The sequence below is a fragment of the Anomaloglossus baeobatrachus genome, chromosome 1, assembly GCF_048569485.1.
Source record: "Anomaloglossus baeobatrachus isolate aAnoBae1 chromosome 1, aAnoBae1.hap1, whole genome shotgun sequence".
NCBI lineage: Eukaryota > Metazoa > Chordata > Amphibia > Anura > Aromobatidae > Anomaloglossus > Anomaloglossus baeobatrachus.
In genome coordinates, this window is record NC_134353.1 from 114,986,500 (window position 1) to 115,274,857 (window position 288,358).

General features: G+C 46.1%; 2 protein-coding genes and 1 long non-coding RNA gene across 5 annotated transcripts; 2 read left to right on the forward strand and 1 right to left on the reverse strand.

Annotated features, from left to right (window-relative positions):
* The first annotated feature begins 592 nt into the window (after positions 1-592).
* N4BP2 (NEDD4 binding protein 2) lies at positions 593-115,810 on the forward strand. Of its 2 annotated transcripts, XM_075346979.1 has the most exons (18): positions 593-677; positions 10,256-10,309; positions 24,257-24,529; positions 24,619-25,546; positions 31,510-31,634; positions 48,250-48,338; positions 62,625-62,701; positions 63,864-64,013; positions 65,050-66,998; positions 81,589-81,674; positions 87,182-87,224; positions 92,615-92,790; positions 92,951-93,063; positions 98,710-98,833; positions 101,408-101,590; positions 101,680-101,848; positions 103,580-103,703; positions 112,752-115,810. In XM_075346979.1, the coding sequence occupies exons 3-18, from the start codon at positions 24,322-24,324 to the stop codon at positions 112,795-112,797; spliced, it is 4,590 nt and encodes a 1,529-aa protein (XP_075203094.1). In that variant the 5' UTR covers positions 593-677; positions 10,256-10,309; positions 24,257-24,321; the 3' UTR covers positions 112,798-115,810. The 2 variants fall into 2 exon arrangements, with proteins under 2 accessions (XP_075203094.1, XP_075203095.1); XM_075346980.1 differs by lacking the exon at positions 10,256-10,309 and having other exon boundaries at positions 614-677.
* LOC142306939 (uncharacterized) lies at positions 66,411-92,754 on the reverse strand. Its single transcript, XR_012753978.1, has 4 exons — positions 92,624-92,754; positions 84,334-84,370; positions 80,806-81,126; positions 66,411-66,719 (listed from the first exon to the last, which is right to left on the reverse strand). It is a non-coding gene; the product is annotated as an uncharacterized LOC142306939 (long non-coding RNA).
* A 35,771-nt stretch (positions 115,811-151,581) lies between the features above and the next one.
* RHOH (ras homolog family member H) lies at positions 151,582-219,105 on the forward strand. Of its 2 annotated transcripts, none has more exons than XM_075333862.1 (2): positions 151,582-151,759; positions 217,545-219,105. In XM_075333862.1, exon 2 carries the CDS (start codon positions 217,707-217,709, stop codon positions 218,277-218,279), a length of 573 nt encoding a protein of 190 aa, XP_075189977.1. In that variant the 5' UTR covers positions 151,582-151,759; positions 217,545-217,706; the 3' UTR covers positions 218,280-219,105. The 2 variants fall into 2 exon arrangements, with proteins under 2 accessions (XP_075189977.1, XP_075189983.1); XM_075333868.1 differs by lacking the exon at positions 151,582-151,759 and adding an exon at positions 210,396-210,449.
* Positions 219,106-288,358: the final 69,253 nt, after the last annotated feature.

Consider the following 288,358-nt stretch of genomic DNA (forward strand, 5'->3'; position numbering starts at 1 on the left):
TCCCACACTCCCGATCTGATCCGGTTGCAGGAGGCGGTTGCATTGCGGTCAGGAGGCCGGTCTGGACATTTAGGTTCTCAGACCGTGAACGGCTGACGTGTCAACATGGCCTAACATGAGTTTATGATCCGGTTGCAGGAGGCGGTTGCATTGGGGTCAGGAGACCCCGGCCGGTCTGGACATCTAGGTTCTCAGATGGTGAATGTGTGAAGCCGGCCTCATCCAGACCTCAGGGTTTCCATTCTGCAGATTAGTGTTCGTCCTCATTCACACGCTGTGTTTATCACAGACATGTTCCCATTATCACCTTTGGTCATATTCGAATGCGATTATGTCTGAAAACTTGGAATTTTGCCCAAAGATTTCTCCCGTTGCTATTGGTAATTTTTGCTCCCATATAGACCATGACTGGTCCCTTCATTTTCTGTGTCCAGCAGCAGCTTCTCCACAACCTCCAGGTCGCAGCCGCTGGGGGTGCAGTAGTCCTCCAGGCCACACGGGGGCGCTCGGCACTGATTGCTGGGGCTGAGGGCGGCCGCTTTGTTGTACAGCGCAGCATGCTGGCGTCACCTTGTTGTTAGTGTCACGTGATGTGCTCGGTGTGTTGCTGTCCGGTCCCTGTGTGTCGGGAGGTGGAGGCTGCGGAGTGTGAGGAGGCGCAGTGTCCGGTAAACGAGGTAAATAATAGCCGGGAACGGGATTATAAGGGGAAGGTTTGGAGCGGAGCTGGGCTGTGAAGGATTATGGGAGTTGTAGTTCGCAGAACTAGTTGCTCTGTGCAGTGTCAGTGTTTACAGTGACTCCCGGAGCCGGTCCCGCTGCGGAGCCGTGCTGCCCTCCTGCTGTACGCGATCACATGCAGCTCCTATGGGAATGGTAGAAATGGATAATCAGAGGTTACTTGGATGTTCCTATGTCCTATTTTATTTAGTTTACACTGGCATGGGTGAGTCATACAGATAGGGAATGTAAGCCCCAATGGGGAAGGTGATGATCAGGGCTGTGGAGTTAATAGCACTATATAAGTGAGTAACATAAATAATATATACTATGTATCAGTCTGGTGTCTGATCACAAGTTTGGGCAGCGCTCGTCTGGTTGATACTCAGCTCACACCTCCGTCTCCAAGACTTTTCTCGTGCCGCGCCAGTTTTCTGGAATGCACTACCCCAGAGAATGCAACTAATATGCAGCCCCCAAGTTTTTAAGCGTACATTAAAAACACATCTCTTCAGACAAGCTTATCATAATAACTTACTAACGTAACTCTCCCCCGTCCCACCTACTAAATGCTACTCGTAACCTTCTCTCTCCTATTTCTGTCCTCACATCCTACATACAACCAATAGCACGTAAGGGCACCCAAAAGGATACTGTCTAAAGACCAGATCAGTCCTCTTTATATGTAACCAATAAACTAGGATAACGATGGCCGGCCAGATCTACAAGTGTGCTTCACCTTTTGTGTCCCCCTTCTTCCCCATAGATTGTAAGCTTTCGAGCAGGGCCCTCATTCCTACTGTAGCTGTTGAATTATGTACTATTTTGTCCTGTTTTTGTCTATACAACCCACACCCTGATTGTAAAGTGCTGCGGAATATGTTGGCGCTATAAAAAAACAACTATATTATTATTTTTATTAAGATACTTGTCCTTGTGAGCCATTTCCCCGGACTTGAGGACCGATCTCTGCTATTGTACAATGCGATACTTCAGTGCTGCCGGGTATTGGTCTGGTCACAGGAGAACTGACATCTTCCTAGGTCACAGCAATATGGGATCCATCATAGGCTTAATGTACATGGAGCTTTTGTAGTGGGAGCTGAGCAGAAACTCAGGTGTTGTCCACTGCAAGCACTCCATCTGATCCATGTCTCACCCAGGTAATATAATAAAGCCTATACTCCCCTCCCGGGGATCACATGGGGTTGTGATGTCACACGAGCTTCGCGTCCAATCAGCACTGGCTTTCTTCACCCCCATCTTCATACAAACCGAGCAATCAACAGGAAGTGAGTGCAGCCGGTGCGCACAACAGAAACAATATCAATGTAATATACGTGTCTGTGGCACCGATGATCCCAGCCAAGTGCTCTATCATCACTCCCATAGACGTGCACCTCCTTCTCCTCCTGGATGCAGTCCTGCGGCCAAGGGAGAACTGGGGACATTGGGCTTAGGACACATGGCTAGTTAAATGGTCCAAGTGGAATGCAATAAAAAATTGCATTCCACTCAGACCAATGTTACTCTATGGGGTCGCTCCTATGAGCAATTTTTTTTTTTCCCTCTCAGCCCTAATCGGACCGAGAAAACAATGGCAGCATGCTGTGGGTGGAATCTGATCCGTTTTCACTCACACCCATACAAGTCTATGGGTGCAAGAGGAACATTGCACTGCACTCTGATGACACAGGAGTACAGTGCAATAATGGCATCAGCTGATAATGGAGGAGATGAGAAGATTAGTCCCTCCCTCTCCTCCGCAGCTGTGATCCAATCACAGGATCGGATCACAGTATAATGACACTCGGAGCACGCTCGCAGCAGAGTGGAAGCTGGGGGTCATTAGCATAATGCATCTCATGCTCTATACCCATGTGTCCTTAGCTTTAATGTAATATACATGTCTGTATGTCTATGGCACTGATGATCCCAGCCAAATGCTCCACTATCATCACTCCTATAGACACACGCCTCCTTCTACTCCTGGTTGCAATCCTGCGGCCCAGGGAGAACCGGGGACATAAGTCCCCTGATCTGATGTTGGATGGGAGTCACAGCAATGAGACCCAAACTGATATAAGGTTATTTTCACGCTGTGGGTGCATATTGCTATTCCCTGCTTAACCGTCCCTGTATACACTAGCATAGATAAAGGGATCTTTAGAAAAAGTATTTCTAAAGATCTTATACCATATGCTAATGAGGGAGGGGACTAGTCCCCTAGGCGATGGTTCCCCTGGCTAGTCGGCACCATTAGCATGTTAGCACACCCACAGGGGCGTACTAACATGCTAATGAATATTCAGCGTCACAGGATGATCTCACTCACCTCTCCACCGCCTGTAGACAAAGCACACAAGTAATCTGCAGCCTAAAAAACGGTAAAAAAAAAAACCCCAGGGGTTTCGAACCCAGGATTTTTACTGCCAAGAGAGCATGTTTTGGATATGAATGAACAAAGCTTAGGGCTGCAATCACACTTCTGAGTGATGTTCATGGGTTTTTTCCTCTAACTGCACTCGGACCATTCACACACCTTTTAAAATCACCAATCTCTGCGATCCATGAGCCTTTCGAGCAGGTCCTACTCTGGTTCCAATTTGCGGATTCGACTCATTCAAGTCTAGGGGGATCTGTGAAACATGGGTGCAAATCATAATACTTCCGGTTTGCATCTGTTTCTCATGTATCTGTTGCTTGGTGATAAACTGGAGTAAAAGGACTTTCCAAAGGTTTTTTTTAATCAGCTTAGGCTGTTTTTACGCTTCCATCTTTTTCCATTAGTCACAATTCGTTTTGTGACTGATGTGGCGGATGCCTTTGAGATTGTAGTACAACTGATGGGACGGATCCGTTAAAAAGACGGATCCGTTGTAGCAGTTTGTACCTGGCAAAGAGAATCCAGCTGTGGCCGCAGGTAAACTGAATGATGTCACCGCTGACAGCACGACTCACTTCAGTTACTCTGTGGAGCTCACAGCGAGTGGCGGTGTTCTACAGCCGCTCCTGTCAGCTTCCAATGTAGCAGAGGTGAAAGCGTCGTGGGAACTCGTGTAGATTACGTCGGACCTGGAGGGGTATGTCGGGATTAATAAAGTGGTGAAAGAGGGTGTTTTTTTTTGTCTATTTCAAATAAAGGATTTTTCGTGTTTTATTTTCTTTCACTACAGTTTATTGATGGGGTGGAGGGGGTGTTTCATAGATGCCTGCCATCACTAACCTAGGATTTAGTGGCAGCTATGGGCTGCTGCCATTAACTCCTTATTACCTCAATTGCCACTGCACCAGGGCAATTCGGGATGAGCCGGGTAGAGTCCCGGGACTGTCGCATCTAATGGATGCGGCATTTCCGGGCGGCTGCTGGCAGATATTTTTAGGCTGGGGGGCTCCCCATAACGTGGGGCTCCCCATCCTGAGAATACCAGCCCTCAGCCAAGTGTCTTTACCTTGGCTGGTATCAAAATTTGGGGGGACCGCACGCAGTTTTTTAAAAATGTATTTATTTTACTGCACGATATAGACCCGCCCACCGGAGGCTGTGATTGGTTGCAGTGAGACAGCTGTCACTCAGCGTGGGGGCTCGTCTGACTGCAACCAATCATAGGTGCTGGTGGGCGGGGGAAGCAGTGAATACGAGATGGAATAATGAGCGTCCGGCATTTTCAAAAGCAGGAGAAGTCGCCGGAGCAGTGTGACAGCTGTGCAGTGCCGCGCCGGTTATCGGTGAGTATAAAGGAGGGAGGGAGAGACCAACAGACAGAGAGAGAGAGATTTTCTAACCAGAAAGGAATTTACACATCTGAGCATGCTCGGTTGCTAAAAGACAGAACTGTCACCGGAATACGTCATTTGACGGATTCCGCCTCCCATAGGCTTCCATTATGACACACAACGGACGCCGACGCATCCGTCACTATCAGTTTTTATCGCTGCACAGAAAAAAATTTACATTCTGCGTTGTTTCCGCTCGATGGTCAGTCACTTCATGACTGATCCGTCGCATGGCGGATGCAACGCAGGGCCATGAGTCCCAATCCGTCGTTAATAGAAGTCTATGGGGAAAAACTGTACCGTATTTACTCAAGACAACAGATTGTGACATACAAAAAAACGGAAGTGTGAAAGCAGCCTTAGACGTAGTGCAAACTCAAGTGTGGGGGTGAGAAAACACACACACACACACACACACACACACACACACACACACACACACACACTAGGGATCACTCCTAAAATAACTCTTGAAGGGTAAGGCTGTGTGCACACAGTGCGTTTTTATCTTGTTGTTTTCTTTGTTTTGTTTTTTTGTGTTTGATTGCAGACTTGAACACAAAACTGCAAGCAAATCTTATGGGCCCGTGTTGCTATTTTATGTGCTTCTTTTCTGCAGATATATAAGCATGTTTTGGCAGGAAAATGCAGCAGAAAAACCGCACTTGTTTTTACATGCTTTGTGTGCAGAAAAAAATCTGCTACATGTGCACATAGCCTTAAGGCCCCGTCACACTAAGCAACATCGCTGCTAACGAACAACTTTTGTGACGTAAGAGCGATGTTGCTAGTGATGTCGCTGTGTGTGACATCCAGCAACAACCTGGCCCCTGCTGTGAGGTCGTTGGTTGTTGCTGAATGTCCTGGGCCATTTTTTAGTTGTTGCTCTCCCGCTGTGAAGCACAGATCGCTGTGTGTGACAGCGAGACAGCAACAACTAAATGTGCAGGCAGCAGGAGCCGGCTTCTGCGGAGGCTGGTAACCAATGAAAACATCGGGTAACCAAGAAGCCCTGTCCTTGGTTACCCGATATTTACCTTCGTTACCAGCCTCCTCCGCTCTCACTGTCCGTGCCGCCTCCTGCTCTGTGCACATGTAGCTGCAGCACACATCGGGTAATTAACCCGATGTGTGCTGTAACTAGGAGAGCAGGGAGCCAGCGCTAAGCAGTGTGCGCTGCTCCCTGCTCTCTGCACGTGTAGCTGCGTGCGCTGGTGGTAACCAAGGTAAATATCGGGTTGGTTACCCGATATTTACCTTAGTTACCAAGCGCAGCATCTTCCACCCAGCGCTGGGGAGTGGTCACTGGTTGCTGGTGAGCTCACCAGCAACTTGTGTAGCGACGCTCCAGCGATCCCTGCCAGGTCAGGTTGCTGGTGGGATCGCTGGAGCGTCACAGTGTGACATCTCACCAGCAACCTCCTAGCAACTTACCAGCGATCCCTATCGTTGTTGGGATCGCTGGTAAGTTGTTTAGTGTGACTGGACCTTTAGTCACTTAGAGAATATTCCACCATACAAAGATATAATTCCCCAGAGTCTGTAAAGGTACCGTCACACATAACGAGATCGCTAGCGAGATCGCTGCCGAGTCACGGTTTCTGTGACACAGTAGCGATCCCGTTAGCGATCTTGTTATGTGTGACACCTACCAGCGATCTGGCCCCTGCTGTGATATCTCTAGTCCTTGCAGAATGGTCCAGGCCATTTTCTTCAAAGGTGATGTCCTGCTGGGCAGGACACATCGCTGTGTTTGACGCTGTGTGACAGGGTCACAGTGACTGCTGAACTCGCTATACAGGTCGCTACTGCGACCTGTATTGTTCCTGCATAGTTTGTAAGATCTCACCAGTGACCTCCCAGCGACTTACCAGCGATCCCTATCAGGTCGCATCATTTTCGGGATCGCTAGTAAGTTGTTGTGTGTGACTGGGTCTTAACACAGGAAACAGGGAAAAGAACAAATCAGGGGGCTCTACATTGTACGCTTTTAAGGCTATGTGCGCTCTGCACCGCACCGAAAAGGTGCGCTTCAGAGTGCAGCTGAAAAGCTGCGTTCTGAAGCGCATGGTGCCGGCGAGAACGTGCGCTCTGCCTGCAGCTCCTGCCATAGACCGAGCAGGGGCTGCCGGCAAAGCGCACGGAAGAAGTGACATGTCACTTCTTAGAACGCAGCGATTCGGGCAGTAGCCGAAGCGCTGCGTTCTAATATGCCACGTGCGCACGGCCCCTGCACAATCTCCATAGATTATGCAGGGGACGCAGGACGCATGCAGTTACGCTGCGCTACAAAGCGCAGCGTAACTGCATGAATTATGCACACATGCGCACATAGCCTAAAGGTGGTGTCACACACAGCGACGACGACAACGACGTCGCTGCTACGTCACCATTTTCTGTGACGCAGCGACGTCCCATCGCTGTCACTGTGTGTGACATCCAGCAATGAGCTGGCCCCTGCTGTGAGGTCGTTGCTCGTTGCTGAATTTCCTGCTTCATTTTTTTCGTCGTCGCTCTCCCGCTGTGAAGCACACATCGCTGTGTGTGACAGCGAGAGAGCGACGAAATGTAGGGAGCAGGAGCCGGCGTCTGGCAGCTGCGGAAAGCTGTAACCACTGTAAACATCGGGTAACCAAGGGAAGACCTTTCCCTGGTTACCCGATATTTACCTTCGTTACCAGCGTCCGCCGCTCTCGCTGCTAGTGCCGGCTCCTGCTCTCTGCACATGTAGCTGCAGTACGCATCGGGTAATTAACCCTATGTGTACTGTAGCTAGGAGAGCAAGGAGCCAGCGCTAAGCAGTGTGCGCGGCTCCCTGCTCTCTGCACTGTGCCATGTAGCTGCAGTACACATCGGGTTAATTAACCCGATGTGTACTGTAGCTAGGAGAGCAGGGAGCCAGCGCTAAGCAGTGTGCGCGGCTCCCTGCTCTCTGCACATGTAGCGACGTTATGATCGCTGCTGCGTTGCTGTGTTTGACAGCTAAGCAGCGATCATAACAGCGACTTACAAGGTCGCTGTTACGTCACAGAAAATGGTGACGTAACAGCGATGTCATTGTCGCTGTCGCTATGTGTGAACCCAGCTTTAGACACAGCACCAACATCCCCCAAATATGTGTTGTTGTTTTTTTCCTTTCTACCTGTAGGGGGCAGACACCTTGTTGGGTACAGGAGATCACACCCCATCTCTTTAAACACTTAGTACATTGAACCCAAAGTGTGGAGAACTCCGGCCACATCCCCCCTATTAGATAGGACAGGGAATGCTAATTATATTAATGTCTGTAGAGGCCTAATTATATTATGGACTATAATAAAAGAACAACTACTAAAAATGTATTAATCTGCTACTGGGCAGAATCCATGTGTCCTAGACTAAATCTAGTGTATATTCCAAATCTGAAGTCTGAATTGTTGTAACTCTTCAGGAACTTTTGTTACGCATACGTTTAAATGAATTTAAGCACTTGAAAAGCCTTGAATTATTTTGTACACAGCGAGTGTTACATGAACAATTACCTGATCTACATCAAAGTTTTCATAGTAAACAGTATCTGCAAATGAAAGGTAATAAGTAGGGATGATCGAATACCTCAAATATTGGGCTTTGTGAATACAGTGGAACTTCGCTTAATGAGTAACCCACTAAATGAGAATTTCGCTTAACAAGCAAAGCTTTCTGTAAATTTGTAACCCGCTTTACGAGAAAGCTTTGCTGTGCGAGCAAAATCCTCACCGCACACACTTCCGGTTCTGTACATCCACCGCGCTCTGACCCGCACTTACAGTCCACACACAAACACACACACACACATGTACGCACAAACACACACACGCACACACATACAGTATTATGCTCACCTTACCTTCCGTTCCACCGCCAGCCTCATCGATCTTGTAGTTCCCGGGTACATTGCGACGTGCTTGCGGTGAACTACAAGTGCCATGAGGCCGGCGGTGGAACGGAAAGTAAGGTGAGCATATAATGTGTACCTTCCGTTTCATCACCGGTCTCCTGGGTCCTGTAGTGCGCCGCTCCGCTCCACTCCAGGCATCTGCATCCATAGCGACGAAGCAGGAACTTTCTGGTTCCTGTCACCGCTAGTCAAAGGCAGCGCGCTGGCCAATCAGAGGCAAGAGGCTCTGCCTTTGACGTCAGCGCTCTGGCAGGAAGTTCCTCCCTTGTCGTTATAGTTACCTGATACGCGGCCCGCACCGGAGAACAGCAAGTCCCAGGAGACCGGCGATGGAACGGAAGGTAAGGTGAGCATATAATATGTGCTTTTGCTTGCGTGTTTGTGCGTGTTTGTGCGAGTTTGTGCATGTGTGGAATGACACAAAAGGGGACCAGGATGGGACATTTAACAAGTTGTGGAAGGAATTGTCTGCATTGCAATGATTTCCTATGGGAAATCTTGCTTTGCTGAACGAGTAACTTGGTTAACAAGCACAGTCCCAGAACGGATTGTTCTCGTTAAGCAAGGTTCCACTGTACATGCTGAATAGGTCGCCGCTGTTCGACTATCCACGAATATTCGATGCGCAATGTAAGTCTATGGGAAACCCAAATAACTATTTGGAACTATTCGGGCTTCCCATAGACTTACATTGCGCATCGAATATTCGCATAGCGGCGACCTATTCGTCGGATATTCGCATAGCTGAATATTTGAGGTATTCGATCATCCCTAGTAATAACATTTCTAAAAGACTCATATTCCAGTTTGAAATACTATGTTCCAAGAATGACAAAAGTATATTAGGATTGATACCTTTATAGGCTAACCAGAAAAAATTGAATTTTTTCTGGTTAGCCTATAAAGGCATTACTCCTAATATACTTTTGTCATTCTTGGGATATAGCCAGAAAAATCAATTGAAATACTAACACGGTACCACAATATTTCCCTGTATTGCACATATTCCAGTTTAAAAGTCTTAGGGGTACTTCTCACATAGCGAGATCGCTGCTGAGTCACGGTTTTTGTGACGCACCAGTGACCTCATTAGCGATCTTGCTGTGTGTGACACTGAGCAGCGGTGTGCGCTGGTAACCAAGGTAAATATTGGGTAACCAAGCGCTTGGTTACCCGATATTTACCTTAGTTACCAAGCGCAGCATCGCTTCCACGCGTTGCTGGGGGCTGGTCGCTGGTGAGATCTGCCTGATTGACAGCTCACCAGCGACCATGTAGCGACGCTCCAGCGATCCCTGCCAGGTCAGATCGCTGGAGTGTCGCTAAAGTGTGACGGTACCCTTACTTCAGCAAGGCCCAGTACTGTTAGCGCTTCAGGCATCTGCTTGTGTAAAACTCCATTCTGTGCAAAATAATTCAAAGCTTTAATTCATCTTCTGTAGACATTAACATAACTAGTATTCCCTGTCCTATCTAGTGGGGGAGTGTGGCCTTTGTTCCTCTCCCAGCAGGGGGCCTTCCTGGCACACAATGGTACAGACAGTCTGGAGTTCTCCACACTTTGAATTGAATGTGCTAAGTGTATAAAGAGGTGGGGTGTGATCTTTTCTATTCAACAAGGTGTCTGGCCCCTACAACAGGTAGAAAGGGAAAAAAAAAAACACATTTTCGGGGGATGTTGGTGCTGTAGAGGCATTCAGATTGGCCATACTTGGGCTTGTCTTGCCACTCTGCTGTATGTAGAGAGCCGTTCTAAGGACCAGTGTCTTATTTTCCCTGACGTCTTATCACCGGATAGAGCTCCCTGATTTGTTCTTCTCGCTATTTCCTGTGTTACAGGCTATTCATTACTTATTGCCTTCTACCTCTCCGCTCCGGACAGAATTTCACAAAGTAAGTACACAATAGAATGTAAATGTATTAATTGTTAAATATTTTGCCCATATTTCATGCTCATTACCCACCTATCAAGAACACATCATATAATATACACATGTTTATATGAGATATGTTAATATCCCTGTAACTTACATATATTTCATGTTCATTCCCTACCTAAGTAGCACAGCGAATATAACATACATCTGTTTATATAGATGTCTTCATTCCCCTGTAGTCTACATTTATTCCATGTTCATTCCCCACCTAAGAAGCACAGGGAATCTAATCTACACCCGTTTATATGGAATATGTGTTTATTTCCTTATTATCTATATATACTTAACAAGCACACAGAATGTAATATTCACCTGTTTATTTGGGATATATGTTAATTTCTGTGTAATACACCTATATTCCATGTTCATTCCCCACCTATCTAACACAGGGAATATAGTATACCTTTATATTTATATAGCACTAACATATTCCGCAGCGCTTTACATACATCAGGAACACTGTCCCCATTGGGGCTCACAATCTAAATTCCCTATCTGTATGTCTTTGGAGTGTTAGAGGAAACCCACGCAAACACTGGGAGAACATACAAACTCCTTGCAGATAGTGTTCTTGGTGGGATTTGAACCCAGGACCCCAGTGCTGCAAGACTGCAGTGCTAACCACTGAGCCACCACAAGACTGCAGTGCTAACCACTGAGCCACCACAAGACTCCAGTGCTAACCACTGAGCCACCGTGCTGTCCTGTAATCTACATATATTCTATGTTCATTCCCCACCTATCTAACATATATATATATATATACACCTGTTTTATATGGGATATGTTTATTCCCTTTTAATCTACATATAATCCATGTTTTCATTCGCCACTTAAGAAGCATAACAAATAAATTCACCTCTTTATATGGGATATGTGTTAATTTCCCTATTATCTACATATATTAAATGTTTATTCCTCACCTATTAAACACCGTGAATATAATATTCACCTCTTTATATGGGATATGTGTTTATTCCCTTTAATCTACATATATTCCATGTTTATTCCTCACCTATTAAACACAGTGAATATAATATTTACCTAGTTATATGGGATATATGTTAATTTTCCTATCATCTCCATATAATTCTTGTTCATTCCTCACATAAGCAGATGGAATATACCGTAATATACACCAATTTATATGGGATTTATGTTCATTTCCCTGTAATCTACAATATGTCATGGTGAACACTTGGTCATCTCGATGTTGTGACTTTCTAAATAATAGGAATAGAAAATTGCAAAGTTTATTATTTCTGTAGTTTCTACAAAGCCTGAGCAAGTTTGTGATGACTGAGTACAGGGGTGTAATGTGAGCGGTCAGGGTGAATGCTGCAGATAGTCAGGACAGAAGACCTTGGCTGCTGTCTGGGAACTGATAAGAGTTACTGCAAAAGTGTTGCTTTGGAAAGGGACAATTTTCTGGAGAGCGGCTGAAAGGTAACAATACAGGAATCTGTATTATTATTATTATTATTATTATTTATTTATAGAGCACCATTGATTCCATGGTGCTGTACATGAGAAGGGGGTTACATACAAAATACATGTACAAGTTACAGTAGACAGACTAGTACAGAGGGAAGAGGGCCCTGCCCTTGCGGGCTTACATTCTATAGGATTATGGGGAGGAGACAGTAGGTGGGGTGTAGGTGGGGCGGCAGCTCCGCACGGTGGTGGGGCGGCAGCTCCGCACGGTGGTGGGGCGGCAGCTCCGCACGGTGGTGGGGCGGCAGCTCCGCACGGTGGTGGGGCGGCAGCTCCGCACGGTGGTGGGGCGGCAGCTCCGCACGGTGGTGGGGCGGCAGCTCCGCACGGTGGTGGGGCAGTGAGGTCATTCAAGGTTATAGGCATTTCTGAACAGATGAGTCTTTAGGTTCCGTTTGAAGTTTGCAAGTGTAGTAGATAATCTGACGTGTTGAGGCAGTGAGTTCCAGAAGACTGGGGATGTTCGGGAGAAGTCTTGGAGACGGTTGCATGAGGAGCGAATGAGAGAGGAGGATAGAAGGAGATCTTGGGAGGACCGGAGATTACGTTTTGGAGTGTAGCGAGAGATTAGTTCAGAGATATATGGAGGAGACAATTTGTGGATGGCTTTGTAAGTCAGTATTAGTAGTTTGAATTGGATACGATGGAAGATTGGGAGCCAGTGAAGGGACATGCAGAGAGGAGAAGCGGGGTGGTAGTGAGGCGAGAGGTGGATCAGTCGGGCAGCAGCATTAAGGATGGACTGGAGAGGGGGGGCGAGCGTGTTAGCAGGGAGACCACATAGGAGGATGTTGCAGTAGTCGAGGCGGGAGATTATGAGAGCATGCACTAGCATTTTTGTGGATTGAGAATTGATGAAGGGACGGATTCTGGAAATATTTTTGTATTAGGCTATGTGCACACGGTGCGTTTTTCTCGGCGTTTTTGCGCGTTTTTCGGGTGCGTTTTTGGCCTCAAAACTGCATGACTTTGCTTCCCCAGCAAAGTCTATGAGTTTTCATTTTTGCTGTCCCCACACAGCGTTTTTTTTCAGCTGCGTTTTTTTGGTGACCACAAAAACGCAGCATGTCAATTATTCCCGCGTTTTTCACTGCGCTTTTCATCCATTGAGTGCAATGGGATGTTGAAAGACGCAATGAGAAACGCAAATAGCTGCGTTTTGGTGCGTTTCTAAGACCAAAAACGCAGCTATAAACGCAGGAGGTGGGTAGTAAAGTGACGTGTACAGGAAGAGGATTCCTTCTGTCAGTATACACAGAAGCGTGAATCCTCCCGGTACCGTCACCGTCGCTTCCACCTCCCGTCCTGGGCATGTATGCTGCCGTGCGGCGCCATGTCTGGGCGGGAGATGGAAGCGGCTGCGAAAACAAAAGTTAACAGTAGGAAAAAAAAAAAAAGTTATACTCACCTGTCTGCAGCCTCCCGGTGCCATGCCCGCTCCCAGATCCTCTCACGGTATCGCCACCCCCACTCCGGCTGTGTGCAGACGGCCGGGAAAGCTCCGACGGATGCAGGACCTGGCGATGGATCACCTGATGCAGTCACCTGACGCATCAGCTGATCGTAAGTATTGCGGTGACGCGGGCGCCCGGCCGGTATCAGCGGATGCGTCAGGAGACTTCATCCCTGATTACCGGCAGCTGCTGCAGCGATCAGACAGGATCAGACTCCCGCCCCATCGCTCCAGGAGCTGCCGGTAATCGGTAATCAGCACATAAGTGAGTATTATTATTTTTTATTTTTTTTTTTGCACCGATGCATCAGCTGATTGTATAAACGGCTTTTATACAATCAGCTGATGTGTGATGGGATTCAGGCACTTGATCCTGACACATCATCTGATCGCTTTGCCTTCCAGCAAACCGATCAGATGATATTGAATCCGGATTGGACGGCGCGGGACCCTAACCCAGGATTACTGCGGAGGGGGGTTTATTTCAATAAAGATGGAGTCACTAATTGTGTTGTGTTTTATTTCTAATAAAAATATTTTTCTGTGTTGTGTTTTTTTTTTTTATCTTTACTAGAAATTCATGGTGGCCATGTCTAATATTGGCGTGACACCATGAATTTCGGGCTTAGGGCCAGCTGATAATATACAGCTAGCCCTAACCCCATTATTACCCGGCGAGCCACCCGTCACCAGGGCAGCCGGAAGAGTTGGATACAGCGCCAGAAGATGGCGCTTCTATGAAAGCGCCATTTTTCTGGGGTGGCTGCGGGACTGCAATTCACAGCGGGGGTGCCCAAAAAGCATGGGCACCCTGCACTGTGGATTCCAATCCCCAGCTGCCTAGTTGTACCCGGCTGGACTCAAAAATTGGGCGAAGCCCACATCATTTTTTTTTTTAAATTATTTCATGAAATTCATGAATTAATTTTAGAAAAAAGGGCTTCCCTATATTTTTGGTTCCCAGCCAGGTACAAATAGGCAGCTGGGGGTTGGGGGCAGCCCGTACCTGCCTGCTGTACCCGGCTAGCATACAAAAATATGGCGAAGCCCACGTCATTTTTTTTTTTGGGGGGGGCAAAGAAATCCTGCATACAGTCCTGGAAGGAGGATGCTGAGCCTTGTAGTTCGACAGCTGCTGTCTGCTCTCCTGCATACACTATTGGATGGAGGATGCTGAGCCTTGTAGTTCGACAGCTGCTGTCTGCTCTCCTGCATACACTATTGGATCGAGGATGCTGAGCCTTGTAGTTCTGCAGCTGTCTGCTCTTCTGCATACACTAGTGGAGAATGAAGAACACATTGAAGAAGGAAATGACATCAGACCTTTTTTTTTTGTTCACTGATAAAAAACGCATAAGGACGCAGTGAGCAAAAACGCAGCAAAAAAACGCACCAAATCGCGGCAAAACGCGTGCGTTTTTTGCCGCGTTTTTTCGACGCAGGTGCGTTTTTGTGCGTTTTTAGCGGCCAAAAACGCACAAAAACGCAGCGTCAAAAAGACGCAGTGTGTGCACATAGCCTTAGATTCTATTTTTCCTTACATTTTCCACTTTTGGATTCCTGGTAGCACGGCCTTGTGTTCTGAATTCTCATCGAGTGTTGGAGATATGCTATATGCCATGAGGGTCTATAGTGCGAAGCTCTATATCTGCTCACTTACATGATGATCAGATCAGTGTTACTGCATCAGTAAGGCTAGGTTCACACACTGCGTTTTTTTGACGCTGCGTTTTTGTGCGTTTTTTGCGGCAAAAAACGCACAAAAACGCACCCGCGTCAAAAAACGCAGCAAAAAAAACGCACACAGTTTTGCCGCGATTTGGTGCGTGTTTTGCTGCGTTTTTGCTCACTACGTCTTTATGCGTTTTTTATCAGTGAACCAAAAAAAAAGGTCTGATGTAATTTCCTTCTTCAATATGTTCTTCATTCTCCACTAGTGTATGCAGGAGAGCAGACAGCTGCAGAACTACAAGGCTCAGCATCCTCCATCCAATAGTGTATGCAGGAGAGTAGACAGCAGCTGTCGAACTACAAGGCTCAGCATCCTCCTTCCAGGACTGTATGCAGGATTTCTTTGCCCCCCCCCCAAACAAAAAAAATGACATGGGCTTCGCCATATTTTTGTATGCTAGCCGGGTACAGCAGGCAGGTACGGGCTGCCCCCAACCCCCAGCTGCCTACTTGTTCCCGACTGGGAACCAAAAATATAGAGAAGCCCCTTTTTTTTTAAATTACAGTCAGGGCCAGAAATATTTGGACAGTGACACAAGTTTTGTTATTTTAGCTGTTTACAAAAACATGTTCAGAAATACAATTATATATATAATATGGGCTGAAAGTGCACACTCCCAGCTGCAATATGAGAGTTTTCACATCCAAATCGGAGAAAGGGTTTAGGAATCATAGCTCTGTAATGCATAGCCTCCTCTTTTTCAAGGGACCAAAAGTAATTGGACAAGGGACTCTAAGGGCTGCAATTAAGTCTGAAGGCGTCTCCCTCGTTAACCTGTAATCAATGAAGTAGTTAAAAGGTCTGGGGTTGATTACAGGTGTGTGGTTTTGTATTTGGAAGCTGTTGCTGTGACCAGACAACATGCGGTCTAAGGAACTCTCAATTGAGGTGAAGCAGAACATCCTGAGGCTGAAAAAAAAGAAAAAATCCATCAGAGAGATAGCAGACATGCTTGGAGTAGCAAAATCAACAGTCGGGTACATTCTGAGAAAAAAGGAATTGACTGGTGAGCTTGGGAACTCAAAAAGGCCTGGGCGTCCACGGATGACAACAGTGGTGGATGATCGCTGCATACTTTCTTTGGTGAAGAAGAACCCGTTCACAACATCAACTGAAGTCCAGAACACTCTCAGTGAAGTAGGTGTATCTGTCTCTAAGTCAACAGTAAAGAGAAGACTCCATGAAAGTAAATACAAAGGGTTCACATCTAGATGCAAACCATTCATCAATTCCAAAAATAGACAGGCCAGAGTTAAATTTGCTGAAAAACACCTCATGAAGCCAGCTCAGTTCTGGAAAAGTATTCTATGGACAGATGAGACCAAGATCAACCTGTACCAGAATGATGGGAAGAAAAAAGTTTGGAGAAGAAAGGGAACGGCACATGATCCAAGGCACACCACATCCTCTGTAAAACATGGTGGAGGCAACGTGATGGCATGGGCATGCATGGCTTTCAATGGCACTGGGTCACTTGTGTTTATTGATGACATAACAGCAGACAAGAGTAGCCGGATGAATTCTGAAGTGTAATGGGATATACTTTCAGCCCTGATTCAGCCAAATGCCGCAAAGTTGATCGGACGGCGCTTCATAGTACAGATGGACAATGACCCCAAGCATACAGCCAAAGCTACCCAGGAGTTCATGAGTGCAAAAAAGTGGAACATTCTGCAATGGCCAAGTCAATCACCAGATCTTAACCCAATTGAGCATGCATTTCACTTGCTCAAATCCAGACTTAAGACAGAAAGACCCACAAACAAGCAAGACCTGAAGGCTGCGGCTGTAAAGGCCTGGCAAAGCATTAAGAAGGAGGAAACCCAGCGTTTGTTGATGTCCATGGGTTCCAGAGTTAAGGCAGTGATTGCCTCCAAAGGATTCGCAACAAAATATTGAAAATAAAAATATTTTGTTTGGGTTTGGTTTATTTGTCCAATTACTTTTGACCTCCTAAAATGTGGAGTGTTTGTAAAGAAATGTGTACAATTCCTACAATTTCTATCAGATATTTTTGTTCAAACCTTCAAATTAAACGTTACAATCTGCACTTGAATTCTGTTGTAGAGATTTCATTTCAAATCCAATGTGGTGGCATGCAGAGCCCAACTCGCGAAAATTGTGTCACTGTCCAAATATTTCTGGACCTAACTATTTCATGAATTTCATGAAATACCGTATTTTTCGGACCATAAGACGCACTTTTTTCCTCCAAATTTGGGAGGAAAGTGTGGGGTGCGTCTTATGGTCTGAAGCTGCGGGGTAGGGAGCTGTGGGGAGTCAGCGCTATGCAGTGGGATCACAGGAGGCAGGGAGGGTCGCTGCTGCAGGATGCCGGCTGCTGGAGAAACCACGTGTACCCGCTGCTTAAAGTCAGTGAATATTCATTAGCTGCTCCCCGCTCACCTCTCTCTGCAGTCAGCGGGGAGAGGAGCAGCTAATGAAAACTTGTTTAATGTAAACAGCGGTCACACGTCGGAGCTCTAGACGCCAGCTTCCTGCAGAGGCTGGGGAGACTGTGTGTCTGCTGTGTAGGAGGCAGGAGCAGGGGGCCGCTGCAGTCATGTCTGGCCCGGGGGAAGTGCAGATCACTGCAGTGTCTGGGCCAGAGCACGCATACCTTCACAGCACAGCCGCAGTCTCTGTGCTGAGGGCTCACATTACTTTCACTTTGCTCCTGCCTTTACACTAGAAACAGTCTCCCGTAGCTGACAAGGACCTACAATGATGTAATGAAGAGGGGTGGGCCAGAGCAGCACAGAACAGCACAGTGCCTGCCTCTTCATTACATCACTGCAGGTCCTTCAGATATGTGAGACTTTGTTTGTAATGCCAGGACCAAACTGAAGCAAGGTGAGCAGCACAACAGTAAAAGTAAGGCAATAAATAAATAAAATAATATATAAAGGCATTACTGTACACCTGGATGGGGTTGGATTATATATATATATATATATATATATATATATATATATATATATATATATATATATATATATATATATATATATATATATATATATATATATATATAATGTATATGTATGTATATCTTTACAGACACATACACGCGCACACACACACACTATATAACTATATACACACACACACACACTATAACTATATATACACACAATCCAGATTGGAGGATCACACACATAATGATGGGGAACATACATATTCCACGATGGGGGCCATATATACAAGGTACCCAGAAAGGAGGATATGAGGACAGAATTTGGGGATATTATTACCGCAGTAACACTGTCAGCAGTAAAATAAAAGTGTGTCATGACCACATTCTTTTACTTTAATTTTATTTTTTTCTATTTTTTCCTCCTCTTAAACAAGGGTGCGTCTTATAGTCCGGTGCGTCTTATAGTCCGAAAAATACAGTAATTAAAAAAAAATAAAAATGACGTGAGCTTCGCCTAATTTTTGTGTCCAGCCGGGTACAACTAGGCAGTTGGGGATTGGAATCCACAGTGCAGGGTGCCCGTGCTTTCTGGGCACCCCCGCTGCGAATTGCAGTCCGCAGCCACCCCAGAAAATGGCGCTTTCATAGAAACGCCATCTTCTGGCGCTGTATCCAACTCTTCCAGCTGCCCTGATGCCGGGTGGCTCACTGGGTAATAATGGGGTTAGGGCTAGCTGTATATTATCAGCTGGCCCTAAGCCCAAAATTCATGGTGTCACGCCAATATTAGGCATGGCCACCATGAATTTCTAGTAAAGATAAAAATATTTTTCTGTGTGTTTTTTTTTTTTTATTAGAAATAAAACACAACACAATTAGTGACTCCATCTTTATTGAAATAAAGAACCCCCCTCCGCAGTAATCCTGGGTCAGGGGTCCCGTGCCGTCCAATCTGGATCCAATATCATCTGATCGGTTTGCTAGAAGGCAAAGCGATCAGATGATGTGTCAGGTTCAAGGGCCTGAATCACATCACACATCAGCTGATTGTATAAAAGCCGTTTATACAATCAGCAGATGCATCGGTGCAAAAAAAAAAAATACTTATGTGCTGATTACCGGCAGCTCCTGGAGCGGAGTCTGATCCCGTCCGATCGCTGCAGGAGCTGCCGGTAATCAGGGATGAAGTCTCCTGACGCATCCGCTGATAGGTTAAACCGGCCGGCCGCTGGCGTCATCCCGAGACTTACGATCAGCTGATGCGTCAGGTGACTGCATAAGGTGATCCATCGCCAGGTCCTGCATCCTGCAGGCATACGTACCCAGGGAGACTGCACACACCCGGAGCGACGGTACCGGGAGGAGGAGCTGGGAGCGGACATGGCACCGGGACCCTGCAGACAGGTGAGTATGACATTTTTTTTCTACTGTTCACTTTTGTTTTCGCAGCTGCTTCCACCTCCTGCCCGTACATGACGCCGCACGGGAGCTGACATGCACAGGACTGGAGGTGGACGCAGCGGTGACAGTACCGGGAGGATTCACGCTTCTGTGTTTACTGACAGAAGGAATCCTCTCCCTGTACATGTCACTTTACTACCCACCGCCTGCGTTTATAGCTGCGTTTTTGGTCTTAGAAACGCACCAAAACGCACCTATTTGCGTTTATCATTGCATCTTTCAACATCCCATTGCACTCAATGGATGAAAAGCGCAGTGAAAAACGCGGGAATAATTGACATGCTGCGTTTTTGTGGCACCACAAAAACGCAGCTGAAAAAAACGCTGTGTGCAGACAGCAAAAATGAAAACTCATAGACTTTGCTGGGGAAGCAAAGTCATGCAGTTTTCTGTGCAAAAACGCACCCGAAAAACGCGCAAAAATGCCGCGAAAAACGCACTGTGTGAACTTACCCTAATGGCTTCCACTGATCCATCTTATTCTTGTTCTTGGGCTGAGCTTATATATATTTCTAATGGACTGTGTTGCCAAAAGGTCTGCTTTTATATTAGCAGCCAATACATGGGAGAAACCTATTTGCTTCACCAATATTTGCCAGAAAACTGCAGCAGTTCACCCTAAACTGCATTTGATTTTGCCGTGATTCTAAACCCTGCAGCACACTTTCATCCTCATGTAAACCGGTTAGGCCATGTGCACACGTTGCGCACTGTCCCTGCAGAAATTTCTGCAGCGATTTGAACAGCACACGTGCACTTCAAATCGCTGCAGAAACAGTCCGTAATGAAAAAAAAAAAAAGCCGATTTCATGGGCTTTGACTGCAGCCCCTCCCATAGACAGAGAGGGACCTGCAGGCAGAGCGCACGAAAGAAGTGACATGTCACTTCTTAGGCTATGTGCGCACGTTGCGTACTGTCACTTCAGAAATTTCTGCAGTGATTTGAACAGCACACGTGCGCTTCAAATCGCTGCAGAAACAGTCCGTAATGAAAGAAAAAAAAAAGCCGATTTCATGCGCTCTGAGTGCAGCCCTTCCCATAGACTGGGCGGGGGATGCAGGCAAAGCGCAGGAAAGAAGTGACATGTCACTTCTTAGAATGCGCGCTTCGGGCAGCAGCCGAAGCGCTGCGCTCTAAGACGCCATGTGCGCACGGCTTCTGCATAATCTTCATAGATTATGCTGGGGACGCAGAACGCATGCAGTTACGCTGCGGTGCAGATCGCAGCGTAACTGCATGTAAATACGCAACGCGCGCACATAGCTTTAAGAACGCGCGCTTCGGGCAGCAGCCGAAGCGCTGCGCTCTAATACGCCACGTGCGCACGGCTCCTGCATAATCTTCATAGATTACACACAATAAAAGATATTTTCACCTCTCCTCCGTTCCCTCGGTGCCTCCAGCTGTTTCTTGCAGTCCGCAGGCACACAGACCCCCTCCGTGGTAGTGTCCAGTGCACGGAGCAGCCGCTGCAGGATGTCTTCATGGCTTTACTGCAGTTGAATGTGTTACGGCGCCACAAAGCATTCAACTGCTGTAAAGCGCTGACCCCATTGGCAGCCCTGTGTATTGCACACGATCATGGAGGAGTGCTTCTTGTGGACAGTAGGCACATAGACCGGAGGAGAGGTGAGAAAATATTTTTTATTGTGTGTAAACAACTGCAGTAAAGCCATGACGGCACCGTGCACCGCCGTATAAGACGACCCCTGACTTTTGAGAAGGTTTTCAGGGCTTAAAAAGTCGTCTTATACGCTGGAAAATACGGTGTCTGTAATGAGGCAGAGGGAGTCACTTTGATCTCCCCATCTTGCCTGTGATCCAGCGGTGTCTGTCTTTGGAGACGTGCACAACAGTTTTGTGCACCTCTGAAAATATGGACACTGCTGAACAGAGGCCAAACAGAGTCCAGAGTAACTCTGCTGCCTCATTAGTGAATGGATTCATCAGGGGTTTAATCTCACTCATATTTTGGAACGTAATATAACTACTCAGCATAGAGCACAGGATAAATGTAGAGTGATCCAAAATGTTCTGTACCAAACTGGCTACTCCGAAAAGAAATCCAGCAAACTCTGCATTCCCAAATGTCCCCCCTTGTTTTGAGCCCCACAGTGTGCTTAGACCACAGTTATCATCCACATGTTTTGGCAATAACTGTAGCGAGGAGAGCCCACTTAATTTATGGGGTCCATGTCTCCAGAAGCACAAGCTGGGCACCACAATGTCATGGACACTACAAAGTATGGGCACTATAATGGCAGATTTTCAATTTTCATTCTGCAACATTCACTGTGTTTGATACCCGTAGATGAATTCCCAAAGGGGTGTAATTTCTAAAATGGGGTCACATATGGGGGTTTCTTCTGTTCTGGCACTTAAGGACTCTGCATATGGAGTCCGCAATCTATTTTAGGAAAATCTGTGCTCCAAAATTCAAATGGCGCTCCTTCCCTCCTGAGTTATGCTGTGTGGTCAAACATTACTGTACAGTCACGTGTGGGGTATTGCCATGTTCAGTAGAAATTGGGTGAAAAATGATGGGGCCATGTTTACCTATTTCCGCTTGTGAAAATTGGAAACCTGGTACTAAAACAATAATTTAGTAAAAATGATTTTTTTTTATTCATTATTGCCCAATAACAACACTTTGTGACACACTTGTAGTGTCATAATACTCACTGTACCCCTAGATTCATTTATTGAGTGGTACATTTTAAAAAATGGAGTTCCTTATTAGGGTTTTGCTTTTTTGACGTATCAGAGGCTCTGCCAATATGACATGGCACCCCACACTAATCCAGCAAGACCTGAACTTCAATATGGCACTCCTTTCCTTCTAAGTTTTTTACTGTACCTCCAAAAGTAGTTTCTGACCACATATGGGGTATAATTGTACTCAGGAGAAATTCCACCATAAGTTTTGCCGTATAATTTTTCCAGCTAATCTTGTGAAAATGAAATCTTTTGAGGCCAAAGCATCACTTGGGAAAAATGTTTTAAAAATGTAAATTTCAATTTTACAACTCAATGTTTCTAAATTTATAAATTTCTGTGAAGCACCTGAGGTTCATTTTGCTCACCAAACATTCTGTGAGGGGTCTGGTTTCCAAAATGGGGTCACTTGTGAGGGGTTTTCTCTTTTTAGGCTTAAGAGGGGCTCTACCAATGCGACATGGCTTCCTCTATCTAATCCATCCAATTGTCCACTCCAAAAGGCAAATGGTGCTCCTTCCCTTACGAGCCTTGCCGTGAGCGCGAACAGTAGTTTTCCACTACATGTGGGGTATCGGTGTACTCAGGACAAATTGTACAACAAATTGTATGGTGCCTTTTTAAAACTCTCTGGTTTAAGAGCATAGAATTCAGTGTTTGAAAACTGTGAAATTTTGTAAACTTTTGCCAAATTTTCATAATTGCAAATTATATCGACAAACGTTTACCACTAGCGTGAAGTAGAATGTGTCATGAAAAAAGTCAGAATCGCTGGGAAATGTTGAAGCATTCTAGAGTTATTACATTACAAATTAAAGGGAACCAATCATCAGGATTTTTGTATATAAGCTAAAGCCAGTGCTATACTGGCGCTATCAGGCTGATAATCTACATACCTGTAGTGGATATTTAGGCTTTCAAATCCAAGAAAGTAAACTTTAAAAAAATCGTCAGCTTCCTGAGTGACAATTGAAACTGAGTAGATAATATCTGGGTGGGTATTCATATGGATTCCCGCCCCCCTGCCTGTTTTCATCTGCTTGAGTATGACCACATTTTTCAATTCTGACCAGTGTTAAAAGGAACCAATCGCCAGGATTTTCATATATAACCTAAAGGCAGTCTTATACTGGCACTATCGGGCTGATTATCTACATATCTGTAGGGGTCAGCTCGGATGTTTAGGCTTTCAAATCCAAGAAATTAAACTTTAAAAAAGAGTCAGCTTCTTGCAACTGAGCAGATCATATATGGGTAGGTATTCATATGGATTCCCGCCTGTTGTTCCTCCCTCTCTCTGTTCTCTGTGGTAACTATTATACAAACGATTCACTTTTTTGAAGGACCTGTGTGAGGTCATACCCATGTGACCAGATGGGGCGGGGCCTCAGCCAACAAATCTGGATACCAGGTCACATGGGTATGATCTCACACAGGTCCTTCAAAAATGTAAATAGTTTGTATAACGCTTACCATAGAGAACAGAGAGAGGGAGTTACAACATGCAGGAGGGCGGGAATCCATATGAATACCTACCCATATATGATCTGCTCAGTTGCAAGAAGCTGACTATTTTTTAAAGTTTACTTTCTTGGATTTGAAAGCTTAAACATCCGAGCTGACCCCTACAGGGATGTAGATAATCGGCCTGATAGTGCCAGTATAGGACTGCCTTTAGGTTATATATGAAAATCCTGGTGATTGGTTCCTTTTAACACTGGTCAGAATTGAAAAATGTGGTCATACTCAAGCAGATGAAAACAGGCTTGATGGTGAAAGGCTTAAGTCAAGTTTCATTGAGTTTTTTTTAACAGATCTTGGGACAATATACCAACCACTGATTATTTGGGTCTTTTTAGAATGTTTTATATTACTCTTAATCTTTTAGGGCTCTTTCAGACCTCCGTGCACCATGGTCCATGTGCAGACCAGAATGCATAGACCGGTCACGGCTCTGCCGACTAGAGAGTGATCGCTTCACATATTTCTATGAAGCTCCCGCGTTCATCAAAGGAGACCCGTGGCTGGTTCGAGCATTCTGGTCTGTGGACGGATGTCTGAAAGAGCCCTTAATCTGTAGACTGTTTTTCAGTACAGTTCTGCTTGCTAACAATGATCTTACTTTTCCAGGTTTTTATAGATTTTAAGAATGGAAACTAAATGAAATAGAAGACTGATGTACACACAAGTTTGAAATGCCTAGAAAAAGAAAGGGGTCATCGGCAAGTCCTCAGAGAAGAGTTTCTCTCACCGGCTCTTCATTAGTCCCATCGTTCTCGTCTGGTCTACGTCTTCCTTCAGTAATGAGCAATAACAAGGAGGACGTTTTTACCAATATGTGTGAGATGTTCCCCAACCTTGACCCGTCACTTGTTGAGATGGTGCTCAGTGAATATAAAGAAGGTAGGTAATATTATGCATAAAGCGAGTCTAGAAACATGATTTATAAAAGATATTGAGGTTTTATTTCTACATGTTTCTGTTTCACCTAGTTGAGACGGTGATGGACTACCTCTTGGAGCTTTCAACCGCTGCTAAAGAAAATACACAGGAGTCAACAGGTTTCGCCAAGGTTGCATCATTCCTGGATGATGTTGAGATGGAATCACATAGTCTAGAGGATTTTCAAGATGTGCCCGACCAAATAGAAGAACAGCCAGACGCCTCATATGAGGATGAGATGTGCAATGACTTAGATTCGTTGTTAGATGAGGCACTTGATAAGTACGGCCTAAACAGCACGGAACAATCTGAGGGTATAGTGAAACCAGAGCTGGATCTCACTGTGTACAGTCACAATTCTTCATGCCCCACAGATCATACAGCATTAGTTGATAAGTTCAAAGCAGATCAGCACAGTGAAGATCACATATGTGCCTCGGATTCAGAAGTATCTGTTGAATATGATTCGGGCGCAGTTTTAGATGTCACAGAAACGGATGGGTTGGTAAATGTAGACTATTCTAATCATGGAGCCACCTGTTCTCAAGAAAACGTGTCAAGTGTTGAGAAACCTCTTGAAGTATGTGAGCCGTCTACTGGGCCAATGTCAACAGCAACACATGTGAAACTGCAAAGTGCATCTCCAAAGACTCAAATCCAGTGGAATCCTATGGCGTCCTCCTTTTATCCAGTATCCAATGTAACTCCTGCGTTCATTGCACCGGTACCTATTAATCCGTCACAGTGGTCAAGTGTAGCTGGTGGAAGGCCACCTGTTGCAGGAGTTTGCTATAACCCTTCACCTCTTGTCTGGAATATTAACCATTTTCCCCAAACCCACTGGAACGCTGAGAATATGAAACCGATTATTACGGTTCAGAGTGGTCTTCAAGTCTCAAAAAAAATAACACCTTATGTAGGAAAAGTTCTTGTTCTTTTGAGGGGCGCGCCAGGCTCTGGGAAATCTACACTAGCAAGGTAATATATTTTATCATTAAAGTTGTATTTGTTCAGTCATTAGTGCCCTTTTCCCTAACCCTTTAGGACTTTTTGAACTTTGGAGCTGTACAGCTTGGAAGCGCTGCTCTGAAGGTGGCCAGAGAGCTTCAGTGTCCCGTCTCCCATGCTACAGAGGCAAAGCTTCTTCTGCTTGTGCATCAAGGAGAACACAGTTCAGACAAGTGGCTTGAACATGCCACCAGTCTGAACGCTCAATCTGTAGTAGCTCACCAAGCCCCAGGAAGCTGGGGAGAGGTGTGGTCTTGAAGAATGAAGATGAGCACTCCCCGAAGAAAGTGTTTTTATAGAACAAAAGTAGGATATAATGACAGCACATTCAGAGAGCTGCAACTTTTTGTTCATGAATGTAGCCACATGTAGGGTTTTTTTTTTTTTTTTTGGGTAGGTTACATATTTTTTTACTCTTTAGCGTTGTAACAAGACCCATGACTTCCTTTATTTCTTTTTCCTGTTGACCAAGCCCTATGAAGGTATGTTTTGCAGCGGGACAAATTGTAGTCCCGGATTAAACCATTCCGCTTACCATAAAATGTACTTTACAACTAGGACAACCCCTTCTGATTCCACACGTTTTCCCCAGGTAAAATACAAAAGCTTATACTCTCCTCCCGTACCGGTACTGTTCCAGACGTGCCAGGGCTCGTGGTCACTGGGCTCACATGATTTTGTGACATCACGAGATCCCCGTGTCTAATCGGCGCCGACTTCTCTCCTCGCCTTCGGACAAACGAGTTATTCAGCAGGAAGTGAGCGCTGCTGCTGCCAGTCACTTCCTGTAGATTGCGCCTGTGTCCGAAGGCGAGGAGAGAAGCCGGTGCTGATTAGACATGGGGATCTCGAGACATCACAATATCATGTGAGCCCTGTCACGGCTGAAATTGCTTCTGCTGCGGAGGGAAGTATAGGCTTTTTTATTATACCTGGTGGAAAGCATGGAATCGGAAAGAGCTGTTCTAGTAGTGGACAACACCTTTAAGTGACTTGAACCTGGATCATTTGATTGTCTGGTCTCTTTACTAAAAGACCACAGTATTTTGTAAAAATGCTAATCTATGAAGCCTAGCCTATTCCTAGGGCTTAACAAGAGTAACAAGATGGCAATGACTGGGGTCTTTACCAGGCCCTGGGCTATAATAACAACCCATCTGCCCCCCGTGATCGTGTGTTAGGCTATGTTCATATTTCCGTTGTTTATGATCAGTCACAATCCGCTGCTCTGATAAACAACACAATTCCTTTAGCGGATTCTGTTGTTCCCATAGACTTGTATGAGCGGCGGATTGCGACTGATGCCCTTGCGTTGCATCCGCCGCCCGACTGATCAGTCATGGAACGACTGACCGTCGGGTGGCAGGAACACAGCATGTAACGGTTTTTGAGCAGCGGAATTCTTTAGTTTTCACTGCACATGCTCAGATCTTGTGTTTTAATCATTCAAATCAATGTCTCTCGGCGGCCGAATGATCAGCTGATTGGCCGGCTTCTGTGAGTGATCAGCTGATCTCCCGGCGGCCGGCTATTGTGTACGATCGCTTTCATAAAAGCTGGCTGCCGGGAGATCAGCTCATCGCTCTCAAAAGCTGGCCTCCGGGCAATCAGCTGATCGTTCACAGTAGCTGGCCACCGGCTTTTGAGAGCGATGAGCTGATCTCCCGGCGGCTGGCTTTTGAGAGCGATCAGCTGATCACTCTCTCTTGTTTTTATATTGACAGCATTTCACCAACGGAATCCACTTTCTCATGACAATTCTTGTCACCTGTTGTACAACACATTAGTCACAAGCGTCAAGCAACGCAGGTGACTGATGCAAAAAAACGGAAATGTGAACATAGCCTAATCTGCTGCTGTTAAAGATTGATCACGTCATTTAGAGGGTTAAAGGGAACCTTTCAGGTTCACTATGCACCCAGAACCATGACCAGTTCTGGGTACATATTGTTAATCGCTGCCTAACTGCCTGTATCTAGTTACATAGATAAAGAGATCTGTAGAAAAAGTATTTCTAAAGATCCTTTACAATATGCTAATGAGCGTAGGGACTAGTCACAAAGGCGTTAGTTCCTGAGCTCATTCCGCCCTGTTAGCATGTTAGCACATCTACAGGAGCGTGCTAACATGCTATTCAATGCCTATTGCCCAGCGTTATCAGCGTCCGTTCTTACCACTTCAGAACGCCGGTGTTAGGGATTCAGTGTGCATGATCAGAATACCCGGCACTTCCAGTAAAGCCCGCTAGACTTCTTTGAAGCCGGGACGCATACACCCGGCTTCATAGTGCGCATGACCGGAAGTGCCGGGGCTTCTGATCATGTGCAATGACCCTAAGGCCAGCATTCTGAAGCGGTGACAACGGACGCAGGTACGAGCGTCACTTCTAATGACGCTGGGCAACTAGTCCCTGCACTCATTAGCATATCTTAAAGGATGTTTAGAAATTCTTTTTCTAAAGATCTCTTTATCTATGCTACTAAATACAGGGCCAGTTAGGCATGGATTAGCAATATGCACCCAAAACTGCTCGTGGTTCTGGGTGCATATTGCATCTGACAGGCTCCCTTTAAACATCATTGACCGGAGCTAGCTCTGGTCGCTGCTGTTAGAAGTGGATGCCTGCTGTATATCTGCCATGTGACGTATATGTATGCACATACATCTGGAAGAGATTCATTATATATTTTTCACTTTTTATAAAGAATTATGCTTTAATTAATAATGTTTCACACTGAACAGTGTTTCCTATGTCTTAGTCCCTGCTCAGTGTCCATAGGAGGTAAGTGCCCCCTTCTGTCTATACATAGCTGTCAGAGAGCAGGCATAGCTATTGAAATGATAACTTATCTGTTACTTTTAGTGCCTTTAAATTGGTTGTCCCATGAGAGCTAGTTAGGACCTATACATAACAGTGATCAGCGGGTTGCTGGCTCGGCAGCCCTATAGGAAATGAACGGAGCTATGGAGCCCATCCTATGGAGCCCTATAGGAAATGATGGATCATGCGATATGCTGCTCCATGCTAACGGTGATAAACGTGCTTCATACTGTCAATCGGTGCTGATCTCATCAGTGAGACCCCCCCACCCCACTGATCTCTCCATCTCCCCCTTCCCCCTCTTAAATATTTTTTCTATACTGATGGATTACTGTAATTTTTCTCATTTTGATGATCTGTTTGTTTTTTTGTTTTTTTTTTTTTCTTTTCTTTGTCGCTCCATTGGGAGACCCAGACAATTGGGTGTATAGCTATTGCCTCTGGAGGCCACACAAAGTATTACACTTAAAAGTGTAAGGCCCCTCCCCTTCTGGCTATACACCCCCAGTGGGATCACTGGCTCACCAGTTTTGTGCTTTGTGCGAAGGAGGCAACGCCTCATGCACTTCCTACGTAAGATGGTAGCAATGGAGGCAGTTCCTTTCGCGCAGTTTTACTGCGTCCACTACAATGGGACATTCTCCGCCAATGGGACGAGGAGTCGACGTCCCTCAACAGAGTCGTCGTTCTTTCTCAGGCGGCCAAGGAATCTCTACGGTGGTGGCTTCTTCTCACCTCTTGGTCAAAAAGAAGGTCCTTCCTATCCCCGTCCTGGGCGATAGTTACGACAGACGCGAGTCTATCAGGGTGGGGAGCAGTTTTTTCTCCACTACAGCGCTCAGGGTACGTGGACTCAGCAAGAGTCCACTCTTCAGATCAATGTTCTTGAACACAGAGCAGTGTATCTTGCCCTACAATCCTTCCAACAGCGGCTGGAAAGCAAGCATATCCGACTTCAGTCGGACAGCTCCACAGCGGTGGCATACATCAACCACCAAGGAAGAACGCGCAACCGGCAAGCCTTCCAGGAAGTCCGGCAGGTTCTGATGTGGGTGGAAGACACGGCATCCACCATATCCACAATTCACATCCCAAGTGTGGAAACTAGGAAGCTGACTTCCTAAGTCGCTGAGGTGTGGCCGAAAGAGTATGGTCTCCTCACCCGGACGGGTTTCAGGAGATCTGGCGCCGCTGACAGAGGCCGGACGTCGATCTAATGGCGTCACGGCACAACAACAATGTGCCAGCTTCATGGCACGGTTTCACAATCATCGAGCTCTGGCGGCAAACGCCTTAGTTCAGCATTGGTCGCAGTTCCAACTACCTTAGGTGCCACCTCTGGCATTGTTGCCCAGAGTACTGCGCTAGATCAAGACCGACTGCGGCCGCGCCATCCTCGTCGCTACAAATTGGCCGAGGATGTTGTGGTACTCGGTTCTGTGGTGCCTCACGGTAGGCTAACCGGGGGCACTACCAGACCTATCAGACTGGCTGTCTCAAGGGCCATTCTTCCATTTGAATTCTACGGCCCTCAACCGGATGGTGTGGCATTGAGTCCTGGAACCTAGTGTCGTCAGGATTACCTCAGGACGTGGTTGCCACCATGAGACAGGCTAGCATACCAACGTCCGCCAAGATTGACCACAGGACGTGGAAGATGTTCTTATCTCGGTGCTCGGCGCAGGGTGTTTCTCCCTCGCCGGTTGCATCGTCTATGTTTCCTTCCTTCCTGCAATCTAGGTAGGAAAATGGGTTGTCGCTCAGTTCCCTTTAGGGACAAGTCTCAGCGCTATCTGTATTTTTTCAGAAACGACGACTTCCTCAGGTACGCACGTTCCTACGGGGAGTTTGTCTTCTCAGCACTCCGTACAAGCGGCCGTTAGAGCCCTGAGATCTGAACAAGGTTCTAATTGCTCTCCAGATGCCGCCTTTCGAGCCTTTGAAGGATGTCTCCCTTCCCGTTTTTCACGGGAAGTGGCCTTCTAGTAACGGTCTCGTCTCTTAGGAGAGTTTCCGAGCTAGCAACGCTCTCATACAAACTCCCTTCCTGGTCCTTCACCAGGACAGGGTAGTTCTGCGTCCGGTTCCGGAATTTCTCCCTGAGGTGGTATCCCATTTTCATATCAATCAGGATATCACCTCACCTTCTTTGTGTCCTCGTCCAGTCCATCAATTTCAGAAAGATTTGCATCTGTTGGTTCTGGTGAGAGCACTCAGGTTCTACTTCCCGCATGGCGCTCCTGCGCCACCCGGATGCACTCTTTGTCCTTGTCGCTGGTCGGCGTAAACAGTCGCAAGCTTCCAGATCCACCCTTGCTCGGGGGCTCGAGGAACCAATTCTTGAAACCTACAGTTCTACTGGGCTTCTGGTTCTCTCAAGGCCGAAGGCCCATTCTACCAGAGCCGTGGGTGCATCCTGGGCATTACGGCACCAGGCTACGGCTCAGCAGGTGTGTCAGGCACCCACCTGGTCGAGTCTACTTACTTTTACCAAGCATTATCAGATGCATACCTACGCTTCGGCAGACGCCAGCCTAGGTAGATAAGTCATTCAGGCGGCGGTTGGCCACCTGTAGGAGAGGGCCGTTTGACGGCCCTATCATGAGGTATTCTTTTACCCACCCAGGGATTGCTTTTGGACATCCCAATTGTCTGGGTCTCCCAATGGAGCGACAAAGAAGAAGGGAATTTTGTTTACTTACCGTAAATTCCTTTTCTTCTAGCTCCAATTGGGAGACCCAGCACCCGCCCTGTTTTCTCGGGGTTTTTCTGTTTTTTCGGGTACACATGTTGTTCATGTGGTATGGTTCAGTTCTCCGATGTTTCCTCGGATTGAATTGGTCTTTAAACCAGTTATTGGCTTTCCTCCTTCTTGCTTTGGCACTAAAACTGGTGAGCCAGTGATCCCACTGGGGGTGTATAGCCAGAAGGGGAGGGGCCTTACACTTTTAAGTGTAATACTTTGTGTGGCCTCCAGAGGCAATAGCTATACACCCAATTGTCTGGGTCTCCCAATTGGAGCTAGAAGAAAAGGAATTTACGGTAAGTAAACAAAATTCCCTTCTTTAATGAAAACAAAGACAATTTTACAAAAAAAAATATTATCTTCCAGTTTAATTTTAGGGCAGAATCCAACTGGAGTTATTCTAAGTACTGATGATTACTTTGCCCAAAGTGGTGAATACCGGTATGATATAAGCTGTCTGGGTGAAGCGCACGAGTGGAATCATAAGCGAGGTGAGAACAATCTGCATTTTGTTACACATGATACTGAAGGTTTAATAATATGAAAAGTATCACTCCTAATGAAGTTCCCCCCCCCCCCCCTCCCAAATAGTGATTTAATGTGTCCAAAACGCATGAGGCTCAAACCATTCCTAATTGTATTCTCTGGTGCAAAGTTTAGATATGTTACCATATTTATATACATATGGTATGTGTGATGGTTTGCATACAGTCGCCCCCTCTGGAGGTACACCTTGTCCTGATGCCAGGTATGGAATATTGCATTGTGATTGGGGAGTATGGTGTACACTCCCATTATAGTAATCTAGTCTGCAACCATACTTACAGCTGTCTGAAGCCAATTTACTTATAAAGGCTGGAAGGGAAAGCACAGGCTTTTGACTTTGTGGCAGGTAGGACTTTTTTGGTAATGTCACTAATTTTCACAATTGTAGAAGTATGGTAATTGTTTAAAGCGTACTTCCAGTAAAAAAAAAAAAAAAGTCTCTATGCATCGTATCTTCCTAAAACCACTTACTATAAAGCTCAGATGTTTTTTCTAATTTTTGTTTTTCTAATTATCAATTATCATTTTATGCTTTTTTAGATATACATTACAGCCCAGTAATAGCCTTTCTGTCTACAAGTCCGCCAGCTTACATTACACTCTTCAGTCACCACTGCTTCCACTTTGTCAGTCATTACTCTGCTGTTACACTGCTTGAATCAGTGCAGAGGCTGCTGTAATAACAGGACTTTGCAAGCAATTCTATCTCACTCTTCTCTTTCAAAAGTATATACTTTTTTGGCATTCTACTGTCACAAGTGTGTCATGCATGACAGACAGTCCTGTAGTATCCGGCTGTAGAAGGTCGCAGCGTTTGGCTACACAAACTGTTCTATGACTTTCCCTTTTTCCCTGCTTAGGGTTTGTCCCTTTCTCTTTAGGACCCTGCGAATTTCCTGTCCTTTTCAGCAGTTAATCTTCAGCATTTCCCTTTGTGTCTTTAAATACCATCATTCCCCCTTCAGGCCACTTTACACACGGAGATAAATCTGTGGCAGATCTGTGGCTGCAGTGAAATTGTAGACAATCAGTGCCAGGTTTGTGGCTGTGTACAAATGGAACAATATGTCCATGATTTCACTGCAACCACAGATCTCCAAAGATTTATCTCTGCGTGTAAAGTGGCCTTTACTCTGTGCTGGTGATCAATCTAATACCGTTAACAATTCTTCAATGCAAGCAGTCAGCTTGCATTCATCTGTAGAAACTTTGTTGTTGTTGCAGTTCCTCTCCCTGACTCATCTGGAGATAATTTATTTATTTACTTTTCCCCTGTGTGTATTTCCCTGTGTTTTTCAGAACTTAGTATGGTTCACGAAGCGCTCATCCCATCTGTTCCATACCTAGGGACTATTTCAGGGTCAGCCAGTGTCAGGTATCCTGCTCGGCGCATAGGTTCTGCACCTATGTAGGATGGTGAGGGAAGCCAGTGCCAGCGGTAGGTTTGGTCAGGGGGAAAGAGCATATTTAAAGACACAAAGGGAAGTGCTGAAGAATGACAGCTAAAAAGGTTAGGAAATCTGCAGGGTCCTAAAGAGAAAGGGATAAACCCTAAGCAGGGTAAAAGGGAAAGTCAGAAAGCAGCTTGTGTAGCCAAACACTGCAACCTTCTACAGCTAGAAAGTACAGCACTATCTGTCTCATATTTGACATATATACGTGACATCTGCCCTCTCTCCTGACCCTTCCATACAATGATTACTCCGTTTCACTGAGCTGTACAGTTAGGTCCAGAAATATTTGGACAGTGACACAAGTTTTGTTATTTTAGCTGTTTACAAAAACATGTTCAGAAATACAATTATATATATAATATGGGCTGAAAGTGCACACTCCCAGCTGCAATATGAGAGTTTTCACATCCAAATCGGAGAAAGGGTTTAGGAATCATCTCTCTGTAATGCATAGCCTCCTCTTTTTCAAGGGACCAAAAGTAATTGGACAAGGGACTCTAAGGCCTGCAATTAACTCTGAAGGCGTCTCCCTCGTTAACCTGTAATCAATGGAGTAGTTAAAAGGTCTGGGGTTGATTACAGGTGTGTGGTTTTGCATTTGGAAGCTGTTGCTGTGACCAGACAACATGCGGTCTAAGGAACTCTCAATTGAGGTGAAGCAGAACATCCTGAGGATGAAAAAAAAGAAAAAAATCCATCAGAGAGATAGCAGACATGCTTGGAGTAGCAAAATCAACAGTCGGGTACATTCTGAGAAAAAAGGAATTGACTGGTGAGCTTGGGAGCTCAAAAAGGCCTGAGCGTCCACGGATGACAACAGTGGTGGATGATCGCCTCATACTTTCTTTGGTGAAGAAGAACCCGTTCACAACATCAACTGAAGTCCAGAACACTCTCAGTGAAGTAGGTGTATCTGTCTCTAAGTCAACAGTAAAGAGAAGACTCCATGAAAGTAAATACAAAGGGTTCACATCTAGATGCAAACCATTCATCAATTCCAAAAATAGACAGGCCAGAGTTAAATTTGCTGAAAAACACATCATGAAGCCAGCTCAGTTCTGGAAAAGTATTCTATGGACAGATGAGACAAAGATCAACCTGTACCAGAATGATGGGAAGAAAAAAGTTTGGAGAAGAAAGGGAACGGCACGTGATCCAAGGCACACCACATCCTCTGTAAAACATGGTGGAGGCAACGTGATGGCATGGGCATGCATGGCTTTCAATGGCACTGGGTCACTTGTGTTTATTGATGACATAACAGCAGACAAGAGTAGCCGGATGAATTCTGAAGTGTACCGGGATATACTTTCAGCCCAGATTCAGCCAAATGCCGTAAAGTTGATCGGACGGCGCTTCATAGTACAGATGGACAATGACCCCAAGCATACAGCCAAAGCTACCCAGGAGTTCATGAGTGCAAAAAAGTGGAACATTCTGCAATGGCCAAGTCAATCACCAGATCTTAACCCAATTGAGCATGCATTTCACTTGCTGAAATCCAGACTTAAGACGGAAAGACCCACAAACAAGCAAGACCTGAAGGCTGCGGCTGTAAAGGCCTGGCAAAGCATTAAGAAGGAGGAAACCCAGCGTTTGGTGATGTCCATGGGTTCCAGACTTAAGGCAGTGATTGCCTCCAAAGGATTCGCAACAAAATATTGAAAATAAAAATATTTTGTTTGGGTTTGGTTTATTTGTCCAATTACTTTTGACCTCCTAAAATGTGGAGTGTTTGTAAAGAAATGTGTACAATTCCTACAATTTCTATCAGATATTTCTTTGTCACTCCATTGGGAGACCCAGACAATTGGGTGTATAGCTTCTGCCTCCGGAGGCCACACAAAGTATTACACTTTAAAAAGTGTAACCCCTCCCCTCTGCCTATACACCCTCCCGTGCATCACGGGCTCATCAGTTTTATGCTTTGTGTTGAAGGAGGCACACATGCACACAATGCTCCACATTTTAGTCAGCAGCAGCTGCTGATTATATCGGATGGAAGAAAAGAGGGCCCATAAGGGCCCCCGGCATGCTCCCTTCTCACCCCACTCTGGTCGGCGGTGCTGTTAAGGTTGAGGTACCCATTGCGGGTACACAGGCAGGAGCCACATGCCGTTTTCCTTCCCCATACCTTATGGGCTCTGGGGAAGTGGGATCCTAGCCGGTCATCCAGCCACTGGGACCGGGCTCCCTCCGCAGCCCCTGGGGGAATCTGCCGGACAGGAGACGGAGTATCGTCAGGGACATGGCCCTGCATCTACAGGTACTCTGTGTCCCCGTTGGGACGGTGCATGAAGCACCTTGGCCTCAGACGCAGCTGCGACTGCGGTGTGGATATTTTGTCTGGGACTACCGCGCCGACCGTGCCTGTTTGTCGGCCGCGGCTCTTACTTTAGTCCGCGGCTTTTGCGGCCTAGTGTGTTAAACTCCCGCCCCTGAGCCTGCCAGTCAGGGAGAAAGGCGGGACGGTCGGTATGATGCCGACAGTGAGGGCTGGAGCACACTTCGCTGTCCTCCGCCCCCCTCACTGATCACTATGGGCCACCAGGTTCCCGCACTTTTGCGGTTCCGCTCACGGCTCTCTCCTCCCCTCGGAACGCCGGCAGCCATTGTTATAATTCTGCCGGTGGAGGATCTCAGAATCTGCACAACACTGCTCTGGGAGAGGGGGATCCTAACCGGTCGCCATGCTCTGGGACCGGGCTCCATCCGCAGCCCCTGGGGGATTCTGACGGACAGGAGACTGGACATCATCAGGGACAGAGCCCTGCATCATAAGGTACTCTGTGTCCCCTGAGGGACGGTGCATGCAGCATCTGTGTTACAAATGCCGCAGCGGTTGCTGAGTGGTTTGTGAGACTGGGACTACCGCGCCGACCGCGCCATGTTTGCCGGCCGCGTTTTTAAATTTAGTCCCCGGCTCTTGCGGCCTAGTACCATATACTCCCGTTCTCGGGCCTGCCAGTCAGGGGTAACGACGGGACGGCCGACTGGACGTCGGCAGGGAGGGCTGGAGCATACGTTGGTATCCTCCTTCCCCCTCACTGAGCACTGTGGGGCACCAGTTTTCAGGTGCTGACCCCCCTTGGTGCCGCAGTATGTATATATATATATATATATATATATATATGTTTATTTATATGGTATATGATCTCACTGTTCGGCAGCATTATTTGCTTTTGGCTGTATACCCTCACTGATTACTCTGCGGACGACATGCTGTTGTCTGCTCTTAAAGAGTAAGGGTGCCAAGGTACTGGCTTATTTTACAACCTGTACCTCTTGTGCGGCTATATTACAGGCAGGTTCCACATACCCTCATTGTGTACAATGCTTGGCCCCGAGGGCACTCACTCAGCCGGAGCCTCCGGCACTGGTGGGACCCTCGGCCAGGTGGTACCGCCGGTTTCCACTGCAGGGACAGAGTTTGCATGTTGGAATCAGCAAATCTCTGAGTAGCTTTCACATTCCAGGACTCAGTCTATGGACAGAGGGTCTGCTAAGATACTGGAAGCCTTGCAGTCCAGACCGATAACACAGGGCCAGGGAGCTGTGAGTTCATCGCTCCCGGGTCCCCCTGGGTCGGTACAACAAGGGGCTCCTGGGGTAACACCCAGATCCCACGGTGAGAACTCCGTCACGGACCGCGGCCTCTGATAGGCTAAGCGGGCCCGCTGGGAACCTTCCCCGACTTCATCAGGAGTGCGTGTTTCGATCACTCTAACTCCAGAGGGGCCGTCCAAAAGCACAGAACTTTACGGACAAACGCTTACTAAGCGCCTTATTGACACGCGTTACCCTTTTCCCCCCTGACGTTGTTAAGGGTTGGGCTCAGTGTCACAGGGTGGATTCTCCAGTCTCTTGGCTGGCGGCTAGATCCGTAGTATTAGTGGCAGATGCCATCTCTCACGAATGCCACTGACAGGCAAATAAAGCTTATGATGAAATCCATCTATGAAGCCATAGTCGCATCTTTTGCTCCAGCCTTCGCAGCCGTGAGGGCACTCCAAGCTATCTCAACTTTTCTGGCTGAGATTATTGCGGTTGCACATACCTCTGCCCCGCAGGTTGTGTCCTTCACTTCTCAGGCGTAGGTTTTTTCGTTCTACGCCATGAACGCCGTTCCTGGACTCTGCGAGCCGTACAGCGGTAGCATCCACCAATTTGGTGGCAGTCTGCAGGGCCATGTAGCTACGTGAATGGAAGGCAGGCTCTGCCTCCAAGAAGTTCTTAACCGGTTTGCCATTTTCTAGCGACCGTTTGTTTGGCGAGCAATTGGATGAAGTTACTAGACAGTCCAAGGGAAAGGTCTCGTCCTTGCCCCAGTCCAAAGGTTTCGGTCATTTCGGTCCTCAGCAAAGTTCCGTTCCTCCACGTCCAACAGGTCAGAGGAGGGCTAGAGGAACTCTTCTGCATGGCGGTCTAAGTCACAAGGCGGCTTCCTCATGACTTCGGCCTCACCAAGACCGCGTCCTCGGTCGGTGGCAGGCTCTCCCGCTTTTGCGACGCCTGGTGGCCACATGTCCAAGACCGATGGGTGAGAGACATTCTGTCTCACGGTTACAGGATAGAGCTCTGCTCTCGTCCTCCGACTCGTTTCTTCAAAACATCTCCGCCCCCCGAGCGAGCCGATGCACTTTTTCAGGCGGTGAACACTCTGAAGCCTCGATGTCACAAGGAGACTTCCTAGCATCAATTGACATCAAGGATGCTTATCTCCATGTGCCGATCGCACCCGAGCTTCAACGCTTTCTGCGTTTCGCCATCAGGGACGAACACTTCAGTTCGTGGCACTACCATTCGGCCTGGCGACAGCCCCACGGGTCTTCACCAAGGTCATGGCAGCAGTGGTGGCGGTCCTACAAGGGCCACTCGGTGATCACTTACCTAGACGATCTTCTAGTCAAGACACCCTCCTGGGTGGCATGTCAACACAACCTGACCATTGCTCTGGAGACTCTCCAGGGGTTCGGGTGGATCATCAAATTTCCAAGGTTACAACTGACACCGACCCAATCACTGACTTGCCTCGGGATGGAGTTTCATACTCTCTCAGCGATAGTGAAGCTTCCGCTGCATAGTCAGCGTTCACTACAGACAGGGGTGGAATCTCTCCTTCGGGCCCAGTCACCCCTTGAGGCGCCTCATCCCTTGCGCAGTTTCGTCTGCGTCCGATTCTATCGGACACCGCAAATGGAACAGGAGGTCGACGTCCCTAGACAAGAACGTCTCTCTTTCCCTTGCGGCAAAACCTCTCTTCAGTGGTGTCTTCTTTCCACTTCCTGGGCGGAGGAAAAATCCTTCCGGCCCCCAGCTGAGGCTGTGGTCACGACGGACGCGAGTCTGTCAGGGTGGGGAGCGGTCTTCCTCCACCACTCGGCTCAGGGAACCTGGACTCCGATAGAGTCCTCCCTTCAGATCAATGTTCTGGAGATAAGGGCAGTGGATCTAGCCCTAAAGGTGTTCCAGCGGTGGCTGGAGGGCAGGCAGATCCGAATTCAGTCGGACAACGCCACGGCGGTTGCGTACATCAACCACCAGGGCGGTACACGCGCAGTCGTCAAGCCTTCCGAGCAGTTCGGCGGATTCGGCTGTGGGCTGAAGCCACAGCCTCCACCATCTCCGCAGTTCACATCCCGGGCGTAGAAAACGGGGAAGCAGATTTTCTCAGTCGCCAGGGCATGGACGCAGGGGAATGGTCTCTTCACCCGGACGTGTTTCTAGAGATCTGTTGCCGCTGGGGAACGCCGGACGTCGATCTAATGGCGTCTCGGCACAACCACAAAGTCCCGGCATTCATGGCTCGGTCCAAGGATCACAGAGCTCTGGCGGCAGACGCGCTAGTTCACGACTGGTCGCAGTTTCGACTGCCTTATGTTTTTCCTCCTCTGGCACTACTGCCCAGAGTGTTACGCAAGATCAGGTCAGACTGTCGCCGCGCCATCCTCGTCGCTCCAGACTGGCCGAGGTGATCGTGGTACCCGGATCTGTGGCGCCTCACGGTGGGTCGACCGTGGACACTCCCAGACCGACCAGACTTGCTGCCTCAAGGTCCATATTTCCTTCTGAATTCTGCGGCTCTAAACCTGACTGTGTGGCCATTGAGTCCTGGCTCCTAGCGTCATCAGGGATATCTCCAGATGTCATTGCCACCATGAGACAGGCCAGGAAACCAACGTCCGCCAAGATCTATCACAGGACTTGGAGGATTTTCTTATCCTGGTGCTCTGATCAGGGTTTTACTCCCTGCCGTTTGCCTTGCCCACTTTTCTTTCTTTCCTTCAATCCGGAATGGACAAGGGCTTGTCTCTCGGCTCTCTCAAGGGACAAGTATCGGCGCTTTCCGGTCCCACCTTACAAGCGTCCGTTAACACCCTCGGATCTTAACAGGGTGCTGACGACTCTTCAGAAGCCACTTTTCGAGCCGATGCGGGATCTCTCTATCTCGCCTTTCGCAGAGGGTGGCCTTCCTAGTGGCAGTCACATCACTCAGAAGAGTGTCTCAGCTAGCAGCGCTGTCATGCAAAGCCCCCTTCCTGGTGTTTCACCAGGATAGGGTGGTTTTACGTCCGGTCCCGGACTTTCTCCCTAAGGTATCCCCGTTTCATCTCAATCAGGATATCGTTTTACCCTCTTTGGGTCCGCATCCAGTTCACCAAGGTGAAAAGGATTTGCATTCATTAGATCTGGTGAGAGCACTCTGGCTCTACATTTCTCGCACGGCGCCCCTGCGCCGGTCTGATGCGCTCTTGTCCTTATCGCGGGCCAGAGTAAGGGATTTCAGGTTTTCAAGTCAACCTTGGCTCGGTGGATCAAGGAACCGATTCTTGAAGCCTACCGTTCTTTTAGGCTTCCGATTCCTGCAGGGCTGAAGGCCCATTCTACCAGACCCGTCGGTGTCCTGGGCATTGCGACACCAGGCTACGGCTCGGCAGCTGTGTCAGGCGGCTACCTGGTCGAGTCTGCACACTTTCATGAAACACTATCAGGTGCATGCCGATGATTCGGCAGATGCCAGCCTAGGTAGGCGGCTCCTTCAGGCGGCAGTTGCCCACCTGTAAGAGGGGGCCGTTTATCGGCTCTTTTTATCGAGGTATTCTTTTACCCACCCAGGGATTGCTTTTGGACATCCCAATTGTCTGGGTCTCCCAATGGAGCGACAAAGAAGAAGGGAATTTTGTTTACTTACCGTAAATTCCTTTTCTTCTAGCTCCTATTGGGAGACCCAGCACCCGCCCCTGTTCCCTTCGGGCTGTTGTTCTTTTGTGTACACATGTTGTTCATGTTGAATTGTTCTTTTGGTTCATGGTTTCAGTTCTCCGAACATCCTTCGGATCGAATTTACCTTAGACCAATTTATAAGTTTCCTCCTTCCTGCTTGGGCACCAAAACTGATGAGCCCGTGATGCACGGGAGGGTGTATAGGCAGAGGGGAGGGGTTACACTTTTTAAAGTGTAATACTTTGTGTGGCCTCCGGAGGCAGAAGCTATACACCCAATTGTCTGGGTCTCCCAATAGGAGCTAGAAGAAAAGGAATTTACGGTAAGTAAACAAAATTCCCTTCTTTTGTTCAAACCTTCAAATTAAACGTTACAATCTGCACTTGAATTCTGTTGTAGAGGTTTCATTTCAAATCCAATGTGGTGGCATGCAGAGCCCAACTCGCGAAAATTGTGTCACTGTCCAAATATTTCTGGACCTAACTGTATGTGTTCTCAGTAGGAAGAATAGCAAATTCAGATACCATGTATGAAATCCATTATACCTGCCATCAGTGGAAATTGAGGCGGCCCACTTACACACTAGATAGTTGGCCGGTCTAGCTGAGATCGACATAATTACCCAATGTACAATTGTGGCCAAACATTTTGACAAATTTTGGTTTTCACAAAATTTGCCACTTCACTGTTTTTAGATCTTTTCATCACTGAGCCACTTAGTAATAACCTTTGCTTAGTGCCATGGCCTTTGTTTTTAAGAATATACATTGTTCAGCACCAAATTTCTCCTTGAAAAATTGGGAGAAGTTGTTCTCCAAGGATGTTTACATACCATACTTTATTCATTGCAGTGTTATTAGGAAAAATTGTGAGTGAGTCCCCTCCCATGAATGAAACGCAACCCCACACAAAAGTGGACTTTGCAGACACAGGAGTTATGGTTTCGCTCTCCTCATATTTTTTTTTTTTTTTTTTGTCTTTGGATGATCATTCTTCCAGGTGTCACAAACAGTCGGAAGTGGGCTTCATCAGAGGAAATTTCTTTATCCCAGTTCTTTACAGTCTAATCCATGTACTTCCTGCATAGTTATTTTCTCTGATGAAACCCCCTTTAGACTGTTGGGGACATCTGGAAAAATGATTGTCCGGAGAAGAAAAGATGAGCACTATCGTTAGTCCTGTCAACAATAAAGCCTCCTGAGACCATTGATGTGTGGGGGCTTTTCATTCATGGAGGTGGCTCACCCTCAATTCTGCCTAAGAACACGGGTCGTGAATAAAGAAAAGTATCTAAACTTCCTCCAAGATCAAGTTCTCCCAATGTTCCCAGAGAAAATTTGGTAATGAGGTAATGAACAATGCTTTTTCCAGCATGATGGAGACCATGGCACTGAGCATAAGAAAGCAAAAGTGATAACTAAGTGGCTCATTGAACAAAGCAATTACATTTTGGGTTCATAGCCAGGAAACTCCCAGATCACTGCTCCATGGAGAACTTGTGGTCAATTCTCAAAAATCGGATGGACAAACAAAAAACATAAAAATTGAGATAAACTCCAAGCGCTGATTACACAAGAATATGTCGTCATCAGTCAGGATTTGGCCCAGAAGCTGATGTCCAGCTGCCAGGGCGAAGGGCAGAGGATTTGACAAATAAAGGTCAACCCTGTAAATTTTGAGCCCTCTACATAAACTTGATGTATTTGTCAATAAGGCCACGTGCACACGTTGAGTATTTGGTGAGGGTTTTTTTTACCTCAGTCTTTGTAGCCAAAACCAGGAGTGGCTGATAAATGCAGAACTGGTGCCCGTGTATCTATTATTACTTTTCTTCTGATTGTTCCACTCCTGGTTTTGGAAAGAAATACTGAGGAAAAAACCTCACCAAATACTCACCGTGTGCACGTCGCCTAAAAGTGTAAAATGTTGTGAAATCCTGATTAATTGTGCATCAGTAACCATATGAATATCTGACTAACAGATCAAAAACACTGAAGCCGCAAACTTTACTGTCGGTCTCACAAACTATTGGCCACAACTGTACATCTTAGGGCTGTTTCACGGTATTTTGCCGGAAGCCGCATCCGGCACACATGAAGTACAGATACATTCATTTACAGTGGAAGTGCGACACCATGCCGACACATGCGGTTGTCTATGAAGCACACAACCGCATGGCGTCGCGCTTCCACTGTAAATGAATGTAACTGAACTTCATGTGTGCCAGATGTGGCTTCTGGCAAAATACCGGAGATGTGAAACAGCCCTTATGTGTACAGGTGACTTAAATGAAGCTGCCAAACAGTAGAGGACACAGTGTTTAGTCTTAGATGAGACACTTGAGTTTTTCCACTGACATTTTCTACTGGATTACTGGAGGTACGCTTTAACAAATTGGAATTAGGCACTTGAGATTTTCACTGTTAACTTTTCTTGTAGCCTGATCAGAATATGATAATTTGTAAAGATAGATTGCCAAATACATGTCATGATCACTTCCATATTTCATCGCCAATCTACAAGTGATTCATAAGATTTTTATTATTAGCACCTACAATGATTCACAGATTTTTTTTTTTCTGTAATACACAAACCATATATCACCTAGATTCTACATAAATAGTGCTAATTTGTTTTTTTTGGTGTTTTCCTTGTGTTTTTACCTACTTGTGACCAACGAGAAATTTAAAGGGAACTTGTCAGGTAAACCACGAGCAGTTCTGGGTGTATATTGCTAATCCCTGCCTAACCATCCCTGTATACACTAGCATAGATAAAGGGATCTTTAGAAAAAGTATTTCTAAAGATATTTTATCTTATGCTAATGAGCGCGTGGACTAGACCAAGAGCATTATATTACCCGACTAGTCTGCCCTGTTAGCATGTTAGTATGCCCACAGGAGTGTACTATCATGCTATTCAGTTCCGCATCACCAGTGGTGATGTGTGTACCTGTGTTCGCTGTGACAGCGCTTCTGAATACCGGGCACTTACGATCCCCGCGTCATTAGTATAAGATAAAATATCTTTAGAAATACTTTTTGTAAAGATCTCTATCTATGCTAGTGTATACAGGGACGGTTAAGGCCCCTTTACACACTGAGACTTTCAGCGATCCCACCAGTGATCCCAACCTGGCCGGGATCGCTACAAAGTTTCTGGTGAGCTGTCAAACAGGCAAACCTGGCCAATGACGCAACAGCGATCCGGACCTGTAGAACGACCTTACTAGTCAAACACTGGAAACGAGTGATGTGTCACAATATCTGTCAATCACTATTCTCTGTCAGTCGGTCTCTCCCTCTCGGTCTCTATTCTCTGTCGGTCCGTCACTATCTCTGTCCCTCTCTCACAGTCTGTCGGTCATTTTCCCCTCCTCTCTCATACTCACCGATCCCCGGCGCGGCGCTGCACGGCATTCACACTGCTGCGGCGGCTTTTACTATTTTGAAAAAGCCGGCCGCTCATTAAACAATTTCGTATTCCCTACTTTCCCCGCCCACAGGCGCCTATGATTGGTTGCAGTGAGACATGCCCCCACGCTGAGTGACAGGTGTCTCACTGCACCCAATCACAGCAGCCGGTGGGCGTGTCTATACTGTGCAGTGAAATAAATAATTAATTAATTTAAAAAACCGGAGTGCGGTCCCCCCCAATTTTAATACCAGCCAGATAAAGCCATACGGCTGAAGGCTGGTATTCTCAGGATGGGGAGCTCCACGTTATGGGGAGCCCCCCAGCCTAACAATATCAGTCAGCAGCCGCCCAGAATTGCCGCATACATTATATGCGACAGTTCTGGGACTGTGCCCGGCACTTCCTGATTTGCCCTGGTGCGTTGGCAAATCGGGGTAATAAGGAGTTATTGGCAGCCCATAGCTGACAATAAGTCCTAGATTAATCATGTCAGGCGTCTCCCCGAGATACCTTCCATGATTAATCTGTAAATTACAGTAAATAAACACACACACGAAAAAATCATTTATTAGAAATAAAAAACACAAACAAATTCCCTCATCACCAATTTAATCAGCCCCAAAAAGCCCTCCTTGTCCGGCGTAATCCACGGACCTCCAGCGTCGCTTCCAGCTGTGCTGCATGGAGGTTACAGGAGCAGCAGAAGACACCGCCGCTCCTGTCACCTCCACGCAGCTAATGAAGACAGCCGCGCGATCAGCTGAGCTGTCACTGAGGTTACCCGCTGTCACTGGATCCAGCGGTGGATGCAGCGGTGGCCGCTGGATCCAGTGACAGCGGGTAACCTCAGTGACAGCTCAGCCGATCGCGCGGCTGTCTTCATTAGCTGCGTGGAGGTGACAGGAGCGGCGGTGTCTTCTGCAGCTCCTGTCACCTGCATGCAGCACAGCTGGAAGCGACGCTGGAGGTCCGTGGATTACGCCGGACAAGGAGGGCTTTTTGGGGCTGATTAAATTGGTGATGAGGGAATGTGTTTGTGTTTTTTATTTCTAATAAATGATTTTTTCGTGTGTGTGTGTTTATTTACTGTAATTTACAGATTAATCATGGAAGGTATCTCGGGGAGACGCCTGACATGATTAATCTAGGACTTATTGTCAGCTATGGGCTGCCAATAACTCCTTATTACCCCGATTTGCCAACGCACTAGGGCAAATCGGGAAGAGCCGGGTAGAGTCCCAGAACTGTCGCATATAATGTATGCGGCAATTCTGGGCGGCTGCTGACTGATAGGCTGGGGGGCTCCCCATAACGTGGGGCTCCCCATCCTGAGAATACCAGCCTTCAGCCGTATGGCTTTATCTGGCTGGTATTAAAATTGGGGGGGACGGCACGCCGTTTTTTTAATTATTTAATTATTTATTTCACTGCACAGTATAGACACGCCCACCGGCTGCTGGGATTGGGTGCAGTGAGACACCTGTCACTCAGCGTGGGGGCGTGTCTCACTGCAACCAATCATAGGCGCCTGTGGGCGGGGAAAGTAGGGAATACGAAATTGTTTAATGAGCGGCTGGCTTTTTCAAAATAGTAAAAGCCGCCGCAGCAGTGTGAATGCTGTGCAGCGCCGCGCCGGAGATCGGGGAACGGTAAGTATGAGAGAGGAGGGGAAAATGACCGACAGACTGTGAGAGAGGGACAGAGATAGTGACGGACCGACAGAGAGAGGGAGAGACCGACTGACAGAGAATAGTGATTGACAGATATTGTGACACATCACTCGTTTCCAGTGTTTTAAGTCCCCTTTACACACTGAGACTTTGCTGCACAGCGGGAAACAAAGGACCAAAGAATGGTCCTGAACGATTTGTAGCGATCAGCAACTTCACAGCAGGGGCCAGGTCGCTGATGTGTTTCACACACTGCAATGTCGCTGGGAACGTCGCTATTACGTCACAAAACCGGTGACGTTACAGCGATGTCGTTTGCGATGTTGCAGTGTGTAAAGCCACCTTTTGGCAGGGATTAGCAATATACACCCAGAACTGCTCGTGGTTCTGGATGCATATTGTACATGACAGATTCACTTTAAAATGTCTGGGTGGCCTGCATATCAAACTATAATGACCACCTTACACGTAATTACAAAGTAAGCAGTTGCATGTGATCGTGCAGCTGCAGGAGCGGGAAGCCGACTGTCAGACGCAGCCGGACTCCCCATAGAGAAGGCAGATACGATTTATTACCATCTCTACCTTCCTGATTGTTATATTTGCAGTGCTTAACAAGTGATGTGTATATAGCATAGGAAGCTCTAACTGCACTTCCTTCATAGACCCAGCGACCATGTGATTCCTGGGTGGGGGCAGGAGCTGTTGGTTCCTAGCAGACCCGCATCAGTTCTGAAGTGCAAGAACGAGACTAAATTGAACCTGTAACTGGAGACCGTATATCAGCCCCAGTTACAGTGGGAAGTCAGATTGAGAAAAAAAAATTGTATTTAAATGTTGAACTGCCTCTAAAGTTCTTTTATTACCTTTTATAGAGGGTAGAAAAATCTATTGCTGATCCAATTAATTTTTACTTGCCCTACACATGTTGAAAAACCAAAACAACATTTCTGTTATATAAAAATAATTGTTACAGAAACAGGAATAAAAAATAATGTTGTATTTTTGTGGTAATTTAAAAAAAAAAAAAAATTGAAAAGGAGACCCATATCTTTTTAATTAGTTCCCATGTAAAAATTATGTGAATATTTTTTAAACTAGAAAAAAAATGTAGCTCTCTAAATACCGCAGTTATGAAAATGTCCCTGCCAGGAATGGGGGAAATTGCCCAATGTTCAGTTTTTTTTTTTTTTTGCTCCCCATTTTCCTAATGGCTTCATGTATAATTATTGTTCCAAAATTAATAATAAAAATTGCCTGTTTAAAAGACAAAATAAGCCTTGAAAACGGGAGTTGAGCAAGGACCTAACTATTTGTACTCGCTATTCTCCTAGCGAGTTCTGTCTATTTGGAATAAATACGCGAGTATTAGACAGCAATAATTAGGAGTATAGCGAGTACAAATAGCTAGGAACTTGCTCAACTCCAGTGAAAACCTAACAATACATGATGCTTCCTTGGTGTGACCTTGAATTTGAGCGCACAGTTTCGCCTACTGATTTAGCAAATGTGCAGACCTTCCTTTAGGGTGATTGATGGCGCTCGCTCAAGCACATTGTGCGCACATCCTTCTCTCTTCTCTGACATCGCTCACTACATCCAGAAGTATGCTGTAGAAGCCTCTGTGATAGGAGCGGTGGCTGTGTGCATGCACCCTTGCATCCCAGAGCTTAGGCTAGTATCACACATCCGGCATTTCGCCGGATTGTCGGATCCGGCACACTCCAGTACAGTGTTAATCCTGTACAATGGCATCGCGGCATGATCCGGTCACATGAGGTTTCCGCGATGCCATTGTACTGTATTATACTGTACTGGTGTGTGCCGGATCCGTCAATTCGGCGAAATGCCGGACGTATGAAACTAGCCTTACGCTGCAGACAGTGCTTGCTGTAGGAATATGATGCCATGTCGTAGGCTGAATTGGTCACTCAGGCGCTTGACCACGCCAAGGGTAAAGCCATCACCTTTATTAGCACATGGAATAATGTTGATTTTATGCACTAAAGGATCGCAAAAAATGAACTTAAGGTAGGATTTTGATAGAAGGCAAAAAACAGTATGTGCCTTGTTTAAACGTCATTTACTTTGTGAACAATAAAAATGAGCACTAAATAAAAAGGCCCATTACTATACAGCCATATGTCCGATTTAATAATAATAATAAAAAAACAAAAACAAACTGAATACCCAAGAGAGCAGTGAGAATATAATAAAAGTGAAAACAAGCCACTAATGACCCGGTGACAGCTCTCTTTAATGTGTGCCCCATTTTCATAGTTTAATTTCTATGGCAGCCAGTTATACGAGTTTTGCAGGTTATATGCTTATTCATTTTTGGATGTTTTGAATATTTGGAAGACTTTTTTTTTTTTTCCTCTTGATGATATTTGTTCACTTTTTGAGGCTAATAGTGCTTGATTTCTTCCTAGACCGTTCACTCTTAAGACATGTATATAAAGGTATTAATAATTACATGCAGTCCCACAAGACTCCTCTTCTGTATGTTCTGGTACTCAGAGCTGCAGTTCCAATGTTACAAAAAGGAACAATACTTCAGTACCCAGATTGTTCTTCAATCGTATACAGTCTGCAAGTAGAAATGTAATAGGAAAAGCAAAAAATCTCACCCAAGTAGTGAAAAATGCTTTATTGTGTAAACACACAATTAAAAACATAATGGAGGAAAAATCCCCTCTCCAACGCCTTTCGCGTTTCGGTGGAAAAAAACACCTTACTCATAGGCACGTATTAAGTAGAAATGTACTTTATTCTATTTTTTTATTTTCTTTCAGCTAAAGAAGCCTTTAAGAAGAATGTTACGCCCATTATAATAGACAATACCAATTTACAAGGATGGGAAATGAAGCCATATGTTACTATGGTGAGAATTACTTAATTACATTGTTTTCTGTGTTTAGGAAATATGTCTGACATGTATGGGTATAAAATACAGTGTACTGTGGATTCTGTGTAGTTTCTGTAGTGATCTGCCTATCTAAGCAGAGTAAGGCAATGTACCTTTTCTCATATGAAAATAGCCTCTTCGTAGATGGACAAAAAACTCTAGTGCCTCCTTATGGAAGTAGCAATCCGAAAAGTCAATATCTACCATTTAATGAGCTTTTCCTTATGACTAAGAGGCTATATCAGAAATCCATTTGAAGACCTGTTTTTGGGTGTTTGCCCCCTCACCTGTGCAAAACAGATGATAATGTTTAGCAGGGTGAGGATGAGAGGCCTTTGTGGTCTAAAGGTCCAGTCACACATAACGAGATCGTGAACGAGATCGCTACTATGTCACACTTCCTGGATCGTTTATGAGTCGTTGTTGAAGTCGCATGTTGGGTGTCACATGTAATGACTTTAGGAACGAGCATGCGTCCCGTATAACGATCTTTCAAATCGTTGGGACCCTGTCACACAGCAACTATGTTAACGATTCCGATCCCATTAGGGGCGTAGTGAAATGCAGTGAGCCACGTGGGCGTGCATTTGTGTCGCCTTTTCCATACCCCCCCTCCGCTTTCATTGGTGGCCAATACTGCGTTCTGATTGGGCGGCCGGGCGGGCGTCGCCTTTTCCACACCCTCCGCTCTGATTGGTGGCCAATACTGCGTTCTGTTTGGGCTGGCAGGGGGCGTATCTAGCGGTTAAATTTTGTATCGCGTCACCCTTTGTCACTTCTTTTTGAGCTTTGCTTTGAGATAGCACCTGCGACTCCACGCACTCCCACTACACGCTATTGTTCTCAGCGCCAACCAATCGGTGCAGAAGGGGCGTCGAAACGGGGACGCAACTACACGCCTTCGTGCATCTCATCTAGGTCGTCAACGAAATCGTTAGTAGGGTGTCAAACATACAGATTCATTCAGCCCAGCAGGACTCCAACGAGCCAAAAATGGCCCACGCTGTTCGGCATCGATCAGCGATTTCGCAGCAGGGGGTGAATCGTTGGTACGTGTCAAACGTGACGAGATCGCTATTAAAGTCGTTCTTGCGTCACAGAAACTGTGACGTAGTAACGATCTCGTTCACGATCTCGTTATGTGTGAAGTGGCCTTAAGAGATAAGGTTTCACCTTGTCTTTCCTGCCAGAGGTTTCTCACCTAGCCAAACTAGACTTTCTGCTTTGCACTGATGAGGGGCAAACGCCCCAAAACATGAAATGTCTGATTTGATTTTTTATCTTAAAGAGGTTGTCAACTACTTAAACATTGATGACTTCTCCTTAGGCTATGTCATCAATGTCTGATTGGCCGGGGGCCAGCACCTGGGACCCTTGCCTATCAGATGTTCTTGGTGCCAGTAGCAGCAGGTAGCTGAAAATGGTCAGTTCCGGAGCTGCTCCATCTTCTTATAGTGGCTGCGCTGGGTACTGCACATCTGCCTCCTAATAAATATCAGGCGGATGTGCTGTACCCGGCAACTATCAGAAGACGAAGCTACTCCGAAACTGAGCATTTTTGGCTGCCACCACCGCCGACACAGAACAGCAGATCGGCGGAGGTGCGGAGTGTCGGACCCTGGCTGACCATACATTGATATTCTGTCCTAAGGATAGGTCATCAATGTTTAAGTAGTGGGCAACCTCTTTAAGTTATGTGGAAAGGCCCATAAAAGAGTTGATGTTGACTTTTAGGATTGTTACCCCAATATAGCTCATGTCTTCTTCCACTCGAAGAAGCTTTTTGCATATTTAATTTCCCAGATGAGCATTGCATGGCCTATTAGTCTCCCTGCATCAACCTGGCATTGTCCACAAGACGAAACCTTACCCCATAGACTCCCTTTTAATGGTATCAGTATTTCCTAATATGTGGCTCCCCTTTCATAAGGGTAAGGCTATGTGAGCACGTGTGTGCGTTCTGCACCGCAGTGTTTAGATTTAGTGTTTGGATTACTGTATATCTAAGTGACGTGCTTGTACGTCTGTGGAAGAATATGGATCATGTTCGTAAATTATGTCTGAATCACTCACATGACGTGTGTGTGTGTATTTATCCCTGCTATTAATTTGTGCAGCCACAATGCGGCCATGTGGCGTGATCTGCAGATGATGGCGGCAGAAAGCACTGGACATGCACAGAAGAGTCATTTATCTACATAACTGTGTAGCCGTTAACAATAAAAGTGCTCTCAGCCGATGCCATCTGCAAACCTTCTCAGTCTGCTTTCGACAAGGCGGCATCATGACCTCAACAGCAACGTATGATTGCAGCCTAAAGCTATTTTCACATCAGGCAATCACAGGTTCACATCCCCTAACGGGACATAAAAAAGGTTTTGAAAAATTAGGAAACTTTCAAACAGCTAGAAATACACATTTGGTATAAGTGCATTGAAAAAGTATTCCTCACAGCCCCCACTAGGTCATGTTCTCAGGATTTCCTTGATAATTGGTCCATCAACTGTTCAATGCGAAATCCTAATAACATGACCTGTTGGGGGGCCTAGAAGAATGAAGTTTGGGAGCCACTGGTTCGTGAATGGCCATATCACAGTCCAGACCTAACTCCCATTGAGAATCCGTGACAAAACTTGAAAATTGCTGTTCACAGACGTCTCAATCCAATCTCACTGAGTTAGAGCTCCAGTGCAAAGAAGAATGGGCTAAAATGTCAGCCTTTCGATGTGCGAAGCTGGTAGAGACATCCCCCAAAAGACTTGCAGCAGTAATTGCAGCAAAAGGTGACCCTACAAAGTATTGTTTCAGGGAGACTGAATACAAATGCACATCATCATTTTCAGATTTATTTTTAAAAATATTTAGAAAACCCTGTATTATTTCCATTACAATTCACAAATACTTACTACTTGGTGTTGGTTATATCACCTAAAATCCCAATAAAATACGTTTGTTGGTGTAAGGTGGGAAAAAAAAAAATGCGGAAAATTTACCAGGGTATGAATACTTCGTCAAGGCACTGTAAGATAAGAGTATGATTTATCAAAATAGTAATTTCGCCCATACAGTAAATTCTGTAATGCAACCCCCCCCTTCCCAAATAAAAAACAATGAAACCTCAGAATTACCTTTTTCTAGTCATCACACATCTGCAGAAAAATGCAGCAAACGGTGATCTAAACTTGCAGAGTTTTTACAGTTTCGCTACAGTTATAATTTTTTTCTTAGTACATTATTTAGTAAAATAAATGGTATAATTCAAAATGTCAACTTGTCCCTCAAAAAAGCATACCGTCATATGGCTATGAAGGCACAATAATAATACAAAATTATGGCTCTCAGCAGATTGGGAGGAAAAAAACCAAATTTGTCTGCGATTTCATCCAAGGAATTGAGCATTTTGATCATTCGTCAAGTTGTTGCGGGCATGTTTTAAGAAAGGTCCATAAATGGAAAGCGAGTGTTCTGCTTACTGGCCAGTGTGAATGGGTCCTTAATAGTGATGAGTGTGCGTGCTTGCCGCTGTGACTTACTCCATTGATCGGGGTTCTCGAATGGAGTCACGACTATAATGGAAGTCAATGGGAAACTCGAGCATTTTTAAACTCCAATGCTCTCTTGAGTAACAAGCAACGGTGTGTACACTTGCTCATTACTAGTCCTTAACTTTTCACAATGTTTTATTGTTTATGTATTGTTTTTTTTTTTTTTTTTTTTTTTTTTGCTGCTTTGATTTTTATTGGAAGATTTTGGGTTAGGACTAATTGGCGACTCTAGTTGTGTCACAGCTATTCTCATTCGCACGACTATTTTTGACCTGTGGAAATCAGCCAAATTACCAATTGCTAATATGCAACTTAAAATGAAGCCTATGGGTGCAAAATCACATTCAGGCGGCAAACTCAGTGCATTCTGCAGTACACTGCCGGTGACTTATTTGGGCAGCAAAAGCTTGACTCTTAAGTGGGCTTTACACGCTACGATATATCAAATGATATGTCGTCAGGGTCACGTCATAAGTGATGCACATCCGGCCTCGTTTGACATATCGTAGCATGTGACAGCTACGTGCAGGGCCGTATTTACCACTAGGCACCTGTGGTCCGGTGCCTAGGGCGGCGCGATGCGGGGGGGCGGCGCCTTCTAGCAGCAAAAAAAAATTATTTTTTTTTACCTATCCCACTAAATCCGCAGTCTTTTCGCGGGGGGGGGGGAGGGAGTCGGGGTAAAGGGGGGTGTTGTGTTGGGCGCACGGGCGCCCCTCTATTGATTTGTATGTATCCGCGTCTTTAAAGCGGATACAAATACACTGCAGGCAACGGGCACAGGGAGCTGATTGAACCCGGAACTGCCGACAGCTGCATTTCCGGGGTCACAACACGCGCGCTCCAATCAGCTTCTTGCCAAGAGCTGGGGCATCCAAACCTGTGCAGAGCTCACAGCAGGCACCAGTGTGACGTCTGGAGGATAATCACCGGGTCCGGAGCAGGTAATAAGCTGTCTATATGTGAAGGGGGGGCTTTACTGCTAACTGTATGTGATGGGGGGACGGGAGCACTGCATACTGAGAAATGCCTGTGCTAACTGTATGTGATGGAGGGAGGGGTGCACTGCATCATGCAGTGCACCCCTCCCCCCATCACATACAGTTAGCACAGGCATTTCTGAGTATGCAGTGCGCCCCTCCCCCCATCACATACAATTAGCAGTAAGTACAGGCATTTCTGAGTATGCATGCAGTCTGCATGCATACTCAGAAATGCCTGTGCTTACTGCTAATTGTATGTGATGGGGGGAGGGGCGCACTGCATACTCAGAAATGCCTGTGCTTACTGCTAATTGTATGTGATGGGGGGAGGGGCGCACTGCATACTCAGAAATGCCTGTGCTTACTGCTAATTGTATGTGATGGGGGGAGGGGCGCACTGCATACTCAGAAATGCCTGTGCTAACTGTATGTGATGGGGGGAGGGGGGCACTGCATGCATACTCAGAAATGCCTGTGCTTACTGCTAATTGTATGTGATGGGGGAGGGGCGCACTGCATACTCAGAAATGCCTGTGCTAACTGTATGTGATGGGGGGAGGGGTGCACTGCATGCATACTCACAATTAGCAGTAAGCACAGGCATTTCTATGTGATGGGGGGAGGGGCGCACTGCATACTCAGAAATGCCTGTGCTAACTGTGATTGGCTGAGGCTGGGGGAGAGGGAGGCTGGGGGGAGAGAGAGGCTGAGGCTGGGGGGAGAGAGGCTGAGGCTGGGGGAAGAGGCTGGGGGGAGAGAGGCTGATGCTGGGGGAGGCTGGGGGGAGAGAGGCTGATGCTGGGGGAGAGGCTGCTGCTGGGGGAATGAGAGAGAGGGGCCAATGCTAGAGACAGAGGACAAGGGTTGAGGGATAGTGCAATGACAATATCGATGGGGGGGAGTGTAAGGACTCAGAATAAGAGGGGGGCAGCATTGGGAGCTCATTATGGAGAAGTGGCAGCATGTGTGGGCTCAGTATGGAGTGGAACAATGTAGGGGAGTCAATATCAAGAGTGGGGTAGTGTGTGTGTGTGTGTGTGTGTGTGTGTGTGTGTCTCAGCATAAGCGCTAGTGTGGTGGTCTTAGTATGATGAGTGGGGCAGCATGGAGGTGTCATTATGGAAAAAAGGAAGGCAGCATTAGGAGCTCATGGAGAGAGGCAGCATGCATGGGACATTGTGAGGAGGGGGAAGCATGCATGGGACATTGTGAGGAGGGGGCAGCATGCATGGGACATTGTGAGGAGGGGGCAGCATGCATGGGACATTGTGAGGAGTGGGAAGCATGCATGGGACACTGTGAGGAGGGGGCAGCATGCATGGGACACTGTGAGGAGGGGGAAGCATGCATGGGACATTGTGAGGAGGGGGCAGCATGCATGGGACACTGTGAGGAGGGGGCAGCATGCATGGGACACTGAGGAGGGGGCAGCATGCATGGGACACTGAGGAGGGGGCAGCATGCATGGGACACTGTGAGGAGGGGGCAGCATGCATGGGACACTGTGAGGAGGGGGCAGCATGCATGGGACACTGTGAGGAGGGGGCAGCATGCATGGGACACTGTGAGGAGGGGGCAGCATGCATGGGACACTGTGAGGAGGGGGTAGCATGCATGGGACACTGTGAGGAGGGGGCAGCATGCATGGGACACTGTGAGGAGGGGGCAGCATGCATGGGACACTGTGTGGAGGGGGCAGCATGCATGGGACACTGTGAGGAGGGGGCAGCATGCATGGGACACTGTGAGGAGGGGGCAGCATGCATGGGACACTGTGAGGAGGGGGCAGCATGCATGGGACACTGTGAGGAGGGGGCAGCATGCATGGGACACTGTGTGGAGGGGGCAGCATGCATGGGACACTGTGAGGAGGGAGCAGCATGCATGGGACACTGTGAGGAGGGGCCAGCATGCATGGGACATTGTGAGGAGGGAGCAGCATGCATGGGACATTGTGAGGAGGGGCCAGCATGCATGGGACATTGTGAGGAGGGAGCAGCATGCATGGGACATTGTGAGGAGGGAGCAGCATGCATGGGACATTGTGAGGAGGGAGCAGCATGCATGGGACATTGTGAGGAGGGAGCAGCATGCATGGGACATTGTGAGGAGGGGGCAGCATGCATGGGACATTGTGAGGAGGGGGCAGCATGCATGGGACATTGTGAGGAGGGAGCAGCATGCATGGGACATTGTGAGGAGGGAGCAGCATGCATGGGACATTGTGAGGAGGGAGCAGCATGCATGGGACATTGTGAGGAGGGGGCAGCATGCATGGGACACTGTGAGGAGGGGGCAGCATGCATGGGACACTGTGAGGAGGGGGCAGCATGCATGGGACACTGTGAGGAGGGGGCAGCATGCATGGGACACTGTGAGGAGGGGGCAGCATGCATGGGACACTGTGAGGAGGGGGCAGCATGCATGGGACACTGTGAGGAGGGGGCAGCATGCATGGGACACTGTGAGGAGGGGGCAGCATGCATGGGACACTGTGTGGAGGGGGCAGCATGCATGGGACACTGTGAGGAGGGGGCAGCATGCATGGGACACTGTGAGGAGGGGGCAGCATGCATTGGACACTGTGAGGAGGGGGCAGCATGCATGGGACACTGTGAGGAGGGGGCAGCATGCATGGGACACTGTGTGGAGGGGGCAGCATGCATGGGACACTGTGAGGAGGGGGCAGCATGCATGGGACACTGTGAGGAGGGAGCAGCATGCATGGGACACTGTGAGGAGGGGCCAGCATGCATGGGACACTGTGAGGAGGGAGCAGCATGCATGGGACACTGTGAGGAGGGGCCAGCATGCATGGGACACTGTGAGGAGGGAGCAGCATGCATGGGACATTGTGAGGAGGGGCCAGCATGCATGGGACATTGTGAGGAGGGAGCAGCATGCATGGGACATTGTGAGGAGGGAGCAGCATGCATGGGACATTGTGAGGAGGGAGCAGCATGCATGGGACATTGTGAGGAGGGAGCAGCATGCATGAGACATTCTGAGGAGGGAGCAGCATGCATGGGACATTGTGAGGAGGGGGCAGCATGCATGGGACATTGTGAGGAGGGGGCAGCATGCATGGGACATTGTGAGGAGGGAGCAGCATGCATGGGACATTGTGAGGAGGGGCCAGCATGCATGGGACATTGTGAGGAGGGAGCAGCATGCATGGGACATTGTGAGGAGGGGGCAGCATGCATGGGACATTGTGAGGAGGGAGCAGCATGCATGGGACATTGTGAGGAGGGAGCAGCATGCATGGGACATTGTGAGGAGGGAGCAGCATGCATGGGACATTGTGAGGAGGGAGCAGCATGCATGGGACATTGTGAGGAGGGGGCAGCATGCATGGGACATTGTGAGAAGGGGGCAGCATGCATGGGACATTGTGAGGAGGGGGCAGCATGATGTGAGGTCAATGTGCAGATCATATTTCATAATTGAGGAAGGTGTGGTGGGTATAATTTATAAGGGAGGGCAGTGTGTAGTATATTAGGGGCAGTGTGACAGTCACAGTATATAAGTGGGGACGGTGTGGTGGGAATATTTTATACTCATGCTATGTTTTCATGTGCCTGTGGTGATTCCCATTGGGGGGGGGGGGTTAGTGCCCTTCGTTTCTCATTGATACTTTTTAAAGTGTTTTACAGAGTAGATCTGCCTTAAACAGATGTCGTGTGCAAAAACTCAGTTTTACGTTGTCACTAAGGGACGCGACCACTTAAAGTGCCTAGGGCAGCACGAAGGCAAAATACAGCCCTGGCTACGTGCGAGTGTGAACGAGCAAAAATACCTTATCGTTGCTCGTTGACACGTCGCTCATTTTCTAAAAATCGAACGTCCGGTTGTTCATTGTTCCCGAGGCAGCACACATCGCTTCGTGTGACACCCGGGAACGATGAACACAGCTTACTTGCGTCCCGCCGGCAATGCGGAAGGAAGGAGCTGGGCGGGATGTTGACGTCTCGCTCATCTCCGCCCCTCCGCTTCTATTGGGCGGCCGCTGTGTGACGTCGCTGTGACTCCGAACGTCCCTCCCCCTTCAGGAAGTGGATGTTCGCCGGCCACAGTGAGATTGTTTGGAAGGTAAGTGCATGTGACAGGGGGTTACGACTTTGTGCGACACGGGCAACAAATTGCCTGTGCCGCACAAACGATGGGGGCGGGTGCGATCGCACGACATATTGATACGTGTAAAGCAGGCTTTAGGCTATGTGCCCACGGAACAATGTACCCGAGGACTTTTCCGCAGGTTTGTCCACTGGAGTCCACAGCTATACATTGCTGTAGTATATCTGCGGAGTTGTTGCGGTAAACCTGCAGGACAAGTGCAGAAATACCTGCCCTGTATCTCCATAGTGGAGGAGTGGGAATTCCGCAGATATTTCTGCATGAATAATTTACATGCAGTTACGTGCGGCTGCGGGAAATCTGCACCATTGATACAGCACTCCCCAAATCCCATAGGATAACATGGGGAGTGTCTGTACTTGCTAGAACCTGCGGATTTATCTTGAAAATCGAGATAAATCTGCAGGTTTTGCGCTGCAAAATCCACGGGTACGTTGTCCTGTGGGCACATAGCCTTACTGGAGAGATGGCTTCCCACTAGTTTCATGATGATCATTTTTATTTATATAGCACCAGTATATTTCGCAGCACTTTACAATTCAGAGGAGACCTGTACAGACAATATGAGACATTACAGAGTAGCACAATTCAACAGAAGCCAAGAGGAGTGAGGGAAAGACTCGCAAGCTGCAGTCTATGAGGAAATAGGGAGACACAAAAGGTAAAAGTGCTCGGATTGTCTGGTCCGGCCATCAATATAATAGGGGTTCACAAATCACAACATGAACTGGTCAGCAGCTAGTATGAACAAGTGCAGGTACAGAGGGCTGTTAAGTGTATGGAGGGTGTTGTTATTATTATTATTTATTATTATAGCGCCATTTATTCCATGGCGCTTTACAAGTGAGAGAGGGTATACGTATTACAATCATTAACAGTAAACACAGACTGGTATAGGAGGAGAGAGGACCCTGCCCGCGAGGGCTCACAGTCTACAGGGAATGGGTGCTGGTACAATAGGTGAGGACAGAGCTGGTTGCGCAGTGATGTACTTGACTGAGGGCTATTGTAGGTTGTAGGTTGTAGGCTTGTTGGAAGAGGTGGGTCTTCAGGTTCCTCTTGAAGCTTTCCACGGTAGGGGAGAGTCTGATGTGCTGAGGTAGAGCGTTCCAGAGTATGGGGGATGCACGGGAGAAATCTTGTACGCGATTGTGGGAAGAGGAGATAAGAGAAGAGTAGAGAAGGAGATCTTGTGAGGATCTGAGGTTGCGTAAACAGTTGGTGTAAACAGATGCTAAGAGGCACCAGTTTTAGAAGAATATTGGTAGTTAAAAGGAACCTGTCAGCTGCAATATGCACCCAGAACCACGAGCAGTTCTGGGTGCATATTACTAATCCCTGCCTAACTGTCCCTGTATCTAGTAGCATAGATAAAGAGATCTTAGAAAAAATATTTCTAAAGATTCTTTATAATATACTAATGAGGTCAGAGACTAGTCGTAAGGGTGTTACTTCTCCCGACTAGTCTGCCCCTTAGCATGTTAGCAGAGCCACAGGGGCGTGCTAACATGCTACTCAATGCAGCATTACCAGTGGTGACGTGTGCCTGCGTCCGTTGTCTCTGCTGTTCAGAAGTCCCGGCACTTTTGGTCATGCCCATTATGAAGCCGGCTGTACACAATCCCAGCTTCAGCGAGGTCTAGTGAGCATGACCGGTAGTGCTAGGTCTTCTGAACAGTGGAGACAGCGCAGGTACGCACGTCACCGCTGGTGATGCTGCAATAAGTAGCATGTTAGCACGTCCCTCTGGGCATACTACCAGGTTAAGAGGGTGGACTAGTCGGGGGATTTAACACCCTTGCGACTAGTCCCTGGCCTCATTAGCATATGATAAAGATCTTCAGAAAAAGTATTTTTAAAGATCTTTTATCTATGCTGCTAGATGCTGGGACGGTTAGGCAGGGAATAGCAATATGTACCCAGAACTGCAACTTGTTCTGGGTGCATATTGCACCTCACAGGTTCCCTTTAATCAAATTGTCCTGGGTAGTGCATTCCAGAGAAATGGCGCGGCGTGAGAGAAGTTTTGGAGACGGGAGTTTCGGATTCTAGAGGATGTCAGTCTTGGGTCATTAGTCGAACAGAGGACGCAGATAGGGTGATAGAGGGAGGAGATGTAGGGTGATACTTCGTGGTCCATGATTGGTCACCATACATCATGCCATCCCTTGGCAGTGGGATCCTGTAAATAATCTAGTCCAGGCTCACTGTCTAGTCATAGTTATAAAGCAAGGCCCAACATGAAAGATTGCACCTAACGACAATGATACATGTAGCCAGGTTTTTCCTTGTGAAATGGGTGTGCACCTTGGAAATTCACAAGTGCAAATACTATGGCTTGTGTACAAATCGTATTGTGTGACGTCGCCTGTCTCACGCCATTTTTTCTTTTTTTGTCCTTTCACATAATACTGCAGTGCTGGGACTAACACGAGCATTACTATATGCCGTGACATTCTCGCATTCATTCTGCTGCTATGTTTAACATTGACTCCTCTCAGGTTTGTTTGTGAGCATGTTAAAGCTGAAGTGACAGCCGTGAAGCAAAACTTGTTTGCTGAAAGTGTCCCAGTTGACCTTGAACTTCAGATTTCCAGTTTCGCTTGAGACGTAGGCCTCTCATTTCCTGGCAGGTTTTCTCGTTCCCTCGCTCTGCTCTCCATAGCTTTGAATTTCTGATGAAAGTGACAAACAAAATGGTAACAATGATTTGAACTTCTGACTTTCAGGCTCCATATCCCACCATCCAGTAAAGCTTTGTGCGGGAGACTACCTTCATTTTATAGACAATCATCTTGGCTATCTCATACATAAATTTGACCTGCAACTATTTAGCAAATGATTACTTATGCAGATTCTTGTCATGTCACTGCATTGTTACTGTTTTGCTCCTAAAAATCTGAATATAAATTTGTATTATTTTGTTAGTATTTTGTAAATCCACCTTTGGCTTTCTATCCTGCCTGAATCCTTCTGGGCGTGCTCTCGATCAGATTCAAGCATGTCTCGGACAAAATCTGATCCCAGGTCTCTTCTACACCTTCCCAATGTTGGTGCATACTGGTCCACTCTCTTGACTCTTGGGTATGTATGTAGCTTTATTCTTCATCTCTACCAACCAGTATTTGATTGGGTTGAGCTTTGGTGGCTGTAGGGACCAACCCAGCACCTCTACTTCATTGTCATTAAATCATTTCTTCGCCAATCTTGACATATGCTTTCTATTTGTTCTCCTGCTGGAACACAGTCATGCTTTCAAACCCATTGTACTCGAGTGTACGAAGTAGCTCATCTTGTAGGATACTTACATATAGCTCATCATTGACACTGGTCAAGTATCCAATTGTCATGCGGTGTTCTGCTATAATCTCATCAGGTGTCTTGGTGTTCACACAGCAGAGTCTGACACGACACCTGTTGCTGTTGAGTTACTATGTCAGAGTCTGGCGTCTACCCGTTTGTGCTCACTAGTGATCTGTCTAGCAAGAGTTAATTTTTGTTTGCTTGTGAATTGCTGCTGGGGTCACAGGCTGCTGAAGACCTATCACAGCTGCTTCTGCCCTTTAAAAGATGGGGGCTGATGGTGTCCATCATGCCGATTATAGCTCTAGCTTTGTTCCAGCGATACCGATCTTTGTGCATGGTGATCCAGTTATTGTTGAGCTGTTGTATGCTATTTGGTGTGCTTCGGAAATATCCTTGTTTGTTTATTTCCTCCCTGTACTTTATTTCTCCCTGAGCACGTATTGTCTTTTCCCCTTTGTGTGCTTGCAGTGAGTTTGAGTCTTGGCTTTCCCCTGTCTATCGGTATTTGTTGCATTCATTACTCCTGCCCCAACCCTCCCCGGGGGTAGGGGAGAGAGGGTGTTAGACCAGGGCAATTTAGGAGTTATGTCTACGCTGGTGGTCCAGACCTCACCACCATCAGGCGTACCTCCTAGAATAAGCGACCGTTTAGGTCCCTAGTTTGAGGGCCAGTCTAGGCGCTCCTACTCCTAGTTACCATAGCATACCCTGTGATAACAATGCACTTGGCTGCTAAACAACCCCATATCACTGAACTTGACAGTTACTTAAATTTCTTGATCAATTCGCCCTTTTTCCCCCTGTTTCTTACAGATCCATTTCATAGTGTTTTAAGGTTGAAGGTAGACTTAAGTCCATTGAGTTCAACCTATGACTTAACCTAACATATTGATCCAAAGGCAGGCAAAAAGCCCCGTGGGGCAGATGTTAAACTCCTCATTGGGGGACAAAACTCCTACCTGACTCCACATATGGCATACCCCTTGTCCTTGTTGCCTTCCTAGGTGTAAAAAATCATTAGAGAGAGTATTCTATACTGTCCCCTCATATATTTGTACATTATATTAAGTCACCCCTACATTTTTGCTTTCCAAACTGAATAACCCCAAGTTTAATAACCTATCTTTGTATTGAATTCCACCCATTCCTTTAATAACCTTGGAGGCTCTTCTCTGAACCTGCTCTAGTTCAGCTATCCATCAGAGCCTAGTCTATTGACTTTCGTCTCATCTCTCCAAATCCTCCATTTCCAATCATCTACTGTCCACTTTTCCTATTACTTTGCAAACTTGACCCAACACTTCTTATGATGATATTGAAATCAAGTCTCTTTCACCTTTTTCGGGCCATTATTCCGGACTTGTGTAAAGTGCGTCACACACTGCTTGCATGGACGTCTTTGATTCCACGATTATGAATCATAAGAGACACCAGAACTAATAGACCTTCCGATGAGTTTATTTGTGGGCTCCGTTATTTTGCCTGGAGGTTCGCTTTTTTACTTTTGAATGGATGGACGGACTTAATTTCGTATTCTTTCAACTGTCATGGCCTCACATGAGAAAGTTTGGTCATTTTTTTGGCCGAGAGACTATCGGTGAGCTGGAGGATGGTGTTTATATTTTCTTGGGAAATATTCTTCATGGCTGCTCTTCGATTCTAACCTTCTAACCCAACCTTTCACTTTGGAGTCAACCTAATTACAACCTGTTCTCACATTCCCTAATAGCTCAGTGTGTTAATTTTAGTATACACATAAGAATCTGCATAATTAATCATATGCTAAATAGTTGCAAGTCAAATTTATGTATGAGATAGCCAAGATGACTGTCTATAAAATGAAGGTAGCCCCACGCTCAAAGCTGTAGTGGATGGTGAGATGTGGATGTGTTCACAGATTGGTGAACCTCTGACCATCTTTGCTTCTTAGAGACTCTGCCTCTCTAACATGCTCTTTTTTTACAGGCATGAATTTTAGTTGAAAATTAACCCTCCATCTGTTTTTCATTAGAACCATTTACTTTTCTAGCCCTTTAACTGTCTAAACTTTTTTGAGATGTGTGATCGATTTCTCAATAATATGCAGAATTTTTTCAACTGAAATGGAAAAATGTTTTATCACCTCCTGATCTGTGTTCTGTAGTGAATTAAATGTGGCTATACATCAAAAACCCCTTTTTTTTAAATGGGGTTGTATATTCTGTCCTATAATTTATATAAACATTACTTGATTTTATGTAAAGAGAAGAAATAGAACACCGGTGATAACATTGATCTGTTTTTATTACTAGGCTGTGAACTACAAATACAAAGTAACATTTCGGGAACCTGACACTTGGTGGAAATGTAAGCCAAAAGAACTTGAAAGGTAATGTACCAATAGTGTGTGTGTTTATTGTAGCTGGGTCTTGGGTTTTCTTACCATACACCACCATACAACCGATGTTACATCAGATAGCACTCGCTTCAATATTATACTATGAGGCAGTGTTGAACAGCGATTTTTGCCGATTTTGCATGATCGAAAAATCCTTGCATGATGTTTTTGTCAGCGTGTATCAGGTCACGGGCACCCATACAAGTCTGCACTAATGTCTTCGAGTATCCAATATACGTTGAGGCAGACAATGGAGAAGATGGAGAAATTAATCTCTCGGTCTCCTCCACAGCTATGATCTGATTCTCGCATGCTAGAGAATCGGATCACCGTAAATTGACCCTCGGATCACAATCTGAGTTTCAACCGAGTGTCCTAGCCGTAATCGGTCTGATTCTCACATCGGATTCTATACGCTAATGTGACCCCAGCCTTATACTATTCCTGGTTCCTACGCAACTTCCCAGCTGCCATAATCCTGGCAAACAGGAGCGGTATTGCAGTGTAAAATGCGGAGTGTGCACAGGGTAGTTTGATATTCTTGTTTTGTCTCTGTTTCAATATAAAGTTGCTTTGATTGCTAGATTATATCTACATACAGCAACCTGGGAAATGCTGCAAGATCCGGACTTTCTCCAGTTGTCATGAACATAGTTTTGTTTTTTGTTTTTTTGTTTTTTTTTAGTATTTTTTGGCACTAGGTTTGTGGGTCTTGCAGCCGTATAGCGGTGCACCTATGCAACATATGAGATCCCATAAATTAATCTAGTGTCCATACACATGAGATGGGTGTGAGCAAAACAGGCTCGTTAACTCCGCAGTATAGGTCTTTAAATTCCCCCAAACACATAATCAGTCAGCCAACTTTTATTTTTTTTTTTTTAATGGGTAGAGCTTGGTCAAGGGAGAGTTTGGAGGCATCATACACATCAAATAGTCGTTCGTTCCCTCTAAAATCGTCTTTTAGCAAAGGCGTATGGGGCCATTACTGTACAGATGGAGTAGTAGATGAGGACGACACAACAGTGATAATGGTGCATTGCTGCATATCGGTTCAGTAAAATTTCACTTTAGGAATGGTGTAATCTAAAATTGCTTACATTAACACTGTGTATACCTGCTAACGTAAATGTGATAATTTTTTTATCTTCAGGCGAAACCATCATGGGGTAAAAAAAGAGAAGATTATAAAAATGTTGGAAAATTTTGAGCGTGTGACTGTGAATTCTATGTTAAACCTCTCGCATCCAAAGGCATCAAAAAATATTGATAATTCTCACAGAAAAAAAGATGAAAGAAATGGGTGAGTGTATAATGATTATGGTATTACTGAATGCAAAACATTTATGCTCTGACGCTGGCTTTCACAGGGGACTCATAATGACAACCACGGGGGTCTTCCGTAGACCACCAGCTGTCATTACAATCCATCCTCAGCCTGCGATCAGGGGTGTGCCCATGAGCACGTGGAATGATGCGCCCCTGCAAAAGAAAATAAAGTGTAAAAGCAGTAAAAGACACCTAACCCCCCCCCCTCCACCCAAAAAATCCCCCATAATTTTGGTATTGCTGTAACCATACTGACCCTGTGCAAGTGACAGGTCTTCTTTTAGGCCTAAAGTTGCTAGATCCTTAAAGGTTATATCTGGGATTTAAAAAAAAATAAATTAAAATGTGACCAAGCACTAACAGGCAGTTGGTTGCGAACTACCTACTTGTTGTGCCCAATGCCAATCTTTGCCATCACTGAGCAGTCCCAGACCGCTGCTGTCGAATATGCAAGGGCTTCGTCAACAGAGCGGCAGCTTCTTTTTTGGCTCTGCTCTGTTGACGGGGCAGTAGAGCTGACATTACACTGGATAACATCTGGCTTCCCACTGCCTAACTAGGGGAACCGGCTGTCAATTAGTGTGACGTCCGCTATCCAGCTCTGTCTATAGAGCAGAGCGGATGAGAAGCCGCCTCTCTGACGCAATGTCAGCGGAAGCAGCTGATCCGGCGGCAGGAGTGATCTGTGACCATTCTATGCCGGCAAAAAATGACATCGGGCACAACAGGCAGCTTGTTAGTGTTCTTTTCTTCTTTTTGAATTCCCGGATATACTCTTTGGGGAATTATACTTTGCACAGATATAGAGAGTCTTCCACAGAGATAGAGGCTCTTAATAGCTGCTTTTCTTCCTGTATAATAGATGAGTATCCTGGAAATTGGACCCCCTCTCTTAATGCCTGCATCCGCTGATCTACTTTAATAATGTTTTACTTGACCAGTTTTTTACTGATGTTTATAATTGCATTTCTTCTCGTAACAAAACTAAAATAATCTTTTTGTACTTACAGAGAACCCAGTGTCTTGCCACAGTGTCTAAAAGAAAAAAAAACATCTGTTTCTAAATCAACTGCATCAGGAAACATGGCTGGTATGGATAGTGCAGCTCAAGCCACGCAGAAGACCATTGAAGTGTCTCAAGATGACAAAGAAGTTGTTCCTGATGTTGTAAAATCAAAGACAAAAAATCTGACAGCTGTAGAAAGTGACAACTCTACAGAATTAGTTGAGATTGTCCAAAGCAATAGTGATAGTAAAGTGGTAGTGAATAACGACTGTTCTGTAGATAATCAGGGCCCGGATGTAGAGAGTGGGACATCCCTGATAGATGACAGGTCAGAATTGCTCAGCTTTGTAGGAGACTGGCCGGTAGAGCAAACCATGAGTCAGAGGGCCCCGCGGAGTAAAAAACCTAGAGCCAGACAGGAAAAACATATTCCTTCCGTTCCAGAAAATGAGAGAGCTACATATTCCGATGAAGAACAAATAGAGAAGGTTATTGAACATGAACAAATAGATGATAGATCTAGTGAATCAAATCAGATAGAAGAAACTCCTGCTCTGAGAATGGAGCCCAATATTGACTCCTCCACTGAATATCACAATCAAGAGCATTTGTTGGGATTAGAAAATGAGCTGTGTCTCTCATCAACCCCACATAATATGGAGGATTGCACTGAAGAAGGCAAATGTGTGGGCAAGAGTAGTAATAAGATCTCCGATAATCAAGAACAAGAGGCTGAATGTATTCATGGTAAGGATATGCAAAGCGCGGATGAAGATGTTCAACTAAAGAAACCCAGGCGCCACTCTAGACATTGCATGTTAGCACTAAACTTCACAAACAAGTGTGCCATCCCCCAACATGAGGAGTCCGAGTGCCTCCAGGAGCCCATTGTTGACCTATGTAAATTTACACAAACAGAGCCTCAAGATTTTGCAGTAGCATGGAGAATAGAGAGACAAAATGTAGACACCTCAGATTCTGCAAAGGTTATTGAAGGAATAAGTAGTCGGTTCACATCCAAATCATTAGACGGGAGCTCAGACACTCAGGAGAGTATACCATACAGAGTCGCACATCATAAAAGTACCTTTGTGGAGGAGGAGGATATCATTAGTTTAGGAGATCAGGACGGATTAGATATTCTTTGCAAACTTTTTCGAACAGTTTCTTTTGATATGCTGAAAGATTTATTTGAGAGATGCAATAAAGATATATTCTGGACAACAAACCTCCTCCTCGATTCTGGAGAGAAAATCTATAAGGATGAGGAATGTGAACTTGAGGAAAGTGATGACTTAGAGTTCTGTTCTCATTCAGATAAGGATAACAATTCTGTAATAACTGAGGAAAATTCTCTTCTCGTCCCTGAAGAGGATTTGGAAAATGTGGAGTCTGATTTTACTGACTACAGTAAAGAATATTCTGCCTTCATAAACGCTTTGCCCCTTGTTGTCGTAGAAGAAATGAAGAATGGCAATGTTTTATCTTCGAATGAAATTAATCTTGGCCAACAGTGTAGAATTTCTTCAGAACTTCAAGATGTTTTTCTGAACCATGAAACCATAACTGACACCATCGCCTCTGAGCTACTGCGGTCTTCAGATTTAGGGGAAGACCATCCTAATACACTGGATTCCTCTCTTGATGTATTGCAAAGCAGCTACATGTTGAAACCTATAAGAAAAAGCAGCACAGAGGACATTTATTTAGACCACGCAAATTTGTCCAAAAATTTTAATCATCATTCTGAAATATTAGCAGTTGAGAATAATGAAGAGCAAGAGTTTATAGAAGTCGCAGCAGCTGCCGAAGAGGAGCAGAAAACGCAAACTAAAAGCAACTCTAGCTCCCAATCTAAGGAATCCTTACAGTTTGACTATTTGGAGTTGGCTTTGCCTCCAGAATTTGCCTTTCAGCTCACGGAGTTGTTTGGCCCAGTTGGAATTGATCCAGGTAATTATTACGGACCAGTGAAAATATATTCATCCTAACAAAATACATGCTGTACTATGTTAATCTAAAACTATTAATGCGGTTTGAATGGGGTCTCCTCAGCCCAGCAATCCGCGTTAAACGGGGCAATAAACAAAGCATGGGAACAGTTGTTGGAGCCCACCAATTTCTATGAGTGGGTAAATATCTTATGGGTAGGGTGGGTCTCCGACTCTCCCCTGATAGCTGATGCTAGCCAAAAGCATGACTGACCATTATGAACGAATTATAAGGACCAATTATTTTACTTCCCAAGAGTAAGATCTTTGCCAGACTTGTATAGCAGTGGTTTATTTTCTTCCCATTGAGGGGTTGAGAGGAATAGCTTGTTTGGTCGATATGGTCTAAAATGCTCGAGTGCTTGGTACTCGAAATGACCAGGTCGGATACTTGAGTGGGCTCGACTCTATTACTGAGTATAATTGAAGGCAATGGGGAACGACATAAGCAGGTACAGATGGCATTTTAAGATTTTTTTTTTTTTTTTAAATATCTTTTAATGGCATTGTCCACAATGTGATTCCAAGTTATGTGATATATTGCATAAATTAGAGCATTGTACTGTAACTAGCCAATTAACCCCTTCAGCCCCCGGGCACTTTCCGTTTTTGCGTTTTTTGTTTTTTGCTCCTTTTCTTCCGAGAGCCGTAACGTTTTTATTATTCCGTCAATCTTGCCATATGAGGGCTTGTTTTTTGCGGGACGAGTTGTACTTTTAAATGAAACCATAGGTTTTACCATATGGTGTACTGGAAAACAGCAAAAAAAATTCCAAGTGTGGAAAAACTGCAAAAAAAAGTGTGATCGCACAATAGTTTTTGGGATATTTTATTCATTGTGTTCACTTTATGGTAAAACTGATGTGTGTATGTGATGCCTCGGTGCGAGTTTGTAGACACCAAACATGTATAGGTTTACTTGTATCTAAGGGGTTAAAAAAAATTCACAAGCTTGTCCAATAAAAGTGGCGTACGTTTTGCGCCATTTTCCGAAACACGTAGCGTTCTCATTTCTTCGGCGCTCCATTGGGAGACCCAGACGATTGGGTGTATAGCTACTGCCTCCGGAGGCCACACAAAGCATTACACTAAAAAGTGTAAGGCCCCTCCCCTTCTGGCTATACACCCCCAGTGGGATCACTGGCTCACCAGTTTTCTGCTTTGTGCGAAGGAGGTCAGACATCCACGCATAGCTCCACTGTTTAGTCAGCAGTAGCTGCTGACTATATCGGATGGAAGAAAAGAGGGCCCATATAGGGCCCCCAGCATGCTCCCTTCTCACCCCACTTGCGGTTTGTAAGGTTGAGGTACCTATTGCTGGTACGGAGGCTGGAGCCCACATGCTGTTTTCCTTCCCCATCCCCCTGAGGGGCTCTGAGGAAGTGGGATCTTTCCGGCCACCAAGCCCTGAGGCCGGGCTCCATCCACAGACCCATAGAACCTGCTGGATGACGAGCGAGGTACCGTTCAGGGACAAGGCCCTGCAACATTAAGGTACTCTGTGTCCCCGTATGGCAGGCACGCACACACCAGGCTTGCTGGGTGTGCTAGTGCGCCGGGGACTGAAGCGCTGCGCGCTGGGGTTATAGTCCCTACAGATTACTGGGGGATTTTGCTGTGTTGGGGGACTGCCGCGCCGACCGCCCCTGGAGCGGCGGCGCAGCTGAGACTTGTAGTGCGCCGGGGACGCGCCGACCGCGTTTTTACGGCGGCGGCGTTTCTAACTCTAGTCCCCGGCTTTTGCGGCCTAGCTCCGCTTCGTTCCCGCCCCCACCCTGTCAATCAGGGTAAGGGAGAGACGCTGTACAATCGTCAGCGCCGAGGGCTGGAGCCTTATTTACATGCTCCAGCCCTCTCACTAGGTACAGTGGGACGCAGGCTTCCCGCTCTTTGTCTGTATACGCCCAGGGCCCGCCCCCCCCTCCACAGGACGCCGGCAGCCATTCCTGCATGCAGTCTGGCTGGAGGAAGGACACAGGCTCTGGGAGACTCAGACTAGGGATTTCTGGCGACAGACCATGGACACTGCTGTGTCTATGCTCCCCGGTCCCCCTCAGTTGGAACTAATCCGTACTTCAAGGGGGTCCCAGGCATCACAGGCTGAAGACTCTGACTCGGATGACGGTCCCAGTCACCCTAAGCGAGCTCGCTGGGAAAGACCCTCCACGTCATCACGCGGGTCAGGGTCTCAGCGAGAATTGTCTCTGTATGGTGAGACAGAGGTGGGTGATCAGGAGTCTAGTCCTGACACCGCACTCAATCTGGATACGCCAGATGGTGACGCCATGGTAAATGACCTTATAGCGGCCATCAATAGGCTGTTGGATATTTCTCCCCCAGCCCCTTCAGCAGAGGAGGCAGTTGCCCAGCAGGAGAAATTCCATTTCCTGTATCCCAAGCGCAAATTGAGTACTTTTCTGGACCACTCTGACTTCAGAGAATCAATCCAGAAACACCATGCTTATCCGGACAAGCGTTTTTCCAAACGTCTTAAGGATACACGTTATCCCTTTCCCCCTGACGTGGTCAAACGCTGGACCCAGTGTCCAAAAGTGGACCCTCCAATATCCAGACTTGCAGCTAGATCCATAGTTGCAGTGGAGGATGGGGCTTCACTTAAAGATGCCAATGACAGACAAATGGACCTTTGGTTGAAATCTGTCTATGAAGCTATCGGCACGTCGTTTGCTCCAGCATTCGCGGCCGTGTGGGCACTCCAAGCTATTTCGGCTGGTCTGGCACAGGTGGACTCTCTCATACGTCCGGCAGTGCCGCAAGTGGCGTCCTTAACTACGCAAATGACTGCGTTTGCGACCTACGCTATCAATGCGGTACTGGACTCTACGAGCCGTACCTCAATGGCATCCGCCAACTCTGTAGTTTTGCGCAGGGCCTTGTGGTTAAAAGAATGGAAAGCAGATTCTGCTTCTAAAAAATGTTTAACCAGCTTGCCATTATCTGGAGACAGACTGTTTGGTGAGCAATTGGCGGAAATCATTAAACAGTCCAAAGGGAAGGACTCTTCCTTACCCCAGCCCAGATCAAACAAACCTCAACAGAGGAAGTGGCAGTCGAAGTTTCGGTCCTTTCGAGGCTCGGGCAAGCCCCAATTCTCCTCGTCCAAAGGGACTCAGAAAGAGCAAAGGAGCTCTGATTCCTGGCGGGCTCACTCACGCCCCAAGAAAGCAGCCGGAGGTACCGCTTCCAAGGCGGCGGCCTCATGACTTTCGGCCTCCTCCCTCCGCATCCTCGGTCGGTGGCAGGCTCTTCCGCTTTTGCGACATTTGGCTGCCACAGGTCAAAGACCGGTGGGTAACAGACATTTTGTCTCACGGGTACAGGATAGAGTTCAGTTCTCGTCCTCCGCCTCGGTTCTTCAGAACTTCCCCACATCCCGACCGAGCAGATGCCCTTCTGCAGGCGGTGAATTCTCTAAGAGCAGACGGAGTGGTGGTCCCTGTTCCTCTTCGGGAACAAGGACAAGGTTTTTACTCCAATCTCTTTGTGGTGCCAAAAAAGGACGGCTCATTCCGTCCTGTTCTGGACCTAAAACTGCTCAACAAGCATGTGAACGCCAGGCGGTTCCGGATGGAATCCCTCCGCTCAGTCATTGCCTCAATGTCTCAAGGAGATTTCCTAGCATCAATAGACATCAAAGATGCTTATCTCCACGTGCCGATTGCTACAGAGCACCAACGCTTTCTGCGCTTCGTGATAGGAGACGACCATCTTCAGTTCGTAGCTCTGCCATTTGGTCTGGCGACAGCCCCACGGGTGTTCACCAAGGTCATGGCGGCAGTGGTAGCAGTCTTGCACTCTCAGGGACACTCTGTGATCCCTTACTTGGACGATCTACTTGTCAAGGCACCCTCTCAAGAGGCATGCCAACTCAGCCTGAATGTTGCGCTGGAGACTCTCCAGACGTTCGGGTGGATCATCAACTTCTCAAAGTCAAATCTGTCACCGACACAATCACTAACGTATCTTGGCATGGAGTTTCATACTCTCTCAGCGATAGTGAAGCTTCCGCTGGACAAGCAGCGGTCACTACAGACTGGGGTGCAGACTCTCCTTCAAGGTCAGTCGCACTCCTTGAGACGCCTCATGCACTTCCTCGGGAAGATGGTGGCGGCAATGGAGGCGGTTCCGTTTGCGCAGTTCCATCTGCGCCCACTTCAATGGGACATTCTCCGCCAATGGGACGGGAAGTCAACATCCCTAGACAGGAAAGTCTCCCTTTCCCAGACGGCCAAAGACTCTCTGCAGTGGTGGCTTCTTCCCAACTCATTATCACAGGGAAGATCCTTCCTACCACCGTCCTGGGCGGTGGTCACGACAGACGCGAGCCTGTCAGGGTGGGGAGCAGTTTTTCTCCACCACAGGGCTCAGGGTACGTGGACTCAGCAGGAGTCCACCCTTCAGATCAATGTTCTGGAGATCAGGGCAGTGTATCTTGCCCTACTAGCCTTCCAGCAGTGGCTGGAAGGGAGGCAGATCCGAATTCAGTCGGACAACTCCACAGCGGTGGCATACATCAACCACCAAGGGGGGACACGCAGTCGGCAAGCCTTCCAGGAAGTCCGGCGGATTCTGATGTGGGTGGAAGCCACGGCCTCCACCATATCCGCAGTTCACATCCCCGGCGTAGAAAACTGGGAAGCAGACTTCCTCAGTCGCCAGGGCATGGACGCAGGGGAATGGTCCCTTCACCCGGACGTGTTTCAGGAAATCTGTCGCCGCTGGGGAAAGCCGGACGTCGACCTAATGGCGTCCCAGCACAACAACAAGGTCCCAACCTTCATGGCACGGTCTCCCGATCACAGAGCTCTGGCGGCAGACGCCTTAGTGCAAGATTGGTCGCAGTTCCGGCTCCCTTATGTGTTTCCACCTCTGGCACTCTTGCCCAGAGTGCTACGCAAGATCAGATCCGACTGCAGCCGCGTCATACTCGTCGCCCCAGACTGGCCAAGGAGGGCGTGGTATCCGGATCTGTGGCATCTCACGGTCGGCCAACCGTGGGCACTACCAGACCGACCAGACTTACTGTCCCAAGGGCCGTTTTTCCATCGGAATTCTGCGGCCCTGAACCTGACTGTGTGGCCATTGAGTCCTGGATCCTAGCGTCTTCAGGATTATCCCAAGGGGTCGTTGCCACCATGAGACAGGCTAGGAAGCCCACGTCCGCTAAGATCTACCACAGAACGTGGAAGATATTCTTATCCTGGTGCTCTGCTCAGGGAGTGTCTCCCTGGCCATTTGCTTTGCCTACCTTTCTTTCTTTCCTGCAATCTGGGTTAGAAAAAGGTTTGTCGCTCGGTTCCCTTAAAGGGCAAGTCTCGGCGCTATCCGTCTTTTTTCAGAAGCGTCTAGCACGACTTCCTAAGGTGCGCACGTTCCTGCAGGGGGTTTGTCATATCGTACCCCCGTACAAGCGGCCGTTAGATCCATGGGATCTGAACAGGGTACTAGTTGCCCTCCAGAAGCCGCCCTTCGAGCCTCTGAGGGAGGTTTCACTTTCTAGACTCTCACAGAAAGTGGCTTTTCTGGTAGCGATCGCATCTCTTCGGAGAGTGTCTGAGCTAGCAGCGCTGTCATCCAAGGCTCCCTTCCTGGTTTTCCACCAGGACAAGGTAGTGCTGCGCCCCATTCAGGAGTTTCTCCCGAAGGTGGTATCCTCTTTTCATCTTAATCAGGATATCTCTTTGCCTTCTTTTTGTCCTCATGCAGTTCATCGGTATGAGAAGGATTTACATTTGTTAGATCTGGTGAGAGCACTCAGAATCTACATTTCCCGCACGGCGCCCCTGCGCCGTTCGGATGCACTCTTTGTCCTTGTCGCTGGTAAGCGCAAAGGGTCGCAGGCTTCTAAGGCCACCCTGGCTCGATGGATCAAGGAACCAATTCTTGAAGCCTACCGTTCTGCTGGGCTTCCGGTTCCATCAGGGCTGAAGGCCCATTCTACCAGAGCCGTGGGTGCGTCCTGGGCATTACGACACCAGGCTACGGCTCAACAGGTGTGCCAGGCAGCCACCTGGTCGAGTCTGCACACTTTCACCAAGCATTATCAGGTGCATACCTATGCTTCGGCGGACGCCAGCCTAGGTAGAAAAGTCCTGCAGGCGGCAGTTGCCTCCCTATAGGGGAGGGCTGTCTTGCAGCTCTAACATGAGGTATTCTTTACCCACCCAGGGACAGCTTTTGGACGTCCCAATCGTCTGGGTCTCCCAATGGAGCGCCGAAGAAGAAGGGAATTTTGTTACTTACCGTAAATTCCTTTTCTTCTAGCTCCTATTGGGAGACCCAGCACCCGCCCTGTTGTCCTTCGGGATTTTTGGTTGTTTTTCGGGTACACATGTTGTTCATGTTGAACGGTTTTCAGTTCTCCGACGTTACTTCGGAGTGAATTTGTTTAAACCAGTTCTTGGCTTTCCTCCTTCTTGCTTTTGCACTAAAACTGGTGAGCCAGTGATCCCACTGGGGGTGTATAGCCAGAAGGGGAGGGGCCTTACACTTTTTAGTGTAATGCTTTGTGTGGCCTCCGGAGGCAGTAGCTATACACCCAATCGTCTGGGTCTCCCAATAGGAGCTAGAAGAAAAGGAATTTACGGTAAGTAACAAAATTCCCTTCTTTTCGGGATCTATAGCTCAGTGACGGCTTATTTTTTGCATCTCGAGCTAACATTTTTAATGGTACCATTTTTACGCAGATGCCACGTTTTGATCGCCTGTTATTGCATTTTGCGTAAAACATGCGGCGACCAAAAAACGTAATTTTGGCGTTTGGAATTTTTTTGCCACTACACCGTTTACCAATCAGATTAATTGATTTTATATTTTGATAGATCGGGCATTTCTGAACACGGCGATACCAAATGTGTATATTTATTTATTTTTTAACCCTGTAATTTTCAATAGGGTGAAAGGGGGGTGATTTGAACTTTTAGGTTTGTTTTTTTTATTTTTTTTTTTATTTTTTTAAAACTTTTTTTTTTACTTGTCCCCCTAGGGGGCTATAGCGATCAGCAATCCGATAGCTGATCGCTATCTGCTGATCACGGCTATACAGCTGTAAACAGCAGAAATAGTCACTTTCTTTTTCCCTCTGCTCCCGGCCGAGGAAAAACGAAAGTGAAACTTCGTAGCTGCAGGCGTCATCACATGACCCTGTGCTACGATGGCAACCACCGATAGTCACGTGATCACGCACGTGACTTCCGGTGGGGGCGGCGGTAAGTAAAAAACATGGCCGCGCGCATTTAGATCTTGCTGGCAGACTTTGGCAGCAAGATTTAAGGGGTTAATGGCCGCGGGTGGAAGTGATTCCACCCGCGGCTAGCAGGCACACATGTCAGCTGTTGAAAACAGCTGATATGTGTGCCGACCGCCGCCGCCTGCCCGCGGCAGGGGGCGGGGCTTAACGGGACACGATCCATGACGGATAGATCCGTCCAAGGTCGTGAAGGGGTTAAAGGAGATTTATGTCACAGGTTTCCCATTCCTTTATGTAGCCATCAGTTTATTTCTTTGTCGCTCCTAATTGGGAGACCCAGACAATTGGGTGTATAGCTACTGCCTCCGGAGGCCACACAAAGTATTACACTTAAAAGTGTAAAGCCCCTCCCCTTCTGCCTATACACCCCCCGTGGGATCACGGGCTCCTCAGTTTTCATGCTTTGTGCGAAGGAGGTCAGACATCCACGCATAGCTCCACTGTTTAGTCAGCAGCAGCTGCTGACTATGTCGGATGGAAGAAAAGAGGGCCCATACTAGGGCCCCCAGCATGCTCCCTTCTCACCCCACTTTTGTCGGCGGTGTTTGTTAAGGTTGAGGTACCCATTGCGGGTACGGAGGCTGGAGCCCACATGCTGCTTCCTTCCCCATCCCCCTTAGGGCTCTGGGTGAAGTGGGATTTTACCGGTCTCCAGGCACTGAGACCGTGCTCCATCCACAGCCCCTGGGGAATCTGCTGGACATGGAGCTGAGTATCGTCAGGGACAGGGCCCTGCTACGTCAAGGTACTCTGTGTCCCCGTACAGACCGCGCGCAGACACACTGCAGCATTGCTGGGTGTGTTAGTGCGCCGGGGACAACAGCGCTGCGCGCTTGTGCCATTTCTAACTACAGCTTTGCTGAGTGAGTCAATGTATTGGGAACTGCCGCGCCGGCCGCTGCTGTCAGTTTTACACTGCGGCGCGGCTGGGACTTGTGGTGCGCCGGGGACTTCCGCGCTGGCCGTGCATATATGACGGCCGCGCTTATTACTCGAGTCCCCGGCTTTTGCGGCCTAGTTTCGTTTCGTTCCCGCCCCCAGGCCTGCCAGTCAGGGGAAGGGCGGGACGCTGTACAGAACGTCAGCGCCGAGGGCTGGAGTCTACTTTGCATACTCCAGCCCTCACACTGGGCACAGTGGGACGCCAGTTTCCCGCACTTTATCTGAGGCACGCCCACGGTCCGCCCCTCTTCACAGAACGCCGGCAGCCATTCCTGTGTGCAGTCTGAGCTGGAGAGGGGAGACAAGTTCTGGGAGACCCAGACACGGGATTCTGGCGACCACACACCCGCTTTTGAGCGGGCGGTAAGCGGCACCTCTGGTGCTGACCCCACTAGTACCGAAGTGTACATTTGTATTTTTATGCTTGCATGCTATACATTGCACTGTACGGTCGCTGGTGATTCTTGGCTATATACCCTCCTAGATTGCTCAGAGGAGACAACAGCATGTCGTCCGCAAAAAGCAAGGGTGCCAAGGCACAGGCTTTCTATGCTGCTTGTACCGCATGTGAGGCTACTCTACCGGCAGGTTCCACTGACCCCCATTGTGTGCAGTGCTCGGCCCCTGTGGCACTTGCTCGGCCGGGGCCTCTGCTAGAGGTGACCCAGGGAGAACCACCTGTGAATACTGTCCAGGTGACGGGGACGGAGTTTGCAGTTTTTGCTGATAGATTGTCTGTGACTATGACTAGAATTCTAGAAACTTTGCAGTCTAGACCAGTAACTCAGACCACGGGCACTGTTGAATCATTGCTCCCTGGTCCCCCTCAGTTGGAACAGCTCCGGGCTCCGGGGGTGTCCCATGCATCCCAGGGTGACGGCTCTGACACGGACGACAGTCCCAGACAGCCTAAGCGAGCTCGCTGGGAGCGGCCCTCGACTTCATCACACTGGTCAGGGTCCCAGCAGGAGGACTCTCTGTATGATGAGGCGGAAGTAGCTGATCAGGATTCTGATCCTGAGACCGCTCTCAATCTGGATACACCTGATGGTGACGCCATAGTGAATGATCTTATAGCGTCCATCAATAGAATGTTGGATATTTCTCCCCCAGCTCCTCCAGTGGAGGAGTCAGCTTCACAGCAGGAGAAATTCCATTTCAGGTTTCCCAAGCGTAAATTAAGTACTTTTCTGGACCACTCTGACTTTAGAGAGGCAGTCCAGAAACACCATGCTTATCCAGATAAGCGTTTCTCCAAACGGCTTAAGGATACACGTTATCCCTTTCCCCCTGACGTGGTCAAGGGCTGGACCCAGTGTCCCAAGGTGGATCCTCCAATCTCCAGGCTTGCGGCTAGATCCATAGTTGCAGTGGAAGATGGGGCTTCACTTAAAGATGCCACTGACAGACAGATGGAGCTCTGGTTGAAATCCATCTATGAAGCTATCGGCGCGTCGTTTGCTCCAGCATTCGCAGCTGTATGGGCGCTCCAAGCTATTTCAGCTGGTCTGGCGCAGGTTGACACTGTCACACGTACATCTATTCCGCAAGTAGCGTCCTTAACCTCTCAAATGTCGGCATTTGCGTCTTACGCTATTAATGCTGTCCTGGACTCTACGAGCCGTACGGCAGTGGCGTCCGCCAACTCCGTGGTTTTACGCAGAGCCTTGTGGTTAAGGGAATGGAAGGCAGATTCTGCTTCCAAAAAGTGCTTAACCAGTTTGCCTTTTTCTGGTGACCGACTGTTTGGTGAGCGTTTGGATGAAATCATTAAACAGTCCAAGGGTAAGGATTCATCCTTACCTCAGCCCAGACAAAACAAACCCCAACAGAGGAGGGGACAGTCGGGGTTTCGGTCCTTTCGAGGCTCTGGCAGGTCCCAATTCTCGTCCAAAAGGACTCAAAAGGATCAGAGGAGCTCAGATTCTTGGCGGGCTCAGTCACGCCCAAAAAAGACAGCCGGAAGACCCGCTACCAAGGCGGCTTCCTCATGACTTTCGGCCTCCTCTCTCCGCATCCTCGGTCGGTGGCAGGCTCTCCCGCTTTGGCGACATTTGGCTGCCACAGGTCCAAGACCGTTGGGTGAGAGACATTCTGTCCCACGGGTACAGGATAGAGTTCAGTTCTCGTCCTCCAACTCGATTCTTCAGAACGTCTCCGCCTCCCGACCGAGCCGATGCTCTTCTGCAGGCGGTGTGCACTCTAAAGGCAGAAGGAGTGGTGATCCCTGTTCCTCTTCAGCAGCAAGGTCACGGTTTTTACTCCAATTTGTTTGTGGTACCAAAAAGGGACGGGTCTTTCCGTCCCGTTCTGGACCTAAAACTTCTCAACAAGCACGTGAAAACCAGACGGTTCCGGATGGAATCCCTCCGATCCGTCATCGCCGCAATGTCTCAAGGAGATTTCCTAGCATCAATAGACATCAAGGATGCTTATCTCCACGTGCCGATTGCTCCAGAGCATCAGCGTTTTCTACGCTTCGTTATAGGAGACGAACATCTTCAGTTCGTAGCTCTGCCTTTCGGTCTGGCGACAGCCCCACGGGTCTTCACCAAGGTCATGGCAGCAGTAGTAGCAGTCCTGCACTCTCAGGGACACTCAGTGATCCCTTACTTAGACGATCTGCTTGTCAAGGCGTCCTCTCAAGAGGCATGCCAACACAGCCTGAACGTTGCGCTGGAGACTCTCCAAAGTTTCGGGTGGATCATCAACTTTTCAAAGTCAAATCTGACCCCGACCCAATCGCTAACATATCTTGGCATGGAGTTTCATACTCTCTCAGCGATAGTGAAGCTTCCGCTGGACAAACAGCGTTCACTACAGACAGGGGTGCAATCTCTCCTTCAAGGCCAGTCACACCCCTTGAGACGCCTCATGCACTTCCTAGGGAAGATGGTAGCAGCAATGGAGGCAGTCCCTTTCGCGCAGTTTCATCTGCGTCCACTACAATGGGACATTCTCCGCCAATGGGACGGGAAGTCGACGTCCCTCGACAGGAACGTCTCCCTTTCTCAGGCGGCCAAGGAATCTCTTCGGTGGTGGCTTCTTCCCACCTCATTGTCAAAAGGAAAGTCCTTCCTACCCCCATCCTGGGCGGTGGTCACGACAGACAGACGCGAGTCTATCAGGGTGGGGAGCAGTTTTTCTCCACCACAGGGCTCAAGGTATGTGGACTCAGCAAGAGTCCACCCTTCAGATCAATGTTCTGGAAATCAGAGCAGTGTATCTTGCCCTACAAGCCTTCCAGCAGTGGCTGGAAGGCAAGCAGATCCGAATTCAGTCGGACAACTCCACAGCGGTGGCATACATCAACCACCAAGGAGGAACACGCAGTCGGCAAGCCTTCCAGGAAGTCCGGCGGATTCTGACGTGGGTGGAAGACACGGCATCCACCATATCCGCAGTTCACATCCCAGGCGTGGACAACTGGGAAGCAGACTTCCTCAGTCGCCAGGGTATGGGCGCAGGGGAATGGTCTCTTCACCCGGACGTGTTTCAGGAGATCTGTCGCCGCTGGGGGATGCCGGACGTCGACCTAATGGCGTCCCGGCACAACAACAAGGTCCCGGCTTTCATGGCACGGTCTCACGATCACCGAGCTCTGGCGGCGGACGCCTTAGTTCAAGATTGGTCGCAGTTCCGGCTACCTTATGTATTCCCACCTCTGGCACTGTTGCCCAGAGTGCTGCGCAAGATCAGGTCCGACTGCCGCCGCGCCATCCTCGTCGCTCCAGACTGGCCGAGGAGGTCGTGGTACCCGGATCTGAGGCACCTCACGGTAGGCCAACCGTGGGCACTACCAGACCGACCAGACTTGCTGTCTCAAGGGCCGTTTTTCCATCGGAATTCTGCGGCCCTAAACCTGACTGTGTGGCCATTGAGTCCTGGATCCTAGCGTCTTCAGGATTATCTCAAGAGGTCATTGCCACCATGAGACAGGCTAGAAAACCAACCTCCGCCAAGATCTACCACAGGACGTGGAAGATATTCTTATCTTGGTGCTCTACTCAGGGAGTTTCTCCCTGGCCATTTGCATTGCCTACTTTTCTTTCCTTCCTGCAATCCGGTTTGGAAAAAGGTTTGTCGCTCGGCTCCCTTAAAGGACAAGTCTCAGCGCTATCTGTATTTTTTCAGAAGCGCCTAGCACGACTTCCTCAGGTACGCACGTTCCTGCAAGGGGTTTGTCATATCGTCCCTCCTTACAAGCGGCCGTTAGAGCCCTGGGATCTGAACAGGGTTCTAATTGCTCTCCAGAAGCCGCCTTTCGAGCCTATGAGGGATGTTTCCCTTTCTCGCCTTTCACAGAAAGTGGCCTTTCTAGTAGCGGTCACGTCTCTTCGGAGAGTGTCCGAGCTAGCAGCGCTGTCATGCAAATCTCCCTTCCTGGTGTTTCACCAGGACAAGGTGGTTCTGCGCCCGATTCCGGAGTTTCTCCCTAAGGTGGTATCCCCCTTTCATCTCAATCAGGATATCTCCTTACCTTCTTTGTGTCCTCATCCAGTTCATCAATGTGAAAAGGATTTGCATTTGTTGGATCTGGTGAGAGCACTCAGAATCTACATTTCCCGCACGGCGCCCCTGCGCCGCTCGGATGCACTCTTTGTCCTTGTCGCTGGTCAGCGTAAAGGGTCGCAAGCTTCCAAATCCACCCTGGCTCGGTGGATCAAGGAACCAATTCTTGAAGCCTACCGTTCTGCTGGGCTTCCGGTTCCCTCAGGGCTGAAGGCCCATTCTACCAGAGCCGTGGGTGCGTCCTGGGCATTACGGCACCAGGCTACGGCTCAGCAGGTGTGCCAGGCGGCTACCTGGTCGAGTCTGCACACTTTTACCAAGCATTATCAGGTGCATACCTACGCTTCGGCGGACGCCAGCCTAGGTAGACAAGTCCTTCAGGCGGCGGTTGCCCACCTGTAGGAAAGGGCTGTTTTACGGCCCTATCACGAGGTGTTATTTTACCCACCCAGGGACTGCTTTTGGACGTCCCAATTGTCTGGGTCTCCCAATTAGGATCGACAAAGAAGAAGGGAATTTTGTTTACTTACCGTAAATTCCTTTTCTTCTAGCTCCAATTGGGAGACCCAGCACCCGCCCTGTTTTCTTAGGGATTTTTGTTTTTTCGGGTACACATGTTGTTCATGTTGAATGGTTTCAGTTCTCCGATGTTTCTTCGGATTGAATTTGTTTTTAAACCAGTTATTGGCTTTCCTCCTTCTTGCTTTTGCACTAAAACTGAGGAGCCCGTGATCCCACAGGGGGTGTATAGGCAGAAGGGGAGGGGCTTTACACTTTTAAGTGTAATACTTTGTGTGGCCTCCGGAGGCAGTAGCTATACACCCAATTGTCTGGGTCTCCCAATTGGAGCTAGAAGAAAAGGAATTTACGGTAAGTAAACAAAATTCCCTTCTTTACTTTGAAGATCAAAATTATGGATGCATTTTCTGATCTTCACCATTATTGATGTGCATGTAATTTACATTAGAGGACCAACCCCCAGTATTTTGCGATGTGAACTAAAGGCAGTGCCATACAGGCAGTAAGATGCTGAATCCGGGCATACCTTTTTTTGAAAGATTGAATGTTTGGTTGCAGAAATATCTTTAATGAAAGTTGCAGAAATGCACTACACTTTGATGTGTGCAACGCGGGCGGGCCTTTGTGGGTCGGGTCCTCTGCGTTTATTCCTCCTTCGGTGTCCTCCTGGCTTGCCCACTTTTCTGTAATTGAATATCACACCACCATTGCTGTTGTTGGCGGCATGGACGCATTGCCACAATAATTCTGGTGCAAATCACGATCTCCGGCGCCATTTTATTGAAGACAGATTTATCTGACAGGATTCGTTACAAAAGTTTCTTGCTTTCTTGAGCACTATTGATTACTGAAAAAATAATGATAATTAATAAAAAAAATAGACAGTTACACTTTAAGGGATGAGTGCCCACAATCAGGAAAAGCAGCATTTTGGATGCAGCGTGTCTTGGCTGTGTCCAAAACACTGTATTCTACAGTAGAAGCACAATGGATGGATTTATAGAAATCTCCCTCCCTCTGGGCTTCTTTTCTCCGCAGTGTAAACTAATCTGTGGTGCAGCTTTCCGAGCCATGGCGTATCAATTTATGTGTTGGATACACGAGTGTTCTCCACAGGAAGAACCGCGAGAGTCTGCAGCGCCCAGAAACTATTATTGTGGGCACGAACGTTGCGTTCTCCTGCGGACAACACTCAAGTCTCTGCAGGAGAAACACGCTGCGTCCAGGACACAGCATGTCCGGATCATGGGCATGTACCCTAACCATTTTCATGTTTTTAATCTTTGTTGTTTTTGTTTTCTTTGCCTAGGGTCATTAACTATTGAAGATTGTGTAGTGCCAATAGACCTGAAATTGGCTGAATCCATCCATAAGAAGTGGAAAGAATCAATATTGGTTAGTAATTTGGTCCACCAGGATCATGTGGGTTTCATAAACAGGCAAGCTTCAGATGCCACCCATATATTGATTCATCTAATTAAAGAAGGCCATTGATTCTGACTTCTGACAAAGTACCTTCAATAGATGCGAAAAAGGCCTTTCATAGAATCTGTTGGGGCTTTTTTTTTTTTATTCAAAACTCTTTAGTAAAATTTTGAATTGAATGACTCAATATTCTCCTTAAGGAGAATAGTGTTCCCCTGTGGTCCCCCCACATAGTTTCTCATGAGCCAGACCAGACACCCCATACTTTGCACTGACGAGGGGCAAGCACCCTGAAACACTGTATCTGCAAATTGGGATTCTGGTCTGGCATAAAATCCTAAGTCATATGCAAAGGATTGTTAAAAATCCACTTCTGACTTTTAGGATCGCTACTTCGAATAGGTGGCGCTGCGCTAGAGTTTGTCTCCTTTCCTGGAGAGACAATTTCAATATTCAAAGGAATCTTAGCTGTATATAATAATCCATCTGCTAGAGTGGTTTTCAACAATCACACATTGGATACTTTTAAAATGTCGAATGGCACTAGACGAGGCTGCCCATTATCCCCTATTTATTTTGCTCTAATTATGGAGTCATTGAAATTTTAGAGGTAATCCTCTCCCATTTAAATCTGAGAAACTTAAAAAGGTATCAATTTATTTCAGATTTATTCCTAGGCGAGGGGAACAGCGGTCTGCAATAGCACCTCTCACAGGCACTATTGCCAACATAAGGTATTTGAGAGAAACATTGTTTCTCAATATAATATCGATCTAGAAAATAAAAAATATGAATGAACCACCCCTTTAACGACTGGGAAAAAGTTTGAGGAGTGGGAGAGCGCTCTAAAAATCAGGTACAAATCAAACACTTCACCCCACATGAAACTTATTATAAGTTACTTACTAGGCGTTGTTTCACATCTCAAAGATTAAAGGGAACCTGTCATCAGAAATTTAGCTTGAAACCTAAACGTTTCCCCTCTGCAGCTCCTGGGCTGCATTCTAGCAATGTTCCTGTTGTTTATGTGCCCACTTTCTGACAAAAATAAAGACTTTATAAAGGGGTACCTTTTTGTATTGAAATCTTGATAATGGTACACGAGGGCGGGCTCTCTGGTGGCTGTTAGTCTGCCTCCTGTCGCTTTAGACCGTCCCCCATCGCTCCATTTCATATCTCAGGACGCCGCCCACTGCGCCCGAGGTGCCGTGCACGCGAGGACCGCTGGTCACGTGTGCGCAGGCACGAGGTTATGGGCGGCGCTGAGATTGCATCTTAAGTGCCCGCCCATCATCTCGTGGCCACGCTCTCCCCTCTGCCACCAGCGTTCTGCGCAAGCGCTGGCCAAATGACCCAACGTCACCTCTTTCACATCTTACCCTGCAGCAGGAAATAGATGGGAGGAGCGGAGCAGGACACCATCGGTTACGAGAGGTGACGTCGGGTTATCTGGCCAGCGCTTGCGCAGAACGCTGGAGGCAGAGGGGAAAGGGCGGGCACGAGATGATGGGCGGGCACTTGCGATGCAATCACAGCGCCACCCATAATCTCGTGCCTGCGACACACGTGACCAGCGGTCCTCGCGTGCACGGGACCTCGGGCGCAGTGGGCAGCGTCCTGAAGTATGGAATGGAGCGATAGGGGACGGCCTAAAGCGACAGGAGGCAGAATAACTGACACCAGAGAGCCCGCCCCCATGTACCATTATCAAGATCTCAATACAAAAAGGTACCACGTTATAAAGTCTTTATTTTGGTCAGAAAGTGGGCACATAAACAACAGGAACATTGCTAGAATGCAGCCCAGGAGCTGCAGAGGGGGAAACGTTTAGGTTTCAAGCTAAATTTCTGATGACAGGTTGCCTTTAAATAAGATCTCCTCACCCCAAGCTCCCCTTTCTTGGAGAGAATGTTGACACAAAGGTCATTTAAGACAGTTAGGGGTGCTTCACACACAGCGAGATCGCTGCTGAGTCACGGTTTTGGTGACGCAGCAGTGACCTCATTAGCGATCTCGCTGTGTGTGACACTGAGCAGCGATCTGGCCCCTGCTGTGAGATCGCTGCTCGTTACACACAGCCCTGGTTCGTTTTTTTATTGTTGCTCTCCCGCTGTGACGCACAGATCACTGTGTGTGACAGCGAGAGAGCGACGAAATGAAGCGAGCAGAAAGCAGGAGCCGGCGTCTGGCAGCTGCGGTAAGCTGTAACCAGGGTAAACATCGGGTAACCAAGGTGGTTACCCGATATTTACCTTCGTTACCAGCCTCCGCCGCTCTCACGCTGCCAGTGCCGGCTCCTGCTCCCTGCACATGTAGCTGCAGTACACATCGGGTTAATTAACCCGATGTGTACTGTAGCTAGGAGAGCAGGAAGCCAGCGCTAAGCAGTGTGCACGGCTATCTGCACATGTAGCGACGTTATGATCGCTGCTGCGTTGCTGTGTTTGACAGCTAAGCAGCGATCATAACAGCGACATACAAGGTCGCTGTTGCGTCACAGAAAATGGTGACGTAACAGCGACGTCGTTGTCGCTATGTGTGAACCCAGCTTTATTCTGGGATTGCAGTAGTATCAGCATACTTTGGAAAATCCTATTAATGAAGTCATAGGTAACCAAATCTCACTCACCCCTTCTCCAGCAATTATTCCCTTGGGCATTGATAACCTGTTAAAATGAGCACCAATATATTATCTCCAATGTTCTAATTACTACTAATCATTTAACACTGTAGCTACATTTTGGAGACATGAAGACACTCCTTCTGTCGACGATATCATTGCACAGGTAGCAACACATAACGTAGATGAGCATAACCAAACTCTTAAAAATTAACTATTTTTAAATATGAGAAAGCTTTGTCTCTGTGGAACAAGAAATTTGCAACTCCTTTGTCTTAACGCCTTATCTGTCTGTCTCCTCTCAAGCAGCTGATAACTCAATTTAGTAGATGTTAATCAGACTCCTTTTTGAATTCAATTCAAACTAAGTTTACTTTGTATACATTGGTCAATTCCAGACCACATACTGTGTATTCATAGACTGGTTTGTGTTTGTGTGTGTGTCATTTTGGCTTTGTCCTATTTATCCCTTGCCCACCAATACCAACAGCATTTTGAATTTAGTTAAGATTTCTACCCTTAAGGGTACCGTCACACTTTAGCGACGCAGCAGCGATCCCATCAGCGATCTGACCTGGTCAGGATCGCTGCTGCGTCGCTACATGGTCGCTGGTGAGCTGTCAAACAGGCAGATCTCACCAGCGACCAGTGACCAGCCCCCAGCCAGCAGCGACACGGAAGCGACGCTGCGCTTGCACGGAGACGGCGTCTGGAAGCTGCGGACACTGATAACTAAGGTAAACATCGGGTATGGTTACCCAATGTTTACCTTAGTTACCAGCGCACACCGCTTAGCTTAGCGTGTGCAGGGAGCAGGAGCCGGCACTGGCAGCGTGAGAGCTGCGGAGGCTGGTAACGAAGGTAAATATCGGGTAACCACCTTGGTTACCCGATGTTTACCTTGGTTACAGCTTACCGCAGGCTGTCAGACGCCGGCTCCTGCTCCCTGCACATTCAGGATTGTTGCTCTCTCGCTGTCACGCACAGTGATGTGTGCTTATCAGTGGGAAAGCAACAATAAAAAAATGAACCAGGGCTGTGTGTAACGAGCAGCGATCTCACAGCAGGGGCCAGATCGCTGCTCAGTGTCACACACAGCGAGATCGCTAATGAGGTCACTGCTGCGTCACAAAAACCGTGACTCAGCAGCGATCTCGCTGTGTGTGAAGTACCCCTAAGGCCACGTCTCACTAAGCGACATGTCTAGCAACATCGCTGCTGAGTCACGGTTTTTGTGACTCAACAGCGATCTTGCTAGCGATGTTGCTGTGTGTGACATCCAGCAACATCCTGGCCCCTGCTGTGAGGTCGCTGGTTGTTGCTGAATGTCCTGGACCATTTTTTGGTTGTTGCTCTCCCACTGTGTGGCACACATCGCTGTGTGTGACAGCGAGAGAGCAACGATCTGAATGTGCAGGGAGCAGGGAGCCGGCTTCTGACAGCCTGCGGTAAGCTGTAACCAAGGTAAATATCGGGTAACCAAGCGAAGCGCTTTGCTTGGTTACCCAATATTTACCTTGGTTACTAGCGTCTGCCGCTCTCAGGCTGTCCGTACCGGCTCCCTGCACTCGTAGGCAGAGTACACATCGGGTAAATAAGCAAAGCGCTTGGTTACCTGATATTTACCTTTGTTACCAGGCACAGCATTGCTTCCACTCGTGGCTGGGGGCTGGTCACTGGTCGCTGGTGAGATCTGCCTGTTTGACAGCTCACCAGCGACCATGTAGTGATGCTCCAGCGATCCCTGCCAGGTCAGATCGCTGGAGCGTCCTTAGCGGGACGGTACCTTTAGGCTATACAGGGCTTTTTTGGTACGTTTTTTTTTTCTGCGTTTTTTAGCTGCAGATTTGCCTTGGTTTTATGCAAATCCATGCTAATAAAAAGCTGTTTTTTACAGTCCCAGCAAAGTCTGAGTTTTCTGAAATCTTATGCACACACACACACACACAAACACATCAGGTTTTTTTTCTTGACTGTTTTGTCAAATACCTGCGTTTTTGAAGGTCAGGTTTTTAAAGAATGAGCATGTCAATTCTTTGCTGCAGATTTGTTGCGTTTTTTTCATTGATACAACCCATTTTGTAGAAAAAAAAAGCAGCAAAAATGCATGAAAAACGCACCAAATACGCAGATGACTTAAAGGAGATTTCCTGCCACGAGATTAGGTTTCGGTCAGAAAAAAATCGATAGTTATCGGATACTGATGACACATCCTTTGCAAAGTGCATCAATATCAACAGACGGGTGTGCGCCCAACACCCGACTGTTATTTGGCTTTCTCTGGAAAGGGATCTAAAGTGTGTATGGAGCCAAGGCTCCACAGCGCTGCACACGCTCTAGTGGCTGCTCTCATGTACTGCAGCTCGTTTACAGATCTGTGTTATCCCAGCTCCATACACCACTGTTACCTCTCAGCTACCCAGGATCAGCAAACAGCTGAGTGGGAAACTGGGGATGTGGACTCCACTGATGCAATGAAATTTTCTGCATGAGAAAACTGGAAAAAACAAACCAGTTTTAGAATCAAGTCAGCGCCCATGTGTAAATTTAGAATTAAATGCTAGTGACAGGATTCAGGTTGTAGAGCGTGATGCAGGTAATTGGGAAGGTAAGGGGCATTAGTCCTCACCATGTAAAAAGAAGCAGATAAATCCTCTAGAAGGGATATTCTTCGTTGTGGAGTGTCATCTGCAGTTCACCAAGCCTTTGCACTGTGCCTTTAAACTATAACACTTGTTAGCCGTTCCTTCCATTAGCTTTTTGCTGAGTTTATTTTTTTTTTCTTTTCAAGTTTACCAATTTGCAGTTATGTTTTTAACTGTATTGTACTTATTTATTTTTTTTTCTTGTTCCTCAGGAAAGACACCGGCAAGAAGCGTTATCTTATCAGCTTATTGAATGCAAGTATTTATATTTTCATGAATTAATGTAGCCTTTTAATATCCAAGGGCGTCTGAAGGAGAAATTCCAGTAGTTTTTAAAATTTGGCAGCACAATCCCTCACCTACCCGGTGTCATTGTCTTAAAGGGAACCTGTCACCTGAAATTTCGCTATTAAACTAAAAGAATCCCCTTCTGCAGCTCCTGGGTTGCATTCTAGAAAGGTTCATCTTCCTACTGGCCCCCCTTTCAGACCTAAATAAATACTTTATAAAATCTTACCTTTTGGTATGCTAATGAGCTTTGCTGGCCACGGGGGCGGGCTGTATTGCGTCTGTTATTCCCCCCTCCTGCCGCTGTTCGCCGTCCCCCAGTGTTGATTGACAGATGACGCCGCCGCTCTCATCTTACTCAGTGCTCCTGAAGTCTCGCACATGCCCAGTGGCAGTATCGCGGGTACTGAGCACAGTTCAAATTGCGAGCGCCGGTGATCGTATTGCGCAGGCGCGAGATTATGGGCGGGTACTTGAATGACGCTGGTGGTGACCATGTAATCACCAGCATCATTCAAATAGCCGCCCATAGTACCACTGCGCATGCGCGAGATTATCGCTGGACACTTCAAATCGCGAGCACCGGTGATGTTATTGTGCATTCGCGAGATTATGGGCGACTATTTGGATGACGCTGGTGATGACATTGTCACTGCCTGCGCAATACTTTCACCGGCGCTCGCAATTTGAACTGTGCTCAGTCCCGCGATACTGCCACTGGGCATGCGCGAGACTTCAGGAGCACTAAGTAATAGGAGAACGTCAACCTCATCTGTCAATCAACACTGGGGGACAGTTAACAGCAGCAGGAGGGGAAATAACGGACACAATACAGCCCGCCCACGTGGCCAGCAAAGCTCATTAGCATACCAAAAGGTAAGATTTTATAAAGTGTTTATTTAGGTCTGAAAGGGGGACAGTAGCAATATGAACCTTTCTAGAACGCAGCCCAGGAGCTGCAGAAGGGGATTCTTTTAGTTTTAATAGCGAAATTTCAGGTGACAGGTTCCCTTTAATGGTTCCATCAGAAACCGAAGGGATACATTCTGTCCACCAGACACCTAGTAGCTGAGGCCACAGATTGAATACAGGGTATTATGATATGAGGAATGGAACCTCATCCTCTCGGAATTATGCATTTGTGTGCATGAGATCTTAGAATAGAGCTCCAGTGAAAACAACCCTTGATTTTTACAGGAAAGGTTCACACCAGTCTTATTCATATTTTTTTTTTTTTCGTAGAGTAGAAGTTCTCAGAAAATAAAAACAATTCTGTTGTGGGTTGATGATCTGGTCCTGGGTAATGTGATTGAATTTGTAGAGGCCCTTCTAGCTTGTTCTGTTAATTTCTAGATAACTCCATGTAGCTGTCCGACCCCGGCATGACCACTTTGAAAGAAAGGTGATCTGTTGGGTTGTTTGCAGTTGTAGCAGGTTAATAACCCTTTAAATGAACACCACCCATAGACTGACGTTTCACATTTTTTGGAAGACAGCAGGGTTTTTTTTTTCTAATCCTGTCCCAACTTTTTGAATGTGGACAAACTTTGCTTCAGTCTCTGGAATTACATTTTACAGAGGACATGTCACTAGGTTAAAAGTGGACAGATTTTATTCCTGCTGCTCCCCTGTGTATTTTTATTCTTTAAACTGCCATACGGTTCCAGGGATATGAGCATTTTTATTTGACTAGAAGGTGGCCCGATTCTACGCATCGGGTATTCTAGAATTTACGTATTGTGTAGTTCATGTATGATTTTTGTTATATATATATATATATAGATGTTGTTGTGTGTAGTTACCAAGTGTTTGTGTAGGGCGCTGTACATGTTCTGGGTGTGGCGGGGGGTGAGAGCGGTGTTGTATGTGTGTTGCGTTGTTTGTGGAGCGCTGTGTGTCTGTAGCGTTGTGTGTGTGTGTGTTGTGCGGTTTGTGTGTGTGTGGTGTGTTTTGGGGGGAGGTATGTTTTGAGCAATGTGTGTGTTGTGCGGTATGTGCGTATATTTGTGTGTGCTGCGGTGTTTGTGTGTTGGGTGTTGTGTGTGTGCAGCGTTGTCTGTGTGTGTGGGTGTCTGTGTAGGGCGTTGTTTGTGGTTCCCAGTGTGTGTGTGTTGTGCAGTGCGCGTGTCTGTGTGTGTGTTGGGGGGAGGTGTGCACCTTCCATCGTGCTCCATCCCCCATGCTGCGCACCCCCCATCGTGCTCCATCCCCCATGCAGTGCACTCCCCATCGTGCTGCATCCCCCATGCTGCGCACTCCCAAACGTGCTCCATCCGCCATGCTGCGCACTCCCAAACGTGCTCCATCCGCCATGCTGCGCACTCCCAAACGTGGTCCATCCGCCATGCTGCGCACTCCCAAACGTGCTCCATCCGCCATACTGCGCACTCCCCATCGTGCTGCATCCCCCATGCTGCGCACTCCCAAACGTGCTCCATCCGCCATGCTGCGCACTCCCCATCGTGCTCTATCCGCCATGCTGCGCACTCCCAAATGTGCTCCATCCCCCATGCTGCGCACCCCCCATCGTGCTCCATCCCCCATGCAGCGCACTCCCCATCGTGCTGCATCCCCCATGCTGCGCATTCCCAAACGTGCTGCATCCGCCATGCTGCGCACTCCCAAACGTGGTCCATCCGCCATGCTGCGCACTCCCAAACGTGCTCCATCCGCCATGCTGCGCACCCCCCATCGTGCTCCATTCCCCATGCTGCACCAGCATCAGCCTCTCTGCCCGCAGCATCAGCCTCTCTGCCCGCAGCATCAGCCTCTCTCCTTCTAGCCTCCCCCAGCATCAGCCTCTCTCCTTCTAGCCTCCTCCAGCATCAGCCTCCCTCTCCCAGCCTTCCCCAGGATCAGCCTCTCTCCTCCCAGCCTCCGTCCTCCCAGCCTTCCCCAGCATCAGCCTCCCCCAGCATCAGCCTCTCTCCTTCCAGCCTCTCCCAGCATCACCCTCTCTCCTTCCAGCCTCCCCCAGCATCAGCCTCCCTCTCCCAGCCTTCCCCAGGATCAGCCTCTCTCCTCCCAGCCTTCCCCAGCATCAGCTTTCCCCTCCCAGCCTCCCTCAGCATCAGCCTTCCCCAGCATCAGCCTCTCTCCTCCCAGCCTCAGCCTCTCTCCTTCCAGCCTTCCCCAGCATCAGCCTCTCTCCTCCCAGCCTCAGCCTCTCTCCTTCCAGCCTCCCTCAGCATCAGCCTCCCCTTCCCAGCCTTCCCCAAGATCAGCCTCTCTCCTCCCAGCCTCCTTCAGCATTAGCCTTCCCCTCCCAGTCTCCCCCAGCATCAGCCTCCCCCTCCCAGCCTTCCCCAAGATCAGCCTCTCTGCTCCCAGCCTCCTCCAGCACGCCGTGCTCCTCTGCCAACACTCACCCACACCCAATCGCATACACTCACACACACAACCGATCGCATACACTCACCCACACCCGATCGCATACACTCACCCACACCCGATCGCATACACTCACCCACACCCGATCGCATACACTCACACACACCCGATCGCATACACTCACACACACACGATCGCATACACTCACACACAACCGATCGCATACACTCACACACACCCGATTGCATACACTCACACACACCCGATCGCATACACTCACACACACAACCGATCGCATACACTCACAGACACCCGATCGCATACACTCACACACACCCGATCGCATACACTCACACACACCCGATCGCATACACTCACACACACCCGATCGCATACACTCACACACACAGACACTGACGAAATCGCACATACGCGCTGATACTCACAACATCCGGAGATATCACATGCTTCTGGCCATGTGATCCTCCGTCAGGTCCTGGAAGCTCACAGCACAGTATCGAGGTCGAGAAGCAAGCGATATCCCAGGATGTTGTGAGTATATGGATGCGATGTGATGTGTGTGTGAGGGTGAGTGTGATCTGATGTGTGTATGTGTGTGTGTGTGCTGTTATGTGTCTGTATTTTCCGCCGCTGCAGGACCTTGATGTGTGGATGCGATGTGATGTGTGTGTGATGTGTGTGTGTGAGGTGTGTGTGAGAGTGAGTGGGAGCCGGTGTACACTGGTAACTGATACACATCGGGTAACTAAGGGACCTTAGTTACCCGATGTGTATAATGGTTACCAGCTTTCACGGCCTCCGTCAAGATCCCAGCATCGCAAGGTTATGTCTGGCGCTGCTGGGATCCTGACGGAGCCGGTGTAGAAGCAAGCGATATCCCAGGATGTTGTGATGTGTGAGGTGTGTGTGAGGTGTGTGTGAGGTGTGTGTGAGGTGTGTGTGAGGTGTGTGTGAGGTGTGTGTGAGGTGTGTGTGAGGTGTGTGTGAGGTGTGTGTGAGGTGTGTGTGAGGTGTGTGTGAGGTGTGTGTGAGGTGTGTGTGAGGTGTGTGTGAGGTGTGTGTGAGGTACGTGTGAGGTACGTGTGAGGTACGTGTGAGGTGTGTGTGAGGTGTGTGTGAGGTGTGTGTGAGGTGTGTGTGAGGTGTGTGTGAGGTGTGTGTGAGGTGTGTGTGAGGTGTGTGTGAGGTGTGTGTGAGGTGTGTGTGAGGTGTGTGTGAGGTGTGTGTGAGGTGTGTGTGAGGTGAGGGTGAGGGTGAGTGTGAGAGTGAGTGTGATGTGTGTGTGTGTACTCACCTGGGAATCGGAGCTCCGTGTCAGTTGGGCCAGAGCGAGCGTGCATTACGTGAGGGGGGCGGGGCCTGCAGAGAGCCGGGGCGAGAGGCCAATCCGTGTGGGGGGGCGGGGCCATGGCGAGCCCAGCGGCCAATCAGCTTTGTGTCACCGTAAGGACACAATGTCACCGGAAGGACACAATTTTGAAGCATGACAGACAGACAGACAGAATAAGGCAATTATATATATAGATGTTTATTTTTTTATGGTGTTTTGCTCAGGGTAATAATGCAGAGCAACCTAAAGACACGCCCCCGAGGATCCTAAGAGCCACACATCCTTGTAAAGATCATAAAATGTGCACTAAATAAATGACCCCTATATCTGGAACCATATGATGATCAGGAATGACATATTAGCAATAACTGGCCAATTTTGATATGGTGACCGGTCTTCTTTTAGAAGTCATCGCTGCTAACATGTCTGTTTTAGTAAATACTTGTATATATCATTTCTGGAGCACGATTTCTTTTTATTATCTGTATTGAGCTCTTCCTCCGTTATTTACCTTGGAAATGTTTGAATAAACAAACAGAAAAGTACAACGTGCTGCAAAATCGTCCATCCCTCTTTAAATTGCATTTATGTTATTACTGTATAATTGAGCTGCTGCCATGGCCAAGTACAGATTCATTGATACAATCCATTTTAAACTACACTTCTTTATCTCTAGACAACTTACCAGATGCAGCCGACCTGGATAATGTTGCTGAAAAACCAGAGTCTGGTGTATCACAGGGAGATCCCGACCTATTACCATTCATGGATCAGTGGAACACGAGAGTGAAAAAGGTGTCACTGCGTCAGATAATCGCAGAGGAAATGGCAATGCAGGCCCACGAGGACATGGTACGGACTATCTGCTGTCGAAATGTCTGTTAAACATATGACTGCATTACAGTTTTATTTAAACAAAAAATTATTTACATGAAGTAGAAAAAAAAAAAATTTGCAAATCTGTTTGTCAGATATGTAATGTCTTTCCTATAATATGTGCTTACTTATGTAGAAGAAGTCTTCATCAAGTAAGAACTGTGCGGTGAAAATGAAGGAGAAACAGCTCCTGGAATTGTTTCCGAACATCGAGCAACAACTACTATTGGATATCTTTAAGGAAAACAAGTAAGAAAGGAATAAAATATTAGACCAACAAGTGTTCATATATTTGCAAATCTCCAAGGACACTTTAGCTGTTATTACTAGGAAAATGGCGGCCAATTTTTCTTAAAAATATCTTGTGCAGCCAGTTGAAATCAATGGGCCATCTGATGCTTGGGTGGGTCCCTGGGACTTTGGGTCCCTGTGTTCTGGGTCCCTATTCCTCGGGTCCTTGGGGCTCTGGGTCCCTGTGTTCTGGGTCCCTATTCCTCGGGTCCTTGGGGCTCTGGATCTCTGTCCCTGGGGCTCTGGGTCCTTGGCTCTCTGTTCCCTGAGGCTCTGGGCTCATGTTTTCTGGATCCTCTGTATTACACTTAGATGCACGAAATAGGGCTTAAGAGGTTATCTAAAATATTGCATGAACTCTGAAAGAGTATTACTTTTGTAGTAGGTTAATGTTAAAAATTGCAGTTATCTTGGGGATCACCAATTTTAGAACATGCATATTACAAAAATGTAGGTCCCGATTCATCAAAGCAATTCATAAATCACTTTGAAAAGTCACAAACCTTTTCCACATTTAGGAGTTAGGCAGAAATTATGTAACTTTTTGATCAGCTCTGCGAAAAGGGGTGAAGTGAAGGTTGTGTGATCCATGATGAACTGTTGCATTACCTATGCCCAGATATCACACTCCAGTACCCAACTGGAGTAAGGGTACCTTCACACTTTAGCGATGCAGCAACGATCCGACCAGCAATCTGACCTGGTCAGGATCGCTGCTGCATCGCTACATGGTCGCTGGTGAGCTGTCAAACAGGCAGATCTCACCAGCGACCAGTGACCAGCCCCCAGCCAGCAGCGACGTGCAAGCGACGCTGCGCTTGCACGGAGCCGGCGTCTGGAATCTGCGGACACTGGTAACTAAGGTAAACATCGGGTATGGTTACCCGATGTTTACATAAGTTACCAGCGCACACCGCTTAGCTTAGCGCTGGCTCCTTGCTCTCCTAGCTACAGTACACATCGGGTTAATTAACCCGATGTGTAATGCAGCTACATGTGCAGAGAGCAGGGAGCCGGCAGCGTGAGAGCTGCGGAGGCTGGTAACTAAGGTAAATATCGGGTAACCACCTTGGTTACCCGATGTTTATCTTGGTTACAGCTTACCGCAGCTGCCAGACGCCGGCTCCTGCTCCCTGCTCGCTTCATTTGTCGCTCTCTCGCTGTCACACACAGCGATCTGTGTGTCACAGTGGGAGAGCGCCTTTGAAGAAAACGAACCAGGGCTGTGTGTAACGAGCAGCGATCTCGCAGCAGGGGCCAGATCGCTGCTCAGTGTCCCACACAGCGAGATCGCTAATGAGGTCACTGCTGCGTCACAAAAAGCGTGCCTCAGCAGCGATCTCGGCAGCGAGCTCGCTGTGTGTGAAGCACCCCTAAGAGTTCTGAGGAGGTGCACACCACTTTTCCGATGCTCCTGATTCGTTAAGTTTTGTGTTCCTCTTTAATCAATTAGAAGCATCTGACTCCAGGCCCCCTTATTAAGATTAGTGTGAGCATTGCCAGCTATCTGCTTAAAGGGAACTTGTCAGGTCCAATATGCACCCAGAACCACGAGCAGTTCTTAGTGCATATTGCTAATCCCTGCCCAACTGTCCCTGTATATATTAGCATAGATAAAGAGATCTTTAGGGGTGCTTCACACACAGCGAGCTCGCTGCCGAGATCGCTGCTGAGTCACGCTTTTTGTGACGCAGCAGTGACCTCATTAGCGATCTCGCTGTGTGTGACAATGAGCAGCGATCTGGCCCCTGCTGCGAGATCGCTGCTCGTTACACACAGCCCTGGTTCGTTTTCTTCAAAGCCGCTCTCCTGCTGTGACACACAGATCGCTGTGTGTGACAGCAAGAGAGCGACAAATGAAGCGAGCAGGGAGCAGGAGCCGGCGTCTGACAGCTGAGGTAAGCTGTATCCAAGATAAACATCGGGTAACCAAGGTGGTTACCCGATATTTACCTTAGTTACCAGCCTCTGCAGCTCTCACGCTGCCTGTGCTGCCGGCTCCGGCTCTCTGCACATGTAGCTGCTGTACACATCGGGTTAATTAACCCGATGTGTACAGCAGCTAGGAGAGCAAGGAGCCAGCGCTAAGCAGTGTGCGCGGCTCCCTGCTCTCTGCACATGTAGCTGCATTACACATCGGGTTAATTAACCCGATGTGTACTGTAGCTAGGAGAGCAAGGAGCCAGCGCTCAGTGTGCGCGGCTCCCTGCTCCCTGCTCACACTGGTAACTAATGTAAACATCGGGTAACCATACCCGATGTTTACCTTAGTTACCAGTCTCCGCAGCTTCCAGACGGCGGCTCAGTGCAAGCGCAGCGTCGCTTGCACGTCGCTGCTGGCTGGGGGCTGTTCACTGGTCGCTGGTGAGATCTGCCTGTTTGACAGCTCACCAGCGACCATGTAGCGATGCAGCAGCGATCCTGACCAGGTCAGATCGCTGGTCGGATCGCTGCTGCATCGCTAAGTGTGAAGGTACCCTTAGTAAAAGTATTTCTAAAGATCTTCTATTGTATGCTAATAAGCGAGGGCAGTAGACCCCTGAGTGTTGCTTCCCTTGCCAGTCACCCCCATTAGCATACGGTAAGAGATCTTTAGGCTATGTGCGCACAGTGCGTTTTTCGCGGCGTTTTTGCGCGTTTTTCGGGTGCGTTTTTGGCCTCAAAACTGCATGACTTTGCTTCCCCAGCAAAGTCTGAGTTTTCATTTTTGCTGTCCGCACACATCTGTTTTTTTCAGCTGCGTTTTTGTGGTGCCACAAAAACGCAGCATGTCAATTATTCCCGCGTTTTTCACTGCGCTTTTCATCCATTGAGTTCAATGGGATGTTGAAAGACGCAATGAGAAACGCAAATAGCTGCGTTTTGGTGCGTTTCTAAGACCAAAAACGCAGCTATAAACGCAGGAGGTGGGTAGTAAAGTGACGTGTACAGGAAGAGGATTCCTTCTGTCAGTACATACAGAAGCGTGAATCCTCCCGGTACCGTCACCGCTGCGTCCACCTCCCGTCCTGTGCATGTCAGCTGCCGTGCGGCGCCATGTCTGGGCGGGAGGTGGAAGCGGCTGCGAAAACAAAAGTTAACAGTAGAAGAAAAAAAAAAAAGTTATACTCACCTGTCTGCAGACTCCCGGTGCCATGCCCGCTCCTATCTCCTCTCACGGTATCGCCACCCCCGCTCCGGCTGTGTGCAGACGGCCGGGAAACCTCCGATGGATGCAGGACCTGGCGATGGATCACCTGATGCAGTCACCTGACGCATCAGCTGATCGTAAGTATCGCGGTGACGCGGGCGACCGGCCGGTATCAGCGGATGCGTCAGGAGACTTCATCCCTGATTACCGGCAGCTGCTGCAGCGATCGGACGGGATCAGACTCCCGCCCCATCGCTGCAGGAGCTGCCGGTAATCAGCACTTAAGTGAGCATTATTTTTTTATTTTTTTTTTTTTTTGCACCGATGCATCAGCTGATTGTATAATCGGCTTTTATACAATCAGCTGATGTGTGATGGGATTCAGGCACTTGATCCTGACACATTATCTGATCGCTTTGCCTTCCAGCAAACCGATCAGATGATATTGGATCCGGATTGGACGGCGCGGGACCCTGACCCAGGATTACTGCGGAGGGTTTTTTTTTATTTCAATAAAGATGGAGTCACTAATTGTGTTGTGTTTTATTTCTAATAAAAATATTTTTCTGTGTGTTGTGTTTTTTTTTTTATCTTTACTAGAAATTCATGGTGGCCATGTCTAATATTGGCGTGACACCATGAATTTCGGGCTTAGGGCCAGCTATACAGCTAGCCCTAACCCCATTATTACCCAGCGAGCCACCCGGCATCAGGGCAGCTGGAAGAGGTGGATACAGCGCCAGAAGATGGCGCTTCTATGAAAGCGCCATTTTCTGGGGTGGCTGCGGGACTGCAATTCACAGCGGGGGTGCCCAGAAAGAATGGGCACCCTGCACTGTGGATTCCAATCCCCAGCTGCCTAGTTGTACCCGGCTGGACTCAAAAATTGGGCGAAGCTCACGTCATTTTTTCTTAAAAATTATTTCATGAAATTCATGAAATAATTTAAAAAAAAAAAAGGGCTTCCCTATATTTTTGGTTCCCAGCCGGGTACAAATAGGCAGCTGGGGGTTGGGGGCAGCCCGTACCTGCCTGCTGTACCCGGCTAGCATACAAAAATATGGCGAAGCCCACGTCATTTTTTTTGTTTGGGGGGGCAAAGAAATCCTGCATACAGTCCTGGAAGGAGGATGCTGAGCCTTGTAGTTCGACAGCTGCTGTCTGCTCTCCTGCATACACTATTGGATGGAGGATGCTGAGCCTTGTAGGTCTGCTCCCCCTGACTCTCCCTCAAGCATTCAGTCCTGGATGGAGCATGCTGAGCCTTGTAGTTCTGCAGCTGTCTGCTCTTCTGCATACACTAGTGGAGAATGAAGAACAGATTGAAGAAGGAAATGACATCAGACCTTTTTTTTTTTGTTCACTGATAAAAAAACGCAGCAAAACGCAGAGATCAAAAACGCAGCAAAACGCAGCCAAAAACGCACCAAATCGCGGCAAAAACGCAGCGTCAAAAAGACGCAGTGTGCGAACGTAGAAATACTTTTTCTAAAGATCTCTTTATCTATGCGAGTGTATACAGGGACGGTTAGGCAGGGATTAGCAATATGTACCCAGAACTGCTCGTGGTTCTGGGTGCATTTTGGACCTGACAGATTCCCTTTAAACTAAGCAGTGCTTTTCATCTTCAATGCAGATATGTGAGAGTCTGGATAACCCCTTTTTATCCTATAACTAATATATCAAACTCATTGTTATGTCCCTCATTCTGAAATATTCATCACATTAATTTCATGGGTGCTGCCATTGTACAGGTTACAGCAGTTAAACCTTTCTACAATGTGTAGTAAAAGTGGCCTCTCTTATGTAATTGCATCTTAATGAATAATTAAAATGATGGACACAATGACAGGTTGCTAGTGACCTGCAAGCAAAGTATACATACCTCAAAATAATAAATATAGAAATACAACTTGCAAAGTTATAAATCTTTGTAAGTTACTGCATTACCTTGTTATGGCTCCTTTTCTCCCACGTTCCATGCTGTAAGTGCTGTTTTAACTGCCTGGTTCACGCAGCTGCATTACAATAGTTGTTGCATTCTTGAGAGAACTGCAAAGTATGTGAGAGACTGTATGAGCGATCAAATTTACCCCACCTGCTCCCCATTCACACCTGAGACCTTGTAACACTAATGAGTCACAAGACACAGGGGAGGGAATATGGCTAATTTGCCACAATTTGGCGAATTCCACATAGGGGTGTACTCACTTTTGTAGCCAGCGGTTTAGACATTAATTGCTTGCTGTATGTTGACTTATTTAGAGGGCACCAAATTTACCCTGTTATACAAGCTGCACACTGACTACTGTACATTGTATCAGTGTCAGATCCTCAGTGTTGTCCCATGAAAAGATATAATCAAATATTTACAAAAATGTGAGGGGTGTACTCACTTTTGTGATATATACAATACACAAACTGTATATGTAATATGTTTTTTAAGTTGGGTTATGATTTTCTTTTGCCTAAAGTTATTCTTTAGAGAAGACGGAGGAGTTCATGAGCTCTGTTCTGGAGTCTGATCCCGTGCAGAATGTGATCGCTCAAGGCTTCAAGCCACCGGTGGCCACATCGACTGAGAAAAGCAAGGAAAAGGTACCTGCTTAAGCTATTGGTCAGAGATTACATCTGTTATTGCAAAATTTCATTTTTACCTTGTGTCCTTTTCTTTATTTGCTATGCAAATCTATACAGAGGAATTCAAAAATTCTGCATAGTTTAAAGGGTAATTGTACTTCCAAGTAACCTTTCAGAATAATCTATCCTGTATGTGCATGAGAAAATCTAGTGATTTTAATCTTTCCTTAACTTGATTATGCATGGTACATCCCAAGGCCGGTTTCACATGTCCAAAAACGGACCACAATGTCCGGACCGACTGCAGTTCTTCTGACCCGAACTCTAAAGCCCCATACTCGGACCATGAATGTCAGACGTGTGAAACCGGCCTTAGGACCACTCAGTACTTGCTTCTGATTTGACCTCTGTAAACTCCCCCAAAACATTTGGATAAAGTTCCACTGCGTTTCAGCGATAAACGTGGTCCCTTTATTGATTACTTAGGAAATTGCCATACATTTAGCTGTAGCAGTGTCTGGTTGCTTCCTATAGGTGAGTCTAGCACACGTCTATACATCGTATGTACTGTGATGTGCTAAGGGAAACCATGAAGGGGGCTTATCATCTGCTAAACTTACATCATTGATCTGATTGGAAGTGATGGAAAACGGAGTCTCATGGTTTGGATATTGATGACCTATGCTAAAAAGATGTTCTGAGTGCCAAAAAGCCGAAAGCTGTCTATAAACATGAGATGGCTATTGGCCAAATGAAGCTTCAGCCGATTGTTCGACCGACAGCCATGTCGACCGAATCTCCTACACACAGGAGCGGTTGTTCAGTGGAGCGCGCTTGTGTTCTCTATGAAAAAGCCAAGTTACATCAGCCAGTAGCTTAGAGAGGACAATGCGATCGGCAGTCTGAAATGGGACATGCGTGATCAACAGTGCCCCTGACCATTCATTCGGCCGGTGCCTCCATACAGATTACAACTTCGGTCAATATCAGCAGGTTCATCCGACCTTAGCCTAATGTGCATGAGGGCCTTAAGTTATTGAACTATTTAAAAGTTTGTGTTTTTATATTTCTTTATTTTATTCCATGCAACATTGTGCAATGGTTTTTGTGGTGCTAAAGAAGTCATTCGGAAGACAATTTCTTTTTTTTTTTTAGCTTTATTTTGACTTTTATTTAGGTCAAATAGAAACGAAGCGGTTTGACGTTTCTTGAATGTGAAAAAAACAGTCTTACATTTCCTTATCCCCTTTATTAGCTGACGTGTTTTAAGTGATATTTCGTTTAAAAATTGTTAAGGAGAACCTGAAAGATCGATTGTGCCCGGACAATGGACACTATGAATCTGACACAAGCTGCTTAATTGCACCCATGTATGTTCTACCCTGTTTCAGTGAAAAACATGCTTTGGAAAGCCAAGCCGAGATCTCATCTGCGCACGTGTCACCTCCAGGCGCCATTTTCATTAAGTCCGCTGCTGGGAGACCAATGGGCCGAAGGCGGCACGTGCACAGATGAGATCTTAAACCAAAAACTCCATCTGCACACGCGCCGACTCTCCATTATTTGAAGCCCTCACCGCCCGCAGCCCCAGCATAGCTACTGCAGCACTGACGCCCGCAGCTCCAGCACAGCTACCCGCAGCACTGACGCCCGCAGCTCCAGCACAGCTACCCGCAGCACTGACGCCCGCAGCCCCTGCACAGCTACCCGCAGCACTGACGCCCGCAGCCCCTGCACAGCTACCCGCAGCACTGACGCCCGCAGCTCCAGCACAGCTACCCGCAGCACTGACGCCCGCAGCCCCTGCACAGCTACCCGCAGCACTGACGCCCGCAGCTCCAGCACAGCTACCCGCAGCACTGACGCCCGCAGCTCCAGCACAGCTACCCGCAGCACTGACGCCCGCAGCTCCAGCACAGCTACCCGCAGCACTGACGCCCGCAGCTCCAGCACAGCTACACGCAGCACTGACGCCCGCAGCTCCAACACAGCTACACGCAGCACTGACGCCCGCAGCCCCTGCACAGCTACCCGCAGCTCTGACGCCTGCAGCTCCAGCACAGCTGCCGCAGCATCGCCCCTGCCTCCTGCTGCCCCTCTTCAGCACCCCTGGGGATCTACATTCGGATTATAAGATGCACCCCTCTTTTGCCTTCCAAAAATTTTGGGAAGAAAATTGCGCCTTTTAATCCGAAAAATACTTTTTTTTTTTTTTTCACCATGTCACCATACTTGGATTTATTTTTCCTTTTCTTTTTACCATACATGTAAGGAGTCATTAAAAACTACAACTCATTCTGCATAAAACAAACCTTCATACAGTTTGATAGGCAGAAAAGTACAAAGGTTATTGCCCATGATCGAAACTAAGGAATTTTTGGAACAGCTGCTTTATTTGGGCACATTATGCTCAGAGGTGGAGAAAGCTTTTACGGTTTTCTGCAGTGTCCTTACATATTCCGTATTTTTGGGATATTTTCCTTTTGTCGTTATAAACTTTGCACTAAACCGCTTTTGGCCGCCGTTTTGCGTTCATCCGTGATCTGACCATGTGCATTGACCAGGTGTGTTTTATTTTATTATTTGATAAAGATATGGAAGCCAGATAATGAAATCCTCCGTGAGCGATATTTCCAGGACTTAAAGTTCCCAAATTATGATGACTTCAGAGCCGAGGCTTTCCTCTATCATCAGAAGCAGCAGGAGAGCTACAGGAAAGCGGCAGAAGCTCATAACCGGGGCATGAAGCAAGTAGCAGCCTATTACGCTCAGCAGGTTAGTCCTGGCATAAATTACCATTACTCTCTACATTGTAGACTGTACGGCTGATGGATGGGATTGTTATGGTCATTGCTTTCCTATAGGGATATCTGTACGGGCAGAAGATGAAAGAGGAGAATCTGAGAGCAGCTTTACAGATCTTCGAGAGGTCTAATGAGTATCTACTGCCAGAGAATATATTAGATTTACATGGCCTCCATGTGGATGAAGCAATGAAGCACTTGCGCAAGGTCCTGCAGGACAAGGCAGACGGTAGCTATATTAACATTTTAATTTCATTGTCCGATTCAGAAGCAGCAAATGCATCTTGAAGCTGAGTATTAAAGGACACCTGGGATAATCGCAGAAATATACTTTGTGTTGCAAAATTAAACCTAATCGTGATCATCTGAAGTCACAATGCTGCTACAGAGCCGAATTACAGATGATTGTTGTCATGATTGTTGTTTTTGTATTCATGCAATTCAGTAATATTACTTTATATGCAGGTGTTTTATGCAACATTTTTAGGTTTTTCTGAATCTAAGGCTAAGGACACAGGCATTTAGATGCATTATGCTAATTACTCCCTACTCCTGCTCTGCTACGAGTGGGAGCCGAGTGTCATGCAAAAGTAATGGTGATTGGATCACAGCTGCGGAGGAGAGGGAGGGAGTAATCTCCCCATCGCCTCCATTATCATGTAATGCAATTATCGCACTACACTCTGGTGTCAAGCGAGTGCAGTGCAATGTTTCTCTCGCATCCATAGACTTTTATGGGTGCAATTGAAACTAATCAGATTCCACCCGCAGCATGCTGCAATTGTTTTCCCTGTCCAATTAGGGATGAGAAAAAGATTGCACATGGGAGCGACCCCCATAGAGTAACATTGGTCCGAGTGGAATGCAATTTGTTTAACACATTCCACTCGCTCCATTTTACTCGCTGGGTCTCCTTATTCTTAAGGGTTCATTAGCTTTGTACAACCACTTATTCCCCCCCCCCCCCCCCCCCCCCCGGGCTCTCAAAGCTGCAAGCGAAATTTTGTAGCTTGTGACCCTTGCAAGACCTCCTGGCATAGACTGGAAGGGAACAGTGTACCAGACTACATTATTTTACCCTTTGTGATTCACTTCTCACTTTTTAATGCACTTAGGTTGGTCATAGTTGACACCTGATCCTGCGTTAGAGATATACAGTAATACATTTTTTTTGGCCATTGCTCAGGCAATGGCTTTCCTTTTTATTGGAATGTGCACATTGTAAATTCAGACTGAAGGCAGCAAATCCACAAAGGATCACATGGAAACAAGGAGCAAAGAAACACATGTGAAACAAACCAGATTTATGCATTAAACCACAGATGCTTCCCAATCCGGGCCTTTTACTGTAATGACCGCTTTACCCACCTTGGCAGTCTCTCAAGCAACTTTATCACGTAGTCACGTGGAATGGCTTCTATCAGTCTTGAAGAAGTTCCTTAAGATGTTGAGCAGTTGTTGGCTGTTTTCGCTTCCCTCTGTGATCTAACTCATCCCATGGACCGATATTTCTCTTATTTCCAATTGGAACAAAGAAAACCAATGTATGAGCAAATGCGTCCAAACATTTGGCCATTGCTGTATGTCAGATGCAGTCTCTCTGAGACTGCGCCAAACCCAAATATTGCATCAGGATCAGTCAATCATCTAATCTTTGTTTGTGTCCTACTCTCCACATAAGCAAAATGTCAAAAGAAGGACCAAGCATATGTTAGATTTCAACATGACGATGTCTGGCTGTAGCTTATAGTCCTCAAACCCATTGAACACATGTACATGCTTGGCTCAGGAATAAGATGCTATGTATGAGAGTCTAAGCTTTTGAGAGATTCAATATTTGCAGATTTTAGTAATGATGGTAATACAGTAGGAATCCTTCTTCAACTTGCATCCGAAATAAAACACAAGATAAAAAAGTTTTCCTTATTTGCATGGTGACAATGCTTATTCTATTTGGCAGAGTTCAGGCAGAGTGGAGGCAAGGCACATCTCCTAGTGATCACCGGAAGGGGAAACCATAGCCAAGGAGGAGTACCTCGCATTAAACCTGCTGTTATAGACTTCCTGACTAATCATGACTACAGGTAATCCTGCCCATACAAATGCAACTGTTTAGTCTTGGTTGTGACTTTCTACCTATATTAAAAGAGAAATTTGTCAGTGAAATCAACACCCTCTTAAAGCGCACCAACCACCAGGATTTTCCTTTATAACCTCAAGCCAGTGCTATACTGGCACAATCATGCTGATTCTATACATACCTTTAATTGTCAGCTGGGATGTATAGGGTTTGTAAAATAAGCAGCTTTTTGAATGACAGCAGCTGCTGATCAGCTGATAGCTGGGGTGGGTTTTCATAGTGATTCCCATCCCTCTGCCTGTTGTTCCTCCCTCTATCTGTTATGCTATTTCCATTATAGAAGAGTTTTACTAAGTGACAGGAAAGACCTGTGCTGATGTCATACCCATATGACCAGAAAGGGCGGGGCCTCAGCCAACATAGCTGATATTAGGAAGCAACATTATTTTTCTGTTGGCTGAGGCCCCGCCCCTTCTGGTCACATGAGTATGACATCAGCAAAGGTCCTTCTAGTCCCTTAATAAAACGATTCTATAATAGAAATCGCATAAATAACCGATAGAGGGAGGAATAACAGGCAGGGAGATGGGAATCACTATGAAAACCCACTCCGGCTATCAGCTGATCGGCAGCTGCTGTCATTCAAAAAGCTGTTCATTTTACAACCTTTACTTGCTTGTGTTTCAAAACCTTTACAGCTAAGCTGACAACTAATACTGTGGCCCTACAGGTATTAATGCTAGTCAATCACATGACACTCAGCTCCCACTCTGCTGGAGTGTAAGCAAAGTGTTATGCCACTGTGCTGCGATCACAGCACAGCCGCGGAGAAGGGGGGCGGGCGCTGCGGAGGAGAGGGAGGTAGTAATATCCCCATCTCCTCCATTGTCAGCTGATGCAATTCTCGCACTGCCCCCTATTACACTGGTGTAATGCGATGTTTCTCTCACACCCATAGACTTGTATGGTTGCAAGTGAAAACAAATCAGATTGCACCCGCAGCATGTTGCGAATGTTTTCTCGGTCCGATTAGTGCTGAGAAAAAAATCACTCGTAGAAAACATCACCGTAGAGTAACATGGGTGTATGTTGAATGTGATTTATTTATTTATTTTTTTAATTGCATTCCACTCGCTATGTTTTTCTCGCCGTGTGTGCTTACCCTAATGGCCTGTATAGAATCCACAACCTAGCGTCAGTATAGCACTGGCTTTAGGTTATAAAGGAAAATCCTGGTGATTGGTGCGCTTTAAACTACATGTATGGGAATACCTCTCTTTGAAAGCTAAATCTGTTGACCCCTTTAACTATATATTTTCTATCTGATGCTACATTCCTGAGAAATCCGCGTTTACATTCATATGCATTTGTGACAATAAGTACTGTGGGCTTGACAGATCACTTCCCAAGTTTTGGCCTCCTAGGGTTGTTCCCTGCCCAGCATCAGCCTTTTTTACCTGATTGATAGCTCAATGTCTGTGTAATACCAAGTACCAGGCAAGGAATTCGGACATATCAATCAAGCACAGAGGCTAGTGTTAAGCAGGAAAACAATATTGGGAGGCAGAGGCTTGGGAAGTGCTCTGTTGTGCTCAGAGCACTTAAAGAGGTTTTCCCACAAGCAAAGTTGATTTTCTTTATCGTTCCTTATGGGAGACCCAAACCATGGGGGTATAGCTTCTGCCTCCGGAGGACACACAAAGTACTACACTAAAAGTGTAGCTCCTCCCTCCGAGCATATACACTCCCCGGATGACAAATCCAACCAGTTCAATGCTTTGTGTTCAGGAGGTCACACACACACATGCATCCTCTGATTTTTGATTTCAAAGATTTGGAAGAAAAGCGGGTCCAATCTGGACTCCCGGCATGTCCCTTCTCACCCCACTGTGTCGGCGGTGCTGTTAAGGTTGATTTCAGGGCTGGAGCCTTCACATGCCGCGCTCCTTCGCCATCCCTTGGGGCTCTGGTTTGAAGTGGGAGCCATCACGGTTCTCACTGCTTTGCAGGAGACCGGTCTCCATCCGCAGCCCTGTTCAGGATCCTGCCGGACGGAGCGATGACCCCCCAGGAACCTGGCACCTGCGTCTCAAGCTAAGTACTGAGACGTTATTACCACAGAAAGTGGTCTTTCTAGGGGTCCCTTGTACTTTATTTGTGGGGGAGAATGTGTTATATGTATGTTTTAACATTTCCGGCCGGTTCTCCAGTTTTCACTGGAGAACCGCGCCGATGGTGCCTGCACGCTGGCCGCATGTTTAAATCTAGGCCCCGGCTTCGCCTGAGGCCTAGTTTCGATTCTATGTCAGTCAGTGCAGTGAGACAGGGTGGCTCCGCCCACCGGCTGCTCAGCACAGGGAAGGGACACTCCTCACTGAGGAAAGATTCCCTCCCCTGTATGCCTCATTTGCCCTCCGTCCTGCTCTCAGAGTAGGCCCCGCCCCCTCTCCTCGCTGTGGACGCCATTTTCTCAGCGTTCTAGGGCACAGAGATCAATGTCTGCAAACACATTGTGACAAATGGGGGCCTGGGACAGAGCCCCTAGTTCTAGGGGATCTGGAGGGCACAGAGATGCCCCTATGTTAAACAGTCTGGCAAGCCACAACCTCCGGTTGTGCAGCTGCTTATACACTCTGTTTATATACTCTGCTGGGGTTTTTTTTCCGAAAAGCCCCCACTTCTGGGGAATCTGGAGCAGAGATGTTATGTTAAACGGTCTGGCAAGCCACAACCTCTGGTTGTGCTGCTGCTTATATACTCTGTTTATATACTCTGCTGGGGGTCTTTCTGGACAGAGCCCCCACTTCTGCAGCATGTCTCATATCAGTGCAGGGCTGCAAGGCTGTTCTTTATTATGCACCGCATGTTGACTCGTACTGTCTGTACCGAGCACATAACCACATTGTGATGCCTGCTCTGACATAGTGGTGCCTCAGCCTGGAGGCTTATCCCCAGTGGTCCCTCCGGCTGCTCCGGCTCCGGGGTAGAATCCCTCTCTCCAGGGGACAGCTGTCCCGGACACTGCTGAGCATGCATCAGCCCCCTTCTCAGGGCGCTTCTGCTGCTACGGCTCGCTCAGCAAAGCTCACAGAGGATTCTTCATCTGGGAGCCCGTCCTCCTAAAATGGAGACGCAGGGTCCCCTTTCCCTCCTCGCCCCGCGGCTCTGGTTCACGAGCTGACTCGCAGGACAAGGAGGATGCCTTACTGGGGGCTCGGACGCTCTCCATGTACCCCATTGATCTGTCCGAAAGTGATGCAGATGCTAATGATTTGATTGCGTCCATTATATTTGTACTGGACCTCAATCCGCCTGTATCAGGGGAGCACCCCTCTTTGGCAGAAAAGCATCAGTATACCTTGCCTAAGAGAACAAGGAGTGTGTTCCTTATCCACTCCAGCATTCAGGTCACTGTGACCAAGCCCAGAGCCTGTCCTAACAGACGCTTCTCAGAGCGTGGTTCTGATGACTGTTTCCCCCTTCCACCAGTGGTGGTCAAGGAGTGGGCTCATTCACCAAGGGTGGACCCTCCGGTGTCTAGACTTTCAGCCCGGACAGTTGTATCAGTGGCTGACGGCACCTCTCTGAGGATCCCACTGTCCGCCAGGTTGTCCTTCTGGCCAAATCTATATATGAGGCGGCAGGGGCCTAGTTCTCCCCATCTTTTGCAGCAGTGCGGGCTCTCAAAGCCATCTCTGCTTCTCGGGAGGAGATGCATTCCCTCACCAGGGCCTTTATGCCCGAATTGGTTGCCTTAACTTCCAGGCTTCAGTCTTTTCATCCTATAGCTGGAGACGGTCACCGCACTGCGGTGGCCTCGGCTACGTCCCTCGCTATCCGCAGGTTCCTGTGGCTTCGAGAGTGGAAGGCAGATGCTTCTTAAGAAGTTCCTTGCTGGACTCCCTTTTGCTGGGACCAGTCTATTCGGTGAACAACTGGATGAAATTATTAAGGAAGCTTTTGGCAGGAAGAGTACTTCCATGCCACAACCCAGGAAACCTTCCAGGGCAGGAACCAGACGAGGTTTCGTTCCTTTCGTTTCCTCTAACTGGTCGTCCTCTAAGCCCTCGGCCTCGTCCACTAACTCAGCCGAGGTCCGTAAACCAACTGGCGCATGAAGCCGCGTCCTAAGTCGGCAGGAGCTGCTGCCACCAAGGCAGCCTCCTCTTGATTATCTGGCCGCGCCAGTAACGTCCTTGGTCGGTGGCAGGCTCTCCCTCTTGGGCGACGTGTGGTTTCAACACGTCTTCGATCAGTGGGTGTGGGTTACCATCTCCCACGGCTACAGAATAGAATTCTATTCAGCCGCCAAACAGATTTTTTCTGACAACTCCCCCCTGCTCCAAGGCCGCCGCCTTCTCACAGGCCGTGGCATTCTTGCAGGCCAATGGAGTAATTGTACCAGTTCCCGACTGGGAACGGTTCTGAGATTTCTACTCAAATCTCTTCCTAGTCCCCGAAAAGGACGGTGCTTTCCGACCAGGATCTCAAGCTTCTCAACAAGCATGTTCAGGTGCGGCAATTTTGCATGGAATCTCTGCGATCAGTCAATGACCCAAGGAGATTTCTTAGCATCCATCGACATCAGAGATGTCTCTCTGCATGTGCCATTCGCAGTTTCACACCAGCGTTGGCTACGTTTTGTAATCGGAGAGGAACATTTCCAATTCGTGGCTCTCCCCTTTGGGTTAGCCACGGCCCCTCGTGTATTCACCAGTTGCGGTTCTGCTCCTCCAGGGGTTGGTAGTGATTCCTTACCTGGACGCCCTTCTAGTCAGGGCTTCATCCAGTGCAGACTGTCAGCGGAGTGTCTCGCTCACTCTCGCCACGCTTGCAAGTCCACTCTGACCCCGACCCAGGAACTTACGTACCTAGGGATGCAATGGGAGACTCTGCTGGCACTTGTGAAGCTGCCCTTAGTCAAACAGCAGTCTCTTCATCTGGCGGTTCGCTCTCTGCTGAGGCTCCGCCGTCATTCCATCAGGCACCTCATGCAGGTGCTGGGTCAGATGGTGGCGTCAATAGAAGCGGTTCCCCTTGCCAGTTCCATCTGCGTCCCCTGCAGCTGGACATTTTCCGCTGTTGGGACAAGGGACTTCTTCCTTGCACAGGCTGGTGGCTCTGTCGCCACAGACCAGGAGCTCTCTTTAAGTGGTGGCTTCGGCCCCGTCATGGGTGATTCTCACCACGGATGCCAGTCTATCCGGCTGGGGAGCAGTGTTTCTCCACCACCGAGCACAGGGCACTTGGACTCCGTCCGAATCAGCCCTCTCGATCAATGTGCTGGAAATCAGGGCTGTAGTCCTAGGACTCGCAGCCGCCTAGCAATGTTGGAAGTTCAACATATCCTTCAGTGGACGGAGGACTCCAAATCCACCATATCCGCAGTCCACATCCCAGGCGCAGAGAACTGGGAGGCAGATTATCTCAGCCGTCAAACCGTGGACAGCGGCGAGTGAGCCCTGCATCCAGCAGTGTTCCGGTCAATTTAGCAGGCAGGGCACTCCGGGAGTGGATCTAATGGCATCCCGGCACAACAACAAGGTCCCGGTTTACGTGGCTCGCTCCCACGATCCTCAGGCCTTGGCAGCGGACGCGCTGGTTCCAGATTGGTCCCAGTTCCGTCTGGCCTACGTGTTTCCCCCTCTAGCTCTCTTGCCCAGAGTCCTGCGCAAGATCAAAATGGAGGGCCGTCGGGTCGTACTCATCGCCCCAGGCCCAGGCGAGCTTGGTTCCCAGATCTGCTCCGTCTGTTCGTAGAGGTGCTGTGGCATCTCCCGGACCGGCCAGACGTTCTCTCAGAGGGTCCGTTTTCCACAACAATTCTGCGGCTCTCAGATTGACGGCGTGGCTCTTGAGCCCTGAATCCTTACGGCTTCAGGCATTCCTTCCGAGGTCATCTTCACTATGACTCAGGCTCGGAAGTCTTCCTCGGCCAGGTTTTACCTCAGGACTTGGAGAATTTTCCTGTCCTGGTGTCGTTCTTCCGGCCATGCTCCTTGGCCGTTTTTTCCTTGCCGACCATCCTGTCCTTTCTACAGTCCGGCCTGCAGCTAGGTCTGTCCCTCATTCCCTCAAGGGACAGGTCTCGGCTCTGTCAGCGGCGTATCGCCCGACTGGCCCAGGTGCGCACCTTCATGCAGGGCGCATCTCACATCATTCCGCCTTACCGGCGGTCTCTGGATCCCTGAGACCTTTCTTTGGTCCTCATGGCCTTACAGAAACCCCCCTTTGAGCCTCTTAGGGAGGTTTCGTTGTTTAGTCTTTCACAGAAAGTGGTTTTTCTGGTGGCCATAATTTCTCTCAGGAGAGTCTCTTATTTGACTGTGCTCTCTTCGGAGTCACCCTTTTTGGTTTTTTTCACCAAGACAAGGTGGTTCTCCATCCAACTCCGGGCCTTCTCCCTAAGGTGATGTCTCCGTTCCACCTTAACCAGGACATTTCATTGTCTTCCCTTTGTTCGGCCCCTGTGCATCGCTTTGAGAAAGCGTTGCATGCTTTAGATTTGGTGCGGACGCTCCGGATCTATGTGTCACGCACCGCTGTTTCTTAGGCGGTGCACCTCTCTTTTTGTGCTGACCACAGGTCAGCGCAAGGGTCTCTCGGCTTCTAAACCGACCCTAGCTCATTGGATTAGGTCGCCCATATCCGATGCCTACCTATGTTCTCAGATGCCTCCCCCGCCAGGGATTAAGGCGCACTCGACCAGAGCTGTCGGTGCCTCTTGGGCTACGGCTCAGCAGGTCTGTCAGGCTGCCACTTGGTCTAGTCTGCACACCCTTTCGAAGCACTACCAAGTGCATGCTCATGCTTCGGCAGATGCGAGCTTGGGCAGACGCATCCTTCGGACGGCTGTCGCCCATTTGTGAAGTTAGGTTTCGCCTACTTCTCAGTTTCTGTTTATTTCCCACCCGTGGACTGCTTTGAGACGTCCCATGGTTTGGGTCTCCCATAAGGAACGATGAAGAAAAAGAGAATTTTGTTTACTTACCGTAAATTCTTTTTCTTATAGTTCCGACATGGGAGACCCAGCACCCTCCCTGTTGCCTGTTGGCAGCTTTCTTGTTCCGTGTGTTTTCACCGGCTGTTGTTGTAGACAGAAGTTCCGGTTATTCCGGGTTTTACTCTATCTCTACTTATGGGTGGATGTCCTCCTTCAGCTTTGGCACTAAACTGGTTGGATTTGTCATCCGGGGAGTGTATATGCTCGGAGGGAGGAGCTACACTTTTAGTGTAGTACTTTGTGTGTCCTCCGGAGGTAGAAGCTATACACCCATGGTTTGGGTCTCCCATGTCGGAACTATAAGAAAAAGAATTTACGGTAAGTAAACAAAATTCTCTTTTTAATCAATAAATCTTGGAATACTAATTTCCAAAACCAAAATTTGATGTATTTCTAAAAGCGAAAATATTCCTATATATGAACCTCTAAAGAGAGAGAGCCTGTGGAAGAAAGGGTGCAATAGGGTCTTACCAGGTAAGCGAGAGGAGAGGAGGTGAGTGATGTACTCACCGATAGGGATTGTGAGAGGTCACAACACGTGGATGGACATGTAATGGTGGAGATAGCTGCAGCACCGGAGATTCAGGCAGATAGGAAACATCAAGGGAGACCAGTTGTCATCACCGCGCTTTTCACAACTCCGGAGACGAAAATTAAATCATCCAAGTCTTTATTATGAAAGCTGATGAAAGTCAATGCGTTTCTGGGGTCATAGCCCCCTTCTTCAGGACAAAATAACACTGACCAGGATAGTGGACCCATGCGGCGATGACAACTTGTCTCCCTTAATGTTTCCTGTCTATGTATGAACCTCAGGAGAGGAGGTGTTGATGTTACTGACAGATTCTCTTTTAACTTCAGTTTGTACCCTCAAAAAGAGGATCTCTTCGGAGGGTGGGTTGAGTAAGATATTTCTCCTATTAACCTTAACTTGGCCTTAAAGGGAATCAAACATCAGGATTTTGGTATATAAGTTAAAGCCAGTGCAGTACTGGCACTATCAGGCACAGGCTGTACATACCATTAGTGGGCAGCTCAGATGTTTAGGCTGTGAAATCCAAGTTTATGAAGCTTGAAAATTCACCCACTTTTTGATTGACGTGCGCACTTCTCCAGATAATATCCGGGTGGGTTATCCACATGATTCCCGCCCCCCTCCCGCCTCCTGTTCCGCCCTCTCTCTGGCTCTATGCAAATTTCTCTATTCAGAAATACGGCGTCGGAGTTGGCGCCTGCGCATAGCGCTTATCTCCAGCGCCATGTTTTTGAAGCCCGTATTACCCAGCTTTGTGTCTGAGAGGGCGGCGCATACGCCTTCGCGTCTTCAGATCTCGTTGTGACCGTGGGAGCACGTGCGGTCACAACAGGACTGGAGAACAGTTGATCTTACCCCGATTAGCTGCAGCTACGATATCGTCTGCTGCAGCTAATCGGTAAGATCAGCTGTTCTCCAGTCCTGTTGTGACAGCGCGCTCATAACGAGATCTGAAGAAGCGAGGGCGCATACGCCGCCCTCTCCGACACAAAGCTGGGTAATACGGACTTCAAAAACACGGCGCCGGAGATAAGTGCTATGTGCAGGCGCCAACTCTGACGCCGTGTTTCTGAATAGAGAACTTTGCATACAGCCAGAGAGGGAGGAACAGGAGGCGGGGAGGGGGGAGCGTGAATCATGTGCATAACCCGCCCGGATACTATCTTGAGAAGTGCACACGTCAATCAAAAAGTGGATGAATTTTCAAACTTCATAAACTTGGATTTCACAGCCTAAACATCCGAGCTGCCCACTAATGGTATGTACAGCCTGTGCCTGATAGTGCCAGTACTGCTTTACCTTATATACAAAAATCCTGATGTTTTAAAGGGGTTTTCCAGACTAGGGGGATAAAGTCTGCAGTCACATATAGTGACGGCAAACTTGAACCTCAAACCTGGAAAACCCCTTTAAAATTTGATTCTATAAATATATTCCCTAATCATATTTATTCTCTTGCATCCAGAGCTTTACTTTGCACGACATTTTCATATGGAATATTTCTTTTCATTTAGATTTCAAGAAAAGACCCCCGGTGTTCTCCGCATAACACTGAAGTGAACCTGCACCTACTGCATAATCTAATGAAGTTGGTTGGATATTGGACGTGTCTAGTATCCATGTGTTACGGAGTGGCGCACAGTCCTCGTACAACCAAGAAGATAATGTGTTTCTTTATAGTTTCTCTTTTTAACCTGACTGCACTATGTGCTGACAATATAGAAGTGTTTGCTTGTTTTATTGGGGGTTACTCGCCCCTGTGGCCACTGACTGTTTTCAGAACAAAAAACTGGTGCTTTATTGGTGCCTGATTTGCTTATTGATATTTTACTGTGTTTTTATGTTTCGATATTTGAAACAAGTAATCAGTGTCAATATTACTAGTACAGACTGATCATGATGTTCTTTTGATTTTAGGTACCTGTGGTATTGGTGCTATTAGCGTTTGATGGTTCTAAGCCAAATAATTAACCACTTGTGGAGCCACTTTTAATGCTCCGTTGCAAGTCTCTCTATAAGACCTCGGTTCCACTTGCGTTTTGCACAGACGAGTGTAATCCGATAAAACATCTTATTGCACTTGCACCAGTGCAAAAATTTGAGGCAGTGTCCATCTGCTATAGATTTCTCATGCCATATTGGCACAAGAAATGAATCGCAGAATGCTGCGTTTGGCAGCGAGTTTCGACTCACGGGCACCCATACAAGTCTATGGGAGCGTGTGAAATATCGCACTGCACTCAGATGTCATCCAACCGCAATGCGATTGTATGTAGAGATGCGGAAAGTGCTCCCTCCCTCTTTTCTGCAGCTGATCTGATCACAAGATCACATCACAGTCGCATGACCCTCGGTTGACATTCGCAGCAGGGGGTCATTAGCATATCGCTTCCGATGCTTTCACATCGGAAGCTATAGGCAAGTGGAACCAAGGCCTGAGGCTGATGGTGGAAAGTGGAATACAGCATATCCACTATAAATGGCCTCATAAATTTACAGAACCTTTTCCAACGGCCACATTTGTAATAGGTGGTTGCCAGATCGGGGGGAATATGAATCCTCTCCTATCTTCGGCAATTCCCAGCACCTCTTCTGATTTGTAAAACTGGTGCAACATCATTATAACAGTATGACAAACTCGGCCTGCTAGTCAGTAGAAGTGCCAAGATGCTGGCAGACAGACCGTTCATAGGGCTCTTATTTGGGGGCCGTGGACTACTGGCATAGTCGCTGGATAATGGTCCTTCAAATTTGCTCATCTCTACTTTCCACCATTCTGCTGCCCAACAGTGAGGATGAACAACAGTGTCGGGACCGCTGTTGTAACCAGCTGTGGGACCTCTAGCGGGCCGACATCTATCATCTATCCTGTGGATAGGGGACACGTATCAATTCTGGGAGAGCCCCTCTGTGTTAGCATATTGCAGTTCTGTTAGAAAATTTCTAATAATGCAATTAAGTGAAATACCAAGTGATTCCAGTCCTGGTGCTCAGCTATTTCTATTGTTGCAGTATTGTTAAGAGCGTGCTCTTGATTACCTGATGACTTGATTTTATATAGTGTGCTAGATGCACATCCACATATAATGCAGCTGTCCAGTATTTGAGAATGGAGTCCATGTATTTATGAGGTGTAGTTTACTCTGTCCCTAATGTGTAAAGGCTATAGTGGACATTGAGGGTATGTGCACACATGAAGTATTTGCAGCAGACATTTCTGCTCCAAAAGCTTGCCTATTGGCAGTAAAAGCGCGGTGTAAATGTTTTGCTCATTTTTGCAAATGTTTTTTATACCTTTTTCCCATTCATTGGGTAAAAAATGCTGCAGATGTGAAACTGCTTCAAATCTGAAAGGAAAAAATAAGCCACGTGTGAATGAGATTTTAGAATTCTCATACGTAAACTGCTGCATTTTATACTGGCAAGAATGCAATGTGTGAACAAGCCCTTAGATTTGAATATTTTTTTTTTTTTAAAAAAAAAAAAAAAAAAATAAATCCGGAGTTGTTGTTTGTTGGGGGTGCCAGGGGTTGGTCACCCAACAGATCCATAGGTCATCCGTTGTCCGGCTAGGACAAGCCTTATAAATATTGGTGGTGTCCTTGTAGTTAGCCGCAGAACACAGAATAGGTCGATACTGTTAATAAATTTAGGTATGGAATTAAGCTTTCAAGACCGGAATTGAGAAAACATGGACAGTGATTGCTAAAAGAAACAAGGTCACTTTCTCTGTAAGATGCAGAACCGTCTAATATTCTTCATCTTTTAGTTCCTTACCAGGTTTAGGATTTATATTTACAGTGAATGGACACATTGTGGTTTTACATCCAGAGGCTGAAAATTTGTCTGAACCACTTCTCATAAGGGCGCTCTCCGACATCCGTTCACAACGGTCCAATGTGTATGGACTGGCTGCAGCTCTCCTGTCCCAAACTCCGCAGACTCATGAATATGCTTACGAGTTCAGTGTGAGACCCACAGAAGTCTGTGCACTGTGGAATGAGGTGCACGGACGTCTGAATGTGCCCCAACTAGTAGTTTCCTTTAAAAAAAAAAAAAAAAAAAAAAATCATTCAGACCACAAACCTTTCTGCAGCACAAAACCCTCTACTGTTGTGAAAACTGCGTACAATGTTTTGCGTACAATTTTGTAGATAAATGTATCCGACTGGCGTCCTAGCTGTTGAAGATGTCTTGTCCCTAGCCATGAATATGCAAATTTTTACCTGGTGTAAATGCCGCTGTTTTGAATTTGCAATTTTTGTTGTTTATTACTTTGCCTTTCTCTTCCTGACATATGGCCCCTCTCTTCTTGACATATGGCCCCTCTCTTCTTGACATATGGCCCCTCTCTTCTTGACATATGGCCCCCCTCTTCTTGACATATGGCCCCCCTCTTCGTGACATATGGCCCCCCTCTTCTTGACATATGGCCCCCCCTCTTCTTGACATATGGCCCCCCTCTTCTTGACATATGGCCCCCCTGCCCCCCCCCGTCTTCCTGACACTGCCCCCCCGTCTTCCTGACACTGCCCCCCCGTCTTCCTGACACTGCCCCCCCGTCTTCCTGACACTGCCCCCCCGTCTTCCTGACACTGCCCCCCCCCATCTTCCTGAGACTGCCCCCCCCATCTTCCTGACACTGCCCCCCCCGTCTTCCTGACACTGCCCCCCCCGTCTTCCTGACACTGCCCCCCCCCCCGTCTTCCTGACACTGCCCCCCCGTCTTCCTGACACTGCCACCCCCCTTCCTGACACTGCCCCCCCCCCGTCTTCCTGACACTGCCCCCCCCCCGTCTTCCTGACACTGCCCCGCCGTCTTCCTGACACTGGCCCCCCCCCCCTCTTCCTGACACTGGCCCCCCCCCTCTTCCTGACACATGGCTCCCCCCTCTTCCTGACACATGGCCCTCCTCTTCCATGTATGTAAAGCTAGCCTTATTACCCAACCGGGCTTGGTCCTCAAGAATGAGTAAATTTACATATAAGGAAAAAGGGCTACATCTCGGAAATGAAGAGGTGCAGAAATAAATAAAATAATACGAGAACAGTGGCATGTACACTAGATTTAAAAAAAAAAATGTACGCCAACATGCTTGCTTAGGCTGGATACCGTTATCACAAACTCTCAGCTGTTTGTAGGAATAGGTCTGAGCGCATTTTTAGCTTCTGGCTCTGTTTTCACTCTGACTGCAATATAGATCTAAAAAGCCGCCAAGGAATTAAAACACAACATACATATATTGTAAAGTTCCAGAACTTTTAGAACTTATGTAAAAATTATATGATTTAGACAGAATTATAAAAAATAGCTGCTTTTTTAAAGAAACGGCCCCAGTCCTGTTCACGAGTTATGTCCGATATTGCAGCTCCGCTCCATTGAAGTGGGCAAGGGCGTAAATACAGCCAATTAACAAAGGTGGCCTTGCTAATTTTTGGAAGAAAGCAGCTGTTTTTCTAATTCTGTTAACTCTTTAGAGCAGTTTTTACTTTTCATTTTCTGTGAATAATGCTTAGTTAGATAAACTAATAAGGGGCTGTAGCCTTAACGATCGGCCCATACATCGGAGGTTGCCATTTTCCAACATGAATATAGTTACCTTTTTATTATTTTTTGTCTTTTGGTTTATAAACCATTGTAAATTAGTAATCGCCTGCCTCTATTTTGTGATGACTGCAGGCACATCCACTATGGGTATAATCACTGTATTCAGATAGTGGTGCCTTATCTGTACCGGACTGTGTCTGGCACAGCGGTCTATGGCCCACATCTTTTATCATAACTCTCCACTCATTTTAGTCCTTTTTTTTTTTAATCACAATTTGGAATATCACAAATTTTTTTATTCTCAGAAATTATCACTTTTTTTTTTTCCTTTTTAACACCTTGTTTTTAGTTGTAAAAAAAAAAAAAAGTTAAACACTGATAATAATAAAGTTGAAATTTCTAGAATCTGCAAATAGTTTTATTTACTCTTGGATTTGGAATGAGGGATTTTATATATATATATATATATATATATATATATATATATATATATATATATATATATATATATATATATATGCGCACACATATATATATATATGCACATATATATATATACATATATATATGCACATATATATATATACATATATAGATATACATATAGATATTTTTATTTTATTTTCCCTTTTCAAAGGATTCATTAAATTATTTTGTATTATATACCTTGAAAGTGTCTTCTACTTGCTTTTCTTTTACTTAACACTAAGGGCGGCTTTGCACGTTGCGACATTGCACGTGCGATGTCGATGGGGTCAAATCGAAAGTGACGCACATCCGACGTCGCAGTCGATATCGCAACGTGTAAAACCTTTTTGATACGATGAACGAGCGCAAAAGCATCGTTATCGTATCATCGGTGCAGCCTCCGACATTTCCATAATGCCGTTGGAGCGACAGGTGCGATGTTGTTCCTCGCTCCTGCGGCAGCGCACATCGCTGTGTATGAAGCCGCAGGAGCGAGGAACTTCACCTTACCTGCCGCCGGCTGCAATGAGAAGGACGGAGGTGGGCGGGATGTTTACATCCTGCTCATCTCCGCCCCTCCACTTCAATTGGCCGCCTGCCGTGTGACGCCGCACGACCCGCCCCCTTAGGAAGGAGGCGGGTCGCCGGCCAGAGCGACGTCACACGGCAGGTGAGTGCATGTGAAACTGCCGTAGCGATAATAATCGCTACGGCAGCTTTCACTAGATATTGCACGTGCGACGGGGGCGGGACTATCACTGCAGCATCGGTAACACATTGTTACTGATGTCGCAGCGTGTAAAGCCCGCCTAATTCTTAGGCTACAAGCAGCACTATTGTATTTTTTTTTATCACAGAAATGATGTAGATAGATTTTTATGTGACTAATTGTATGAAATACCAAAAATGTCCTCTCTGCTGAGGTGTTTACTACTAATTTATAAATGGGAAAGTGAATGGGACAATATATCAAAAAGGCTTTGATTTTTAATGTGTAAAGGAGTCTTGGGCTCCATGCACACTAGGGCCATGGCTTCTGTTCAGAATAGTCATGCTTTGTTTCATTTTGCTCCAGGCAGACACTGACCTTCAAGGGGTTTTCTGAGATCGGAAAAAAAACTGAGTCAACGGGGAAGAATAATGCAAAATATAAGAGACCTATCACATATTCATGATAAATTCCCTGTTGTCAGATCACTCGTGCCCCCCCATGGTCTTAATTTATTGTGCTGCAGCCAATTACACCATTGAAATCAGTGTTTGGCTTTAGTTATTAAAGGGAACCTGCCAAATATGGTCAACCCCAAACCTAACCATAGATATGGGCATTTATATCTTTGAAAGCTAAATCCATCTACATTTTAAATCTTGTATCTGTTGCTGCATTCCTGAAAAATTCATAAACAAGTCGTTGTTCTGGGCATGACTAGCCTCTGCTCACGAGGTTGCTTTCCAGCCTAGCGTCAGCCTGTTAGCTTTCAATCAAGCTAAAGAGCCTGGTGCAGGGTGAGCAAAATTATCTTGGCGCACAGAGGATCTGATTGCTTGGGAATGCAGCAACAGATCAAAGATATGAAGGTGTCAAAGAATTTGGCTTGCCTTTATGCGGCGCAGGAAAGGTGTTTATCTTAATGACAGATTCGATTTAGTGCAGCGGTAGATCGACGATATGAAGTTGTCAAACGCTTTGGCTTGCCTATATATGGGGTTTAATTGGGTAACTAGGTTCAGCATCTCTGCAGCACTGTAAACAATGACTGGCAGCGCAGCAATGATGCATTGAGCTACCTAAATGACCTCTGGAACCAGGTACTGGGACTTTGGGAGCATTATCACTGCAGCACAGTAAACAAAAACTGTCGGGGAGCAGCAGTTCCATGGTACTGGATTAGCAGGGGATTTATTAATATGTATAAATGTATAAATATCATTATTTTATGGCGTTTTCATCACTTGGACCAATCTTTTTCTATTATTGGAAAACCCCTTATAATAGGTTCTGTTGGGCTTAAGGTAGTTCTGCTCTGTGCTTGGAGCCTTCTTAACAGAAATGCAATGATTAATAGAGTCGAGATTCTGTGGGTTTTTTTCTGTAATGTGAACAAATGTACAGAGTATTATATATTATGTGTACATACTGTTTTGTTTTGGGGGGTTTTTGTTTTTATGTGGAATGTACATATTTTGTAATGTCTTGTAATATTTTATACAAGGGAGCTTTTCCGGTCATTTGGTTCCCTGGTCAAAAGCAAACAACTACCAAATATTGTGTCTGCCATATGTTGGATGTGTGGACCACTGCACAGAGAGAAATTCTATATTCTATTTTTATAGCTTTGCAAAATCCTCTTTTATGGCGTGTATGGGTTTTTTTTTCTCGTTTTGGAATTGTATACAGTTTTATGCATATTTTAAAACAAAACCAATAAAGTAAATATTTTTGAGTGTTCATTTGTTTTTTATAATCTACTAGCTGTATTACCGAGTATTGCCCCAGGATATTAAGTAATTATTCTTCGCTATAATAACAAAATAAATTGAGTAACAAAATATTATTTTGCACATAATAGTCACAAATTAAACAAGCATCACCACCGAAACCATATTAACTCACACACAAGCTGTCCTATACTAACAATGTCCTTTGTTGCCTATAGCAACCAATGAGGGCTCCTTGACCTCTAACAAAATAGAAGTACAGCTGTGATTGGTTGCTATAGGCCACCTGGTAAACTAGAGTAAAGGGGGCTTTACACGGTAGCGATATCGCTAGCAATTTCTAGCAATAGCGACCGTGTGAGTACCCGCCCCTGTCGCGCATGCGATTGTTTGTGATCGCTGCCGTAGCGAACATTATCGCTACGCAGCGTCACACATACCTGGTCGGCGGCGGCGCTGTGACTGCCGAACAATCCCTCCTTCAAGGGGGAGGCACGTTTGGCATCACAGCGAGGTCACCGCAACGTCACTAAGCGGCCGGCCAATCAAAGCAGAGGGGCGGAGATGAGCAGGACGTAACATCCTGCCCACTTCCTTCCGTCCTCATTGTGGCCGGCGGCAGGTAAGGAGACGTTCCTCGCTCCTGCGGTGTCACACATAGCGATGTGTGCTGCTGCATGAGCGATGAACCACAATGCTAAACAACCCTTACCGATTTTTGACTTTGGGACGACCTCTCCATGGTGAACGATTTTCACCATTTATGAGGTCGCCTAAGGTCACTGGTAAGTATTACACGCTGCGATATCGTTAATGACACCGGATGTGCGTCACTAACAATGTGACCCCGGCGACCAAACATTAACGATATCGTAGCGTGTAAAACCCCCTTAACTGTCAAAACAGACAATATATTACCTCAAACATCAAAACAGTGTGTGTGTCTTTCTGTGTTTGTCTGTGTGTGTCTTTGTGTCTCTTTGTGTGTCTTTCTTTGTGTGTCTTTCTTTGTGTGTCTTTCTGTGTGTGTCTTTCTGTGTGTGTGTGGGTCTATCTTTGTGTGTGTGTCTTTCTGTGTCTTTGTGTGTGTCTGTGTCTGTCTTTCTGCGTGCGTGGGTGTCTTTGTGTGTGTGTGTCTTTGTGTGTGTGTGTGTCTGTCTTTCTGTGTGTGTGTGTCTGTCTTTCTGTGTGTGTGTGTGTCTGTCTTTCTGTGTGTGTGTGTCTGTCTTTCTGTGTGTGTGTGTGTGTGTGTGTGTGTGTGTGTGTGTGTGTCTGTCTTTCTGTGTGTGTCTGTCTTTCTGTGTGTGTGTGTGTCTGTCTTTCTGTGTGTGTGTGTGTGTGTCTGTCTTTCTGTGTGTGTGTGTCTCTTTCTGTGTGTGTGTGTGTGTGTGTGTCTGTCTTTCTGTGTGTGTGTCTCTTTCTGTGTGTGTGTCTCTTTCTGTGTGTGTCTGTCTTTCTGTGTGTGTGTGTCTTTCTGCGTGTGTGTGTGTGTTTGTGTGCGTGTCTTTCTGTGTGTGTGCAACTCTGTCCATATTAGGAGTCTATAATAACAGGTCAGTTCCCAGCTCTATTAACTTTAATGTGAGGTGGGTGCCATCACTAAAGACTATTTCAGCTATATTTTTAGCTGATATACATTGTGGTGCAAAGACTTGCCATGTCCCTGCACTGCAATATACACCAACGGCCAATCAAAGGTGGCAATTGATGTCGGCATACAAGTCCACAGGTGCCTGCCATATAGCAGTGACGTCATGCTTCACCCATAGCATGCATTTCAAAGTCTGCTGCCAGCCTCTGCATTGGCTATAGAAAAGGATCCTGGGGGTTGTGGGAGAGGAGGGTGGTGAGAAGAATTTTTTTTCTTCTTCAATGTGTTTCAGAGCAACAGGAGAATAGGAAACATTATTACGGGATGGGCCCAGGAGGAGAGACATTATACCAGGAGGGGCCCAGGATTGGGGCATTACATAAGGGCATTATTACTGCATGGGCCCAGAATGGGGGGGCATTATTACCAGAAGAGGCCCAGGATGTATGAGGGTCTCAGACGTCAGTCTCCCTCTGATAATAAAACGATGGCATTCTCTGGCCATATGACATCACTTTACAGCAGCGGAATACCCCTTTAAGTTTTTGAAATGTTAACCTTTTATATGGCCCACATTTTAAGTTCAGATCTTTTAAAGGGAACATGTGATGGTCCCAAACATTATTAACCTACAGATGTAGTATTGATCTGCAGGTTAATAGCTTTCCAAACCTGTGTGGCCACCAGCTGAAAGCATGGCTATCGGGAGATAAAGAACTTTATTCTTCACACGATCGTACTGCTTTCAGTCATAGAGGCATGACTTGCAGGGATTCAGTCACTGCACAGTACACAGTGAGTGATGGCTGTAACCCCACCCCGAGCAGTGATTGACAGCTGGCTCTGCACTGATACGCTGCAAAGCCAGTGCATGCAGCTGAGTACTGAGCGCTGACTGAAGCTGGGAGGAAAACTATTTATTATCTCCTTGTAATCTGTACGATGGCCGCAAAATTTTAGAATACCATACATCTGCATACGCACCCCATAGCTCCAGGTTAATGATGTTTGGGGAAAATGGGATTTCTCTTTAAATGAGCTTGATCTACCTCAGCTCACATGGGCAGTAAGTAAAATCCCAACTAAATTCACCTGCAATAAAGTACCCATGGGCGTAGTGTTCAAACTTGTCATGGGTTAAATAGTTCCACAATAAAGTGCTGTGCTTAATGGAGTCTCCTACATTTTACTTTTGCTAGTCTTGATCATTTAATAGGGAAAAAAAAAAAAAACAATTTTCTTAATTTTCTTTTTTTTTTCTTTTTTGCATTGTGGGAATATTTAACCCAGAACCATTGTTTGTTTATATGTAGCAATACTGCATGGGAGTCTTCATGTCAGAAGCAGGTAACCACAGGTTTAAGCTTCCTTTAATTTTTAGAACTCCCCCATGTCCTACCTGCATTATATCTAACAGATTACAATCAATTACATAATAGAAACAGATTTCAAATGTGGAGAGAAAAGGGTTAATAGACCGCACTGCCGTAGAAAAGAGGATCAATGTAGAAGGAATGATTTTTTTGTCTACGTGATTCAAAGCCTTATGGCTTCTTTAGGGTATATGATTTGTCCTGAGGAAGAAGCCATAAGGCTTTGAAACACGTAGACAAAATCATTCCTTCTACATGGATCCTCTTTTCTACGGCAGCGCGGTCTATTAACCCTTTGCTCTCAAAATTTGAACTGCATCTGTGACGCCCCTGGACTATTCAGGTCGTCACAGGGTACTGCACAAACTATCCTATCCGTGTAGTATTCAACCCCTCATGGTTCTGGGTCTCTATCCTGCACTGTTGCCTCCATCAGTATTCACAAATCCTAGATACACTTTGCACCACACCTGTCAGGCACACCAGTGGGCTGCTTAAGCAGGAATAGGGCTGCTCACCTAGGGGTCAGACAGGGAGGTGGGAGGTGTCAAGGTCAGTCAGTTGAGTAGTGATCCTCGAGCTGTGCGGAGCTCTGAGGAAGCTGGGAGTTGGAGCTTCCAGGGCAGAGGAAAACTAGGTCGCAGACTGTGGTCTGGATCTAGAGGAGTCAGACCCCCGGTCGCAGGGGATTGAGGTTAGGTGCCTGGGACCTGTCAAGGAGGACGGTCAGCAGCCTGGTCCTATCACCGGTATGGGACCAAAGGCATGACTGGGTACACGGACCCTAGGTTGGGGAGAAGCTTCAGGCAACACGGCAATTTACCTGAGGAGAACGGGGACTTTATGGACTGTTCCCACTAGCTCAAGAATCGGGGCACTAGTGCAACGAGGGGGATAGATAGGGCTTTCCTAGCAAGCAGCTCACTGAAATCCCAAGTGTCAGCCCTGAGAGCAGGCTCCTCCACTTAGCCACAGTGGGGAGCGGGGCCCAGATAGCTCCAAGCTACTGGACCACAGCGGACACTCTAAAATCTAGTGCCAGGAGGCAGGTTACAGACCACCAGCAGCACTACAGGGAACGGGACCCGGACGAGCTCCCCTTGAGAGGCAGCGGCATTCAGAGACTTGGTTTACCTTGTTGTCAGCGTCTGCTTCATTGCTGAGTGAGTACCCGACTGACCCCTGCACTGTGTCCCCGCATCACCACCCAGAGTACCCGGGGCTACCCCTACCCGTGGAGGGCAACGTCACTCGGGTACTCCCAATTACCGCACACCACAGGTGGCGTCACAAACTATACCAAATCCCCTGTACGTACCCCCTTTACATTTGAGTGTGGCCCCTAAGCCCCCGGGTCCGGAGACCCTCGAGCCACGAACGGACACTACCCCCGTATCCGAGCGGTTCGATTCGCTGCTGGGGCGGCACACATCTCCACGTGGGTTCTGCTGCAGCCGTATTTACGCCATTACAGTGGTTGTGACTCTCACAACCACACCAGGTGAGTCTACCCTTATAGCACCTTTGCTGACTGTTTTAAGATAGGACCCTATTTGCGCTTACTGTCTCTTCCAGCATTTTTAAGTCATAGGAACAGTGAAATAAGCAAAAATACTAAAAAAATGTTGATCAAGTTCAATGGCAAAACAACACGTCAGCTGAAACTTCTGTCTCTCGTTTATCACTATTATTTCTGCTTTTCCATTTACCACAGCTGCATTTGTGAAAACAGAATTTCACAAATAAACAGATGCCAACTGATTTACCGGTGCCTCAGTGTATGGTGTGCAGCTGCTACTAACCCCAACTTGTCTTTATACACCGCGGGCTAGTGTATATACACAGCTCAACATTGAAACTGCAGCACAGAGAAGGATAAGTTGTGGAATTATTAAAATCAATGGATGGATAGACCTGGTAATGATGTGCAAATGATGAAAAGATGGAAACAATTTTCAAAACATCTCGATTTTTTCAGAATCAAGCATTAGCACCATGTACAGAAATACAGACACTTATGCGCCTTGGCTGTTATCAGTGAGGTTATTAATGGTTATATGAGGAATGTACTGCCACGCTGAATGCACACAGGCTGTAAAACATCAAGATCCTCTGCCAACGGCTGCTTTTGTAATTCCCGACCAATGACGTCTCAGATGGCCTCCATGGGAGACAAGTCAGGAGATGCTGCAGGCCGTGGTAGTACGTTAAGGCCACACAGGCTTCTCACAGTAGTGCGCACAATTTGCAACCTACTATTGTCATGTTGAAAAATGCTTCCTAGGACACTTTCATGTTCCCTTATGAAGGCCTTTTCATGGTATTGCCCATATGGCCTCCAGACCAATCTCCAGCTATCGCTGCCTCCAAGACAAAAGCACTGATCAGATTGCACCTCCATTCCAGCATCCATTTTTCATATTGCTCTGCACCCATCATTGCCTTTCAGAGCAGTGGTGTGATGTCATTGAACACCTCCTTCTGATGGTCTATGTAGACACTGACTCCTTAGGCTTGGTATGTCGCATCTAATTTCACTCGTAGTACATAATGGATCACTGCGTGCCATTCTCTTAATCTGACTAGATCATGTGGGCAGCTCCATGAAGATGTCTTTACAAAAGAATCTAACACCAGTCCTAATCCTGTGACTATGGTGTGGGGTGGCATAGTGTACAGTAGCCGGACCTCTTTAGTCTTTTGTCCAGGTACACATTGATTTGGTCGTAGAACTAGTGATATGTTTATTTCTCAAAATTGTCAACACAATGCAAGGCTGCATGTTGATCGTACTACTGTGAGCCGTCAACATGCCCTAAACATGCTTCCATGGTCTGCAGCGTCTCCAGACTTGTCTTCCATAGAGCACATCTGGGAAATCATTGGTCAGCAATTGGAAAGGGAACTGCCAGCAGCAGATCTTGATTCAGCGAGGCAGAACGTTCCTCTAGTAATTTAATTTAGGGAAGTATAGTTTTTCACCAAGCATTGTACTCTAGTCTAATCTGATCAAGGAAATATCCCCTTTGTATTTTAAAAGTTCAGCTAACTTCAGGAGAATATACTTTTTATAGTCTAGGAGGACACTTTAGAGACTGAACAACCGTTACATAGGTAGCAGTCTAAAAATGAAAAGCAGGGTTTAATAAAGATAGTAGAGGGCCCTGGCTCTCCAAAAACTCATTTTTAGTGATGGTCGAACTCACAGATACCCAGGATCGGCAGGTCCAACTGGGTTTAAAAAAGCCCCAGTTCCGTCCCGGAATTGGTCCCAGATATTTGGCTGGATTCTGTTCCCCCTGTAAGTACGAGGTTAAAATGGTAGTAGAAGGGATACTGAGTCTCTCTCACGGCTCTACACTGATTCCTGGCTGCTCGCACTACTTCTGGGGCCATTCATTAACCTCATACATATGCACTGCTTCCCTCGCCCACCGGCAGTCCCAGCACCTTTAATTGGTTGCAGTCAGATGTGCCCCCACCCTGTATGACAACGTGTCTGACTTCAACAAATCAGACCAAACTGTCAGTGTGTCTATATTGGTGTAAAATAAATAAATAATTGGCGTAGGTTACCCCCATATTATGATGCTTAGATAAAGCATGCGGCTACAGGCTTCCCCCAACCGTGTGCTTATCTTGGTTGTGAATCACAATTAGAGGGACCACTTGCGGCTTTTTCTTTACTTTTTTTTTAACTATTTAAATAAATAGTTTTAAAAAACAGCATGCAGTCCCCCCCAATTTTGATACTCAGCCATTTTAAAGCCCACAGCTGAGGGCTGGTATTCTCAAGCTGGGGAGGCCCATGCTTATTGGACCCCACAGCCTAAAAACAGCAGCCTGCAGCTGCCCAGGATTGTCTCATCCATTTGATGCGACAATCCCAGAACTTTATCTGGCTCATCCTGATTGCCCTGGTGTGGTGACAATTGGGGTAATAAGGGGTTAATAACTCACAGCTGCCACTAAGGGCTAAATTAGTAATGTGAGGCGTCTATGAAACTTCCCCATTACTAAACTGTAAGTGAAAAGAAATAAACACAAACATCAAAAAAATTCTTTATTTGAAAAAAAACAAACAAAAAACCCACCTTATTTCACCCATTTATTAACCCCAAAAACACCCAGGTCCGGCGTAATTCACATGAGGTCCCACGACGATTCAAGCTCTGCTACATTACTGAATGCATAGTGCGTGGGTATAGAACATGACTGCCTGCTGTTAGATTCAAGCAGAGTCTGAGTCACAACAATGAGCGGTGACGTCACCCAGTCTTTGTGGTCACACCTGGAGGTTCCCATGGTCCTCTACCTGTGACCACAGGTAACCTGACCTCAGGTCACCTCATTGAGGTCACTGAGTTCATTCACTTCAGTAGCAGTCCACTTCTTGTGAATCTCCCCCAAATTTTTAAATGGCTTTTTTTTTAACAATCCTATCAAGGCTGCGGTTATCCTGGTTGCTTGTTCACCTTTTTCTACCACACTTTTTCCTTCCACTCAACTTTCCATTAATATGCTTGGATACAGCACTTTATGAACAGCCACCTTCTTTACAATGATCTTTTGTGGCTTACCCTCCTTGTGGAGTGTGCACATCTCTCAAATCAGCAGTCTTCTCCATGATTGTGTAGTCTACTGAACCAGACTAAGAAACCATTTTAAACACTTAGGAAACCTTTGCAAGTGTTTTGTGGTAATTATTCTAATTTTCTGAGATAATGACTTTTGGGTTTTCTCACTCTGTGTGTAATGACTCTATATAATACACCGTGTGCAGAATTATTAGGCAAGTTGTATTTTTTTTATTATTGATCAACAACTATGCTCTCAATCAACCCAAAAGACTCATAAATATCAAAGCTTAATATTTTTGGAAGTTGAAGTGGGTATTTTTTTAGATTTGGCTATCTTAGGAGGATATCTGTTTGTGCAGGTAACTATTACTGTGCAAAATTATTAGGCAACTTAATAGCAACCAAATATATTCCGATCTCACTTGTTTATTTTCACCAGGTAAACCAATATAACTGCCCAAAATTTAGAAATAAACATTTCTGACATGCAAAAACAAAACCCCAAAAAATTAGTGACCAATATACAGTCAGGGCCAGAAATATTTGGACAGTGACACAAGTTTTGTTATTTTAGCTGTTTACAAAAACATGTTCAGAAATACAATTATATATATAATATGGGCTGAAAGTGCACACTCCCAGCTGCAATATGAGAGTTTTCACATCCAAATCGGAGAAAGGGTTTAGGAATCATAGCTCTGTAATGCATAGCCTCCTCTTTTTCAAGGGACCAAAAGTAATTGGACAAGGGACTCTAAGGGCTGCAATTAACTCTGAAGGCATCTCCCTCGTTAACCTGTAATCAATGAAGTAGTTAAAAGGTCTGGGGTTGATTACAGGTGTGTGGTTTTGCATTTGGAAGCTGTTGCTGTGACCAGACAACATGCGGTCTAAGGAACTCTCAATTGAGGTGAAGCAGAACATCCTGAGGCTGAAAAAAAAGAAAAAGTCCATCAGAGAGATAGCGGACATGCTTGGAGTAGCAAAATCAACAGTCGGGTACATTCTGAGAAAAAAGGAATTGACTGGTGAGCTTGGGAGCTCAAAAAGGCCTGAGCGTCCACGGATGACAACAGTGGTGGATGATCGCCGCATACTTTCTTTGGTGAAGAAGAACCCGTTCACAACATCAACTGAAGTCCAGAACACTCTCAGTGAAGTAGGTGTATCTGTCTCTAAGTCAACAGTAAAGAGAAGACTCCATGAAAGTAAATACAAAGGGTTCACATCTAGATGCAAACCATTCATCAATTCCAAAAATAGACAGGCCAGAGTTAAATTTGCAGAAAAACACCTCATGAAGCCAGCTCAGTTCTGGAAAAGTATTCTATGGACAGATGAGACAAAGATCAACCTGTACCAGAATGATGGGAAGAAAAAAGTTTGGAGAAGAAAGGGAACGGCACATGATCCAAGGCATACCACATCCTCTGTAAAACATGGTGGAGGCAACGTGATGGCATGGGCATGCATGGCTTTCAATGGCACTGGGTCACTTGTGTTTATTGATGACATAACAGCAGACAAGAGTAGCCGAATGAATTCTGAAGTGTACCGGGATATACTTTCAGCCCAGATTCAGCCAAATGCCGCAAAGTTGATCGGACGGTGCTTCATAGTACAGATGGACAATGACCCCAGGCATACAGCCAAAGCTACCCAGGAGTTCATGAGTGCAAAAAAGTGGAACATTCTGCAATGGCCAAGTCAATCACCAGATCTTAACCCAATTGAGCATGCATTTCACTTGCTCAAATCCAGACTTAAGACGGAAAGACCCACAAACAAGCAAGACCTGAAGGCTGCGGCTGTAAAGGCCTGGCAAAGCATTAAGAAGGAGGAAACCCAGCGTTTGGTGATGTCCATGGGTTCCAGACTTAAGGCAGTGATTGCCTCCAAAGGATTCGCAACAAAATATTGAAAATAAAAATATTTTGTTTGGGTTTGGTTTATTTGTCCAATTACTTTTGACCTCCTAAAATGTGGAGTGTTTGTAAAGAAATGTGTACAATTCCTACAATTTCTATCAGATATTTTAGTTCAAACCTTCAAATTAAACGTTACAATCTGCACTTGAATTCTGTTGTAGAGGTTTCATTTCAAATCCAATGTGGTGGCATGCAGAGCCCAACTCGCGAAAATTGTGTCACTGTCCAAATATTTCTGGACCTAACTGTAGCTACCTTTCTTTATGATGACACTCAACAGCCTACCATCCATAGATTCTGTCAGTTGCTTGATCTATTTACGATCAACATTGTGTGCAGCAGTTACCACAACCTCTCAGACACTGTTCCGAGAGGTGTACTGTTTTCTCACATTTTATGAGGGACCACAGGTTCTCTATGGGGTTCAGATCAGGTTAACAAGGGGGCCAGGTCATTATTTTTTCATCTTTTAGACCTGTACTGGCCAGCCACGCTGTGGAGTGGTTGGATGCATGTGATGGAGCATTGTCCTGCATGAAAATCATGTTCTTCTTGAACGATACCGACTTCTTCCTGTACCACTGCTTGAAGAAGTTGTCTTCCAGAAACTGGCAGTAGGTCTGGGAGTTAAGCTTCACTCCATCCTCAACCCGAAAAGGTCCCACAAGTTCATCCTTGATGATTCCAGCCCATACCAGTACCCCACCTCCACCTTGCTGGCGTCTGAGTCGGAGTGGAGCTCTCTACCCTTTACTGATCCAGCCTCTGGCCCATCCATCTGGCCCATCAAGAGTCACTGTCATTTCATCAGTCCATAAAACCTTTGAAAAATCAGTCTTAAGATATTTCTTGGCCAGTCTTGATGTTTTATCTTATGTTTCTTGTTCAAAGGTGGTCATTTTTCAGCTTTCCTTACCTTGGCCATGTCCCTGAGTATGGCACACCTTGTGTTTTTTGATACTCCAGTAACGTTGCAGCTCTGAAATATGGCCAAACTGGTGGCAAATGGCATCTTGGCAGCTTCACGCTTGATTTTCCTCAATTCATGGGCAGTTATTTTGCGCCTTTTTTGCCCAACACGCTTCTTGCGACCCTGTTGGTTATTTGCCATGAAACGTTTAATTGTTCAGTGATCATGCTTCAAAAGTTTGGCAATTTCAAGACTGCTGCATCCCTCTGCAAGACATCTCACAATTTTAGACTTTTCAGAGCCCATCAAATCTCTCTTCTGACCCATTTTGCCAAAGGGAAGGAAGTTGCCTAATAATTAAGCACACCTTATATAGGGTGTTGTCATTACACCAAGCCCCTCCTCATTACAGAGATGCACATCACCTGATTTACTTAATTGGTAGTTGGCTCTCAAGCCTATACAGCTTGGAGTAGGGCAACATGTATAAAAATTATCATGTGATCAAAATACTCATTTGCCTAATAATTCTGCACACAGTGTATGTGTTTTCCTTTTTGAATTGAATTGAATTGCTGAAATAAATTAACTTTTTGATGATATTCTAATTTATTGAGATGCACTTGTATATGAGATTTCAATTGCTGGATGCAAATAGATTCAAATGTTCTATTAAGTTTATGGGTCTGTGAAAATATATATGCAGAGCACATGGATGACCTCAGCATACAGTCCATGTGGTGTCCGTGATTACCATAGTAATGTATAGGAGAAGATGTGCAATTTATTTTGTCATCAGTGAAAATCTTTGATGAAACACACATTCTAAAAACTGACACACAGACCAAACACTGATGAAACTCGGATCCAAAACATTGATGGCACTCAGACAGTGTTTTGATTATGTGAAAAATCACAGACGCCTGACTGAGGCCTAAGACTGGTTTCACACTACGTTTATTTAACATCCGTCCATAACGTTTTTTTAGCGGAAAAACGGATCCAGTGCAAATGCGTTTTCACTTCAATGCATTTGCAATGGACTCGCGTCCACCTGCGTTCGCATGCGTTTGCGTGCGTTAAGACACAGGATCCGTACTTTTGCGTTATTTTAACATGTTTCAAAAACGCTACTTGTAGCGTTTTTTACCTTTGTCAAAATAACGCATCTCACAGGATCCTTCACATTGCGCCGCGAGCTGCAATGCATTTCAATGAGCGCTGGATCCTGCCTAGCAGAATGCGTTGAGTTGCGTTGTAACAGGATCCTGCTTTTGTACTGAGCATGCCCAGAAAGTACTGAGCATGCCCAGAACCAGTCTCGCGTGATCTGTCTCTCTCTCCTCCTCCCTCCCTCACCCTCTCTATCTCTGTCTTTCCCCCTTCCTCTCCTCCCTCTCTCTCCCACCTGAGAGCTGCGGACACTCGTAACCAAGGTAAATATTGGGTAACCACTTCTCTTAGTTACCCGATGTTTACGTTGGTTACGTGTGCAGGCAGCCCTGCTCCTAGCAGCTGCAGACACTCGTAACCAAGATAAATATCGGGTATCCAAGCCCGATGTTTACCTTGGTTACGAGCGTCTGCAGCTGTCAGAAGCCGGCTCCCAGTCTGGCACGTTTAGTTCCTCTTACTCCCGATCACATGACTCCAATGCCCGCCCCTAAACATCCAGTGACAGGATCCTGCAAAGTAAGACATGCGTTTACATGCGTTTTTTGCTGTAAAAGCAGGATCCGCTTTTGCAGCAAAAAAACGTTCAGGACGCATGTTAAATAAACGTAGTGTGAAAGCAGCCTAAGAGGACCCTTACTGTACATTGCATGGTCTACTATGCTCTGTGACATTTACATTTTAATACTTTTCTTTTCCATGTTCTCACCATTATTTGCATACTTTCTTTTGCTTTCGCTTTCTTTATGCATTTCCTACTCGGGCATCTTTCCTAGTACACTCAAATTTCTATTCGTCATTTTCATCTGGCTCACATTGGTTCCTCTTATGCATTCTGCTTGCTTGCGGACAATTTTGTAGACTTTCATATGCAATGAAAAGAATTGTATTTAAGGCAAAAATCACCAACTAGAGATGTACTAATAATTCCTTTACATGCACCCTGGAAATCATATAAATGTACAGTCGTGGTCAACCCATTCTTGCCTAATCAGTGCCTGGAGATTCTCCATCCGCTTATTGAGCATTAACCCTAAATTCTCAATGGGCTTGAGATCTGGGGGAGTTTAAGTGTTTTGGACAGAAAGTTTCAATGTTTTATTCCTGAGTCACTTATTTATAACATTTGCCTTGTGACATGGTCTCCATCATGCTGGAAAAAGCATTGTTAATCAGCAAATTGCTTCTGGATCATTGGGTGAGGTTGTTCTTGGTTGATATTTAGATACCACATGAATGGTCTAAGGGCGGCGTTACACGAGACGAAATATCGTGCAATAGTTTAGCGTAGCCGCCCCCATCGTTTGTGCGTCACGGGTAATTTATTGCCCGTGTCGTACAAAGTCGTTAAACCCCCGTCACACGTACTTACCTCCCTAATGACGTCGCTGTGGGCTACGAACATCCTCTTTCTGAAGGGGGAGGGACATTCGGCGTCACAGCGATGTCACACAGCGGCCGCCCAATAGAAGCGGAGGGGCGGAGATGAGCGGGACGTAACATCCCGCCCCCCTCCTTCCTTCCTCATTGCCGGCGGGACGCAGGTAAGTTGTTGTTCGTCGTTCCCGGGGTGTCACACGTAGCGATATGTGCTGCCACGGGAACGATGAACAACCGATGCGAGGAAGTAGGAACGACATTATGGAAATGAACGACGTGTCAACGAGCAACGATAAGGTGAGTATTTTTGCTCGTTAACAGTCATTCGGAGGTGTATCACGGTACGACATCTCTAACGATGCCGGATGTGCGTCATGAATTCCGTGACCCCGCCAACATATCGCACGATATATCGTACCGTGTAACGCTGCCCTAAGGACGCTTTACTGCTGGCAGACACAGGACTCGTGGTAGTATTTTCCATTGCTTCTCCAGATAATCATCATTCTTCCAGTCCTCCTAGAGATGGCTTCATCAGAAAAAACATCTCAATCGCAATCCCTGAACTTCCTGCATAGTTATTTTCTCTGATGAAGCCCCCTTCAGACTATTTTGAACGTCTGAAAGAATTATTGCCCGGAGAAGAAAAGGTGACTGCTACCATGAGTCCTGTGTCTGCCAACAGTAAAGCATCCTGAGACCATTCATATATTGGGTTGCATTTCATCCATTAAAGGGGCTCCCTCACAATTTTTCCTAATAACACAGCCATAACTAAGTGGTTCAGTGAACTAAACATTGAAATTTTGGGTCTATTGGGAACCTGTGGTTAATATTCCAGAAGCAGGTGGACCCTCAAAAACATAGAAATTGGGATAATCACTAAGTACTGTGTTATGATCAGTCAGAATTTGGCCCAGGAGCTGATATCCAGCTGCCAGGGCGAAAGGCAGAAGTTGTGAAAAGTAAGTTTCAACATTGTAAATATTGATTATTTTTCAATAAGTGTAATAACTGTAACCACAGAAATATTTGACTAAAAGATCTAAAAACACTAAAAAAAGCAAAAATTGTGAAAACAGAAATAGGTGTTAGTCTCAAAACTTTTGGCCACAACTGTATATCGAGGATAGAGAGTTTATAAAGAAAGAGACAACATTAAGTGGTTTTCCTTTTCATTAATGTTTTACTTCTCTGTACAGTACCAGTATATGGTTTGAGCAGCAGTTGTTGTTTTTGTACTGTACCCGGTGACAGGAAGTTGCTACCATTTTTGTCTTCTCTGTGATGGAGAATGCATACAACTATATAACCACACATCCTGCTCTGATCTCCATAGATTTCTTTGTCTTCTCAGGGATAATGCACAAACTTTTGTCAAAGTCTACAGCACCATATACACAAAGTTAAATAAACAAATGTATACTAGTACACTAGCGCCCAAGGGGATAGATGGCAAATTTTGAAGTCAATAAGAACCTCAAAGTTGCAGAAAGACTCGCGGGTCCAGTGCGAAACCCGTAAAGTAGGAGTAATACTGAAATACAAGATGGTGCTGTCGCACTAATTGTCTGCCAGAAATAGACCTCAAGTGCAGTATAAATAAATAAAAAGTGCAATAAAGGATAATGCAAATAAAGGGAAAAAAATGTATATATATATATTAAGGAGAAAAATATATTAAGAAGAAAAATAATGCCCAACTAGAAATCCTGTCTGAGGAATTCTTTTAGATCTGAAAATAAGGAGCGCTGATAGTGTAACACCAAAGGAGATCAGTGGGGTATACCTGGAAAATTATACACTCACCTGGATTAGTTGTGACAGTCACAACCACTAGTGCGCATGAGATAATGGCGTCTGCTGCAGCCCCACGTGGATGAGCATATAAGATAGGATAGAGAAGGGGTTAATGCCGCGCATCAGCCAAATGAAGACGTATAATGTTGATGAAGTATTCTTTTATTCCATAGGTCTACGCGTTTCGAGGTAAAACCTCTTCTTCAGGACCAATGTATCAACAAGACTTGTTGTTGATACATTGGTCCTGAGGAAGAGGTTTTACCTCGAAACGCGTAGACCTATGGAATAAAAGAATACTTCATCAACATTATACGTCTTCATTTGGCTGATGCGCGGCATTAACCCCTTCTCTATCCTATCTTATATGAGGAATTCTTTTACGCAGACTGATTTTTCTATGGAGGTGTGAACCTGTCAGGTGTAATATGCACCCAGGACCACGAACAGTTCTTTGTGCACATTGCTAATCCCTGCCTAACCGTCCCTGTATTTAGTAGCTGTATAAATCACAAAACCAGGTGGACACGCATCAGCTGTGGTGCACGAATCCCAGGATGGATTTCCAGAATCAGTAAGAGGAAAAAGATCGACACTCACAAATAAAGTTCCTTTTTGCAGTTTTTATTCCATTTGTTTAATTTAATTTTCTTTCCAAAATAAGTACAAGATGACTTGGTTTGAAAAAGATCTGATCTGATGACTGAAACGCGTCATCTTGTACTTATTTTGGAAAGAAAATGGAATGAAACAAATGGACTCAATTCTGCAAAGAGGAACTTTATTTGTGAGTGCCGATCTTTTTCCTCTTACTGTATCTAGTAGCTGGGACTTCTGATCATGTGCCTAAACCATGAACCCGGCATTCTGAAACGGTGATAACTGACACAGGTACACATGTCACCACTGATGACGCTGAGCATTGAATAGCATGTTAGCATACCCCTGTGGGTGTGCTAAAGCTGCTTTCACACTTGCGTTCAGCATCATCCGCCGCTATTTTTACGCAGCGCCGGGCGGATGGAATGCTGCATGTAGCGTTTTTGGTGTCGTTAATACAACATTGGAATCCGCCAAGGTGTCTAATGATTGTCTATTGTGGCGGATTCCGCTGCTATGCGCTAAGCAGCGGAATCCTCTGACAGATTCCGTCACGTTCTACTGAGCATGCTCAGCATGTCCAGCAGAACGATCTAAATAGTTTAAAATGACTCCTGGTCTCTCTATCTCTCTCTGTCAGTCGGTCTCTCCCTCTCACCCCGCCCCCACGCTGAGTGACAGCTGTCTCACTGAAACCAATCACAGCCGCCGGTGCGCGGGTCTATATCGTGCAGTACAATACATAAATAAATAATTAAAAAAACGACGTGCGGTCCCCCCCAATTTTGATACCAGCCAAAGTAAAGCCACACGGCTGAAGGCTGGTATTCTCAGGATGGGGTGCCCCACATTATAGGGAGCCCCACAGCCTAACAATATCAGCCAGCAGCCGCCCGGAATTGTCGCATCCATTAGATGCGACAGTCCCGAGACTCTACCCGACTCATTCCGAATTGCCCTGGTGCGGTGACAATCGATGTAATAAGGAGTTAATGGCAGCCCATAGCTGCCACTAAGTCCTAGGTTAATCATGGCAGGCGTTTATGAGTTACCCCCAATGATTAACCTGTAAGTGAAAGTAAATAAACACACCCAAAAAAATACTTTATTTGGAATAAAAGACAAAAAAACACCCTCTTTCACCACCTTATTAATCCCCAAATACCCCTCCAGGTCCGACGTAATCCAAACGAGGTCCCACGACGCTTTCAGCTCTGCTATATGAGGACAGGAGCGGCCGTAGAACGCCGCCACTCTCTTTCAGCTCCAGGCAGCAACTGAAGTGAGTCGCGCTGTCAGCGGGGACATCACTGAGGTAGTGTGTGCGGTGATGATGGGTGCGGTAGTGCCGGTGTGTGTGTGTGCATGTGTGCGGTGATGATGGGTGCGGTAGTGCCGGGGTGTGTTTGGTGATGATGGGTGTGGTAGTGCTGGTGTGTGCGGTGATGATGGGTGCGGTAGTGCCGGTGTGTGCAGTGATGATGAGTGTGGTAGTGCCGGGGTGTGTGCAATGATGATGATGGGTGCGGTAGTGCCGGGGTGTGTGCGGTGATGATGGGTGCGGTAGTGCTTGCGTGTGTGCGGTAATGATGGGTGCGGTAGTGCTTGCGTGTGTGCGGTAATGATGGGTGCGGTAGTGCTGGTGTGTGCAGTGATGATGGGTGCGGTAGTGCTGGTGTGTGCAGTGATGATGGGTGCGGTAGTGCTGGTGTGTGCAGTGATGATGAGGGCTTGCTCTCTCGGCTTAACGCAACGCATTATTTCACAGGAATCTGTTGCCTTTATATCACACTATTTACATCGCATCTGTCACATGCGTCACACAACGCCATACGACGCAAGAGTGAAAGCCTTACATGCTAAAAGGGTGGAATGAGCGCAGAAACTATCGTCCTTGCAACTGACCCCTGTGCTCATTAGTATATCATAAAGGATCTTTAGAAATTCTTCTTCTAAAGATCTCTTTATGCTACTATATACAGGGATGGTTAGCCAGGGATTGGCAATATGCACCAAAAACTGCTCGTGATTCTAGGTGCATATTGCATCTGACAGTTCACCTTAAAACACACTAAAGTCTTCGCTATAGAGACAGGTTGTACATAATGGCAGGGCTGAAACTAATGAACTCAAAGTAGCTCTATTTGTTGGAAAATTTGTTTGATGTTGGCACCCTTAAAATTGTTCCAAAGAATGAAGTATTTTTCCCAGAAGATTATTGCAATTACATATTTTTTGTTATATTATATTTATTTCCTTTATTTGTATTGGAACAGTACAAAAAACCCCACAGAGAATAAAAGGAAAATTACAAGAGCCTGGATTAAAGGGAGTGACACGACCTTGGACATACCGGTATGTCCAAGATCGTGAAGGTTTTAAATGGAACCTGTCACCAGTTTTTCCCTATACAAACTAAATCCATCACCTTTACGTTCTCTTGAGCAGCATTCTGGCAACTTGTTCATAAATACCAAGCTCCTCCACATATCTAAGAAAATACCTTTTTTCATCCTCCTGTGCCGTATGGTAATGAGTGCGGGCCAGTCCGACGGGTGTCTCTGATCTGTGCTTGGCGCCCCCGCTATTTCTGCAATCTCCGATCCTCATGCATTGACTGATATGGCTGATATCTCTTACCTCCTCCCTTTGTTGTTGTCCACAGTGGGGTTTTCAAATTCCTTTGACTTATTGACCCAAATCCATTTAAGGCAAACGCAAACAGTTCTGTGCTGTCTGACTATTTAGTAGCTTTTTATTAGGTCTCGGTTGCACTTGCACGTAGCTTCTGATGCGAGAGCATCGGAAGCAATATGCTAATGACCCTCTGCTTCCGCTGTGCTGCAACTGTGAGCCGAGTGTCATGTGACTGAAATTTAATCTTGTGATCAGGTCACAGCTGCGGAGAAGAGGGGGGGCACTTTTTCCCTATCTTCTCCACTGCCTGTCTGGCTGTATATCGCACTGCACTTGGATGACATCTGAATGCAGTGCAATGTTTGACACGCACCCATAGACTTGTATGAGCTGAGACTTGCTGCCAAATGCAGCATGCTGCAATATGGCATGCGAAATCAATCGCAGATGGACACTGCTTCATAGTTTTGCACTGGTGCGAGTGTAGTCTGATGTTTTATCGGATTGCACTCGCCTGTGCAAAACGCAAGTGGAATCGAGACCTAAAAGAAAGCCTTTCCTTTGATTTATGTTCCTCATGAGTCTGAGCATGGTTGCATGATTGGAGCAGGGAATGTTTTTCTCTGAAATGCTCTGGAGTGTCATAAAAAACAAGTCTGAACATCTCAACACCGTTCCATTTGCTTGATAGGTCTATCCCTATTTATACACATGGGAGAGACCTGTCCATCAACAAGAGCATCACGAAATCTTCAAATTCTGTTTTCTCTGATATGCCAGAGCATTTACAAGACAAAAAACATATCTGGTTGCAATTGTGCAGTCAGGCTGTGATTCATGCTGTCTGTAGTTTGGGCAGCATGAAACAGTAGCGCCCCACGGGGCAGGCGGTTGACCTACTCGTCGCTGAGCCATTTCGGGTCAGGTCAGGCGTTGTCACAGGGTGGCCTTGCCCGGTTCCATTGCCCTGAGGTGTACAGTTAAATGGTGGGGGAAGTGGGGTATTGGGAAAAGTTTGTCATGACGCCACCTGTGGTATGCAGCCATTAGTAGCCACCGCTGCAGGGTTCCTCTCCGCGGCAGGTGTTAAGGCAGCCAGGATGGTGTCGCTCCCCACAGGTGGAGCGCGCCCCTAGGGGGATGATGAGGGTTGTAATGGCCATTGGCGCCTAAGCGCTGAGCGGCGGCGCCAGTGAGGACGAGCCAACACAGTCTCTACGGGTTCAGGTTGTAGTTTACTCACAACTTCAGCTGCCAGCCCAGTCACACTGGTCACTGCCGTGATGGGCTCTGGTCAATCTCAGATCCAGTAAGGAGTCACGACCGGTGTTTGGAGAGAGAAGGAGTGAGAGTCCTATTTCTGGGGTGTCCCACTCCGCAGTTAGGTACCCTGGCTGAGCTCCCGCTCCAAGCCCCTGGGCCAAGTCAAGCCCAAGTGTCCCAGATATGTCTTGCCAGAACTATGATCCTGATGGGTCTGTTTTTGATGTGCGTGTGTTGCGCCTATTTCTACTGTGACGCCCTGGACCCCAGGGGTCACAGGTAACAACACCAACCACACAACACACACACCCCATCCCTTGTGAGGACACACCCGTCACCCGAAAGGGAGACCTGATGCCTCCCTCAGGGCCAGTAGGGCACACCAGGTGGGCGGAGTCAGGTGGAAAGACACGCCCACCGAGTAGACTACTGTCCTGAGGCAGGAAATACAAACAGAACAGAGTGAAAGTGACAGGAGGTGTAGAGGAGAAGAGCTGCCAGGGACCCGGGTTGGAGCCTGGGATCCCCGTAACGTCAGGCAGGCAGACGGTGGTGGCCGCCTGCAGGAGTACCGGTATAGCAACCGGCGGAACCGTGGGGACGAGGCCAGGGTTGGAGCCCGCCGGCCCTGAACCGAGGAGTCAACCGTTTACCGGAGCACCAGAAACCGGGTACTCAGACCCCGTCCTAGCTTAGAAGCCACTGAGTTTAGGCAAATTAACTGATTGCAGTCTGGACCTCATGGTTCATCCTCACCCAAAGTCCCGAAAGAAGGCAACAGCCCACCGATACCGGGTGAGAGCCACCGCCAAGGGCCAAACATCTGACGGGCCAGCACCTGCGGTCAAACGAGGGCTCTTCCGGCAGCTAAACGCCGGGGAGCAGGCTATCATTGCCCAGGCAGGGGAGCTGAAAACCACAACAAGAGGTGCAAGGGAAAGGGGCCACCATCAGCCTCACAAGGGACACAAGCAGCCAGCTGTGGGACCCAACCATACCCGAACTTTGGTTTACCAGTGACTCTGAGTGTGAATTAATAGTGAGTACACCAGTGCCATCCGGGCACGACATCGCACCGCAGCACGGCGCCCTGCACCCCGACAACATCATCGCCCGTCCCGCCGGGCCCCGGGACGCACCGCCCCTACTCACGGAGGGGATAACATCCAGGCTGCGCCTTCAACACTGATCCCGGGAGCTCCATCACTCCAGCCGCAGCGGTGGTGCATCCCGTCACCACAGCCCCTGGGTGGCGTCACGACCCGTCTGACGACAACGCGGCCCCCGGCTGCGGACCTCGTCCCACACCACCTCCCTACTGCCTCCCTTTAACAGAGCAACGTGGCCCCCGGTCCAGAGGCGCTCGAGCCACCAACAACCCGAGCCCGGACCTCGAGCGGCTCGGCCCCAGGCCAGGGAGCGGCCGAGCCCGTCTCAGGGCGGTACACTACCCCAGGGGGAACCCGCCCCCAGGTGGCTGGCTTCAGTGACTAGGAAGTCCCATGACCATTATGACCACCCCCCTGCTTACTCTGAGCCAACCTACCCTATGTGAAGGCTCCTAACCTGTATGTAGTGTGTGAATGTGGAACACCGGTGATTAACCCCCTCCTTATCTCAGATAGATACCTCACCTTAATTGAGGTGCAGTACCCTGTGGCAACCAGAACCTCAGGGGCACCACAAAATAGCTTACAGATCCTCTAAGTTACCATATGACCATAAGGAGCTTGCTTTACCATCCATTTATCAGAATGGTTAATCATGTTTTAAGTGATCTCTTGCTTGTATCAGCTACCTACATCTACCTCCTGGCTCAGACTTCCATTCACCTGCTGTAAGCATGACATGACAAACTCTTATTTGCTAATAATGGTGCTGCCTATGTTATTACTCTGCTGCAAGCATGTGTCTAGCTTGCCTGTTTAAGGCTAGGTTCGCACACTGCGTCTTTTTGACGCTGCGTTTTTGTGCGTTTTTGGCCGCTAAAAACGCGCAAAAACACACCTGCGTCAAAAAACCGCATCAAAAAACGCATGCGTTTTTGCCGCGATTTGGTGCGTTTTGGGCTGCGTTTTGCTGCGTTTTTGATCTCTGCGTTTTGCTGCGTTTTTCCAATGCATTGCATGGGGGGAAAACGCAGAAAAACGCAGGAAAGAACTGACATGTCCATTTTTTTTTTTTAAACTCAAAAACGCAGGTAAAAAAAAACAGATCTGTGCGGACAGCAAACATGAAAACTCATAGACTTTGCTGGGGAAGCAAAGTCCTGCAGTTTTGAGGCCAAAAACGCACCCGAAAAACGCGCAAAAACGCCGCGAAAAACGCACTGTGCGCACATAGCCTATGACTACTTTCTTTGGTTAACCATTCATTTGTTCATTGCATATGTCTCTACCATTGTCTGCTGATAACATTCAATTCTGGGTGGCACGGTGGTTCAGTGGTTAGCACTGCAGTCTTGCAGCACTGGGGTCCAGGGTTCAAATCCAACTAACAACATATGCAAAGAGTTTGTGTTTGCATGGGTTTCCTCCGGTTTCATCCCATGCTCCAAAAACATACAGATAGGGAATTTAGATTGTGACCCCCAATGGGGACAGTGTTGCTGATGCATGTAAAGTGCTGTGGAATATGTTAGTGCTATATAAAAAAAAAGATTGTTATTATAATTCTGCCATTAACCATTTGATTGCTATCCTGAACTGACTATATATATGTCTTCACTCTGCTGTCTTGATCATTAATGATCCACAGGCCATCATGCAAGCCCTCAGCATTTTGCTATCTCCTTCAGTCTCTCTTGCTCACTCAGACCTCTGACTTAGAGAACCCACCTCCCCAGGTTAGCCCATAACACACTCATTTAGCTACATTGAGCGAAAAAATGTAAAGTTATTACTAGAGATGGGCAATTAGTCAAATATTCGGGTTCAGATTCATCGTGCCAAATAATTTCTATTATTTGTGTATTCATACCGAATAACAAACATAATGCAAGTCTATGGGAAATACGAATAATTTTCTGAAAGACCTTGGAAGTAGGTAAGGGAGGGCAATAAAAATGCTGCAATGGAAGGAAAAGTGCTGAAACTGAATGGGAACAGCATGAGGAAGATGCCTGTATGTATTTCTGATTCACAATTGGTTTCTGGGAGTAATGTTGCAGTGTATTAAAGCAGGAAAATTATACTTATTGAGTTTCCCCACAGCTCTCACACTGCTTCCTGGTCGGATCATTAAAGTTCATGAATATGCACTGCTTCCCCCACCCACCCTCTGTAACAGTTTCTATGATTGGTTGCAGTCCTGCTTCCCCCGCCCACTCTCTGTGCCAGTATTTGTTATTAGTTGCCCTCACACTGGCTGTCTCGGTCTGTGAAATAGAGTGTAAAAAGAAATAAATAACTAGAAAATAGGGCGTAGGGTCCCCTGTATTTTGATACCCAGCGCAGATAAAGCAGACAGCTGAGTGGGAGGCTGCAGCCCCCAGCTCTTTGCGTTATCTTGGCTGTGTATCAAAATACAAACGAAATAATTTAAAAACGTAGTGATGTCCCCCCAATTTTGATACCTAGCGAAGATAAAGTGGACAGCTGTGGGCTGGTATTATCAGGCTGGCAAGGCCCATGCTGGGAAATTTAACAATTTTAATTTTTATGCCTTTAAACTAAAGAATTATGTCACACAAAATTGTTAATGAATAACATTTACCGTATGTCAACTTTACATTATCACAACTGTTGAAACTATTTTTTTCTTGCATGGTGAAACTTTCTATAATGAGGTTTGGGGATTGTATATCCCATCTAGTGGAACCTCAACTCTTGGACCGAGTGCAAGCTAATATTATATTCTTCTGTTTGGCCTTTGTTCAGCTGTGTCCATCTTTTGAAAGGTGCACAAAACTGTTGTTGACTGTGCTTCTGTGCATGCCTAAAAAGATGGACAGCACCAGAACAAGGAACAGACAGGCATGAAAAGTAATTCCTTCTGCCTCATTACAGTGAATTTTCTGTTGGGAATTTTGTCTAAATTTTGTTTTTTAGAGATTTGCACGTAATCCTCGGTGTAAGCGCTCAGCAAAGAGTGCCGGATAAATGTGAGCTGTGCCATACTGCGATCTTTGACAGGCAGAATGAACAAATCAACAGCAGTTGAAGAATTGGCTTTATTGCTATTTTTAAACCATTTACCTTGCTGTATTAGTGATAGGGCGGCTTCATTCCTCCGGTGAGTACATGTCATTCTCCCGGGATCCCAGCGCCGCCTGTCACTCACTGCTCCAATCCCTGGTCCCTCTGTCGTCGGCTGCTCCTCTCCCTCCCCCTCCTGTGCGTCATCCATGCCTTCAGTCCGCCGGTCCCGGCATCCCGCTGCGACCCGGGACTCTGTGCCTGGCTCCCCTGCATCTCCTCTGCTTCCTGCACTGGTCTCCGGCACTTGGGCCTGGCGCATGCGCATTATGGCGCGGGCACGCTCACTCACCTCTTCTTAAAGGGCCAGCGTCACTGGAACAGGATATGGCTGATTACAGGTACAGGGTATATAAGACTTCCTTTTCCTTGTGGGCGGTGCCTGTTCAACATGTTCTTGTAGCTAGGTGTGCAGGTCCCTCTGTGCTTTGTACCCAGGTTAACCCTGTCTCTTCCACAGTGCCTGTCTGCCGTCCTGAGTGTGTCCAGCTTGCCGGTGTCCCAGGAGTTTCCCCGGTGACTATCATCTGTGGATCCCGCCATCTTCCGTCAGCCTGTACCCGTCACCGATCCTGGATTCCACCTGGTTACTTCAGCCTGCACGTCCCGCTGGACCTGGACCCCGTCTGCTGTTACCACTTGGCACCTGTACCTGGTTCCAGTCGCCCGTCCTGCATACGGTTCCCGTTGGACTTACAGCCGTAGCCGTAGACTTCTGAAGGACATGAAACCCGAACTCACTTGTGTCCCGGCTGCTGTGCATCTAGGCCCTCTGGGGAGGCCGCCAGACAGTCCCTGTATAGGGGTTCGCTCCTGGTTGTCTCTCTGGGGGAGTCCGGTGCACGGTCCCGTGGATCCACCTCTGGACTGAATGTTACATTACGATTATAACAGTACCAGATTTATCTAGGGATTTTTTAGGTTTAGCTACTATCACACAAAAAAATGCTTTTTTTTTTACAAAACAAAGTTTATTTGGCAAGGCTTTAGTTTTTATTTTTTTAACTTTTTTTACCTACAGAGTCATTTGAGGACTTGTTTTTGTGGGATGAGTTAGAGTTTTTATTGGTGCTATTTTGGGCCACATAATATATTTTGATCACTTTCTATTCTGCTTTTTGTGAGCCAGAATCAAGAAGAAGCAGCAATTCAGGAACTGATTTTTTTTTTTAATTTTTTACGTTGTTCACTGTGTCTTAAAACTGATAAGACAGCTTTATTCTTTTGGTAAGTTCAATTATAGCAATACCACATTTATATTGTTTTTTTTTCATGTTTTGCTGCTTTTACGCCATAAAAACGACAGAGCTGTATGGCAGCTTGATTTTTGCAGCACAAGATTTTTGATTGTGTTTCATTTCACTTTTTGACAACTTTATGATGAAAAGACATAGTTAGGACATTTTTTTTAAACTTTTTTTACTTAGTCCCTTTATGGAACATTACCTTTTATTGCCCTGATCACTGATATGTATTGCAGTGCACTAGCATTGCAATACATTATAGCTGTCAGTGCTGCACTGACACAAGCCTCTGAGATCATGCTCCTGGCATGATCTCAGAAGCTTTCTGTAGCTGGCTGACCTGGAGGTTGGGCACCGATCAGACAGGAGAGGGAGTGCACTCCCTCTCCCAGCCCCTAAATGCTGGTATCAACATCAGTCATGGTTTGTAGGGGGTTAAGCAGCCAGGGATGGCTTGAGGACCATCCCTGGCTGTGACAGCCAGTGATCGGCTGTTATGTAAGCTGAGCTTCTGACGGTGATTGTGCGGTACATCCAAGGTCTGGAAGTCTCTGATAAATAGGACGTACCGGTACATCCAGGGTCGTGGAGTGATTAAAGTGACTCTGTCACCAGGTTTTTGCTACTTCATCTGAGAGCAGCATAATGTAGAGACAGAGATCCTGATTCCAGCGATGTGTCACTTACTGAGCTATTTGCTGTCATTTTGATAAAATCAATGTTTTCTCTGCTGCAGATCTAGCAGTTATACAGAGCTCATGAATATGCTTAACTACCTGCAGCACGCCAAGTAGTTCTCTAATGATAATCTACTGCTGATTAAATAGTGATTTTATCAAAACTACAGTAAGCAGTCCAGTAAATGACACATCGTTGGAATCAGGATCTCTACCCCTACATTATGCTGCTATCAGATTAGGTGGCAAAAACATGGTGACAGATTCCCTTTAAAGTGTACTTGTCTTTTTAGGTACCTTTTTATAATAAGCTGTCCTGTATGTACATGAGGCATAATACGATTTCGAGCCATTTCATGACTTGTAGCCCTTGTTTTCACCAGTTTTCTTCTCTGAAGACTCTACTTTAATTTTTCGTTCCCACTAATCAGTAAGTAGAAACTGTTTGCTATGATATATCCTATGCATGGCAAATGGAGATAGGGATTTTTGTTTTTCTTTCTCAATGGCAGTCAAAAGCAACAGCATCATGTAAGATATAAAGTAGTACTGTGCTGTGTCGCTGTGAATTCAACAGTAAAAGGGGTTGTCAGGTTTAACACGAAACTCTACAGTCATTGTGTGACTGTAGACTTGTGAATTCTCATAGCGCACAGTACGCACTGTCAGGATCCTCTGATGCTGGTAGTGAGACTGGGCAGTATGCGATATGTATTCTTCTGGCCACATCCCGACTAGAAGTGAGCAGTCTCTCTCAATTCACTAGTATTAAGCGAGGCTGTACATGTCTAATTGGAATATGGAAGAGAGTTCAAATTTCACATACTTGCGGTTACATGACTGCCTGCTCTGGTACCGGATAATTGTGACAGCTCACATTTAATGTAGTGTGTATCCTGATACCCCTCTATGCCAATAGTGTGTTTTGCTATGACTAAGGCCCCCTTCACATGTCCATGATAAAAACGAATGTTTTTCATCTTTTTCACTGTGCATGTTGAAGGTGCGTATGGCCATCTGTGTGCTGTGATTTTGGCACACTAGTGTTCTCCATGTGCTATCGGTGATAGCACACGGAGAGCAGGAACTTTTTACTCACCTATCTCCGGCGCTGCTGTGTCTGGCGCTGCTGCTTCCAGGTCCACGGTGCAGTAAATATTCATGAGCATAATGAGCAGGCCCGGAAGCAAGTGACAGCAGCGTCGAAAACAGCAGAACTGGAGAGAGGTGATTATAGAAAATCATTTTATTTCAAAGACACGTGTTTCTCTGGTATGTCTCACACTGATGTCACACGGATCACATCAGTGTGCGATCCATGTGACACCCGTGCTGTTGGAGAAAAACAGACACGTGACCGTGCGGAACACACACACACACGTGTGTGTCACATGGACACACGTCCTTGAGAAAACACGGAAGTGTGCGCAGATCTATTGATTTATTGATTTTAATGGGTCTGTGTATGTCTCCGGTGCGTATGAAAACGGATGTCATTCGTACTGAAATTACAGACGTGTGAAAGATGGTGTTACGGTTGCTTTGGCACTGGAGTCTATGTCCAGATTTCTTGCTACTGCACATGTGCAAGCGCTGGAGACTAAGTCCTATCTTGGAGCCATTGCACATGTGCGGGTGACATCATCGATGACACGAGGTCACATGTCTCTGACACCTTCTATGCCGATTGGCCGCTGGTCATGTGCTTGTGACACGTGGTCACATGTCTCTGACACCTTCTATGCCGATTGGTCGCTGGTCATGTGCTTGTGACGCTTTGCTCGGTGATAGGCCAGCGTGACGTCATTCCTGTCGTTCTGGCAGCGGATTGGCTCTGGTGTCCTCCATCTTGGATGAGGCACAGAGTCTATATAAGACCCTGACGCACGACGCACGACGCTCAGTCCTCTTGGTTCATGCATGAGACTAGACGCTCTGTGCACATTCCTCTAGGCATCTCTCTGTCTATGCTAGGTGAGCGCTACCGGCAGGGTAGCGTTCTTATACCTTACAGCTTCGGCTGCAGTCCGTATCCTTACCTCTTAGGGGAGCGGACATAGGCAGGTGCCTGAGGCACATGGTCCGGCTGGGCCTTGTGATTCTACTCGTAGGTGGACGTTGCCGCTAGGGTAATGTTCCTTATACTGCGTCTGGCAGTTGTTCGTATCCTCGCACACTAGGGGAGCGAACAGAGGTAGGAGCTTTGTGCGGCTTATGCTGCTGTCCGTCTCTTTTGCACCACTAGAAGAGCGGACCTAGGCAGGTGCCATATCTAGTGGTTCGTGTCCTCGCACACTAGTGGAGCGAACGCAGGTAGGAGCTTTGTGCGGCTTACGCTGCTGTCCGTCTCCTGGCACCACTAGAGGAACGGACCTAGGTAGGTGCCATTTCACACTCATTGCCTTTGTCTCTGTGATTATTAACAGAGACCATTCCACACACCCTCCAAGTAAGGGAGGAATTGCTTTATTTACTAATTATATTCCTCTGTGAGTTTAACAGAGGTATTGCACTCTGCCATAGTCTGCAGCAGAGTTTTTGCACGGTGAACCCTGACTGTCTGATATTCCTTTAGGTTTTATTATCAGACAGCCCCCTGTAACAGATGGTTTGAGCTGGCTGTGGAGAAAAACGACTATAACTATATTTAGATATATCACAAATTTCCTTTTATGTGCTCATAGTTTTGATTTATGCAAAGTTTGTTGAAATTGCAGTGACCATTTAAGGTGTTGTCCCGGATTTTTACATTGATGGCCTATCCTTTGGATAGGTAAGATAATCAATATCAGTATCCCCGCCGATCAGCTGTTCAACTATATAGTGCTTGCAGCCAGGTACTACAAGTCTGTTCTCCCTTCAAATCAATAGTGCAGTACCCGACCATGGCCATTATATAGTTGACCAAGCTGTGCGGCACTGTGATGCCCTGGACTAGCCAGGTAGTCACAGGTAGGCCCTTACACAAACACCTCCCCCCTTAATAAGGTGACAGCAGCCAACCTACAAAACCCTTGTCACCTCCCTCAGGGTTTGATGTTCACACCAGGGAGCGGAGCCAGGCGGTTGGCCACACCCACCGAGGAGTTCACAGGCCCTGAGGCAGGAAGAACAGTTAGTCTAGTTGTGACAGTGAAGTGGAGTGGAGTTTAAGGGCAGACCTGTGTCCAGGTCTGCTACAGTCTAACACCAGGTGTCTGGGTTGGAGCCCAGTCACCTCTGGCAAGGAGGCAGACGGTGGTGGCCGCCTGCAGGAGCTGGGATTACAGCCGGTGGAACCGTAAGAGACCGGGACCGGGTAGTGGCCCGCCGGTACCGAACCAGGGGAACCAATTGGAAACCGGAGCACCAGGAGGGATACTCAGACCCAGTACGAGGCCCAGAAACAACTGGACCGAGTCGAATCAACTGATTGAGGACTGGAATTTAGGCCCTTTCCCACCTAAGACACGACTGAAGACAACAGCCCAACGATAGGGGTAGAAAGCCACTGCCCAGGCATCAAGACCCCTAGGGCCAGCGTCTGCGGGCACACGGGCTCTACTGGCATACATCAGGCTGGGGACCGGACTACCATTGCTGAGGCAAAGGAGTCATCATTTTTCACACAAGTGAGGTGCAGGAGAAAGGCGCAAACCACCAACCTGAAAAGGGGAAAAGCGCAGCCGGCTGTGGGCATGGTCCACCATCTTGTTTGGTTTACCAGAGACTCCAGCGTGTTTGTAATAGTGAGTACAACAGTGCCTTCGGGCCGCGCACTGCGCTGCACCGCACCGATACGCCAGCAGCAGCATACATTCCCCCGCCTCAGCACCTCCCTCGGGCCCCCAGGACCATCATCCCCCTACCCACGGAGGGGTCAACACCAAGCTGCACAACACCGTCCTCGGGAGCCTAGTCAACGGCACCAGTGGTATCCATCCATTCACCACAACCCGTGGGTGGCGTCACGAACTTAATCCCCAAACAACCGCGGCCCCGGCCGTGGACCTCTCCACCGAACACCACCCCTCACATAGCGCCAGCAACTCCCTTTCAGAAGCGATGTGACCCCCGGGTCCGACGAGCATGGATCCGAGCGGCTTGGCAGCCGGCCGAGCCCCGGGTGGTACAGCTCCACAACTGAGCAGTTGCAGTCAGCATCAGGAACAGCTAATTGGAGTTGTTATCTGGTGTCCGTCCCAGCCCCGATCAAATATTGATGACCTATCCTAATAGGTCATCAATGTAAGGCTATGTGCGCACACTGAGTATTTGGTTGCAGAAATTTCAGCACCAAATCTGCATCTCCTGGAAGAAAAAACACACCAAAAACGCAATGCAATTTTGATGCGTTTTTTGCCACATTTTTCATGCATTTGGAGTGGAAAAACACTGGCAAAAACGCTGCAAGAATTGACAGGCTGCAGATTTATTTTTGCACCAAATCTGCAAGGGACAAAAAAGCAACATGTGCACAAAAGTTTAGAATTTTCATTCACTTTGCTGGCACAAGGATTTGCATGCAGCTTTGTGACAAAACTACACTAAAAAAACACATCAAATGAACGTATAGATGCAGCACCGTCCCATAGATTGGATATCTTCTATGCAATATGGACACCGTGAGTGGATTCTTATCAAGACCATGGTAATGATCTATCGCAAGCTCCATAAGTGAACTATAGTTCGAATGCCAGATTGATGGCTAACTCTCAACATGGTACTTTGGAGCAGATACTTTCTACTCCCCACTCCCTCCTTTCTATAACCTCTTTCTCAGTCTGTTATCTTTCCTTCCTTTCTTTCCATACAAATCTGTATAGGGGTTTCTCCTTGTTGTTTGATTTAATATTCTAAATGTTACCCCTTATAACAAACCCCGGGAAGGGGAATGCATACCTCGTAACATTTAAAGATGAGAAAGAGGGACAAAGTCTGCGGCGCGCTACGCCCCCTAACTACACCCATTTTGCAATCTGTCACACCCACATTCAACCCTTTTAAGCACTGCTGATCACATTGTTTAAGGCTGCGTGCCCACGATCAGTGTTTGCAGCATTTTGGATGTAGCGTGTTTTTGCTGTGTCCAAAACGCTGCGTTATACAGTACAAGCACAGTGGAAGGATTTCTAGAAATCCCATGCCCACTATGCTTGTTTTTTTCTGCAGCAAACACTGATGTTCGGTGTGACTTTCTAGACTGCAGCATATCAATTGTTTGCTGCAGTTGCATGCGTCCTCCGTAGGGAGAACACAGCAGGAAACCGCAGCGCACTGAACCCTGATCGTGGGCACAGGCAGCTGCGTTCTCCTGCGGAGGAGATGTGCAGCCCCGCAGGTCAGGACCCGCTGCCTCCAGGACACAGCGAGTCCTGATCATGGGCACAGGCAGCTGCGGTCTCCTGCGTTCTCCTGCAGAGGAGACATGCAGCCCCGCAGGTCAGGATCCGCTGCCTCCAGGACACAATTTTATCCGAGTCCTGACCTGTTTGTTCTCCTCCCTTGTTTGTACTTGGAGTTCCCGGCATCTGACCTGTATCCACATTCCTAACTCCGACCTCCATCTCTCCCTTCGGCTGTATCTGTGACTTCTCGGCTTCTGACCCTTGGCTGTCACCTGACCATGATTTGTCTATCCCTGTGCTATTGACGAGATCTCCTGCTGCGGACCCAGTATTCTGACTACTCTACTGCCCTCTGGTGGTTTACCTGCTAACTGCACTCTAAAGTTACACTGCTTGTAAGGCCAGAATCACACTTGCTAGTGCCTTGCGTGTAACTCGCGCGAGTCTCTCATGGTAGAACCCGGCATAGCCGCACACTATGCATCCAGGAGCGTCTGAGCTGCATAGAGATACATGCAACCGACCCGCTCCGGTCAGGGGAGTGTGCGGCCAAGCCGGGTTCTACCATGAGAGACTCGTGCGAGTTACACGCGAGGCACTAGCAAGTGTGATTCTGGCCTTACATCAGCTTCTTCTAGTGCAGAGTGACATTTTACCTGTCATTCTTTACCTAAAAAAGGCACATTCCCATAAATGAGATACCATACCTTATGTTTGTTTTAAATCACATCTGTCCCCCTGACTACAAACCTTAGGTTCATCTATTAAAGAAGTATGTCTGTTCATTTATAAGATTAGTTGGCTGAAAAAAAAAAATCCAAACAGTGAAGAGTCCACTTTATTAGGTGAACGGCCAACGCCTCTTCCGTCTTCTCCTCGCACTAGTGACTGATGGCTGCTGTGTAATGTCACATTGTGCATTTTTTTGTAGAAAATTAGTCATATAATGTGTAAAAGAAAGAGACTATATGACATACAATATATTTTAGAGCTCTCTTTACCCTTCTTATACAAAAACGTATTTTTGTTAGTTGTAGACTCTTGTATTTTACTTTGGAGGTTTTCAGCATCCCCTCGGCTCGGCGTTGTTAGTTCTTACCTTGTTGCTTGTGTGTGACAGGAAGCGGATATCTACATGTACTTTTATCATACATCACATATGACACATCTGGCTGAGTTCTTCCTACTTCCCCCTCCTCTACGCTGAAGCAGCCCCTCATACAATTTACAGCAGGCCGAGGCCACATCTATTGTCCCTATCGAGAGCGATACGAGGGTCTGCAAGAAACTTTCTACCTCCCTTCTCCGAGTTATGTCTCTTTTTACACCCACAGAGTCACAGCGCCGGCAGAATTTCACCAGCACTTCAGAAATGGCAGGAAACAAAGGTACAGTAATATCTTATTGTCTGGTCTCACTTTAAGCTGTTTTTTAACTATGGTTTTGAAATGTACTACATGATTTTGTCATCATCGATATGTGACAGGAGGGATGTTTCCGCTGGGATAATATTTGGTGGATAATACGGGCAGAGATACATGGAGGTCAGAATAGCTTCTTTATGATGTGATTTTATACTTTAGCTTTACAGGTTTCACTACAGTCATAAAACTGTCTAATATTATCAATAAAGCCTTCCAGTTTCATTACAAAAAATATTAATTTTAATAATTAAATTAATTGGTCATAACCGTTTTGCCCAAAAGCTGATCCAGAAGAAAATGTTGCACACGTTATACTGAAGTCTCTCCACATATTGTGTCCATAAAAATAGCTGAAATCTATTCGGGTGAAGTTATTTTATTTTTTAAAATGTATTTTTAATTAAATTAATAAAATACAGTATATATTTATTGAGAATTGTTTCTCCTCTCTTCTTGCTCATCCACTTTTATAAAACTGAAACGACCATAATTCCAGCCTTGCTAAATTTTTATATTATTTTTGGATCATGACTTTCCCAAAGGGATTGTTGCCAAGTTGCTGGACGATTTTCAATAGCTTTGTGCCGTATGTGGAGTTGGGAAGGAATTTTTTCCCCTAATGTAGAAGTTACTGTCTGCCCTATGGGGTTTTTTGCCTTCCTCTGGATCAACATGTTGGGTTAGGTCATGGTTTGAACTTGATGGACTTAAGTCTACCTCAACCTTAAACACTATGAAACTATAAAACTTTACATTTAAAACTTTACAGAATTTAGATTGACTAGGACATTATGCCATAGAGTTTTTGAGGCAAAATATCAGTCCTGTTTCAGGATTCATAGCACATAGTAATTCATTGCAAGGACTATTTGTTTGTTTTTTTTAAGAAACCTAAATAAAAAAAATAAAAAAGTACAGTAAAACATATTAAAATCTTTTCTAAGAAAAATAAAATTTTAATAAACAATTTATTAATATTAAAATGACCAGAAGCGCAGTGCAAAAACTTGGCCAATGTAGCGACGACTAAAGGGTGTAACTCCCCGGATCGGATTGAAATATGGTGATTTATCCATAGAAAAATGACTAAGATGGTCGAAACATATACCGTATGTTGTAATGTAAATGACTAAGGAGGGTTTGGGCTGACAGTTGAGGTGACGGTTGGCTGGGCCAACCACTGGCTTTTATGTGGCAGCAATTGGGAGGGCTGGGTATTGTACTAATATGAAGCCTTTCATACAAAATATAAAAGGTGAAAAAAATGTTTTATTGAGATCAGATCACAAAAATGGTAATAATCGTAATGGAAACATGTTTAAGAATCCACTTGGTCAAATAGGATTCAATGTGGATTAAAGGGAATGCATGCTTCTCAACACTAATAATATACATGAAAGGTCCGTCCTAGGTAGAGGGGTGTGAACCGGAGAATGGCAATATTTGGAGGCACATTAGCATCCTAAATTGTTGTCTATGCTCAAACATAAACTGAAGAAGCATAATATTATCGCTTGGCAATGTATTAGAGAAAAAAGGATTACAAATGAGCAGTTTGGTTTTAGGTACCACGGCTTACAAGAACGCCCTGGAATTTGCAAAGGTGCAAGGCAAAGCCACTGATAAGGAGCATGGAGTGAGAGTTATGGAATAAAAATCTTAAATATCTACTGGAGGACATGATCAACTTGTAAAAATATTTATATGGTCCACTAACACCTTATTACTGTAAGATCGCTATAAAAAACAGGGACGCGCTCTGTCCTGCTGGAGGGAGAAAAGTTAAATTGAAGAGACGTAATAAGGCTTCTTTACTTCAGACGCTGATCATGATCAATTCAAGAGAAATATCCGAGTTCTTGAAAAAAAAAACATAAAAATATTGTATGTGGATCCAGTTTAATCTCCAACTATATCAGGAAACATTTTTCTCCTTTGACCTATGTTATACATTGGTTTTCATGAGATTTAAAAATCAATGCAATTCCCTTTTTATTGATTTTTTTTCTTTTCATTCCCTCTGTACAATCTTTACCTTCTTTGGTCTAACTTGAACTTTTGTATTATTTGATGGCATCAATAGGAGCACAACCATAAGGCACATAATAGGACGCTGAACATTGGGTTTCGACAAGGAAGACAGTGGTCACCAACACGTCCATGTGAACAAATGCAGAGTTTATTCACACATGCATGGTTAAGGGTTTCTCGGACATGTTGAAGGAGGCCAAAAACAAACGTGTCTGTTTTTTTATTTTAAGAAATAGTTATATGAACTAAAATTATTTCTTCACCTTTAATGTTCTGTATCATTAACACAATTTCACCTCAGCATTTTATTTAGTCATCAGCCAGATGAAAGGTAACTGATTACCATTATGTCCTAGAGTGATAGAAACTCTTTATTATTGCGCATTAAAATATATTTTTAGGAATAAAAAAGTTTTGAAAATTCTTTAGGAATTTTCTTTTAAACCATGTGGTGATTTAAGTGTCTCATTATAGTTAGCACATAGATGCTCAAACTGGTGTGTCAGGAAAATAATTGGAACATATTTCATACAGGCAGCCTTAGGGCCAAAAAGTATTGACACGCTGCACACTATTGACACACTGCACACTATTGACACGCTGCACTCTATTGACACCCTGCAGACTATTGACACTCTGCACACTATTGACACTCTGCACACTATTGACACACTGCACACTATTGACACGCTGCACACTATTGACACGCTGCACACTATTGACACGCTGCACTCTATTGACACCCTGCACACTATTGACACACTGCAGACTATTGACACTCTGCACACTATTGACACACTGCAGACTATTGACACTCTGCACACTATTGACACTCTGCACACTATTGACACACTGCACACTATTGACACGCTGCACTCTATTGACACCCTGCACACTATTGACACACTGCACACTATTGACACTCTGCACACTATTGACACACTGCAGACTATTGACACTCTGCACACTATTGACACTCTGCACACTATTGACACTCTGCACACTATTGACACACTGCACACTATTGACACACTGCACACTATTGACACGCTGCACACTATTGACACGCTGCATACTATTGACACACTGCACACTATTGACACATTACACACTATTGACACGCTGCATACTATTGACACACTGCACACTATTGACACATTACACACTATTAACACCTTGTAAACTATTGATACATTGCACACTACTGACACTCTGTACACTATTAATACATTGCACACTACTGACGAAATGCTGCACACTATGAATGACATGCTGCAGACTACTGATAACATGCTGCAGACTACTGATGACATACTTCACACTACTGGGGTGCTGCACAATGTTGACACGTTGCACACTACTGACGACATGTTGCACACTATGAATGACATGCTGCACTCTATTGATGACATACTTCACACTATTGACAAGCTGCGCACTACTGACACGCTGTACACTATTGACATAATGCAGACTGTTGACACACTGTACAATATTGATACATTTCACACTACCGACACACTGCAGACTATTAACACACTGCAGACTATTGACACACTGTACAATATTGACACATTGCACACTACTGACACTGCAGACTATGGACACACTGCAGACTATTGACACATTGCACAGCACTGACACAATGCACACTATTGGCACACAGCACACTATGTGCGTTATCAATATAACATTCTAGCAAAATAGAATATGCCTGTGTAACTGTATTATGTCGCTAGCCTGTATGTAAGCATCAGCCAATAACAAAAGAAACAATTAGTTGATACATACAAAACGGATGAAAAAGCAGATAAAACTAAATGGTGTTATAAAAGAAGACGACGTAATAGTTAGTAAGACCTAATAAGGCCTATTAGACAAACAAAGGAGGAGAGGAGGCCCCAGCGAAGATTGTCATAAAATAGGAGGCAAATAGAAAAAGAAGAATGTTACTTGCTAGAATGTAAACAAATCTTTATCTTGATCTATAAAATTAATTTCCAATTTTTTTTTCAGCGTTTAAACAGCAAGTAAAAAACTAAGCTGTGGATATATGCTGAGTACTGACTGCAGTCAGATTAGTTTGATCTGTTTTATATAACATTCGTATCCAGGAAGAGAAGGGAGCAGCATTATATAGATAGCAATCTTGATGATATATGTGAGGGCCATTTTAGGAAGTCATCTACAGTATCTATCTATCTATCTCGAAAAAAAAATAGGATGGCAGCACTACTATTAATAGTGCTGCCATCCTAATTTTTTTCTATATATTGGCAATTGAAAGGTTGCTTGGTGGGCCTTGCACCCGTATTATATGTTTTGTGCTGATCTTGTTTTCTTTTTTCTATCTATCTATCTCCCTATTATCCCTCTATCTATCTATCCTTCTATCTATCTATCGATCTAACTATAGTACATAACTAAAAAATAGAGGACTGCAGCACTCCACTGGCAACACTTAGTTTATTCACCTGTATTCGGTGCAGCATTCCAGCTCTCTCACTTTTTTCTTCTATCAAACCCTATATAATGTTCTTAGAGAGGATCAGATAAAAAATATTGCAGGATTTATATTATTTTGTACATTTTTAAGTCATCTTTGGAGTTGGGAAACTCCAAAGAAGACTTTTGAGGGCTTCTGTTGACTATGTCTTGGTTTTTTTTGCCCACTTATTAATTTCAGATTAGATGTCATCTTAATTAATTGTGTCTTTAAAATTTTTTCCTCATTTGTTAAGATACCCGTTTACACAATATGGAAAAGTAGATACGGAAAATAAAGAAAATCCTGGAGAAAACCCTTTAATCAGATTCCAGTTACCGGTAGATATTCCCAAAGTAAATAATGTAGTCAGCACAACCATGTAAATTTGTTAAACCCAGAAATAAACAGAAATACAGTAGAAAGAAATCCCACCAGCGTCCAATATAAAGACGTGTGCGCTATTAATTCCTGTTTTTTAGAACACATTTCAATAAAAAGGATTGCTTAATTTATGACCCCTTTAATTTTCTTAGGGATGTCATATAATTAATGGTCAGAAATTAATATAAAATTTAGAACTCCACATTCATCCAGGCCTGCTGCGTACGAATCTGCAGTAAATGCGCATTAACAAAGATCTTCAATATGATAATGTGTTTTTGTTGCACATTTTGCACAAAATCCACTACAAATATGCCCTTTGAATTGCAATACAGCGAATACATTGCAAATTATAGATGCAAAATTTAGTGGGTGAAATAAGTATTGAATACGACGCCAATTTTGTAAATAAATATATTTCTATAAGTGCTATTGACATGAAATTCTCACCAGATGTCAGCATCATCCCATCCAGTCCATATAGTCAAAGAAATCAAACCATAGAGGTCCTTAAATTTAGTGATGTGTAATAATGAGAAATAACAGGATAAAAGTATTGAACACGCTTTCTGAAATTTATTTAATCCTTCATACAAAAGCCTGTGTTGGTGATGACAGATTCAAGACACCTCCTGTATGGAAAAACTAGTTGCATGCATTGCTCAGGTGTGATTTTGGTCCATTCTTCCAGACAAACACTCTTCAAATTCTGAAGGTTTAATGGGCTCCTTCTATGAACTCTGAGCGCTAGTTTCTTCCTTAAATTTCACTGCACAACAATGATTTTTGCTACTGAGAGAAAAACGTGATTTATAATAAATTGGATATGAACTCCAAATTTGCCTGACATGTCTAGATTTTAAATTGTACATGCAAGCCTATTTACTTATAACACTAATAATATAATGCATTACATATTGCAAATATTCCTGTGTACATGCCTGGATCTTTCCGGTCACGCTCAGACAGGTCTGTCAGTTTATGTCAGCAGTAGGCATATAAGGCAAGCTGGACAGAGTGGGATAAAGTGATCTGTTATCAGGTTTGAAACCTAAGATCAATAGACGCAAATGCATTAACAATCCGCACAATTTCTGCTACATATGTGGCAAATACACTACTTATGATCAGCACAATAATCTGACAAAGCGATTTATTGTTGCTTACAAGTATTACTTGTCAAATTGGAGATCAAGAGAAGAGCTGGGCACTTCATGTTTGTTGCACTATGTGTTACACTGGGAAAATGAAGTGGTTGAATGGTAAAAGGAAAGTAATGGCTTTTGCAGTGCCGATGGTTTGGTGTGAGCAGAAAAATAACCATTCAGACTGCTATTTTTGAATTACTAAAATCACCGGATATTCATAACTAAGTAAATCACAAATTGTGTATCCTGACTGAGTCTGCTCATTAAACAATTTCGTATTCCCTACTTTCCCCGCCCACAGGCGCCTATGATTGGTTGCAGTGAGACACGCCCCCACGCTGAGTGACAGGTGTCTCACTGCACCCAATCACAGCAGCCGGTGGGTGGGTCTATACTGTGCAGTGAAATAAATAATTAATAATTAAAAAACCGGCGTGCGGTCCCCCCCAATTTTAAAACCAGCCAGATAAAGCCATACGGCTGAAGGCTGGTATTCTCAGGATGGGGAGCCCCACGTTATGGGGAGCCCCCCAGCCTAACAATATCAGTCAGCAGCCGCCCAGAATTGCCGCATACATTATATGCGACAGTTCTGGGACTGTACCCGGCTCTTCCCGATTTGCCCTGGTGCGTTGGCAAATCGGGGTAATAAGGAGTTATTGGCAGCCCATAGCTGCCAATAAGTCCTAGATTAATCATGTCAGGCGTCTCCCCGAGATACCTTCCATGATTAATCTGTAAATTACAATATATAAACACACACAACTGAAAAAATCATTTATTAGAAATAAAAAACACAAACACATTCCCTCATCACCAATTTAATAAGCCCCAAAAAGCCCTCCATGTCAGGCGTAATCCACGGACCTCCAGCGTCGCTTCCAGCTGTGCTGCATGCAGGTGACAGGAGCAGGAGAATACACCGCCGCTCCTGTCACCTCCACGCAGCTAATGAAGACAGCCGCGCGATCGGCTGAGCTGTCACTGAGGTTACCCGCTGTCACTGGATCCAGCGGTGGATGCAGCAGTGGCCGCGGGTAACCTCAGTGACAGCTCAGCTGATCGCGCTACTCACCGCCGCTCCGGTCAGCTCCACGCAGCAACTGAGGTGAGTAGCGCGATCAGCTGAGCTGTCACTGAGGTTACCCGCGACCACCGCTGCATCCACCGCTGGATCCAGTGACAGCGGGTAACCTCAGTGACAGCTCAGCCGATCACGCGGCTGTCTTCATTAGCTGCGTGGAGGTGACAGGAGCGGCGGTGTATTCTCCTGCACCTGTCACCTGCATGCAGCACAGCTGGAAGCGACGCTGGAGGTCCGTGGATTACGCCGGACATGGAGGGCTTTATGGGGCTTATTAAATTGGTGATGAGGGAATGTGTTTGTGTTTTTTATTTCTAATAAATTATTTTTTCCGTTGTGTGTGTTTATTTACTGTAATTTACAGATTAATCATGGAAGGTTTCTTGGGGAGACGCCTGACATGATTAATCTATGACTTATTGGCAGCTATGGGCTGCCAATAACTCCTTATTACCCCGATTTGCCAACGCACCAGGGCAAATCGGGAAGAGCCGGGTACAGTCCCAGAACTGTCGCATATAATGTATGCGGCAATTCTGGGCGGCTGCTAACTGATATTGTTAGGCTGGGGGGCTCCCCATAACGGGGAGCTCCCCATCCTGAGAATACCAGCCTTCAGCCGTATGGCTTTATCTGGCTGGTTTTAAAATTGGGGGGGACCGCATGCCGGTTTTTTTAATTATTTATTTCACTGCACAGTATAGACCCGCCCACCGGCTGCTGTGATTGGGTGCAGTGAGACACCTGTCACTCAGCGTGGGGGCGTGTCTCACTGCAACCAATCATAGGCACCTGTGAGCAGGGAAAGTAGGGAATACGAAATTGTTTAATGAGCGGCCGGCTTTTTCAAAATAGTAAAAGCCGCCGCAGCAGTGTGAATGCCGTGCAGCGCCGCGCCGGGGATCGAGGAACGGTGAGTATGAGAGAGGAGGGGAAAATGACCGACAGACTGTGAGAGAGGGACAGAGATAGTGACGGACCGACAGAGAGAGAATAGAGACCGAGAGGGAGAGACCGACTGACAGAGAATAGTGATTGACAGATATTGTGACACATCACTCGTTTCCAGTGTTTTAAGTCCCCTTTACACACTGAGACTTTGCTGCACAGCGGGAAACAAAGGACCAAAGAATGGTCCTGAACGATTTGTAGCGATCAGCAACTTCACAGCAGGGGCCAGGTCGCTGATGCGTGTCACACACTGCAATGTCGCTGGGGAGGTCGCTATTACGTCACAAAACCGGTGACGTTACAGCGATGTCGTTTGCGATGTTGCAGTGTGTAAAGCCCCCTTTTGTGATTTGAATTTGCTACAACAAGGCACCACAACTTCACACTTTTGTCATCAATACACCAAGTTAGCTGCGTACTATGCAATGCAAAGGGATGTTTGTTTCTAAACTGATGTAAATGGTCTTAAGATGGAGTTAGATTGTACACATGTTCGCAATGAATGGAGGCTATTCCTAGACTCTAGCAAAACGAGTTTGAAAGCTGTCTTATTGCACAATGATAACGAAAAACCATCTATTCCATTGGCTCATGCGGTTAGAATAAAAGAGACCAATGTATATATGGAGTTAATTTTGAAAATGATCAAATACTCAGAACATTAAATTAAAAATTTGTGCTGACCTGAATGTGATAGTAAAACAGTTAGGGTACATGACGCACATTTATTGCTTGTGCCTATGGAACAGTCAAGATGATAGTAATCATTACAAAATGAGGCAGATGCCTTTCTGAGTCAAGCACATAGTTTGTTGGTTCACTGTACAACACAAATCGCTGGTCAGTCCACTTCACGTTTATCTTCCACCCCTGTAGTTGCAATTGACCGTGATGCAAATGGTTTCCAGTATTTGAAGCAGTTTAGCACACTGAAAACTAAGGCTAAAATAAAGAATAGAAATTTTATTGACCCTGAAATCCACAAACTAGTGCATGATGACCCATTCAGAACAAAACTCAACCCTCTGGAACTTGCAGGTGGGATGCATTTGTGGTAGTTGTACAGAACTAGTAGACAACTTGCTTAAATCATATCAACAACTTGGCTGATGAATATCACTGAAAATGCATTTCTTACATTCCCAGCTTGACATTTTTCTACCCAAATTGGGAGACGTAAGTGATGAACATGGAGAGAGGTTCCATAAAGATATTTCTACAATGGAGAACAGAAATCCCAACATCATGGGGGACTACTCCTGTTTTTTCAATGTGCAAATATGACTGCTCACAAGTGCAAAACCAGATGCCTGAAGCATTTTTAACAGTAGTGGTCCTTGTTCAAGAAAGACTTCTAAACTGGAATACGAGACTTTTTGAAATTTTGTTATTACATTACATTTGCACATACTGTTTACTATGAAAATTTTGATGCAGATTTGTGAACTAATACTCGTTCTGTTCAGAATTATTCAATGCTTTCCAAGTGCTTAACCTCTTCACCACCCGACGATTTCCTATTTTTTGCACCCCTTCTTCCAAGAGCCATACATTTTTTTAATTTTCCGTCAATATAGCCAAATGACGACTTGTTTTTTGTGAGACGAATTGTATTTTTTAATGACACCATCAATTCTGCACATATTATACTGGAAAATGGGAATAAAACTTCATGAGCGGTGAAATTGCACAAAACAGCAAATTGCACAATTGTTTTTTTTTTATTTACAATGTTCACTATATGGTAAAACTGACATGGGAATATGATTGCCCAAGTCAGTACGAGTTCGTAGATACCAAACATGTATAATTTTACTTTTATATAAGTGGTGAAATTCATTTGTCACCATTTTCCAAGACCCATAGCTTTCTAATTTTTTGGGATCTGGGGCTCAGTGATGGTTTGTTTTTTTGCGTCCTGAGCTGACATTTTTAATTAAACTATTTTTGGGTAGATGTGATATTTTGATCGTCTGTTATTGTATTTTATTGCAATGTTGAGGTTACCAAAACCCGTAATTCTGGTGTTTTTAATTCCATGCCCTTAACTAAGCAAATTAGTTGATTTTATATTTGATAGATCAGGCATTTCTCAAAGTGGTGATACCAAATAACTGTATTTTTTTTATTATTGTTGTTTTATTTTCAATGGGGCAATGAAGGGCTGATTTGAACTTTTTTAATTTTTCATATTTTTTCTAATTTGTTTTTTACATTTTTTAATTGGTTTTACTAGTTCCCTATGGGGACTTTTGCCTGTACTATCTGATAACTTCTGATGATTAGAGCGATGCTTCAGCAGGATGCTTCAGGAGAAATGCTGCCCTCCTGAGAGTACTGGCACACAACTGACCCCGCGCTGTCATGACAACCCATTGACACCCCGTGATCGCATCACGGGGCTGCCGATAGCAGCAGTGAATAGCGCGACCCCCACCAGATCACATTAGATTACACTGTCAGAGTTTGACAGCATGATCTAAGGGGCTAACTGTTAGTTGCACACGGTGGCTAATCAGATCAGCCGACATGTGCGGGGAAAGATGAAGACTTGCCGTGTGAACCAACATCAAAAGGAGGGAGGCAACCTAGGATGTATATATATATGTCCTAGGTCATTAAGGTGTTAAAAATTGGGCAATCTTATTCATAACAATATTTCCTGACGTGCTACAACTATTCTGACTTTGGATATGCAATATGCAAACTCGATTTAGTATAGAACTCATGGATTTTGACCAGCAGCAGACAAAATGGTTTAAGGGGTTTTGCTATGTTTTCTATTGGATTCAGGTCAGCTATTTGGCTCGGCCATTCCAGCAGCTTTATGGTCTTTCTCTGAAACCAATTAAGAGATTCCTTGGCTGTGTGTTTGGGATTATTGTCTTTCTGAAATATCCACCCTTGTTTTATCTTCATCATCATGGTAGATGGCAGCAGATTTTATCAAAAATAACTCAGTACATTTTTCTATTCATCCTTCTTTCAATCATATGAAGCTTGACAATGGCGTATGCTGAAAAACAGCCTCACACCATGATGTTCCCACCTCCAAACTTCACTGTTGGTATAGTGTTTGTGAGGTGATATGCAGTGCCTTTTGGTCTCCAAACATGGTGTGTATTATGGCAACAGACTATATTCTCCCTGTATTTTACAGGGTTGTCTAAATGTTGTTGAGCAAACTTTAAATGTTCTTGAACATGCTTTTTGTTCAGCAATGGAGTTTTCATTGGTGATCGTGCATACAGGCCATTGAGTGCATTATTACTGTGTTCTTTAAAATAATTGTACCTGCTGTGATTCCAGGATGTGAAGAGTGTTTGTGTGGAAGAATGGGCTAAAATCACACCTGAGCAATGCATGCAACAAGTTTCTCTATAGAGGAGGCGTCTTGAAGTTGTCATCTCCATAAAATGCTTTTGTGCTAAGTATAAGGCTATGTGTCCACGTTGCTTTTCCCTACTTGCAGTTCTAAATGCACGTTTTGTCCTTAATTGAATTAGCCAAAGTTGCCTTTTGCAGAACTTTAGCGCTGAAAACGCATGCGTATTTGCTGCGTATTTGGTGCGTTTTTAGCTCTTTTTAGATGCTTTTTCAAATGCACTTTGACACATGCGTTTTGAACATCAAGACAATGATAAATAAAGATACAACAGTCAAACAAAATGAAAAAAGAGAAAAAAAGGGACACAAATATTTGTATGAAAAAAAAGAAAATAGCAAGATTTAATAGAATTATAGCGGTTATTTAATAAAAAACGGAAATATAGCAATAAAATGATAATTTTCTTTACATAAATTGTCGGATTATGTGTGTGTGTAAAGGGACATATGAAATCATTATTTTGATGTGCAAAAAGCATGCGTTTTAGTAGTCCAAAACGGATGTTTTCTGCACCTAAAAAGCAGGTAAAATGCTGGAATTTTGATGTTTCTTGGTTACTCCCTGCTTCTCATTGACTTCTATGTTATCTAAACGCACCTCAAATGGCAAAAACAATTGACATGCTGCTTTTTAAAACGCATGGTTTTTGCCACAAAATATGCAAATTAAACGCAGCATTTTGAACTGCATGGTGGGCACAGGAAAACCCTATTTTCCATAGACTTTGCTGGGAAATCAAAACGCAGCCATTTGGGCACTAAAAAGGTGCAGTTGAAAACGCTGCAGAAAAGCATGAAAAAACGCACCGTGGACACAGGGCCTAAGGGTGCGACCGCACTTTGCTTTTTACCTGCTTTTTACCTGCTTTTTTGCTGCTTTTTCAACTGCAGCGCTTAATGCCAAAATGGATGTGTTCTGCTTTTCAAGCAAAGTCTATGGGAATTTGGTTTTCTTGTCCGCACTATGCAGTTCAAAATGCTGCCTTTTTGTTGCAGAACTTTGGTCAAAAACTCAGCTTTGCAGTGCAAAACCCAAATGGCAAAAACAATTGACATGTCAATTGTTTTTGCCAATGTGCAGTGAACATGTCTTCTGTCCTTTTGGCTTGACTTTTTTGCCGGTTTGTATTGGATTGGTAGTTACTGACATTTGTTGAGAAATTCATGTCAATAGCACTTTTAGATATAAATTTACTTTGAAAATATGGGACGTATTCAATACTTATTTCACCTCTGTATGCATCAAAAATGTAAAACAAATCAACCACATCAAAATGAGCCCTAAAGTTGTCATTATTCGTAGTTTAACCCCTTCAGCCCCCAGCCTGTTTTCACCTTAAAGACCCGGCCATTTTTTACATTTCTGACCAGTGTCACTTTGACAGGTTATAACTCTGGAACGCTTCAACGGATCCTGACGATTCTTAGATTGTTTTTTCGTGACATATTGTACTTCATGTCAATGGTAAATTTAGGCCGATATTTTTTGCGTTTATTTGTGAAAATTTTGGAAATTTGGCGAAAATTTTGAAAATTTTGCACTTTTCAAAATTTTAAATTTTATGCCCATAAATCTGTGAGATATGTCACACAAAATAGTTACTATATAACATTTCCCACTTGTCTACTTTATACCAGCGCAATTTTCGAAACAATTTTTTTTTCCGTTAGGAAGTTAGAAGGGTTCAAAGTTCATCAGCAATTTTTCATTTTTCCAACAAAATTTACAAAAAAAATTTTTTAGGTACCACATCACATTTGGAGTGACTTTGAGAGGCCTAGGTGACAAAAAATACCCAAAAGTGACCCCATTCTAAAATCTGCACCCCTCACACTGCTCAAAACTACATCCAAAAAGTTTATTAACCCTTTAGGAGCTTTACAGCAACCAAAGCAATGTGGAAGGAAAAAATGAAAATTTTACTTTTTTACACAAAAATGTTACTTTAGCCATAAAATTTAGCATTTTCACAAGGGTATCAGGAAAAATGCACCATAAAATTAATTGTGCAATTTCTCCTGAGTACACCGATATCTCATATGTGGGGGAAATCAACTGTTTGGGTGCACGGCAAGGCTCGGAAGAGAAGGAGCATCATTTGAATTTTTGAAAGCAAAATTGTCTGGAATAATTAGCAGACGCGATGTTGCGTTTGGAGACCCCCTGCGGTGCCTAAACAATGGAGCTCCCCCACAAGTGACCCCATTTTGGAAACTAGACCCCTCATGGAATTTATCTAGATGTTTATTGAGCACTTTGAACCTCTAGGGGCTTCACAAAAGTTAATAACTTTGAGCCGTGAAAATAAAAAAAAAAAAAATTACCACGAAATTGTTACTTCAACCAGGTAGCTTTTTTTCACAAGGGTATCAGGAAAAATTGCAACATAAAATGTATTGTGCATTTTCTCCTGAGTACACAGATACCTCTTATGTGGTGGAAATCAAATGTTTGGGCGCACAGCAGGGCTCGGAAGGCAAGGAGCGACATTTGACTTTTCAAACGCAAAATTGTCTGGAATCGTTAGTGGATGCCATGTTGTGTTTGTAGACCCCCTGAGGTGCCTAGACAATGGAGCTCCCCCACAAGTGACCCCATTTTGGAAACTAGACCCCTCATTGAATTTATCTAGATGTTTAATGAACACTTTGAACCCCTGGAGGCTTCACAAAAGTTTAGAATGTTCAGCCGTGAAAATATATATATTTTTTTTTTACCATGAAATTGTTATTTCAACCAGGTAGCTTTTTTTTCCACAAGGGTATCAGGAAAAAATGCACCATAAAATGTATTGTGCAATTTCTCCTGAGTACACAGATACCTCATATGTGGTGGAAAGTAATTGTCTGGGCACACGGCGGGGCTCAGAAGATAAGGAGCGCCATTTCACAGCAAAATTGGTTGGAATTATTAGCGTACGCCATGTTGCGTATGGAGACCCCCTGAGGTGCCTAAACATTTGAGCTCCCCACAAGTGACCTCATTTTGGAAACTAGACCCCCATGGCATAAATCTACATGGGTAATGAGCACTTTGAACCCTCAGGTGCTTCATACATTGAGGCATAAAAACAAAAAAGTACTTTTTTTTTCCACAAAAATGTTATTTTAGGCTCAATTTTTTAATTTTTACAGGGGTATCAGGATAAAATGGACCACAAAATTTGTTGGGCAATTTGTTCTGAGTACGCTGATACCTCATATGTGGCAGAAAACCACTGTTTGGGCGCACGGCAGAGCTCCAGAGGGAAGGAGCGTCATTTGACTTTTTAAATGGAAAATTAGCTGGAATCGTTAGCCGCACCATGTTGCGTTTGGAGATCCCCCTGATGTGCCCAAACAGTTGAGCTCCCCCACATGTGACCCCATGTTGGAAACTAGACCCCCCCCCCATACAGAGAAATATTAGTTTGGCAAAATAAAAAATACAGACGTCAGTAAAAAAAAGAAAAAAATATATATATATATATATGAGCGCCTGCAACTGACACTAGGGCAAGTGCCACACGTGAGAGCAATGCACAAATCTCACAACGCATCACGCGGCACAGCCGCACACTCCTGTCTGGAGGAGAGCGACCATGCCGGATGATGCGGTGTGAGACTTGTGCATCGCTCTCATGTGTGGCACTGGGCTGACCCTTACAATATTCAGTAAAAAATACTGTAGTTGACGATTACTACAGTATAATTTTTCTGGCCCTAAACTAATTTTATTTGTATTTCTTTCTTAGTTTACATAAAAAAAATTAGGACGAACGCACGGATGTGCTGCAAAAAGAGGGGGGGACTAGGTGGGATGGAAAAAAGATGGATGGAGGATAGAAGAGGGCGCAACGGATGCAGGAGCAGCGGAGGATGGGAGAGGGGGCGCGGCAGAGGATGGGAGAGGGCGCGGCGGATGGATGGGAGAGGGCGTGGCGGATGTAGGAGCGGCGGAGGATGGGTGAGGGCACAACGGATGCAGGAGCGGCGGAGGAAGGGGGGGGCGAGGGGAAGGGTGGAAGGGGAGTGGGAGGTGAGATTGGGGATAGCTACCTTACAGAATGGATCTAGGCAGCAGGATTGCAGCAGATCCGGGAGGGAGGAAGGGGGCAGAGGATTAAGGGGATGGGAAAGAGCAGGCAGCAGATCAGGGAGGGGGCAGAGGCTGATGGGGAAGTGAGGTGGCAGATGCAGGGGCGCAGCGGCAGATGGGGAGAGTGCGGCGGCAGATGGGGAGAGTGCGGCGGCAGATGGGGAGAGTGCGGCGGCAGATGCAGGGGCGGTGGAGCGGCTGATGGGGAGAGTGCAGTGGCTGAGGGGGAAAGTGCAGCGGCTGATGGGGAGAGTGCAGTGGCTGATGCAGTGGCGGTGGAGCGGTTGATGGTGAGAGTGCGGCGGCAGATGCAGGGGCGGTGGAGCGGCTGATGGGAAGAGTGCAGTGGCTGATGGGGAGAGTGCGGCGGCTGATGCAGGGGCGGTGGAGCGGCTGATGGGGAGAGTGCAGTGGCTGATGGGGAGAGTGCAGCGGCTGATGGGGAGAGTGCAGCGGCTGATGCAGGGGCGGTGGAGCGGCTGATGGGGAGAGTGCAGTGGCTGATGCAGGGGCGGTGGAGCGGCGGCAGATGCAGGGGCGGTGCAGCGGCTGATGGGGAGAGTGCGGCGGCTGATGCAGGGGCGGTGGAGCGGCTGATGGGGAGAGTGCAGTGGCTGATGCAGGGGCGGTGGAGCGGCTGATGGGGAGAGTGCAGTGGCTGATGCAGGGGCGGTGGAGCGGCCGATGGGGAGAGTGCAGTGGCTGATGGGGAGAGTGCAGCGGCTGATGGGGAGAGTGCAGCGGCTGATGCAGGGGCGGTGGAGCGGCTGATGGGGAGAGTGCAGTGGCTGATGCAGGGGCGGTGGAGCGGCGGCAGATGCAGGGGCGGTGCAGCGGCTGATGGGGAGAGTGCGGTGGCTGATGCAGGGGCGGTGGAGCAGCTGATGGGGAGAGTGCAGTGGCTGATGCAGGGGCGGTGGAGCGGCTGATGGGGAGAGTTCAGTGGCAGATGCAGGGGCGGTGGAGCGATGGGGAGAGTGCAGTGGCTGATGCAGGGGCGGTGGAGCGATGGGGAGAGTGCAGTGGCTGATGCAGGGGCGGTGGAGCGATGGGGAGAGTGCAGTGGCTGATGCAGGGGCGGTGGAGCGATGGGGAGAGTGCAGTGGCTGATGCAGGGGCGGTGGAGCGATGGGGAGAGTGCAGTGGCTGATGCAGGGGTGGTGGAGCGATGGGGAGAGTGCAGTGGCTGATGCAGGGGCGGTGGAGCGATGGGGAGAGTGCAGTGGCAGATGCAGGGGCGGTGGAGCGATGGGGAGAGTGCAGTGGCTGATGCAGGGGCGGTGGAGCGGCTGATGGGGAGAGTGCAGTGGCAGATGCAGGGGCGGTGGAGCGGCAGATACAAGCAGGCAGCAGAAAGAAAGCAGCAGCGTCAGATGCGGGGGGGGGGGGCGCAGCGTGAGGAGAATAGCGGCGTCAGATGCCCCCATGCATCTGACGCCGCTGCTCTCTTAAGGTCCAGTCACACTAAGCAACTTACCAGCGATCCCAACAACGATAGGGATCGCTGGTAAGTTGCTAGGAGGTTGCTGGTGAGATGTCACACTGCGACGCTCCAGCGATCCCACCAGCAACCTGACCTGGCAGGGATCGCTGGAGCGTCGCTACACAAGTTGCTGGTGAGCTCTCCAGCAACCAGTGACCAGCCCCCAGCACCGCGTGGAAGATGCTGCGCTTGGTAACTAAGGTAAATATCAGGTAACCAACCCGATATTTACCTTGGTTACCACAGCACGGAGCTACACGTGCAGAGAGCAGGGAGCAGCGCACACTGAGCGCTGGCTCCCTGCTCTCCTAGTTACAGCACACATTGGGTTAATTAACCCGATGTGTGCTGCAGCTAAATGTGCACAGAGCAGGGAGCAGCGCACAATGCTTAGCGCTGGCTCCTTGCTCTCCTAGTTACAGCACACATCGGGTTAATTAACCCGATGTGTGCTGCAGCTAAATGTGCACAGAGCAGGGAGCAGCGCACAATGCTTAGCGCTGGCTCCTTGCTCTCCTAGTTACAGCACACATCGGGTTAATTAACCCGATGTGTGCTGCAGCTACATGTGCACAGAGCAGGAGCCGGCACTGACAGTGAGAGCGGAGGAGGCTGGTAACAAAGGTAAATATCGGGTAACCAAGGACAGGGCTTCTTGGTTACCCGATGTTTACATTGGTTACCAGCCTCCGCAGAAGCCGGCTCCTGCTGCCTGCACATTTAGTTGTTGCTGTCTCGCTGTCACACACAGCGATCTGTGCTTCACAGCGGGACAGCAACAACTAAAAAATGGCCCAGGACATTCAGCAACAACCAACGACCTCACAGCAGGGGCCAGGTTGTTGCTGGATGTCACACACAGCAACATCGCTAGCAACGTCACAAAAGTTGTTCGTTAGCAGCGATGTTGCTAGCGATGTTGCTTAGTGTGACGGGGCCTTTACTGCTGAGTAGCGGCGTCACGTGCAGGAGCGCAGCGGAGAGCAGGGGCGAAGCACATGGAGCAGGGCAGCGGTGGATCGGGGGCTGTGACTCACAGATAGGCGCCCGCAGGGATCGCTCTCCTCAGATTCCACGGAGGGAGAAGCTAAGGAGAGCGATCTCCTACAGCAAGCTCACCCGGTCCCAGATGCACGGTGCTGCTTGGAGAAATCGGTCACAAGGCCGATCTCTCCAATCAGAGCTGGGGGCGGGTATAGTAAAGCTCACTGAGCTCCAGCCAATGGCCAGTGCTGCAGCTGCACTGACATAGCTGGATTTCAATGCTTCAGCCATTTTCAATGGCTGAAACATAACACTGGCTGTGATTGGCTGAGCGGCGTTCGTCAGCCAATCACAGCCTCTGTAGGTCCGGGAAGGAGACACCACCCCTCCTGAGGTCAGGTACAAGTCCTCTCCTTCCCGAATCTACAGTTTTTTAAAACCGATCGCGGTGCCCGGTGCTCTGGTGCCGCGATTCCGCCATGACGGATGTATCCGTCATGGGTCTTTAAGTACCAGGGCACCATGACGGCTAGATCCGTCAAAGGTCGTGAAGGGGTTAAAGGGAACTAGCTAGCAGTTTTTTCACATATAAAGTATAGGCAGTGCCATACTGGTGCTAGGATGCGGATTCAAATCATAGCTTCAGTTTAGAGATTGGATGCTTGATTGCAGGAAAATCGTTTATCAAAGCTTCAGGTATGACATCATTAGTGCAGTGGCGTGCTCATCGGGGCGGTACTATGTGAGTCGGGTCTTGTGTAAATTTTCCTCCCCTGTGTGCTTTGCTGGCCATTATGTAAATTTCTCCCCTCCATCGCCAACATTATAGTTATGGTTCATGTGTGCACAGTAGAATCTTGAAGTATTACAGGAACTCTTCAATACAGTGGTGTTGGAGTCAGCGCATGCGCATACCGCTACTTCTGGCGCCATTTATTGAAGACACTATCTTCCTGCTTCTGACTTGTCGAATGCTCATGCCATGGGCTATTGTGACTGCGCATGGGGATGCAAGCGCGCATGCGCAGCCGACAGCATGGGCATTCAACAAGTTGGGTGGGATGAATACCACTGATTCCCTCATTAGTACAGTAAGTTATATATTTCAATGTATTCCATTATTCAGTTATGCTAGGCAAATAGCAAGTAAGGTTTTACAGTATACATCTGTTATATCTTATACTGGGGTCTGTCATATTGCCATACTTTATTAATGGTGTCTGCTGTGTTTCTAAGATAACACAACCGTTACCAGTGGTTTGGGCAGAATGAAGGATTGTTTCAACTTGCATGATTGTCTTTTCACCATGTAGGATAAGTTGTATGTGACGCACCCGGATCTTGTATTCACTGGGATGTATCACTGGTGGCTGTTGCCTGGTTCCGTGACCCTGGGGGTCGCTTAAACAGGGGATTTTACAAGGGAAAAATAAAAATTAAGTGTTTTTCGTGACGCCACTTGTGGTATGTGGCTATAAGGGGAAAGCCGCCGCTGCAAAGTCTCTCACTGCTGGGGCTGGTGGTATTAGGCAGCTTAGATTTCATGGTTCTCTGCAAGTAGAGCTAGGCCCCAGGGGAGGATGATGGTGGTTGTAGTATATTGATGCACAGGTGTAGGAGGAATTCAGACAACACAGGGGCTGCACTTTAACTTGTGCACTCACTGGTTTGGAGTAGCTGCAACCCGGCTGGTGCTGGTGCTGGTCTGTACCAATCCGGTAGTCCCTGTACTTCCATGCGCCCATCTGTAGTTTGTGGGTCCGCGGTTTGGGATCCCCTCCGGTTGTCACAGTCCTGGCCCGTATGGCAGGCAGCTTGAACCTCTCTTGGGTCGGACCTCTGTCCCTGTTCCCAGGTTCCCTCTTTGTTGCTGTGCCCCGGACACTAACGTCGGTAAGGTCCTTGATGGTCCACTCAACTAGGGCTCTGTTCTCTGACGGTGCTTGGTCCAGTGAGTACTTGCACTATACTCTCCCTGGCAACCGTACTCCTTTTACTCAATCAGTCACTTTACAATTTCCGTCTTTGTACTGACTTCTGACTGAACGTCTGACTTCTGTCTGACAAGATGTCCGTCTCATATCACTCCACTGACGAGCCCCTCCTCCTCCCAGGTTTCTGACTAGTGGATTAGATGAGTTCCAACCAATAGGTGGCTATCCATCAGTTACGTCTCTAGCGTGTTACCCAGTCTGGGGAAAAGGGGGTGGATTTGTGTGTGTTGTGGTGTTTACCGACACTGGTCTTCCAGTAAACCGGGGTTAGATGTAGTACCCTGTGGAACCTGACACTCAGGGGCGCCACATATGCATTAACCCCTTCATGACCTTGCCATTTTCTGTTTGTTCATTTTCGTTTTTTCCTCCCCTTCTTCCAAGAGCCATAACTTTTTTATTTTTCCATCAATATAGCCATAGGAGGGAATGTTTTTACAGGACAAGTTTTTCTTTTGAATAAAACCATTAGTTTTACCATATAGTGTACTGGAAAATGGGAAAAAATTCCAAATGCTGTGAAATTGCAAAAAAAAAAAGTGGAATTCCACAAGTTTATGGGATTTTTTAATTTATCATTTTCAGGATATGGCAAAACTGATCTGGCAGTAAGATTTCCTAGGTCAATACGGGTTCGTAGATACCAAACATGTATAGTTTTCTTTTAACTTAATTGATTAATTAAAACTCAGAAGTTTGATTAAAAAAAAAATCTAGCTTTTGACGCAATTTTCCCGAGATCCATAACATTCTCATTTTTCGGGATCTGGGGCTGTATGATGGCTTACTTTTTGCACCCTGAGCTGACATTTTTACTGATACCATTTTTGTGCAAATGCAATGTTTTCTTTGCATCCTAGTTTATTTTATTGCAATGTTATGGCTGCCCAAAAGAAATAATTTTGGCCTTTTGAAATTTTTATTCGTTACGTTTTTACCGATCGGATTAATTTATTTTATATTTTAATGGAGCTGACATTTCTGAGCACAGTGATACCAGATATTCCAAATATGTATATATTTTTTTTTCAATGGGGCAAAAGGAGGATGATTTGAACATTTGTATTTTTATTACATTTTTAAAAAACTTTTTTTCCCTTTTTATTGTATTTACTAGTCCTCTTAGGGAACTTGAAGCTGCAATCAACCAATTTCTTGTTCTATACACATGTATCAACACTGCTCTATATAGCAGAAAGCATAATCTCCTATGAATGCCAAATGGCAGCCAGCATTCACAGAAGGATTGTCATGATAGACACAGGGGGCATCAGCTGTGCCCTGGCTGTCATGACAACCCATTGGCTCTCCGCCATCACGTCGTGGGAGGACATCTGGCAACCACAAGGAAAAAGTCAATAAAAATATTATTTATTAGTAATTATTACAATACCAAAAGGAAAAAACAAACAAAAAAACACACTAGGCCTAATGCCGCCATCACATGGTACGATATATCACGTCACATCGTTAGTGACGCACATCCGGCATCGGCAGAAATATCGCACCGTGTGACACCTCCGAACGACTGTGAACGAGCAAAAATACTCACCTTATCGTTGCTTGTTGACACGTCGTTCATTTTCAAAATGTCGGTCCTCCTTCTGTGCTCCGGTTGTTCGCTCCTTGTGACACCTCGGGAACGACGAACACAGCTTACCTGCGTCCCGCCGGCAATGCGGAAGGAAGGAGGTGGGCGGGATGTTATGTGCCGCTCATCTCCGCCCCTCCGCTTCTATTGGCCAGCTGCCGTGTCACGTCGCTGTGATGCCGAACGTCCCTCCCCCTTCAGGAAGAGGATGTTCGCCCCCACAGCGACGTCACCCGGGAGGTAAGTGCGTGTGACGGGGGTTAACTACTTTGTGCGCCACGGGCAACGAATTGCCCGTGACGCACAAACGACGGGGGCAGGAACGATCGCTCGTGCGCACAATAGATCGTCCCGTGTGACGCCGGAAGAAGAGTTTGAGCACTAAGTCTGTTAATATTGATGATGGGCATATGATTAAGAGCCTTATTGCTCGAAATATGTAGGCCTAGTGGCTTTCTGTTCATTGTTTTTCCCCTTTGATATTTTAATAGCTACTAATAAATAATGTTTTTATAGTCCTTTTCATTGTGGTTGCTGGATGTCCTCTTTTGTGATATATCTCAGTCTCTCAGGAGTTTAAAGGGTACTTTACATGCTGCGATATCGGTACCGATATCGCTAGCGAGCGTACCCGCCCTCGTCGGTTTTGCGTCACGGGCAATTCGTTGGCCGTGGTGCACAATGTCATTAACCCCCATCACACGTACTTACCTCCCGAACGACATCGCTGTGGGCAGCGAACATCCTCTTCCTGAAGGGGGTGGGACGTCACACAGCGGCCACCCAATAGAAGCGGAGGGATGGAGATGAGCAGCCGGAACATCCCGCCCATCTCCTTCCTTCCTCATTGCCGGCGGGACGCAGGTAAGCTGTGTTCGTCGTTCCCGGGGTGTCACACGTAGCGATGTGTGCTGCCTCAGGAACGACGAACAACTGGCGCGCAGAAGGAGGAACGACATTATGAAAATGAAAGATGTGTCAACGAGCAACGATAAGGTGAGTATTTTTGCTCGTTAACAGTCGTTCGGAGGTGTCACACGCTACGACATCTCTAACGACGCTGGATGTGCGTCACATATTCCGTGACCCCGACGACATATCGTTAGATATATCGTAGTGTGTGACGTGGCCTTAAGAGCGATTGGGAAATGCATAGGTGAGTTGTATAGTAGAGGTGCCACGTGGTGAATTTGAGACATATAAAATGGAGACGGAGAATACAAAATGGATTGTCTCCCTAAGGTGCCATTATTTGTCATATTAGTTTGTTCATATTAAAAAAAATATATCTTACAGCACATATTGATGGATCGAGCTGACTATGTAGTGTCATTCATTAAGTTGGATCAATCAAAGATACTTCGGCACTCATGTGAGAAGAAATTAAAAAAAAGGAAGGTAATTGGTATAGCCTGGCTCAACTGTTTGCTTTGGTGGATAGTTGAGCCAGGCTTAACCCACTTACGAATTAATAAATTGGGTCATGTGCAACCAGCTCGCTTGTACAGGATTAGAAAAGAACAGTGTTTTGTTTTTTTTTCTATACTACAAGTGTGCCTGTGCGTTCAGGAACTTGGCAACAAATGCAAAACTAAGCCACAGCTCCATACTACTAATGGAGATCAGAGGAGTCTCTGGGCTCATCTATATACACTATTTAATGTCATAGTCACTACTTCTCACATATTAAAGGCAGAGACTGCCCATTTAATCTCGTTATAATGAATACTAGTGATTTGATGAATACCTGCGGCTGGTCATATAACTAATGTAGTTAAACCAAAAAGGAAAATACTGAACACAAGGTCATGGGCATAAAAAGGAGTAGAATACAAGTTCATAGAAAAGGGTTTTTAGTTTTCAGGTAATGGGTGGCTGCAAATAAAAAAGGAGCACACACAGGAAGACAGATCACACACTAAAACATCTTGTATAGATCAAGAGGCAAAACAATTCTACATAGTAATGTTGTATGATGTGTACACAAACTATATTGGTTATTACTACAGCGTACAATTTATGCTATTACTGCATGAACAGTTTGAGGCACTATATATATTTTTGCATGCAGAAAAACAATTTTTTTTTAACACATATATAACCTTTAGGATGTAGTAATAACCAAGTTACTTTGCATATACATGGTTATTTATTATACAACATTGCTATAGATAATTGTTTTGTTTCTTGATTCTGATGTACACAAGATGTTTTAGTACCTGTCTTCCTGTATACGCTCCTTTTCTCTTTGCTGTCACCCATTACCTGAAAAATAAAAACCTTTTTGTATGAACTCGTATTTTACTCTTTTATATGCCCCTGACCTTATGTTATTATTATTCTTTTTGGTTTCAGTTAATTTCTGAATGGTCCTGTAATAATGGCAGATTTATACACTGTTATATACTCGTACACTAGAAGCAATACAAAATACCATTTATACTAATAGCAGAGTAGGAATTACCTGGATTAGTCCTTATTGTAGTTCTACATAGCTAATGTAGGCAGACAGTTGAGTCTCCACTGAAGAATCCAAGTGTTGTGTGACTATACATATTTTCTGTTATTAGGACATAGTCATCCCCTAAGGCAGGGGTGGGGAACCTTTTTTCTGCCGGGGGCAAATGGAAATTTTTACCAACCTTCGGGGGCCGCACAAAATGATCAACTTGAAAATTACCCTAATATATTTGCTCAAACAATTAACTCACTGTGGGGCTGGAGCTTGTACTCTTTGGTGCAGCTGTAATATTAGGCGATATTGATCTTGTTGCTTTTCACAACTGCTTTTCCAGGTTTGAGTTGGCTGGGACTGCTGTATATACATCACAGGGGAGGGTTGGGAGGAATATAGATCACTGGGGAGGCTGGGGGCATAGACATCATTGGGGGGTACATATATCACTGGGGGATACATACATCATTGATGGGGAGCACAAACATAGCTGGGGGGCATAAACATTGCTGGGGAGGGCTGGGAGGAATATACATCACTAGGGAAGAAGCAGGGCATAGACGTCACTGGGGGTACATACATCACTGGGCGGCACAGACTTCACTGGGGGTATATACACATCACTGGGTTACACAGACATAGCTGGGGGGCACAAACATTGCTGGAGTTATATAAATAGCCGGGGGCAAACAGCCCTGGGGCATGCCGGTGGGACACAGAGAGCCCTGGGGGAACAGAGAATGATGGGAGAGGCTGAAGGCACAGACAAATCAGGGGGACGATGGGGACACAGATGGCACAGAGAAGAATGGGAGAGGCTGAAGGCACAGACAGAACTGGGAGAGGCTCGGGGCACAGAGATCACTTGGGAGACTGGGGGGTACAGATCACTGGGGAGACTGGGGGGCACAGATCACTGGGGAGACTAGGGGGGCACAGATCACTGGGGAGACGGGGGCACAAATCACTAGGGGTGCATAGATCACTAGGGAGACTGGGGGGGGCACAGAACACTGGGGGGGCCCAGATCACTGGGGAGACTGGGGGGGCACAGGTCACTGGGAGGATGCACAGAACACATTGGGGGGCACATATCACTGGGGAGACTGGGGGGGCACAGAACACTGGGGGGGCACAGATCACTGGGGAGACTGGGGGGCACAGTTCAGTGGGGAGACTGGGGTGCACAGATCACTGGGGAGACTGTGGGGAACAGATCACTGGGGAGACTGGGGGGTACAGATCACTGGGGAGACTGGGGGGGCACAGAAAACTGGGGGGGCACAGATCACTGGGGAGACTGGGGGGCACAGATCACTGGGGAGGAGGCACAGAACACTGGGGGGGCACAGATCACTGGGGAGACTGGGGAGGCACAGAACACTGGGGGGGCACAGAACACTGGGGGGCACAGATCACTGGGGAGACTGGGGGGCACAGATCACTGGGGAGACTGGGGGGAACAGATCACTGGGGAGACTGGGGGGCACAGATCACTGGGGAGACGGGGGGCACAGAAAACTGGGGGGGCACAGATCACTGGTGAGACTGGGGGGCACAAATCACTGGGGAGGAGGCACAGAACACTGGGGGGGCACAGATCACCGGGGAGACTGGGGAGGCACAGAACACTGGGGGGGCACAGATCACTGGGGAGACTGGGGGGGGGCACAGAACACTGGGGGAAGCACAGAACACTGGGGAGAAAGAGGGGCACAGAGCACTGGAGGTACAGAGCGCTGGAGGTGGTTGCGGGCACGGAGGGCTCTGCCGCCGGGCACAGAGAGGAGCCGCCGCCGGGCACAGAGAGGAGCAGCCGCTGGGCACAGGGAGCCGCCGGGCACAGAGAGGAGCAGCCACCGCCGCCGGGCACAGAGAGGAGCAGCCGCTGGGCACAGGGAGCCGCCGGGCACAGAGAGGAGCAGCCGCTGGGCACAGGGAGCCGCCGGGCACAGAGAGGAGCAGCCGCTGGGCACAGGGAGCCGCCGGGCACAGAGAGGAGCAGCCGCCTTCGCCGCTGGACACAGGGAGCCGCCGGGCATGGAGCCGCCGGGCACAGGGAGCCGCCGGGCACAGAGAGCAGCCACCGCCGGGCACAGGTAGCCGCCGGGCACGGAGCTGCCGAGCACAGGGAGCCGCCGCCGGGCACAGGGAGCCGCCGCCACAACCACCGGGAACAGGGAGCCGCCGCCGCAACCGCCGGGCTCAGGGAGCCACCGGGCACAGAGAGGAGCAGCCGCCGGGCACAGGTAGCCGCCGGGCATGGAGCCGCCAGGCACAGGGAGCCACCGCCGGTCACAGGGAGCCGCGGCCGCAACCGCCGGGCACAGGGAGCTGCCGCCGCAACCGCCGGGCACAGGGAGCTGCAACCGGGCACAGGGAGCCGCCGCCGCAACCGCCGGGCACAGGGAGCCGCCGCTGGGCACCGGGAGCCACCACCGCTGGGCACAGAGCGCTGCCGGCACAGTAAGACCTGGGGGATGATTGGGCAGTCAATCCTCTCCTTTTGATTTTAGAGCCCCTCACGCCGACCCCACCTACAAAGTACGTCCTCACGTAGGCAGTGTCAGTGTGGGGACGTAGTCTTTCAGGTATAGGAAATGCAGCGTTCAGCATTGAACGCGCTGTGTGGGGTTTTAAAGGGCCAGCAGCCAGTAAGATGCGGCTGCTGCCCTAGCACTACAGTTCCCGGGAATCAGCCCGGGGGCCGCAGAAAAAGTCGTCACGGGCCGCATACGGCCCGCGGGCTGGAGGTTCCCCACCCCTGCCCTAAGGCCTCATCCTATCATGTTCTCACTGGAGTCCGCTCCTGCGACTTCTGCTTTGGTCACCAGGCGCCACCGTATTCCTGATTTGGACAGTGCTGGTGATAGGAGAGAAGTCTGTGTCAGTAGCTCTGCTGGGTGTAGGCTCCGCTCATCCATTAAGCTGGGTTTCCCTGAGGCCTGCAGTACCACTGGCTGACAGTGGTGGCGTGTGTCTTCCAGCTTTTCTTGTACCAGTTTGAGACCTCCAACTGTGAGTGCAAATTAGACCGCGACTGAAGTGAGTTGCAGCTGGAGGACTCACGTGAGTGACGTCACCGCCAATCGCGTGGCTCACTTAAGTAGCGACCTGAACCTCACAGCAGTGAACCCGTGACGTCATTGCTGTGACATACGCCTACTGCGGGACCCGCAGCTGTGACGTCAGGGTTTCACCCTAGTTCATGCTATGTCTGCACTCACACCTGGTAGTCATGCTGTATGGACGCTGAGTGTGACAGGATGGGGATGTAGCAGTGCTGGAAGTGTCATGGGACCTCATGTGGATTACTTCAGACCCGGAAGGGTGTTTGGGTTAATAAAGTGGTGAGAGAAGGGGCTTTTTATTTTATTTCAAATAAAGGATTTTTTGGCTGTTTGTGGTTATTTACTTTCACTTACAGATTAGTGATGGAGGTATCTCATAGACACCTCACATCACTAACCTAGGGTTTAGTAGAAGCTATGGGCTGCCATTAACCCCTTATTACCCCGATTGCCACCGCACCAGGGCAATTGTGAAGAGCTGAGTCCAGTGCCAGAATTGGCGCATCTTATGGATGTGCCACTTCTGGGGAGGCTGTGGGCTGCTATTGTTAGGCTAGAAGGGGCCAAATAATGATGGACCTTCCCACCCTAATAATATTAGCCCCCAGTTGTCTGCTGTACCTTGGCTGGCATTAGAATAATTGGGGGGACCCCACATCATATTTTTTTTAAATAAATAAAATAATTAAAAAAAAAAGTGTGGGATCCCCTCTATTTTTCATAAACAGCCAAGGTACAGCAGACAACTGAGGGTTGCAGCCTGCAGTTGCTGTTGTTCCTGTGCTGGAAATAAAAAAGGGGGGGAACCCATGTCACTTTTTTTACCCCCCCAAAAATTAAGAAAAAAACAGCTAGCCAAGCTGGCTATCCCTCTATCAAGCTATTTTATTTCTTTCTATGTATTCTATCGGTTCTTTCTTAATATCTAATCTATATGTTCTTATTATCTATCTATCTATTCTTTCTATTTTCTTCTATCTATCATCTATTCTAGCTATCTATCCATTATCATATCATATTTTGTTTCTCCTTTAACACTAGAAGTGCCAGAGAAGGGTCATTTAACATTTCTACCATTGGAACCCTATGGAGCTCGAAATTCCTGGGACTTCTAGTGTTAAATAACGCACCAAAAACACACTTACATTACAAGCGTTTTTTTACATTTCCAAGCTCTGTCTGACAAGGTGCAGTTTTGATTGCAGTTTCTGTGCAGAAAAAAACTGCAGCGTGCATATGTAGCCTTAAGTCACAAGGTCACATATCAGCCATGTATCTATACATGCTGTCAATTGGCTCTACTTACAGTATGTGCATGTGTTTCCCTTGCTTGATTGGTTCTACTTCACTGAAGGTGAAAGACATGTGGCAGTTGCTTATTCCCACTATTAGTGGAAAGGACTGGTAGGGGATCTGGAATGCCCCCTTTATGTCTCCCCTTCAGTGAAAAATAAAATCACTCAATTATACATTATTCACCAACCCTACCTACTGTAACCCCATAAAGGTTGCACCGAATGGGTAGATCACCCTCTTCGGAATGTCTGCAATATCACACCTTAAACGCAGATTTCTGGCACATGGTTTGGGCTTATCCAATTATTCTCTCCATCTGGCAAAGTATATTCACCTTCCTATCCTCCATGATAGCCATTACTGTTCCACTAGATCCTAAAATATTGTTATTTGGACTACCGGAGGAGGAAATATGGAGTCATCATACGAAAAGCTGTTTTAGAGAAACTTTAATTCTTACCAATTGATACCTAAAAGATGGATGGATGATTTTCCCCCAACGTTAAGGGCCTGTCTTGATTCCATAAATACAATAATCACATATGAGAAAACAGTGAATGATAATAGAGGATGTCCTCAGAAGTTTAAAGGGAACCTGTCAGGTCAAATATGCACCCAGAACCACGAGCAGTTCTGGGTGTATATTGCTAATCCCTGCCTAACCATCCCTGTATCTAATAGCATAGATAAAGAGATCTTTAGAAAAAGTATTTCTAAGCATCTTTTGCTAATGAGAGCAGGGACTGGCTAGTCACTCCATTAGCATGCTAATATGCCCCTGTGGGTGTGCTAATGTGACGCCCTGGCCTATCAGGTCATCACAGGGTATTGTGCAATCTGCCCTTCTGTGCTATATCCACCTCCTCCTTGGTTACGGGTCCCTAACCATTGGTGTTGCCAAAAAGAGCTAATCAAAATCCTAGGAAGCTGCCCACTTCTACCCCGGTAGCGGAACCATTGGTGCCTTTGTGTGAAGCCCCAGCTGCAGAAACCCCGGTTCCGTCCCTCGACCCGGTCACAACAGCGGTCACCCCAACACCGGCCAGACGGGACCCGGCCGCATCACTGGGCCCATCCTCAGAGGCAGAGCACCCGGACTCTGCAACCCCGTCTGCGGAGCAGTCGGTCCTTTTGATACCCAAGGCGGATGTAGAGCCTGGAGAGCTGTCGGTTCCACCGCCGCGCGGTATCCCAATGACTGTTGGGGCCGCAAGAGTGCACCTGAAACCAAAGCCAGCTAGGGAGCCGAGTCCGGACGCCGATGCCCCCTACTGGGAACAACAACATCAGCAATTACAAGCGGAGATAACGACACGAAACCGGCGACGACGGGAGCTTGCCACCCGCAACCGTGAGGAGAAGGAGCAAGTGAGGAGTGCTGCTTCACGAGTCCGAGGGCCACGGTGCTGTGGTCTGGTAGACCATTTTGACCCCGTACAGGGATGGGGGTTCATCCGGGAGGCAGGCTTCACAGCCGGGGTGTTTGTGTCACGACGGGATGTGGCGTAGCACCTCCCTAAGGGACACCCCGAACGAAATCTGCAACCGGAAGATATGGTCACCTACACCCGGCATTGTGGGGAACGGGGCTGGTTTGCCCTAGAGGTGATCAAGCATGTGATACCGGAAGAGGAGTCTGTGCCGGGCATTGATAATACATAGCCGCAAGGAAGCGTGGCTACGGGAAGTGTTAGGTATCTGTGCCTTCGTTTATTGTTTTTCTAAGTTTATTATTTTTCATATAGAAAATGTTAGAAGATAAATACCTAATCAACCGGGTCTGAATGAAAGAGTGAAAATTATCAGATTTACGAGATTTGTTATAATGTGTACCCCACATGGACTGTGTTAGTTATATATAGTAAAATAGGCCATGGTCACAGGACTGGTTGTGACAAACACAAACTTGTGTTTTGTAAATAGTTGCACCTCCTTTGCCCACCAGAGTCATCTATCACAACGCCTGGGACCTTAACCTGGTCACGGACCCACCATAGGTTTGCAGGGGGTCAGGTTGTTTGGATGGCGAGTTGATGGGATCCGGGACATTGGGACTGGACTGTCACGGGAAGAGGCTGCAACGGAGCAGGTTGAGCTACTAACCAAAATGGTAGAGTCCCACCGTTGGAGAGATGAACTTTAAAGTTTAAGTAACATTAAAGTAACCAGCCTCCCTAATGAGGGATGTATTTGTAAATAAAATGTTTCTTCTTTTTCTACTTTACAGTTTAAAAAATAAATAAATAAACCTCTGATGTCCTGTAGCAATGCAGGGTATTGTGAAATCTGCCCTTCTGTGCAATATCCACCTCCTCCTTGGTTACGGGTCCCTAACCATTGTTGTTGCCAAAACCAGCTAATCAAAATCCTAGTTACACTCTGCACCACACCCACCAAACACACCAGTGGACAGCCTGAGTGGAATAAGGTCGCATCGCCCACTTGGGAGGTTGGTTAAGGGGAGGTCAGGAGTCAGTCAGTTGGAGTTTGGAGGTGAAAGTGAGAGGAGGTCAGGAGCTGGGCTCCTTGGAACTACTAGGTAGCAGACATTAGTCTGTGCCTGGTAGGAGCTGGACCCCTGGTCGCAGGGGATCGTGACAAGGGGCACGGCATTGTCGTGGAGGACAGCCGGCGGCCTTGTACCATCGCCGGGCTGGGACCAGGGCACAACGGGGTACGTGGACCCTAGGTCAGGGAGTAGCTTCAGGCAACCTGACAATTCACCTGACGAGAACGGAGCCTTCAAGATCCGCTCTCCACCTGCTCCAAAATCTGGGTACTAGATCAACGAGAGGGATAGGACTTTCCACAAATACGGTCCAAGAAATCTCAAGCGTGAACCCTGAGAGTAAGCTCCCTCAGTTAGCCACACTGGGGAGCGGGACCCGAAGAGTTTCAAGCTACAGGGACCAACCAGAAAGAAACAAGGTGCCAAGGGAAAGGTCACAGATCAACAGGCAACACCAATAGAAACGGAACCCAAACGTGCTCCCTCTCAGCAGCAGCGGTGTGCAGAACTTTGGTTTACTAAAGTTGTCGGTGTTACCGTTATTGGACTGAGTGAGTATGCAAGTGACCCTTACCTCCCCAACGACACCTCCCTGTCACCATCACCGAGTCCCAGGGTATTCCCCCTACCCGTGGGCTGGCTGCCCACTCCATCGCCACCGGATACTCCCAGCTGCAGTGGTGGTACTTCACCTTATCACACACCACGGATGGCATCACGAACTCTCAATATACCACCCCCCTGTAAATACCCCCTTTCATTCGAGTGGCCGCGAAACCCCTGGTTCCAGACGCCCCTCGAGCCACCGCGGTTTGGGATCCAAGCAGCTCGGCTGTTGACACGGGGGCGGCAAACTAACATGCTAATGAATACGCAGTCTCAGTTACCTCTCCGCCGCCATCGCGTCCGATGCTGAATTTTGGCTCAGTGCGCATAACCTCGGAATTTGGGTCATGCGCACTTCTTCAGTTTGAAGCCAGGACGCATACACCTGGCTTCATAGTGCGCATGACCCAAACTCCAGGATCATGCGCACTGAGCCAAAATCCAGCAGCGGACGCGATGACGGCGGAGAGGTGAGTGAGATATACTTGTGACGCTGCACATTCATTAGCATGTTAGCACACCCACAGAGGCCCACAGGGACGTACTAACATGCTAATGGGGAGACTGGCAAGGGGAACTAGTCCCCTCGCTCATTAGCATACTTTTCTAAAGATCCCTTTATCTATGCTACTAGATAAAGGGATGGTTAGGCAAGAATTAGCAATATGTACCCAGAACTGCCTGTGGTTCTGGGTGCATATTACACCTAATAGGTTCCCTTTAATAAGGTTTGGGACATATGGAGCTCATCAGCACAGACGGGCTTTCACAATTCAGGTATCTTTTGTACTATCAGCTAAAGGATACATATAGTTTGGAGATGTAGGTGGGAATTTTGCAATGGGCAGTAAAAGATTTTAGGGTTGCATATTGTTGTACTTTTGTTTCCTATTTCTGAAGAAGTCTTTTGGAATACACGTATTATTGTTGTGTAACAGTTTTCAATAAAACTCATACCCCCCCATCCTAAAAAAAATATATAATAATTAGAACTGGCAGAGGCGCAGTGTTTACTTGTTCAGACTTCAGATTGAGTCACAATTTCCAGACAGAGAACTTACTGACATGAATAGCGAACCGAACGTTACACAACTTTTACCTCTATGGAGATCTGTTGGGTTCCTTGTGTGCAAATTGTGTGGAAAAAAACTTTGTAAAATGTATCTTTGTTCACTGACTTGAAGAAGTCTGCCATCCTTCAGTAGAAGAAGCCCTTTCTTGTAGATTTTCTTTATCCATCTTTCTTCCTGTGTATAGCATTATGGGATTGAAATGAGAATTTAAAGGAAACTTGTCACCACATTTGTCCCCTATAACTCGCGGCCACCACCAGTGACCCGTTATATAGAGTGTTCTAGAATACAAATATCCAATAAACTGACCCACACATGCAACAAATGTGAACAGGTGCTAGCCGAAACATAGTAACTATAAAAGGCATAGTAACTATAAAATGCCTACAGCTGCACCCTGAAAAGCCAAAAATATAAAAAGGAAAATATGGTACTGCATTACTGCAAAAGAGAGATATTTAGTTTATGTATTGGCCAATGCATGTAAGCCCGGAAACCAATGGCAAGGTAATCTCTGCAATCCGGGAACCTAACTTAAATGCCACTATCTAGGTTAAAAACATCCATGTCTAGGCAAAATGCCTCTATTTGGACTGCAAACCTCCATGTATGGGCAGCTAGGCTCCTGCTATAAAGGTTATGAACACAGCCAGGTCTTAGGGCGGAGTGCTCAGTCAGAAAGACTCACTACAAATATCCAAAAAACTGACCCGCACATCCAACAAATGTGAACAGGTGCTAACTGAAAAAACATAGTAACTATAAAATGCATACAGCTGCACACTGAAAAGCCAAAAATATATAAGGGAAAATATGGTACTGCATTACTGCAAAAGAGAGATATTTAGTTTATGTATTGGCCAATGCATGTAAGCCCGGAACCAACGGCAAGGTAATCTCTGTAATTCGGCAGTTCTAGAATACAGTATATGAGAGCCCAGCCCGCTCTGTATAACATAAAAAGACCTTTTAATATACTCACCTGCAGGGCGGTCCAGTCTGATGGGCATCTCTGATCTTCCAATACAGGTCTAAATGGCAAATGCACTCGCAGGATGCAGTGGACCCCCTCTGATAAAGGTGGAGGTAACACAGGTGCAGAATACCGATGAGACAACCACTTACAGCCTACCAACTCATAGAGGGAGTGGTTGCTGGCATAAAACATGCACACAAATGGCTTGTAAAGGGCGCCATTCACACAAGTAGGTACACAGTACCTGGCTTACAGCCTATTGATGACACCCATACTATTAGATCAGGCGGGCTGCCCAGCACTATATAAATGCACTGACACACAGGACAGACACCTCAAAGGGCTTGGCTGCATCCTGCTGAAAATTGTGCAATAGAAAATGTAGGGACTGGTAAGTGTGGGGACCCTTGATGTTTGGGTTATGAGCTTACGTATTTTGGCCAACATATGGACCAATAACTCATATTAATTATCATTTTATATAATTTTAAATCATTTTCTAGTGCACAATTTTTAGCAGGATGCAGCCGGGCCCTTTGAGGTGTCTGTCCTGTGTGTTGAGGCACTTATACAGTGCCTACAAGTAGTATTCAACCCCCTGCAGATTTAGCAGGTTTGATAAGATGCAAATAATTTAGAGCCTGCAAACTTCAAACAAGAGCAGGATTTATTAACAGATGCATAAATCTTACAAACCAACAAGTTATGTTGCTCAGTTAAATTTTAATAAATTTTCAACATAAAAGTGTGGGTCAATTATTAATCAACCCCTAGGTTTAATATTTTGTGGAATAACCCTTGTTTGCAATTACAGCTAATAATCGTCTTTTATAAGACCTGATCGGGCCGGGACAGGTCTCTGGAGTTATCTTGGCCCACTCCTCCATGCAGATCTTCTCCAAGTTATCTAGGTTCTTTGGGTGTCTCATGTGGACTTTAATCTTGATCTCCTTCCACAAGTTTTCAATTGGGTTAAGGTCAGGAGACTGACTAGGCCACTGCAACACCTTGATTTTTTCCCTCTTGAACCAGGCCTTGGTTTTCTTGGCTGTGTGCTTTGGGTCGTTGTCTTGTTGGAAGATGAAATGACGACCCATCTTAAGATCCTTGATGGAGGAGCGGAGGTTCTTGGCCAAAATCTCCAGGTAGGCCGTGCTATCCATCTTCCCATGGATGCGGACCAGATGGCCAGGCCCCTTGGCTGAGAAACACCCCCACAGCATGATGCTGCCACCACCATGCTTGACTGTAGGGATGGTATAATTGGGGTCGTATGCAGTGCCATCCAGTCTCCAAACGTCACGTGTGTGGTTGGCACCAAAGATCTCGATCTTGGTCTCATCAGACCAGAGAACCTTGAACCAGTCTGTCTCAGAGTCCTCCAAGTGATCATGAGCAAACTGTAGACGAGCCTTGACATGACGCTTTGAAAGTAAAGGTACCTTATGGGCTCGCCTGGAACGGAGACCATTGCGGTGGAGTATGTTACTTATGGTATTAACTGAAACCAATGTCCCCACTGCCATGAGATCTTCCCGGAGCTCCTTCCTTGTTGTCCTTGGGTTAGCCTTGACTCTTCGGACAAGCCTGGCCTCGGCACGGGGGTAAACTTTCAAAGGCTGTCCAGGCCGTGGAAGGCTAACAGTAGTTCCATAAGCCTTCCACTTCCGGATGATGCTCCCAACAGTGGAGACAGGTAGGCCCAACTCCTTGGAAAGGGTTTTGTACCCCTTGCCAGCCTCGTGACCCTCCACGATCTTGTCTCTGATGGCCTTGGAATGCTCCTTTGTCTTTCCCATGTTGACCATGTATGAGTGCTGTTCACAAGTTTGGGGAGGGTCTTAATTAGTCAGAAAAGGCTGGAAAAAGAGATAATTAATCCAAACATGTGAAGCTCATTGTTCTTTGTGCCTGAAATACTTCTTAATACTTTAGGGGAACCAAACAGAGTTCTGGTGGTTTGAGGGGTTGAATAATAAATGACCCTCTGAATAAACTTTTCACAATTTAAAAAAAAGAAAAAAAAAAGAAATAACATTCTTTTTTGCTGCAGTGCGTTTCACACTTCCAGGCTGATCTACAGTCCAAATGTCACAATGCCAAGTGAATTGCGAATGTGTAAACCTGCTAAATCTGCAGGGGGTTGAATACTACTTGTAGGCACTGTATAGGGCTGTGCAAAGGTGTCTAATAGTCAATGCAGATCAATTCATATGTATGTCCTACTGAATTCAATTTCTTCAACACTTAACAGCATACAGATGCATAGTGTAATGAACTCCGTTTTCTCCTTAGGAGATAAATTGATGTTACATTTATCCAGGGCGAGTAACTAGTGACCTTAAATCACTGTTCAGAGTAATTTCCGGATAGCTTCCACTTCAGCCCTCTTTTTTATGAATGACCAATTCTTACTGATCTCCAATATATACTTAGGCGGGCTTTGCACACTACGACATCGCAGGTGCGATGTCGGTGGGGTCAAATTGAAAATGACGTACTTCCGCCATCGCATGCGACATCGTAGTGTGTAAAGGTTCGATGATACGATTAACGAGCACAAAAGCGTCGTAATCGTATCATCGGTGCAGCGTCGGCGTAATCCATAAGTACGCTGACGCGACAGTCCGATGTTGTTCCTCGCTCCTGCGGCAGCACACATCGCTGTGTGTGAAGTCGCAGGAGAGAGGAACATCTACTACCAGCGTCACCGCGGCTTCCGTAGGATATGCGGAAGGAAGGAGGTGGGCGGGATGTTTACATCCCGCTCATCTTCGCCCCTCCGCTCCTATTGGCCGCCTGCCGTGTGACGTCGCTGTGACACAGTACGACCTGCCCCCTTAATAAGGAGGCGGGTCGCCGGCCAGATCGACGTCCCAGGGCAGGTGAGTCCATGTGAAGCTGCCGTAGCGATAATGTTCGCTACGGCAGCTATCACAAGGATATCGTACCTGCGATGGGGGCGGGGACTATCGCGTGCGGCATTGCAGCATCGGCTTGCGATGTCGCAACGTGCAAAGCCCGCCTAAGTCTTAAGTATGAAATTCAGTCTGATAATTATGGTACTCCAGAGTCCAGGATATTGTGGGCAAAAATACGACCAAGGGCTCTGATGAAACAGCAGCCTCCTGTTCAAGACATTGCTCAGCATTACCTCTGATTGTTGAATTCAATATCTCCTCAAAGGTGTGCGGATTTGGTTTGTTTTTGTATTTGTTTTGATTGCTTTGTAATAATTAGGTGTTATTTAGTATTTCAATAGGAGTGTACGGCCTATGTAAAACCTCAGTAGTGTGCATGTTTAATACAGGGAACCACCCCCTCCATGAGATGGTAGGATGTGAGTGGTTAACTCATCGGTATTCTGCACCTGTGTTACCCCCACCTTTATCATAGGGGGCCGGCTGCATCCTGCGAGTGCATTTGTCATTTTGACCTGTGTTGGCTGGTGGCTTTTTTTTGCTGGTGAGTTCTTTTTTTTATTTTTTTCCTGACTTTATGTCCTTATCTTGTGTCTCTGATCTTGATTCGGCTCCTGCTATCTTCTTGCAATTGTCATCCTCTTTCTCTGCTTCGTGTGGATTATGCTTCTGCGCATGTGCACTTCTCTCTGTCCTGTTGAGGGCAGAGCAAAGTATTGTAGTACGCATGCGCGGCCGGTCTGTGACCTTTCGGCTCACCTGCACATTACAATTGTTTGCTCTGCCCGCAGCATTCTACAATGCTGTATATAAGAGATCACTGGTGGTGGTCGCAGGTTATAGGGGGCAATCTGGTGACAGGTTCCCTATATGTTTATGACTAAAGCGGGCTTTACACGCTGTGACATAGCTAGCCAATGCTAGTGATAGCGAGCGTGAAAGAACCCGCCCCTATCGTTATGCCGATATGTGAAGATCGCTGCCGTAGCGAACATTATCGCTACGGCAGCATCACACGTACTTACCTGCTCGGCGACGTCGCTGTGACCGGCGATCCGCCTCCTTTCTAAGGGGGCGGTTTGCTCGGCGTCACAGTGACGTCACTAAGTGGCCGCCCAATCAAAGCGGAGGGGGGGGAGATGAGGGGGGCAAACATCCTGCCCACCTCCTTCCTTCCTCATTGCTGGCGTGTGGCAGGTAAGGTGAGGTTCCTCATTCCTGCGGCGTCACATGTAGCGATGTGTGCTGCCGCAGGGACGTGGATCAACTATGCCCGAGCGACAGCAGCGATAATTGGGAGAGGACCCCCATGTCAACAAGGAGCGATTTTGGACTTTTTTGCAACGATACAAAATCGCTCATAGGTGTCACACACAATGAGATCGCTGTAAGCGTGTAAAGCCATCCTGAGGCTCTAAAAGTAATCCTGCACATTTCCTTTTATTTCTACTTTGCGCCAATAGCATTTATGTATGAACCTCTTAAAGAGAATGTGTAATATTACAGAAAATAGCTGCTTTCTACTTATATTGTTCTGTAAGTAAAGTCTCATTCAGACATCTGTTTTTTTGGCATAAGAGGAAAAGTAGACCATTTTTCATCAGTTTGTTGAATTTAATTTTCATTGTCTGTTTTTACCATCCGTGTGGCATGCATATTTTGTTAACATTTACCTTTTCCTTATGCAGACTCCTGATATGTCATGACGGGCATCTGTGCTTTATGTGTACTGAAAATTATTGCCTTTTTAATGCCAAAGTAAACTTTCCCCGGTTATATGTAAAGAGCTGCGACTGTGCAGGTGCGGGAACAGATGGCAGCCGCGCACAGTCATAATGTAGATTTATTTCAGATATTTCGGGAAGATCTTGTGTTTAGCCTTTAACACTTCCTTCAGTTTAATTAATGACTGTGGTGCTTGTAGCAAAACTATTAACTTGGAAAGTATAAAAATAAACAATCGTTTGCATGGTAATTTTTAGGTCACTGAGGAAAGTCTGTGCAGACGTGTTTCTCAATTTGGTTAAACTTTCCTGTTTTTGTTTTTTTTTTACTTCTACATTTTCTTCTCTGTTTTTGTTACAATAAGAGGGGCTGCTGATAAGTCTTTGGCTTTACCCAAAAAGAAATGAGATAGGATGACGAAACTTAACATTTATTTACAAGATTTCTCCCGTGCATCCCCCATACTCTGGAACGCTCTACCTTAGCATATCAGACTCTCCCCTACCGTGGAAAGCTTCAAGAGGAACCTCAAGTCCCATCTCTTCCAACAAGCCTACAACCTACAATAACCCTCAGTCCAGTACACCACTGCGCAACCAGCTCTGTCCTCACCTATTGTACCATCACCCATTCCCTGTAGACTGTGAGCCCTCGCGGGCAGGGTCCTCTCTCCTCCTATACCAGTCTGTTTTGTACTGTTAATGATTATTGTACGTATACCCTCTTTCACTTGTAAAGAGCCATGGAATAAATGGCGCTATAATAATAAATAATAATAATAATAATAATAATTTATTCCACATACTCTCCACTGATGTCAACACATTTCTTACATTGGTATTCCAAGTTCTGTAAGCCTAGCAAAAAGAAGGATTTCGGTTGTGCCTCAAACCAGGCATCCGTAGCAGCCATGGCATCAGAAATGGTGTGAAATTTGGTACCCTTGAAGTGTTTCTTCAGGTTTGGAAACAGATGATAGTCGGAGGGAGCTAGATATGGTGAATAAGGTGGATGATCAACCAGCTGGAAGCCGAGCTCTGCCAGTTTTGCCGTGGTCACTTGTGCAGTGTGAATGGAGGCGTTGTCTTGCAGGAACAAGATTCCTTTGGACAGCTTGCCGCGCCTTTTGGCCTTCAGAGCTGCCTTCAATTGGTCTAAAAGTTCAATGTAATACCTTGCATTGATGGTGGAACCCTTTTGATGGGAGTCCACTAGCAGTATGCCCTCCTTTTCCCAGAACACATAGGCCATCACCTTAATGGCTGATTTTTGCAACCTGAACTTCTTTGGACGAGGAGAACCACTGTGCCTCCACTCTTTTGGCTACTCCTTGTTTTCAGGGTCATACAAATAAATCCAGGTCTCGTCCATAGTGACCAGTCGATCCTAGAAGTTCTTATCAGACCGGAAATGCTGACAAATGGACCGGGAAGTTTTCACTCGTATGCTTCTCTGATCTGTTGTCAAACATTTAGGGACTCACTTTGCAGATAGCTTCCTCATGGCCAAATGTTCATGGATAATGACACAAACACGTTCACCGGAATCCCCATGATGTCTGCTATTGCTTTAGCTGAAATTCGTCGACTCTCCAGTATGAGGTTGTGCACAGCATCAATGATCTCCGGAACAACAACCACTCTTGGTTCTCCAGGATGTTCCTCATCATTGGTGCTGGAGTGCCCTGTATTAAATTTGACAACCCAGTTCTTAACTGTTGAATATGAAGGGCATTGATCCCCCAATGTCAGTGACATATCACCATGAATATCCTTCGCGGACTTTCCTTGCTGAAACAAGAATTTTATCACTCCTCTGCTCCCAGTTGCTGTGAATATCGCATTAGACTCCGCCATTTTGTTTTCCAGTGTGTGTACAACAAAGCATAAGCAACAAACACAAAATTTTATAAACATATATTAGACACATAAGGCTTTCATGTAATGTAACATTCGTTACCATAGAAACAAAATAAGAACACAAAGCAAAGACTTATTAGCAGCCCCTTGTATAGTAGAAACTTTTATATATTTAATTAAAAAGAATTGCCTACTTTGTATTTTATTTGTAACATAATTTATGATTTGAGTTGAACAAAGTCATTTATAACACTGCGCAACAAAAAGTAACTTTTCATCTGCTACTGTGGAAAAATCTTTTGTCCTATACTAAATCGAGTGTGCTTATTCCAAATTCGAAATCAAAATTGGAAAGATTATTATGTTTAACCCCTCTACCCCCAGGTGATTTTTCGTTTTTGTTTTTTGCTCCTCTTCTTCTGAGAGCTGTAACTTTTTTATTTTTCCGCCATATAAGGGCTTATTTGTTGCGGGATGAGTTGTACTTTTAAATTAAACCATAAGTTTTACTATATAGTGTACTGGAAAATGGCAAAATAAATTCCAAGTGTAGAAAAATTGTACAAAAAAAGTGCGATTGCATGATTGTTTTTGAGGTATTTTATTCACCGCGCTCACTATATGGTAAAATTGATGTTTCAGAGTGATGTCTCAGGTTAGTACGAGTTGGTTGACACCAAACATGTATAGGTTTACTGTTATCTAAGGGGGTTAAAAAAATTCAGACGTTTGTCCAATAAAAGTGGTGGACGTTTTGCGCCATTTTCCAAAACTGTAGCATTCTCATTTTTAGGGATCTGGGGCTCACTGATGACTTAGTTTTTGCGACTCAAGCTGACATTTTTAACTGTACCATTTTTGCACAGATGGCGACTGAAAACTATAATTTTGTCGTTTGGAATTTTTTTGCTGCTACGCTGTTTACCGATCAGATTAATTGATCTTATATTTTGATAGATCGGGCATTTCTGAATACGGCGATACCAAATGTGTGTATATTTTTTATTTTTTTAACTCTTTAATTTTCAATGGGGCAAAAGGGGCGTGATTTGAACTTTTAGGGTTTTCTCAAACTCAAAGATGTGGATATTTTGCGGATAAACATTGAAAATTGATGCGGAAAATGTTATTGTATAGTTACTGTAAGTTGTGATTTATCTATGTCGCAAGATAATTAAAATTATTGGAAAAAAAGTAGAGCCAGCAGGCTGGTAACAGGAGGTTTGCAGGGCTTTGGTCTGATGACTGTGGACTACCAACATGACTGCTGGATCTTTATCATGGAAATCTGTTTTTCTCAACTCTATTTATTCCATTTTTATATTAAAGGGAACCTGTCAAGTCCAATATGCACCCAGAACCACAAGCAGTTCTGGGTGCATATTGCTAATCCCTGCCTAACCGTCCCTGTATACACTAGCATAGATAAAGAGATCTTTAGAAAAAGAAATTTCTAAAGATCTTATCTCGTATGCTAATGAGCGAGGGGACTAGTCCCCTGGGTGTTAGTTCCCTGGCTAGTCGGCTTCATTAGCATGTTATTACGCCCCAGTGGGCGTGCTAACATGCTAATGAATGTGCAGCATCAGTGGATGATTTTACTCACCTCTCCGCTGCCATCGCGTCCGAAGGAGAATTTTGGCTCAGTGCGCATAATCCCAGAGTTTTGGTCATGCACAGTACTTCAGTTTGAAGCCAAGATGCGTACACCCGGCTTCATAGTGCGCATGACCCAAACTGCGGGGTCATGCACACTGAGCCGACATCCAGTGTTGGCTGGCAATGGCAGCGGAGAGGTGAGTGAGATCATCCTATGATGCTGTGCATTCATTAGCATGTTAGCACACCCACAGGGGCGTACTAACATGCTAATGGAGCCGACAAGCCAGGTAACTAACGCCCAGGGGACTAGTCCCCTCGCTCATTAGCATACGATATAAGATCTTTAGAAATACTTTTTGTAAAGATCTCTTTATTTATGCTAGTGCATACAGGAACGGTTAGGCAGGGATTAGCAATATACACCCAGAACTGCTTGTGGTCCTGGGTGCATATTGGACCTGACAGGTTCCCTTTAAATATTGGTGATGATGCCATTCAGGGCAACACTGTATCAGTCGGGAACTCTTTTCCAGTGCAGACATTAACATTAATTGGCCAAGCCAGTATTTGACATTTTTTAATGCAGGTGGACCAGTAGAAGCGTGCTAGACATGCGAAACGGCTGTAGTCCGTTCACCCTGCGTCTCTCTTTTCCTCCTGCCTTGCCTGGACTTTTAAAACTTGAGTAAATAAAGTCTTGCTTTTTAAGGATTGTGCGTGCCCTTTTTAATTTTTTTGTTGCTGTTTTTTTTTTTGAAAGATACAGTTTAAATTTGTCAGCTGTTGCAGTTCCACGGGTTAAAAAAAAATGTTGAAATGCCAGAAGAGCAACATTGTATCTCCAATGGAGATACAAAAGAATAGTCCAGGATACAAAGTAGACTTGATGCGGTTTTTGTTATCTGTGTGTTTCAAAGCCTTCAGATTCCTTCATCAGGATGTAATCACATGCAAAAGCAGGAGAGGAAGTATAAAAGTATACAGACATTACAACTCGGGATTGCAAATGATTATGTTATTTTTAAAAAACAGGCAGGTAAATGTTTTACCTCACAAAAAGAATCAGCTATGATCCTGTGCTGTAATGTCTGTATACTCTTTTGTGTCCTGGACATGTTGAAGAGCTGTGGTATGGTCAGACCATGTCTCTGTATGGTCAGACACGGCCATTATACAATACATATATATGTGCTCCTGCTAAGATTATCTGAGCACATTAACTTTGTTTGTGAGAAAACACCTTTAATGTGGACTTACACTAGATGATTATCAGGAATGAGCATTCTTAAAAATGTTCATTTCCTGATATTTGTGCACTGGAAAAAACCTGGAAATCACCCGATGAATGAGTAAAACTCAATTTGTTTGTGAGGTGAATTGATTTTTAAGCTTGCTTTAAAATCATTGTTCTCAGGTAATAAGAGGTTAATAAGAGCTCACAGCCCTAGATTAGTAATGGGGAGGGACTATGAGACTGCCCCATTACTAATCTGTAAGTTAAAAAAAACACTGAAAAATCCTTTATTTGAAATAAAATACAGAAAACCCACCCTCTTTCACCCCTTTATTAACCCCCGAACACCCAGTTCCGAAGTAATCTACACGGGGTCCTATGACAGTTACAGCTGTGCTACATACATACTGAAGGCACAGTGTGCTGGCACAGAATATGTTCTCATGATGTGAGCTTCAGCCAGAGACTGACACAGCGATGAACGGTGATGTCACTCAGTTTATTTGTGGTCACAGCTGGAGGTTCCCACCTCACCTATGACCTCATGTAAATTGACCTTAGGTGACCTCATTAAACTCAATGACCTCGCCTCAGGTAAGGTCACTGAGATCACACACCTGCATCTGCTGGCATAAAACTGCGTGTTTTTTGCCAAGAGATGCAGATTTGGTGCTGAAAGTATTACACCATATTTCTACACCTCGTCTAATTCACTGAGACACATGAACAATTGAGCAATGCACATCTCGTATTTAATGCATATGCCACTCCATAAAGGATTTTTAGAAAGAATTGAAAACAAGAGTTTTAAAGGCTGAGCATACAATATAACAACTTTATTTGCTATGAAAAGGTTAAAAAGATTCAGTTTATATAATTACAATATCATGGTGCTGAATAATGGGTGAGAACCCACATGCTAGTGAGAGAGCCAAAGCAAGATCACCAAAGGAATGGGAAGTCCAAGAGAGAAGGACTCAGTATAACTATAATCATATCATGGCTGACAAGTGGGGAGCCTCCAACACATGCTCCAAAAAGTATAATGGATAGACTACCATGCAACTGACCAGTGTCAGGCTATTTCTATGCAAGAGGCAACAAACAAGTCAGCATAAAATTCATAAGGTTAACCCTTTAACGACCGCGGGCCATAAAATTACGTCCTAGCGGTCATAATGTTACTGCCCGCGGTCTGCCGGCGGCAGCATGCCGCGATCGGCGCACATCTCAGCTGATTTTCACAGCTGAGATGTGTGCCTGCTAGGCACGAGCAGAATCGTTATCTGCTCGTGCCGTTTAACCCCTTAAATGGCGCTGTCAATATGTGACAGCGCCATTATAAGCGCGATCGCGGTAAACTTTTACTTACCACCCGATACCGGAAGTCACGTGACGCGATCACGTGACTTCTGTTAGTTGTCAAGGTAGCACAGGGAAAGTGAAAGCAATTATCTATCTGCTGATCACAGCTATACAGCTGTAAACAGCAGATACGCTCTCTTTCTCTTTTGCTGTGCCGCTGGCACAGCGAAAGTCAAAGCAATTCATGTGTAGTACAGGAGTCATCAATGACCCTGTGCTACCATGACAACTAACAGAAGTCACGTGATCGCGTCACGTGACTTCTGTTAGTTGTCATGGTAGCACAGGGTCATGTGATGACTCCTGTACTACACATGAATTGCTTTGACTTTCGCTGTGCCAGCGGCACAGCAAAAGAGAAAGAGAGCGTATCTGCTGTTTACAGCTGTATAGCTGTGATCAGCAGATAGATAATAGCGATCGGATTGCTGATCGCTATAGCCCCCTAGGGGGACTAGTAAAATAAAAAAAAAAGTTAAAAAAAGTTTTAAAAAATTAAAAAAAACATAAAAACCTAAAAGTTCACATCACCCCCCATTCGCCCCATTGAAAATTAAAGGTTTAAAAAAATAAAAAATATACACACATTTGGTATCGCCGCGTTCAGAAACGCCCGATCTATCAAAATATAAAATCAATTAATCTGATCAGTATACGGCGTAGCGGCAAAAAATTCCAAACGCCAAAACGACGTTTTTTTGTCACCACAACTTTTGCGCAAAATGCTATAAGAGGCGATCAAAACGTAGCATCTGCGCAAAAATTGTACCGTTAAAAACGTCAGCTCGAGACGCAAAAAATAATCCATCACTGAGCCATAGATCCCAAAAAATGAGAACGCTACGGGTCACGGAATATGGCATAAAACGTGCGCCACTTTTTTTGGTCAAACGTCCGATTTTTTTTAACCCCTTATATAAAAGTAAACCTATACATGTTTGGTGTCGACGAACTCGCATTAACCTGAGGCATCACACCCACACATCAGTTTTACCATATAGTGAACACAGTGAATAAAATATCTCAAAAACAATAGTGCTATCGCACTTTTTTTGCAATTTTTCTGCATTTGGATTTTTTTTGCCGTTTTCTAGTACACTGTATGGTAAAACTTATGGTTTCATTTAAAAGTACAGCTCGTTCTGCAAATAATGAGCCCTCAAATGACCATATTGACTGAAAAATAAAAAAGTTACATCTCTCTCAGAAAAAGAATGGCGAAAAAAAAAAACCGGAAAGAGAAAAATCGTCCGGTCGTGAAGGGGTTAAAGTCCTAAGACTTAAGCCCGCTTTACACGCTGCAATGTATCTTACAATGTGTCGGCGGGGTCACGTCGTAAGTGATGCACATCCGGCATCGTAAGGTACATTGCAGTATGTAACAGCTACGTGCGATTGCGATTGAACGGTAAAACGTTCATCGCACGCACGTCGTACATTCCTCATGAATTGAATGTCAGATTGTTCATCGTACCCGGGGTAGCGCACATTGCAGTGTGTGACACCCCGGGAACGATGAACAGATCTTACCTGCGTCCTGCGGCTCCCGGCCGGTAATGCGAAGGAAGGAGGTGGGCGGGATGTTTACGTCCTGCTCAGCTCCGCCTCTCCGCTTCTATTGGCTGGCTGCTGCGTGACGTCGCTGTGACGCCAAACGTCCCTCCCACTCCAGGAAGTGGACGTTCGTCGCCCACATTGAGGTCGTATGGACGGGTAAGTACGTGTGACGGGGGGGTTACTCGTATGTGCGGCACATTCAACAAATTGAACGTGCCGCACATACAATGGGGGCGGTTACGATCGAATACGATATCGTATACTGGATCGTAAGGTGTAAAGCAGGCTTTACAGATGACTAGGATGGTCGCCTGAACGTCTCACAGCAAGAAAAGAACCCTCCAATGGTTATACTGAGTCCTTCTCTCTTGGACTTCTCATTCCTTTGGCGATCTTGCTTTGGCTATCTCACTAGCATGTGGGTTCTCACCCATTATTCAGCACCATGATATTGTAATTATATAAACTGAATCTTTTTAACCTTTTCATATCAAATAAAGTTGTTTTATTTTATACTCAGCCTTTAAAACTCTTGTTTTCAATTCTTTCTAAAAAACCTCCTCTAATTCCCCTAGCCTGTCTACCACCATTTTAAAGTCATGATTCAGGTCCCCATAAACTTATATGGTATCGGCGTCTGGCCAGATATCAGGAATTATTTTTTTTAAATCTGGTTGGACCTGCCGATTCTAGATATCTGTGGATTCGCCCATCACTAATGACGGATTGTGACAAGTGTTTCTCCAGTCAGAGAAGTGCATGCCACTTTAAGATATGACTGATTCATTAAAGGGAATCTGTCACCAGGTTTTTGCTTCCCCATCTGAGAGAAGCATTATGTAGATATAGAGATTCTGATTTCAGCAATGTGTCACTTACTCAGCTGTTTGCTGTCATTTTGATAAAATCAATGTTTTCTCTTCTGGAGATCTGGCAGTTATACAGAGCTCATGAATATGTTGTACTTCTTAGCAGCACACCAGTTAAGGCCCCGTCACACTAAGCAACATCGCTAGCAACATCGCTGCTAACGAACAACTTTTGTGACGTTGCTAGCGATGTTGCTGTGTGTGACATCCAGCAACAACCCGGCCCCTGCTGTGAGGTCGTTGGTTGTTGCTGAATGTCCTGGGCCATTTTTTAGTTGTTGCTGTCCCGCTGTGAAGCACAGATCGCTGTGTGTGACAGCGAGACAGCAACAACTAAATGTGCAGGCAGCAGGAGCCGGCTTCTGCAGAGGCTGGTAACCAATGTAAACATCGGGTAACCAAGAAGCCCTGTCCTTGGTTACCCGATATTTACCTTTGATACCAGCCTCCGCCGCTCTCACTGTCAGTGCCGGCTCCTGCTCTGTGCACATGTAGCTGCAGCACACATCGGGTAATTAACCCGATGTGTGCTGTAACTAGGAGAGCAAGGAGCCAGCACTAAGCATTGTGCGCTGCTCCCTGCTCTGTGCACATTTAGCTGCAGCACACATCGGGTAATTAACCCGATGTGTGCTGTAACTAGGAGAGCAGGGAGCCAGCACTAAGCATTGTGCGCTGCTCCCTGCTCTGTGCACATGTAGCTGCAGCACACATCAGGTAATTAACCCGATGTGTGCTGTAACTAGGAGAGCAGGGAGCCAGCGCTCAGTGTGCGCTGCTCCCTGCTCTCTGCACGTGTAGCTGCGTGCGCTGGTAACCAAGGTAAATATCGGGTTGGTTACCCGATATTTACCTTAGTTACCAAGCGCAGCATCTTCCACGCGGCGCTGGGGGCTGGTCACTGGTTGCTGGTGAGCTCACCAGCAACTCGTGTAGTGACGCTCCAGCGATCCCTGCCAGGTCAGGTTGCTGGTGGGATCGCTGGAGCGTCGCTTAGTGTGACATCTCACCAGCAACCTTCTAGCAACTTACCAGCGATCCCTATCGTTGTTGGGATCGCTGGTAAGTTGCTTAGTGTGACTGGACCTTTAGTCCTGTATTGATAACCTACTGGTGATTAAATAGTGATCTTATCAAAACTACACTAAGCAGCTCAGTAAGTGACACATCGCTTTAATCAGGATCTCTCTACTTACATTATGCTGCTCTCAGATAAAGTAGCAAAAACATGGTGACAGGTTCCCTTTAAGGCTGCTTTCATATATCCGTTTTTCGCCGTGCGGCACAATCCGGTAAAAAACGGAAAGAACTGTTCCAGCGTTTATTGCCGCTGGATCCGTTCTTTCCCCCTTAGACTTGTATTATCACCGGATGGCCTTGCGTTGCATCCGGCTTTTGCCGGATCCGGCGTAAATAGCTGATCCAGCGGCCGGATGCAACTCTGCTTGCAGCGTTTTTTGTCTCCGGCACATAACTGTATGGCGCTGGATCCGGCGACATGTGGCATGAGTTTCAATGAAAGCCTATGGGCTCCGGATCTGTCATCATCCGGCATATGACGGAATCCTTTGACAGATCCAGTTTTTTCAACTGCGCATGCTCAGTAGCACAACGGATCCATCAAAAAACAGAAGGAATGCATGGAAAAAACTGATGCAAAGGATCCGTTTTTACGATGGATCCGTTGCATCAGTTTTTTTTGCCGGATTGTGCCGCACGGCAAAAACCGGATGTGTGAAAGCAGCCTAAGAGGCGCCTCTTACCCCACCATGCCTTCTGATTAAGACTGGCGTGCACAGTCTTGGTATTCATGAACTGTGCCAATTGGTTCTATGGAGAAGAAAAGCCGCTACCAGATATCTCTGTCATATAAAGTATTGTTGGATATGCTTAAAGCCAACCTGTACTTTTTACCCTGATATCTCTAAAGCTGGTGTCACACATAACGACGACGACAACGACGTCGCTGCTACGTCACCATTTTCTGTGACGTTGCAGCGACGTCCCGTCGCTGTCGCTGTGTGTGACATCCAGCAACGACCTGGCCCCTGCTGTGAGGTCGCCGGTCGTTGCTGAATGTCCAGCTTCATTTTTTGGTCGTCACTCTCCCGCTGTGACACACACATCGCTGTGTGTGACAGCGAGAGAGCGACGAAATGAAGCGAGCAGGAGCCGGCACTGGCAGCTGCGGTAAGCTGTAACCAGCGTAAACATCGGGTAACCAAGGGAAGACCTTTCCCTGGTTACCCGATGTTTACGCTGGTTACCAGCCTCCGCTCTTGCTGCCAGTGCCGGCTCCTGCACTGTGACATGTGGCTGCAGTACGCATCGGGTAATTAACCCGATGTATACTGTAGCAAGGAGAGCAAGGAGCCAGCGCTAAGCAGTGCGCGCGGCTCCCTGCTCTCTGCACTGTGACATGTAGCTGCAGCACACATCGGGTTAATTAACCCGATGTGTGCTGCAGGAGAGCAAGGAGCCAGCGCTAAGCGCGGCTCCCTGCTCTCTGAACTGTGACATGTAGCTGCAGCACACATCGGGTTAATTAACCCGATGTGTGCTGCAGGAGAGCAAGGAGCCAGCGCTAAGCGCGGCTCCCTGCTCTTTGAACATGTAGCACAGCGACCTTATGATCGCTGCTTCTGCTGTGTTTGACAGCTAAGCAGCGATCATAACAGCGACTTACAAGGTCGCTGTTACGTCACCGAAAATGGTGACGTAACAGCGACGTCGTTGTCGCTGTCGTTTAGTGTGACACCAGCTTAAGAGGCCGACTGTCCACACTAACAGGAATTATTTTGCATGATATACAAACTGAAGCTGTATGAAGCCGTCTACTTATCTGAGGTCAGTATTTTTATATCATGAATCATTTGTAAAGCTGAAACACAAATAGAAAAGTTTCACTTCTCCATTATGTTATTTTTTTCATAGTTATTTACTATAAACTAGTTTCATTAGTTAAAGGGATTTTCCAGTAGAAAAATATAGAGCTAAATGTTAAGTATTATAGATCAGTAATGTGGTTCTTTTAGCCCTGATGTCCTAATTCTCTTGTAGCCACTTGACTTCCCGCGCTCAATACTGACCTGTGCTTCCTTGGTTGGCACATGACTGGAGCAGTGTGTAATTAGGGTCAATCATCACTTCACTCACCGCTCAGGTCACTTGCCGATACTGGAAAGATCTACTGTGTCGCTATAAGAGTTCTCTAAAGTTCACCAATCCTTTCATAAACACATGTTCTTGTCCAAACATCCAAAATACTTCAATATAATTGACCATAGCAAGAAGCCTGGTAAAGACGATTTTTTTCTACTGTTCGTGTACTTTTTTCCCTATTGATTTAGAGCACAAGAGAGTGACCAGATATATATTGCATCCGTCTGTAACTGTTTTGCATGTTCTCGATATGGTTGTTTTTTTTCAATTTCAGCTTATTGCTGAACCCTGTACATGGGTTGTCCAGGACATTAACATTGATGGCCTATCCTTGGGATGTCTCATAAGTGCAGGGTTAGAACCACCCTGCTGATCAGCTGTTGCTGGTGGCGGCTGGAGCTGCTCAGTTGGGGAGCTGCACAGCACAGCTCCGTCAATTGTATAGTGGCCGTGGCTGTGTACTGTATAGCCACTCCCTATTCAAATCAATAGGTGGCAGATGTGCAGTACCTGGCTGCAGCCATTATTGTGTTGACAGAACTGTGCTGTGTAGCTCCCCAACTAAGCTGTTCTGGCTGGCACTGGGAACAGCTGATCTCTCCTATAATCTGCCTCCCTTTCAGTTAGGGTATACTCACACGAGCGTATGACTTGCATGAGTGCACTGAGAAAATCTCGCATTGCACTCAGCCCCATTAAATTGACTGAGGAAAAAAATAGCAGCATGTTGCGATGGTCTGCGAGAGCAATGTCACTCCCACTCACATAAGTCTATGGGTGCGAGAGAAACATCGGACTGCACTCGGATGACATCCAAGTGCAGTGCGATATACGTACAGGCTGACAATGGAGGAGATGGAGAGATTAGTCCCTCCCTCTCCTCCGCAGCTGTGATCCGATCGCAACATGAGATCACAGTATAATGACACTCGGCTGACGCTTGCAGCAGTGCGAGAGCCGAGGGTCATTAGCATATCGCATTGGATGCCATACGCTAATGTGACTCCAGCCTTAGTCAATAAGTTGGAGCAGAAGGTCAGATTTTCTCTCCCAGATTCTGGATGAGAAAAGAGTTGCAGCATGCGGCGAGTGGATGCTAAAACCATGCGAGACTCGCTAATACAAGTCAATAGTTGTGAGAAAAAAAATATGGATGCCACACAGACGGCACACGGACCATCCTAATGACATCCGTTTTTCTGGATACAAAAGTATTCTGTAGTAGAGAACATAGTAAATGAATAGTAGAGAACATGGTAAATGGTCCTGTAAATGACTGTAAATGAATAATGGTTGATGAGGAAAAAAACGGATTGCACCCTGACAGCACACTAAGAGCACACTGACAGCACACTAAGAGCACACTGACAGCACACTAAGAGCACACTGACAGCACATGGATGACAAGTGAGAAAAAATGGTCCTACTCTCCTAGATAAGAATGGGACCGTTTTTCCATACTCGTGTGTGACTCCAGCCTTATAACTTCTGGAGGCAGATTCTCAGGGAGATCTATGTCTGGCTCATTGATCTTAACAACTTATTTGCATATAACAAAAAATAGATTTCTCTGAAATAAGACATCAGATGATTTTACTCAGCTTCCTATGGCCTACATGGCTATATAGACGGCTTAGGAGGGTTGATCCTACTGACAGATTCCCTTTAACGTCCAAACGTCAGATTTAGTTTTTTTTTCATTCAAGCTCTAAGAGACATCATTTCTTTTTATTTGTACATCGACATAACTTGTTTTTTCCAGGATGAGTTGTGTATGTCAGAAGCTCCATTTTGGAGTCATTTCAACTTAATATCTAACTTTTATTAACTGTTAATGGGAAGAAACAAACAAAGAAAAATACAACAATTCTAATGTTTGACTTTTAACATTTTACCTTTTTGATTTGCTTCCCAGAAAGTGTTAATTTTATTCTGTGGGGGTCAGTACAGTCACGGTACTACCAAATTTATGTAGTTTTATTTATTTTTTGTTAGTACTTTTAATTCCTTTTTTTGGCATTCATCATGCTTCATAAACTGTTCAATTGCCCTGTTTATTACAGATGCTACATAAGGTAAATTTGTCTTCTTTTTTACATTAGTTTTTTCTTAGATTAAACATTATTTAGAAATATAGGACTTTTTAAATTTACTGTTTTATCATTTTTTTGCATATATATATATATATATATATATATATTTTTTTTTTTTTTACAATATTAGTTAGTCCCACAATGAGACTGCGAAAAATGCGATACTCAACACTACCTATGTAGTGCAGTGCATTATCCAGGCTGTCGGTTTATACTGTCTTGGCAGCCTAATACATTGTGCTTTTGGCATGTTGTATTACTTTTTGATCTATGGTAGACCTAAAGGGTGCTTTACACGCTGCAACATCGCAAGCGTTTGCTAGCGATGTCAAGCGCGATAGCACCCGCCCCTGTCGTACGTGCGACATTTGGTGATCGCTGCCGTAGCGAACATTCTCACTACGGCAGCGTCACACGCACATACCTGTGCAGCAATGTCGCTGTGACCGCCGAACAATCCCTCTCTCAAGGGGGAGGTGAGTTCGGCGTCATAGCGACGTCACTGCGGCGTCACTAAGTGGCCGGCCAATAGAAGCAGAGAGGCGGAGATGAGCAAGACGTAAACATCCCGCCCACCTCCTTCCTTCCGCATTGTTGGTGGATGCAGGTAAGGAGATGTTCCTTGTTCCTGCGGTGTCACACATAGCGATGTGTGGTGCTGCAGGACCGACGAACAACATCGTACCTGTGGCAGCAGCGATAATAAGGAAAGGAGCGACGTGTCAACGATCACCGTTTTTGAACAATTTTGCGATTGGTGATCGTCGCTCCTAGGTTTTACACGCTGCGATGTCGCTACCGGCGCCGGATGTGGGTCACTAGCGACGTGACCCCGACGATATATGGGTAGCGATGTCGCAGCGTGTAAAGCACCCTTAAGGCTATTATTAGGACAACTAAATCAAGTGTAGCAGAAAAAAAATGTCATACACAAAAAACATTTTTGAAAACGCTCCACAAAATTTAATTTTTTTAAAAAAATTTTTATGTTTTTTTTAAAGTGAATTTTTTTGTCAGAAATGACACATCAAAACGCTCAAAATTGCGAAACTTTTTTTTAAGCTCTTTTACTGAGACCCAATTTAGTTAAGGATTTTTGATAGAAGTTTTATAGTATATGGTATATAAGACAAATGTTTGTACACATGGATTGCATTTTTGTGAAAATAACAGCAAAAAATACACATTTTCTTAATTAAAAAAGTGCATTATTATTTAATTTAATTTTTAAGGATTTTTTTTTAAGTAGAGATAGCTTCAAAGTTGCCCTCTTAGGCTATGTCCGCACATTGTGTCGTCCTAGTTGCAGTTCTAAGGCTGCGACCGCACTTTGCGTTTCCACCTGCGTTTTGGGTGCTTTTTAGGTGCGTTTTGAGAAGCACCTTTTTCATACCAAAAGGCATGCGTTTTGATTTCACAGCAAAGTCTATGGAAAATGGGTATTTCTAGACCGCACTTTGCGTTTCTAAACACTGCGTTTAATTTGCATATTTTGTGGCCAAATCCATGCGTTCAAAGAAGCAGCATGTCAATTGTTTTTGCCATTTTGGGTGCGTTTTGCTAACATTGGAGTCAATGAGAAATGTCAAAAACCAAGATTCCAGCAAACTCCTGCATTTTACCTGCTTTTTCTGTGCAGAAAACATGCGTTTTGAACTTAATGCAAGTTTTTTGCCCATTAAATTAATGATTTCATATATCCCTTTACACACACACATAATCCGACAATTAAATTAAATAAAATGTTAAATTTAGTGCTATTTTTCTAATAAAAACTATATTACCGCTTTAATTTCATTATATATTTCTATTTTCTTTTTAATTTCTGCACTTATGTATTTAATCCATTTTTTTTTATCTTTTTTCCATATATTTGAATGTTTAACCTTTATTTAGCAGTGTCTTGATTTACAAAACGCATTTGTCAAAACGCTATTGAAAAGCAGGTAAAAAGCGCTGAAAATGCATCAAAAACGCGGTAAATACGCATGCGTTTTCAGCGCTAAATTTCTGAAAAAGGCAACTTTGGTCAAATCAATTAAGCACAAAACGTGCGTTTAAAACTGCAAGTAGGTGAACGCAAAGTGCGGTCGCAGCCTAAACGCATCCTCTGGCAGAAATTGCTTTTGCCAAAGTTGCTTTTGAGCACAGAATCGCGGTAAATACGCATGCGTTTTTGCTGCAGTTTTAGCGCTTTTTACATGCTTTCCATTGCGTTTAGACAGATGCGTTTTGAACATTTAGACAATACTAAATAAAGTTTAAACAGTCAAACACAATGAAAAAAAAGGGAAAAAAAAGGAACACGTATATAATTATTGAAATCATAACGAAAATAGTTATATTTCATATAATTATAGCGGATTTATACTATTTATCGCTAAAATAGCAATAAATTAATATTTTTCATTAATTTAATTGTTGGACTATGTGTCTGTGTAAAAGGACATATTGTCACGCTCCCCGTGTCCCAGCACCGCTCCTTACCCACTGATCCAGTCCACATGTTCACCAGTCATGGCTGCCGCTCCCGCTCTTGCTCATCTGAGTCCTGTTCCTGGTCTCAGGAGTCTGACTCTGAGTCTTGGCCTCATGGTTCTGTATACGACCGGGCCGCGCCCACTCTCCTGCTCTTATAGGACCAGCACACCTGCAGCAGGAAATGACATGAGGCTGTGCTGGGTATATAAGACTTGCCTTTCCATGTGGGCGAGGCCTGATCAACGTGTCTTGTAGCTAGTCTTATGAGCTAGGTGCTCAGGTCCCCTGGTACCGTGTCCTACTGACTTTTTGTCCTTGCACTCTGGTACCTGTGCCTGTTTACATTACTGTCCGAAAGAACTCTGTGACTCTGGTGACCTGCTTATACTTGTCCCTGCCACGTCAGTGCTCCGGCTGCCGTGGGCCCTGCCCTCCGGTGGGGTGCAAGGTCCAGTGGATCCACCTCCTGGGCCCACCAGTACTCCCGGCCCTGACACATATCATTTCATTATTTTGATGTCAGAAAAGCATGCCTTTATGTAGTCCAAAACGCATGCTTTCTGCAGCTAAAAAGCAGGTAAAACGCTGGAATTTTGATGTTTGTTGCTTTTTGCAACTTCCCATTGACTTCAGTGTTATCAAAACGCTGCAGAAATGGCAAAAACAATTGACATGCTGCTTCTTTGAACTCATGGTTTTTGCCACAAATTATGCAAATTAAACGCAGCGTTTTGAAACGCAAAGTGCGGACAGGAAATCATTATTTTCCATGGACTTTTATGGAAAATCAAAACGCATGCCTTTTTGCATGAAAACGCTGCAGTTCAAAACTCTGCGGAAACGCAGGTGAAAACGCAAGGTGCACACAGCCTTAATCGCAGAGTCCAAAGACATTTAACAATATAATTGTTTTATTAATGTTATATTCATCCTAAGTGCATACATATATCTATATATACAGTCATATGAAAAAGTTTGTGCACCCCTATTAATGTTAACCTATTTTCTTTATAACAATTTGGGTTTTTGCTATTTCAGTTTCATATATCTAATAACTGATGGACTGAGTAATATTTCTGGATTGAAATGAGGTTTATTGTACTAACAGAAAATGTGCAATCCACATTTAAACTAAATTTGACCGGTGCAAAAGAATGGGCACCTCAACATAAAATTGACATTAATATTTTGTAGATCCTCCTTTTGGAAAAATAACAGCCTCTAGTCGCTTCCTGTAGCTTTTAATGAGTTCCTGGATCCTGGATGAAGGTATATTTGACCATTCCTGTTTACAAAACAATTCCAGTTCAGTTACGTTTGATGGTCGCCGAGCATGGACAGCACGCTTCAAATCATCCTACAGATTTTCAATGATATTCAGGTCTGGGGACTGGGATGGAGATTCTAGAACATTGTAATTGTTCCTCTGCATGAATGCTTGAGTAGATTTGGAGCGGTGTTTTGGATCATTGTCTTGCTGAAATATCCATCCCCTGCGTAACTTCAACTTCGTCACTGATTCTTGCACATTATTGTCAAGAATCTGGTGATACTGAGTTGAATCCATGTGACCCTCAACTTTAACAAAATTCCCGGTGCCGGGATTGGCCAAACAGCCCCAAAGCATGATGGAACCTCCACCAAATTTTACTGTGGGTAGCAAGTGCTTTTTTTGGAATGCCGTGGTTTTTTGCCTCCATGCATAACGCCTTTTTGTATGACCAAACAACTCAATCTTTGTTTCATCAGTCCACAGGACCTTCTTCCAAAATGTAACTGGCTTGTCCAAATGTGCTTTTGCATACCTCAGGCGACTCTGTTTGTGGCGTGCCTGCAGAAACGGCTTCTTTCGCATCACTCTCCCATACAGCTTCTCCTTGTGCAACGTGCGCTGTATTGTTGACCGATGCACATTGACACCATCTGCAGCAAGATGAAGCTGCAGGTCTTTGGAGGTGGCCTGTGGATTGTCCTTAACTGTTCTCACCATTCTTCTTCTCTGCCTTTCTGATATTTTTCTTGGCCTGCCACATCTGGGCTTAACAAGAACTGTACCTGTGTTCTTCCATTTCCTTACTATGTTCCTCACAGTGGAAACTGACAGTTTAAATCTCTGAGACAACTTTTTGTATCCTTCCCCTGAACAACTATGTTGAATAATCTTTGTTTTCAGATCATTTGAGAGTTGTTTTGAGGAGCCCATGATGCCACTCTTCATAGGAGATTCAAATAGGAGAACAACTTGCAAGTGGCCACCTTAAATACCTTTTCTCATGATTGGATTCACCTGCCTATGAAGTTCAAAGCTCAATGAGGTTACAAAACCAATTTAGTGCTTTAGTAGCTCAGTAAAAAGTAGTTAGGAGTGTTCAAATCAAGAAATTGATAAGGGTGCCCATACTTTTGCACCGGTCAAATTTTGTTTAAATGCGGATTGCACATTTTCTGTTAGTACAATAAATCTCATTTCAATCCAGAAATATTACTCAGTCCTTCAGTTATTAGATATATGAAACTGAAATAGCTGTTTCAAAAACCCAAATTGTTATAAAGAAAAAAGGTTAACATTAATAGGGGTGCCCAAACGTTTTCATATGACTGTAGTTTAAAGGGAACCTGTCAGGTGCAGTATGCTCCAAGAACCACAAGCAGTTCTGAGTGCATATTGCTAATCCCTGCCTAACCATCCCTGTATCTAGTAGCATACATAAAGAGATCTTTAGAAAAAGTATTTCTAAAGATCTTTTATCTTATGCTAATAAGCGCAGGGACTAGTCCCAAGGGCGTTACTTCCCCCGACTAGTCATCCTCTTAGCATGTGAGCACGCCCACAGTGGTGTACTAATATGCTATTCTATTCAGCATCACCAGCGGTGTCGCACGTTCCTGTGTTCTCTGTGACCGCGCTTCTGAATTCCAGGCACTTCCAGTTATGTGCAGTATGAAGCCGGGTGTACATGTCCCAGCTTCAACCAGGTCTACTGCGCATGACTGGAGGTGCCCGGCATTCAGAACAGCGTTCACCGCGGACACAGGTACACGTGTCACCAATGGGGATGCTGCATTGAATAGCCTGTTAGTATACCCCTGTGGGTGTGCTAAGAGAGCGGACTAGACGGGGGATATAACGCCTTTGAGACTAGTCCCCTCGCTCATTAGCATAAGGTAAAAGATCTTTAGAAATACTTTTTCTAAAGATCTCTTTATCTATGCTAGTGTATACAAGGACAGTTAGGCAGGGATTAGCAATATGTACCCAGAACTGCTCGTGGTTCTGGGTGCATATATGCACCTGACAAGTTCCCTTTAATATATAGTCATAACAATTTGACCAAATGGCAAAGGATGACTGTTATACTATTTTGCTTCCTTCTTCCTATATGTCTATTCTGGTTTCCCTATTCTAATCCCTCCCTTTTTATTTCTCTACCCTTATTAATATTTTTATGAAAAATTTAAAAGAAATAATATTGAAACAAAGTTGCCCACTTTCTTAGAAATAAGGCTGTCCTGCTGCCGGAATTGCAAACCATCAGCTGTAATCTATGGTCAGTTTGGCAACTAGTGTTCATTTCACTTGTAGAGCCACTTGCAGGGGAAATTAAGTATTACAAGGTGCTCAATAAATTCGATGGTATTTCCATATTGCATGTACGTACAGTTTTTCTTGTTTAATAAATTTGCAAAAATGTCTACATTTCTGTTTTTGTCTATCAAGATGGGGAGCAGAGTGTACATTAATGAGAAAAAAGATCAACTTTTTTGAATTTACCAAATGGCTGCAATGAAATAAAGAGTGAAAAATTTAAAGGGGTCTGAATACTTTATATACTCATTGTACATGTCAGATCCTCAATATTGGGTTTTCCACACCATCTAATTGACGAAGGTCTAAAATGAGAGACCACCTACAACTCAGAATTACCTATTAGAACTTAAAAAAAAGGGTTATTAAACCGGATAGGCCAACTAATGACTTGTTGCTGATTTACAGTAAAGCACAATTATTTAAGGCTTCTCAAACCAATCATGACAAGCCCCGTACCACATGGTGTGGGGCCACCATCCTCCCCGCCCTCTGTATAAATGCTACCCGAGCTCAATCTAAAAAGATAACCAGGAAGTTCATGACACCACTCTGTGCAAGCGCTCAAAGTGAGACGGAAGATAGAAAGAACCCACAAGATCAATGGGCCCCGGGTAAGTTTGGGCTTCTGAAGATGGTTTTCTTACCACATACACAGGAACAGCACATGTGATCTCTGTGCCTGGGAATCTGATATAATGCTGTAGGGTGAATAGCTTATTTGTAAAGCAATATAATAGTAAATGTGGAGGTTGTGATCGGGCTGTGGTAGTGGCAAAAGGTAGCCAAAAATGTTGGTTAGAGTTTGAAGGCCTGATTAAAAAGTACAGTAATACGTTTTTGGGTTGCACAGTCCCAATCATCAGAATAATTCACGTAATAATGAACATAAATTGTAAAGATTGAATATATTTTTTACATATTGTTAATATATATATATATATATATATATATATACATATATATATATATATATATATATATATATATATATATAAAAAAAACATATTTGTTGAGATGTTACATACAGTATATATATATATATATATATATATATATATATATATATATATATATATAATGTGTATGTAATGAACTTAAACTTTAAAGACAGTACATACACATATATATTTGCTGATGGAAATATATATATATATATATATATATATATATATATTTATATATATTCTAGCATTTTTTTTTCCAAAAAGGTAATGTTGGAATATGTATGTAACAAAGATGATTTGAATCAGTGATTTGAATTACATGGGTTTCTTACTGATGACAGAAAAGGACTGGCCCACTGGAAGGTAGGATGGTCATCTGGTGGGCCATGCTCTGACATTACCCTATATACTTAAATTGCATCATAAATTCTGCTGACCCCACAAACTCTGTGGTTCATCGGGTCAGCAGAGTTTACGGTACAATTTAATATCTGTGTTTGTATAGCTGGATGGGCTTGACTGTTTACTGTGAAATACACTTTAGGTTTCCGTTCCCTTTTAGAGAATATTAGGCTGGGTTTCCATAGCATGTTTTTATCGAAATTTATTTTTATGTGCTCTTTTAAACACATTGTAAAAACAAAACAAAAACAAATTAATTTTAGAATTTTTGGTGGCATGGCTTTTGCAGCTTTTACATTTTTGGATTTTGTTACACCTGCAAAAACTGTTCCACAAACAGTTCAAATTCTGCAAAAAGTCAATAGTTTTTTTTCCTTTTCAATTACTTTACAAGTGTTGATATTGATTTAAAAGTACAATAAAAATGCCATATAGGAACTCGGCTTAAATAAATCGCTGGAAAACATGCCTTCAGTTCATGTATCTGAGACGTCCTATTGTTTTCTAATGCAATATTTATTGTAGAAATCTTCAGGGTTAATTCACAATTGCCAGTGGAATAAATGTTATGTATAGGATCATATGGTAAAGTTCCTCCAAACACTTTTATGTAATGTTAAATGAAAGATGCATTTACACTGAACGAGTATTGTGAACTCTCGTTTCCCAATATTCTTGCTGTCTAAACAGGCGAATGAGCAAAATGCTTATTTATCGAGAGATTTGTGTTGGACAAAAGACCATCAATCATTCTTGACAGAACATTGTCCGGTCAAAACGAGACTCGCGCTGCCAAGAACAATGGCTGCCTATGTGCAATGAATTGTTCAATGCATATCGTTTAGCACGGTCAACCTGTATGAAAAGACTATTAAATAACCATTGCTCACTGGTAGTTTGATGCCAGAAATCAGATAATGTAAACCCACCTTTAGGTTGGGGGGGGATCACGAAAAGCCATGGATTGATTTGACTGCATTAAGTTCAGAGTAGATTCCAAAATATGTATTAATCTTTTCTATTTCTCAGAACAAAATCTAAATGGTCAATCCAATTTTAGGCTGGGCTCAGACGTCCATGCTAAGAATTGGACCAATCACATTGGTAAATTGTGGCCGTGTCTGACTCTATGTGCCGATCCGGGTGCTTGTTATTAAAGCTGTCTGCTATTGATAGATACTGGTCTGGTCCATAAATCAGAACAGATTAGTGTATGATGCAAATTTTTAACATGGGCCATCAATATGTGTGAGACATTGTTGGAGTGCAAAGGCATTCTGGTTACTATTCGATCACTGAGCTGTCCATTGAGAAGGACTCATCCGGATCCGAAAACATGGTCGACTGCAGCTTTTCTTATAGATATACTAAAATAACTGGGTTACCTTAGTCTGAAAACCTTCAATATTGTTTCATTATTAAACACATCCTTGGACTCACTATGATACAACGTTTGGAAATTTTATGGTTCATCTGGTAGAAAAAAGATAGATAATAGAAAGACATATGATAGTGGGATGAATATATATATGTATATATATATATATATATATATATATATATATATATATATATATATATATATATATATATATGATAGATAGCAGGATGAATAGATAGGATAGATGGATGGATAATAGATAGGTGGATTGCTAGATTGCTAGATATATAGATTGATGGACAATAAATAGATGAATAGATAGGTTTGATGGATGGATGAATAAATAGGATAAATAGATGGATGGACAATACCTAGATAGATAGAGGGATAGATAGCGGGAATGAGTAGATAGGATAGAGGGATGGATAGATAGATAGCTAGATTGAAAAGACAATGTAGATATATTAGATAAATACTATAGATAGAGTGATAAATACTGTAAATAGGTACATAAGGTACATAGTGTAGATACAAAGCTTTTTTTGATAGATATGATAGAAAATGAATACTGTTCATGCACAGATAGATACTGCAAAAAGAAAATTATAGTAGATACTGCAGACAGAAACTACAAATATATAGATCAATAGATACTATATATACATAGATCTTTAAAGAAAGATTTCACTATGATACAATATCTGAAATGCAAACTTGTGTATAATGTGTGCAGCACTATTGTGCAATCGAAATATATTTTATTCCAATGGATTATATTAGTTCCATTATTTGCCACAAACAAATATTAGTGATATATTACTGGATGACTTGTCTATACTTCTATAAATATTTGTATACATATTACCAATCAGCATAAAAGAGTATATAATATTAGAAGTAAATGGTTTATAGAGGATCACAAATTGAAATAAAAGTCATTTTTTATATTGTTCCAATTGCCTGGATTCAACATTGGATACATTCATCTGGATCTTATAGACTGGCTTCTTTTGGTTACATCAGTGTCATTTGTACATCGTTTTGGTTTGGTACATTTTTATGTAAAATTTGTTGCTACAGTTTATTAATAGCTACAAATCGTAACACAATCGAAGAGCACAAAAATATACCAAGACATTAAATTGTTGAAAGAGATGCATTGTGCATAGAAAAAAACTATAAGATCAGCTATAGATCTTACATTGAAAAATGGTAGAATATATAGTATGATCGTGTGTGTAACATTTCTATCTTACGGATCATTCATATGCTTATATTGTGGACACTTTAGTGTTTGTTTTTGTACAGCATCAATTTCTAGGCTGTTCTGGTCTCATAATTTGAACTTACAAAATCAGATATTCCTGTGATGCTGAACATTTTGGTTAAGTCTGAGAAATGCTTCTTAGTGCAAATGCTAAAATGTGTATACATTACAGTAGTATGCATAAGCATGCAGTCATATCTATCTTTCTATTTATCCATCCATCCATCCATCCATCCATCCATCCGTTTGCTCATGCAAGACATTTTCAGTTATTAAAATGTTCTTGAGCATTTAGTCTCATAGTGTCTGCAGAGATAATACTCAGGGAACATTCTGCCTAAGACTAGTTTAATGTGTGGGACTTAGTGTACATAACTAACCACAAACAACTAGAGAACCCGTCACTACAGCGCTGCCTATGTGTACGTAACAAATTATTACATTCTCACTACACAATTGATTCTTTGATTGAAAAGTGGGAAACAGACAAATTTAGCATGCATAACACTATGTATTTATATATACATGTATGTGTATAAGTAGATAGATAAATAGGAAGATAGATGGATGGATGGATGGATGGATAGATAGATAGATAGATAGATATAGATAGATAGAGGGATAGATAGATAGAGGGATAGATAGATATAGATAGATAGATAGATAGAGGGATAGATAGATAGAGGGATAGATAGATAGATAGATAGATAGATAGAGGGATAGATAGATAAATATAGATAGATGGATAGATAGATAAATATGGATAGAGCGATAGATAGATAGATAGATGGATAAATAGAGGGATATATATATATATATATATATATATATATAGATAAATATAGATAGATAAAGGGATAGATAGATAGACAGATAGTTGAATAGATATAGATAGATAAATATAGATAGATAGATGGATAGATAGAGTGGAAGATAGATAGAAATAGATAGATAAATATAGATAGATATGATTCCGCAACATAGCAGACTAATATTACTCATTCTTCAAGTATTATTCCTTAAAGAAACAAAGATGGGATTTCACCACGCAACCGTGGAAAAATCCTGACAAAATGAGAAGATGGTAATTTTCATTGTTGACGGGTTTCTGAGAGCGATATTACAGATATGTGATTTTTTGTCCTAAAGAAGGAGAAGTTGCTCTCAGAAACGTGACGACAATAAAAAATCACCATCTTACCTTGTCTGGATTTTTCCACGGTCGCTCAGCGAAATCCCATCTTTGTTTTTTTAAGGAATACTACTACAGCCAGGGATGCTGCTGCAACCGTCTTTGCCTTCTCAACAGTTGTGGCTTTCACAACTACCCCAGGTGAGCCTGTTTTAGTCTCTCCGAGTTTTCCACTATCCTCAGATAAGACCCTATTTGTGCTACTTTTTCTTTCCCGTTTATTGCATTCTTTAAGCATACAAGTAGATGTCATATTATCACATACATACTACATATTGTTCTCTTTAGAACTCAAATAGGTAGATGATGCTATTGAAATTGCTGATAAGTATTGTTGTTTTTAACAATGAAGACTTAAAATATTATAACCATCTACAAAACTGATTTTTCATAAGAATCGTTCATAAATATAATTAGCAGAGAAAAGCCGTAAAGACAGATGTTGTGTTCTGCTGGTACAGTCAGAGTTTTGTGTTGTTGTTCTAATAGATACACTCACATGTAAATTATTCCTCATTTTTATTGTACCATACCTATACCCGGGAAATATTTACAGTGTATGATACAGAGTTTTTTGTTATTTATGAGGTTTTAGTGATTTTGAATTTGCACAGTTTTGGCCTTTTGTACATTTTTAAAACTGAAGTATTTTGGGATTTACATTATATCAAAATCTGAACATTGTTAAAAACAAGATGTTTTAATACATTTCTACTGACAGAGCTTTTGTAATATAATAGACACTAAATCTGCATCATAACTGCCATACTAATTACAGAGATCACAAATCAATTTCCTTATGATAAATATTATCAATGGAAACAGTGCACAAGTAACTATATACAGTATATATTTTGTGTACTGAAGTATTTGAATATATATACAATAAGAATATATATACCCAAACTGATGAAATGGAAGCGTGGCTTTTTGAGGATGTGTGTACATTTTAAGTTAAGTCCACATGTCCTGTAATACTCCGTTAGATCGGATACAGCAGAGATCCATTGGGAAAAAAGTTCTGCAAACACAACTTTCTTGTCCATTGTTAAATAACTGATTTCTGCCGGATCCGTTTTTTAACATGGTAGTCTATGGAGGATGGATCTGTTAACGGATTGCTATTTAGCCATCTGTTTTTCTTGCATTTGTAAGTGATTCATTTTTTTCTTACAGGATCTGTTTCAAATGGAAGATAAATAGCAATCCGTTAACAGATCTGTCCTCCAAAGACTGCAATATTAAAAAAACGGATCTGACAGAAACCATTTTGCCAATAGATCTCTGCAGGTTCCATTCTAACAGATGATTACAGGACATGTGAACTTAGCCTTATATATTTTGTTTCGGAATGATGTGCGTTTTTCTAAATCTGTCTTTTCTCTTTACTTTGGTAGTTAATTACTTAAATGCACTGACCTTAAATCCAAATTCAACCAATGTATGCCAACCAGAGCATTACAATCGTATTATAGTAATTTTTAGAACAATATGGATAAAAGAAATCCAGGTTTAATGCTGCGCTAGAAACCACATGAATCCAGGAGTATGTGAGGAAATCCTTTTTCTTTATTTCTGCAGGTCAACGCGTTTCAAAGACATATCCGGGGTTCTTCATCAGGACGAAAGAACAGATATATTGCTCTCTTGTCCTGATGAAGAAGACGGAAACGCGTTGACCTGCAGAAATAAAGAAAAAGGATTTCATCACATACTCCTGGATTCATGTGGTTTCTAGCGCAGCATTAAACCCCGATTTCTTTTATCCATATTGTGTTATCTCTTGCTTCGGGGCTGCTGCTGACCACTTTTTGATATATGTGCATCACGCAGTTGTGCCTGACACAACTCCAAGAGGTGAGTGTGCCTTTGGCACCGTATTTGTGAAATCTTATACCTGATAAGACCCTATGTGCGCCTTCTCTTCCACAGACAAATAATAGTAATTTTTAGAACATATACTGTATGATTGCATTTTTATATCCTTTTTGATGCTATTTTATACAGTCGTATTGAAATATATCATTTTTGAGATATATATATATATTATTTTTTCAATATGACTGTACAGATATTGATATGTTAGTTTGAAGACGGCGTACATACACTGGACTTTGGGTCCTCTTTGAATTCATAAACATATTAGCGTTAGTTTATTTGCAGTTAATAAGGATTTTAATGTTAAAAAGATGTCTGTTAGCACAAAAAGGATTGTACAAACAAAGCACCCTTGGCTTGACTGAGAAATTTAGTGAACCTATCCACCCAGTAGTTTGCCATGTTTTACCCCCTCTTCCTTGATTGACAACCTGGCATTACAAGAGCCAGAGGAAGGCAGAGATAGATGGCGAACAAGTAGATGGGAAAGTGTCCTGATCTTCCCCACCATGCTAAGGGTACACTTAGTGCCTATGCTTGGTTTGTACAGTCATTTCCCGCTGACAGGCTTCTCACATGGAATATGATTTATTTAATTAGTAAGATAAAACTGTATTAAAGGCTTTTTTTTCTCTCTCACAGAACATTGATCCTCAGACTGAACTGTGAAGGAATAGAAGACGTGTCAATGTCTTCAAGCAGAAATATTTAAGTGTCTTATCATCAAAAAGCAGAATTTCTAAGAGTTGATGGAACTCCATCTCTTACAAATCAGCTGAACATAACTCTCAATATTACAGGAAGATGAACGCCATTAAATGTGTCTTGGTTGGGGATGCTGCTGTTGGGAAGACTTCACTTCTTGTCCGTTTCACATCTGAGACTTTTCCAGACACCTACAAACCAACAGTCTATGAAAATACAGGAGTTGATGTCTTCATGGATGGAGTCCAGATAAGCCTCGGACTTTGGGACACCGCGGGTAATGATGCATTTAAAAGTATCCGTCCCATTTCATTACAGCACGCGGACATAGTCTTGCTCTGCTTCTCCGTATCCAATCATGCTTCATTTCTAAGTGTCAGAAATAAGTGGATTACTGAGGTCAAACACAATCTGCCCCGTGTACCAGTGCTGGTAATAGCCACACAGACTGATCAGAGAGAGATGAACCAGTCACGGGTGCCATGCATTAGCGCTGCAGATGGGAAACAGCTGGCACAAGATGTCCGAGCCAAAGGATACTTGGAGTGTTCAGCTCTGCATAATCGGGGAGTCCAGCAGGTATTTGAGTGTGCTGTAAGGACTGCAGTCAACCAAGCCAAGAAAAGGGCGAGACGGAAGCGTTTCTCTGTCAACGAGTGCAAAATTATTTGAACTGAGTCTTCTTCTTTTCAGTGAAAGAAATACTTTCTTTGCACCGCGTTTCATTGGGCTTTTCTCAGAGGCCTTGTCAGTACATTTCAGTAACAATCGTGATGGTTCTTGAGCCTCATTATTTCTGTTTAGTTATATTATTGCACTTTTCTTGCAATGTGGAAACCAGGAATAACCAGTAGCATGAAGAAATTCAAAGAAATAGTTTTGTATTAATTTAGCAAAACATGACTTACATATTTATTTAACTTTTAGAAGAAATGGAACATCAACAAAGTAATATACAAAAGTACAAAAGTGAGCTAATGATACATGTGAGACCCTAGCTGCAGGCAGGAAGTATAGAGATATGTTCTAAGTAGCTCACGCCAAGGAACCACATGAAAACTACACCATGTGCATTGATGTGCTGTTTGTACACTCTTGTTAGAATGAATCAGTGCTGTAAAAGCAACTGGTGCTCCACTTATACCTGACCGGATCAATACAGACATCCCATAAATCACTAGTTATGAATTTAAAGGGAACCTGTCACTGGATGTTTATAATACTCACCTAACGGTCGGTGCAGAGCAGACTGGTAGGATAGGCGTCTCCGTTCTTCGGGTCCGCGCCTCCCCTTTCGGCCACCTTTGTTGTCCTTCTTCTGAAGCTAGTGTGGATGACGTGTTCTACGTCATACACACAAGCCGACATTGAGGTCCTGCGCAAGTGCACTTTGATCTGCCCTGAGTAGGGCAGATCAAAGTATTGTAGTGCGCCTGCGTGAGACCTCAATGTTGGATAGTGTAGATGACGTAGAACGTGTCATCCACACTAGCTTTAGAAGAAGGAGGACAAACATGGCGCGGACCCAGGAAACGGAGACGCCCATTCGACCAGTCTGCTGTGCACCAACCGTTAGGTGAGTATTATAAACATCCGGTGACAGGATCCCGTTAAAGTGAAGGTCCACCCTTAAACCTATTTTGTTTTTTAATGCTGAACTGATTAATTTCAGAAAATTTATTTATTGTAAACATTGCTATGTGCTTCTGATATTCTGATACAGAGTGTGACTGCTCTGCATAAATGAAGGATTAAAGGGGATGTCCCACGAATCAATTTTTTAGCAACAGTTCAGAAATATTGTCAATATCTGTTTAAAATAAATGACTGTGTTTCTAGCATATCTTTTCTTCTTCTTGTTGCTCCAATGTGTCTACCTTGGTATTGTCACTAAACCGTTATGTCAACAGTAGGATCTTAGCAGAATAAAACTCCTTCACCTTGTGGCAGCTGACCGTATAAACCCTTCCTACTTTCCCTGTAGATAGATAAAATGGTATCCAGATTAGTAAAAGTATATATCGCATCCTTATGATTTAATGTTATCTACACCATAATATAAGTGACTTGAAAACAGGGTGTTTAACTAAAACACAGACTGATAAAAGAGGAAGCAGACACTGCAATAGTTAGCAGCAAAATCTATATAAATTAAGAAATAATATTATTGTTTAAGAAGAGTTTCTCCATATAAAAGGGGCTGCGAATAAGTCTTTGGCTTTACCCAGAAAGAAACAAGATACAGTATGATGATGAAACTTTCCATTTATTCCACATACTCTCCACTGATGACAACACACTTCTTACATCGGTATTCCAAGTTCTGTAAGCCTAGCAAAAAGAAGGATTTCGGTTGTGCCTCAAACCAGGCATCCGTAGCAGCCATGGCATCAGAAATGGTGTGAAATTTGGTACCCTTGAGGTGTTTCTTCAGGTTTTGAAACAGATGATAGTCAGAGGGAGCTAGATCTGGTGAATAAGGGGGGTGGTCAACCAGCTGGAAGCCCAGCTCTGCCAGTTTTGCCATGGTCGCTTGTGCAGTGTGAGCGGAGGCGTTGTCTTACAGGAACAAGATTCCTTTGGACAGCTTGTCATGCCTTTTGGCCTTCAGAGCTGCCTTCAATTGGTCCAAAAGTTCAATGTAATAGCTTGCATTGATGGTGGAACCCTTTCGAAGGTAGTCGACTAGCAGCACGCCCTCCTTATTCCAGAACACAGACGCCATCACCTTAGTGGCTGATTTGTGCACCCTGAACTTCTTTGGACAAGGAGAACTACTGTGCCTCCACTCTTTTGACTGCTCCTTGTTTTCAGGGTCATACAAATAAATCTAGGTCTCATCTATAGGGATCAGTCGATCCAGGAAGTTCTTATCAATCCAAAAACGCTGACAAATGGACTGGGAAGTTTTCACTCACATGCTTCTCTGATCTGTTGTCAAACATTTGGAACCTACTTTGCAGATAGCTTCCTCATGTTCAAATGTTCATCGATAATGACAAAAACCCATTTAAGGGAAATCCCCATGATGTCTGCTATTGCTTTAGCTGAAATTTGTCGATTCTCCAGTATGAGGTTGTGCACAGCATCGACGATCTCCGGAAAGACAACCACTCTTGGTCATCCGGGACGTTCCTCATCATTGGTGCTGTCGCCGCCCGTTTTAAATTTGGCAACCCAGTTCTTAACTGTGGAATACGAAGGGCATTGATCTGCCAATGTCTGCGACATATCACCATGAATATCCTTTCACGGACTTTCCTTGCAGAAACAAGAATTTTATTACTCCTCTGCTCTCAGTTGCTGTGACTACCGCATTAGACTCCGCCATTTTGTTTTCCAGTGTGCGTACAACTCTGTTGCCATAAGTACCAAACACAAAATTTTGAAAACATATATTAGACACATAAGGCTTTCATGTGATGTAACATTTGTTACCATAGAAACAAAAAAAGATCACAAAGCCAAAGACTTATCAGCAGCCTCTCGTAGTCTCAACAAACAACCAAACTCACAAGAACAGAGATATACTGGGAAAAATTTTCCCAAATCAGTTCAGATGGAAAGGAATTTGAAAGAAGGCAAGAGAGTTTCAGAGCAATCAATGCAATCAGATTGCAGCTATCAAAAATGTTCGACAAAAAAGCTGGAATCTTATTGGTTTCCATAAGAAAATTCTCCACTCATCCTTTGCATTAGGTTGGATTAAAGGGACTGTCCTCTTTCAGGAAATATTGTTTGCCAAGCGCAGTTTGGTATATCTCTATAAAATGCCATGTTTTTCTTTCCTTCCCCAGGTCCACTGCTGAGCTTATTCTACATGTATTCTATGTGTTTTTTTTTTTTTTTCCAATAGTTTTTATTATTTTCAAAAAATAAAATCCAGACAATATCGCAGTTACATACATTATGGGGTCGATACACGGAAATTTTGATACTGCACAACGTTTCAAGTCTTGGCCCCTTATCTGAATAGATTTGTATACATAAAACATATCCATATATCAAAAAAAAAAAAAAAACCCATCAAAACTCCCCCCCTCCCTGCCCCCTCCAAACTATTAATTTTCCTACTTTGTCACAAGTATGCAGAATTTATATTTCGAGTACACTATCCCTGCCGCTACATTTCTTCATCCACTGTGTTGAGTGTAACTATCTGTTAGCGGACCACCGGCACCTTCAATTTCCCAAGTGTACCGCTTAAATCCTTCAAGAGATACCACTCAGTGTATGTAAATGGATTCATGTAGTTCACTATTTCCTGGTCTGTGTGGTAGCCCAATAAGAATGCTTTCCATTTCTCCATAAACGACTTTATTCCCTTATCTTTATTTCGTTCTGCCTCCATCCAGTCTAAGTTAAGCATTGATTTGAGTTGAGTTACAATCGCGCCCACCCCCGGAATCGAGTCATTCAACCAATACCTCAAGATGTTTCTTTTGACCATGATGCATATCGAATGGAACAAAATCGGTACTGCCCTTTTTCCCTCTAACCGACTCTCCTCTATTGCTCCTACATAGTGGAATAGATATAACATGGGATTCAGGGGTAGATCCCTTTTCCATAAGTTGTTCATCATCCTTCTCACGCTGTCCCAGACTTTCCTTACTGACACGCACTCCCATAGCCCATGAAATAAGTCTGCGTCTCTCCGCTTACATTTCGGGCAGTGTATTTTCCTATCTCTCATAGCTGCCGAAATCGGTATATTAAAAGCTATGATTGCTCTATGCATAATTCGGAAGTGCGAATCTCTCCACACCTCGCTCAACACACTCTTCCTCAAGGTCTTCCACTCACCTAATATTTTCTCTCCTATGTCCTCATCTTCAATTCCCAATTGCCTTACCCATCCACCAAAAATTTGATTAGGCTCCTTCTGAATAAACACCTCCCTGTACTCTCTGTAAAGTGATGTAATCGTCGGTTTATCTAATGATTGGAATAGGAATTTATCCATTCTATTGCTTCTTGTCTCTTCCTCCACCCGCACCAATAGCGACATTATTGACCCTTTGATTTGCCCATATTGTAATGTTTGTTCGCTTTTCAATCCATATCTTTCTACTATCTCTTCCCTCCTTAACCACCTATGTTCCTCCGCGTGCAGCAAGTGCGCCACCCTATGAATCCCTTTACGTCTCCATTCAAGTAGTAGGCTATTATCCGCTATATTTGGAAAGGCTGGGTTTTGCCATAATGGCAGGTATTTAGAGACTCTCCATGATAAACTTAATTTCCTCCTTAGTTCTTTCCAGGTCGCGATTGTGTCCCTGAATACCACTGTATTTTTGATCTTAGACGGAAGAAGACCCTGCGGGGTATGCAGTAATGATATTATATCCCACGGATGAGCGTATGCTTTTTCTATCCCTATGTCCGAGTACCAACTGGTATTTTTTAACCAATCTATAATATGCCTTGCTATACACATCAGGTTATATCCCCGTACATCTGGCATATTCATGCCCCCCCTCTCTCTGTCCATCATAAGTGTCTGTAATTTTATGCGAGGGCGTCTTCCCTTCCAAATGAATTTTCTCATAGCCGCGTTGACTTTTTTAACATCCGTGTGCTTTAGCAGCATTGGGATTGTTTGCAATGGATAAAGCAGCTTAGAAAAACTCATCATTTTCAATAAATGGATTCTACCCAGCAGACTTAAGGGTAGATTCTGCCACCTTTCCAATTCTGACACTATTTTTGCTATGACCGGTGGGAAATTCAAACTATATACCAGGTCTATACTTCTGCCTAATCTGATACCTAAGTATTTTATGCTCGTCTTAGCTATTGGGATCTCATTCAGGTTATCCCCTCCACGGCTCTGTCTGTCTCTGGTCCTAAGGTAGAGAATTTCACATTTAGTTTTGTTCAGAGTAAACCCCGAAAATTCCCCAAACTCTTCAAAAATTCCCAGTACCTTGGGTAAATCTCGCTCCACGTCCCCCATATACAAAATAATGTCGTCAGCAAAGTATGCAGCTTTTAGGCTTTTATGTCCAAATGTTACCCCCTCAAAACACTTGTGCTGCTCCAGATATCGAGCCAGTGGCTCCAGCACCAGGTCAAAGAGCAATGGTGATAGTGGGCACCCCTGGCGTGTCCCCTTTTGCAGTGAGAAGGCATTCGACAAGTGACCCGGAATTTGTATTCTTGCCAAAGGTTCAGTGTAAATCATTCTTATGTAGTTTCTAAACGCACCCCTCAATTCCACCTTGTCCAACACCTGATCCATCCACCTCCATTTAACGTTGTCGAATGCCTTCTCCGCATCCAGGGTCACAAGCGCCGGTCTGCCACCCCCATTTACATCCTTGCCCACAGCATCTATTGCCAGTAGCGTTCTCCTGATGTTTGTGACTGCACTCCTGCCCTTAATAAATCCTACCTGCGCTGGGGTAATTATTGTTGGTAACACTTCCGCCAAACGATTGGCCATAAGTTTCGAGATTATCTTGATGTCTTGATTTATTAGGGATATTGGTCTAAAGGACGCTGGGTCTTCGGGGTCTTTCCCTTCCTTTGGTATTAAATTAATGTAAGCTACATTGGACCCTTCTAAAAGTGTATTCCCCTGTAACAATTTGTTAAACCATCTTGTCAGAGTGGGTGTTATCTGTTGAGCCATTGCTTTATAGAAGTCCCCTGTGTATCCATCTGGCCCCGGTGACTTGCCTGTGGGTAGAGATTTTATGACCGCCTGTACCTCCTGCTCCGTGACATTCCCATTTAAAAGATCTAGTTGAGCTGTCGTTAGAGTCGGGATATTTACTTTCTCCAGAAAATTTGTGCCCCCCTCTCTCCCTGAGCTCTTTTCTCTATACAGCTCTGTATAAAATTTTTGTAATTCTGTGACTATCTCTACAGGTTTAGTGACCACCGACCCATCCTTCTTTATTTTTTGAATGTTGTTCCTGTGTCTCTTCCCTATCGCAAGATTTGCAAGCAATTTGCCTGCCTTGTCACCAAATCGCCTCAAGTCTATGTCCCATTGTGATTTTCTCATGAGCTCTCTCTTTTCCAACCACAGATCAAATTCCCTTTTTGCCTGCTTCCAATCCTCCCTTTGCTGGTTAGAAGGGTCCCTCAGAAAACTACTATAGGTGTCACGCAGGCGGTTGCTTGCATTGTCAAACTTTTCCTTCACCTGTTTCTTGAGACCCGATACTCGCCCCATTAGATGACCTCTCATGACTGCCTTCCCTGCCTCCCAGTATAGCTGTGGGTTCATTCCCTCTGCTTTATTATGGTATTCGTAGTCTCCCCACCATTCCTGCATCACCTTCACAAAATGTTGGTCCCTAAGCAAAAAACCTGGAAATCTCCATATATAATCAGTGCCTCTAGGGAAATTTTCGGCAATATCCAGAGCAATTGGTGCATGGTCAGAGATTACTATGTCCTCTATCTTGGCCTCCCTACATCTGTCCAATAAGTCACTACTTGCCAGTAGATAATCAATTCTGGACCAAGTTTGGTGAGCATGTGAGTAAAAAGAGAATTCTCTCTCATTCGGATATTCCCTTCTCCACACATCTGTCAAGTCTGAGTCCATCAGTAGTTCTGACAACAGCGTTGGCTTACCCTCTCGTCTCCTGTTCTTGTCTCCTATTTCCTTCCTATCCTCCGTCGTGGACTGAACTATATTGAAGTCTCCTCCTACTATAGTTTTTTGGGTCTCCCCCCCTACAAATTTGTCCCGTAATTTAGTATAGAAGGCCTTCTGTTCAGTATTCGGGGCATATACGTTATGAATGATCAATGTATCTACTGCCCCCACCAGCGTGATCTCTATCCATCTGCCCTCTCGGTCTGTATCCACTTTTTGGATTTTGTAAGCTAAATTTTTGCGTGTTAGTATAAGTACCCCTGCCTTTCTACCCTCCGATGGCGAGCCTACTACTTCATCCACCCACATCTTTTTCATTCTAAAAAAATCTTCCTCTTTCAAATGGGTCTCTTGTAATAGGGCCACGTCCGCTTTCAATTTTTTAAGATGTCTCAGGACCATCATCCTTTTTGTTGGTGCTCTCAACCCCTTAACATTCCACGAAATAATTCTCATGTTATTTTAACAGTATCCCTTGGTTTCCTTGTGACAAGTTGCCTCTTAATGTTGTGACTCTCTCTGCATTCTCGTGTGTTAACAGTCAAAACCATCCCCCGTCCCCCCCCATAACAACTAATCTTAACCATAAGGTACCGTCTACCCTAGCCCAAATCCTAACAAACAAAACAATCTACACTTAAGTATGTCACTTCCCTTTTTATGGCTTCTTTGCTCTTCCCCCAACATGTCCCCCCCCCGACCATTGGAAGTTAGAAAGAAAGAGAAAAAAAAAATAAAAAAATGTTTTTCTCTCCCTTCTCTTTGCCTTTTATGTGAGTCTACCAAAATTGAGCACCCCCTCTCACGTGTTCTTTCAAACGAATTCGATTTCCATTAGCTCCTCTCCTCCCTGTTTCTAAGGACCTCATCTTGGTGATGTGGATTGTCGCCCGCAACTGTTCTCCTTCTGATTTTGAGCACAGCCGCTGTTGTTATGGCGACCCGCCTTAGAAGGTCTTTGTATTTGCTCCTGTGGTGGTGGGCGACGGGAGTCTGGGCTGTCCTCACTCTCCAAGACCGACACTTTCCCTCTGGGCTGGGCTGGGGACAGTCGTCCTCTTTCAGTAGGTGACCGCTGGCGTTCGCTTCCTGCTTTTTCCAGTAATGTTGAGATATAATCTTCTGCTGCTTTGTGATCCTGAAAGTCCCTAGTAACACCATCTGGGCCCTTTATCTTCAAGGTCGCTGGGTAGATTAGCTGGAACTGGACTTGGTTCCTATAAAGTTTGGTACAGCTGGCGCTGAACAACCTTCTTCTTTTGGTCACTTCCGCAGAAAAGTCATTGAATAGGACAATCTTGTGGCCCTGGAATGTTAAAGGTTCCTTCCGTCTCTTGAACGCCCTCAGAATATCCTCTTTGTCGTTGAAATCGAGATATTTAGCTATAGCTTGTCTCGGTCTGTTCGGTCCCTCTGCTGTTATTTTTCTGGGTGGGCCAACCCTGTGGGCTCTTTCCACTCTCCTTTTGGGCTCTAGACCCAGGGCTGCAGGGAGTTCATCCTCAAAAATTTTCTGTAGCTTACTGTGTTGCGTTGTTTCCAGAAGCCCCACTAAGCGAAGATTATTTCTGCGGGATCTGTATTCTAGGTCCTCCAAGCGGTCTAAGAGGATATGTACATTCTTTTCTAGTAGCTCAACATCACTGCATCGCTGCTCAGCGTCATCTTCCACCCTGCTGACTCTGCATTCTAGTTCATCAAGTCTGGCTCATTGCTGAGCAACATCATCATTTAACCCCTTCAAAGCACTTTGTAATGCCTTAGATATGAAAGTGGACATTTCAGGAGCTAAGTATTTAACCATTTCCTGTGCCAGGGTTTTATAGTCCATGTCATGAAGTCCCTTGCAGTGGGATTTTATTGAGGCTGTTGTTTGTTTAGCCTCCAAGCCTGCACGCTCCTCTCCACATTCACTTTCACTTTCAGAGTCACCAGCGTTTTGACTGTCTGCTGTGCCCTGTACACTTTCCTGGGGGTCTCTCTGCTTCTCCTCCTCCCCCTCACCCATATCTGGCACCTTCTGGCAATCTGGGGCTTCCACACAGGGATCTTCCATACCTCCTTCTGCTTGTAGCTCCTCTGCCTTTTCCTGCCCCCCATGCTGTACACTTCCTCCGTGTTCTCTCTGCTTCTCCTCTTGCAATGCAGCCGATTCTCTCCTGCTGACAGGCACTTTCACTTGTGCCCTGCGATCACTGCCTGGAGCTGGGCTTGCTCCCAACCTCCTGCTTACGTCTGCCATCTTGGAGGCCTCCCTTGCAGCCCTCTCCTCACCGTTCTTTGCTGTCCCGTCGCCGCTCCGGAGCAGGTACCGTTCCATGGCTCGGTGAGTCTCTGGGCTGTTGATTCCGGTGCCTGGCACCGCTGTCCACGGTACTGAACGGCTTCTGGGGGGTGCGTTCTGGCCGGGGGGCTGCGGAGCTCGCCACATTCACTCCTCTTTAGCCAGCGCCGGAACCGGAAGTCGTATTCTATGTGTTTTGAAGCGATCCAGCTTCTTCGTCAAGCTGGATTGCTCTGAAACTCATAGAATAAACCACATTTGATATTGCCTTGACTCTTCCATCCTGAAGTCTTCAACATCAGTGCATAAAAAGCAAGTTTGTTTTTTTTCCCTTCCTTTATTGCCTGTACCGATTGTAGAAACGTGGATCTGCAGCAGCTACATCTCCTTCACTCCTAAATAGACTTGCATGACAAAGCTTCAACTACTAAAAAACAAAAAACTAAAATTTTAAAAAAATATTTTGAGATGTTTTGCATGTCAAAATGGCCCTTTTCATACCTGCCCAGTAACCATGTCATGGCAATTTTTTTTTACTGTGATCTATTCTATCTTGCTGCCTCTCTCTGGGTTTTAAAACTTACATATATGGGTAAAGAAAGACCCGATATTAAAGGATAAAAAACACCTGTGGCTAATGGGGAAGGGGGGTTGGGTGGGAAGCACGGTCAGTTAAATGGACATAATCCATATACATTACAAACAAACAAAAAGACTTGCATGCCAAAGCTTTCAACTACTAAAAAACCCAATCCAAAACAAAACATAAAGAGAGAGGCCGGAAGATAGAGTAGGAGCCAGTATAATGAGATTGCCGTGAAATGGCTACTGGGCAGGTATGAAAATGGCCATTTTGATATGCAAACCATCTATCACGCATGTGTGTCACACTACTACAGCAAAGGTGCGCCATCTCTCTTTGTCTGTACCACTTTTCATCAGATAAGACCCTATTTGCACCTTTATTCCCCAGTGTTTTCTCAATATGAATACCAGACACTGGGAGCAGCAGCAGAGACTCTCCAGTGGACCCAGGACAGATGAGTACAGTGAAATTTATTTATTTTTTTACATACCAAACTGAGCAGACTTCTATTTCCTGAAAATGGTGAACCCCTTAAATTTGCCTTTTTGACTTCATTTTAATGCCTGAACATATCATTATTATTACTTAAAAAACACAAGGGAGCAGATTTCTGAATTCTAATTCTTAAGCAGGTGCAAAATTTGACTAGATGGTCTAAGTATTAGATAGTATTGATCACAGTGGTTCATGCGGTTTGATAAAGCTGTCTAATTTGAAGACTGTCTAGTCTAAGTTTACACCAACTATTAGTTGCTATATTTGATTTTTAGAACCCATATTTTGACTTTTTGCATTTCTAGAGCCCCTAAGGGGTCAAAAATGCAGAAACACCCACATGTGACCTCAATTGGCAAACTAAATCCTATAATGAGTTAATCTATTGGTGTGGTGAGTACTGTTAACCCACAAATTATACAGAACTTTATTAAATTGGGCAATAAAAATGAAAAATGGATTTTCCACTAAAATTTCACTTTAGCCTCACAATTGTCATTCACACAAATGGTAACAGGGGTTATTTTAATATCTTTGGCGATTTTTGTTTAGTAGCTAATTTTGTTAGCTTGATTTCTTTTTACATTTCCTATTGAGAATCTTATACTCCTGAAATGCTATTTCTGTATTCTCAACCTTCAAGATTTTGAATGCACCTTTGTGCCTGTTATGTTATACTTTGCACTGTCTTATTTATCCATAGTGGTTTCTTTTCATTCCTGGACATTTTATTACCAGAGGATATAATTGTCCTAATCTATACGATTAACCTCTTCCCTTAATTTGTTACGATCAGCTTTCCTAAAATTCCAGGTTTTAGCATTTCCCCTTTCAAATGTTCTATTGAATATTACATTACATATTACATTGAAACTTATCATAATATGGTCACTACTGCCCAAGTGCTCCCGAAATTATATATGGTGTATTTGACAGAACCAAATCCAGCAAATTATCTCCCCTGGTGTCACGCTAGGTATGGGGAAAAACCAAGCAAGCAGCAAAAGGTAAGGTAAGGGGACCCCTGCGTCTAGGGTAGGGGAACATGGTGACCCCTGACCAAACCTACAGCTGGTCACTGGGGTCCCTCACCATCCTAGATCGCTTCCGCACCAATGCGCCAAGCCGCATACTTGATCCTAGGTATCCCTAGTGCTGGACCATAAATAGGGAACGGATGCCATGAGTTCTTCGTTAACATCAGTAAAAGCTAAAGGAAGACACAAGTGGGACACATGGGGAAAAAGTATGAACTACTTATCCACAGATGACACAGGCAGGAGTTCAACAAAGCTTCAGCAATGATACCGCAGATGAGAGTAAGCCACCTGCTTGCAACCAGAGCTAGAATGAACTGAATAATATCACCAGAACCAGTCCAGGGAAGAATTGAGTATTTAAGCATCAAGAGAATACTGATGATCAGCAGCTGGGTGGAAGGCGAACGTCTGCTGGGTCCAAAAAGGAGAGAGATTAAAATTCAGCAGGAAAGCTACCTATTACAATGAATACTGACAGCAGGAACAATAGAAGGTCAGGGAGCATTTTGCACAGCCAAATGACACCTAGTCAGTTCATCTACCAACCGAGAGATGTAATTGTCTTGTATTGTCAATAAGAACTTGCAGCTTTTAGCAAAACAAGTAGATTCTATGTGCCACTGAATTATAGTAATTCCCCATAATAGGGACCTGATTATTATTATTATTATTATTATTATTATTATTATTATTATTATTATTATTATTATTATTATCTGCTGCCCTTTAAATTTGTTGCAGCTTTTCATCCTCTACCTGTTCTGCTATGTTAGGAGGCTTATAGCAAATTCCAATTAGCAGCTTTCCATTATTGCCCTCCCCATGTACAAAAGTTCAGGTACAAAGTGATGAAAGAAAATAAATATACAAAAATGAAGCATGAAGGTTCACAACGTACAAGTGTTCTGAGCATGATGAGTCTATGTTCTTCTTGAGATTGGATAAGAAAAAAATGCTTTATACTGACTCTACATTGACTCTACATTGTTGCAGCTCCCCCCAATGTTTCCGTAATGCCCACCACATTGTAAACCATGGTTCACAACTCATTAATTTTGTTTACAAAACTTTTTGTATTTGCCAGGAGACATTTAATACTATTACCACATTTCTTACTCCTCGTCTCCCTAATTTCCTTGCATGTCCCTGTCCCCCTAAATCTGCCTTGACTCCTACTGTCTAACTCTCTGTATACTGTAGCTATTGTCTTTTTTTGCACAACTACCCTCACTCCCTCAGATCCTAGTTTAAGAGATCCTCCATCCGTCTAGCCATTTTTTTTCCCAGCACAACTGCACCGTTCCCATTGAGCTGCAGCCTGTCCCTACCGTAGAGCCTGTAGCTGACAGAGAAGTCAGCCAACTCTTCCATGAACCCAAACCCCTCTTTCTTGCACCAATTTCTAAGCCATGTGTTTTTCTCACTAAATTCCTGCTGTCTTTCTAGTGATGCTTGTGTGTGGCACTGGCAGTATTTCTGAAAACACCACCTTGGAGGTCCTGGACTTCATCATCTCTCCTAGTTCCCTGTAATCTTTTTTAAGGACCTTCCATCTCCCTCTAACTTTGTCATTAGTACCAATGTGCACAATGACAGTTGGGGTTTCCCCAGCCCCACCCGACAATCTGTCTATCAGTTCCACAATATGCCAAACCCGAGCACCTGGCAGACAACACACTATATGCCATTCATGGTCTCAGTGACAGATGACCCAGTCTGTTCGCATAATTATAGAGTGCCCTACCACCAACATCTTTCTGGCCTTTCCTACTCTCCTATTTCGCTTGTTCCTACAGCAGTCATTTTCATTGATGCTAGGAGCAACATCCTGCTATAGTGATCTTAGTCCTGGTCCTGCATCCCTAATATCAGCCAAACAGGCATATTTACTAGGTTGTGCCAGGTCAGGACTAGGATTCTTCAATTAATTACAGAAAACTTGGCACTCATATGGTGATTAAAAATTTTTAATGGGCACATTTTTCAAACCAGCAAAACGCAGACGTTTCGGTCTGTCAAGACCTTTATCAATGTGTGAGGATCAATACTGCTATAGTGCAGGTGTCTTCGCTGGTGTGTAGATGGTTAAAGAATCAGCAAACAATACTGAGAGGAGTCCTGCGGTGTCCTTTGCTGTGGAGGAGATGCATCTTCTTCTAGGACTAGGCTCCTTGACACTTTTTCCCCTACCTCTTCTTCTAACTGTTACCCAGCTACCTACCTCTGGGTCCTGACCTTCCCCACCTCCACCCTCCTATATATTACTGGCCCCAGCCAGAGCATGCTCAGAGAGTTCTAAACTACTCTCCAGGTTTGCAATGCTCCTGAGTGTTGCAAGCTACATATTTAGATCCATTACCTGGGCTTCCAAATATGTAACATGCTAACATCGAGTGCAGACATATTGACCCTCGAATGGCTGTTCAAGGCATGCATACATCTGACAAGATACACACCTGGCAGCATTGTCCATGGAGCACATACTAAATGGGGATAAATAGTACAGATAAAAACAATAGAAAACTAGAAAGGTAACACCAAACTATACTCTTGTGTCAAAACTATGACAGTATGTCCAACTAAGCTATACACTTACCTTGCAACCAGCACTTAAATTGCAGCCTTGCTCGCTTAGCAGTCTTTATTGGTGTGACTGGAATTTATAGTTCACAACCCAGCAAGCAAAGCAAATACAATTAATCCCCTGACACAAATCACAAGACCTCCCCCCTTTTTGTCCCTTTAACAGAGATGGCACAGATGGATAATGCACCAAACAATCAGCTACACTGTTATCACAACTACGTTATTATGTCCAACTATGCTATGCACTTACGTTGCAGCCAGCACTTAAATTGCAGCCTCGCCCACTCAGCAACCTCGCTTGGTGAGTTACTTATTCCAAACTAAATATTAAGTTTAGGGTACCAACAATCTTGTCCAGCTGATTTTTGGGGTTGTGTGACATTATGTTCAATTTGCTTATTTTTTTCAGTGTTTTTGTGTTGCTCCAATCACACACAAAGGAAATAAAAATGTGCATAACAAAATGTGTAATAGCAATAATTTTCTGTGAGAAATAGTTAATTTTCTGGAACAATTTAAAGGGTGTCAACATTTTCGTCCATGACTGTATGTACTCCAAAATGATGCTACTGAGAATTCTAAAAAGCCTGGAAAAAAAGTAAGGCTTTATCCTGGAAACGAGTAAGTTCTCATACAACTCTATTGACCAAAATATAGAAAAATTATGGCACTCAAGTTTTTTTTTTTACTTTTCTTTTTCATTTAAAGAGGTCATGTCATCAAGTTAAAAGTGGTCAGTTTTTGCACCTGTTTTATTCCCCCCGAATATTCAATGTATTTTTAAATCCGCTATACGGTTCCAGAGATATGGGCCATTTTATTTACTGCATTTTTTTTTTTTGTTTTTCCAAGGCGGCACGGCTCAAAGTATTCACATCATTAGGCCGCTGTGCATTATTACTTTGCTAGCAATGTATCCTTTGTAAAGACAATAAAAATAAACACTAAGTATAGAGGCCCATATCTCAAACAAGCAAAAATCTTTACTCAGGGAGCAGTAAATAAAATAAAAGTAAAAATTGCATTCTTTAAAATCTGGTGGTGCGTCATATTTCAAGTAGTTAGAAAAAAATTCTATATAATTTTGGTATCAGACTTTAGGTCCCATAGAACAAAGTTATCAAGTCAAAGAAGGAACGTCGCTAAAACAAAACCCGAAAATCAGCGGCACAATTGTTTTATTATTTTTTCACTTAAACTCCATATAGAAATTGATGACTTATAAAATAAAAAAAATTATGGCTCTTAGAAGAGATGAAGTAACAAAAGTGTAAAAATGATATATTATCAGGTCATTAAGAGATTAAATTTGTCATTTTCCCAGGTCCAAAGTTTCACAATTTAGGAACTGTTTAATTCTGAGGTTAGTGTTGCTAATTGTGTGTATATACTTTGTATTTGTGTATTAAACAGAATTCTTGCCCAATACAATAACTCATGATAACGAGTAGATGACACTTGTTCCTGTAGTGGGACTGAGCGCTCTTGAAATGATGGGGAAGGAAGTGGGGCCTGCGGTTGTCAGAGACATAACCAACATCTTTATGAAACTTTGTTACCAAATTGCTTTGTGTCTCTCCACTAAGTTTCCGTCAATTAATGGATATAGTCTGAGCCATCAAACTTTGCTATCAGTTTTGCCACACATTCAATAATACAGAATTAAGCCCTTTACGTGGTTCTGAGATTTTACCACATACTGTACCGAAACATTTTTAATAAGCTTGTAGATGTAACACTGTCCTCTAGCCCAAGGCCTCAGGGGCTGTTGTAGTATGGATATGTACCGCCCTGAGAGGGGCTCGGCTGCTCCGCCGCTTCGGGCCGAGCCGCTCGGAGTCCGGGCTCGGGTTGTCGGTGGCTCGAGCGCCTCCGGACCGGGGGCCACATCGCTCTGTTAGCCGGGCTGGCGGTGTCGGATGAAGGGGGTTGCGCAGCCGGGAAGGCCGCGTGGTTGCTGGGTGAGTTGTGACGCCACCCACGGTTCGTGGTGAGATGATGCACCACCGCTGCGGATGATGGTTGGGCTCCCGGGGGACGGTGTTGTGGCGCAGCCTTGGTGTTAGCCCCTCCGTGGGCAGGGGCGGTGTGTCCCAGGGCCCGGTGGTGAGGGGACGGGCGTTGCTGGAGGGGTCGCGGTGCAAGGGGCCGCGCTGCGGTGCTGTGCCCGGGTGGCACTGATGTACTCACGATTAACCACACATGGAGTCAGTAGTAAACCAAAGTTCGATGATGGTCGGGTCCCGCAGCCGGCTGCCGGTGTCCCCTGTGGGGTTGGTGGTGGCCCCTTTTCCCTTGCACCTGTGTGGTGTGTTCAGCTCCCCTGCCTGAGCAGTGGTAGCCCGCTCCTCGGCGTTTTGGGTGCCGGAGGAGCCCTCTGTTGCCCGCAGGCGCTGGCCCTTCGGGTGTTTGTCCCTTGGCGGTGGCACTCACTCGGTAATGGTGGGCTTTTGCCTTCTGACGGGACTTTGGTGTGGGTGAACCCATGAGGTCCAGCCAGCAATCAGTCAATTTGCTTAAACTCGATGGCTTCTGAGCTAGGTCGTGGTCTGAGTACCCGCTCTCTGGTGCTCCGGTAAAACGTTTGACTCCCCGGTTCAGGTCCTGCGGGCTCCAACCCTCAGCCGGTCCCTACGGTTCTGCCGGTTGTGTACCGGGACGACTGCAGACGGCCACCACCGTCTGCCTGCCTGACGTGTTAGCTCAGCTTTTTCACCTCCTGCCACCTTAACTGTCTCTGAACTCTCTGTCTGAACTCCCTGCCTCAGGACAGTAGTCTCCTCGGTGGGCGTGCCTTTCCGCCTGGCTCCGCCCACCTGGTGTGCTCTACCTCAGGTCTCCCTTTCGGGTGATGGTTGTGTCCTCTCAGGGGATGGGGGTGTGTGGGTAAGGTGGTGTTGATGTTACCAGTGACCCCTGGGGTCCAGGGCGTCACAGATACTTAGGGATTTCTAGGTCCAGAATATTCATGGTCCATTCTTTGGATAGATTCATCAGTATCCAAACACTGTGGATCTGATTCTCCATGAAAATTCAAAGGAAATCAAGAGAATCTGATTCTCCGCACCCATAACAATCAGCTGTTTCACTCCTTGATGACCTTAGGCCCCCTTCACACGTCAGTGATTCCGATACATTTGACGTCCGTTTTCATATGTCCTGGAGACACGGACATACTGTATGCAGACCTATTAATATCTACGCACACATCAGCGTCTTCACAAAGATCATGTTTCCGTGATATCACACGGACCGCACACTGATGTGATCCGTGTGACACGTACCAGAGAAAACACATGTCTTTGAAATAAAATGAATTTCTATATTCACCTGTCTCCAGTGCTGCTGTCTTCGGCGCTGCTTTCTGCTGCTTCTAGGCCCGCTCATTATGCTCATTTGACGCCCTGGCCTATCAGGTCATCACAGGGTGTGACACAATTTTCCTTTCCGTGCAACATCCATCTCTCCCTTGTTTCCAGGTGTCACCAAGTGATGTGCTAGGACCAGTATGCAGATCTCAGTCACACACACACCAGTGGGGAGGTTCAGGAGAGAAGGGGCCGCCCACCTTGAAGTCAGGCAGACTGGGTGGGAGGTGACTGGGCAGTCATCGGCAGGGGAGCAAAGAGAGCAGAGGGCTCTCAAGTAGCCCTCAGTGAGGAGAGCAGGCTTGGGAGTTGGAGCTCCCAGACAGCGTGAGAGAGTAGCCTTAGAGAGTGAGGGGCTGTGGAAGTGGAGGCTCCCGAAGGGTTGGACTAGACCAAAGCACACTAGTAACATCACTGGGAATGGTCACCTGGACGTGCTCCCCCTCAGCAGCAGTGGTACTACAGGATGTTTGGTTGAATCACAGCCTGTGTGTTCATTGACCTCACAAATCAGCACAGCCTCATCCAGCAACACAACAACCACTGTAAGTTTCTCTGCTCCCTGTCTCCCAGGCCTACAGCCCACGGCTCCCCTTCACCACCATCACCAGGCTCCCGGGGCAGAAACCCCCTACCCACGGAGGGGTTAAACACCTTGCTGCCTTACCACCGCCACCAGGCATCCCCAACAGCAGCGGTGGTACCCTATCTTACCACGCACCGTGGGTGGTGTCACGAACTTCTAATCCCCCTGAATATAGTCCCACTCTCATTGAGTGGCCGCACGACCCCTGGGTCCGGAGACCCCTAGAGCCACCGCGGATCCGGATCCGAGCAGCCCGGCTGCTGGCACGGGGGCGGCACACTCATGTAGCGCCCCTGAGGCTCTGGTCACTACAGGGTACTGCAACTGAGTTAAGGAGCAGTATCTATCTGGGGTAAGTGACAGGTGGATTGCCGGTGCTCTTACCAGACACATACATTTCACATGCAGTTAGATGCCTTTCCCACAGGGAGGAGTGGACTGGGGTGGGCAGGGAGAGTTAGCCCTCCAGTAATATGGCACTTCCCGGTCACCAGGACAACCACTGAGGGGCAGGTGCCACATGGGGTATAAGACGAGGTAGCCATGACACATAGTGAGCTTTGCTCGAGGGACATCCCCTGAGACCAGACTGGGTGCAAGAGAGCACCAGTGCTGGTGGGACACACAGCTTATCTTTCTGCTGCTGTGAGCTGGAGCTCGGCCCAGGTTCCTTCTGCCAGTCGCTTGATAGCGAGGACAAACAGGACAGTTACACTGACACCGGTAACCGCCTGGGACTTGCACCGGATAACCAGAGATTTACCAGCAGTGAACCAGTATGCTCTCGGGAAATCTCCTAAAGCTAGGTTCACATTTCCGTTAAATTGTATCAGTCACAATCCGCGGCTATGGTAAACAACGCAATCCGTTTAGCGGATTCCGTTGTGTCCCATAGATTTGTATTAATGGCGGATTGCGACTGATTACCTTGCGTTGCATCCGCTGCGGTTAGTCATTTTTGGACTGACCGCCGGGCGGGAACAACGCAGAATGTAATGTTTTTCGGACCGTCAAAATTAATGCACCGCGCAGGAATCCGTCGCCATCCGTCAAGCTTGTAATGTATGTCTATGGTGCTGGACTCCGTCATAATCCGTCTTACGACGGAATCCAGCACTGGATTCAGTCATGCTCTACTGAGCATGACCAGCATGTTTGGCACACCCACTGGGCTGTCCCCAAACACAAACGGATCATGACTGATCCATCAAAAAACGGACGCACAGCGGATGTAACGGACGCAACGGATCAGTTTTTTCACAGAATTCCTGTAAAAGGAATCCTGTGAAAAACACATCCGTTGCGTCAGTTGATATCTAAAAAATGACTGATCCGTTGCTGACAGACCTGAAGGATTTAAAACAACGGAAATGTGACCTTGGCTAACCAGTGAGTAAACACCTGAACTGGAGATCTTGCCTCATCTCTATTATTACCGTCGACGCCGTCCTGCACTCTGGCGCCCACGGCCCACTTCCAGCTAGCCGACCATCCTCTTGGGGCACCCACTTGGCCTGTGGGGAGTGACTCCATCTTTGGCTGCAATCACCATCGACCCCCGGTGAGAAGAACCCTGCAGCGGCGGCCCCACCTACCTGGCCGTGCACCACAGGTGGCGTCACGATGCAAACTTTTACCTAATCTCCCTGTAAATATACCCCTTTTAAAAAGCGTCCCTAGGGTCACGGAACCGGGCAACGGCCACCCAGTGACATTTCCCCAGCAATATACAGCCCGTGACCGAGTACCCTATAGCCCAAGGCGACACACTCATGAATATTCACTGCACTGCGGACCCAGAAGCAGCAGCGTCGGAGACATCAGCACTGCGCACAACAATGCCAGGGACAGGTGAGTAAAAAGTTCCTGTTCTCCGTGTGGTATCACGGATATTACATGGTGAACACTAGTGTTTCCAAATCACGGCATATGGATGGATCATACACACCTTCAACACGGCTCTGCAGAACATGAACGTTTTTTCATGGACATGTGAAGGGGGCCTTAGACGTATGTGACTCGCCCACCCCAGGGCTGTGGGACACCCGATGCCGGGCCGGACTAGTCCGGTGGTAGTCAGTGGTGGCTGGGCCCGGCTCCGTGGCCCTGGTGGGTGTCAGTAGAATATGTGGCTTGAATTAAAGTTTGTGTTCGTGACGCCACCTGTGGTATGCGGCTAATAGGCCGCCGCTGCGGTATGAGGCCTCCGGGGGATGATATGGCAGCAATGGTGGTACTACTCCCCACAGGTGGAGCAATGCCCCGGGGCACAGTTGGTGCTTGTGAGTGTCTATGCAGATGGAATAACAGAGGCAACTCCAAGGGTACAGTTTCAAGTTCTTTACTCACAGTTCTTGTCAAGGCCGGCAGGAACCCTTGGACTGCTGGGACCACTGTCAGGGACCTCTGCCGTTTCTGGGTGATTCTTGGAGCAAAACCCGGTACCCTTCTCTTAAGTGTCTCTGTCTTCAGCTGTCTCCTTAAACCTTGCCTTTGTAGGATAAACCTGGCTCGGCCTCCACAACAGCCTCCAGGCTGGGGGGGTCACCTGTCGGCTGATTACCCCTTTTCTAGAAGTTCTGCTGTGGGCTGTGGCCCGGGGAGTTTACAACATTCCCTGGGCCTCGGTTTTTACTGTTTGGAGATGATTTTGCACTCCTCCGGTTTCTAGGGACCGTCCCCTGCTGCAGCTTGATCCCTCCACCGATGTTCCTGTGGAACAGGCCACCGCAGCTCTACAGCTACCCGTGGCCCTGGGATCCCTTCTGTTCTCTGCTTGGTGTCACGTGGACCCTCTGAGTCCCAGGATCTTCACCAGGAAGCGTCTCTTTCCTCTTCTCAGCTCCTGACTGACTTGGAGCTCTTTTTCTACTTCTCCTCCTTGCCTGCCTCCTGCAGACCTCTTCCTCCTTCCGCACTCTCTCTCAGACTTCTGTTGCTTTCTCTGTGTGGACACTCTGAGCTCACAGAGCTCCTTTCTCTTTCACAGCTACATGCTGGCTCCTCACTCTCTCACTCTCTGAGGTAAACTGAAACTCTGACCTTCCTCTCTGCTCTACACTCGGCTGGCTCTCCCCACCCCCCGGTTGCTAAGCTACCACCCTATGGGAGCAGGGATGGGTCTTACGACCCCTCCCAGAATGCAGCATGGGAGGGTTACTGCCACTATCCCTTGTCCCAGTGTGTTCCTAGCAATGGGTGTAGTGTGGATTTACCAGGGGACCGGTGTTCACTCCCTTCCTCACCCAGAATGGGGCATCACACCGCTGATGGGGTGCAATGACCTGTGGCGACGGAAGCCTCAGGGGCGCTACACTCCCCCACAGCGAATCCCAGCACGTCCTCAGGCTGAAAAGACAACAAAACATGTGGGAGAAACTGCAGAAACATTTTTGTTATGCATAACATAAAACAATAAAACATTTCTTCCCTTTATGGGAGGCACAAGTACTTAAACGTTGCGAACTTCTTATAAAGAAAACTCTAAGTGTGCACTTCCAGTCCATTGCACGGTTCGGGCACATCCCCCATAATTCTGGTAGGGGGCACAACGGGTGCAACTAATTACATTGTTGGCTACAACAGGTCCAGTAGCCTGGCAGTTCGTTTCTTTCAATCAACAAAGTGGAAAACAAAACCAGCCACTAAGTCCAGTGGCCTGGTTACACAGGACACTTTACACATCACATTTACCAGGGACCACATTCCAGTCTAGTGGCCCGGTACACATACACATGGGGGGTGACTTCTTCAAAAAGTACAAGGGGCAGTAAGGCAGGAAAGGGTGTCATCTTCAAAAAGAACATTAGGGCAGCACAAAAGGGACATCTTCACAAAGAATGAGGGGCAGACAGGGGCTATTTACAGTTCAGCTTCTTTTCTTCACTTTCACTTTAACTTCTTTACATGTAGGGATTCTTCTCCGGCTCCCCACCTGGCAGCAGGTAGACAGCGGTCAGCACAGTCTGCGTCTGCTGGTCTTGGCGGGCTGCGCCTGGCATGGCGGCGGCCTGTATTGGAGTCGCTGCTGTGACTGATTCTTGACGGGCCGCACCTGGCGTGGCTGCGGCCTGGGCTTGGCGGGCCGCATCTGCGGCGTGGATTAACGTCGCCGCTGCGGCGGAATCTTGCTTGTCCGAGCGGGGTATCGCTGCTGGGGCCTGAGCTGGACGGGCCGGGCTTGGCGTCGCTGCTGCGGTGTGGATGGGCGCTGCTCCGGCGGCGAAATCTTGGCGGGCCGCACCTGGCGTGGCTGCGGCCCGGATCGGCATCGCCGTGCCGGGCGTCTCTCCAGGGACCGCGGGAATGGCAGCGGGGGTTGGGGCACTCGCGCCGGCAGGGGCAGCATGGGACTCACCCAGATCTAGGCCAGAGATGCTCTGCAGCAGGATCGGCATCGCCGGTGTGGACTCTGGATGGACGTGAGCATCGCCCCCACGCAGGCCTCGCTGCACAGACTTCTGCAGACTCCTCATGGCCAGCACCATCTCCTTCCCCCACACGGCTGTCTCCCGTCCGCTCTGCTTCTTCATCCCATCAGCCATCCTTCCGACCTCAGCCTCCAGCTCAGCGGCGGTCACAGGCCTGATCCAGGTAAGCTCCTCCTGGCCTCCGCTTGCAGGAGCCATTTTCTCTCTCTGCTGGTCTGGCATTTAGACTCTTTCTGCCAGCCGGCCAGCTTTTCTAGTCGCTATATCTTCTTCTTCCACCTTCCATGGTGGGCACCGCTTCGCGCTCTTTTCTTGGACAAGGGGGCGGGGCTTCTCTTCGCGCCCTTTCTGCTAGCACGCCCCCCTTCTTCCCGCGCTCAGTGTCTTCAATGGCTGCAGTTTCTCACAGTAAAACACAGGCTATTTCACGATTCTTCAGGTGCACAGTACCTGGTGTGACCGGGCAAGAAATCCTGTTCGTGACGCCAAAATTGACTCGCCCACCCCAGGGCTGTGGGACACCCGGTGCCGGGCCGGACTAGTCCGGTGGTAGTCAGTGGTGGCTGGGCCCGGCTCCGTGGCCCTGGTGGGTGTCAGTAGAATATGTGGCTTGAATTAAAGTTTGTGTTCGTGACGCCACCTGTGGTATGCGGCTAATAGGCCGCTGCTGCTGTATGAGGCCTCCGGGGGATGATATGGCAGCAATGGTGGTACTACTCCCCACAGGTGGAGCAATGCCCCGGGGCACAGTTGGTGCTTGTGAGTGTCTATGCAGATGGAATAACAGAGGCAACTCCAAGGGTACAGTTTCAAGTTCTTTACTCAAAGTTCTTGTCAAGGCCGGCAGGAACCCTTGGACTGCTGGGACCACTGTCAGGGACCTCCGCCGTTTCTGGGTGATTCTTGGAGCAAAACCCGGTACCCTTCTCTTAAGTGTCTCTGTCTTCAGCTGTCTCCTTAAACCTTGCCTTTGTAGGATAAACCTGGCTCGGCCTCCACAACAGCCTCCAGGCTGGGGGGTCACTGTTACACCTCGTGGCTCTCCTGTGGCAAGGAATGAGACAGTCTCCTTGCCTGCCATGAGCACTCCTGCTCAGCAGCGCCGAAGGTCTGCCAGACTGCGCAGAGTGCAGGAGAAACCTCCTCAGAGAGGCAGCACGAGGGTGACACCTAGTGGTACTCCTGTTGCAAGAGATGAGGCGGTCTCCCATTCCTTGCCTGCCGCAGCTCCTCCTGCTCAGCAGCCTCGAAGGTCTGTGAGGTTGCGCAATGTGCAGAGGTTTGCTGTTCAGGGAAGCAGTGAGACTCCCGTTATCTCTACACATTATGAGACCGAGGATCCCGCCTCTATTTCCCAGAGGCAGGAGGGTGAGCATGTGCTATGCTTGGTGGATCCTGATTCGCCCACTGACGTCACACGGCTTGATGACAAGGCTGGTGACGTGGTGAATCCTGACTGGCCAGGCTGGGATGTCGTGGATCCTGATTGGGTCAAGTCCGTCATCTCCGCCTCGCGCCCGCCCTTGGCTGGAGCTACACCTCCTTAAAAGCTCCTCCTGCCATCATGGCGGCGCGCGACCGTCCTTCTATGTTTGGATGTCTGGCAGCGTGCTGCCACGCCACTGCTCAGGCATTATCGTCTTCTGTGAGCTTGGCCCTTGCTGCTTAGGCAGCACCTGGTTTGCAGGCCGTGTCCCTGCCTTGCTGCTCCGGCAGTAGCTCCTTTGACAGGCCGTGTTCCTGTTCCAGGTGAGCTCCTCGAGTCTCCACCGGACTCACTTGGTTATTGAAAGCACACGTGCGTGGGCACCTCTGTGCTACCCTCGTGCCATATTCTCGTGACTTCCACTGGCACACGTGCGTGGGCACCTCTGTGCTTCCCCGTGCAACAGGTACACCGAGCCGTGTGATCCCTGCCATACAACCCTCACGGGTTAGGGCAGACCGGTGTACATAGATCGTCTGTGACATTCCAGACGATCGCTAGCAGCAACCCGCTCACTCTTCACCCACCATAGCAGCGGTCCCTTACACCGCACAGTGGACCTTGACCGGCGGAAGCTGTCCATTCCCCATCTTGGCACGCTTCCCCGGGTCCCCCTCGTAACAGGTCACCTGTCGGCTGATTACCCCTTTTCTAGAAGTTCTGCTGTGGGCTGTGGCCCGGGGAGTTTACAACATTCCCTGGGCCTCGGTTTTTACTGTTTGGAGATGATTTTGCACTCCTCCGGTTTCTAGGGACCGTCCCCTGCTGCAGCTTGATCCCTCCACCGATGTTCCTGTGGAACAGGCCACCGCAGCTCTACAGCTACCCGTGGCCCTGGGATCCCTTCTGTTCTCTGCTTGGTGTCACCTGGACCCTCTGAGTCCCAGGATCTTCACCAGGAAGCGTCTCTTTCCTCTTCTCAGCTCCTGACTGACTTGGAGCTCTTTTTCTACTTCTCCTCCTTGCCTGCCTCCTGCAGACCTCTTCCTCCTTCTGCACTCTCTCTCAGACTTCTGTTGCTTTCTCTGTGCAGACACTCTGAGCTCACAGAACTCCTTTCTCTTTCACAGCTACATGCTGGCTCCTCACTCTCTCACTCTCTGAGGTAAACTGAAACTCTGACCTTCCTCTCTGCTCTACACTTGGCTGGCTCTCCCCACCCCCCGGTTGCTAAGCTACCACCCTATGGGAGCAGGGATGGGTCTTACGACCCCTCCCAGAATGCAGCATGGGAGGGTTACTGCCACTATCCCTTGTCCCAGTGTGTTCCTAGCAATGGGTGTAGTGTGGATTTACCAGGGGACCGGTGTTCACTCCCTTCCTCACCCAGAATGGGGCATCACACCGCTGATGGGGTGCAATGACCTGTGGCGACGGAAGCCTCAGGGGCGCCACATATGAGTACGTCAAAGGTCGTGTTGCTCTCTTTGTTGGCTCACACACTGAGCCTGCATCTTTCCCTGCACATGTTAGCTGACCGGATTAGCCGAAATGAACCACTAAAGCCTGCTTTACACGTTGCAATTAGTTGTACAATCGCATTTGCGATGTGACACGCCCAGGTTGCATACGGGATCTTATGAGATTGCACGTAGGTCGTTCATTTGCTGTCACACGTGCGTTAGTAGTCTATGTTAAATTGATCAATTTTGTGTGTGATCCTTTAGATCATGTGTTCTGTGACGTATGCATTGGGCACCTTTTTTTTTTTTTTATTTATTGACTTGCCAAGCGTGTGTAATGTGTAGGGATGCGTTTTTACTATGTCATCTGCCATTCAGCTCTGCTACATGGCGCTGACAGGACACATACAGCCATGTAGCAGAGCTGAATGGCCGCTGACAGCAGACACAGAAAGAGCCGCACTGTCAGAATGAACTCGGGTGAACTTCACCCGACTTCATGGTCATGCTGCGGCTCTGTCTGTGTCGCGCCCTGATTAGCGGTCACCTGTGAAGGACTCACCGGTGACCGCTAAACTCCTGAGTGACTGAAGTTAGCAGCCCTCTCTCATACTCACCGATCCCCGGCGCGGCGCTACACGGCGTTCACACTGCTCCGGCGGCTTTTACTGTTTTGTCCAGTCAGCTCCACACAGCAACTGAAGACAGCCGCGCGATCGGCTGAGCTGTCACTGAGGTTACCCGCTGTCACTGGATCCAGCGGTGGCCGCGGGTAACCTCACTGACAGCTCAGCTGATCGCACGGCTGTCTTCATTAGCTGCGTGGAGGTGACCGGAGCGGCTGTGTCTGCTGCAGCTCCGGTCACCTCCACGCAGCAGCGCTGGAAGCGACGCTGGAGCATCCTGGATTACGCCGGACATGGAGGGTTTTTTGGGGCTGATTAAAGTGGTTAACCAGGGTATATGTTTGTGTTATTTATTTCTAATAAAGGATTTTTTCGGGTGTGTGTGTTTATTTACTGTAATTTACAGATTAATCATGGAAGGTGTCTCATAGACGCCTGACATGATTAATCTAGGACTTATTGGCAGCTATGGGCTGCCAATAACTCCTTATTACCCCGATTTGCCAACGCACCAGGGCAAATCGGGAAGAGCCGGGTACAGTCCCAGAACTGTCGCATCTAATGTATGCGGCAATTCTGGGCGGCTGCTGGCTGATATTGTTAGGCTGGGGGGCTCCCCATAACGTGGAGCTCCCCATCCTGAGAATACCAGCCTTCAGCCGTATGGCTTTATCTGGTTGGTTTTAAAATTGGGGGAGACCGCACGCCGTTTTTTTTAATTATTTAATTATTTATTTCACTACACAGTATAGACACGCCCACCGGCTGCTGTGATTGGGTGCAGTGAGACAGCTGTCACTCAGCGTGGGGGCGTGTCTCACTGTAACCAATCATAGGCGCCGGTGGGCGGGGAAAGCAGGGAATACGAGATTGTTTAATGGGCGGCCGGCTTTTTCAAAACAGTAAAAGCCGCCGGAGCAGTGTGAACGCCGTGCAGCGCCGGGCAGGGCCGTATTTGCCACTAGGCACCCGTGGTCCCGTGCCTAGGGCGGCACGTTGCGGGGGGCGGCACTTTCTGGCAGCAAAAAAGAAAAAAAAAAAAATATATATAAATTTTTTTTTTTTTTTTTACATCCCCGCCCCCCGTCCCTCCCTCCGTTACACTCGGCTGTGTTCCGGGGGGGGGGGGGGGGGGTTGGGAGGGAGGACAGGCGCACTTCTGCTGTCTATTTAAATACATGGCGGGCGCCAGGCATAGTGAGCTGACTAACCACGGAAGTTCCATGGCCTGCACTTCCGGGGTCAGAGGCGCGCGGGCGCCCCATGCTGCAGCGTCCAATCCTGCAGATGACACACGCCGCGGAGGAGGACGCGTCTGCAGCTGGAGCAAGCCAGAAGAGGAGCCAGCCAGAGCAGGGCGGCGGGCACCGGAGCAGGTAAGGCAGAGGCAGAGCCTAGAATGTATGGGCTCCTTACAGGTTAGTTGATGATCGTTGCAAATTGCGATGCCTCTTTTTGTCCACTGTAATCATGCAAGGGGAGGCTGGGGGGAGAGAGGCTGAGGCTGGGGGAGGCTGGGAAGAGAGAGTGGCTGGGGGGAGGCTGGGAAGAGAGAGAGAGGCTGAGGCTGGGAAGAGAGAGGCTGGGAAGAGAGAGGCTGAGGGGAGGCTGGGAAGAGAGAGAGGCTGAGGCTGGGAAGAGAGAGAGACAGACTGGGGGGAGGCTGGGAAGAGAGAGGCTGAGGCTGGGGAGAGGCTGGGAAGAGAGAGAGGCTGAGGCTGGGGGGAGGCTGGGAAGAGAGAGAGGCTGGGAAGAGAAATAGGCTGAGGCTGGGGGGAGTCTGGGAAGAGAGGGAGGCTGAGGCTGGGGGGAGAGAGGCTGAGGCTGGGGGGGAGGCTGGGGGGAGAGAGAGGCTAAGGCTGGGGGGAGAGAGAGGCTGAGGCTGGGGGGAGAGAGAGGCTGAGGCTGGGGGGGAGGCTGGGGGGAGAGGGAGGCTGAGGCTGGGGGGGAGGCTGGGGGGAGAGAGAGGCTAAGGCTGGGGGGAGAGAGAGGCTAAGGCTGGGGGGGAGAGAAAGGCTGAGGCTGGGGGGAGAGAGAGGCTGAAGCTGGGGGAGAGGCTTGGAGAAGAGAGGCTGATTCTGGGGGAGGCTGGGAGGGGGAGGCTGATGCTGAGGGAGGCTGATGCTGAGGGAGGCTGATGCTGGGGGAGGCTGGGAGGGGGAGGCTTGGAGGAGGGAAGCTGATGCTGGGGGAGGCTGGGAGGAGGGAGGCTGATGCTGAGGGAGGAGGGAGGCTGATGCTGGGGGAGGCTGGGAGGAGAGAGGCTGATGCTGGGGGAAGCTGGGAGGAGAGAGGCTGATGCTGGGGGAAGCTGGGAGGGTGAGGCTTGGAGGAGGGAAGCTGATGCTGAGGGAGGCTTGGAGGAGGGAGGCTGATGCTGAGGGAGGAGGGAGGCTGATGCTGGGGGAGGCTGGGAGGAGGGAGGCTGATGCTGGGGGAGGCTGGGAGGAGGAAGGCTGATGCTGGGGTAGGCTGGGAGGAGGGAGGCTGATGCTGGGGGAGGCTGGGACGAGGGAGGCTGAGGCTGGGGGAGGCTGGGAGGAGTGAGGCTGAGGCTGGGGGAGGCTGGGAGGAGAGAGGCTGATGTTGGGGGAGGCTGGGAGGGGGAAGGTGAGGTTTGGAGGAGGGAGGCTGATGCTGAGGGAGGCTGGGAGGAGGGAGGCTGATGCTTGGGGAGGCTGGGAGGGGGAGGCTGATGAGGAGGGAGGCTGATGAGGAGGGAGGCTGATGAGGAGGGAGGCTGATGAGGAGGGAGGCTGATGCTGGGGGAGGCTGGGAGAAGGGAGGCTGATGCTGGGGGAGGCTGGGAGAAGGGAGGCTGATGCTGGGGGAGGCTGGGGGAAGAGAGGCTGATGCTGGGGGAGAGGCTGCTGCTGGAGGCGGGGGAGAGAGGCTGCTGCTGGGGGAATGGGAGAGAGGGGCCAATGCTAGAGACAGAGGACAAGGGTTGAGGGATAGAGCAATGACAATATCGATGGGGGGGAGTGTAAGGACTCAGAATAAGAGGGGGGCAGCATTGGGAGCTCATTATGGAGAAGGGGCAGCATGTGTGGGCTCAGTATGGAGTGGAACAATGTAGGGGGAGTCAATATCAAGAGTGGGGTAGTGTGTGTGTGTGTGTGTGTGTGGTGTGTGTGTGGGTCTCAGCATAAGCGCTAGTGTGGTGGTCTTAGTATGATGAATGGGGCAGCATGGAGGTGTCATTATGGAAAAGAGGAAGGCAGCATTAGGAGCTCATGGAGAGGGGCAGCATGCACGGGACACTGTGAGGAGGGGGCAGCATGCACGGGACACTGTGAGGAGGGGGCAGCATGCATGGGACACTGTGAGGAGGGGGCAGCATGCATGGGACACTGAGGAGGGGGCAGCATGCATGGGACACTGTGAGGAGGGAGCAGCATGCATGGGACACTGAGGAGGGGGCAGCATGCATGGGACATTGTGAGGAGGGGGCAGCATGCATGAGACACTGTGAGGAGGGGGCAGCATGCATGGGACACTGTGAGGAGAGGGCAGCATGCATGGGACACTGTGAGGAGGGGGCAGCATGCATGGGACACTGTGAGGAGAGGGCAGCATGCATGGGACACTGTGAGGAGGGGGCAGCATGCATGGGACACTGTGAGGAGGGGGCAGCATGCATGGGACACTGTAAGGAGGGGGAAGCATGCATGGGACACTGTGAGGAGGGGGCAGCATGCATGGGACACTGTGAGGAGGGGGCAGCATGCATGGGACACTGTGAGGAGGGGGCAGCATGCATGGGACACTGTGAGGAGGGGGCAGCATGCATGGGACATTTTGAGGAGGGGGCAGCATGCATGGGACACTGTGAGGAGGGGGCAGCATGCATGGGACACTGTGAGGAGGGGGCAGCATGCATGGGACACTGTGAGGAGGGGGCAGCATGCATGGGACACTGTGAGGAGGGGGCAGCATGCATGGGACACTGTGAGGAGGGGGAAGCATGCATGGGACACTGTGAGGAGGGGGCAGCATGCTTGGGACACTGTGAGGAGGGGGCAGCATGCATGGGACACTGTGAGGAGGGGGCAGCATGCATGGGACACTGTGAGGAGGGGGCAGCATGCATGGGACACTGTGAGGAGGGGGCAGAATGCATGGGACACTGTGAGGAGGGGGCAGCATGCATGGGACACTGTGAGGAGGGGGCAGCATGCATGGGACATTGTTAGGAGGGAGCAGCATGCATGGGACACTGTGAGGAGTGGGCAGCATGCATGGGACACTGTGAGGAGGGGGCAGCATGCATGGGACACTGTGAGGAGGGGGCAGCATGCATGGGACACTGTGAGGAGGGGGCAGCATGCATGGGACACTGTGAGGAGGGGGCAGCATGCATGGTACACTGTGAGGAGGGGCAGCATGCATGGGACATTGTGAGGAGGGGGCAGCATGCATGGGACACTGAGGAGGGGGCAGCATGCATGGGACATTGTGAGGAGGGGGCAGCATGCATGGGACACTGTGAGGAGGGGGCAGCATGCATGGGACACTGTGAGGAGGGGGCAGCATGCATGGGACATTGTGAGGAGGGGGCAGCATGCATGGGACATTGTTAGGAGGGAGCAGCATGCATGGGACATTGTGAGGAGTGGGCAGCATGCATGGGACACTGTGAGGAGGGGGCAGCATGCATGGGACATTGTGAGGAGGGGGCAGCATGCATGGGACATTGTTAGGAGGGAGCAGCATGCATGGGACATTGTGAGGAGGGGCAGCATGCATGGGACATTGTGAGGAGGGGGCAGCATGCATGGGACATTGTTAGGAGGGAGCAGCATGCATGGGACATTGTGAGGAGGGGGCAGCATGCATGGCACATTGTGAGGAGGGGGCAGCATGCATGGGACATTGTGAGGAGGGGGCAGCATGCATGGGACACTGTGAGGAGGGGGCAGCATGCATGAGACATTGTGAGGAGGGGGCAGCATGCATGGGACACTGTGAGGAGGGGCAGCATGCATGGGACATTGTGAGGAGGGGGCAGCATGCATGGGACACTGAGGAGGGGGCAGCATGCATGGGACATTGTGAGGAGGGGGCAGCATGCATGGGACATTGTGAGGAGGGGGCAGCATGCATGGGACATTGTGAGGAGGGGGCAGCATGCATGGGACATTGTGAGGAGGGGGCAGCATGCATGGGACATTGTGAGGAGGGGGCAGCATGCATGGGACATTGTGAGGAGGGGGCAGCATGCACGGGACACTGTGAGGAGGGGGCAGCATGCATGGGACACTGTGAGGAGGGGGCAGCATGCATGGGACATTGTGAGGAGGGGGCAGCATGCATGGGACATTGTGAGGAGGGGGCAGCATGCATGGGACATTGTGAGGAGGGGGCAGCATGCATGGGACATTGTGAGGAGGGGGCAGCATGCATGGGACATTGTGAGGAGGGGGCAGCATGCATGGGACATTGTGAGGAGGGGGCAGCATGCATGGGATATTGTGAGGAGGGGGCAGCATGATGTGAGGACAATGTGCAGATCATATTTCATAATTGAAGAAGGTGTGGTGGGTATAATTTATAAGGGAGGGCAGTGTGTAGTTTATTAGGGGCAGTGTGACAGTCACAGTATATAAGTGGGGATGGTGTGGTGGAAATATTTTATACCCATGCTATGTTTTGATGTGCCCGTGGTGATCCCCATTGGGGGGGGGGTTAGTGCCCTTCGTTTCTCATTGATACTTTTTAGGCTATGTGCGCACGTTGCGCAAATACATGCAGTTACGCTGCGCTTTGTAGCGCAGCGTAACTGCATGCGTCCTGCGTCCCCTGCACAGTCTATGGAGATTGTGCAGGGGCCGTGCGCACATGGCGCTTTAGAGCGCAGCGCTTCGGCTACTGCTACTGTCACTTCTTTCCTGCGCTTTGCCGGCAGCTCCTGCTCTGTCTATGGGAGGAGCTGCAGGCAGAGCGCATGGAATCGGCGCTCACTACGGACATTTTCTGCAGCGATTAGAAGCGCACATGTGCTCTTCAGATCGCTGCAGAAATTTCTGCAGTGAACTGTACGCAACGTGCGCACATAGCCTTAAAGTGTTTTACAGAGTTGATCTGCCTTAAATAGATGTCGTGTGCGAAAACTCAGTTTTACGTTGTCAATAAGGGGCGCGACCACTTAAAGTGCCTAGGGCAGCACGAAGGCAAAATATAGCCCTGGCGCCGGGGATCGGGGATCGGTGAGTATATGAGAGAGTGGGTAAGAGGGATAGACTGACATGGACAGAGAGTGAGGGACAGAGATAGTGACCGACTGACAGAGATTAGTGAATGACAGACATTGTGAGGCGCTTCAGAACCCAGCTTTTCAGCTGCGCTCTGAAGCAGACCTTTTTTAAGCTGCAGTGCAGAGCGCACACCTGCGCACATAGCCTCAGATACCAAAATCGTATGAGGGATGTCACACGTTACAATTCACTAGGTTTGTGCAACAAAACGCTCAATTCTAGACAAAGATACGATGTGTTTGCGATCAACGGTTTTGCGTTCAATCCTGATCGCACGTAGCTGTCACACGCAGATACCTCACAAACGATGCCGGATGTGCGTCACTTACAACTTGACCCCAACGACGGATTGTGAGATATATTGAAGCGTGTAAAGTGGGCTTAACAGTGGCAGGCAGATCAGAGACTGCTGTCAACTAGTTATATCCCTCTGTCAAATTCTGAGCATGAAGCTGCAGGGAACGCGTTATTCCCCGCTCTCATCAGCAGCCTATTGATGTGATCACAGGGCGCCAATGGGTTGTCATGACATAGTTCCTGTGGGCGCCGGCATTCACAGGAAGGCAGCATTTTGTGGTGTACAGAGCTGTTCTGCTTGCTGAAGCATCACTCTGTACAGCACAAGTGATCGGAAGATCGCAGCTTCAAGTTCTGTAAGGAGACTAGTAAAAATAGAAAAAAGTAAAAAAAATGAAGAAAAAAACAAAAAAGAAAGTTCAAATCACGCCCCCTTTAGCCCCAAAAACAAAACACTAAAAAATAAATACTTGTTATCACCGTTCTCAGAAATTTCCGAAATATCAAAATATAAAATTAATTAATCTAATCGATAAACGGCGTAATGGAAAAAAGTTAAAAATACCAGAATTATGTTTTTTGGCGGCCTGAACATTGCAATGAAATGCATTAATGGGAAGGTCTCCTCTTTTTTTATTTTTGTATTAATAATAGTGATTATGAAATGAAGTATTTTTAATACAAAATTAAATTCACTCTATTTAGATTTTATTTAATTCTAGTTTTACTGAAGCACTGGGGGCTGCCATCTTGGATTTGCTATGAGTAAGACAGTTACTCACTTCTTTTATGATAGCCCTCTGTGCATAAAAGACCGTAGTCGGGCTCTGATCCCTATACTTAACACAGAAACAGCGTCTGCTGTCATCTGGAGGTGCCCCCTGGGCTGTCCAGATCACAGCAGAGGGAGGAGATCTGCGTCATTTTTGTGGAGCTCACAGCGTGTGCTGTGTGCTCCACTTTCCCATGTCACCCGCCGGGATGGATTGAGTGAGTATCGGTGCCGGACAGCGGTGATTGCAGCATAACTGATCCTGGCATGCTGCTCCCCACTCTGCCGCTCACCTCCCTCCCCATGTGTGTTCACCCCCCCTCCCACTCCGCTCACCCCCTCTCTCCGCGTGTGCTCACCCCCTCCCTGCGTGTGCTTACCTCGTGCCTCCGCTCCTCGCTGCTATGTACTGTGATCGCTGACAGGACAGGCTGCCGGGGTCGCAGGTCTGAGGTGAGTGCATGTGGCGTTGGGATACAGTCAGTGGGGCATTGGAAAACAGTCAGTGGGGAATTGGGATACAGTCAGTGGGTCATTGGGAAACAGTCAGTCAGTGGGTCATTGGAAAACAACAGAAAAAGTATATGTTCAGCTCACCTGTGTCTGTGCATGGTAATCCTGCAGGAGTGCAACATGGTCCGCTGTGCTGGCCAGTTCAGCTCAGAGAGGAGTCCAGAGGAGAAGGAGGAAGTTGGACCTGGCACGTGTACAAATGGTAAAAAAATCTTCTTTATTAGGAATAGTTTAAAAACACATAAACACACCGAATGCCGGGTCAAAAAAGAACATGGAAAGCTTGACGCATTTTGGACTGAAGTATTAAAAGCAAAAAGAGTCCTTAGTCATAAGTGGGAAACAGTCAGTCAGTGGGTCATCGGGAAGCAGTCAGTAGTCAGCTGGTCATTGGGAAACAGTCAGGGGGTCATTGGGTCATTGGGAAACAGTCAGTAGTCAGTGGGGCATTGGGAAGCAGTCAGTAATCAGTGGGGTATTGGGTCTTTGGAAAACAGTCAGTAGTCAGGGGGCATTGGGAAACAGTCAGTAGTCAGTGGGGCATTGGGAAACAGCCAGTAATTAGTGGGGCATTGGAAAACAGTCAGTAGTCAGTGGGGCATTGGGATACAGTGTGGCATGGGATACAGTAGACCACTATGCAGCTGGCCTTAGTGACACTAGACATATTAGGATCAATTTGCGGTCACCATCTAAATGACTCCGCATTGTGATCCTAAACTTCATTCTCTCTTATCCTTTTGGAAACAACCAGATTGGGAGGGGGAGGTGACATCACACACAGGAGAGCAGATTCTGCACTCTTTTACTGCAGCTGTAATGTGAGCTAGTTCTACAGTAGCTCTACAGCAGGACTTCAGCAGCTGCTCCCCCTAGTATTTAAGAGTGGAAAATATCAAACTTTAATTTTTTTTAGATTTTTCTCAATTAAAACCAAATAATATTATTGAAACATAACACTAAAACATTAATACTTTATATTTTTTCAGTTATTGGAAAACATTTTTTTTTACGATACCTTCCTTTAAGGGTGTTCATAACATCAGAAATATCCAAAAATGGTATTGGTGAAAACATCAGCTCAGAGCATAAAAAATAAACCATCACACAGCCCCAAATCTCAAAAAACATAATGTCACAATTTTCAAAAAATGGCGACAAAAGCGCCATTTATTTTTGTTTTACAAATTTCTGATTTTATTTTTTTCACCAATTAAATAAAAAAAAACCCTATACATGTTTGGTATCTATGAACTCATACTGACCTGGAGAATCATACTGCAAGGTCAGTATTACCATATAGTGAACATAGTAAATAAAAAACAATTGTGGAACTGCACTTTTTTTTGTAATTTCACCTCATTTGTAATTTTTTCTTCCTATTTTCTAGTACACTATATGATAAAATTAATGGTTTCATTCAAAAGTAAAACTCGTCCTGCAACAAAAGAAGTCCTCATATGGCTATGTTCATGGAAAAATAAAAAAGTTATGGCTCTTGGAAAAAGGGGAGGAAAAAATTAAGACAGAAAATGGAAAATCGCCAGGTGGTGAAGAGGTTAAAGAGGTGGTGGTGTTCATAGAAGCACTGTATGCTACCATATACCAAATCCCCTACTGGAAAAACACTTCAGTGTGGCCAATGTCATGTTCCTGTCTGTGATGTGGGCTCAAGAGTTGGCTGTGTTAGGCCATGTTCACATGTTGAGTATTTGGTGAGTTGTTTTTACCTCAATATTTGTAGCCAAAATAAGGAGTGGAACAGTCAGGAAAATTACAATAGGAACACGGGCACCACTTCTGTATTTTTTACCCACTCCTGGTTTTGGCTACAATACTGAGGTAAAAAAGTCACCAAATACTCAACGTGTGCATGTTGAAATACATCAAAAACACATGTAATCTGCACATGACTGTGTCAATAAGGTTTTGTCGAAGACAAAAATCAGGACGTCGAAAAAAAACAAAGTAGCTTTATTTAAAATATGACCTACAAGGAAGAGACAAAGAGCAAAGGTAACCGAGATAAAGATATATGTAAAAAACACACTCAATGCCAGACAATGGAAAAAATGGAAAAAATGCTAGTAACCTAATTTATTTTAGGCTACATTCCCATGATGAGTATTTGGTGAGTTGTTGACATTGTCAAATTTCTGCACAATTTCTACACCTATTATTAGGTAAAGTTACTTGAGCTTTTTCATTGCATTTTTGTGTGCGTTTTTTTTTTACATGCTTTTTTATACCATTTTTGATGTGTGGTTTTTGTCTCTTTTTCCCATGTTATGTTTTGAAGAAAGCTGCTTAGCTTTTCCACAGCAGAAACACGCTGTGTATTTTTTCTGCATCTAAAGCACGTTTATTGGAAAAATCTGCACATAAAACTCAGCGCACTAACTTGACTAAGGCTATTGTGTCGCCCTGGGCAAGCCAGGGGACACAGGTCACACACCACCACACCCCACATCCCAGGTAGGCACACCTAAGCTGAACCAAAAATCCTTGTTGCCTTCCTCCAGGAGTCTGATGATGCACACCAGGGGGTGGGCCAGGCGGTTGGCTCCGCCCACCAAGGAGCTCACAGCTCTGGAGGCAGGAGGTACCAGGCAGATTAGCCCAGGCAGGGCTTGAGTAGAGAAGCAGTCCAGTGAGGGACATGAATGAGTGAACAGCAGATAGCCCCGGCCAGGGGAAGAGTGAAGTCCAGTGTAGGGCTAGAGTAAACAACAGAGAAGTGAAAGTGAAGGAAAGAAAAGTGGAAAAGGAGGAAAGCAAGAAGTGGTGACAGAGCAGAGAGTGTGCAAGCCTGAGAGCCCAGCTTTGTGTAGGGCCAGAACAGCAAGGTCAGCGATGGCGGTGACTGTCCGGAGGGGGACCGTTTGGAAGTTCCTGGAAGGACCCCGTTGGCTGTGTGCCCGGTGGTCTGGAGCAGTGTTCCGAAAGACAGTCAGCACCAGGGCAGGGGCCTCTCGGACCCCGGCAAGGCTAGGAGTCGCCAAATTTGCCGAATCCTTCAGTGAAGGGGACGTAGATTCCCCCAACAACCAAGTCCCGATTGAAGGCAACAGCCCAACCCGTACAACAGAGGCACCGCCACCGCCAGGGCACCAGTCTCTGAGGGCCAGCGCCTGCGGGCAAAGTGTAGTGCTCATCCGGCCCAGCTTGAAGCCGGGGAGCGGGTTACCGGTGGGGACCCATCGCAACCAACCGTACATACAGGTGCAGGGAAGAGAGACATCACCGTCACCTACCGGGAAAGCAAAGCAGCCGTCTGTGGGACCGTCCTACCAGCCATTTGGTTTACCGTACAAACTGTGTCCAAGTCTCAGGCTGAGTGAGTACCACAGTGCCGCAAGGCACAGCGCTGCCCCCGCGTCCCTACGCCCACCAAGCCCTGCACCTCACAAACCATCACCGGGCCCCGGGATCACCAACCCCTACCCACGGAGGGGCAACACAACACCTGGCTGCTCCCCATCACCATCCCCGGGATCCCCACTCACAGCAGCGGTGGTGCAATCACCACAACCGTGGGTGGCGTCATGAACTATAACAATCCCCCACACCCAACAACAAACCCCCTTTCACTCACGGGCGAGGAGTGTCGCTCGAGGAACCCGGGATCCGGCCCACAGCTCGAGCCACCACTGAGCAGCTGCCGGACCCGAGCAGAAGGGGTGAGCGTAGTGTGCTGACACCCTCCTCCCCGCCCGCGACACTATGTCCGCACTTTGCGTTTCCATCTGCGTTTCAGCTGCTTTTTAGGTCCGTTTTGAACTGCAGCGTTTTCATGCCAAAAGGCATGTGTTTTGATTTTCCAGCAAAGTCAATAGAAAATGGGGATTTCTAGTCCGCACTTAGCGTTTCCAAACGCAGCGTTTAATTTGCATAATTTGTGGCAAAAAACATGCGTTCAAAGAAGCAGCATGTCAATTGTTTTTGCCATTTGGGCTGCGTTTTGCTAACATTGAAGTCAATGAGAAGTTGTAAAAAGCAAGCAAAATCCAAATGTCAGCGTTTTACCTGCAGAAAGAATGCGTATTGGACTACATAAACGCATGCTTTTCTGACTTCAAAACAATGGAATAATATGTCCCTTTACACACACACATAGTCCGAAAATTAAAGGAAATTATTTGATTATTGATATTTTAGCCAAAAATAGTATAAAACCGCTATAATTTTATTAAAAATAACTATTTTTGTAATGATTTTATAAATGAAATTTGTTTTATTTTCCCCTTTTTTCTTAGTGTTTGTATGTTAAAACTTTATTTAGGTGTGTTTTTGTGTTCAAAACGCATCTGAGTTTTGGCAATGGAAAAGCAGGTAAAAAGCGCTAAAAACGCAGCAAAAACGCGGTAAATACGCATGCATTTTTAGCGCTATTTTGTGGTCAAAAGCAACTTTGGCAAAATCAATTACTGCTAGAGGATGCGTTTTGACATGCGTTTAGGACGACACAAAGTGCAGACATAGCCTAACTGACATATTGTGGACTTGAAACCTGCATTGCAGGTCAGTTTATATTGAGTAAGAAAGAAGCATAGTGGACAGGAGATTTCTGTGAATTCTATGCACTTGGCTGGAACGGTAAGATGCTGCGTTTTTGATGCAGTGTCAAAAACTCACCAAAATCTCATAGTGAGAAAACAGCCTAATTGGTGCAGAAATTAAAAAAACTCATCAAACAATCATCATGGAAAAATAACCCAAATAAAAATCTCCTAAAAAGAGAGTGAGTGAGTTCTGAGGACCGGACTGGACAATTTGTATACAGGGCGGGAGATTTTATAAAGATTTTTTTAGGGTCTACAGTGGGGATCAGGGGATAACGTGCACCTTCATGGAATGCAGCACAGGTGCTGCTTAAAGGTGCTAGTTTTTAGCTTAGAAGGACAAAATCTGGCGACAGGTTCCCTTTAACCTCTCAAAATTTTCTGTGTGAACATAGCCTGATTGTTGAAGAAGGTCTGTTATGAAGCCCTGTTAAAGAAGTAGAACTGCTGTACTATTAGTCCAAATGGCATGAAAAATATTCTGCCATTTGGCTACTAGAACTTAACAAAGCGATCTTTAGTTTTGAACTCTCCATTATAGAGCAGGAAAAGAGCGACAACGGGAATATTTTCCTAAGGTATCAACTTTTTTTTTATCCTCCATAATATGAGTTAAAAATATTTGTATTACGACTGTCTTAGGCGGGCTTTGCACACTACGACATCGCAGGTGTGATGTCGGTGGGGTCAAATTGAAAGTGACGCACATCCGGCATCGCATGCGACATCGTAGTGTGTAAAGCCTAGATGATACGATTAACGAGCGCAAAATCGTCATAATCGTATCATCGGTGCAGCGTCGGCGTAATCCATAATTACGCTGACGCGACGTTCCGATGTTGTTCCTCGCTCCTGCGGCAGCACACATCGCTGTGTGTGAAGTCACAGGAGCGAGGAACATCTCCTACCGGCGTCACCGCGGCTTCCGTAGGATATGCGGAAGGAAGGAGGTGGGCGGGATGTTTACATGCTCATCTCCGCCCCTCCACCGCTATTGGCCGCCTGCCGTGTGACGTCACTATGACGCCGCACGACCCGCCCCCTTAGGAAGGAGGCGGGTCGACGGCCAGAGCAACGGTCGCAGGGCAGGTGAGTGCATGTGAAACTGGCGTAGCGATAATGTTCGCTACGCCAGCTATCACACGATATCGTACCTGCGACGGGGGCAGGGACTATCGCGTGCGACATCGCAGCATCGGCTTGCGATGTCGCAACGTGCAAAGCCGCCCTTAGGGCTCATGCGCACGTTGCGTAATTGCATACATTTATACTGCGTATTGCACTGCAGTGTAAATGCATGCATCCTGCGTTCCCTGTACAATCTATATAGATTGTGCATGAGACGTGCACACGATGCTTTTTTGAACACAACGATTTGGATGCTAAAATTTTGACCCAAATCCGTGAGTTCATAAAATGAGCATGTCAATTATTCCATGCGCTATGGATGCAGCTCCCACTCTGCCTATGGTGGGGGTAGCAGCCAGAGCGTATGAAATCTGCTTTTTTTTGTACAGAAAAACTGCATCCATTATGCAGTGTTTCTGCAGCGATTTGACGCGCACATGTGCTGTCAAATCGCTGCAGAATATTCAGCAATTACGTGCGCATGAGCCCTTAAAGGAGATTTAAAGAGGTGGTCTAAAAATAACACTGATTTTAATCTTAAATATCTATCTATTTATTGTAATAATCTAATTGCTTTTCTAACATACTTTAAAGGGAACATGTCACGTGGAAAAATGTTATTAAGGCCCGTTTCACACGTCAGTGAAAAACACTGACGTTCTTCACTGACGTGTAAAACACGCACATGTCCCTCCGCGTTCCGTGATTCACGGCACACGTGGGTTGTCCATGTGCAATCCGTGATCCGTGATTGCATAGTGACATTACTCACCTGCCTTCACTGCTGCTGTCCATGGTGCTGAAGTCTCTGGCTCTGCACCGTCTGCCCACCGCTCTCTGCACCTACTTCCTGGTCGGCAGTTCCTGCTTTAATGAATATTCATGAGCCAGGCAGGAGCTGCCGAAAGCAGAGGCTGCACAGCGAATCGCAGGCAAGGTAAGTTGAAAAATTTTAATATTTAATATGTCCGTGATTTTATGGTACGTGTTTCACTGATCACACACGGATCACACCATAGTGTGGTCCGTGGGTCATCAGTGATGCCAGACAAAAACTGACATGTCTCTGTGCAGAATCACGGCCAAGGGTGTACGCTGCACGGAGACACGTTCAGTGAAAAATCACTATGTGTGAGCAGGCCCATTGACTATAATGGGTCTGCGTATGTCAGTGATTCTGGTACGTATAAAAAAAAGCACAAACGTACCAGAATCACTGACGTGTGAAGGGGACCTTACCTGTAGATATGGGGTTAATCTGCAGGTTAATAGCGTTCTGAACCTGCCCCATAAATGCACATTAAACCTCGCTGCTGGAAGGAAATGACTTTTAATCCTCCTGGCAGTGTTCTTGTTTCTGTCACGGGGGCAGCACCAGGTCAAGTTCAGTCACCGCTAGATGTATGGAGAGTGCAGACTGTGCGCCCCATACTGATAGAAAGTCGCACTGCATCAGGCCTGTTTCACATGTCAGTGAAAAACAGACATTTTTCTCTGACTTGTTAAAAATGCATATGTCCCTCCGTGTGCCGTGATTTCATGGCACACGTGTGTTCTCCATGTGGTATATGTGATCCGTGATAGTGTAACGTGGCACGGGGTGGTAGTCGTGGGCGAGGTATTTGTCTGCTGCACCCCGGCACGCTACATGAAAATGGAAGTCCTGGCAGGGTGTGTGGTGTTGCATTCTGGAGGCGATACGCCTTTGCAGGCCGCATGTTGCCGATGGTTTGGGCTGGCCAGGACCAGATGGTACACAGCTCATTGAGGGAGACCACAAGTTCATAAAAAATGTCATTTTACTGAACATAAACTTGTCAACACCAATGTACATTAGATAGTGGACATAAGTCTTCTTACATGTTTCAGTGTCACAGAGGAGCATACAACCTTCAGTTCAGTTGTTCCAACCTCCATAAGTCCTTTTCTTCCCTTCACTATCCAGCCTAGTATCACATCACAGTCCTTGGAAGACTTTCTCCTCCTCAAGCAGTTCCATGCTTTTCCCTCTTAGGCCCCCTTCACACGTCCATGAAAAACACGCACGTGTGTTACGGGCCGTTTTTCGGGTCCGTGTCCCGTTTTTGTGTCTGTTTTTATGGTCCGTGTGGCACCTGTGTGAATTGCGTATGCTAGCCGTGTTTGTGTGTAGAACGTCCGTGTGTGCGTCTGGAATTAACGTGTATGTGTACGTGGAATGTCCGTGTGGAATGTCCGTGTGTGTGATGCACAATGTCATTTATAAATGTCGGCTGACAGCAGACAGAGTTGCGCGATGAGAATGAACTCAGGTGAATTTCACCCGACTTCATCCTCATACCGCGGCTCTGACTGTGTCGAGTACTGATTAGCGGTCACCTGTGAAGGATTCACCGGTGACCGCTAATCCCCCGAGTGACTGAAGTTTCCCCCCCTCTCTCATACTCACCGTTCCTTGATCCCCGGCGCGGCGCTGCACGGCATTCACACTGCTGCGGCGGCTTTTACTATTTTGAAAAAGCCGGCCGCTCATTAAACAATCTCCTATTCCCTGCTTTCCCCGCCCACCGGCGCCTATGATTGGTTGCAGTGAGACACGCCCCCACACTGAGTGACAGCTGTCTCACTGCACCCAATCACAGCAGCCGGTGGGCGTGTCTATACTGTGCAGTAAAATAAATAAATAAATATTTAAAAAAAAACGGCGTGCGGTCCCCCCCAATTTTAATGCCAGCCAGATAAAGCCATATGGCTGAAGGCTGGTATTCTCAGGATGGGGAGCTCCACGTTATGGGGAGCCCCCCACCCTAACAATATCAGTCAGCAGCCGCCCAGAATTGCCGCATACATTATATGCGACAGTTCTGGGGCTGTACCCGGCTCTTCCCGATTTACCCTGGTGCTTTGGCAAATCGGGGTAATAAGGAGTTAATGGCAGCCCATAGCTGCCACTAAATCCTAGATTAATCATGTCAGGCGTCTATGAGACACCCTACATGATTAATCTGTAAGTTACAGTAAATAAACACACACACCCGAAAAAATCATTTATTAGAAATAAAAAACACTAACAAAGTCCCTCATCACCAATTTATTAACCCCGACAAACCCTCCATGTCCGGCGTACTCCACAGTCCTCCAGCGTCGCTTCCAGCATGAAGGTGACAGGAGCTGCAGAAGACACCGCCGCTCCGGTCACCTCCAAGCAGCAACTGAGGTGAGTATAGCGATCAGCTGAGCTGTCACTGAGGTTAATCGCGGCCACCGCTGGATCCTCCAACAGTGACAGCGGGTAACCTCAGTGACAGCTCAGCCGATCGCGCTACTCACCTCAGTTGCTGCTTGGAGGTGACCGGAGCGGCGGTGTCTTCTGCAGCTCCTGTCACCTTCATGCTGGAAGCGACGCTGGAGGACTGTGGAGTACGCCGGATATGGAGGGTTTGTCGGGGTTAATAAATTGGTGATGAGGGACTTTGTTAGTGTTTTTTATTTCTAATAAAGGATTTTTTCGGGTGTGTGTGTTTATTTACTGTAACTTACAGATTAATCATGGAGGGTGTCTCATAGACGCCTGACATGATTAATCTAGGATTTAGTGGCAGCTATGGGCTGCCATTAACTCCTTATTACCCCGATTTGCCAAAGCACCAGGGTAAATCGGGAAGAGCCGGGTACAGCCCCAGAACTGTCGCATATAATGTATGCGGCAATTCTGGGCGGCTGCTGACTGATATTGTTAGGGTGGGGGGCTCCCCATAACGTGGAGCTCGCCATCCTGAGAATACCAGCCTTCAGCCGTATGGCTTTATCTGGCTGGCATTAAAATTGGGGGGGACCGCACGCCGTTTTTTTTTAATTATTTATTTATTTATTTTACTGCACAGTATAGACACGCCCACCGGCTGCTGTGATTGGGTGCAGTGAGACAGCTGTCACTCAGTGTGGGGGCGTGTCTCACTGCAACCAATCATAGGCGCCGGTGGGCGGGGAAAGCAGGGAATAGGAGATTGTTTAATGAGCGGCCGGCTTTTTCAAAATAGTAAAAGCTGCCGGAGCAGTGAGAAAGCTGTGCAGCGCCGCGCCGGTGATCGGGGAACGGTAAGTATGAGAGAGGGGGGGAAACTGACCGACAGACTGTGAGAGGGGGACAGACAGACAGAGAGACCGACAGAGAGACAGAGAGACCGACCGACGGACTCAGGGAGATTGACCGACATACACAGAAATAGAAAGAATAGCCGACATCACTAGAAATAAAAACACCAAACGGACACGGACTATATGTAGACGCATACGTGTTTACTAACGTGTGTGCACATACCCATAGACTTTCATTGTGTCCACGTGTTCGTGCTCCGTGCAGATAACGGACATGCATCCGTGCAAAACGCAAACACATACGGATCACGGACATGCACACACGGACATAATGAAATAACGCACGTGTGACCACAATCATAGATTAACATTGGTGCACGTTTGGCCGTGTCTCCGGTATATACGGAAACGGACCAAACACGCACGTGTATCACGGACGTGTGAAGGGGGCCTAAGAGAGATTTTGCCAATATGGCTGGACCGAGCTATAAGCAACTCAAGACGCCTCAGGGACACCTGCTTAAGACACTCACGTCATTCCTTGTCCCGCTCTGTCTTGCACCAGACTTGTCATTCTCTGTCAGTCGTTCCTTCTTTTCCTCAGTCACACTATTCTATGTCATGGTCTCCCTCTTTTCTTGTCACCCATATCATGCGGCTCTGCTTCTCCTCAGACCTGACGTCTGTCTCTGTCACAGGCTAGGCCCTAACTGACGTTTCCACAGCAACCGTTTCTCTCCCTCAGCAGTAGCTCTTTCCCTATTGGCTAATCCTAGAATCCCAGCTGTCACCGGGCAGATTTAACTTTTCACCTGCACCTATAACACTAATAATAACTTATTAAGCATTATTCATTATATACTACATAACATTGCACCTTATACCAATACACATACTGTACATTACATCTTCAATACTGCTACACCTCTACATAGTAACATTCTGTACTCTGCTACATCTTATACATTACAATATGCATAAAACTCTAATACATCCTTATAAAATACTATAAAGATTAATAAACACGTTTTACAACCATGTTATGTCTTCTGGGGGGTTTCTTCTCACGGGGGCTCGACCACCCCCTTACATACCTCCCCTCTTTGACCTTAGCCGTCCCGGCAAGGTCCAGACCTGGAAGACATCACAAAACAAAAACGTACACAGATGCAATATATATATATACAGTTTTCAAAACATTTCAGCAAGTCCTGGATTTTCCGCCCGGATTCCTTCCTGGGAGGTCCTGGTCTTTTGTAGAAAAACACCAAGGAAAATGTCCAAATGTCCCAGACATTAATATTTAACACCGTTCCACGAATACTTGAACAGTCTCGGGGAGAGTCCATACAAAGTTCAGTATCACCCTCTTCTCGGGCACAGTCTTTCTTTAACATTTCCAACTGTAGATCACAGGGAGCTCAAGTCACATGTGAGTCCTCTCCCTGGGCAAATTTTTCTTAAACGTTACAAACTGATTAACATACAAATGTCCTGCAGCACCTGTTTAAGTGCTCAGTCCAACCTAGGGGTCGGTCCCTTTAACATGGACCGACACAAACAGGGTTCCACAGTAAGGATCTCACCTCAAGTTGATGTGGTGTTCCTTCTCCGGAAGAGCTTTATTTTCCAGCGCACGCCACGTGGTCTTCTGGGGAGGGCATCTCTCCTCTTTGGGCAGTCCACATCTTCTCGCCTGGACCACTGGCTCCGCTCATGGTAAGTCAATATTTTCCTCTTTTCGGCACCATGACTTCCCGCCATTGTTGTTTCCATGAAGCCGGCCGCCATAGTACAGGGCTCCTCAAATACCACATAGTCTCTTGAGCGCATTCTTACCATCAGGGTTGCCAAGCTCAGTCCTCCTGACCCCGTGGCAACATCAAAGTCTCTCACTGGGGGCTCGTTCTCCCCGTTTTCAAGCATGATGATCCAATCCTGCCGACTACACCAAGTGTAACGTGGCACGGGGTGGTAGTCGTGGGCGAGGTATTTCTCTGCTGCACCCCGGCACGCTACATGAAAATGGAAGTCCTGGCTGGGTGTGTGGTGTTGCATTCTGGAGGCGATACGCCTTTGCAGGCCGCATGTTGCTGATGGTTTGGGCTGGCCAGGACCAGATGGTACACAGCTCATTGAGGGAGACCACAAGTTCATAAAAAATGTCATTTTACTGAACATAAACTTGTCAACACCAATGTACATTAGATAGTGGACATAAGTCTTCTTACATGTTTCAGTGTCACAGAGGAGCATACAACCTTCAGTTCAGTTGTTCCAACCTCCATAAGTCCTTTTCTTCCCTTCACTACCCAGCCTAGTATCACATCACAGTCCTTGGAAGACTTTCTCCTCCTCAAGCAGTTCCACGCTTTTCCCTCTTAGAGAGATTTTGCCAATATGGCTGGACCGAGCTATAAGCTACTCAAGACGCCTCAGGGACACCTGCTTAAGACACTCACGTCATTCCTTGTCCCGCTCTGTCTTGCACCAGACTTGTCATTCTCTGTCAGTCATTCCTTCTTTTCCTCGGTCACACTATTCTATGTCATGGTCTCCCTCTTTTCTTGTCACCCATATCATGCGGCTCTGCTTCTCCTCAGACCTGACGTCTGTTCCTGTCACAGGCTAAGCCCTAACTGACGTTTCCACAGCAACCGTTTCTCTCCCTCAGCAGTAGCTCTTTCCCTATTGGCTAATCCTAGAATCCCAGCTGTCACCTGTCTGTCACCGGGCAGATTTAACTTTTCACCTGCACCTATAACACTAATAATATCTTATTAAGCATTATTCATTATATACTACATAACATTACACCTTATACCAATACACATACTGTACATTACATCTTCAATACTGCTACACCTCTACATAGTAAAATTCTGTACTCTGCTACATCTTATATATTACAATATGCATAAAACTCTAATACATCCTTATAAAATACTATAAAGATTAATAAACACGTTTTACAACCATGTTATGTCTTCTGGGGGGTTTCTTCTCACGGGGGCTCGACCACCCCCTTACAATTGCACATGGAGATCAGATATTCCAAACTCACCTGTCCCAGGTCCTGCTGTCTGTGGTGCTGAAGTCTCCCAGATGCTGTGTCTCTCCCCACTGCAGCTACTTCTGGGTCGGCTGTGCAGTGCATAAATGCATATCCATTCGAATAATGAGCCGGACTGGAAGCAGAGACAGCAGCAGCTGGAGACAGCGTCACTGGAGACGGGCGAGTATAAAAAGATTTGTATTTTAAATGTATGTGGTTTTTTGGTACGGATTTCATGGATAACACCATAGTGTGGTCCGTGGGGCAGGAGTTAAGCCAGAAAAATGGACATGTCTCCATGCAGAAATCACGAACACACACTGAAACACGGTCAGTGAAAAATCCCTGATGTGTGCTGAGACCCATTGATTTTAATGGATCTGCATATGTCCGTGATTCTGGTACGTATAAAAACTGTCACATACGTACCAGAATCAGTGACATGTGAAAAAGGCCTCAGAAGAAACTGTCATGGTTACAGCCACGGCTCTTCATATGCAGAACGGTGACAGAGCCTGCGCTAGTACCGACTCCTTGACTGAAACCGGAATGCTGCTGCTAGAGGAATAAAGTTCGGTCAAGGGTGTGCTAACATGCTAAGTGGTCTGAGTGAGTATCGAATCACAGGTATGAAGAAAATTGATAGATTAATTTCTCCAACTTCTCCATTGTCTGTCATCTAAGTGCAATCTGATGTTTCACATGCATCCATACACTTGTATGAGTGCGTGTGAACCAAGACACATTGCCAATCATAGCAAGCTGCAATTTTTTGCTCATGCCAAATTGGTGTGGCCCCATAGCATAACACTGGAGTAAATTCTATCCGATAAAACATTGGATAGCACTCATCCATGTTATACACTGGCTATACACCACTGTGAGCGCACCCAAACAGTGAGACATTAAATACTTCTGGTGTCTGCTCAATGAATAAGCTGAGCGGTTCATGCAGTGAACACAGGTAGAGCCGTTGAACTCACTCATTGGCCGCAGTGCTACCGATATGACATCAGCGCCGCAAACAATACCAGACACTGGGAATATTGGAGGAGGCTCAGCGCTGGATGGGGGAGGAGAAGGAAAGTACAGTTTGTTTTTTAGAGCAATATACAGATTTTTAAATGCACATTATATTGTGGAAATGTTACTTTCACAGCAGATTGCTGTATTATTAATGTAAGAAGAGTGAAATGTTAAGGAAATCTGCATCAAAGTTTGTAGCTGAAAAGAACCACAAAATTCAGTCCAACCTCCTGCCTCTTGGAGATAAGTGTCTGGCAGTCGTTTATGGGGTTTCATTTCCAAGAAAAGTAATTAGTTCATTTTTTACGCCGCATATTTTCGCTGCTCAAAAAACATAGCGTCCTAAAGCTCCAGCAAAGTGTGTATAGAAATCTCACGCCCACTGTACTTTTTTTAATGCAATGTAAACTGACCTGCGATGCATTTTTTAATCCAATCTCTCTTGCAGTAAATATGTGTTTGATTTTCCCCATGCATGAGATGAGGCAAATCAGCTGGTAAAAAATGTATGAAATCCGCATATGACTTTATTAATAAAGATTTTTCAAAACTAAGCAACTGGAATATCCAAATATAACGCAGTTTTATTTAGAATATGACATACCAAAAAGAGCCAAAAAAAGTGATACAAAACACACAAAAAAGCTATCAAAAACTCAATGATAAAAACCCAGGTTACCTACAACAAAATTACACCAAATATTATGGGAACTAATCCTCACTCTCTATTGTGTGAATGTTTTTAAAATCAGAGTTCAGCTACATAAGATAAAACACTTGTTTTGCATCTACAAATTTGTTATATAGACTAAAATAAAATGTCTTGATACTCATGGCAACAACTGGAGATAAAAAGATATAAACCACTTCAAGAAACTTCTGTCGACTCTTGTGTAGTTCTTCATGTCACAAAGCCTTCTCACACTCCGGTCTCTTCAATGTTACGACCGTTCCTCTTTGCAGCTGCTCAGCTTTTTCCTCTTCCTTTCTGAGCTTTCTTTAATCAAATCTTATATTTGTTGTTTTCTTCGATTCTTCTGATCCAATTCGGATTGTATATCCCTATGCTCAAGGCTTCCTTAAAACATACAAACAATGCAGTAAGACTCTCAATTATTCTTGTATTGAAAATGAAATACTGTGACCAATTAGTTTCTTAAAGGGAACCTGTCACCAGATTTGCTGACTAAGTTGTGGCCACCTCCAGTGAGCCCTTATATACAGTATTCTAACATGCTGTATATAAGAGCCCAGGCTGCTGTGTAGAACATAAAAAAAACACTTTATACCAGCTCTGTCCTCACCTATTGTACCATCACCCATTCCCTGTAGACTGTGAGCCCTCGCGGGCTGGGTCCACGCTCCTCCTATACCAGTCTGTTGTTTACTGTTAATGATTGTTGTACGTATACCGTCTTTCACTTGTAAAGCGCCATGGAATAAATGGCGCTATAATAATAAATAATAACAATAATAATACTAAAGGGGTGGTGCGGTGCAGACTGGTCGGATGGGTGTCTCCGTTCTCCAATACTGGCTCCTCCTCTTTCGGCCATCTTTGTCCTTCTTCTGAAACCTGGGTGCATGATGTGTCCTGCATCATCCACACTAGCCAGCATTGAGATCCTGTGCAGGCGCACTTTGATCTGCCCTGAGGAGGGCAGATCAAAGTATTGCAGTGCACAAGCGCGGAACCTCAATTCCGGCCTGTGTGCATGACATAGGACGCATCATGCATCCTGGCTTCAGAAGAAGGACAAAGATTGCCGAAAGAGGAGGCGCCGATACAGGAGAACGGAGACACCCATCTGACCAGTCTCCACCGCACCTCCACTTAGGTGAGTATTATAAAGTGTTTTTTTTTACGTACATAGCAGCCTTGGCTCTTACATACAGTATGTTAGAATGCTGTATATAAGAACTCACTGATGGTGGACGCTGCTTATAGTCACCAAATCTGGTGACAGGTTCTCTTTAATGATCCTGAAGACCATTTTAAAAATGTAAGTAACTGAAAATGTAAAAGTAAAGAATTTAAAAAATATATAAAAACATAAAGGAAATTTGAACACAAATTTAAAAAAAAAAAAATCATTGCTTCATTACCAAGAGGAAATTCTTGTGAAATACCCGAGTGCCACTCATCTGCTGACTGATGACTAAATCATTAGATGAGACCTTGTACAGAAGTCTCATCATGTAAGGTAATCCCCAGCATGGCCTCCCACTACTTCATATATGTTATTAAATGAGGTTTATTTTTCACTTGTGAGTCACATATGGTGTGAAATATCTGTGTCCTGATTGATATTGGCATGTGTAGTGAATAGTATAGTGAAAGAATACAAAGTATTGCCCAGAAATACTATTACTCCACACTGAAAACCAATAAAAGCCAAGTACGTGAAATAACAACTTGATTGGCACTTATATAAACCCTTCCTGCTTTATGATGTTGTGGCACCCTGGACAAGCCAGGACGTCACAAGTACTACACCAACACACCCCACACCACGGCTAGGCACACCAAAGCCAAACAAAAATCCTTGTTGCCTTCCTCCAGGGGCTGATGTCCACACCAGGGGGTGGGCCAGGCGGTTGGCCCCGCCCAGTGAGGAGTTCACAGTCCTGGAGGCGGGAAAAGGAGTCAGTTTAGTGAGTTTAGTTTTGGAGAGGAGTTGAGGAGGAGTGAAGTGAAGTGGTAGCAGAGGAGACTGAAGGCGTCCGGGTGTGTGGCCCGGACGGAACAGCAAGGTTGGCAGACGGCGGTGACCGTCTGCAGGAGAGGCTTATTGGAGCGAACCGTAAGGACCGGGGACGGGCGGTGGCCCGACGGTACCGGATCGGGGAGCAAAGAGAAGCCAGCACCATCCGGCAGGGCTTACGGACCCCGACCAGGCTAGGAGTCGCCGTAAAACTGGTCAAATCCGTTCAAGAGCCGATTGAAGTCAAGACCCAATTGAAGGCAACAGCTCACACCATAAAGGGAAACACAGTCACCACCAAGGCTACAGTTCCCAGGGCCAGAGCCTGCGGGCAAAAGGGGCTCCTTCAGCATCCATCCAAGCTGGGGAGCGGGTTACCGGTGGGAAGCCATTGGAACCGTAAACACAACACAGGTGCAGGGAAAGGCAGTCACCATCAACCTACCGGGAGAGCTACCGCAGCCGTCTGTGGGACCCGTCCATCCAGCCCTTTGTTTTACCGGAGACTTTGCATTCATCATTGGCTGAGTGAGTACCACCGTGCCGTGCGGCACAGCACTGCCCCCGCGACCCTGCACCTCACCAGGCCCCGTAACCCGCCTGCCATCCATCCCTACCCCTCACCGGGCCCCGGGACAACCAACCCCCCTACCCACGGAGGGGAGAAACAACATCCAAGCTGCTCCCCGTCATCGCTCCCGGGATCCCCGTCCAGAGCAGCGGTGGTGTCAACACCTCACCACGTCACGGACAATATCCCAACCAAACCACCCCCTTTCACTCACGGGCGAGTAGCGCCGCTCGAGTCCCCGGGATCCGGCCCACCGCTTGAGCCACCACCGAGCAGCAGCAGCCGGACCCGAGCAGTGGTGAGCGCAGCGTCCCCTCCTCCGCACGCGACAATGTACTATTACGTTCATTGAGTAGGCGTGGGTGCATGAGGCAGGCTCAGGAGGTGAGCCTGCTCTAAACAGGAAAGGTGATGGCAGTGAGATAGGTGCAGCAGTGACTTTCACAATGTACTGCAAATAATAAAATAATGTAGAATGTAGTATAAGCAAAAAACATATCAGAGCCTCAAGACCCCTATTGGCCCCCCAAAATACAGTGTGAATCAAAATAAAGGATTTTAAAATATTAAAAAGAAAAATTTAAAACACGCACAAAAATCTGAGTTACCCCTCCTTTGTCCATTTAAAAATAAAGAAATGGAAAAAAAGGAAAAAAATTAACGTATTTAGTATTGCCGCGCCTCTAAGAGGGCATTTATCAAAATATAAAATTATTTAACCCATCAGATAAGCGCTGTAAAGACAAAAAAAAATTGAAACACCAAAATTATTTGGTCAACACACCTCATCCAAGAAAAACAATAAAAAGTGATCAAAATGCTTATGTACCCGAAAAATGGTACAAATAAAACTGCAGTTTAATGTGAAAAAAAACCCCAAGATAAAACTCCATTGATGAAAAAATAGAAATATGTGTCTCAGAAAATGAAAGCAGAAACCAAGTTCAGAATTTTTTAGGCCACTAAAATAATAAAAACCTATACAAGTTTGTATTGCCGAAATCGCACTGATCTGTAAAATCATATTGTGATTAGTAATGAGTGAGCACTACCATGCTCGGGTGCTCAGTACTTGTAACTAGTGATGAGTGAGCACTACCATGTTCAGTACTTGTAACTAGTGATGAGTGAGCACTACCATGCTCAGGTGCTCAGTACTTGTAACTAGTGATGAGTGAGCACTACCATGCTCAGGTGCTCAGTACTTGTAACTAGTGATGAACGGGCACTACCATGCTCAGGTACTCAGTACTCGTAACTAGTGATGACTGAGCACTACCATGCTCAGGTGCTCAGTACTTGTAACTAGTGATGACTGAGCACAACCATGCTCAGGTGCTCAGTACTTGTAACTAGTGATGAGCGGGCACTACCATGCTCAGGTGCTCAGTACTCGTAACTAGTGATGACTGAGCACTACCATGCTCAGGTGCTCAGTACTTGTAACTAGTGATGAGCGGGCACTACCATGCTCAGGTGCTCAGTACTTGTAACGAAATGAGTGAGCACTACCATGCTCAGGTGCTCAGTACTTGTAACTAGTGATGAGTGAGCACTACCATGCTCAGGTGCTCAGTACTTGTAACTAGTGATGAGTGAGCACTACCATGCTCAGGTGCTCAGTACTTGTAACTAGTGATGAGTGAGCACTACCTTGCTCAGGTGCTCAGTACTTGTAACTAGTGATGAGCGGGCACTACCATGCTCAGGTGCTCAGTACTTGTAACTAGTGATGAGCAGGCACTACCATGCTCAGGTGCTTAGTACTCGTAACTAGTGATGAGCGGGCACTACCATGCTCAGTCCAAATTGAATTAGGCCTCTTAGATAACGAGCGCTTGGAGAAAGGAAATGCACACTTGTGAACAAAATCAGTTCCTGTTTATTTACTTGTGCACACATAACTGATACCATTTACAAACCAATGTAACACTGCATGAAATGTTTCGATTGGAAGTTTACTCTCAGGCGTGTGTCAAATATGACCTAGAAGACTCAGAGACTTGCATATGAGATAAGAAAATATGTAAACAAAAATGAATCCTTGAATATGAGACTATGAGACTTGTATATACTAAACAAAATGTACAAAATGTACTAATAAAGGTATTAAAAACATAGAAAACTATTAACCTTTCTATATCAGGATGAAGATGTGTGGTATTAATGGGAAGGAGGCACAGACCCTGGAGTATTGAGGATGAGGTCCAAAATAGCAGGGGACAGAATGAAGAGTAGTATCACACAGAGAGAGAAAGAAAGGCCATGTCTGTCATAATGGTGTGTAGAATAAAAGTAAACAAGACTGGTTGGCCAAATTAAAGGCCCAGTCACACTAAACAACTTACCAGTGATCCCAACAACGATAGAACCTGATAGGGATCGCTGGTAAGTTGCTAGGAGGTCCTGGTGAGATGTCACACTAAGCTACGCTCCAGCGATCCCACCAGCAACCTGACCTGGCAGGGATCGCTGGAGCGTCGCTACACGTGGAAGCGATGCTGCGCTTGGTAACTAAGGTAAATATCGGGTAATCAACCCGATATTTACCTTGGTTACCAGTGCACACCGCTTAGCGCTGGCTCCCTGCACACCTAGCCACAGTACACGTCGGGTTAAGTACCCGATGTGTACTCTGCTATGTGTGCAGGCAGCAGGGAGCCGGCTTCTGCGGACGCTGGTAACCACGGTAAACATCGGGTAACCAAGAAGCCCTTCCCTTGGTTACCCGATATTTACCTTCGTTACCAGCGTCCGCCGTTCTCACACTGCCAGTGCCGGCTCCCTGCTCCCTGCACTCCTAGCCACAGTACACATCGGGTTAATTACCCGATGTGTACTCCGGCTACGTGTGCAGGGAGCGGGGAGCCGGCACTGACAGCTGAGAGCGGTGGACGCTGTTAACGAAGGTAAATATCGGGTAACCAAGGAAAGGGCTTCTTGGTTACCCGATATTTACATTGGTTACATTGGTACATTGGCTCCTGCTGCCCGCACATTTAGTTGTTGCTGTCTCGCTGTCACACACAGCGATGTGTGCTTCACAGCGGGAGAGCAACAACTAAAAAATGGTCCAGGACATTCAGCAACAACCAACGACCTCACAGCAGGGGCCAGGTTGTTGCTGGATGTCACACACAGCAACATCGCTAGCAAGTTGTGCCTTAGCAGCGATGTTGCTAGCGATGTTGCTTAATGTGACGGTACCTTAACTCTGGTGTTGTGTGTATTACTATTCGAAGGTATCAACGAGTGGCAGCAGGGGTGATGCGCATTGGTCCGAAGCAGCAAGTAACATGCACCTCGCCCAAAGCCACATCTGCACACGAAGTCTCCTTCCTCCTTCAGATACATCACCATGTTGTAGCACAGAACACTGTAAATGATTGTACATAAATAATTGCTGAGAAAAAAAGAGATTGCATACCAACAGCAGAAGGATAAAAAGTAAGAAAAAAAATCGTTCTACTTTTCTCGATGAAAATCGGACCAATTTCTAAATGCTAGTGCGAGCGCAACCTAAATGTGAAATATTTGGTTGTATCAGAAAGCCGCTTGTTCACCGAAGGGCTGGAGAGCAGTACAGTAAAGACAAGGTTCACAAGAATGGAGGTATCCAGCAACGGCATCCAGAAATGTAAAATTCGAAATTTATTCAGTCCATTTTAAATATCATAAAACCAATATGTATCAAGGGGTACGTGTTTCGGACTATCAGTCCTTACTGTTTCGAATTTTAAATTTCTGGATGCCATTGCTGGATACCTCCCTTCTTATGCTCCATGTAGATTATTTGTCGGTTTGCTTCGTATCCTTTCACGATCTGGTGATTGCAAGCTTTCCTGGAGTTGGTGAGCTGGTTCCAATTTTTTGTTTCAGTGAAGACAAGCTTGTATTCAGGGTCTAGGCACAATATTTCTTGGTTGGTAAATACTTCTGGCACAGAATTACAATATGAACATATAGTCATTATTTAGCTCATCTCTGCCTTCAATAGCATCAAAAGAACATCTGGTCAGCACCATATCCTTGACGTCAGGTATTTCTAGTTCACGTGTACAAACCTAATGGAATTTTTTTTCATATAATTCAAATGTTGAGACATACAAGTAACAAAGAATTGTCCAGAAAATATAAATAGGTTGTTAAAAAAAAATAAAAATCCTGTGCTTTTGTATAAGTGGAAAGGAAACCTATCATCATTGTGATGTATAGAAAGTATTTGTTTATCATACATTAGATTTCTATTACAATTAACAAGTTTTCTCCAAAAAACGTACAGATATTTAGTGTGAAGTAGTGTAGAACTATTACATAGTCTATGCAAAATAGAAAAAAATAATTTACCTAACAGCCTCACTGTTGTTCGCAGCAACTTTTTCTTTCTTTGTGGTTATGTAGGTCTTTGTTATGGAACGGCACAAGTTAATATATAAAGTATCCCACCTACCTGGAATTTTATATGTCACCTCCAAATAAGGGAGACCCTCCCCCACATGAGTCAGAATAGCAATGCTGAAGATTCATATTGTGCCAAAACAAATGAGAAATCAATGTTTCTGTGCATCTAAACCTTCTAACTGATTATGTGACGTGTCCTCTTAATATAGTGAAAATCCATTGTACTGCTGCAACCGTACAAGTCACTTATTTGTAGTTTGGGACACTTTGGGTAGAAAATACATTACAAAACTATGGCGTGTGTAATTCGCCAGATAATTCATTGAAGAGCTGCCCAAAGTAATTGTCTACATAACACCTCATGTGTTTAATGAAACAGATTTGAATGAAAATGAACTAAGTCAACTCATTGTCAAAAGGGACATCCCTAACTATAGGCCCCTTTACACACTGAGACTTTCTAGCGATCCTGACCTGGCCGGGATCACTGGAAAGTCTCTGGTGAGCTGTCAAACAGGCAAACCTGGCCAATGACGCAGCAGCGATACGGACCTGCAGAACGACCTCGCTGGTCGTTGGGGACGTGTCAAAGCAGCTATTTGAAAGGGAAGTCGCTAACGAAGTCGTTATAACGGTGTCAAACACAATGATGCTTGCTGTGCAGCGGGAAACAAAGGACCAAAAAATGTTCCTGAGAGATGTGTAGTGATCAGTGACCTCACAGCGGGGGCTAGGTCGCTGATACGTTTCACACATTGCAATGTCGCTGGGCAGGTCGCTATAACGTCACAAAACCAGTGACGTTACAGCGATGTCGCTAGCGATGTTGCAGTGTCTAAAGAGACCTTAAGTATGTGAGGGGGAGGAGGAGGGGTAGATCTCAGTATACAAAGTTAATCAAAGGGAGGATTTTTAATCATTCCTTGACTGGTGGAAAATAGGATCAGATAACATGAATTTTAAAGAGGATGTGCCATCAGAATAAGACAGAATAATACATCAGTTTAAATGATGTATTTTTGTTTAGTACAGTGCAAAAGGTTTAGGCAGGTGTGGAAAAAAATAGGGCAATTCTTTCTAAAACAAAAGTGTTGAGCATTTATTTTTATCAATTGAAATGCAAAACGAATGGATGATTGTGGGTGATTGGCGATACTCTCCAAGTGCGCAACAAAAACAGTTGGTTTATTCTGGAACAATCAGGAACAAACATAGTAAACTGAATAGATTGCAGGAAATCAATTCTGTGTGTCTCTATCTGCAGCATCTGCAAGCAGCCTCCTTTCTCACGATCGCAAGGATCAGAGATTTTGTCACATCCTCTTCCTGTGAGATCTTCTGGAGTTTTTGGTTTTTTTTTACAATAACTTTATTAACAGCATACAAACCTAACAACTAAACACTTATAGACAAGAATGAAGTTGTTGCCTTAAACATATTCCCACACAAATGAACAAGAGAGAAATCTAAATCACATCAATATTTGATGTAACCGCCCTTTAACTTTAAAAAAAGCATCAACTCTTCTAGATACATGTGAGGACACCATTAATGTTGCCCATATCCCCAACTCTGTTTGCTGACTTGCAGCCCCAAACTCCACCATGTCTCACTGTTAGGCTGGAAACATATCTATGCGCGTAAAATCGGTCCGAGTTGGCTGAAAAAAAACTCGGCTGATTTTAGTTCACGTTAGGTGCGAGTGCAACGCAAGTGTGATGCTATTTCTGAATAAATTAATGATTTGGCTAGCGTGTGTAATGCGTGTGTAATGCGTGTGTGTTCCTTTTTTTTCCTCAGCAGCTGTCATCTGCCATTGAGCTCTGCTACATGGCCGCTGACAGCAGACACAGCCAGAGCGATGTAGCAGAGCTGAATAGCCGCTGACAGCAGACACAGACAGAGCCGCACGATCAGAATGAAGTCGGATGAACGTCACCCGACTTCATTGTCATCCTGCGGCTCTGTCTGTGTGGCATGCCCTGATTTCGGTCCCCGGCGAAGATCTCACCGGTGACCGCAAATCCCCTGAGTTACCGCAGTGAGCCGCGCTATCAGCGGTGCCGTCACTGAGGTTACCCGCGGCCACAGCAGAAGTCCTCATGCTGAGAGCAGTGGCCGCGGGTGACCTGAGTGACATCATCGCTGATAGCGCGACTCACTTCAGTCACTGCGTGGAGCTCACAGAGAGCGGTCATGCTCTGTGACCGCTCTCTGTCAGCTTCTGATGTAGCAGAGCTGACAGCGTTGAGGGACCTCCGTGGATTATGTCGGACAAGGATGGGTTTTTTGCGTACTTAATAAAGTGGTGAACGAGGGTCTTTGTTATTGTTTATTATTTCAAATAAAGGATTTTTTCACTGTGTGTGTTTATTAACTTTAATTTACAGGTTAATCATTGGGGGTGTCTCATAGACGCCTGCAATGATTAATCTAGGATTTAGTGGCAGCTATGGGCTGCCATTAACTCCTTATTACCCCGATTGCCAACGCACCAGGGCAAATCAGGAAGAGCAGGGTACAGTCCCAGAACTGTCGCATATAATGTATGCGGCAATTCTGGGCGGCTGCTGGCTGATATTGTTAGGCTGGGGGGCTCCCCATAACGTGGAGCTCCCCATCCTGAGAATGCCAGCCTTTAGCCGTATGTCTTTATCTAGCTGGTATTAAAATTGGGGGGAACCGCACGCCGTTTCTTTTAATTATTTATTTATTTATTTTACTGCACAGCATAGACACGCCCACCGGCTGCTGTGATTGGGTGCAGTGACACAGCTGTCACTCAGCGTGTGGGCGTGTCTCACTGCAACCAATCATATTTGCCGGTGGGCGGGTAAAGCAGGGAATACGAGATTGTTTAATGAGCGGCCGGCTTTTTCAAAAGAGGAGAAGCCACCGGAGCAGTGTGAATGCCGTGCAGCGCCGCGCTGGTCATCGGGGATCGGTGAGTATGAGAGAGGGGGGGAGAGGGATAGATCGACATGGACAGAGAGTGAGGGATAGAGATAGTGACCGACCGACAGACCGACCGACAGAGAGAGAATAGAGACCGAGAGGGAGAGACCGACTGACAGAGAATAGTGATTGACAGACATTGTGAGACATCACTCGTTTCCAGTGTTTTAGGAAACATGCGAGAAATGTATTTAGAAAATCGGATGGCACTAGGATGGTGTGAGTGCCGTCCCGTGACATCCGATTTTTTACACGCTCCCATAGACTTGCATTGGAGAGACTCGCAGTAGAAACTCGCAAAAAAGCAGCATGCTGCAATTTTTTTCTCGGTCCGATTTGGACTGAGAAAAAAATCGCAGATGAGAGCTGAATCATTCACTAACATGTGTCCGATTCCAATGCGAGATTTTCTCGCATTGCTCTACTGCGAGAAACTCGCAAGTGAGAAGCAGCCCTTACCTGCAGACTCTCATTATTGTATCAATCTTTTTGCCTTTTCACTCATCGGTCCAGAAGACCTGCTGTCATTTTCTGCACTTGGCCTTGCTTTGTTATTGAAGGTATGGTTTTTAGACATAATTTTTAGGTAAAGACCTATTTTCTTTCCAGACTTCAAATACTGGATGGGTGTAGCTGGTTCCCACTCATTGCCACCAGTTCTAGTCCGATGTCACTGTTGGACATCTTTCAAATTCAAAAGGAAATAAGATAATGATCTGCTGCACTAAGTTTCCTTGTCTCTCCACTGTATCTACATTCCTCAATATCGCCCATTTTTTGGTGTCCTCAATGCTGGGAAATACAAGCAAATACTTATCCATCTTGCAATATCATCTGGGATGCGTCTGATTGACTCCAACTTTATTCTGCAGCATTATAATGACCCAAAACATATGGCCAATGTCATTGAGAACTTTAAGTGCCTACAATGAGTTTTTATCGCATTTTTGACTCTGCGTATTTTCACACCATCAGAAACACAGCGTTTTACAGTTCAAGCAAAGTAGATGGTATTTATAGAAATCTCTTGTCCACTGCGCTTCTTTTTTATGCTTTTCTGTGCTTTTTCCAATCTACAGCATGTCAATTTCTCTTGTCGGTATGCTGAGTGTTCTACATAGAATTTCCCTGTAGACTTGCATTAGATGCAGAAAATCAGCAGGTGAAAAACACAAAGGCATTTTTAGCGCATGTAAACCGCACACATGTAAGAATGTCAATATCAGGAAGTTTCAAAATCAAAGCAGCTTTAAGCATGACACACCAAAGATAGGCAAAAAATGCAGCGGCAAAACTGAAAAGAAAGCATGTTTAAAATAATGCACACAAAAAAGCAATAAAAAAACACAAGCAAATTTAGGTGCAAAAAATCTGCAGCCTCAAAAACTGAATAAATACTGTGAACATAGCTCAAGAATCCTGGAAGGGATGATAAATCTTCTTGAAGTCCTTCAAAAAGTGCAAGTATATCTAGAAGAATCTATGCTGTTTTCAAGGCATAGGGTGGTCAAACCAAAAATTGATTTGACTTAGATTTTCCAGTTCATACACACACGCACATGTGTGTATATATATGTATATATATATATATATATATATATATATATATATATATATATATATATATACAGAAAAACACACACACACACACACACACACACACACACACACACACACACACACACACCCCTTATGTTTTAGGCCTATCCTTTCTGCTATGTGTATGAGGTATGTCTAAAACATTCACTAAGTACCAAGACAATCGTAGCACATTCAGATGATGAATAGTATGCAAGTTAGCAGTGCATAGAAAAACGTACATGGCTTCTAAACAGTTAACGTCTTCTACTTGGTTTCCAGAAAGCCACGGACCCACTTGGGGGGAGGGGCGACATGACCAAGGGGGAGGTAGGGAGTGATGGGTTAATAGGGACAGTGGTATATGCCTAATATGGCTTTGGGGGATGGTTTTAGCCGGGGAGGAAGAGGAGGAGCAGGGAAAGGGTTAGCTGGGAGAGGAAGGAGTTACCTCCTCTTCTGTTTCCGGACGCCGAACGATCCCCGCCCACCCTCCCTTTGTGTTGTCATGTGGGAGATGTTTTTGGGTAGTTGGGATACCTTTTGTCACAGTAGCGGTGGGGGTAGGTCTGGTCCAGAGGTTTGGAAGTGATTGGTGGCTGGACCGGGAGTCATTGTCTTGGTATGGTGGCTCTCGGTTTCCGGGATGTGGCAGGCACGGGGTTCTGCCAAAGTGTGGGGGTCAATCCGTGGGTGATTGGCACCTCGTCTCTGGGTCGGTGTGTTGCGGCCGGGGACAGGGGGAGTAGTAGTAGTGGACTGGGCCTACCCCGGGGGGTATTGTAAATGTTATTGTCTATTGTTACCGTTATGTGGTTGTTTTGGGTCGCCCGTTGGACGGCGTCCCTAAGGTACTAGTCTGTAAAACAATAGGCAATAAAAAGGCTGCTGTGGCCATTTGAACCAAGTCGCATGCAGTCCGTGTGTTTATTTTTAGAGGATAAGGGGGTTTGGTTACACAGACATCATGACCGGAGAATCCTCCCTCAGCTGGTCATGTAAATTGTAGTTTATGTGACCTTTTTGTGGCTGGTCGTTGTTTCCTCCCATTGGTAGTAATTGCTTGCATGTATTACTTGATATTTATGCCTGTATGTAGTAATATCACAATTTTGTGGTAAGATTTCCCCACTGGGAATATCCATTCAAGGAGAGGTTGTATAAAAGCGAGATAAAACTTTTTAACTTGCTGACAAAACGATTTTCCGGCAGGAATTCACTTTCTTACATTAAGAAATCCTAGCAAACTAAATTTTCTGCCTTTTTGCTGCTAATTGCAAAAGGTAAACTTTTCACATATTAGCATTTATCAGTAGATAAAGTGTTAGTTGAAATTTGATAGTTTCATTTAAAGCGATACTGGTATTGTGTATTATTTAGTTAAAGGGGTTGTCCACTACTTGGACTAGTGGTGTTGTCCACTACTTGGGGAACCATTTCTCAATTGCTATATTACCCTGTATACTATAAAAACAGCCAATACTCACCTCCGGTGCCGGCTCTCCTGGGGCTCGTGTGACATTGTTATGTCACATGAACTCTGCAGCTAATCAGCAACTGCTTTACTCTCACTTCCTTTGGACAAAACTGACCACCAGAAGAAGTGATAGCTGCTGCTGCTCTCTGCCTTCTCCCAATGTCAGTTATGTTTGAAGGACGTGGGAGTAAAGTGGCTGCTTACTGTCTGCAGTTCTCCCATGGCATAACAATGCCACACGAGCACCGGAAGACCCAGTGTAGTCATCAATGGAATGGCGCCAGCACTAGATAGTAATATAGGTTGAAAAAATTCCTAGGTTTATCAAGTTCATCCTTCCTCTACCAATTATAATTTTTTTGTTACTAATTTAGCTATAACCCATGATGTTATGTGTATGAAGAAATTATCCAGCCCTTTTTTAACCCTCAACTGGTGAGGTGGGGTTTGCCACACCCCAGGTAAATTTTGCTCGGCTGACATTCATTGGAAAATGCTGGTATGAATTATCAATGTATTATATTTCCCGATACTTGTGGGTGTCAAAAATTTGTTATACTCATGTGTGATTAATCGCCAATAAGAAAACAATTAAAACAAACGTGATCTTTGCATTTTCTGTAAAAATTAGAGATTTCTAAACACTGGGGTATAGGAAGCCCCACATCACCAGGTGCATGACAAATATCCCACCTCACCAGTTGAGGGTTAAAATTTGTTATAGTATCTGCCATTACTACATCTTGTGGTCGGCATTCCACAGTCTGACTGATCCAACTGTAAAGAACCCTTGCCTATTTAGGCTATGTGTCCACGGGACAATGTTGCTGCGGATTTTTCTGCATCAAAATCCGCGGCTTTCCCGCAAAATCCGCACCTTTTCAAAGGTGCGGATTTGCCGCGGACTTACCGCGGAATTGCCGCGGATTTGATGCGGATTTTGGTGCGGATTTTTTTTTTCCCAATTTTAAAGCCAAAAGCCGGATGAAAATCCGCAACAATACTTGACATGTTGCAGATTTTTCCGGATCAAAATCCGCACCAAATCCGCCGCGGAAAAATCCGCAGCATGGGCACAGCATTTCCAAAATGCCATAGAAATGGCTGGGAAGTGCCGCTGCTGCAGATTTTCAGGAAATCCGCGGCTTTTCCGCGAGAAATCCGCAGCAAAATCCGCACATTTTCCGCAGCGTGGACACATAGCCTTAGCTGCTGGAATTGCTTTTCTTCCAGTCGCAGTGAGTGCCCCCTGGTCCTTAGTATTGTCTTTGGAAGAAATAAGTCATGTGCCAGTCCTTTGTATTGAACACACCTGTATTTATACATATAAATGAGATCTCCTCTGAGATGTCTTTTTTCTAAACTAAACATATCCAACTTTTCTAACCTCTCATCATATGGGAGGCCTTCCATTTCTTGCAATAATCTAGTTTCCCGCCTTTGAATTGAGTTTATCTTCTGAATGTCCTTTTAAAGTCTGGAACCCAAAATTGGATCCCATATTCTAGATGTGGCATTACCAGTGATTTATAGAAGGGTAACAATATGTTTGATCACGTGATCTATTCTCTCTTTTTTTACACCTTAAAATCTTGTTTGCTTTAGCAGCTGCTGCCTGACATTGAGTGCTGCTGCTCAGCTTATTTGTAATGAGAATACCCAAGTCCTTCTCCTGTTCTGTAGTCCAGAGTTTACTTCTATTTAATCTATATACGCAGTTATAGGATTACTCCGTCCTAGGTGCATTACTTTACATTTATCAACATTAAATCTCATTTGACAAGTGTCTGCCCATTCAGACATCTTATCCAGTTTGTTTTGTAATATTGTACTATCAAGGTCAGTTTTTAATATCCTCAGCAAACACTCCTACATTACACTCAATTGCATCCACAAGGTCATTAATAAAGAGATTAAAAAAAATTGGTCCTAGCACAGATCCACTGCTGACTATAGCCCATTTAGAATATCTGATGGACCATCAATATTAAAGGGAACCTGTCAGCAGAAATGTCCCCTAAAACCTAACAGATTCCCCCTCTGCAGCTCCTGGGCTGCATTCTAGAAAGGTCCCTGTTATGATTGTGCCCACTTTCTGACCGAAAAAAAGTGTTTATAAAGTTGTACCTTTTTGGCTTCTGATTCTGTAAATCCGTCACGGGGGCGGGCTGCCTGATGGCCGTTATTCTGCCCCCTGGTCCTGTATGCCGCCCCCATCGCCGATTTCTATACTTCTGGACGCCGCCCACTGCTCCAGCCATCCCCGCGCATGCCCAGTGCCCATCTCTCGGGGATGAGCACTGTGCCCAGCGTCACCGCTGGTGACGTGCACGCAGGGTTAAGATTATGGGCGGTGCTGTGATGTTTATTCCTAAGCAACCGCCCATAATTGCGGGACCGCGCTTTCCCCCTCGGCCTGCTTCTTTCTGCGCAAGCGCGCTGCTGCTGACCTCACTTCGCCTCCTTCCCATCTTGCCCCGAGGCAGGAAATAGATGGGAAGAGCGCGGAGCAGTGACTACACCGAAAGCGCGGTCCCGCGATTATGGGCGGTTGCTTAGGAATAAACATCACAGCACCTCCCATAATCTTAACCCTGCGTGCACGTGACGCTGGGCACAGTGCTCATCCCCGAGAGATGGGCAATGGGCATGCGCGGGGATGGCTGGAGCAGTGGGCGGCGTCCAGAAGTATTGAAATCAGCGATGGGGGCGGCATACAGGACCAGGGGGCAGAATAACGGCCATCAGGCAGCCCGCCCCCGTGACGGATTTACAGAATCAGAAGCCAAAAAGGTACAACTTTATAAACACTTTTTTTCGGTCAGAAAGTGGGCACAATCATAACAGGGACCTTTATAGAATGCAGCCCAGGAGCTGCAGAGGGGGAATCTGTTAGGTTTTAGGGGACATTTCTGCTGACAGGTTCCCTTTAAAGGCCTCCCTGTATCTAATTCAAATAATCCTATAAAAACTCAGGAAGTAACGCCCAAATAAAAAAGAAAAATCTTTATTGACCAAACATGTGGTTAAAAAAATAGATGGGTATTAAAAACAAGGGAGGATGTTAAGGAAGGCTAAAATCATACATGAAACAAAAAAAAAAAGTTGCAGCAATTAAACACTAGAACAGGGTAATATACAGAGGAAATATTCAAGTTGAAAAAAATATTTAAAAAATTCAACAATTAACATGAGTAAAGCAAACACACACACACACACACACACACACACACACAACACCAAAATCTAATATATAAAGCTGAGTATGTGTGTGTGTCCGCTAAATGAATTTGCATCGTCGCATTTACAATCGCGAAATTTTGCACAGACGCCCCATGTGATCCAGGGAACGTCATAGACTAGGTTTTGACGTGAAAATATAACCCCCGCGCTTTACAGTATCTCTCCAAAATCCAAAATCCTGCCTCTATTAAACTGAATGGAGGTGGGAGCTACTGGCTATTAATTGCAACTGTCAGTGGTTGCTATAGAAACAAAATCAACTGTTAGTATAAAGCCTGCTTTACACATTACGATCCAGCATACGATATCGGATGCGATCTTAACCGCCCCCATCGTATGTGCGGCATGTTCAATTTGTTTCATGTGCCGCACAAACGATTAACCCCCGTCACACGTACTTACCCGTCCATACGATCTCGCTGTGGGCGGCGAACGGCCACTTCCTGGAGTGGGAGGGATGTTCGGCGTCACAGCGACGTCACGCGGCAGGCGGCCAATAGAAGCGGAGGGGCGGAGCTGAGCGGCACATAAACATCCCGCCCACCTCCTTCCTTCCGCATTGCTGGCCGGGAGCCGCAGGACACAGGTAAGATCTGTTCATCGTTCCCGTGGTGTAACACACTGCAATGTGTGCTACCCCGGGTACAATGAACAATCTGACGTTCAATTCTAGAGAACTGAACGATGTGCGTGCGATGAACGTTTTACCGTTCAATCGCAATCGCACGTACCTGTCACACACTGCAATGTACCTCACGATGCCGGATGTGCATCACTTACGATGTGACCCCGCCGACACATTGTAAGATACATTGCAGCGTTTAAAGCGGGCTTAAGAAGCTTATATCTGAGGTAATAAGATGTCAGTGGTGAGATGGATAGAGAGAGACAGAAAGAGACAGCCAGACAGAGACAGACGTGGAAAGAGACAGACAGAGACAGACGGGCAAAGAGAGATGGGCAAAGAGACAGACATAGACAGAGACAGACCTGGAAAGAGACAGACGGGGAAAGAGACAGACGGGGAAAGAGACAGACGGGGAAAGAGACAGACGGGGAAAGAGACAGACGGGGAAAGAGACAGACAGAGACAGACGGGCAAAGAGAGATCAGCAAAGAGACAGACCTGGACAGAGACAGACCTGGAAAGAGACAGACGGGGAAAGAGACAGACCGGGAAAGAGAGACAGACAAAGACAGATGGGGAAAGAGAGAGACAGACAGACACACACATAGAAACAGACACAGAGATAGAGAGAGACAGACAGACACAGAGATGGAGACAGATACAAATACAGACAGAGAGATAGAAACAGACAGACAGAGACACAGACACAGACAGCGACACACAGACAGAGACTGGGAGAGACCAACTTCCCTTGCTATGGCTGATGGGGTCACCCCTTTGGCCTTCATCTGGACAACCTGCTGCCGGAGGATTTCAATCACTTTGGAATGGCACACCATTTTTGCAAAGTCAGTGCAAACTGGAAAGTTAGGCTGATATTTAGGCCTCTTTCACACGTCTGTGAAAAACCACGCACGTTTTTCATGGACGTGTCAGAGGTGCATTTTGCCCTTAGTGAGCCGTGTATATGTCACACGTGTGTTCTCCGTGATAACACACGGAGAACGGGAACTTTCTGCTCACCTATCCCTGGCGTCGCTGTCCGTGGTGCTGATCTTCGGTCTCCGGTCCTGCCGACTCACTGCTGCTGCAGCTTCTGGCCGCAGTGAAGTGAATATTCAATGAGCATAATGAGCGACGGTCGGAAGCAAGTGACAGCAGCGGCAGAGACAAGAGGGTTGGAGAAAGTGAGTAAAGTTTTTTTTTTTTTTTCTCAAACACGTGTGTTTTCTCTGGCGCGTGTCACACGGAACACCTCCGTGTGGTCCGTTTGCGTTCCGTGTGATACCCGTGATGCCGGAGAAAACCAGACATGTTGATGTGTGGAGCACACGGACACACATATGCTCCACACGTACACACGGTCCATGGCAGAACACGCACGTGAGCGCAGATCCATTGATTTTAATGGGTCTACATGTGCCCATGTCTCCGGTACGTGAGGAAACGGACCAAACACATACCGGAGACACGAACGTGTGAAAGAGGCCTTAAATAGGGTTTGACAGAAAATGATGGAAATTAGCACCAGGTGCCAGATTAACACCAGCAAGTTGCTGGTATCTCAAAGCGTTCTCTAATTTTGATCAGTGTTATTTTTAATTTATCTTATTTACATTTTAAGTATGTGCTTTGGGTATAAATTCAATTTATGAAATAAGCTTAAAATACTTCTAGTTTACTCATGTTAGGATATAATCACATAGGACTACAGAATGACCTTAACATGTAGAAAATTGTGTGTTGTTCTCCAATTTTGATCTCCAGTGTATATCCAAATGGAGAAAGAGGTAAAACACTCTATAAACACTTGGAGAGATGCTGGAAAGCTGAAAAGCAATGTGACCAAAACCAAAGTTGGTATAAGGGAGGAGGGCATAGAGCAGTGAGTGATGGCCTGTGAAGCACCCCTAACGCACATTTTGACACATGCGAAACCTTCATTTGGGGAGCTTCACAGACCACCACACATGTCTCTATGCCCTCCTCCCTTATACTAACTTTGGTTTTGGTCACATTGCTTTTAACCCATTTAGAGAATGTACCATTTACAATGAGTCTTTGTCTTTTAGCCAATTCTTTACCCATCTGCAAATAATTTCCCCTAGTCCCTGCTTCTGAAGCTTCAGTATAAGGCTGTTCTGTGGCACAGTATCAACTGTCTTTGCAAAGTCCAGATAAATCATATCAGCTACATTACCAATATCCAGATTTTCACTTACCACCTCATAGAAACCCAACATACTGTTTAGACACAACTTATCGTTCATGAATCCATGCTGGTTTTCAGTTATTATATTATCTCTGCAATATATTTTTGCATGTCATCTCTTATAATGCCCTCAAAAACGTTTCACACCACTGATGTCAGAATTACTTGATGGTAGTTGACTGGATCCACTTTATTACCCATCTTAAATATCGGTACCACATCAGCAATCCTCCAATCCAGCCCTGTTACAAGAGAGTCTAAGAAGATGACATAAAGTGGTCTGTCTAATACTGAGCTCAATTCCCTCAATATCTGGGGATGAATTCCATCTAGTCCCAGGACATTTGTTTAATTTGCTCAATAATACTTGCCACTGAAATGGTGTGAAGATAAATTCAAAATTTTATTTGTACTCAGGTTATAGACCTTTTGGTCAAAAATTTGACCTTCATCAGTATTGCCTGGAGACTTCTGTGAGAGGATCATTTGGATGCAGCATCCACCGCTTTATAAGGAACTGTACAAGTAAATTTGGAATTTATCTTCATACATTTTAGAGCAAGGATCATTGACTTCACATAATGGGTTTAAATCTGATTTGAGCACCATGAATGGTGAAAGTGCCACGGTTTCATTTCAAACTATTTAATTTGCTCAGACAAAGGAGTACTTGTTCTTGAGTTAAATTAGTTATATCAGGAGGTGAACTTTTGTTTTTGCCTTGTTGAGTCATACCTGGAGCACTCTGTTCATTGGTGAAGATGTATGAAAACTGCCTTTTTAATATCTCAGGCTTTTCTTTTTCTTCTATAATTATTGCAGCTCAGGCAATCAACAAGCTTTTCAGCTACGGACACTTCCGCAGCCATCACAGCCATGCCGAGTACTGGCATGACTGTGAATGGCTGGCCACATGGCGTCATCGGGTCTATATGGGACACGGTGATGTGATGCTCGGTACACACTGTCCTCTGGAAAACAAAAGCAAAGTAAGTCCCACCTACATATCGAACACTTTCACCCTTTAGTGCCTTTCATGGTACATCATAGGACTTGAAGGGGTTAAAGTTATGGATTGTTTCCTTTTCTTTGTCAGAGCCTAAAGCTGCAGAACTTTATAGTACTCTGCCTCTGAATCTAACATCTGTAAATACTCTGCCCCATATCTGATAATCAGATATTCTTTTGATGGTCATGTTTCCTGCTTTATAATATGTGTAGTCACCTTTCCCATATACATCAGCTACCAGTGCCTCAAGGTCTTATCATTTATAGTTACAGTGGCATGCAAATGTTTGTGCACCCCTGGTCAAAATTACTGTTAAAGTGAGCAGTTAATCAATTCTGAAATGATCTCTAAAAGGCATAAAGTTAAAGGGGTTGTCCGACATAACAAAAATTTTTGAGTTTAAGCTAATCTGTGCTGTATTGTCATATAAATCACCCCTACATTGTTATTTTTTGTTTTCTAACTTTTGTTCCTCTTGAATTCACCCTTTATTCTCTGCAGCGCTCTGTTTACATTTAGCTCTAGCAAACTGACCACTTCCTGTGCAAAACCTCAGTCAGAGCTGACACCGCCCGGCCTCACTGTGCAGCCCCGCCCCAGTGTCCAGCCTCGCCCCCCCTGCCCACCCCCTGCACACACATTCCCTGTCAGTATATTCTGCCCCAGCACTGACCTGTTATCACTACAGCATTGCAAATAACAGCCCCACATCGGGCTCTGCACCGCATACACACATCAGGCTCTGCACCGTATGCACACATCGGGCTCTGCACCGCATACACACATCGGGCTCTGCACCGCATACACACATCAGGCTCTGCACCGCATACATATATCCGGCTCTGCACTGCATACACACATCAGGCTCTGCACCGCATACACACATCAGGCTCTGCACCGCATACACACATCAGGCTCTGCACCGCATACACACATCAGGCTCTGCACCGCATACACACATCAGGCTCTGCACCGTATACACACATCAGGCTCTGCATTGCATACACACATCGGGCTCTGCATTGCATACACACATCGGGCTCTGCACCGCATTCACACATCAGGCTCTGCACCGCATAAACACATCAGGCTCTGCACTGCATAAACACATCAGGCTCTGCACCGCATACACACATCAGGCTCTGCACACACACACGGCGCTCTGTACCGACCCCCCCCATAGGGAACACATGTAGGGAGTACATACTCACCCGTCCTCGGTCCCCGCCGCTCCTGCACGTTCGCACGCTGTCTGTGCTCTGGACATATCAGCACAGTAGTGACGTCACCGCTGTGCTGAAGAGAGCACAGACAGCGGGGCAGTGATGAGAAGCGCAACGCTCCTTCTCATCAGCGCTTTCAAATATACCGGCATCTGTGATCTGTGATGCCGGTATATTTGAATGTGTGATCCTGAGCAGGGGCCCGGTGCTGGCGCTGACACCACGGCAGCCGCCGCCAGACCCCGCCCCCAGGTCACGGACCCCACAGCAGTGCAGGGGGAGGTTGCGGGGAGAGTATGGGGTGCAGGGGAATCTGTGGGAGGGTGCAGGGACGGGGGCGGGGACTCCACGCACTGAAGCCGCCCAGCAGGGAGGCGACATGCTGTTTCCAGATTTGCATGTCAACATGGCCCTGCCCATGTTGACATGAAATGACCGGAAGCAGCAAAATCGCGGCAGGACCAGTCACATAACCACTCTGAGCCGGTGGAGAGGGGCTGACAGCAGGGCAGGTAAGTGGTCTCTATCTACTTACCTGCCCCAATGTAGCCCAA

Excerpts from the sequence above, each read along its gene's own strand:
- N4BP2 (XM_075346979.1), top strand. The coding sequence starts at position 24,322 with ATGCCTAGAAAAAGAAAGGGGTCATCGGCAAGTCCTCAGAGAAGAGTT. Across the intron at positions 81,675-87,181 it reads AGTGGAAAGAATCAATATTG|GAAAGACACCGGCAAGAAGC; the intron begins GTTAGTAATTTG and ends CTTGTTCCTCAG. Across the intron at positions 98,834-101,407 it reads CTGAGAAAAGCAAGGAAAAG|ATATGGAAGCCAGATAATGA; the intron begins GTACCTGCTTAA and ends TATTTGATAAAG.
- RHOH (XM_075333862.1), top strand. The coding sequence starts at position 217,707 with ATGAACGCCATTAAATGTGTCTTGGTTGGGGATGCTGCTGTTGGGAAG.